The sequence below is a fragment of the Eschrichtius robustus genome, chromosome 15 (genome assembly GCF_028021215.1).
Source record: "Eschrichtius robustus isolate mEscRob2 chromosome 15, mEscRob2.pri, whole genome shotgun sequence".
Classification (NCBI taxonomy): Eukaryota; Metazoa; Chordata; class Mammalia; order Artiodactyla; family Eschrichtiidae; genus Eschrichtius; species Eschrichtius robustus.
The window spans coordinates 87,988,256-88,267,681 of NC_090838.1; the positions used below are offsets into that span (position 1 = coordinate 87,988,256).

The 279,426-nt window shown below is 39.2% G+C and overlaps 5 protein-coding genes and 1 pseudogene across 21 annotated transcripts; 3 read left to right on the forward strand and 3 right to left on the reverse strand.

Moving 5' to 3' along the window:
• Positions 1–49,878: 49,878 nt before the first annotated feature.
• Positions 49,879–151,508, reverse strand: TSGA10 (testis specific 10). Of its 14 annotated transcripts, none has more exons than XM_068564201.1 (21): positions 151,399–151,508; positions 139,172–139,300; positions 130,090–130,226; positions 129,413–129,628; positions 122,078–122,143; positions 120,901–120,998; positions 120,168–120,323; positions 114,377–114,547; positions 114,210–114,287; positions 113,113–113,264; positions 93,476–93,591; positions 90,635–90,789; positions 86,631–86,686; positions 85,337–85,505; positions 81,826–81,936; positions 78,044–78,229; positions 69,761–69,970; positions 57,645–57,847; positions 55,774–55,878; positions 55,447–55,596; positions 49,879–50,443 (listed from the first exon to the last, which is right to left on the reverse strand). In XM_068564201.1, exons 6-21 carry the CDS (start codon positions 120,949–120,951, stop codon positions 50,419–50,421), a joined length of 2,094 nt encoding a protein of 697 aa, XP_068420302.1. In that variant the 5' UTR covers positions 120,952–120,998; positions 122,078–122,143; positions 129,413–129,628; positions 130,090–130,226; positions 139,172–139,300; positions 151,399–151,508; the 3' UTR covers positions 49,879–50,418. The 14 variants fall into 14 exon arrangements, with proteins under 14 accessions (XP_068420302.1, XP_068420298.1, XP_068420292.1 ...); XM_068564197.1 differs by having other exon boundaries at positions 120,901–121,068; XM_068564191.1 differs by lacking the exons at positions 130,090–130,226; positions 151,399–151,508 and adding an exon at positions 151,056–151,162 and having other exon boundaries at positions 49,879–50,255; positions 50,386–50,443; positions 120,901–121,068.
• Positions 144,465–145,076, forward strand: LOC137777812 (large ribosomal subunit protein uL13 pseudogene; annotated as a pseudogene).
• On the forward strand, positions 151,310–167,846 carry C15H2orf15 (chromosome 15 C2orf15 homolog). Of its 2 annotated transcripts, none has more exons than XM_068564206.1 (3): positions 151,310–151,464; positions 152,487–152,605; positions 167,356–167,846. In XM_068564206.1, the coding sequence occupies exon 3, from the start codon at positions 167,426–167,428 to the stop codon at positions 167,699–167,701; it is 276 nt and encodes a 91-aa protein (XP_068420307.1). In that variant the 5' UTR covers positions 151,310–151,464; positions 152,487–152,605; positions 167,356–167,425; the 3' UTR covers positions 167,702–167,846. The 2 variants fall into 2 exon arrangements, with proteins under 2 accessions (XP_068420307.1, XP_068420308.1); XM_068564207.1 differs by lacking the exon at positions 151,310–151,464 and adding an exon at positions 151,984–152,053.
• Positions 167,847–177,468: 9,622 nt separating this feature from the next.
• On the reverse strand, positions 177,469–195,851 carry MITD1 (microtubule interacting and trafficking domain containing 1). Of its 2 annotated transcripts, none has more exons than XM_068564205.1 (7): positions 195,668–195,851; positions 189,169–189,270; positions 187,402–187,538; positions 187,232–187,318; positions 186,279–186,394; positions 185,467–185,527; positions 177,469–177,894 (listed from the first exon to the last, which is right to left on the reverse strand). In XM_068564205.1, the coding sequence occupies exons 1-7, from the start codon at positions 195,816–195,818 to the stop codon at positions 177,802–177,804; spliced, it is 747 nt and encodes a 248-aa protein (XP_068420306.1). In that variant the 5' UTR covers positions 195,819–195,851; the 3' UTR covers positions 177,469–177,801. The 2 variants fall into 2 exon arrangements, with proteins under 2 accessions (XP_068420306.1, XP_068420305.1); XM_068564204.1 differs by lacking the exon at positions 177,469–177,894 and adding an exon at positions 185,194–185,367.
• A 117-nt stretch (positions 195,852–195,968) lies between these two features.
• Positions 195,969–228,741, forward strand: MRPL30 (mitochondrial ribosomal protein L30). Of its 2 annotated transcripts, XR_011076712.1 has the most exons (8): positions 195,969–196,075; positions 200,735–200,812; positions 202,252–202,332; positions 212,021–212,167; positions 212,400–212,473; positions 212,552–212,735; positions 224,938–225,081; positions 228,180–228,741. XR_011076712.1 is itself a non-coding variant. In XM_068565046.1 (6 exons), exons 2-6 carry the CDS (start codon positions 200,762–200,764, stop codon positions 212,682–212,684), a joined length of 486 nt encoding a protein of 161 aa, XP_068421147.1. In that variant the 5' UTR covers positions 195,969–196,075; positions 200,735–200,761; the 3' UTR covers positions 212,685–212,793. The 2 variants fall into 2 exon arrangements, 1 of the variants encoding a protein (XP_068421147.1); XM_068565046.1 differs by lacking the exons at positions 224,938–225,081; positions 228,180–228,741 and having other exon boundaries at positions 212,552–212,793.
• Positions 228,742–235,413: 6,672 nt separating this feature from the next.
• Positions 235,414–243,059, reverse strand: LYG1 (lysozyme g1). The gene is given in 6 exon segments (XM_068565113.1): positions 235,414–235,514; positions 235,671–235,814; positions 235,817–235,838; positions 237,332–237,522; positions 238,444–238,557; positions 243,017–243,059. Coding segments are annotated over 6 exon segments (615 nt in total).
• Between the last annotated feature and the right edge of the window lie 36,367 nt (positions 243,060–279,426).

Sequence of the window (279,426 nt, forward strand, 5' to 3'; positions counted from 1 at the left end):
GCGGCAGAGTGACGGGGCGGGGCCTGCACTGGGCAGGTGAAGAGGGGAACCGCTCTGCTCAGAGGGGGCTGCCAGGCAGGGAAAGAGCTGTCCGCTGGGCACGGGCACTGGGCACGGGCACTGGGCACGGTGGCCCGTCACAGATGGGCAGCAGCACAGCCGGGTTTGTGTGACAAGTGATAGTTACACATTCCACGCCTACCTGGGACGAGAGGTCAAGCTCTTTTTTTTTTTTTAAGATTTTTTTTTTTTTTGATGTGGACCATTTTTAAAGTCTTTATTGAATTTGTTACAATACTGCTTCTGTTTTACATGTTGGTTTTTTTGGCTGCAAGGCATGTGGGATCTTAGCTCCCCAACCAGGATCAAACCCACACACCCTGCATTGGAAGGCGAAGTCTTAACCATTGGACCGCCAGGGAAGTCCCAGAGGTCAAGCTCTTTCAACACAGTTTTCTCCAACTCTATGACCGAGAGGAAGCACACGGGCAAATCTTCCAAACGTCTACTAACCAGCTCTCGGTCTCCTTGGAACCAAAATCAAAACTCTGACCGAATACAGTGCAAGTGTTCAAAGGCGCGGCCGAGCCTTTTGTTTGGTGAATGACAGCAGGTGTCCCTTCTGGGCTCACCCAGGGCACTGGCCTGGAAAACTGCCCCAAACTTCCAGAGAGGGCCGGACGGCAGGAGCCCAAACTCCCACGACATCATCCAATGTTAGGATGCACCTAGAAAAATGGGGATTCTAATTATAACAGTAATTCATTGGATTGTAAGAGCACTGTGCTGTATCCATACGATGGGATACTACTCAGCAATAAAAAAGAATAAACCACTGATGCAACTACATGGATGAATCACAAAATAATTACAGGCTGAAAGAGGCCAGACAAAAGAGGATCTACTGCATGATTCCTTTTATATAGAATTCTTGGGAATGTAAATTGAGGAACAGTGACAGAGAGTGGACCAGTGAGAAGGGAGGGGGATGGAGGGAAGAGATTAGAAAGGGCATGAGGCATTTCTGGGCGTGATGGATATGTTCACTGTCTTGATTGTGGTATTGATTTCACGGACACATAAATATGTCCAAACTTATCAAATTGTGCACTTTAAATGTGTTCAGATTATACGTCAATTACATCTCAATAAAGCTGTTAAAAAAAGTCATCCATGCTGATTATAAGAAAAAATACAGAAAAATATTAAATCTCCCATAATTTTATCAGAGCTGACCCAAAACAATGTTTCCTTTCAATCTTCTCCCTATACACACACACAAATAACATATAACCTTGTTTTTACATAGACTACAATCCTCTTTTAAAAGTTTTTATATTCTGATTTTTAAAAAACTGTATATACTGAGTTTTTGTTTAGTTTTGGACTCCACCCTTCAGGCACACTGAGAACAGGGGTGGGGGACAAGCAGCTTGGGGGTGGGGGGAGGGTATGCAACCAGAAGGGGGTTCAGTCCCAGAAGCAAAGCCTCTGGAGGGGCCAGGTGGACCCCAGACCCCAGGGCAGAAAGCTGGTCCACTACTCTGAGAGCCTGCCCAGTGTCAGCACCCCTTCCTTTGGTTCAAACTTTCCTGTTCTCCAAATCGCGCCTAAATGACAGTGCCTTGCACCCAGTATCTGCTCTGAAAAAAGTGAAGACCGGCCTATTCTCCCAACACATCTCCCATCTTCACTTTGGCCCCCCGGCTCTTTCCCACGGGTCCCCGGCTCCCCCTCCAGCCCCGGCCCACCATCCCTCCCGCCTTCTTCATTTAGCCCTAGATCACGAAGTGCCCTTGTGACTAAGCATCCTTCGGAAATGTTCCTAAGGGTTCAACCACACTTGGCGTATGAATGACTCACTCCCTATTACTGGGTGTTTAAATTGCTTCCAAATTCTCATCTCTGTAAGTTACATTGTGATGAACATCCTTGCACAGAAATCTTTTGACTGCAGATTTAATTGTGTCCTTGGGAAAAATTCCTAGAAGTGGAATCCCCAGGATGAAGGGGTAAATTCTTTTAAGGGTTTTGGGACATACTGCCAAACTGCTTGACAGAAAGCTTGTATCTTCCACATGGCTCCACTTGCACCAAGTACTATCATTCACAAAAACAAACACAAACGATACACACCCCAAATTTTGCTAATTTGATAGCAAAAAATAGTATCTAATTTTAATATGCACCTATTTTATTACTTTACGACCGACTTTCTCAGATTTACTGCCATTTATTTCTCCTTATGTGAATGAATTCACATCGTTCAGCCACTTTCCTATTGGCAAGTTCATTCACAAAAAGAGTTCTTCATATCAATTATCAGAGTTGTTTTTGTAAGAGTATTTTTCTATACGTGTTGCAGGAGTTTTTTTTCTCAGTTTATCAAGTGACATTTTATTTTGTTTTGGGGTTTTTTCCTTTTAGCACACTAAAGTTTTGATTCCCCCTGGTGAAACAAAACAATTTTGGCCTTGTGGCTTCTGCCTCTGGTATCACATGTAGAAAGATGTTTCTCATCCCATAATTTCTTAAGTTCTCAACTGAAGTAAATTTAATGACTTCATTTTTACATTTAAAATTGTAATCCACATGGAATACATTTTGGGGTTTGACGCGAGTGAGAAACCTGATGGTTTTCCTAGTGGTTAAATATTAACTAAATCTATTAACTCTTTATTTTCCAGACTTTCTAGTCTGTTCCATGGATATGCTTTCAGTTACCAGCTCAAAATCAAAATGTTTCAAGTATTATAAATTTATAATATGTTTTAATATCTGATAGGTTATCCACCAAGATTCTAGCTGGGAGTTGCATTAAATCCAGAAATTAATTTGGGAACAACGTAAATACAGAAAATAGTGATCCCTCCCTTGCGGGAACGTGCTAAACACCTTCATTTACAGAACTGCTCTCTTGAGTTTCCAGGTCAACTTTCTTATGCTCTTCATGCAGGTTCTACACATTTCCCATTAGCACCCTTGCCAGGAATTCCACCTTTGATTCTGTCATTGGTGGAACAGCTTCCCCATCACATTTCCTGACTATCTTAGGGGCAGACAGGCGAATTGTGCACACTTCCGCATGTAGGCACTGTCTCTGCAATGTCCCCCAGCCAAGCACAGCTGGTTCCAAAGCCATCACTGACTGGTCACCCCTGCAGGCCCCCAGGGCTGTGACCACTAAGGGGCGCCCGCGCTTTCCTCCTCGGTTTCGCCGCAGCCTCCTCTTTTAAACCCCTCCGCCCGCCCTCGACAGCCCTCTACACAGCCCATGCCCTGTCCCATCAGACACAGCCTGTCCCACACACACCAGACCCTTCTCCCAACTGGAGGTGTCGCTCCCTGTAGAAACGACCTTCACTCCTCTAGATCCATCCACTGCTATCTCCATAGTCTGACTTCATCAACCGCCCCCCCAAAAGAACACTGTAGTGCATATTTGAAAGGTGCTAAGAGAGTAGATCTTAAAAGTTCTCATTACAAAAAATTGTGTAAATATGTATGGTAGCGGATGTTAACCAGAGTTATTGTGATCATTTTGTAATATATACAAATATAGAATCATTATGTTGTACACTTGAAACTAACGTCAATTATAGCTCAATAAAAAATAAAATAAAATAGCAAAAATAAATAAAATAAAATGTTAGGAATTTAAAAAAATCCCCACTGGGTTTGCACCTTGTGGAGGAGCCCTTACTCCAGTCTACTTTCTGATAAGCTATTCACACGTCTGTGCCCTGTCAGGTGATGCTGGGAAGGCCCGGCCCACAGTCAGCTGTCCTGCCCCAATCCCAGTGCTGTGCACTCGGCTGCAGCAAGTGTGTGCTGATAAACTGGGTGAAGGAAGCTGGAAATGTGCACCCTGGGTATGGAGAAGCCAAAAGGAAGAATGATTCCAGGAAGACCGGGAGGCCCGAGGGGCTGAGGACAAAGGAGCGTTTGTGCCTCTTCAGAGCAGATGGGGTGCAGGCCAGCCCAGCCCTGCACACCTGGAATCTTTCCCAACAACTGTTTGGGCTCCTCCCTCCTGCAGGAAGGTGGGAGCCCGGGTCTTGGAAATCAGATATGCCCAGCCGTGGCCCAGACATGCTCAGGTGAAGGCCAAGGCTCTCAACCCTGGCCACACAGCAGATTCACCTGCAAAGCTTGTTAAACACAAAGTATTCTCCCACCCAGACCTCCTGAGTCAGCAGGGTAGGTGAGGCCACGGCAGCCTCAAGCAGGCTGATATCAGGCCAAGGTACAGCCCAGGCAATCACCCTCCACCTCCTTGGCCTCCCTTGAATGGCAAGGTGGACCAAAAAAGGAGAAGAAAATAATGCTTGACAATGCCTGGAGGCCAGGCGCTGGGCTAGGAAGGCACTTGACATGTACTATCTAATTGCGTTACTGCCCCAACTTACAGAGGAGAAACCACATTCAAAGGTGTAGTCTCATCCCCAAGCGACCAGCCTGGGACCAGGACCAAACAAACCAAACACCCCATAATTGAGAAATCCAACCTTTTCTGGTTTAGCTAAGACTCTGAAGGGCCCAGGAGTGCCAAGCATCTATCTCCCAGTGATGCCTCGGGCACCCAAGCACTTGGTCCTAAGCCTGAGAAACAAGGGCTGTTTGCCTTCACCGACTGGCCTCTGGCCAAGTTTGGGGGGCCTGGTTCTTTTCAGGGTTCCTGCTTCTCCTCCAGCCCCATTCTGCACCCGGGCATGGGTAAGCCAAGCCACCGAGCGGTCCCTTCCTGCCTGGGCCATCCCCGCCTCTGTGACTCTGCTCAGGCACCTCCCCGGGTGGGCAGGGCCCTCTGTCACACTCCCAACCAGGCTGTGTTGTGACATTCTGGGGCTCTAAGCACTTCTGCCTTCATGGGCCCCTTCCTCTATTTATAAAAGATTTTTTAAGTATTATATATCTTATAGTTGCATTGGTATAAAGATGAATATATTATTGTATACTAAAACATTCTCTTTAACCTGAAGTTCATGTTTTCCTTCTGATTTTAAAAGAAATTAAGACATTTCTTTGGGCCCCTAAAGCTCTTACGGACGCTCAGCACTGTGCGTCCCGTGTCCACTGGGCCGGTGGGCCCTGCCCCACCGTGAGCCCCACAGGGTTCCCTGGACGCTCCCCACGGAAACTGGCGCAAGCTCAGCCAGTGCCTCTAGGACCCAGGCCCCAGGCACCCCACCCCGGAGGATCTGCTGCCCTCACCCGTCACATTCATTGCACTTATGCTGATATTTCAATGCTGTTTAGACTGTGGGCTCCATGGACCTTGATAATGTGTACTGAAGGAACACTGAATAGAATGAATAGCAGTGAACTTTTACCAGTGGGACTACTGGATGAAATGATAGGTTTGTTTGAGGACTTTTGCCTGATTTTCTTGGCTCAGTATTTCATATTCAAATTAGCTTGACATGCAGTTCTTTCTTGCAGGTGAATAAGAGACCACGGTGGCCTGTGAGACCAGGCTGCTGAGGGAACAACATGCCTGCTAGAGTCCTGGATCCTTCTGTTAGGGTCCAGGTATAAAAGTAGGGTCCAGGTGCCTCATGATCCCTAAGTGGTTAAGACATCCTGTGTATTTCTAATGCTAAAGCTCTACTGGGCTGTGACACTTCAGACCGTTTGGAAGTTAGTGCAGTGGCTGATGCTTGGGGATTGCTTTTTAAAAATAAATCCTGGGAATTCCTGGCAGTCCGGTGGTTAGGACTTGGCGCTTTCACTGCCAGGGTCCGGGTTCGATCCCTTGTCAGGGAACTAAGATGCCATAAGCCAGCGGTCTCCAACCTTTTTGGCACCAGGGACTGGTTTCGTGGAAAACAATTTTTCCACGGATGGGGGGTGGGGGAGGATGGTTCAGGTGGTAATGCAAGAGATGGGGAGCGATGGGGAGCGGCAGACGAAGTTTTGCTCGCTCGCCCACCACTCACCTCCTGCTGTGCGGTCCGGTTCCCAACAGGCCTCGGACCAGTACCGGGGGTTGGGGACCCCTCCCATAAGCCACATGGCATGACCAAGAAATAAATAAATTAGTTAATTAATTAATTCTGAAATCCTGAAATAGAGAAAACTAAGCAGTAATTAATACTTGGAATTTTGGTATTATTCAGCCTATTACATCTCTTAAATTTGTCTTCATGTTTGGTTACCTCTTTTAGACCATTTTTTCTTAATTCATATGTTTTCTTTTAATTAAGGTATGTTTGTCCTAAAAAGAAAACATTTGGGAGTAGAAAACTACACTTTGTCTCATAACTGGAGTGAAGCTTCAGCCACTGCAGAAGCACCCCCTGGTGGAACCTACTGAAATTGCAAGCAAAGTACCCAGGAGGAAAAAGCAAACTGCAAAAGGGCATATCCACTTTTTTGAAAGGCTACAAATATGAAATCTCCAAACACAGATCCTTGGTTCTTTACCTGTGAATCCCTGATAAACAAGCATTATATAGAAATGGTATCAATATTATGTCACATACATATACAGGTTATTATTTTTATTTTATTTTACTTTTTTTTAAACATCTTTATTAGAGTATAATTGCTTTACAATGGTGTGTTAGTTTCTGCTTTATAACAAAGTGAATCAGCTGTACATACACATATATCCCCACATCTCCTCCCTCTTGCGTCTCCCTCCCACCCTCCCTATCCCACCCCTCGAGGTGGTCACAAAGCACTGAGCTGATCTCCCTGTGTAGGTTATTATTTTTAAATAAGTGTAGATGTGATTAATAAAATATGTCATCTAGATGAGCCTCAAAATTCATACTGTTTTTTTGTTTATATACTGATATATTAAAAATACAATTGTTGTCATGTGGAAGGTTTCCCTAACTGTCCAATGTGACAAAGGGACACTCCTACTCAGAAAGACCAGGAACTCTGGCTTTAGGGAGAACTGACAGCCTTTAAGAAACCAAACACCGTGGCAGACCATCCTGGACGTTGTGTCTTGAATTCAGATGGGAATTCCACTTTGATTGACAGTGAGGAGCTTAAACTGCAACTTTGCACAAAAGACTACACATCCATGAGAAGAGCAAAGAACTGATGTAATGTCATGTTGATATTACAGCAGAAGTGTTTATTTGGGAATTGGGGAGAAACAAGAACAGAGGATGTTTGGGAAGTATCTGCTCCCTCGGCTAATCCTGCCAGCACATGGTGAACAGTTCACTTGGGATTGCCCCGTGGAGCCCGAGAGACTCAGGATGCAGCCACCCTGGTGCGCCAGCCAACCACTGACCCGGTGACAAGGCAGGATCCCAGCACCGGTCGCTCTGGACCCCTTCCCCCACCCCCAGGGGCTTCAGGTGACCGCCTCCCTCTCTGCCCACCTAGGTGTCCCTGGACGGGGACAGGCACACATGCCACTTTCACCTCCTGAGCTTTCGTTTCCTCACCTCCAAACAGGGACAATCGTTCGTACTCTTTAAGGTGGCTGCCAGAACCAGTGGGATCATGTATTCCTTAAGTACCCAACAGTGCCTGGAACACAGCCCATGTTCAGCCCACTGGGGCTCCAACCTGTCCCCCTCACTCGACACTACACTTTTTATTCTCTCAGATGGCACGTTACAGGCAACAGTACCCCAGTTGGTCCACACAACGACCCTCAGAGGTAGGGGCTCGTCCCGTCCCATTTTCCACATGGGGAACAGAGGCGCTGAGAGGCCACGTGGCTGGAGAATGTGAGAGTCAGGCTCTGCACCCAGAGCTCCCAGTCACGAGGCCTTGTTCAATTTTAACTAGGAATGTTCTAACATTAAAAAAGAGAGAGAGGTAAGTAAGGCTTAATTATAATAACACGTCCTTTTTAACTCACTCTTGTCCACTGGCTACAGCATACCTGCCGCTTCCACACAAACGACTGCCTTTGCTTCTCCCAACAACCCTGGAGGAAAGTGAGCCCGAGGCCCACTGGGTCAGCCCGGCCCCCAGCCCGTGCCCTCGGCTGTCTCCCCACCTGCCACCTCCCCTCCTCTGCTTTCCTGCAGAAACTGCTGCAGGCGGCGGATGCAGGAGGGAAGGAGGAGGGTCCCCAGAGACTCCCGCCCGGGGTGCGTGTCAGGGAAGCAGCTCTGGGGGAAAGTGGCCTGGAACAAGGAGCCCCTCCTGTACCCCAGGCCTCGTGCACACCCTAGGGAGTAACTTGCCAAGTTCACTCCCACTAAGAGAAACCCTGGGCCAGTTAAAAGGACACTTCCAGGCCATTTCCACATTAACAGTTCAAGACAGGTTAAAAACAGGCGACAAGGAAAGGACACTGCGTTCAATTCCCTACTCCACCGCGGACTGGGTGTCTAGGTAAGTCTCATAACCGCTCTGTGCCTCAGTTTGCTCCTCCGGAAAATGGGAATAAAAATTGGTGTGGGGGTAAAGCAATCCTGGCAGCACCTGGCATGTTACCTAAGGAACAAACAGTCTATTTTCAAGGGGAAATCATCTCCTGAGAGAAGAGGGGGTGGAGGTGGGTCCACAGCTCTGTTGCTCACTAGCTGAGGGGCCCTGGCCAAGTTACTTGGCTTCTCTGGGCCTCAGTCTCCTTATCTGTAAAATGCACAGGGTGATCGTAAGGACTAAATGAGATGCTGAAGATGAAAGACCCAAAATGATGCGTGGCCTCGACATCACCTGCTCTCTGCGCTGGAAAGAGACTCATCTAATCTGGAAAGAGACTCATCTAATCGCACACATACTCACAGCTTAGTAACTATTTGAAAGCACAAGATTCGGGGAGGGGGAGGTTATGCAATAGGCAGCCTGGATTATCCAATGTATCTATGCCACATGCACAAAATTCAGAATCTCATTGTACGTGCTTAGAAAAATGGAAAGAAACACCTGTTGCTGGTAAAATAATTATTTCAGTTTACTTCATCATATACAATCAATGTACAACCCCCTAAAATTAAAGAAAGGCAAATGTCTGTTACATATAAACCAAAGACAGAAGGTGCTGTGGAAACCTAAGGCACATCATTTGGGATATAGCAAATCACGATTACTTTCTCTTTTTTAAAAGACATGGGTTCCTTTGATGGGCCTCGCTGAAAGCATGACCTGCTGGACCCTCCAAGGACTAGTCCCAAGGGCTGTGTCGGCCCACCTGGAGTTGGAGAGGGCCGAGCTCCCTTCTCACCCCTACCACCCACCTCAGAGCTTCGAGCTGGGGAGCACCGGCTTGTTTTAAACAGTCCATCTCTAAAGGGGGAGCACACACCACGAGGGCCAGAGGACCTGTTGAGGGCCAGGAGAGCGTGCACCCCCAGGCTGGGGCTGCCCCCCTGCTGTCACCCAAACACCCCACCACCACCACGGCTCTGGGTTGCTAAGGACACAGTCTTTTCTGGAATCCTTCCTCGGCAATGCTTTCCTGGAACAACTGAAAATACAGAAACCACGCAGAGGGGGAGCTTGGAGCTATATAAACACCTGAATTCACACTAATCACACACAAAGGCCGTTGGAAGAGGCAGGGAGAAATACGGTTCATAAACTGCCTGCTGATCAATTATGGGTCGTGAAAAAAAATTGGCTATTAACTTTGCAGTAAGCTAACTCCTGCTTCCTACCCACGCCTGACAGCTCAGGGCTGCTCAGTGTGAAGGGGCAACAGAACCCAGGGTCCCCAGGAGAGAAAAGAGCCAGACACTCCCCTCCCAGCCCACAGCTGCCCACAGGCAGGCCTCAGGGGGCCTGATTTTCAAATACGTGGTCTGCATAGAAGGCAAGTCTGCAAGCGCTATTCGTATGTGGCTTCACCTTGAGATAGATACTGATATATAGAGACAGATATATAGTGTTTCCTTTTTTACCTATTTGAAGCTCAGGCTGGAGAGGCTGCCAATCTGGTTTCTAAGAGTGAGCAGGAAGGGGGCTGGGGTCATGTCAAAAGGGGTCTGAAGAGAAGGGGACTGAAATGAAAACCTTATCAGGGAAACGACCTTGACCTCCTCTGGAGAGGACAAATGATTGATTCTGCAAGGCAGGGACCAGGCCCACAGAACCCATGGATAAATTCTGTGAATTTCACCCCTGTCTGCATCAAATAGAACACAAAAAGTACAAAATATTTTTTTAAGAAAAAAGAGAGAAGGGCTGAGATACAGTTCACCCCACCTGGCTTGCTCACTGCCTGCTGGAAGCTAGAAAACCAAGACCACACTTCCCGGCCTCCATCCAGGCCATGCTCCCCACGAGGTGGAGTTTCCTGTGCCTCTTTGCTAACAGGCACCACCACGGAGGCATCAGATTTTCCCATGGGTGGTGATGAGGGTCCCAGGTGGTCCACTGGCCACAGCTCCGCGATGAACGCCGAGCGGCAGGTGGGACCCTCCACGCGGTGGGTCTGGGGTGGGAGGCAGCTCCTGGAGGGACAGCTCTCCTCTGGGGGTCACCCCTGTGGGTCTGGCCCAGGGCTGAGCTTTCAATGATTCTGTTATCCCTGAATTTCCTGCATTAAATCCTCTTCTCCTTAAACTAACCAGAGCAAATCCTGAATAGCACAGATGCTGAAGATGCCGTAGACCAAGATCCATGAAATCTCATGGGGAAAAAAAACTTCAGTGTGAAAAAAAAAAAAAAAAAGACTCTGGGCAGGACACCTCAAAGGAGGAGGCTTGTATATAGACAGGAAATCTACTTATGAGATAGGACTTCAAAGGAAGCAACCAGACAAATGTACAAAAGAGCACTGACAACGATCTTCATTGTCGTGCTGCTAAACGGAAACGTCCATCCAACAGAGGGCTTGGTGAGTAACCCGGGGCCACCCTGACCATGGAATCCCTCGCAGCCATAACAGCTGGTGTTAAGGAAGAGCATCCGACAATGTGGAAAAGAGGTTCAACACATGCTACTCATTTTGAAAAGGCAGCCCAGAAAACAATGTAGACATTACCTCTTTGTATTAATAGATACTTTTGTGCATACATGTATGTATGCGTATTCGGAACAGCAAGGACAAAGTTTGGAAGGATACGCCCCCAACACTGAGATGCCTGCTCGTGTTCTGCCCCCTGGCTTGCTGGATGGGAGAGTCTGTCTGTTATGCAGCACCTGGCCTCGGGCCACCCGAGGGGGGCAGCCAAAGGGCAGCCTGCCAGGACGGAGCCAAATCACAAGTGTGGTCGGGGCCCCAGACGGTTAGACGGCCCGTCCCACGCTGGGTTCACCACCTTCCAGGCCCTCCCCGCTTGCTGGTCTGGCCGAGTCCTTTCTACAATGGTCCCTCTGCCACCTAGAGACCCCGGGATGCCCATGAAACGCTCCCAGCGACTTCAGCTCTAGAACGTGGTACCAGATAAGCCTTGCTTACCAGAACCCCTCGACGCACAGACCCGTCTTTGCTCGCGAAGGCCACACAGCAGCAAGATGATACCAGCTAAGCCTCGGAAAGCAGGTGACGCACATCTGCAAAATGTTTTGTGTTCGTACGCTAAGAGCCCATTCACACCCTGAAAGTACACTGGAAATGCTAATACATCATGATTTAAAGATCTGATTTCCAATGGACCATGCAGCTGACACCAAGCAACTGGCCAAATACACAGGGCCGAGTCTATCCCCATGGAAATGACCCCAGGGCACGGAGGATGAATCAGCAGGTGGAGTGGCGTGGCCGCCGGGTTCAGACGTCGACCCCCCAGCAAACGCCACCCTCCTTCTCCTCCTCACTTCCGTTAGCAGAGTTAGCACTGCAGCTGCTAAGTCATGAATCTTCCACGCAGACGGGCCCATAAGAAAGTTCCTGCTATCACTCCTTGCGGAGGAGGTCAGGGAGAAAGGATGAATAATTAACAGGCAAGCTGATGGAGCCTCGGGATTAGGAGTTAGGTATCAAACCCAAGTTAGAATAGCAGGTGCCAGTGGAGACGCTGCCTCAGAGCAGCTCCCTGCCTTTCCCACGTGGGCTGCAGAGCCGTGAGGAGAACTCAAGGGACCCAGGTCAGAGCCTTCATGCCCACTGCACCTGCCCCTGCACCCATGCGGTGCTGAGGCTGTGCCTGCCCCAGAGCTGCAAGCAGACCAAAAGAGCAAAGAGCTGAGAGCAGCTTGCACAGGCTCAGAGCAGCGTCTACAGAAAGGACAGCAAAGGGGATGGGTGACTCTTGTAAGATATGTTAAGTGGAGATGAAAACTCAGGAAGGAGAGCATGTGTGCATCCAACATAGAGAGGTGGGGAAGGATGGACAGACACCTGATAGTCATGAGGTGCTAAATATACCCAGGCAGCTGGGCAGTAAATATTCATGACACACTAATGTTGAAAAGGTACTAAATATTCATAATATATTCATATGCAGGAGACTAAATATACAACAGGAACCTGATATTGGCCATAATTCGGTTACCCACTGGCGACACCCACTGTGCTCCTCTGATCCACGGCTGTTCATCAGGCTCACCAGCAGGCCACAGATGTGGCAGGGCAGAACTGTCCCTACGGCTCCCAGCAGAACAAGTGTGTGCGTGTGTGTGTGTGTGTGTGTGTGTGTGTGTGTGTCACTGGCCCAGGGCACCTCCCATCTGTGGCCCTGCTGCTAGTACTTGTAAGCACACGTTAGCGGGGAAAGCTGACGCTGCAGAGGGAGATGGACCATGTGAACCCTGCATGCCCCAGGACTCAGGGTCTGAGGGTCTCCCACCTGCCAGTACCCTCTCCTACCTGTGTTACCTTCCCCATCTTTCTGCCCTGGCTCTTTGCTTTAAATTGCATCAAGGTCCTTTCCCACAGGACATCTGCCACTAGCCCTGCTCAGGAGTGCTCTGTAGAGCAGACTTGCTCATTTTCCTGGAACGCCATCAGATCTCAGCTGAGGAAGGACCCTTTATTGCTTTAGGAGACTTTATTAGGGGGTCCTAATTGGGAACTATAATAAATGCCCTTTTGCCTTCTAAGAAAGACAATGGAAGAGTAACAGCTACAAATAATTTATTAAGCATTTTCTCCGCTGATACAGGACCTCAAGTGATGCGTGTGTGTGTGTGTGTCCCTACCCCCATGCTATGGGGTCTCAGGGACTCTAAGTGGCAGAGCGGAAACCAAAGCCCTGACTGCCCGCCTCGGCTGGACAACCTGCTTTAAGAAAGCAAAACACCTCTGACATTTTCATGTCCCACACTCGGGACAGCCATTCTGAGACTAGTTTCTTGGGAAAATTGCACACCTTGGCTGACGCTTCTGTTGTCTCCCACAGATGTGAGAATCTGGGGACAGAAACAATGGACAGATTGGTGTTTGGACCCCCGAGGTGAAGGTGGGTACTCCGGAAGTTCTCAAACTTCATACATTCAAAAGCCCGTCCCACACATCAGGGCTAGGAAGACACTTGAGCAAATAAATAACTTCCTACTCCTCACCTTTCAAAAGGCTCTTTTGTAATTTCTTTTCACGGATAGCTTAACCATAAGAAAAATAACTGGGAGCCCTTCCTACCCGGAATCTGCACAGGAACAGGTGCAAGCGTCTGCACGGAGCTAGTGGCCAACACCGGTGAGGGGGCATCCCTAGTGGTGTGGCCACACCTGTCTGATCATTTCTTGTCAATCTGCTGCTAAATTTGCTGAGCATCCGCCCCGCCCCCCCCATGGCATCTACTGGTTTTTGACCCACTGAGCTCAGGGTTATGGGTCATAGCACGTTAAAGCAATACAAAGGATGCCGCGGTAATTCCTTAGAATCACCGATGTGTCTTAAAGGTCCATTTACCTGAGCTGAAAGTTTGAAATGAGTTTCCAGGTGCAGATAACTAAGAATAACAGGATTAGATGAGAATTCCTCTGATTTCCATTCAGCTGGGGGAAAAGACCAGGCATTTAGAAAGCTGACCGTGCCTGTTGTACTATGTACAGATGACACTACCTGTACCAGGGTTTACAGGTACCCTGACAACAAAAGGGATAAGCACAACACCAGGAAGGGTCAAGTCACAGGTGGGACCCGAAAGGCCACTCCTGGGGCAGCCTTCTGTCTCTAGGAATTCAAGAGCTCCTTCCCATGGGAAGTTCTCTTTCATCTCACGTCTGTGTGGCCAAGTCTTAATGTTACTTAAAGTCCCACCTCCCCTGAGAAGCCTTCACTGACCACTTCACCCTCCACGAATGGAGTGTGAACTAAACCTAGGGCTTGGGTGTATAGCTTTAGGCTTCATAAGAGCTAATCATATTCTCCAGACAATTCCCAAGGACCCTGAAGCATCAATTATGACTTGGACTTTTCTGTATTTTTCCTGCTGCTTTTAGTAAATGCTAAGCATACAGTGGGTCATTCTGATGACGAAGCAGCAGCGGCATAAATAGGGTGACCGTTTGGAAAACACTAATGCATGTGAAATTGGTCTACCGGGCTGGGCTCAGTAGTGTGTAGGCAGACAGCTCTTCTCTCCCCCCACCACCAAAGCTTCAAAGCTGCTCTTTCCCCATTTCCTCCCAGCCCCAGACTGCCAACTCCAACAGGCCCTACAGCCTTGCCAGTCTTCTTCAGGTAATAAGAAGCCCAGTGCACATAACCGAGGTCAGCCGACCCAGAAGATGGGCCGGGGTGGGCGGGGGGAGAGGGAGTTTCCGGTCTATTTCCCCAGCTTGCTCCCCACCCCGCTTCCTTCCCACCTTGCCAGAGTACATCTGGTCTCTCCAGGGATGGGGGAGTTAAGAGAAAAAGATGTTGAAATTCCCTTTACACATCAAGAGCTTTACTCTAAGCCACAACGTCCAGAAGATAGGAGACACAACCTAAGAAAGATTCCTGCCCTGCAGGTAGAAAAAAGTTCTTCTGGTACCGGGAGAGAGGAACCTGGGAGCCCCCCACCCCTTTGCACCGCGCCTGGAGGAGAAGAGGCAGTTAGGGAAGAAAAACCCCCGGGGAGGTTGAGGGGGACGTAGAAGGCAGGGGGGAGTTTGTCCTGCCTCCTGCTGGGAACACAGGGACTGCTCAATACAGCAGGTATGGGGGCCTGGGCTGTTCCACACAGACCTGGTGGAGACCCAGGGGGTGGGGACCTCAGGACCAGAAGCAGGAGCCGGGTCCCCAGCTGTGGCTCACCCCAGTGACACACGGCTGAACAATATGCAGTGGAAACAGAAAAAGGAGGCTCAGTCGTGGGAAACCCATCAGAGGACAGCAAGAGGCCACCCTCCCCCATGCCCCGATGTGACTGCAACCTTCTCCTGGAGCCCAGAGACCACCTGCGGTGAGAAGGGGCCCCAGAGGGTGACCTGGGGAGACAGAGACTGACTCTGGGGGACTAAGCTGCTTTAAGCTAGACAGCGGCTGAGAGAAAATCACTTGAATTAGGCTCAGGAAAATCACGATCATGACCTAGGACTAGATATATCAAAAGGGAACCAAAGTCCTTTGTTCGGGGCAGCGAAATTAAGCTCACCTATAAAAAACTTCGCACATCACAACTGGTGGCTGGTGACCTTCACCCCTCCACGATAAAGCCGGGCGAGAAACATCTCCACTCGGATTCAAATGCTTCCGCAGGGTCTCCATGCAACACAAACAGCGTTTATAAAAGCGTGTCTGAGGGCTTCCCTGGTGGTGCAGCGGTTGGGAGTCCGCCTGCCAATGCAGGGGACATGGGTTCGATCCCTGGCCCGGGAGGATCCCACATGCCGCAGAGCAACTGGGCCCGTGTGCCACAGCTACTGAGCCTGTCTGTGCTCTGGAGCCCGCGGGCCACAACTATTGAAGCCCGCGTGCCAGAGTAGCCCCCTCTTGCTGCAACTAGAGAAAGCCTGCGCATAGCAGCAAAGACCCAACACAGCCAAAAAAAAAAAAGTGTGTCTGTGCACAAGGCACATGGCTAACCTCCAGAGGAAGAGCGGGTGACTGCAAGCTTGCCAAGGCAAATCCAGGCCCCCTGAGCCATCGCGGAAAACTTACCCCCCAGAGGCCCAGGCACCTTCACCCACAGTCTCTCATTTAACCCTGTGAGCTGGCGATCAGCATTCCCATTCTGCTGAGTCAAACTGAGACTCAGCAAGATTCGGTGACCAGCTCAAGATGACCAAGCTGAGTGACAGTACGAATAGGACAGCCACCCTTTCGTGTGCCCCACGTGCCTGGTCCCACGCAGCGGCCAGATGCTGTGCGTGAGCTGCACAACACCCAGGGAGGGGCCACTTTTTAAAATTTTATCAACGAGGAAACGTGCTCAGAGAGGCTAAGAAACTTGACTCACAGGCAAGTCTAGACCGAGGGTGAGGCAAGCGAGGCCCTCGCTCCAGGCACAAAATTTAAGGCGGTACCAAAAACTCCAGAAGATAAATGTTATAATGAACTGTTTTAAAACATCAAAATTAACACAAAATCCACATTGTACAAAACATCACAATTTTAAATAAAGACAGGATCCGTATTACTGATTTTTCTTTCTGCCTTAGGCTCCAATATGGCTCAGCACAGCACTGGGGCAGAGCCAAGAAACCAGACCAGCTCAACCCTTCTCCACCGGCCCCCAAAGGCAAAGACCCCTGATGCTCCTGCACTGCCTCTAGATATGTTTCTCCTCACAATTTTATGACCTCAAAGGGCTGTAAGGAGTGACCAGGATACTCCATCATCGCAGGTGTGAGCTCCAGGGAGACCAGGGGTCTAAACAGATTCTGTTCCATGGTCACATGCACGTGTTATGTAAATGAAGGAAGCCTGCAGTCTTGAACAACGGGGTGGGATATTTTAAGATATCAGTTGGGGAAGGTGTGGGGTGGGCTCGATCACACAGCTGCTTGTCTCCCACTGGATGGATTTCTGGCTCAAAATTAAGTTTTCAGCAGTGACACGATGCCAGCTGCCGCCTGTACCTACGCAAGTCCAATCCAAAAGGAGGCATTCCTTTTCACTTTGCATTTCAAAAGCCAAAGCTTAGTTGGTAACTACTACATTGGCGTAGCTACTTATGCTTTGATCACTTGTTCACCTCATATTAAAGCCCCGCCTGAGATGAAGCCTCTGTTCAACAAATATGTGTTGATTAAAAATTCGAACATTTCTTACATCACACCCAGAACCTCGTACTAGCGGCTTGTAATCAACGCCTAAAACCTGTAAAACAAATCAACCATTACCTGGAGCAGAAGGAAAATAGTTTATGACTCTGTCCACTATTTTCTCCTGCCGTGGCCATTAGCGACGGGAGGCACAAATACTTCCGTCTACTAACAGCTTCAACCCTGCAGACCATCTCCCCTCTTTTCTATTTCTGAACACGATCAACTGCGAGGCTTCGCCTCACGACGCAAAGTTGTCCGGCAAAGTGAGCAAAGGGAAACTTCGGGCACTTGCGGGAGCGCGTCCGGCTGGACTCGGCCCTGGGCCAGCGCTGCCCCGAGAGGCGGCCTCGGGCAGGGCGCCCTGTCCGCGGTCCGAGGGGCACCTGGAGGCCCGCGCCCCGACCCCTGGCTGGCCGGCCAAGCCCGGCTCCCGGCCCGCGGCGTCCCCGCCCGGGTCCCCGCGCCGCGGTCCCCGGCCCACGCGCGCCCGCGGCCGCTCCGCTCCGGTCCCCCCGCCCCGTTACCTGCACGGGAGCGCGGGCAGCTCCGCGAAGCGCCGGAGGCTCGGTCGGCGAAGTGGGGGCGGCGGGACTGCAGCCGCCCCGGGAGCGCGGCCGCCCGGCCCGCACGCGGCGCTGCAGGTGGCCGCCCGGCCTCGCCGCCGCCGGGTTGGGGCCCGGAGACTCGGACGCGGGCAGGGGCACGACCCTCCGGCGCCGGCGCTCGCCCGGCCTCGGCGCGCGCTCCCCGCCCCGGGCGCGCCGGCTCGGCTCGGCTGCTCTCGGCGCGGCGGGGGCGGACGCCGCTCAGCTCGCTCGCCCGCCCGTGGCGCGCACCTCCCCCGCGGCGCGCCACTCCCGCCGCCGGGCCGAGTCGGGCAGCGAGCTCGCGGGGAGGGGCGGGGGAGGTGGGCTCCGCGGGCCGGGAGGGCGCCGGGTGCGGGCCTGGCTGCCCGCGGGGACCCCTCCGCAGCCTGCGGCGACCCCTCCTGGGCCGGCCCGTGCGGCGGCGCTGTCGGGGCTCCAGGCCTGGCCGCCCCCACTGAGCGGGGCCGGGGTCCGCCGGAGACCCAGACGACCCAGAGGACGAGGCGCCCCGGCCCCGCGCCCCTGCGCGCCCTCTCCGAGGGGGATGCGGCCCCGACTCCAGCCTCGACCTCGGGGGTCACCTGGGGGTCAGCGTTCCGACGGCCGGGGCCAGAGGGAGGGCGCCGTGGATGGGAATTGTACGTTTGAATAAAAGTAAAAGCTGGTTTTTTTTATAACCGTGTGGGTCCGGAGCGTCTCCGGGCTAATTAGGGAAGCTGCCGCCCTGTCTTGGGTTGAATCATAGTTGTGACACTGCAAGAGGGGGAAGAAAGGCTGCTGACGGCTTCGCAGCCTCGCTGGCTGCCGTTTGTTTCTTTTGGAGACGGGCTGGTCCAGGTAAGGAGAGCGTCTTAGGAAACGTAGCCTCGGGTGGTGGCTCAGCGAATCAACTAGAGAGCCGGCCCTGAAGCCTGGGCCTGCGGATCACACAGCCCGGGACACCTCCACTCCAACCATGTGCCCCCAGAGCAGGGAGCTTTCCCGGCAGGGAGGGAAGACGCACGTGAACTGTGACCCGCAGGAAACCGAGGCCACGACAGCTGACCCTTGAGAAACTTCCATGCCAGCTGGAAGAGCTCATGCTAGCATCACGGAGTAACACTCGAGTGATACCCGACGTCTGAATCATCAGCTAAATCGGCGCCGTTATATGGGGACACGCCCGGAATATGCGCCACATCTTGGGGTGGTGGGTTTGGGGATTTTCCCTGCGTACGCTGAAGACTGGAGAAGCCTGCGTTTGTACCACTATCCGCAGCAGAGCCAGGGTGGAAGCCTGGAAGGGGCTGTCTCCACCCCTGGCTTTAAAGGGGATCAAAATCCCAAACAGAAGAATCAAAGGCAGGGAAAAGAGGCTAAAGACAGATCTCATTTACTTGAGCACATAAAGAGAGGTTTACTCACAAAAAAATTTTTTTTTCGTATAATCCCTTTGGTACAAGCCATTCTCTTAAAATCCCCCTTTGCCCTTAAGTGCTTGAAATTCCCTGTGTGAAAGGAACAAAAATATATTGTAGATCAGTCTACAGCCCCCCAAGTTAATAACCTGCCCTCACAATGGACAGGTGACTCGTGACAGCCAGAGACAATGTTAGGGGTGTGTGTTTGCTTTTTTCAGAACCCTCAGACTAAACTGAACAACTACAAACAAAGCTACACTCCCTTCTCTCCTCTCCCACCTTGAGCCTCTGTTCCTTGCTCTTCAAAATCACATTTATTTTTTGTTGTAACTAAATATTTATTGACTTCATAAATTCCCTTTCTAACTAAGGATTTCATTGGTTTTCAGAGTATCTTAAACCTCTGGCTTTATTTGTGTGTGCCGTGGGGGGCTTTTGAAGTTCCTGGAGGTTCTGAGGGGACAGAAACCAAAGTTCCTGGTGATTAGTTAAGGCTGAGAAAGAACATGGTGTCAACACCCAAAATAGAAAGTGGTGAGGAACTTTGTGAATAGGTTAGGAAAATGGGAAGTTACCCGCTTCTGGTAGAGCAAACACCTTCATGCTTTAAAAGTGTTGAAAGGAAGAACGTCCCTTCCCCACACCCAGTCCCCAGGGCTCCTCCACATGGCCTTCGAGGGAGCTCTTTCCCTCCATAATGCCTCTTGGACCAAACCTTGAAGCCAGGTTAAGAAATGGCTAAAGTGTCAGTAAAGTTTTGCCAAAGTTTCCAAGGAAATAGTCCCCATGTGGAGTTTCTGTAAGCCTGCACAGACAACCATAAAGCTATGAGCATAGGATTGGTTTTTGTTTTTGTTTGTTTTTTCTGGAACTCCAGAAAATCTCTCATCTATCCCTGATCACCTCCTCCCAGGGAAGGAGAACCTCACCGACAAGGCAAAAGGAAAAGTCTGTGCTACCTCTAAATACATTGCACCTCATCAGGGAACACATTTTTATCAAACTGCAGGTGCTGTTCTAAGCCATTTACAATTCATTGCTCATTTAAACCATTCAGTCCCCAGGAGAGCCCTGAGCTAAGACCTGCTATTATCCTATTTTACAAATAAGGCACTGCCATTGTCTCCCTGTTGTGGAGGAATGAGGCGCCCAAGGTCAGGCAGGAAGGAAGTGGCAGAGCCAGGGATTGAACCCACAGTCTGCACTCTCGGCACTGAACAGGCTGCCTTTCTACAAGTGGCATCTAACGCTGCAAACTGAAAACACCTTTTAGCTTAAAAAGGGAAGGAGACCCTTGCCCACACTCAGGAAGAGGCAGCCTCTGGGATCTCAGAAAACAAGAGAATTTAAGTCTAGTCTCCTCTCTCCTGAATCATCATTTAGTCAGACCAGAGGGCTGTCATTGATGGGTTGAAGAGGGGTTCGCCAAAGGTACCAGGCTCACTAGCCCAGGTTGGTACCCAGGAGACCCTTCTGCAGGACAGGCCTTCATCCCAGGCTTCTGCTCTTGGGTCTTCATAAGACACTCAGCCTGCCTGTCCTCCCTTGGGTTCCCAAAATACAGACCCCCATCAGGCACAGGTATCCCTACCTGGGCAGAGGACTTCAGCCAAGGACCAGCCAGGAACCAACGAGGAAAAAAAGATGTCAACCTTCTCATGACAGCAGGCCCGTTGCCCAGGTGAGCCTTGGTGACAGAGGTGGAATTGAGCCGCCTCACTGTCAGAGGTCCTCCTTCCTTGCCTGTTGTTTACATGGCATCATCTGCCACCACACACCCAGGCAGGTCCATTTTTGTCCACACAATCAAGCGGCTGTGTGCATGTGTGCACTTTTGCTCTAACTAGTGATTAACTATTTTCAAGACCATCACAAGAGTCACGAAGCTCTGCATGGAGATCACACCTTTATTTCAGTGGTTCTGAATGTTTTCTCGTAAATCTTTACAATCTTAATTTTTTTGTAAAAATAGATGTCTGATTGAAAGACTGGACTTATGTTCAGAACAAGTTCAGGGCATTCTGTTTTCCTTGACGGAATGTTTTTTCCTAAGTTAGATACTATTTATCCTTTTGGGCCAGTTTATTGATCTGTAGGAAGGTATTTCAGGTTTAGTGAGGTAGGGATATTCAGTAATTCTGGCTTAGTGTTGGCTTTGGCTGGGAGGTCACAGTTCTGCTAGAAAGTTATCATGGTTAATAAGTTTCATAAAATCTTAGGGTTTCAGGGTGGGCTAAATCTTGGTAGTGTTTTTTGTTGTTGTTGATTGCAGGATTTGGTTTGGTTTTTGTTTTCTGAGGTATAACTGACCTAAAGGACACACATCTCTGTGTTCAGCTTGAATTTTCGGTTACATATCATTTCTCTCATGCAACCATCATCCACATCAAGATCTAGAACATTCTTAGCATCCCAGGAAGCTTTCTTGTGCCTTTTTGTAGTCAGTGCACACACCCAAGCTAACCACTATTCCACACTATTACCATAGATTAGTGATCTATGTTGTTAAGGTTCATGAATAGGCATATGTAGACTGACACAGTATGTCTTCTTTTGTATCTGACTTCTGTTATTCAACACAGTGTCTGTGAGATTTATCCATGTTCTGTGTATCAGGTCATTCCTTTTGTATTGCTGTGTAGTATTCCACTGCATGGATATACCGCAACTTACCCCTTCTACTCCTTAGGCATTTGGATTCTTTCCAAGTTTGGGATATTATAATACATCTGCTATGAACATTTTCATATATGTTTTTTGGTGGGCATAAGCACTCAATTTTGCTGGTTATTATCCAAGAGTGGAATCCTGGGTCATAGGACATATATATGTAAGTTTAACTTTAGTACTTACTACCAAATACCATCTCTCTACTGCATTGTTTTCCTTTGAAAGTATGATACAAAATTCTTTGACAAATATCTGTGTCCATAGTTTGTCTGCATTCATAATTATATCTTTAGGAGAGATCCAGAGAGGAGTTCCTGAGTCAATGGCTGTGAATGAGTCAGAGGCTCTATTGAGTCACAGGGTATGAAGGCTTCTTAGGTTGTAAGGCCCTAATGACACAATTGGATAATACTTTCATTCATCTCTGGGCAGCTTCTTCTCCCATTCCTCACAGCAACTAGCCCTTACTGCTCTCATGCACCACGTGTTCTCAGTCCCCATCACACTCTTCCAAACAGATGGTCTGCTTCCTTTTTTCATAGAAAATTAAAGTTACTGGGCATGGAAATAAGTCGGCTAAGCAGCTGACCTTAAAATAGGGAGATTTTCCTGGATTATCTAGGTGGGTCCAGTGTAATCACAAGGGTGCTTAAAAGGGAAGAGGGAAGCAGCTGAAGACCAGAGACGGCATGAGATGGCATGAGATGGACTCAGCTCAATAGTGCTGACTATGAAGGTGGAGGGAGGGGCCACAAGCCACGGAAGGTGGGCAGATTCTAGAAGCTCGAAAAGGCAAGGAAATGGATTCTCCCCTCAAGGATCCAGAAGGGACATAATCCTTCCAACACCTTGATTTTTAGCTTAATGAGACATATAGCAGACTTCTGCCCTCCAGACCTGTGAGATCATTAAACTGTGTTGTTTAAACCACTAAGTTTGTGGTAATCTGTTACTGCAACAATAGGAAACGAATACGGAATTTATTTTAGAATTCCCTTGACTTATAGCTGGAAAGTCTATTTCTCCATGCCCACTCACTGGCACAGTCTATAGCAGAGACCCCATTAGACATGCCTTGGCTCAATCCTAGCTGAATAAGCTTAATATTTTAAATGGAGGTTATCATTCAAAGTAGGATTCAGACTATTAACTAAGGCTCTCCCAGGCACTTTTTTTTTTTTTTTTTTTTTTTTTTGGGCAAATGCCAGACACTGACAGTCTGAAATTTTGGAGCCTTGGGCAGCCATTTAAATACCCTTCAGCAATTTATAGACATTTCAGGAACATCCACAACAGTATCTTCTGATAACTCAAAAATGCTTTCAGTTTTATTTTAACCTGCCCCAATTTTATAAGATTTATTTTTAATTATTCCCTCTTTTTAAAAAAAGTGCATTCTCTTGTTACACCATCTAAAAATCATAGTTTTGTTCGTTTTCTTATCAGTAGTAATGTTATTTTCCATAAAATCCTGTGCTTTCATACTTAACCCTTTCTCTAACCTAACAAGAATTTCTTATCCAAAAATATCAGCTTCCTGACTGGGGATGAATCTGGAAGATTATTTTGGAGCAATACCCGTAACAATGCTGATTTTGTGTTTATATGGAATAATATTTTCAGTAAGAGAAATGAGAATTTTAATTACACTTATAAAGTCTAAACCTCTACTTTTCTTTTCTTTTGGTTTTATACCAGTGAGATAAAACAAGCATGGATCTGATTTATGGGCTGGCCCACATAGCTCCTTTTGCAAATGTGGCTTTAAACCAGCTAATCTTTTGAAAGTCTTTACACTGACTAATTTAGAAGCAAGGAGAACAAATGTGGGAGTATAAATGCAAGGCACTGAATAAGAGTGATCAGCTCTGCCAATGAACACACTGCTGTGTTTCTGAGTACCCAATGCAGTTCACGACTTTCATTTAGATGAAGCTTCCTGGGGCTTGTCTTGCCTCCCCAGCACAATGTGCTACGTGACTGGAATTCCAGTTTGGAAGGTGAGATCTGTCCAGGATCTTAAAGATCAGAGTCTTCAACCTCATGTTATGGGGGACTAGAGAGTGACTAGCCCAAGGTTACATGCTGTTGGCTGAGCTTTGCTAAAGGCAGGTGTGTTACAGCACCTGCTCACCTCTCACTGATTCTGTAGTCTCTCCAGTCTCTGAAAATCACCAGAAGATTCTGATGGAAAACTTATCTTCTTAGTAGAACAAACGAGCAACACTCCTATTCACTTGATAGGAGTGCAGCATCTTATTCATTTGATAGATTGTAAATAACAAATACACTATAAATAAACAAACAGTAAAAAAGGAAATGTAGGATTTTTTTAATCACAGAAAGGTTTTCTTATTGACACTGTTTGGGCAGCTCCTTATTTATTGCCTGAGTTATGAACAAAAACATGTTCGTAAGGCAGTTTGGTACCCGAAGCATACACCCTCTTCTGCTAACTGCTGGAGCAGCCCTTCCATGGCTCTGTCAGTGAAATGACATGACATTCAGGTGAAAGAATGAAGAGAATGTTTCAGTAGCAAATGGTAACACTAAAAATAGTGTTTGGAGTGAAAGTAGGATGAGGAATAATTTCTTCATTGTTTCCATGGAAAAGTAGGAAAGTGGGAATGATGTATGGCCTTTTGAGGCCTTAGGTAGATCTGGAGATGTACCCTTCAAAGAAATGGGAAGGCCTCTGCTGCCATGATAACTCTCTGAACAGCTGTTGCGCATTTCACTTTCATCTCTACGATCTCTTCCCATTCTAAATGTCTGTGAGTCTGATTTATTTCATGTATATATGAAAATTTTTATTGACTGTATTTTTATATCTAGTTGCCTATTGTTTGATCCGTGTTGCTTCTACAGAAAATGGCATAAGGGGTGCTGCAGTGCTGACCCATGCGAAGCTGTGATGTAGGTGAAGCTTGTTTTTTGTGCACTTCGAGTCCTCTTCCAGCTCAGAGACCTATCCTGCAGATGCCCCAGGCCTGCCTTCTGCAGACAACGCCCAGTTTTACCCCACCCCCTTCAAAGGTGCCCCTTCTATAAACTTCAGCTGATAAACCAACATGCTCATAAACTAATCCCTTCAAAGATGTCAGTGGCAAGTATTGCTTACTGTTTTCCTGCCTCTATCACCATTTCACAGGGGTATGTGTAATTCTACAAAAATTCTCAATGAAATGCTAGCAAAATTAATCCAGCAACATATCAAAAGGATTACATACCATGACTAAGTGGGATTTACCCAGAAATGCAAGGTTGGTTGAACTTACAAAAATCGATCAATGTGATAAACCATATTAATGGAATAAAGGACAAATACCACATGAGCATCTCAGTAGAAAAAAAAGCATTTCACAAAATTCAGGACTTTTTCATGATAAAAACACTTAACTAGGAATGGAAGGGAACTTTCTCAACCGGATAAAGGGCATCTGTAACAAACCTAAAGCTAACATCATACGACACGATTAAAGACTAAATGCTTTCCCCTTAAAATCAGGAACAAAAGTATCTATTCTCACCACTTCTATTCAACATTGTACTAGAAGTACTAGCCAGGGCAATTGGCAAATAAAAGAAATAAAAGACATCCAGATTTGAAAGGAAGAATAAAACAATCTCTGTTTGCAGATGACATGATCCTGTAGATAGAAAATCCTAAGGGATTCACTAAAAATTATTGTAACTAAAAAAAAATTCAGGAAATGTTGAACTATACAAGATCAATATACAAAAATCAATTGTATTTCTATACACTAGCAACAAAGAATCTGAAATGACATTAAGAAAACAATTCATTTACAATAGCATCAAAAGTAATAAAATACATTGAAATAAATTTAACAAAAGAAGCATAGACTTGTACACTGAAAACTGAAAAACATCACTGGAAGAAATTAAGACCTAAGTAAATGGAGAGATAGCCCATGATCATGGATCAGAAGACTTAGTATCTTTAACATGGCAATACTCTCCAAATTGAGTTACAAATTTAATGCAGTGCCTATCAGAAACCCAGCTTGCTTTTTTTTTGCAGCAGCAGGACTAGCTGATCCTAAAATTCATATGGAAATACAAGCAACCCAGGGTAGCCAAAACAATCTTGAAAAAGATGGAGGACTCACACTTCCCAGTTTCAAAAGTTACTGCAAAGCTACAGAAATCAAGGCAGTGTGGTATTGGCAATGGACAGACATATATATTAAGGGAACAGAACTGATAGTACAGAAATAAATGCTCATACTTATGGTTAATTTATTTTTGACAACAACGCTGAGATGATTCAGTGGGAAAGAATCGTCTTTTCAAAAAATGTTGCTAAACAACTGGATATTCACATGCCAAAGAATGGATTTAGATCCTTTCCTTATGTCATACACAATAATTAACTCACATGAATGATAGACATAATGTAAGACTAAAACTATAAAACTCTTAGCAGAAAACACAGGGGTAAATCTTTGTGACCTTGATTTCGGAATTGATTTCTTATATTTGATACCTGAAGACACAAGTGATAAAAGAGAAGTTGGAATTCATCAAAATTATAAACTTGAATGTTTCAAAGTACACCATCAAGAAAGTAAAAAGTGATAAATGTTACCCTTTTAAGTAACTTTTACTTAAAAGTAAAATATGTAAAAAATCTTTAAAAATATATTTTATTCTTTGTACCATATTGTACAGAAACCACTGTAGCAGATATGTTTTAATAGAACTGTATGAATGCATATAAAGTATGCTCCTTTAGTTCCTGGATACAAAAGGTTACATAAATATTGCGTAAAAGGATTTTCTGGAAGTGTTGGCAGCTAAACAGCTAGACCACTGAATTTTGCTTCCAAAACTACCTCTTCATATCAGAATTTCACAGCATGTCATAGATGTCACTAGACCTCTGTTCAGTAAACTGACATTAGAATCCCAATAAATTAAAGAAAAGGAAAATAGAAAGGCCACCAAAATATTTGCAAATTATATCTTTGGGAAATGCAAATCAAAGCCACTAGACACGCACAAGAATGTGTATAATTAAAAAATCCCCCCCCCAAAAAAATCCCTAAATATTTGGTAATTAAGAAATATAATTAAAATAATCTGTGGGTCAAAGTGGAATCACAATGGAAATTAGAAAATATTTTTAACCAGTCATGAATGAAAATATGACATATCAAAACTTGTGAGATACACCTAAATACTTTGCCTTAGTGGAAAAGTATTACTTGTTCAAAACACATATGTTAGAAAAGAAGAAAGACTGAAAACCCAATTTGAGCATCCATCCTCAAGAATCTAGGCAAAATAGCAGCAAATTATACCCAAAATGGAAAATAGAAAAAAAGAGAAGAAATTAGTGAAATAGAAAACAAAAAGCACAGTAGAAAGGATCTACAAAGCCAGAAATTGAAAAGATTAATAAAATTGATATATTCCCAGTGAGACTGACTTTGAAAACGAGAGAAAGAAGGCAAAAATAGTCAACATCAGGAACGAAAAAGGGGGTATGTAGATCCTGTTACATGAAAGAGATAATTGCAGGATTTTATGAACAATATTATGTCTAAAAATTTGTTTAAATGGACAAATTCCTAAAAAAAGAATTCAAATAACTAAAACTGACTTAAGAAGAATGATATCTGAATAGTCCTATTACTATTAAAGAAGATGAATTTGTAATTGAAAACCTTCCCACAATGGAAACTACAGGCCCAGGGGCTTCACCAGTGTAATTCTACTAAACATTTAAGGAAGAAATCATTTCACTCTTATACTGCTCTTCCAGAAAATACAAAGTTCCTAATTTATTCTTTGAGGCTGACTTAATCTTAATACCAAAACCTGATAAGGCCATTATGAGGATAAAATTTTACACAACTCAATTTCATTCAGCTTTACTTTATCAAATAAAATATTAGCAAATCAAATCTAGCTGTATATAAAAAGGTTCCATGTGAAACCCAAGTTGACTTTATTCCAGGAGTACAAGGTTAAATTAATATTTGAAAATCAGTCAACATAATAAAGGAGAAAGTAATATGATAATCAAAATAGATGCAGAAAAACATTTGATAGTGTTCAACGTCCATTCAAGGATTAAACCTCTCAAATTAGGAACTGCAGTTAACTTTGTTAATCTGATAAATAGTATCTTCGAAAAAAAAAAAAAAGACACTAACCCATAGCAAGTATCATACTTAATGGTGAAATGCTGAAAACTTTCCCTTTGTGATTATAAAGAAGACAAAACTATCCATTAACACCACTTCTGTTCAGCTTCATATAGGTGGTCTTAGCCAGTGCACTAAATCAAGAAAAAATGAGAAGTATAGGTATTGTGACAATAAAAATGTGTTTTTTTCCACAGATGATATGATTGAATATGTAGGGTCCTAAAGAATTTACCGCTAAATTATTAGAAGGAATAAGTGACTTTTAGCAAGGTTGCTAAATACAGTACAAGGTCAAAATACAAAATTCAAATAAGTTTTATACGTCAGCAAGAATTTAAAAATGATACATATTCATGTATAAAAGCATCAAAAAATTCAAATACCTAGTGACAAATATTTTAAAATTAGTGTATCAACACCTTCACACAGAAAACTATGAAATATTACTGAGAAAAATTAAATAAATAGAAGAATATATGTTCATGGACAAGATGACTCAGTATTAGAAAGAGGTCAGTTCTCCCCAAATGTATCCATAGTTCGATGTAAATTGTATGTTAGAAATTATAACAAGTTTTATATGGAACTCCACTAAATGATTTTTAAATTATATGGAAATACAAAAGAAAAAGAGTCAAGATACTTTTGAAGAACAATAACATGATAGGATCTGCTAGAGTGGCTAGCAAGACTTTATTGTAAAGATACAGTAATTAAAACAATGAGGTATTTGTCAGATAGAAAAACAGACCCATGAAATAGTATAGAGCCCAAAAACAAAGACACACATATTTTGGCACTTAATAGGACAAAGTAGTCATGCAAACCCATGGGGAAAAGATAGTCTTTTCATGTGTTTGTTGGCAATCTGTATATCTTCTTTGGAGAAATGTCTATTTAGGTCTTCTGCCCATTTTTGGATTGGGTTTTTTGGTTTTTTTTGATATTGAGCTGAATGAGCTGCTTGTAAATTTTGAAGAGTAATCCTTTGTCTGTTGCTTCATTGGCAAATATTTTCTCCCATTCTGAGGAATGCTCAACATCACTAATCATTAGAGAAATGTACATCAAAACTACAATGAGGTATGACCTCACACCAGTCAGAATGGCCATCATCAGAAAAATCTACAAACAATAAATGCTGGAGAGGGTGTGGAGAAAAGGGAACCATCTTGCACTGTTGGTGGGAATGTAAATTGATACAGCCACTATGGAGAACAGTATGGAGGTTCCTTAAAAAACTAAAAATAGAACTACCGTATGACCCAGCAATCCCACTACTGGGCACATACCCTGAGAAAACCATAATTCAAAAAGAGTCATGTACCACAATGTTCATTGCAGCTCTATTTACAATAGCCAGGACATGGAAGCAACCTAAGTGTCCATTGACAGACGAATGGATAAAGAAGATGTGGCACATATATACAATGGAATATTACTCAGCCATAAAAAGAAATGAAATTGAGTTATTTGTAGAGAGGTGGATGGACCTAGAGTCTGTCATACAGAGTGAAGTAAGTCAGAAAGAGAAAAACAAATACCGTATGCTAACACATATATATAGAATCTAAAAAAAAAAAAAAAAAAAGTGTTTTGAAGAACCTAGGGGCAGGACAGGAATAAAGACGCAGACATAGAGAATGGACTTGAGGACACAGGGAGGGGGAAGGGTAAGCTGGGACGAAGTGAGAGAGTGGCATGGACATATATACACTACCAAATGTAAAACAGATAGCTAGTGGGAAGCAGCTGCATAGCACAGGGAGATCAGCTCAGTGCTTTGTCACCACCTAGAGGGGTGAGATAGGGAGGGTGGGAGGGAGACACAACTGGGAGGAGATATGGGGATATACGTATATGTATAGCTGATTCACTTTGTTATACAGCAGAAACTAACACACCATTGTAAAGCAATTATACTCCAATAAAGGTGTTAAAAAAAAGTCTTTTCAACACATAGTGCTGAGTTAATTGGAAATCTATATGAAATTTTAAAAATCTCAACACTTTCCTCAATTCTACACAAAAATCAATTCCAGATGGACTGTTGTAAAATTAACAAGAAAATAATGTTTATAGATGAAAATGTGAGACACCATTGCAAACTTCAGGTAGGAAAAATTTTCTTAAATAGGACAGAAAAAAATGCACATCCATAGAGGAAATTATTGATAAATTGGACATTATTTTATTTTTTTATATTTATATTTTTCTTTTTTTTTGGCTGCGTCAGGTCTTAGTTGTGGCGTGGGGTCTTCGTTGTGGCATGTGGGCTTCTCTCTAGTTGTGGCACGTGGGCTTCAGAGCGTGTGGGCTCTGTAGTTTGCAGCATGTGGGCTCTCTCCTTGAGGCGTGCGAGCTCAGTAGTTGTGGCGCACAGGCTTATTTGCCCCGCGGCATGTGGGATCTTAGTTCCCCCACCAGGGATCAAACCTGCGTCCCCTGCATTGGAAGACGGATTCTTTACCACTGGACCACCAGGGAAGTCCCAAATTGGACATTATTAAAATTAAGAAATTGTTTATTAAAAGACACCATTAAGTGAGTGAAAAATCAAGCCTTAGTGGAAGGTTATTTGCAACACATATATGGGCTTGTATCAGAATATATAAAAAACTATAAATTAATAAGATAGAAAACCCAACAGAAAAGTAAGTAAAAGACTTGAATAGGAATGTCACAAATACGTATACCATTGGGAAATAAGCATCTGAAAAGGTGTTCAACCATATTAGTCACTAGGGAAATGTAAATCACAGCCACAGTGAGACACCATTTTACACCCACCACCTGGTGGGTGTGTAAATTAGTGCAATTACCTTGGAAAACAGTTTGGCATTATTTACTAAGATGAACATATTCATACTCTTTAACCCAGTAATTCCACTTCTAGATGTATCACATGTGCACCAGGAGACATGCACATAACTCTTCACAGCAGCATCATTCTTCTTTTTTTAAGTTTTTTTTTTCTAAATAAATTTATGTATTTATTTATTTTTGGCTGTGTTGGGTCTTCGTTGCTGTGTGCAGGCTTTCTCTAGTTGCAGCGAGCAGGGGATACTGTTCGTTGTGGTGCACGGGCTTATTGCGGTGGCTTCTCTTGTTGCGGAGCAGGGACTCTAGGAGCGCAGGCTTCAGGAGTTGTGGCATGTGGGCTCAGTAGTTGTGGCTCGCGGGCTCTAGAGCGCAGGCTCAGTAGTTGTGGTGCACGGGCTTAGTTGCTCCCCAGCCTGTGGGATCTTCCTGGACCAGGGCTCGAACCCGTGTCCCCTGCATTGGCAGGTGGATTCTTAACCACTGCGCCACCAGGGAAGCCCAGCAGCATCATTCCTTTTATTTATTTTTTAAATTTATTTATTTTATTTATTTATTTTTGGCTGCATTGGGTCTTCGTTGCTGCGCGTGGGCTTTCTCTAGTTGTGGTGAGTGGGGGCTACTCTTTGTTGCGGTGCGCGGGTTTCTCATTGTGGTGGCTTCTCTTGTTGCGGAGCATGGGCTCTAGGCACATGGGCTTCAGTAGTTGTGGCGCACGGGCTTCAGTAGTTGTGGTTCGCGGGCTCTAGAGCACAGGCTCAGTAGTTGTGGCGCACGGGCTTAGTTGCTCCGCGGCATGTGGGATCTTCCCGGACCTGTGGCTCGAACCTGTGTCCCCTGCATTGGCAGGCAGATTCTTAACTGTTACGCCACCAGGGAAGTCCCAGCAGCATCATTCTTAACAGCCCAAATAATAAATAAATCGTGTCATATTTGTAAAATGGAATAATACACAACAATGAAAATGAAAAAACCCTGAAATTATTATTACATTTAGCAACATGGGTAAATTTCAGAAACAAAATATTGAGTGAAAAAAAAGGAAATAACAATACAAACCCTAGGATTCCACTTATAAAAAGTCTCCAAATAGGCAAAACTGAACTATTTGTCTTAGAAATCAGGACTCTGGTTATTTGGCAAGACAGGAAGAGTGACTGGGACGGGGTACCAGGGAAACTGCTGAGATGCTGGCGATGCCCTGGATCTTGACCCCGCCAGACAGTGGTTTTATGGGTATTTGTGATAATTCATTGTACTTTTCTAGGTGGTTACACTTTACCACCAAAAATGCACTCTATGAAGTACTGCTAAGATTTTATTTTTTTTATTATTAGATTTTTCTAATAATGAAATACAGAAAATTGGGATCAAATACTTCTTCCCTTATCCCTATAGGTGACACTTTCTAGCCTTTCTCAGTGTATCTGGCATATCAGAATATCAGGTTTATGATCCTATAAGATCATGGTCACAAAGACATTGTTTGCCAGAAAAGAAAAAGTCCTACTTCTCATTGTAGAATCCAGAGGTGTCTGCTCTATTTTACCCCAGAGAGCTCTGAAACAATGAACAACAGAGCACAAAGAGAGTAGCACAGAGAAACACACAGAGGGACAACAGTCTACCCTGTCTGGTTCTGATGATCTGTGGAAACTCCTCAAATGGACGATTCCTATTATTCTTTCTCATCAGAATTAACCTGTGTAAATCTGCCATTCCCTGCTATAAAGGGAGATACTGTTCTATTGCTTCAGGTATGAATTAACCACTTGCCCCAGTGAAGGTGTTTATTTCAAAACCTTTAAAGGCTAACCTACTGCCAGATGGGAGCTTAGTGAAACCTGAAGTCATTTATCTTTGATCTACTTGCAGAAAATCCTTGTCTCTGAACAATTCAAACTTCACAAGTGAGTGAGGTTTGTAGGTAAGCAGAGGGCTTTGATAGATGCTACAATGGGGGCTGCAATAATCAAATGTAGATCGGTTATGGTCAAAGGGACTTGTTTCATCATGGATTAACTTGATTATTGAATTTTACAACTCTGGGCTGCTAAGGAAGAGATCTTGAATTGTTTCCTACCTGTGACCATCTTCTTCAGATCTGCCTTTAACTCGCTTCTGCAAAGACCCACTGTCTGCTTTTTTCTGAGGAAATTATTATTATAAATAACTACATAAAGGTATTAAAGCTATGTTTTGTTTAGCTAGAAATTTTTAGAAGGTGGAGAGAAGTGGGCCATGTTTCAAAAATGTAAATGCAGTTGAAGAGAATCCCTCAGCCGAGCAGAGTCTTCACCAGCCATTTGGCTGCAGTGAGGGAAACATATTAAGGCTGCCTGCACTGGAGCGCAGTTCCAGCGAGTTCTTGGAGCTACAGGGAAGTACTGAGGCAAACCTTTCATCCTGTTGAATATAAAAAGTAGGTTTCACTCATTTGTTCATTCAGCAAATACTTATTGAACATCTACTATATCAAAGTCACTGGTACTTGAGTGTGAATTGCCGAAAAATGCTGCAACAGTACAATGAAAGAAAAATAGGAAGAACTATATGAAAGTAAATATCAAATTAAGGTTACACTTAAATACAGATAAAAACACTTTCCTCTGAAAACAAGATGACTATGAGGCATATTCCTGATTCTCTCCATCACTCTCATTAGTAGTAAGCCAAACCATAGGTCTATTTGTCTAGAGGCTGTTATCCTGAAGTACAGACATGCACAGATGGAGTTAATTAGCTGCCCTTGAGCTAGGCTTACTTCCAATTGCCTTGACTTTGATGGAAACATCATTAAAGAAACTGATCCTTTAATAGCAATCCCTGAGATTCCATAGCCTGTTAAGAAAACTGAGGAAGCAGAAGAGATTTCTGTCATATCAAGGAGTCTGAAGTCTTCTCTTTCAGAATATTGCAAAATGGCCTCTCTATTATATCAGATGCTATAGCCTAAGAAATGATGCAAATGCATTAATAATTACTATAATGTCTGTTTCCTACTGAGATAAAACTGGTTTAAGTCCAGCTCAACAAAACACATATAAAGAGGCAGCAAGCAGAAGATAGATTTTTTCCCCTTAAACTTAAAACAGGACACTGTACTTGTCTTAATAGATAACAGCTCATGTTACCATACATGTAATTAACATTACCTCCAAAAGCAAAATAAACATAAGATAATAATTCTTCATTTCCTGAGGGACAAAATGGGATATTTTCTATATTTTATCTTCTCTTGTTTGTTGAGCCTTTATGAAATTTGGTCTTCATTTTACTAAATGTGTAACTGTAAGATGCAAAATTTCCTGGAAGTACAGCAAGAAGAAATTTAGAACACAGAAAGCTTTTGCACGGCCAAGGAAACCATTAACAAAATGAAAAGGCAACCTACCAAATGGGAGAAAATATTTGCAAATCATATCTCTGATACGGGGTTAGTATGCAAAATACATAAAGAACTCATACAACTCAATAGCAAAAACAAAAAATTGGATTAAAAAATGGGCAGAAGATTTGAATAGATATTTTTCCAAAGAAGACATACAGATGATGAACAAGTACATGAAAAGATACTTAACATCACTAATCATTAGGGAAATGCAAATCAAAACCACAATGAGACCACCTCATACCTGTTAGAATGGCTATTATCAAAAAGACAAGCGATAACAAGTGTTGGAGAGGGTGTGGACAAAAGGGAAGGAATGTGCGCTGCTGGTGGGAATGTAAATTGGTGCAGCTACTATGGAAAACAATATGGAGGTTCCTCAAAAAATTAAGAATAGAAGTACCATATGATCCAGCAATTCTACTTCTGGGTATTTATCCAAAGAAAATGAAATGAAAATGAACCCCCATGTTCATTTCAGCAATATTTACAGTAGCCAAGATATGGAAACAACCTAAGTGTCCACTGATGGATGAATGGATAAAGATGTTGTGGCATGTATATACAATGGGATATTATTTAGCAATAAAAAAGAAGGAAATCTTGCCATTTGCAACAGTATGGATAGGTCTTGAGTGTATTATGCTAAGTGAAATAAGTCAGAAAGAGAAAGACTGATACTGTATGATCTCACTAAAACAAAACAAAAACAAAAGAATGAGCTCATAGATACAGAGAACAGATTGGTGGTTGCCAGAGGCAGTGGGCTGGGGAGGAAGTAGGCAAAATAAATGAAGGGGGTCAAAGAGTACAAACTTCTAGTTGTAAAATAAATAAGTCATGGGGATGTAATGTACAGCATGGTGACTATAGTTAATAACACTGTATTGCATATTTGAAAATTGCTAAGAGTAAATCTTTAAAGTTCTCATCATAAGAAATTAGGTATGGTGATGGATGTTAACTAGACTTACTGTGTTAATCATTTCACAATGTAGACAAATATTGAATCAGTATATTGTATACCTGAAACTAATATAACATTATACGTCAATTATACCTAAATTTTTTAAAAAAGGGAAGTGGGTTTCCCCCAACATTAAATCATAGACTTGTAGAAAGAGAAGGGGCTCAGAAAGGACACCAGGAGCATGTTTCCCAGCTGAAAAGCTGACCCTTCTCATAAGGAGAGCTTCCCTGTGCATCGGGGCCTCTAAAATTTCTCTCCTTGGCTTCATTGGCTCCTTGTTTGACTCTCTCTCTGCCACATCTCTGCCCACCTTAACTGAAAGTAATAAAGGTGAGCTCTCCAACCACAGTCCAGAGAAAGGAACTCTTATTATCCATGAATCTGGGTGCCCATCAAGTGCATGTTCTTTTCGAAGACCTAATCCTTTTCACTCCTCATCAATAGACTAAACTCACCATCATTTCATTCCTCTATTTTTATTAGTAGATACAGCAAAATATCCTTTTTTTTAAAAAGAGGAAATAAAAGAAAAATCTCCTTTGAAATACTCTGAAAGTTTATCGTTAAAAATAGAACTCCCATAAGATCCAGTGATTCTACTTCTGGGAATATATCCAAATGAAAACATTAACTCAAAAAGATCTGCACCATGTTCACAGCAGCATTATTTACAAAAGTCAAGACATGGAAACAACCTACGTGTCCATTACCGGATGAATGGATAAAGAAGTGTGGTATGTATGTACAATGGAATAACATTCAAACATAAAAAAAAATGAGCAAATTCTACCATTTTCGACAACATGGGTGGACCTTGAAGGTATTGTGCTAAGTGAAATGAGTCAGACAGAGAAAGACAAATACTGAATGATCTCACTTATATGTGGAATATAAAAAACACCAAAACAGGGGCTTCCCTGGTGGCGCAGTGGTTGAGAACCTGCCTGCCAATGCAGGGGACACGGGTTCGAGCCCTGGTCTGGGAAGATCCCACATGCCGCAGAGCAACTGCGCCCGTGAACCACAATTACTGAGCCTGCGCGTCTGGAGCTTGTGCTCCGCAACAAGAGAGGCCGCGATAGTGAGAGGCCCGTGCACCGCGATGAAGAGTGGCCCCCACTTGCCACAACTAGAGAAAGCCCTAGCACAGAAACGAAGACCCAACACAGCCATAAAGAATAAATAAATAAATAAATGAATCACAAGGGAAAAAAGAAAAAAAAAAAGAAAAAAACAAAACAAAACAAAAAAAACCCCACCAAAACAAAAAACCCCAACCCCCCCAACAAATTTACAGAAAAATTGATCAGATTTGTGGTTACCAGCGGTAAGGGTTGGGGGAGGGGGAATTGAAGAAAGGTAATCAAAAGGTATAAACTTCTAGTTATAAGATAAATAAACACTAAGGATGTAATGTACAACATGATGACTGTAGTTAACACTTCCACATGATATATAGGAAAATTGCTAAGATAGTACATCTTAAGAGTTCTCCTCACAGGGAGATATTTTTTTTCTTTTTATTGTACCTATCTGAGATGAGGGATGTTAACTAAACCTATCTTGGTAATCATTTCACAATATACGTAAATCAAACCATCATGCTGTACAACTTAAACTTATACAGTGATACATGTCAATTACTTCTCAATAAAACTGGAAAACAAACTGGAATAAATTTATCAAAAGAGGTGCAGTGAAAACCGCAAAACATTGTCAAAAGAAATTAAAGAATCCATATCACATATTCATGGATCAGAAGATTTAATATTGTTAAGATGGCCATACTCCCCAAAGTGACCTATAGATTCAATGCACTTCCTATCAAAACCAGGTACTCTCTTTTGCAGAGGTTGAGAAGCTGATCCTAAAATTCATATGGAAATAAAAGCAACTTAAAGTAACTAAAGCTATCTTGAAAAAGAAGAACTAAGTTGTAGGACTCACACTTCCTGGTTTCAGAATTGACTACAAAGTTACATTAATTGTGACAGGGTGGTACCAGCATAAAGAGAGACATATAGGTCAATAGAACAGAATTGAGAGTCCAAAAATAAACCTTCACATTTATGGTTAATTTATTTTCATCAGGATGCAAAGGGAATTTGATGGGGGAAAGAATGGTCTTTATAACAAATGTTGCCCAGACAACTGGATATCCACAAGCAAAAGAATGAACCCAAACCCCTTCCTCACACTGTACATAAAAGTAACTCAAACTGAATCATAGAATTAAACTTAAGAGCTAAAGCTATAAAACTCTTAGAAAAAAACATAGGAATCAATATTCATGACCTTGAGTTAGGCAACGTTTTCTTAGATACAACACCAAAAAGTACACCTAACAAAAGGAAACAATACATAAATTGGACTTGATCAATTAAAAACTACTACTACAAGTGATACCATCAAGAGAGTGAAAAGACAGCCTACAGAATGGAAGAAATATTTACAAACCATACATCTGATAAGGGTCTAATATCTAGAATAAAGAAAACTTACAACAATAATAAAAAGATAACACAATTAATAAATGGGAAGTGGATATGAATAGACACTTCTCCAAAGGAGACAGACAAATGGCAAATAAACACATGAAAAGATATTCAGTATCAGTAGCCCTTAGGGAAATGTAAGTCAAAACAATACCATTTCACAACCACTAGGATGGCTATTTTTAAAAAAAGGCTGATAATAACAAGTGTTGGTGAGGATGTGGAGAAATTGAAACACTCATACATTGCTGATGGGAATGTAAAATTGTGCAGCTGCTTGGAAAACAGATTGGTAATTCCTTAATTACTATATGACCTAGAAAGTTCTCTCCTAGGTACCTACCCGTGAGGTTAGAAAACACATATCCACACAAAGACTTGTATATGAATGTTCATTGTATTATCATTATAGCCAAAAGGTGGAAACAATCAAAGTGTTCATTAATTCATGAATGGATAAATAAGATACAGTATATTCATGCAGTGGAACATAATTCGGCAATAAAAATTAAAGAAGCACCAATACCTGCTATAACATAGAAAGCCCTTGAAAATATGCTATGTGAAAGAAGCCAGTCACAAAAGACCACATGTTTGTATGGTTCCTTTTATGTGAAATGTCTGGAACAGGCAAATCATAGAAGTGGAAAAATGATTAGTGGTTGCCTAGGGCAGGGGGTTGAGTGTGTGGAGGAGAATGGGGGATGAGTGATTGCTAATGGGAATGCTGTTTCTTTTTGGGTGACAAAAATGTTCTAAAATTAGATTGTGATGATGGTGACACAACTCTGTGAATATACTGAAAACCATCGAATTATATACTTTAAATAGGTGAATTGTATGGCATGTAAATGATATCTCAATAAAGCTATTAAAAGGAAGGATAAAGGGAGGGAGGGAGCAAGGGAAGAAGTGAGGGTGGATGGAGGAACTAGAGCTTTGACTCAAAGGAAATGTTTTGAGGGACTGGAACAAAATGTGTATATTCTCAGCACCAGAAAACACCACAAACAAATAGACCCTCATGTGTACAAATAAAGGAAAGGACATTAAGTAAATGAAGATAATTAAATAGATTGTATAGAGGGTGTGCATTTTAGTTTATGTCTCTAGCACATTAGAACAATGTAGGTTGTTTTGGAAAATTAGTTTTGGCATACTGATCAATCTTACCTTGTTCAAAATCTAGAGATCTGATACTGCACCTGTGAATCATCCTAGCATTTATTAAGCACCCACTTACATTTTCAGCATGGTTAGACATGGAAAAACCTAAAAACTGGATCCTAGTATTGTATTTGATGAAACAAAGCAAAAACACATGAAGTGGGAACCTAGCTAAATACACTTTAACCCATTCAACATATATTTAAAGACCACCTGTGATGTACAAAGGACTGTTTTTGAGTAGGAGAAGGCTGGGGATAAAGATAAAAGTGGGTGAAACTATGTTCTCTTCCCTCAAAATATTCAAAGTCTATTATAAAACATCTTCTCAAATAGGTGTAATACAAGGCATTATGTGATACAGGCCTAAAAAAGGTAAACATTTTAAGGGGAGGTCAGAGAAGGGCAAACTAATTTAGGGCTGATGGGATTAGAGAAGACTTCAAAAGCCTTCTAGCTGTTGATCTGTTTCTCACCTTCTCTCTTAAAACAAAACAAAAACTTAATATTTATGCATTCTGTTTTAATTTTAATCAAAATTATAAAAGATTCAGATAGTTCCACAAGGTTATTAAGACAAAAGTCTCCAGCCAGCCTTATTTCCACCTGTGCATTTTCCCCTCCCAGAGGCCACCAGTTTTACCTCTTTTAGCTGATTGTTTTGGTATCCCTTTCTCTAAATAACAAACTTGTATCACTATTTCTTGACTTTTCAGTTTTAGGCATTAGCTATTGACTTACCACTACAAAAGAAGAGAATTTAGCTTTATTTCTTTCCAAGGCCTTCATGACACATTGCTTCTTTCCCATTCTTTCATTCTCTCATTAATTCATTTTGTTTAGATTTATATTCAGTGTTTACATTATTATGTCTGCGAAGTACTATTTGCAATTGAGCCATCTGGTAAACCATGATTTATCTTTCCCTTCCTAAACTGCTTTTCATTTTCCCTATCTTGTTTTTCATTCGTTTGATTTCCTATCTCTTACCTGCTAAGGACTAATAAATCTCTTTCCCCAGGCAAGTTTTCTCTCTTGATACTGAAACCTATAGATTTCTTTATTAATTCAACAAATCATCAACTGACCACCTACCGTACATCTGGCATTGTACTGAAACTAAGCACTTTAGATATATTATCTCAGTTAAACCACATGATTCTATTTTGAGTTAGGTACTATTATAAATATACCTTTTACAGAGAAGGAAAATAAAAAGTTAGCACTTTAGAAAGTGCTAACTTGCCCAAGTACATAGCTATGTAGAAACATGATGTAAAGTCAAGCAGTGGGACTTAAGAACCTATGATCATAACCACCTATACTTTACATTCTTTCAGTAAATATATTTCAACTGGAAGCCACCATGAGTCTGGCATGGTCTGTACCATGATAAATAAATCAGACTATTCTTGCCTTCATGGAGCTCACAGTCTAGCAGGTATGACACACAAACAAGATGATACAATAAGAATGCAATGGATACGCCAATAAAGATGTTAAAAAAAAAAAAAAGAATGCAGTGGAGGACATGGGATAAGTGAAATTAATAGTGAATAGAAGAATACATAGAAATTAGCAAGAAATAAAAAGACTTTCATTTTTAGAAATAAATATTGAGCACACATCAGTGCCAGGCACCGTGCTAGGTGCTGCTGACACAATGTTAAAACAAACAAGAATTTTCCAGGCTGGGAGAGGAATAGGAGAGAGGAAAAGGAGTGATCCAGGCAGAGGAAACAGCATGTGCAAGGGCCAAGAGATAAAAGAGCATAAACTGTTCAAGGTACCGAAAGCAATTCGGAATAACTATAGTATATAATTGTAAGGTGGGGGGTGAGGTATGAAGTTGAAGAGATTTAAAAAAAAACCAATCAGAGAGGTCTGTAAAGGCAATGTTGAAGAGCTTGGACTTTAATGACAAATTTGGTACTCACAGCGTGCATGTGCAGAGAGAGAGAAGTAAGCATATTTGTGGTTTAAAACTCTTTCTTGATTACAGTGTGGAGAATGGATTAGATGGAAGTATGAAAGCATACCTGTTTTTTGTTGTTGAGTTGTAAAAATTCTATATATATTCTGGATATGACATCCTTATCAGATATATGATTTGCAAATATTTTCTCAAATTACTTGGATTGCTTTTCACTTTCTTGATACTGTCCTTTGATGTACAAGGTTTCTTAATTCTGATGAAGTCCAATTTATCTATTTTTGTTGTTTGTCATTTAGCAATATTTAAGAAACCTTGTGAAATACAAGGTCATGAAGGTTTGCGTCTATGTTTCCTTCAAAGAGTTCTGTAGCTTTAGCACTTAAACCTAAGTATATGATCCGTATTGAGTTGATTTTTGCATGTGGTGTGTGGCAGGATCCAACTTCATCCTTTTGCATGTGGTCATCCAGTTGTCCCAGCACCACTTTTTTTCTTTTTTTTATAAATTTATTTATTTTCTTTACATTTTATTTTTGGCTGCGTTGGGTCTTCATTGCTGTGCGTGGGCGCTCTAGTTGCGGCGAGCGGGGGCTACTCTTTGTTGTGGTGTGTGGGCTTCTCATTGCGGTGGCTTCTCTTGTTGCCGAGCACAGGCTCTAGGTGCACGGGCTTCAGTAGTTGTGGCACGTGGGCTCTAGAGCGCAGGCTCAGTAGTTGTGGCGCACGGGCTTAGTTGCTCCACGGCCTGTGGGATCTTCCTGGACCAGGGCTCTAACCCATGTCCCCTGCATTGGCAGGTGGATTCTTAACCACTGTGCCACCAGGGAAGCCCCCAGCACCACTTGTTGAAGAGACTGTTCTTTCCCCATTGAATGGTCTTGGAACCCCTGTCAAAAATCAATTGACCATAGATGTATGGGTTTATTTCTGCACTAACAGAATAAACCAATTCTATTCTATTGATCCTTATGTCTGTCTGTATGCCAGTACTACACTATTTTGATTACTGCAGCTTTGCAGTAAGATTTGAAATTGGGAAACGTGAATCCTCTAACTTTGTTCTTCTGATTCAAGACTGCTTGGGCTATTCTGGGTCCCTGCAATTCCATAAGAATTTTAGGACTGGCTTTTCCATTTCTGCAATAAATAAATAAATAAATAATAATAATAATAAGTAATAATAATAAACTCCATTGGGGATTTGATAAGGACTGTATTTAATCACAAGACGGTTTGGGAGAATATTTCTTCTTAAGAATATTAAGCCTTCCAATCCATGAATGCAGGATGTCTTTCCACTTATTTAGGTCTTTAATTTTTTCAGCAATATTGCATAGTAGGAAGTGACAGTTAAGTTGACAGAATGTGTGGAGTGAGAAGGGAAGGGAGTGACCTGGTGTGGCATCTGGGCTCGGGGTTCAGGTGTCTGACATAGTGGCTGGTGTGGGACTCCATGGTGGGAAACCAGGGCAGAGACTACAAGGAGGAAACATTGTTGAATTGAGTTTAGACATATCCAGACTCAGTGCCTATGAGATATTTAACTCAGAGGGTTAATAATCCTCTTTTAAAACACGCTTACTTCAGCAAGAGTGGATGTTTTATACTAAACATGACTTTTTAAAACTGAGAGTTCTCTTTCAGGAGATTTCTTTGTCATCAAAGAAAGAATATGTTTGGTATAGTTTTTGCATTGTGTATTTTATTGCATTTTTTGTATTGTGTCTTTACTATATCAATAGGCTATTACACATTTACCTCAAGCAATTAGAATCTCATTTAAAACAATAAATGCGATGGGCCCCCGGCCTGAGGAGCAGGGGTGGGAGCTTTGAGACTAGGGTGGTGCAAAAGCCATGTGGATAACAGGCTCTTGGTGCTCCAGCCAGGCATCAGGGCTGTGCCTCTGAGGTGGGAGAGCCAACTTCAGGACATTGGTCCACAAGAGACCTCCCAGCTCCACGTAATATCAAACGGTGAAAATCTCCCAGAGATCTCCATCTCAATGCCAAGACCCAGCTCCACTCAACGACCAGCAAGCTCCAGTGTTGGACACCCTATGCCAAAGAACTAGCAAGACAGGAACACAACCCCACCCATTAGCAGAGAGCCTGCCTCAAATCATAATAAGGCCACAGACACCCCAAAACACACCACAAGATGGGGACCTGCCCACCAGAAAGACAAGATCCAGCCTCATCCACCAGAACACAAGCACTAGTCCCCTCCACCAGGAAGCCTACACAACCCACTGAACCAACCTTAGCCACTGGGGCAGACACCAAAAACAATGGGAACTACAAACCTGCAGCCTGTGGAAAGGAGACCCCAAACACAGTAAGTTAAGCAAAACGAGAAGACAGAGAAACACACAGCAGATGAAGGAGCAAGGTAAACCCACCAGACCTAACAAATGAAGAAGAAATAGGCAGTCTACCTGAAAAATAATTCAGAATAATGATAGTAAAGATGGTCCAAAATCTTGGAAATAGAATGGAGAAAATACAAGAAACATTTAACAAGGACCTAGGAGAACTAAAGAGCAAACAAACAATGATGAACAACACAATAAATGAAATTAAAAATTCTCTAGAAGGAATCAATAGCAGAATAACTGAGGCAGAAGAACGGATAAGTGACCTGGAAGATAAAATAGTGGAAATAACTACTGCAGAGCAGAATAAAGAAAAAAAAAATGAAAAGAATTGAGGACAGTCTCAGAGACCTCTGGAACAACATTAAATGCACCAACATTCGAATTATAGGGGTCCCAGAAGAAGAAGAGAAAAGAAAGGGTCTGAGAAAATATTTGAAGAGACTATAGTTGAAAACTTCCTTAATATGGAAAAGGCAATAGTTAATCAAGTCCAGAAGCACAGAGTCCGATAGAGGATAAATCCAAGGAGAAACACGCCAAGACACATATTAATCAAACTATCAAAAGCTAAATACAAAGAAAAAATATTAAAAGCGGCAAGGGAGAAACAACAAATAACATACAAGGGAATCCCCATAAGGTTAACAGCTGATCTTTCAGCAGAAACTCTGCAAGCCAGAAGGGAGTGGCAGGACATATTTAAAGTGATGAAGGGGAAAAACCTACAACCAAGATTATTCTACCCAGCAAGGATCTCATTCAGATTCGACGGACAAATTAAAACCTTTACAGACAAGCAAAAGCTAAGAGAATTCAGCACCACCAAACCAGCATTACAACAAATGCTAGAGGAACTTCTCTAGGCAGGAAACACAAGAGAAGGAAAAGACCTACAATAACAAACCCAAAACAATTAAGAAAATGGGAATAGGAACATACATATCGATAACTACCTTAAATGTAAATGGATTAAATGCTCCAACCAAAAGACACAGACTGGCTGAATGGATACAAAAACAAGACCCGTATATATGCTGTCTACAAGAGACCCACTGCAGACCTAGGGACACATACAGACTGAAAGTGAGGGGATGGAAAAAGATATTCCATGCAAATGGAAATCAAAAGAAAGCTGGAGTAGCAATTCTCATATCAGACAAAATAGACTTTAAAACAAAGACAATTACAAGAGACAAAGAAGGACACTACATAATGATGAAAGGATCAATCCAAGAAGAATATATAACAATTGTAAATATTTATGCACCCAACATAGGAGCACCTCAATACATAAGGCAAATACTAACAGCCATAAAAGGGGAAATCGACAGTAACACAATCATAGTAGGGGACTTTAACACCCCACTTTCACCAATGGACAGATCATCCAAAATGAAAATAAATAAGGAAACACAAGCTTTAAATGATACATTAAACAAGATGGACTTAATTGATATTTATAGGACATTCCATCCAAAAACAACAGAATACAATTTCTTATCAAGTGCTCATGGAACATTCTCCAGGATAGATCACATCTTGAGTCACAAATAAAGCCTTGGTAAATTTAAGAAAATTGAAATCGTTTCAAGTACCTTTTCTGACCACAATGCTATGAGACTAGATATCAATTACAGGAAAAAATCTGTAAAAAATACAAACACATGGAGGCTAAACAATACACTACTTAATAACCAAGAGATCACTGAAGAAATCAACATATACCTAGAAACAAATGACAATGAAAACATGATGACCCAAAACCTATGGGATGCAGCAAAAGCAGTTCTAAGAGGGAAGTTGATAGCAAAACAATCCTACCTTAAGAAACAAGAAACATCTCAAAAAAACAACCTAACCTTAAACCTAAAGCAATTAGAGAAAGAAGAACAAAAAAAACCCAAAGTTAGCAGAAGGAAAGAAATCATAAACATCAGATCAGAAATGAAAAGAAATGAAGGAAACAATAGCAAAGATCAATAAAACTAAAAGCTGGTTCATTGAGAAGATAAATAAAATTGATAAACCATTAGCCAGATTCATCAAGAAAAAAAGGGAGAAGACTCAAATAAATAGAATTAGAAATGAAAAAGGAGAAGTAACAACTGATGCTGCAGAAATACAAAGGATTGTGAGAGATTACTACAAGCAACTATATGCCAATAAAATGGACAACCTGGAAGAAATGGACAAATTCTTAGAAATGCACAACCTTCTGAGACTGAACCAGGAAGAAATAGAAAATATGAACAGACCAATCACAAGCACTGAAATTGAAACTGTGATTAAAAATCTTCCAACAAACAAAAGCCCAGGACCAGATGGCTTCACAGGCTCATTCTATCGAACATTTAGAGAAGAGCTAACACCTATCCTTCTCAAACTCTTCCAAAATATAGCAGAGGGAGGAACACTCCCAAACTCATTCTACGACGCCACCATCACCCTGATACCAAAACCAGACAAAGATGTCACAAAGAAAGAAAACTACAGGCCAATATCACTGATGAACATAGATGCAAAAATCCTCAACAAAATACTGGCAAACAGAATCCAACAGCACATTAAAAGGATCATACACCATGATCAAGTGGGGTTTATCCCAGGAATGAAAGGATTCTTCAATATATGCAAATCAATCAATGTGATACACCATATTAACAAATTGAAGGATAAAAACCATATGATCACCTCAATAGATGCAGAGAAAGCTTTTGACAAAATTCAACACCCATTTATGATAAAAACCCTCCAGAAAGTAGGCATAGAGGGAACTTACCTCAACATAATAAAGGCCATATATGACACACCCACAGCCAACATCGTCCTCAATGGTGAAAAACTGAAACCATTTCCACTAAGAACAGGAACAAGACAAGGTTGCCCACTCTCACCACTATTATTCAACATAGATTTGGAAGTTTTAGCCACAGCAATCAGAGAAGAAAAAGAAATAAAAGGAATCCAAATTGGAAAAGAAGAAGTAAAACTATCACTGTTTGCAGATGACATGATAGTATACATAGAGAATCCTAAAGATGCTACCAGAAAACTACTAGAGCTAATCAATGAATTTGGTAAAGTAGCAGGATACAAAATTAATGCACAGAAATCTCTTGCATTCCTATACACTAATGATGAAAAATCTGCAAGTGAAATTAAGAAAATACTCACATTTACCACTGCAACAAAAAGAATAAAGTATCTAGGAATAAACCTACCTAAGGAGACAAAAGACCTGTATGCAGAAAACTATAAGACACTGATGAAAGAAATTAAAGATGATACAAATAGATGGAGAGATATACCATGTTCTTGGGTTGGAAGAATCAGCATTGTGAAAATGCCTATACTACCCAAAGCAATCTACAGATTCAATGCAATCCCTATCAAACTACCACTGGCATTTTTCACAGAACAACAACAAAAAAATCTCACAATTTGTATGGAAACACAAAAGACCCCGAATAGCCAAAGCAATCTTGAGAAAGAAAAACGGAGCTGGAGGAATCAGGTTCCCTGACTTCAGACTATACTACAAAGCTACAGTAATCAAGACAGTATGGTACTGGCACAAAAACAGAAATATAGATCAATGGAACAGGATAGAAAGCCCAGAGATAAACCCACGCACATATGGTCATCTTATGTTTGATAAAGGAGGTAAGAATATACAGTGGAGAAAAGACAGCCTCTTCAATAAGTGGTGCTGGGAAAACTGGACAGGTACATGTAAAAGAATGTAATTAGAACACTTCCTAACACCATACACAAAAATAAACTCAAAATGGATTAAAGACCTAAATGTAATGCCAGACACTATTAAACTCTTAGATGAAAACATAGGCAGAACACTCCATGACATAAATCACAGCAAGATCCTTTTTGACCCACCTCCTAGACAAATGGAAATAAAAACAAAAATAAACAAAAAGGACCTAATGAAATTTAAAAGCTTTTGCACAGCAAAGGAAACCATAAACAAGATGTGAAGACAACCCTCAGAATGGGAGAAAATATTTGCAAATGAAGCAACTGACAAAGGATTAATCTCCAAAATATACAAGCAGCTCATGCAGCTCAGTATCAAAAAAACAAACAACCCAATCAAAAATGGGCAGAAGACCTAAATAGACATTTCTCCAAAGAATATATACAGACTGACAACAAACACATTAAAGAATGTTCAACATCATTAATCATTAGAGAAATGCAAATCAAAACCACAATGAGATATCATCTCACACTGCTCAGAATGGCCATCATCAAAAAATCTACAAACAATAAATGCTGGAGAGGGTGTGAAGAAAAGGGAACCATCTTGCACTGTTGGTGGGAATGTAAATTGATACAGCCACTGTGGAGAACAGTATGGAGGTTCCTTAAAAAACTAAAAATAGAGCTACCATATGACCCAGCAATCCCACTACTGGGCGTATACCCTGAGAAAACCATAATTCAAAAAGAGTCATGTACCACAATGTTCATTGCAGCTCTATTTACAATAGCCAGGACATGGAAGCAACCTAAGTGCCCATCGACAGATGAATGGATAAAGAAGATGTGGCACATATATACAATGGAATATTAATTACTCAGCCATAAAAAGAAATGAAAATGAGTTATTTGTAGTGAGGTGGATGGACCTAGAGTCTGTCATACAGAGTGAAGTAAGTCAGAAAGAGAAAAACAAATACCGTATGCTAACACATATATATGGAATCTAAGAAAAAAATAAATGGTCATGAAGAACCTAGTGGGAAGACGGGAATAAAGACGCAGAACTACTAAAGAATGGACTTGAGGATATGGGGAGGGGGTGGGGTGAGATGTGACAGGGTAAGAGAGTGTCATGGACATATATACACTACCAAATGTAAAATAGATAACTAGTGGGAAGCAGCCGCATAGCACAGGGAGATCAGCTCGGTGCTTTGTGACCACCTAGAGGGGTAGGATAGGGAGGGTGGGAGGGAGGGAGATGCAAGAGGGAAGAGATATGGGGATATATGTATATGTATAACTGATTCACTTTCTTATAAAGCAGAAACTAACAAAAAAATAAAATAAAATAAAATAAAACAATAAATGCTCTTAAATATTACCATAAGGACTTCCCTGGTGGCACAGTGGTTAAGAATCCGCTTTCCAATGCAGGGGACACAGGTTCGAGCCCTGGTCCAGGAAGATCCCACATGCCGTGGAGCAACTAAATCCGTGCACCACAACTACTGAGCCTGCGCTCTAGAGCTCTCAAGCCACAACTACTGAGCCTGTGTGCCACAACTACTGAAGCCCACATGCCTAGAGCCTGTGCTCCACAACAAGAGAAGCCACCGTAATGAGAAGCCCACGCACCACAACAAAGAGTAGCCCCCACTTGCCGCAGCTAGAGAAAGCCCACGCACAGCAACGAAGACCCAATGCAGCCAAATTAACTAAATTAATTTAAGTAAAAAATATATTACCATAAGAAATAATCTTTTCTTTGAATTTTAGCATAGAATACACTTAAGGGTTCTCTACCTTTGGATAATGTTGGCCCCTTTATACTTACCATATAATTTTCCTTTTAAGTATTCTGCGATTAATGGCACAAGTCAAGTACAGTATACTTTTAATCAAGTATGGAAATATTTTCTGACATACTTCATTCCTATTTCTGTCACACCCCTCTCCCTCATACTGCCCTCTCCACTTACAATATCAGAGAGAGTCATACAGAGTGAAATAAGTCAGAAAGAGAAAAACAAATATTGTATATTAATGTATATATGTGGAATCTAGAGAATTGGTATAGATGACCTTATTTGCAAAGCAGAAATAGAGACACAGAGGTAGAGAACAAATGTATGGATACCAAGGGGGAAAGGGATGGGGTGGGAGGAACTGGGAGATTGGGATTGACACATACGCACTATTAATACTATGTATAAAATAGACAATTGAGGGGAACATACTGTATAGCACAGGGAACACTACTTAATGCACTGTGGTGTCCTAAATGGGAAGGAAATCCAAAAGGGAGGGGATATATGTATAATGTATGGCTGATTCATTTTGCTGTGCAGTAGAAGCTAACCCCAATATATGTTAAGTGCACACAACAGGTGACACTCAGCTCCTTATCAGCTCTTCTAGGAGGTGGAGAGACTAAAATAAATGTTGTGATGCTTTGCTACCTAGCAGAGGTTAATTTTGCATATCTACTGGTATATTATTTAATACCAGGAAGAAAAACTTTTTGTATATTATTCTGTAACATGTTTATTAAAAGATAACATCTTATTTTTAATTATTCAATTTTTAAAACCAATCTGTAATGACTGTCCTGAACTAGCTGTGTAAACCTCAAGGTTTTTAAAAATCAAAGTAAAGTGAATATAGAGCATAAATTTATGGTGAAAAACATTAGAGTGCTAATGCATAAACAAGACCTAAATCAGGGCACTATCCTACATTACTGTAGTTATAATGAATAGTGACTCTATAAAATGAGACACTGTCTGCATCATATGAATATTATCAATGACAGGGCTTTTTAAAAATTATTAAAATGGCAAGAGTACAAATAGCTTTTACCAGTAGTGTTCAGACTGTAATATCAACATTAAATCAAAGTCTATGGACAGAAAAGTTAAGAGATTTAGGAGAATTTAGGGGAAATGAGGAAACATCACTGAACTTGGTACTCTACATTATAGACAGCTGCCACAGGCAAAAAATAAATAAATAAAATGGCAATTAAGTTGATTGCAGTATTTTAATATTTTAAAGAAAAACATATTAAAAATACAGATTTTTTTTAATTTTTACATTCTTGACAGATATAGCATTACCTACCTTTCTAAAAATAGTAGGGGTAAACAACTGCAGAAAATGTATGTTAATTAGTGGTACAACACTATGTATTTAAAAACCCTGACACGCTCGTACTATCTACTGCTTTGAAGTCAGATTATGGCCTAGAGTTAATGTCACGTTGGTTCCAAAATGGAATATGGGGTCCCAGGCCAGTATTGGTAAACTGTGCCTATTGTGGCACAACTTGTCCAGCCATGAAAGCATAAATCACAAAGAAAAAATCAGTTTTGTAAAAACACTTTTCCCTCTTTTTATAATCTTCTTTATTTACTCTGGATAGTTAACATAACAGTGTTCAATAGTGAAGTAAGCAGATTTTATACTCACTATTACTGTATGGATAGAAAGAGCCATATGCATTTTTGTTTTTTATAAGTCATCTCAGATCACTGTGATATGGCACATGAAAAGAGAGATTCAGAGGCGCAACATTAATAAATTCATTTAACATTGGCAAGCATTCAAAAGATAAATGCAATCATATAGCAAAAAAAAAAAAAATCAGTTTGAAACTCTGACCTCTCCCAAGGATATGAAGAATCTTTTCACGTGTCAGAAATCTCTATAGCAAAGATTCCTATAAGAGAGAAAAAAAATATGTAGATTAATATTTTCAACTCAGTGATTTCATGATGAATAAAAAAATGTGTTCTAATATTACTTTGGTAAGACTTAGGATTTTTCCCTCAGCTTCTGTGAAAGAAAACAGATACAATGTATTTTTTCACTCAGTTTCACAAGCTGTGATACATCCATGTCATGGAATACTGTGGATTCAACAATAAAAAAGAATGAACTATTGACACACACAACTTGGATGGATCTCATGGGCACTGTGCTAAGAGAGAGAAACCAGTCTCAAAAACTGACATCCCATGTGTGATTCCATGTATACAACATTCTCAAAAGGACAGAATTATAGAGCTGGAGAAGAAATTAGTGTTTGCTCAGGGATAGGGAGGAGAACGAGAGGGCTGTGATTATAAAAGGGTATCATGAAGGAATGAGCTCCTCGGGGCTGATGGAACAATTCAGAACATTGACTATGGTGGCGTCATATGTTCTCTGTGTAAAAAAACTGTGCACACACACAAGTGTGTGTAAAAACTAGTGAAAACTGAATAAGGCCCATCGACTGGTTAATTATGCCAGTGTCAGTTTCCTGGTTTGTAAGATATTGCCATTGGGGAAGCTGGGGGAAGGATATGGTGGGACTATCTGTACTATTTTTGCAACTACCTGTGAGACTGCTGTAATCATTTCAAAATAAAAAAAAGTAAAACAAAGCAAAACAAAACTGTGTTACAGTCACACAATGGAATATTACTCAGCAGTTAAAAGGAATATCCAATAATATCTGATACATGCAACAAGCCGGATAAATCTCAAATATGTAGTGCTGAGTGAAAGTCAGCCACTACAGACTGCATACCACATGATTCCATTTATATGACAACCTGAAAAGGCAACACTATAGGAACAGGAAACAGATCAGTGGTTGGGGGAAAGTAAATTAAGTACACTGACTGTTGTCTGGATAATAGGTGGCAGCCAAAGGATACCATTTAAGACTAACAGCAAAAACTTAAAATTTAAAAAATAGGGTACTTTAAGGGTACTATTAAAAGTATTAATAGAAAGGTAACCATTATAATAAAACACAAAACTTCTTCAATATCAAAAGAAATGTTCACAAGCAAAGAAGAATAACCAAATAGAGTAAATATCACACAGTAAACACGGTTATCATAACATAAGATGATATGACCGAGTTGAGGCCAAATTTAACAGTTATATCAATAATATGAAGGAGCTTAACTCACCTGTTTTAAAAAAATTTCAAAATGATTCATAAAGCAAAACTCAAATCCATACTATATAAAAGCAAGATACTTAAAATGCAGTGATTCAAAAAAGTTAAAAATAAAGTAATGGACAAAGATCTACCAGGCAAATGGAGACAATAAGGAAACAGGAGTTGTAACTCTAATACCAGACAAAGTAGGCATCAAGTCCTTCCTCCTTCCAAAAAAATTAAACGCATCAGAAAATAACACTTCATAAAAGCCACATTCACAATAAAGATATGACAGTTCAGAATATCTATGCCACAAATAAAACAGCAAACCACCTATATAAAACAAAATTTATAGGAGACATAAGAAAAAATAAAAACATACTAATAATAGATTTTAAAGCACCATTCTTAGTAAAACAAGTGAACAAAAATTAAACGACATTATAAAAGAACTAAATAAAATTTAAAAGGCAAATCTTTTAGATATATTACACTATACTCTGATAAGAAAGAATATATCTTCTCAAGTGCACATGAACTGTTCACAAAAATTGATCATGCAGTAAAGTACAAAGAAAACATCAGTAGTGTCCATAAAATAGAAATATTATAGACAATAGTCTCTGATCACAATGCAATAACATTAGAAATTAAAAATGAAACCAAAACAAACAAAAAAGCTCTTCTCATTGAAAATTAAAAGATTTTCTATCAAATAACTCTTGGGTAAAAGTGAGAATACAAACAGAAATTACAGAATTTCTGAAAAATAATGATCACAAAAACACTATAGATCAGAATCTATGGGATAGATTTAAAGCAGTGATCACAGCAAAATTCATACCTCTGAATATCTACATCAATAAAAGTGAAAGAATGGTAATAAATGAATTAAATTTCTAACTCAAAACTCTAGGGAAAAAAACCCAACAAAGTAAATGAAAAAGCACAAGGAAGGAAATAATATAAATAAAAACAGAAATTAATAAGAAAGAAAAACAGATTAAATCAATAAATCAAAATGCTGGTTCTTTGAAGCAATGAACAAAGTAAACAAACCATAGGCTAAGGTAATCAACAACAAAAGGGAGAAACATACATATACAAATGAGAAATGACAATAGGATATAACTATTGATACAGAAGAAATTTTTAAATTTATAAGATATTGCATTGGTTACTTCTGTGCAAATAAGTTTGAAAACCTAGATAACTGAAAACCTAGATAACTTTTAGACAAATAGACATAGAAAGCTTAAAAAGACCAATTTCCAAAGAAGCAACAGAGGAGTTCCCTGGTGGCGCAGTGGTTAAGAATCCACCTGTCAATGCAGGGGACACGGGTTCGAGCCCTGCTCCGGGAAGATCCCACATGCCGCAGAGCAACTAAGCCTGTGCACCACAACTACTGAGCCTGCGCTCTAGAGCCCGCAAGCCACAACTACTGAGCCCGTGTGCCACAACTAGTGAAGCTCACACACCTAGTGCACATGCTCTGCAACGAGAGAAGCCACAGCAATGAGAAGCCTGCGCACTGCAACGAAGTAGCCCCTTCTCACCGCAACTAGAGAAAGCCCGCGTGCAGCAATGAAGACCCAACGCAGCCAAAAATAAATAAATTAATTAATAAATTTTAAAAAAAAAGAAGTCGTGTCAAGGCTTTAAAAAAAAAGCAATAGAAAAAGTTATTAAGGAAGTACACCCCACAAAAAAAAAGAACCAAGGCTATGTGGTTTGACAGGTAAACTCACCCAAATCTTTAGAGATCAAATAATCCCCAACTATATAAATTGTTTCAAAGCAAGGTAAACAAAAAATTCTCAAATTCTTTTTTTGAAACAAATATAACATTGATATCTAAACTTGATAGACATAGCACAGAGAGAAAATTACAGACCAATATCACTTACGAATATTGATACACCACAGATCTAAAGTAAATGAAATAGTAGTGAACACCAAGAAAATAATACACTATGACCAAGTAGGGGCTATGCCAGAAATTCAAAGATGGTTCAATACTTGAAAATCTATTAATATAATTCACATATTAATAGTTCTAAAGAGAAAAACCATATCTTCATAGATGATAAAAAGGCCCTTGACAAAAGCATCCTTTCCTAATAAAAAGTCTTGAAAAAATAGTAATGAGTAGTATTTCCTTAATATCATAAAACATATAAACCTCAATCCTAAAGCCAGTATCTTACTTAATGGGCAAACCCCATTGGCATTCTCACCACAGGTCAGAATTAAAACAAGAATGTCCACTTTTGCCACAGCTATTTATCATTATTCTGATGATACTGGCAAATGCAATCAACTAGAGAATACAATTCAAGAGATACATACAGGAAAAGAAGAAATAAAATTATCTCTTTTTGCAGATGACATGATAGTATATCTGGAAACCCCTAAAGAATCAATGACAAAACTTAATGAAACAGTAAAAGAATTTAGCAAGGTAATGTGATAGAAAATTAACATGCAAAAATAGCATCTTTTGAAGATACAATGAATGGAGGAAACCCCGTTTACAATAGCAACAAAAAATAATAAAATCTTTAGGAATGAACTTAACAAGAAATGTTCAAAACCTATATAAAGAAAAAAAATACAAGCCATTCCTGAAAGACACAAAGCAAATTTAAACAAATGGAAAGACATCTCTTCTTCTTAGGATATCTCAACATAATCAACAAAAATGAAAAATGAAAGCAAATTGAAACAAATGAATCTAATGTATTTCAAATGTATACCATAAACACAGTGAAAAGGGAAAAAAAAAGAATTACTTCAAGTAAGTTATGAACACAGTATTTGACTATATGCCTTCAAGACTTGGGAAAGGTAATGTATGGGGATAGAAAGGAAGAATTGCAAACAGATTCTGAACTTTTTTTACTGTAGTAACAGTAAACAGCCTGTTTACTGTAGTAACATAGATGAAGACATTTTGAAAGTATTTTAGATGCATTCTGGGGTTGAGCAAATGAATACCTGTGTTGCTGTGTTGCTGTTGTTGAGCAAATGTGCTGATGTTAAACCAGGGCTCTCACTGGAGAAGAAAGGATGTACAAATACAGAACGGAAGGAGGCAAGGGAGAAACCTGTGAGGATGGTTCAAACTGGAGGTATTAGTTATTGTAAAAAAAAAAAAAAAATGTCTGTTGGGGGCGGTGGGGAGAGGGCGAGAGAGAGAGAGGGAGGAACAAGTGCAAGAGTGTGAGTGCATGAGACAGCACGTGTTGTGTCATAAACACAGAAAAAGCAAATGTGGTAAAATTTTAATAATAGTGAGTATGGGTAAAAGGTTGCACAGATGTTCTTTGTATTATTTTAGTTAACTTCTTGTAAGTTGGAAATTATTTCTAAATAAAAATGTTTTTACGAAATTTGTGGCATACAGGAATATATCTAAAATATTTTCCTCTGAAAAATTAGCCTATTATTTTCCTGAAGTATATGTATTTTATGGTGCTGTAATAATTAGCCAATATTTTGTTAATGAAAGTATATGAAAAAACTGTATGTTGTAGAAATAAAAAGAAAATCAGATTTTAAAAATATAATTTATGTAGACATTAGATAAAATAGACCTTTCTTTAACATATTTATATAAAACTAATTATCAAAATATTTTTATGTCTACATATCTAATTATGTAATGATGTTTAAATAGCACTATTAATGGTAGACTGTTAGGGAGTTTTCTTACCCCCTCAGATATTCAGTTTTTATTGCTATATGGTTCCCGAAGAATGGATCCTTAAACCACTTACTCTTCTAATGATCGATCCAGGCCTCGGTCAGGAGATCGACGGTGAGCACGTTCTGGTGAGTGACATTTTGCATTTGGCTTTATCGTGGAACTCAAATGATAAGCATTACTTGAGTAATTCTGGCGGCGAAGTTCTTGCACAGCTCTTTCCCTAAAGCAAAACATTGAGACTTTTACTAAACTTTATATCCAGCGACATTATTAACACTGTCGTAGAACTATAGTTCAAATCATGCTTTAAAATCTAAGCATCATGAAATAACCAAAATCTATGGTTATCCAAGGAACAGTGCTTTCCAGGCTGAACGTGGCATAGAGACACACTTACCTTTCAAAGCGCTCTGTCCCTAGTTGTCTCTTGGTAATGTCTAAATCAGCTTCCAACTGCGTTACGATGTTCCTGAACTGGGCCACGTCTCTACTCTGGATGGCCCTGTGTAAAAGAATGTGAGTGACAGTTAATTACAGGTAAAATACGGCTAGGACTCCTAGAGTACAAGAAACCATGTTGGCAATGGTTTCTCAGCTGGATCCAAGCAAAATTGTCATTTTCATAGATGTATTAGTGCATCTATAATATGCCAGCTTTAGATGCAGTAAATGTGCAAAGTAGCCTACTAAAAGCCTAAGCTGTCCCAGCCCCATTCAATTAGTTAAACCTTTTCTGTCTCAGTTTCCCTATGTTTAGAGGGGTAATATTATCTATTATCTACCTATATTACTTATTTACTGCAGATCATTTTTACAAGTGTACTTTAAGGTATTAGGTGCGTATTCCAGTGCATATAATACTGGAATTCACTAGCACCACAATGAATGTGTGTGTATATATGTACATTTAATCGACCAAATGCCTTATATATACTTGTAATGAAATTTGATATATCTACTGTTAAAAACAAAATCTCTTCAATTTAACAGGATCTTCCTTAGGGCTAAACACTGCCTCAAAAACCCTGTGATAAGGCACACTACCATGAGGCAGATGACACAGGTGAATGCTGCTTGCACAGAACATTCTATCCTCTCTGCTAGCTTTCAGGACTGCATTACAGACTGCTGGAGTCTAAACTTTAGAGACTAAGAACACTCAACTTTATCAAGCTTACTTGATACTACTCACCAGCCAGTCTAAAACAGAATGTACCCCTTAAGGTGGGAGTGTCGGCACACTTCACTGAGGCAATTTCCACCTACGGCTTGAGGAAATGATCCTGCAGAACTGGTTGAAGGTACCCCAAAAGCCCAGCTGCAGTGATTGAAAAGAATGACTCAATCACAGCTGCCACAACCTAAAATCAGTTTCTGAAGGAAACGGGCCCTGGCTTTGCAGCCTTTGCTCAGTCGGGGGCTCCTACAAGTGGCCGATTTCTGAGACCGTGATTCCTGTCCTTCCCCACGTCCCCTGCTTGGATGGGAGGACAGAGTTGAGGCTGGATGAAAAAGTGTTATAGGTGGGACAGATAAGAACAGAAGCTAAGGGTCCCCATGAAGTTTTGTGAGAGGTGAGTTTAATAGTAAAATATTAAGTTTAATAATAAAATATTAAGTTTAATAATAAAATATTTTAATAATAAAATATTACTTTAATATTTTAATAATAAAATATTCACTATGTTTAATAATAAAATATTCACTACGCAGGCAGGCATTTCCACCTAATCCTCCAGTCTTGTAAATAAGGTGCTAATGGTATTAGGGATTCTTGAAATTAAAAAAAGTCAAAATCAATGCTCTGGGGGAAGTCTTCAGCATTCTGTAAATGCAGTAGTTCTTCCAGATTACCAGTATACACTTACAGGTACATAGGTACATAGGGAAATATCATGTGGCAAATGGAAAGACTCGGTAGCACTAGCAGGTGGGTCCATAAATAGAAAAATTCTGCTGGTTTCAGAAGTGCTTAATTTCTTCTAATCTGGTTATTTCCTAAAGGCAATATGTTAAATCAATAGGTGTTCATTTATACCCAAACAATCAACAAAGATGGTTAAACTTAAATTTAGATAAATTTAGATAAACATATAATAGAAATAAGTACTAAATCTTAGACAAATCACAATACTTTGGGTCCTCAGTTTAATTAATAGCAAATTATGGCACTAAATTATCTAAATGCCAGCTTTAAAATTCTATTAATCTATAAAGTACCAAAAATTTAGAAATATGACTTTGTTATCATATTGCTAACCAACTCACATTTTGTTTTCTGCCAAACAAAGGTGTTCTTTAAGAAGCTGAATTTCAGATTCTTTTTCTTGAAGTGCTATCTGAGACTGATATTCTTTGTCTCGATTGGCCACCAGCAAAGCTTCTAGATTCTGCATGGAGATTCTCTCATTTGTCATCTGACTCCTGAGGAGTTCTATTTCAGAACGAGCAGAATCCAACTCATTCTCCATCTGTACAATAACAGGAAGATACCTATACTTATTCCTATTCGTTCACTTAACTGATGTATTATCAGAGACTCATAAAATGTCTGTATTATGTTATAAACTGACAACCACTTTTAATTTCTTGATTAGAAATTGTGTCCTCCTTCTTACCGGATATGCACACACACTGAGTATCACTTTCCCCAACTCTCTGATAATATCAGAAAGTTCATTAATTTAAGTAAAGAGTTATTAATCTCAAACTTCAAACAATTTCCATTTGCAGCTTTGATATTTCTTAATTTATTTCTGCAAGACTGACATAGTAGTATCTGTAACTACTGCTTTGTCCTGAGTTGGGTGAATTATAAACACCTAACTTCCTGACGGAATGTCATCACGCTCCATAGTTAAGAAAGATAAGGAGTAATTGCACATTCCCTCTCTTGCATGATCCTGTGGAAAACTTCACTTTTTGAAGGTTATCTTGAGCCTAAAATACGTTCTGTAAGCCAAATGTTTCTTCAAAAGGAGGAAAACCAGACATCACTATTTAGAAAAAAATTATTCCTTATCTCATAATACACATTATAATAATTTATATATGCATTTAAAAAGTTAAATGTACAAAGATAAAACCTTAAGAAAAAAAAGTTAAATAAAAATGAAATTATTAGGAAAGGGGCGGGCAGGTAGGGGAAGAACTTTTTAGACTAGATACAATTAAAAAATGAAAAAACAAACCTATTTATACTCATTATAAACAAACAAAATTTACGAGGAAAAAAACCAGATGAGAATAAACTCAGTAAATAGTTAATATCTTATTAATATAAGGAAGATGAACAAACTGATGAGAACTATGAACTAATGATGTGAACAGAAAATGTACAAAATACAGCTAATTAGTAAACATATAGAATGACTTACCCTTACTAATAATCAAAGAAATAGAAATTAAATCAAGACGGTATTTCTAGTCCAGGATTTCTTAACTTTGACACTACTGATCTTTTGGGTTGGACACTTATTTGGCGTAGGGAGCTGCCCTATGCATTACAGGATGTCTAGCAGCATCCCTGGCCTCTACTTACCAGAGATCCATGGCATCCCCCCACCCTGGTTGTGACAGTCAGAAATGTCTATAGACATTGCTAAGTGTTTCCTGGGGAGCAAAATCTCTTTCAGGTGAACCAATGTTGTAGTTCATCAAACTGGCAAATTTCTTAGTTTTTGTGTTGATTAACATCAAAATGGGCAATGGCAATCTCATATCCTTGCTGGCAGGAATATAAAATGGAGCATCCCTTCTTTGGTAACAGCTTAATTGGAATATAATTCACATACCATACAACTTGCCCATTTAAACTGTACAGGTCAATGGTTTTTAGTATATTAACAGAGTTGTATGATCATACCACAATCTCACAATCTATTGTGAGAACTTTTTCATCATCCCAAAATGAAACCCAGCACACATCAGCAGTCATTCCCCCACCCCTACCCCAGCACTAGCCCTAGACAATCCCTAATCTATTTTCTGTCTCTATGATCTGCTTTATTTTGAACATTTCATATAAATGGAATCATACAATGTGTGTGTGGTCTTATGGGATTGCCTTCCTTCACTTAGTGTAATGTTTTCAAGAGTCATCCATGTTTTAGCAGGTATCAATACTTCATTACTTCTATTGCCAAATAATATTCCCTTGCATAGATGTAGGAACATTTGAGTTATTTACACTTTTTGGCTATTATAAATAATGCTGCTAAGAACATTTGTATGTAAGTTTTTACATGGACCTATGTTTTCATTCTCCTTTGATAAATAGCAGTGGGATTTCTGGACTTTATGGTAATCCTATTTTTTCACATTTTGAGGAACTGCCAAGATGTTTTCCAAAGAGGCCTATTTTACATTCCCACCAGCAATGTATGAAGGTTCCAAGTTTTCCACATCTTTGCCAACATTTGCTACTGTCTTTTTTAAATTATAGCCATCCTAGTGGTTATGAAATGGTATAGTTTTGTTTTGCATTTCTCTGATTGTTAATGATGTTGAGCATCTTTTCATGTGCTTTTTGCCCACTTATGTAGTGTCTATAGAGAAATGTCTATTGAGATCCTTTCCCCATTTTTTGAGTTGGGTTATTGCTAAGTTGCAAGAGTCCTTTATATACTCTGGATACAAATCTCTTATTAGATATATGATTTGCAAATGTTTTCCCCATTGTGTGCATTGTCTTTTTACTTTGTTGATATCATTTGCAGCACAAAAGTTTTTTATTTTGATGAAGTCCTTCTAATCTATTGTTTCTTCTGCTGTATTTGTGGTGTGACTCTAAAAAAGCATTACCTAACCCAAGGTCACAAAGATTTATTTGTATGTTCTCTTCTTAAGAGTTTTATAATTTTAACTCTTACATATAGGCCTATAAAACATTTGAAGTTAATTTTTGTATATGGTATGTGATAGGAATCCAACTTCATTCTTTTCCATGTAGATGTTCAGTTGTCCCAGTAGCATTTGTTGAAAAGACTATTCTTCCCCCATTAAATTGTATTGCTACCAATTTTTCAGACATCATTTCACTACAAATGTAAGAGTTTATTTCTGGACTCTCAATTCTGTTCCACTGATCTATATATCTTTCCTTATGCTAGTACTACACTGTCTTGATTACTATAGACAGTTTTGAAATTGGGAAGTGCTCTGATTTTGTTCTTTTTCAAGATTGTTTTGGCTATTCTGGGTCACTTGCACTTCCATATTAATTTTATGTCATCTTGTCAGTTTCAATGAGGAAGCCAGCTGGGATTCTAATAGGCATTGTATTGAATCTGTAGACCAATTTGGGGTAGTACTGCCATTTTAACAGTGTTAAGTCTTCTGATCCATGGATGTGGGATGTCTTTCCTTTTATTTGGGTCTTTCATTTCTCTCTCTCTCTCTCTCTTTCTCTCCCTCTAGCTATCTCTCTCCAAACTGGAAATAACAGATGTCCTTCAAAGGATGAATGATTAAACAAACTGTGTTACAGGAATGAACCACTAATATATGCAACAACCTGGATGAATCTTCAGAGAATTATGCTGAGTGAAAAAATCCAATCCCAAAAGGTTACATATCGTATGATTCTATCTATATAACATTCTTGAAGTGACAAAATTTACAAGTGGAGAAGAGATTAGCTGTTTGTTTCCAGGGGTTAAGGAGAGGTTGTGGATAGGAGGGGAGTAGATATAGCGCTAAAAAAGGGCAACATGATGGGTCCTGTGATAGAAATGTTCCATATCTTGCCTGAAACAATGTCAGAAGCCTGGTTGAGATATTATACTATGGTTTTGCAAGATGTTACCATTGGGGGAGGCCAGGTAAAGGAGACACAACATTTCTTTGTATAGTTTCTTATAATTGCATGTGAATCTACAATTATCTCAAAATCAAAAGTTTAGCTTAGAAAAATTATTTGTCTGTCCCTTATATGCATAGTACAGCTGAAGAAATACAAAGATAAATAAGACAGTTCTTACACTTGAAATACAGCTTATTATGGGGATAAACATATATACATAAATAACTAAATTCTAAGGCAAAAAAATTTACGTCAGGAGTATTTAAAAATACTATGAGAATTAGCCTGATGACTTCACACCCATCAGGATAGTTATTAGCAAAAGAGAGAGAGAGGTGGGGGAGGGAGGGAAGGAGGGAGAGTGGTAGAGAGAGAGAGAAAAAAAGAAAGAAAGAAAGAAAGAAAGAAAGAAAGAAAGAAAGAAAGAAAGAAAGAAAGAAAGAAAGAAAGAAAGAAAGAAAAAGAAAGAGAGAGAAAGAGAGAAAGAAAGAGAAAGAGAGAAAGAAAGGCTGAAAAACAAGTGTTGGCAAGGATGTAGAGAAACTGGAACACTTGTGCACTGTTAGTGGGAATGTAAAATGGTACAGCTGCTTTGGAAAACAGTACGGAGGTTCCTGAAAAAATTAAAAATAGAATTACCATATGATTACCATATGATCCAGAAATCCAACTTCTGGGTAGAGACCCAAAGAAAATGAAAGCAGCATCTTGAAGAGAGATTTATACACCCATGTTTATAGCAGCATTATTCACAATAGCTAAAACATGGAAGCAACCCAAGTGTCCACAAACTGACAAATAAATAAGCAAACTGTGGTATATTCACACAATGGAATATTGTTCAGCCTTAAAAAGGAAAGAGAGGGTGGAGTCAAGATGGAGGTGTGGGAAGACGTGGAGTTAGCTTCTCCCCACAACTAGGGCGCCTGCTGGCCGCTGGTGGGGGACTCTGACACCCAAGGAGATGGGAGGAAACCCAAAGTGAACCAGTAGGATGTAGGGGGACTGAGCGGGGAGGAGAAGTGGAGGCCAGACAGGGTCTGCGCCCCCTAAGGCCGGGGAGATCAGGAGAGGCAGGTGGGAGGGACTCTCCCAGAAGAGAGGGAGAGGAGTGGACGGCCATCGCCTGGCCCACTAGGGCCAGGGAGCCTGCTGAGCTCCCAAGCCAGTTCCCCCTATCCAAAGCCCGATCCAGGCCACATGCATCCTTGAGGGCATAGCAGGGAGGCCGGAGAGATCAGGAGATGCAGGTGGGATGGGCCATCCGGGAGGAGCGGGAGAGGAGTGGAGGACGATTGCTCTGCCCACTCGGGCCCGGGGAGCCTGCTGAGCTCCCAGGCTGGTCCCCTGCCCTCCAAGGCCACCCACCCCTCATTGGTCCTGGGGGCATAGGAGGGAGGCCGGGGAGATCAGGAGAGGCAGGTGGGAGGGGCCCTCCCAGACCGGAGGAGCAGGAGAGGAGAGGAGGGCATTTGCCCTACCCACTCAAGCCCAGGAAGCCTGTTGGGCTCCCAGGTGAGGTTCCCTGCCTTCTAAGACCAGGGGTGCGGGGCACGCCTGGGCCCCTTCTGTTCCTAGAGCCTAAGCCCCACCCCCCCACATCCCCCAGGGTCTTTTCCAGCCGTGTGGGTCCTAAGCATAGGCCCCGCCCACTGCCCAAACCTCACACTTGCTTGGGCCCTGCCCTCCACAGCCAAGGTCTTCCCCCTCCTTTTTTTTCTTTTCCCTCCTCTTTTTTACTTTTGGGGTACTGATGTACCTTCTGGTTGCTGATTCATCTATATTTTTATTTTTATATTCTTTCTAACATATCTGTTAGTTTCCTAGTCTAATTTTATTTTTTACTTTGTTATTGTTCTCTCTCTCTTTTTTTTTTTTTTTTGCCACCCCATGTGGCTTGAGGGATCTTGTTCACGAGCCCAGGGTAAGGCTGAAGCTCCTGTGGTGGGAGCTCCAAGTCTGAACCAATGGACTAACAGAGAACCTCAGACCCCAGGGAATATTCATCAGAGTGAGGTCTCACAGAGTTCCTCATCTCATCACCAAGACCCAGCCTACAAACCCCAGTGTTGGAAGCCTCAGGCCAAATAACCAGTAAGACAGGAACACAATCCCACTCATAAAAAAAAAAAAATGAGACAGCAAAAAAATATGTCACAGATGAAGCAGCAAGGTAAAAACCTACAAGACCAAATAAATGAAGAGGAAATAGGCAATCTACCTGAAAAAGAATTCACAGTAATGATAGTAAAGATGATCCAGAATCTCAGAAGTAGAATGGAGGCACGGATTGAGAAAATACAAGAAGTGTTTAACAAAGATCTAGAAGAACTAAAGAACAAACAAACAGAGATGAACAACACAATAACTGAAATGAAAAATACACTAGAAGGAATCAATAACAGAATAACTGAGGCAGAAGAACGAATAAGTGAGCTGGATGACAAAATGGTGGAAATCACTGCAGAGGAGCAGAATAAAGAAAAAAGAATGAAAAGAATTGAGGACAGTCTCAGAGACATCTGTGACAACACTAAACACACCAACATTTGAATTATAGGGGTCCCAGAAGAAGAAGACAAAAAGAAAGGGTCTGAGAAAATATTTGAAGAGATCATAGTCAAAAACTTCCCTAACATGGGAAAGGAAATAGTCACCAAAGTCCAGGAAGCACAGAGAGTCCCCTACAGGATAAACCCTAGGAAAAACACACCAAGACACATATTAATCAAACTAACAAAAATTAAATTCAAAGAAAAAATACTAAAAGCAGCAAGGGAAAAACAAAAAATAACGTGCAAAGGAATCCCCATAAGGTTATCAGCTGATTTTTCAGTGGAAATTCTGCAGGCCAGAAGGGAGTGGCAGGATATAGTTAAAGTGATGATAGAGAAAAACCTACAACCAAGATTACTCTACCCAGCAAGGATCTCATTCAGATTTGATGGAGAAGTCAAAAGCTTTTCAGACAAGCAAAAGCTAAGAGAACTCAGCACCACCAAACCAGCTTTAAAACGAATGCTAAAGAAACTTCTCTAGGCGGGAAACACAAGAGAAGAAAAAACCCCACAAAAACAAACCCAAAACAATTAAGAAAATGGTAACAGGAACATACATATCGATGATAACCTTGAATGTAAATGGATTAAATGCCCCAACTAAAAGACACAGACTGGCTGAATGGATACAAAAACAAGACCCGTATATATGCTGTCTACAAGAGACCTACTGCAGACCTAGGGACACATACAGACTGAAAGTGAACAGATGGAAAAAGATATTCCATGCAAATGGAACTCAAAAGAAAGCTGGAGTAGCAATACTCATATCAGATAAAGTAGACTTTAAAATAAGGACTGTTACAAGAGATAAGGAGGGGCACTACATAATGATCAAAGGATCAATCCAAGAAGAAGATATAACAATTATAAATGTTTATGCACCCAGCAGAGGAGCACCTCAATACATAAGGCAAATGCAAACAACCATGAAAGGAGAAATCGACAGTAACACAGTAATAGTAGGGGACGTTAACACCCCACTTACACCCATGGACAGATCACCCAAAATGAAAATAAATAAGGAAACACAAGCTTTAAATAACACAATAGCCCAGATAGATCTAACTGATATTTATAGAACATTCCACCCCAAAGTGGCAGAATACACTTTCTTCTCAAGTGCACATGGAACATTCTCCAGGATAGATCACATCTTGGGTCACAAATCAAGCCTCTGAAAATTAAAGAAAATTGAAATTGTATCAAGCATCTTTTTCTGACCACAATGCTATGAGATTGGAAATCAATTACAGGAAAAAATCTGTAAAAAAACACAAATACATGAGGCTAAACAGTGCACTACTAAATAACCAAGAGATCACTGAAGAAATCGAAGAAGAAATAAAAAAATACCTAGAAACAAATGAGAATGAAAACATGACGACCCAAAACCTATGGGACGCAGCAAAAGCAGTTCTAAAAGGGAAGTTTATAGCAATTCAATCTCACCTCAAGAAACAAGAAAAATCTCAAATAAACAATCTAACCTTACACTTGAAACAACTAGAGAAAAAAGAACAAAGAAAACCCAAAGTCAGTGGAAGGAAAGAAATCATAAAGATCAGAGCAGAAATAAATGAAATAGAAATGCAGAAAACAATAGCAAAGATCAATAAAACTAAAAGCTGGTTCTTTGAGAAGATAAACAAAATTGATAAACCCTTAGCCAGACTCATCAAGAAAAAAAGGGTGAGGATGCAAATAGATAAAATTAGAAATGAAAGAGGAGAAATCACAACTGACACTGCAGAAGTACAAAGGATTATAAGAGACTACTACAAACAACTATATGCCAATAAAATGGACAACCATGAAGAAATGGACAAACTCTTGGAAAGGTACAATTTTCCAAGACTGAACCAGGAAGAATTAGAAAACAAAAACAGACCTATCACAAGTAATGAAATTGAAACCATAATTAAAAATCTTCCAACAAAAGTCCAGGACCAGATGGCTTCACAGGCAAATTCTATCAAACATTTAGAGAAGAGCTAACTAACACCCATCCTTCTCAAACTCTTCCAAAAAATTGCAGAGGGAGAAACACTCCCAAATTCATTCTATGAAGCCACCATCACCCTGATACCAAAACCAGAAAAAGATATCACAAAAAAAGAAAATTATAGACCAATATCACTGATGAACATAGATGCAAAAATCTTGAACAAAATACTAGCAAACAAAATCCAACAGCACATTAAAAGGATCGTATACCATGATCAAGTGGGATTTATCCCAGGGATGCAAGGATTCTTCAATATATGCAAATCAATCAATGTGATATACCACAATAACAAATTAAGGAATAAAAACCATATGATCATCTCAATAGATGCAGAAAAAGCTTTTGACAAAATTCAACACCCATTTATGATAAAAACTCTCCAGAAAATGGGCATAGAGGGAACATACCTCAACATAATAAAGGCCATATATGACAAACACACAGCAAGAATCATATTCAATGGTGAAAAACTGAAAGCATTTCCACTAAGATCAGGAAAAAGACAAGGATGTCCACTCTCACCACTCTTATTCAACATAGTTTTGGAAGTCCTAGCTACAGCAATCAGAGAAGAAAAAGAAATAAAAGGAATACAAATTGGAAAAGAAGAAGTAAAACTGTCACTGTTTGCCGATAACATGATACTATACGTAGAAAATCCTAAAGATGCCACCAGAAAACTACTAGAAGTAATCAATGTATTTGGTAAGGTTGCAGGATACAAAATTAAGGCACAGAAATCTCTGGCATTCCTATAAACCAACAATGAAAAATCAGAAAGAGAAATGAAGGAAACACTCCCATTTACCATTGCAACAAAAAGAATAAAATACCTAGGAATAAACCTGCCTAAGGAGGCGAGAGACTTGTACTCAGAAAACTGCAAAACACTGATGAAGGAAATCAAAGATAACATAAACAGATGGAGAAATCTACCATGTTCTTGGATTGGAAGAATCAATATTGTGAAAATGACTACACTACCCAAAGCAATCTACAGATTCAATGCAATCCCTATCAAACTACCAATGGCATTCTTCACAGAATTAGAACAAAAAATTTTACAATTCATATGGAAACACAAAAGACCCTGAATAGCCAAAGCAATCTTGAGAAAGAAAAACGGAGTTGGAAGAATCAGGCTCCCCAACTTCAAACTATACCACAAAGCTACAGTAATCAAGACAGTATGGTACTGGCACAAAAACAGAAATATAGATCAATGGAACAGGATAGAATGCCCAGAGATAAACCCATGCACATATGGTCACCTAATTTACGACAAAGGAGGCAAGAACATACAATGGAGAAAAGACAGCCTCTTCAATAAGTGGTGCTGGGAAAACTGGAGAGTTACATGTAAAAGAATGAAATTAGAACACTCCCTAACACCATACACAAAACTAAACTCCAAATGGATTAAAGATTTAAATGTAAGACCAGACACTATAAAACTCTTAGAGGAAAACATAGGAAAAACACTCTTTGACATAAACCACAGCAAGATCTTTTTTACCCCACCTCCTAGAGTGACAGAAATAAACATAAAAATAAACAAATGGGACTTAATTAAACTTAAAAGCTTTTGCACAGCAAAGGAAACCGTAAACAAGACAAAAAGACAACCCTCAGAATAGGAGAAAATATTTGCAAATGAAACAACTGACAAAGGATTAATCTCCAAAATATACAAATAGCTCATGGAGCTCAATATCAAAAAAACAAATAATCCAGTTAAAAAATGGGTGGAAGACCTAAATAGACGTTTCACCAAGAGGCACATGAAAAGATGCTCAACATCACTAATTATTAGGGAAATGCAAATCAAAACTACAATGAGGTATCTTCTCACACGGGTCAGAATGACCATTATCAAAATATCTAGAAACAATAAATGCTGGAAAGGTTGTGGTGAAAAGGGAACCCTCCTGCACTGTTGGTGGAAATGCAAACTGATACAACCACTATGGAGAACAATATGGAGGTTCCTTAAGAAACTAAAAATAGAACTACCATACGACCCAGCAATCCCACTACTGGGCACATACCCTGAGAAAACCATAATTCAAAAAGAGACATGCACCACAATGTTCATTGCAGCACTATTTACAATAGCCAGGACATGGAAGCAACCTAAATGTCCATCGACAGATGAATGGATAAAGAAGATGTGACACATATATACAATGGAATATTACTCAGCCATAAAAAGAAATGAAAATGAGTTATTTGTAGTGAGGTGGATGGACCTAGAGTTTGTCATACAGAGTGAAGTAAGTCAGAAAGAGAAAAACAAATACCGTACGTTAACGCATCTATATGGAATCTAAAAAATAATGATAAAATGGTACTGATGAACCGAGTTGCAGCACAGGAAAAAAGAGGCAGACATAGAGAATGGACTTCAGGACATGGGGTGGGAGGGCAAAGCTGGGGCGAAGTGAGAGTAGCATCGACATATATACACTACTGAATGTAAAGCAGTTGGCTGGTGGGAAGCAGCAGCATAGCATAGGGAGATCGGCTCGGTGCTTTGCGATGACCTAGAGGGTTGGGATAGGGAGGATGGGAAGGAGGCTCAAGAGGGAGGGTATATGGGGACATGTGTATGCATATGGGTGATTTGCTTTGCTGTACAACAGAAACTAACACAGTATTGTGAAGCAATTGTACTCCAATAAAGATCTATTAAAAAAAAAAGGAAAGAAATTCTGCAATATGCTAGAACATAGATGAACCTTAAGGACATTATGCTAAGTGAAATAAGTCAGCCTCCCAAAGACAAATACGTATGATTCCACTTATGTGAGGTACTTAGGGTAGTCAAAATCATCAAGACAGAAAATATAATGGTGGTTGCCAGGGGCTGCAGGGAGGAGAGAATGGGGAGTTATCGTTTAATAGGTATAGAGTTTCAGATTTATAAGATGAAAGGAGTATGGACATGGACGGTGGTGATGGCTGCAAAACAATGTGAAAACCACTGAACTTTAAAATGGTTAAGATGGTAAAGGTTATATGTATTTTAACACAATAAGAGAAAAAATACTTAAAGACTAGTAAGTAAGCAACAAAACCTGTAGTAAACATCCTTAAAAGATTAAAAAATAAATATAAATCATTATCAATTTTATATTTAGTTCTGCTAAGGGTAGTAATTTTAAAGCTTAAAGAAGGTTACTAATCCTTTTGGTTATGGTGTGTTGGTGTATGTGTATCAACATATAACCAAAATGTGTTGATATTTCAATTATACTATGCAACTGGGATACATATCCCTTCAGGATTCAGGCTCCATCTATTTTTCCAGATGCATCTCAGCCACCTGGCCATTGCAAATGACTTACTACTCACTCAAGAGTTTACTTATAACTTCAGACCATTGCCTAAGCGGTTGTTCCCTCTGAATGGGATGCCTCATCACTTCTGAGTTCAGTAGTGTGCCCTTGTGAACTCCTCTCTGACACCCATAAGTCAAAAAGGAACTCCCTCTCTGAAAACTTGAGTATTTCTTACTAGTCTAATATTCACCCCAAATAATTTGTATGTCAATACCAGGAAGCCCTTGAGAGCAGGGGACTGTATCTTTTGAACATTATATTCACAGTGGCAAGCACAATGTCAGGCACATGGTAGATACAATCAAGTGAATTACAGTTTAAAAGAACTCAGCCAAATAGTAAATTTTGCTTAAAAGAATATCATTAAAGTTATTATTTTGCTAGATAAACCTCAGACTCATGGTTCTTTGCTGATTGATATGTCAATGTGTTTTATAATTCTTTTGGCTAAAAGTAAATGCAAATTACACACTCAAAGGAAGAGCTTCTGTTATGGTCTTGAATTGTTTGAAACACAGCATAAATTAATTTCTTGGACTTTAAAAATAAAATCTAAAGTTGAAAGACATGGCTTGATGTAATATTTTATTAAAAAATAGTTCATTTTTTGAAAATGGTGGTAATTTTATAGTAATAGTAATATTAAAAGAACCATTTAAAAACGTAATACATACCATTTCTATTTCTTGATCTTTAGCAACCAGCTGTCGATTAAGAAGTTCTTTGCTTGAGTCAAGTTTAATGCAAAGTTCCCTTGTGGAAGACAAATCTGCAAGGGCAGACACTTTTTCAAACTGAACCTTCTGAAGCTCCTCTTCCATCTTTACAACAGACTTATGTAAAGTAGTAATCTGGGACTTGTAAGACCGTTCTGCATTTAAGTGCTGCAAGGACAAAATTATTATATATATGTATATTCTAACTTGAAAAAAACCTACAGCATGGAAAACAAAGTGGGGCAAATATTTTAATGATAGTACTTTTAGATTATAAGGAACTTTAGATGATACAGGTGGCAATAGTATGCACAAAACATTCCGGGAAAGATAAATTTGGGCTTCAAATTTCTATATATAAAATCCAGGAGTAAAGTGGTCAACTGGTCGTTCTTTTTTTTTTTTTTAAATAAATTTATTTATTTATTTATTTATTTTTGGCTGCATTGGGCCTTTGTTGCTGTGCGTGGGCTTTCTCTAGTTGCGGCGAGAGGGGGCTATTCTTCATTGCAGTGCGCGGGTTTCTCACTGCAGTGGCTTCTCTTGTTGCGGAGCATGGGCTCTAGGCACATGGGCTTCAGTAGTTTCAGCACGCCGGCTCCGTAGTTGTGGCGCACGGGCTTAGTTGCTCCGCGGCATGTAGGATCTTCCAGGACCAGGGATTGAACCTGTGTCCCCTGCATTGGCAGTCAGATTCTTAACCACTATGCCACCAGGGACGTCCCTGGTCATTCTTTTTAATGTATTTAGAAAACAATTTAAAAGTCTCATCCCCAAAGTTAGTTGAGATATACACGTTTGGCCTGTAGTTCTGTCTATATTTGCCACAGTTTCAATTATTCTACGGTATAAATATTATTATTGTTAAAGACAAAACATTATCTACTATTTCATTCACAATACCCATTTTCTAATTCTTGAATGGCATGCTGATATGGATCATAATATCATAAAATGAGAGCTGATAACTCTCTAGCACTTACTAATACCTCTGAGGGAAAAAGACTCTGGGCAAGTATAAATCAAGAACACATCCACATTATGGAAAATAAGAGCATGTCTTTAAAACTGTAATATGAGAGTCAAGTTATAGAAATGCTTTCAAATATTCAAGATAATTCCACACACCCCCCTTTACTTTCAAAAAATGTCTTATGTAAGTGTACTGCCACCTACAGAGAAGTATTTGCTATTATGTGAGACTAACAGAACTGAAAGACAAATAAAGAAATGTTTTTGCTTTTACAAGCGTTTTTACAAGTACAATGCACAAAAAATTGTTCCTGGAATAAGTTATTTGGCCACAATTCACTCCTACCTTTCTGCCTCCCTTCCTTCCTCACTCACTTAATTTCTCACTCATTCTTCAAACAACCTTCTATCCATCCATCCACCCACCCGCCCATCCATTCCATACTTATTGAGTATATTCTATGTTCCAGTCAATGTGCCTAGATGCATATCCAATGGTAAGCAAAATGGTCTCTGCTCTCATGAAGTTTACAGACTATGGGGGAATCATGCATTAATAAAATAATCATACAGATGAATATGTAAATATATATTAAGCAAATATTTCTAGAGAAAAAAGTGTAGAACACAGGAAAGTGACCTAGACTGATGGGATCGGGGAAATCAGGAAAGGCTTCTCTAAGTAAATGACACTTGAACTGAGATCTGAAAAGTGAGTAGATATACAGTGTGTTGGGGGAGGGTGGCTTTTCAAATCAGAGGTTGCTAAGTGCAAAGCAAGAGCAGAAAGAAGGCTAGTATGGCTACAGCTCAGAGACTACAGGGAAGAGTGATAGGAGGTGCAGTTGAAAAGGTATACAATTTACAAAATAGAGCCTAGTAAGCCATGTAAAATTTAGGTCTTTATTACAATTGACAGATCTTACAGAGTAGGTTATGTGATCGGTTTTGTGTTTTGAGAAGAATGTTTTGGACGCTTCAGGTTCTAGTAAAATAGCTGATTAAGCTAAGAGGAAAATCTTCTGGATAAAACAGAATAAAAAATTATTTTTGCAGTTCATAGTTGAACTTGCAGGTAAGAAAGAGAAATTCTCACATGCCAAAACACAGAGAAAACAAAACCAGAGCACGGAGCAAATGAGCAGGTCTGAAGCTAAGAGTTGGGGATTGGAAGACCTAGTAATGGCGAATGGCTTAACACACTCAAGTAAGACTAGGAGACAAGAATTTAGGACTAATGGAGAGTTGGAATTGAGATCTCCACATAATCTGGGACCCTTGAAAGGAGGCTCCAGGAAAAAAAAATCCACCCAACCTCACAGAGAGACAACCAAAAGTTTATCTTGACCTAGTCTCTGGATAGAGAAAAACAAAAATGTCTTCTGTAAGAAACTGAAAACTTTGGTCTGGCTTCACCCAATTTTGGAGTCTGACTTTACCCTACCCAATTCTAAACTTTAACATAATGTTTGTTCCATGCCCATGATAACTCAGAGTCCTTTTGTAGAAGCAGATGCACCTCCCTGACCATTCATAGTGAAACACAACATTTTCTGGCTGGGTTGTGGAGGTCTTGAGAGCTACTCTCTATCACAAAACGATCCTCTAGTCTCCATTCCTGGCAGATTTAGGACGTAATAGTTCCCATGAAATCCTTTCTCCCACATGTTCCACTTGCGTTTTTACAATAACTCCTGCTTTCTTGAACTAGCTGGAGTAGATCTCTTTTCCTTACATTTGAACAAGTTTTCATATATAAATGCATTTACTCAGACATGTGAACACATATTAAAAGTCTTCAAAAATGTTTTCCTTTTAGAAAAAGAGAAAAATGTATCCTTAGGAAATCCCAAATTTCAGTAACATATATTCTGCTAAGTATATTTTGCCAAAGTTCTGCAGAGAACTGGATTTTTAGAATTGGGTTGAGCATGTTTTATACCAAACTCTTGGCCCTGATCACTATTGCCCTTAATATCACCTAAAGTCAACCCTCCTGGATTTGATCACAAGGTTTTAGGATCACGGATAGCAATATTGTCATATTACAATGACAAAAACAAACAACACTGATATTGAAACAAGCATACCAATTATTTATAAGGGTCTTTGAGCAAGAGTTATTTACAGTGATTAAAGCAGATGATTTTTTATGTATTCATGACAAAAAAAGAAGCAACAATGAATGAAGAATTCTGTAAACATATGGGTAGATACAAATAAGGATTGCCTGAAAGAATAAGAACAATATTAATTATTTATTTTTAAGAATATAAAAACAAGGTGGAACTAAAATAGTACACAACAGTATCATAAAAGATTGGTGTGTGGGTGTGTGTGTGTGTGTGTGTGAAAGAGAAAATAAGAGAGAGGGCACAAGATCTAGTAAGCAGTAGTTTTGTGCTCAGTATTCAAATTTTCTCAATACCATATATTATTGTTTAGGAGGAAGGTTGGAGATACTAACAACAGACTTTGTTAAGTATGCATATTACAATTTTAACTACTAAAAGAATAGATTGAGAACATATAACTTCCAAACCAATCAGCAGTGGGGTAGGAAGTGTGTAAAGAAAACAAACACATAAAAGACGTGTAAAAAAAGGAGGTTCTTCAGAAATGAGGGTGAAATAAATACTTTTGTGTTTTTTTTTAATTTATTTACTTATGGCTGTGTTGGGTCTTCGTTTCTGTGCGAGGGCTTTCTCTAGTTGTGGCAAGTGGGGGCCACTCTTCATCGCGGTGCGCGGGCCTCTCACTATAGTGGCCTCTCTTGTTGCAGAGCACAGGCTCCAGACGCGCAGGCTCAGTAATTATGGCTCACGGGCCCAGTTGCTCCGCGGCATGTGGGATCTTCCCAGACCAGGGCTCGAACCCGTGTCCCCTGCATTGGCAGGCAGATTCTCAACCACTGCGCCACCAGGGAAGCCCATAAATACTTTTTAAAACAAACAATACGTGAGAGAATTCAATGCCAACGTACTAGAAGAAACTTTTTTTTTCCCCTCAGTTGAAAATAACTTAGCTCTTACCACTTTATTTTATTTTACTTACTTTTTGTTAAATTTTTTTCTATTTGTTACTTTATTTAGAAGAAATGTTTAAAGGAAATTCTTCTAGCAAAAAGAATATTATAGTAGATGAAAACTTGGATCTCCCCAAAGGAATGAAGAGCATGAGAAAGTCTTTCATTCACCTTATATTTGAATTTCTTTAAAGATAACTATTTAAAGTTAAAATAATAATGTACTATGGGGTTTACAATATATGTAGAAGAAAAATGGAGGAACAGCAGGATAAAGAATGGAAGGGGGAAATAAAGGGGTACTAAGAAGTAATCTATTATTTGAAGGTAGACTGTGACAATTAAAAGATACATGGCCTATACTCCAGAATTATCAGCAGAAAAAAATAATGATGTACAGCTTATAAGGCCATAATAGAGATAGAATGGAATACTAAAAAAAAAAAAATACTCAAAAGAAGGCAGAAAAAGAGTAAAAAGGAAACAAAAAAATAAATGGGACAAATAGAAAACAATAACATGGTAGATTTACACACAACTATATTAATAATTCCATTAAATATAAATGGTCCAAAGACAACTAAAAGACAGATGTAAGACAGGATAAAAAAGCAAGATCCAACCATATGCTGTCTAAAGGAATACTATTTTAAACATAAAGACATAGAAAGATTAAAAACAAAAGCATGGAAAAAGATATACCATACAAACAATAATTAAAAGAAGTCTGAAGTGGCTATATTAATACCTTACAAAGTATACTACAGAATGAGAAGCATTACAATGGATAAAGAGATGAATTCATTAAGAAGTAATATAACACAGATTCAAATACATGAAGTAACATGACAGAACTGAAAGAAAAAATATACAAATGCACAAATATATTTGGAGATTTCAACACTCTTCTCTCAATAATTGGTAGAATAAACAGAAACTCAGTAATGATAGGAATTGAAAAACACTATTGATGAACTTGACCCAATAGACATTTATAGAACATTTTACCCAACAACAAAATAACACACGTTATTTTCAAGTGTACGTGGAAAACCCAGAAAGATGACCATATGCTAGCCATACAGTCTCAATAAATGTAAAAGACTGAAAAATCAGTAACTAGAAAGGTATTTTTTTTAAAATCTCCAAATACTGAAAATTAAACAATACCGCAAAATAACATAAGGGTAATCAGAAAATTATTTTGACATAAAATAAAATGAAAACATATCAACTGTGTAGAATAAGGTTCCATTTCTGGCACGGCAATGTGAGCAGCTCCATAGAACCAGTGAAAGTAGTGAAAACTACAAAAAAGCAACCTTAAATGGTCTTTAAATAGTCCCTGGAAATGGTCTTAAGAACATACATTAAATGAAGAAACACTTTTAAGAAAACCAATTAAAACTGGGAGGGAACAGGAAAAGTCCGTGGCATCTGAAGTATGACCCTCTCTCCCCCTACCCAGCTCAGCATGATGGAAATTCCACTCCAGGTGGGTGCAGCTAAAACCAATGCTCCCTCTCCCCTCAGTACTCAGTCAAGAACTATAGTGTATTCCCAGGAGAGGCAGGCTATCAGCAGCTCTCATGCCACTCCAAAAGCTACTTATTTCAGAGGCCAAGTTTCTGGCAACAATGTCTGGGAGATGGGGGCTCCCTTCTTCTGCCCAGCCTCTCCACATGGGATGGAGGTTCTATCTTGTTTGTGGCATATTGAGAACACTGTGGCTCTGACTCTCCTTGACACAGGTTATTCATAAGGAAGAGGTTCCATACCTGGAGAGGCATGCTGAGAAGGCCAGAGGCTACAGCCATATACCCACCATCCCCTCCAAGTGCCCAGATCCTAAAGCGGACACGTCACTCATAGAGAACTGCACCACTGTCCCCACACCAGCTTTAGAGCCAGGGCTCAGAGATTTTGCCCAGGGAGAGAGAGAGGCCTTAAAGCAGGAAGCTCCTAAATTCTTCCAAAGGAACTTTACTTCATTTACAACTGACTATAGGAAAATTCAAGTCTAAGGCACTCTCAAGAACAACGGAAGGTATGGCGAAAATACTTCAAGGCTATGTTGAAAAGAAATTTAAAAAGAATGGTAAACTCTTAAGAGATACAAGCTCGACCATAGGTCAGCTAGTTTACCAGCGAAAATTAGGGGAAGAGACTGCTAAGAAGAATGTTCTCAGGTTCAGAAAAAACTCAAACATTGACCTCAAAAGCTATCCCTGTAAAACAACCCAAATTTAACTGAATCAGTCTATGAAGCAATTTGTGCTTGAGGGCACTGTTGAAAACAATAAAGCAAATAGCCAGAAATTAGTTGGGCTTAACAGCTGAGTGGAGTAAAGGAAGAGAGTCAAAAAAGGCCCTGCCAAAACCACTGTCATTGCAGGGTAACTGTGGACGCATCAAGGCTGCACCTCTGAGGAGAAACATCAGAGGCTTCACACTTCAATGGGAAAGGGGAGAAAGAGATTTCACTAAATAATCCAGCCAGTCTCTAATCATATAAACAAGCAGCCTTCCAGTTTCTGTTCCAACATGCAAAGAGCTTAGAGATCATCACTCCCATGCTCACAGTACGAAAAAAGCAGAAAATATGACAATAAACAACTCTTCTTTGATCTATCAGAGAATTGAAGACATAAAACGAATCACTGCACCCAAAATATAGAGAAAGGTAAATACAGAGAATTGCAGCTTACCAGGAGGAGAAACTGCCGTTGGAGCTAGCAACCGGTAGCAACACTTAAAGGGTAATTGACCACCTGCTAGAGACTGAGCATGAACTAGCTTGAGAGATACATCCTCCTGGGCTCCCAGCCTGAGGAGAACCCCACATTTTTATTAGTTCCGAGCAACTTCAGGCAAGTTATTAGAACCCCTGGAGCCCACTGGGTTTTCAGGATTAACATCCGAGAAAAATCCCCTCATGCTTCTAGCAGGGTGAGGGGAAAAGTAACCATTTTGAATAATCCCACAGAATTCTGTCCTTCTTGACAAAGGTCTGCCCCCAAAGGAGATAATTTTGTGACAGCACAACCAACATGGTTGTAACAGAGCCTAACCAATGTGGAGGGATGGTAGTACCTAACGCAGATTCTCTCAAGCCTTTCTACCTCATCTAAGGGAGAAAAAAACTGAGAAACACTTGTGAAGGTCACATCCCAGGGGCACAGGCCCACTAAAAGACTAAGACCTAATCGTAGGATAACAGAACATGTCTCCTCCACCTACACTTCACTACCACATCAACAGGGCTCCTGTATAAAAATAGGAGGTCACAGTTGAAAGAACTACAAGGTTCAGACTCTATTTAAGGAGTTTCCAAGTGAACCCAAAGACAATAGAGGAGACAAAGAAGGACACCAGAAGGAATTTTAGCCTCTCTGACATGCACGGCTACAGTAAACAGTAATCATAGCCTAACTCATAGACAGATAAACACAAAACTTCACAGTAAAGGCCTATTTACCTCAGTAACTTTTACAAAATGCTGTTTGTTGCAGCATTTTATTATAGAAAAAGTGAAGACAGCTAAATGTCCTTTAGTATGGGAATGAATTTTAAAAATAAAGTATTTTATTCAATGACTATAGAAGCAACTGTTTAGATGTACACTATATGTATTAAAATAGATACATTTCAAAATTATAATATTGAGCAAAAAAGGCAAATTGCAAATAGATACCTACAGTATATTATCACTTAAAAAAACTTAAAGCACACAAAACATTATACATCATTTGTGGGTGATAGATATGTAGAAAAAGTACAAACATATGAAAAAGAGTTATACAACTGACATGAAAGTTCTACATACCAACCATTAGGGAGGGAGGAGAAGAAAGGATGAGGAGTTGTATCTGCAATGTTTTGTTTCTTTAAATAAAGAGAGACTTTATTTAAATAATAAATATATTCTTTATAAATATGGCAAAATGTTAGCATCCTTCAACTCTGGAGATGGGCATATGTAGGTCTTTTATATTACTTTTGGGGAGGGCACCGTTTTCTTATGCTTGAAATAGTTTCTAATTTTTAAAAATGCTAAAGATTATTCTAGTTGTAGAGTAGGTAAGAGATCAGAGAACCAGAGCGAAGAACAGTTAACAGACTACAATTCACAGTATATTTAAATAACTTAAGTGTTTGTTTATACACTTAATTTACGGAAAGCCAAACAAAACTCTTTTAAATATGATACAGGATGTACTACAAGCATATTTTACCAAACTTACCTGCTCGACCTCTCTATTGAGGGCATCTACTTTTTCTTTTAATCTGTTACCCTCTGCCTCAGCAGTGATAAGTTCTAATTTGAGGGTATTGTTATCTGCCTCTGCTTGACGGGCCTTATTTTCCCAGTTTTCAGCATCTTCATTGGCTTTTCGGAGTTGGTCCATCATTTGCCGGTTCTCAGATTCCTAAAAAGCAAATCTTAGGTATTACTTTAGGAGAGTAAAATGTTAACCATGTGATGCAAATTAAACATTATTTGCCAGGTCACTGGGAATTTACTTGCAACGATGACCAACTGTACCATAATCTCAAGGACTCCTATCTCTACTCTCAGTTTAGAAAATTTGTCATCCTGTAATTAACAAAAGGGAATGGGACCAGGATCTGCCCTGGCTCCTGAGTCACACTCACTCATCTAGTAAAGTTTCCACTCTTATCTTCAAGACCTCAATGAATATGTTCTTATATTTGCTTTTGTTCAAACAAAATCCTCATTGCCTCCATATACCTTCTTACTGACTACTTGCTGGTCTGGTTTCTGAGCTTCTGCCTTGACCTGACCTTTTGTATCTGTGTATTCCCTTGTTCCTGACTGCTCTTCTGGGTTGTACTACGGCTACAGAGCTTCTGCCTGCTTGCATATCTTAAGCGTCAGCTTCTGATAATTCTCCTGGTTTGGCGTGTTTCCTATCCGGTTCCTGCCTCTCATTCATAACCCCAGCCTTAATTTCCTCGATCATGGACTGTTCTGTGATTCACTTTTGCTCACTGTTCTAATAACTTGCCTGAAGTTGCTCAGAAGTAAAATATGAAACCTATGCCAATAAACACTACTCATAAATATACATTCATGTATATACTGGGCATACAATATAGAACCACTGTTAGAACCTATCATGATAAAGTTCTATCATGATGGACTGACTAAAGTAGGATCTTATTTCTAAAGGAAAACAATCAGCTCCTCAAATAATATATTATACTGAGTAATAATTATGAAGCTACTTTTAAAAAATTATTTTAGTAGTATGGTTTGGCCAACTCATTCTAAAAAATCATTTATAATTTTGGTAATTAATTAAAAAGGCACTAGATCTCTTTCTCTCCTACCTGTTAATAAACAGTTCAGAAACACTGGAATAAGCAACATCTAATTGTATAAGGCAAATTATAATAAACAACATCTCATTGTATAAAGCTTTCAAATCAGATTTTTCTCATAAATATGATTAATCATGAGACTGGTTGAAATTCAGTTAATATTGCCACCTTGTGGTCTGGTTGTACCTTGACCAATATGAAGGATCTTTGCCAAGTCTGTTGATTAACAAGTTAACATACTAAACTACTGTATTGGCTTTTAAGATTCAGATATTCCAAATGTGCCAGTAGGAATCTGATGTGTGTTTTCTATTATTGTACTAAAAGTAACAGTTGTGTACAGAGTATGTACTTGGGAGTTACATGATATAATATACATAAACTGAATTTTACCCACGTTAATTTTTACCCTCTTTAACTTTCTGTAGCACTTATTGTGTGTGTCATTCTCTTAAAACTGCCTTATAGCTTTATGTAGTTAGCTGTGGATGTACCATCTCCCCAATAACCCCTCAGATTCCTCGAAGATATGAACCATTTTTATGTTGAATTCAGTTTTCTTAGGAATCATTTTTATATTAAATTTGGCTTTGTGACTAGGTAATATATGGTTCCAAGTTTGAGCAGCGAAAAAGACTCCATTAAAACGTCTCTCTGCCCTCTAACCACTTAGTGCCCTCCCTCCCAGCAGCCAGCAACCACAGTTTACCCTTTTTTGTACCTGCCCAAAGCAGCCAGAGCAGTGTGGGGTGCAAGATGGGCAACATTATAAAGAAAGTGAAACTGATCTTTGGTATTCTCCAGTTCTCTCTTTGCAGATCTCTTTCCCTCTTTCTGGTGCTTCCCCACCAGTTCCCTCTGGTTGACCACTGGGCTCTTTACACCCCTCCACCAGGGCAAAGGCAAAGCTGCTGCCTCAGCTGGAATCCTTTGCACTTCCTGTCTGAATCATGGATACAGCCTCTCCTAACTGCTCTTCCCTCTCCTTTGTTACCCTTCTGATTTATTCTTTTCCCAACATTTCCCGAACAATCTTTCTAAAAGGCAATTCTTCAAATAACTTCTGTGTGTATGTTGTGATGAAAGCTTCCTAAAAATACAGTTCAGCCAAATCCTTCTTACCTCTTTATTACCACCCACCTTCACGTTCCACTCTAGCTACAGGACCTACTTTTCCCCCCCTACTTGTTGTCCCCACTGCCGGGGGTGCCATTCTGTTTCCTCGCAGTTTTTCAACTCTGTCACCTCAGCGCCCAGCATACTGCACACTGAATGGATGGGTGATGAATAAAGTACTCGACAATCCTTAATGGACCTCCCTACCAAAATGGACCCGTGATCCTTTCTCTCAGGGGAGTGCCTGGATCCATCCGGCTATGTTGTGAAACCGAGTCTCAAAAAAGAACTCACATGAGGATGCTAAAAGCTGAGAGGAGTTTGATGTGTGATGTTTGAAAATACAATTCCAGAATCTAAAAGCCCCATTCCCTAATGGTGGAATTTCAGGTAATGCGACAGGCTAGGGAGAAAAAGGGAAGTGTCTAACATTGACTGAAAGCTTACTACGTTAAAGGTTGTTCAGATAGTCTTTTATTTATATTCTGCCCTATTCCAGAATAGACTTAGATGGCTCACTGTGCTAGGCTATCTTACTCACTTGGGTGTTCTTCCCAATTACCGATGGGACACTGAGACTGAGGGAGGTTGAGTGGCCTATAGAAGTCCACGGCATTAGTGAGAGGAAGAGTCAGACCTATCTGACTCCAAAGCTTCTGTCCATTTATGACATTACATTGCTAGCACCTTCAACTCAAGAAGGGTAGGAAATCACCTGCTTTGGCAACATGAGGCTGCTGCCTTACTGCCTGAAAACAAGGGTTGCAATTCACGAGTCCTTAGAATCTCTCATCTCTCAAAGTCCTGAATGGTCTTATGTACACCATAAATAAATGCTCAAGATATGTTTATGGACTGAAATTACATGATATGTTAAATACAATGAGGAAAACTGTTTGGGGGGAGGAATTCGTATTAATGGTTTGATTGTTATGTAAGTAGGTAACACCACACTTATTACAGTAGTCAATCCAACACTATTTTATATAATAGCTTATCAAATGGACATACCCAACATCCTTGGTCTAGCTGTCTGTTTATTCCAGGGTTGTCACACATGTGCCCAAATTATCGGGAATCATCTGATATCAGACATGCCAGTCGACGTGCGCCTAGTCGACTGGTTACTAACAGAGAAATGGAGAAGAGAGCCATCTGCCCTCTGGTTCTGAGAAACAGGTGGCTCCACAACAGAGTGATCAATTCTGATCTGCTACACAATCAGGTGGAGCCTCTTTTGTCAAAGGTTTGTAACTGTAAACTACCATTTCCAAATATAAGTGAGCCCAACTTGATTCTGGCCCCTTGTTCTTCATCCAATTAGGAGGATTCTGCTTATCTAAAATGGCTAAGTGGCAAATAAAAGGGGTGTATCCTTGAGTTACCTTTCTGGACATTGGTGACATTCTAAATATATAGTTAACACGTAATTGTCAACATTAAAATAGGCTATGCCTTAAAGAAATGCACTTGATTCAGCTGTCCCTATGAGTACAATCAATCAACAGCTTTAGTGAAAACTCAAGTATCTCGAGCCAAGGTGAAAATATATATATATACATACTTCGGACTTTAATACATTCTTCAGTTTATTAACCTCCAAATTAGTGTCTTGAACCTTCTGTTTAATGTCACTAAGCTCATTATGAGTATCATTCAGTTTTTTAGACAGTGCCTATGAGAAAAAGACAGTTAGATCTGACTACAAAAAATTAAAAATTGCTCTATGTCAAAACCACAATAAAAATTTTTTAAAATATTTACAGTAAATATGATAAATAAAAATTAATATACCTAATATATAAAGCTCATATAAAGACAGTGAGAAAACACAAGAGTCCAAACAGTAAATGGGCAAAGAACCCAAACACAATTCACAAAAAGGAAGCATAAGTGGATAATACTTGAAAAAAGTTAAAATTTACTAGTAATCAACAATATGGTAAGGAATGGGCGTTTCCATGTATTATTAGAGTAAATGTAAATTTGAGAAAAGCAAATCTGTGGTCTGCTACCTGCTGATGACATAAGAGACATTTTTAAAAGCTCATAAAAACAAGAAAGACAAATATGTTACTTTTTGTTAAAGGTGGGAGATGGATGCTTGGGTATTCACGATACCCATGTCCACTTAGAAGGTTTTTTAATTTAAAAAAGAAACCTCATAAGCGTTTGATTCAATTTGAAACTAAATCTATAAAATTTAATGAAAAAGAATGTTTATTAAGGCATTATTTGCTATGTGACAATATTTATTCACATTAGGTGAATGATGCAGTAAATAATAGTATCTACATAGTGGTAAAACCACACAGAATACTATGCATTCATGAGAAATGTTTGGAATAATTTTTAATAACAGAGAAAAATGTTAATGTATATTTGAAAAAAATCAGGATAAAACACTAAAAACAACTCAATTTGTTTAAAATCGTGGTATTGAGGAAGAAATTTTTTTTAAGGTTTCTGCTTTCCAAATCTTTTATGATACGAGTTTTTTCTTTTTTTTAACATCTTTATTGGAGTACAATTGCTTTACAATGGTGTGTTAGTTTCTGCTGTATAACAAAGTGAATCAGCTATACGTATACATATATCGCCATATCCCCTCCCTTTTGCATCTCCCTCCCACCCTCCCAATCCCACCCTTCTAGGTGGTCACAAAGCACCGAGCTGATCTCCCTGTGCTATGCGGGTGCTTCCCACTAGCTATCTATTTTACATTTGGTAGTGCATATATGTCAATGCTACTCTCTCACTTCGTCCCAGCTTACCCTTCCCCCTCCCTGTGTCCTCAAGTCCATTCTCTACATCTGCGTCTTTATTCCTGTCCTGCCCCTAGGTTCATCAGAACCTTTTTTTTTTTAGATTCCATATATATGTGTTAGCATATGGTATTTGTTTTTCTCTTTCTGACTTACTTCACTCTGTATGACAGACTCTAGGTCCATCCACCTCACTACAAATAACTCAATTTTGTTTCTTTTTATGGCTGAGTAATATTCCATTGTATATATGTGCCACATCTTTTTTATCCATTCATCTGTCGATGGACACTGAGGTTGCTTCCATGTCCTGGCTATTGTAAATAGAGCTGCAATGAACATTGTGGTACAGGACTCTTTTTGAATTATGGTTTTCTCAGGGTATGTGCCCAGTAGTGGGATTGCTGGGTTGTATGGTAGTTCTAGTTTTAATTTTTTAAGGAACCTCCATGCTGTTCTCCATAGTGGCTGTATCAATTTGCATTCCCACCAACAGTGCAAGAGGGTTCCCTTTACTCCACACCCTCTCCAGCATTTATTGTTTGTAGATTTTTTGATGATGGCCATTCTGACCGATGTGAGGTGATGCCTCATTGTAGTTTTGATTTGCATTTCTCTAATGATTAGTGATGTTGAGCATCCTTTCATGTGTTTGTTGGCAATATGATATGAGTTTTTTAACAACCTGCAGTCCTCTGTAGGAGTTTTTTAACAACCTGCAGTCCTCTGTAGATCCCTACAGAGGGATCCATCTTCTACTCTTGGGCCCTCTGACCCAAACAAAGGAAAAAACTATGCTTGAACATTTGTATATTGTTATGATACTAATTTTCTTCTGATTATAAAAGATGTTTATGAAGGTGTAACAAACAACTATGATGTTATAGTAAGCTAATAACAGTTAAAAAATATTTATCTAGTGATTATGCTAGACACTCTACATTCTTGTTAGGCATATTCTCATCTACTCTCCATTTTTACAGTTGATAAACTGAGAGAAGTTAAATGATAGGATCACACAGCCAGGCAGGGGACTTGAACTCATGTGGGTCTTAAACACTCCACTCTATTGTCTTCTCATGTAGAACAAAGCATGATATAAAGTGCTATGTGGTTTTATCCCAGCTACATTAAAAAGTTCATGTAAAAGACAGTATAAAAATTTTTTAAGTACATTGAAAATCAGTAAAAAATACATTAACAGTGGGTAACTCTGGATGGTAAATATGAGAGTTTTTAATCTAATTTTCATAAATATAAGTTATATTTACCTTTAGCCTATTTGCTTTAGCTATAAATAGAGCACTATAGTAGATCCTATAAATTCACATCTCTTGTTTTTACTGCTATTAACTTTTAAAAGATAAACTTTCTTTTAAAATAGTTTTAGACTTATAGAAGAGTTATTAAAATAGTATAGAGAGTGCCCATATACCCTACACTTAGCTTCCTCTATTATCACCATCTTATATTAGTATGGTAAATTTGTCACAATTCATGAACCAATATTGATACATTATTAACTAAAGTCCATATTTTATTCAGATTTCTTCCATTTTTACATAATGTCCTTTTTCTGTTCCAGGATCCCATTATTCATTAATTTTTGAACAAAGTACTTTAACACCTCAGGCAACTTTTTAGTAACTAACCAAGTTTTGCAACTTTATATCTGATTATATAAATTATTTAACAGTTAAAAAAATACAGACTTTTATGATGCAAACTGAACACATTGAGAGTGATAGCAAAGCAAGGGAAATTATGTGGACCAAAAATTTTAAAGGGGAAAGAAAGTTTCCAAGTAGAATTTTTTAATGTTAAAATTAAAAGTGATATTGGTAATGAGAGCTCTGGATAAAGCTGAACTGTACTGGCTTAGAGAGGAAGTAATTAAAAGAGAAATTTTCCTAAAAAGAATCACAGTGCTAAAGAGGACAAAATAATGTATCACGGTCTGTATACTCATATTCAAACAGAATAACAGTCCATCAAATAAATCTACGCTTTTCTTAAAAATTTCGGAAGGTTATCTTCATTTGTTGGTTTATTCAAATATTTATCCTTCACTAAGGAAGTACTTCCTAAGGTTTAATATAAATCTATTATACTCCCGTTCCCTCTTTTCTCTGATATTTAATACTATATGTCTGAAAATTTCATTTAGAAATTAGGTGGCATATTCTGTGTAATAAAGGTAAAAAATGGCTAGTTCCAAAGCCTGAGCTTTTCTACAAAATGAAATGAGGGCTATGCCTCAGAATAAATACCTATTTTTCTTGGAGAAAAAGATTGTAGGAACAAGTATACCTGGTTTTCTTGTTTAGCTTTAGAAAACTGTTCTTGGAGATTGTCATTCTCATGAGCCAAGATATCCCTTTCCCTGGCAATTTGAGACAGTTCATCATTTGTTTCATCCAATTGCCGACGCATTCTGGAAATGTCTTGTTCACACATAATTAGGGCTTCAGTAGACTGTCTATTCCACAAATCAAATAGTACATAAGAAGAGACATTTTACCAGAACAGAATAACAAATTTGCATAAGACAGAAGATAGACAGTTAGCATGAAAACATTTGAAGAAGTTTTAAATACATTTAAATTTGTAGGAATAAACACTGCAGAGACAGTGCACTGAAGTTCCTCTGTGTTGCCAACAGTTCACTATAAAAAAGGATGCCAAATATACACGGTAGTCAATGATTTGTTAAGCAATTCAAAACTTCTGACGTTCAAGAGTAAGAAAGCCTCCATCCTACCTCTAGCTGCTATGGCTTAGTCTCCTCTGCAGGCTCCTCTTCCTCTGCCCTCTTAAAAATGAATGGTTCTCCGAGCTTAACCCTTAGCCTCCTGATTCTTCTCATGCTACCCCTTCTCTCAGACAATTCCTATTCATATCCGTGGCTCCCAACCCTGTCTACACCCAGACGACTCTGAAATGATCACCCCAGCCTCAGCCTCTCCCTTACACTCTAGACCCTTATATTTAACTGCTTACTACACATACTTATAAGGACATCTCAAAGGCTCTTCAAAGAAAAATCTTTTCTCACATAGGTTCATCATGTCCAGTATTCATCCCCAGCCAGAAACCTGGCATTTTTCTAGATTTTCTCCTTTACAAACACCACTCTCCTGTCCTCCAAACTCCCAACCCCAATTTATCATCACCTCTGCAGCCTAGCTGATCTTTCCAGCATAAAAATCTCAAAATTCTTTAATGATTTCTCATTGCCCACAGACTCATTTGTCTGTAACACAGGCCTCTGCCTGCCTACCTAGCCTCTCCTCCATTTCTCCCCTTACACTTTGGGTTCCAACACACTCACCTACTTGTCATTCAAGAGGCTCTTGAACATGATCTGTGGTTCTTTGTGGCTTTGTTATTCTTTCTACCTTGAATGCCTTCTCTTTCCTTTCCTTGGCAAACAGCATATCCTCCCTTTACTTCCCTAAACAGACTTAGGCCTCCTTTTAACATTAGAGAGTTATCATCTTACATATAACACTAAGCTCCTTGTTTCTTACTATCTTTGTATAATACCTAACATAGTACTTTGCCCCCAATAAGTGCTCACATTTTTGTTGAATAAGTGACTTACCTTGATGCCTGTTCCATCTCAGCAATGATATTCTTCATGCCTGAAATGGTCTTTTCCTTGAAAAGTAATATAAGTATTAAATAAAAAATTATCTTAAACTGTTATTTCTGTTAAAACTGAATAAACTAAAAGAATTTCCCCTCCCTTTTGGATTTCCATTTGGTTTTAAACATTTATGTTCTATTTTTCTTTGCTACACTTTAAAACTAAAGCCTAATATACCAGTGTGAGTATATGTACTGGATAAAAACAATAGATTATGCTCATTTAAGCAAAGACTATACTTAGGTATATGATATGAGATCATTATATCAAATACCGTTAAAAGATGTTTTGTGCAGTTATCCACCAACACAAGAACCCCTTAAGCACCCTGTTTTTGGAAGAAAACCAATGGTTTGGCATTGTAGTGTTCTATACTGGGAATAGGACTGATTTACTTCCTCAATTCTTCATGTTATAAAACCCAGGAAAGTGAATCATGTAAAACTGAATTTAGTTATTAAGAATAATAACTTCGACCAAGTATAATACATATATGTCATCAACATCATCTTCAAAAAGCTGTTCCAATGGAATTACTTATAAAAGTATATGATTAATTTTAGGTGTGAGTTAATAAGGAGGTAAGCATTAGGCCTAGAGCAAAGGTATAAAAAAATAAATTGCTATTCTTCCTTTTCAAGGGTATGGTGAGGAAGTAGAATTAATGGAGTCAATCAAGACTGAAATGAGGGGGAATATCTTAATGCCATCAATACCATTACCACACCTCCTCCTTTAAAAACTCGCTGATCCTGAACTAGTAGTTACAGATACCTTACATAGGTTCTTAGCACTAACATTAGTCCTAAAAAAGTAGGAAAATTATTCTTTCACTAAATACCTAGATTTCACTTTGCCCTTTAAATTTTCAAATCCTTAGTAACCAAGTAGCAAGATGAAAAACTAAATCTGTATTTCCCAACTAGTGCTGTTCCTTTCATCAGAGAGACAGGTGTGTGTGTGAGTGTGTGTGTGTGTGTGTGTGTGTGATCTTCCTTTATTCACGTGCTCCTCTCTAGGGTATTTTTAGCTCTGGTTTTCCATTCTGCTTTCTGGTAGAATGGTACAGATTCCACATCTGGCAGTAATGGGTATTGAAGTATGGTTAAAATATCCATTAGCAAAACTGTTAAACCCCTTTAAGAGGCACAAGCCAATGGGAGAAAAACTCAAAGAGAAAATACCACTTAAAATGGAATATTTACACATGCTTTTGAAATATAACTTAATACACTTCTAAATAAATTCTGAAAAGCTAATTGAACTTCTAGTGTTTCTGACAGAAGTTCCTTGGTTAAAATTTAAACATGGTTTATAAGCCTATTCCTTTATCAATAGAAATTCATCTTGAAAGACACTCTAAGAACACTGTAAAGTATCCAGGGCAACAAAATTACTGTATAGAATCCAAAAATAGATCCTCTTAGCCTATTTTTCTCTTAATATGACCCAAATAGTACTATTTCTTAAATTGTTGAAATTTATGCCATCATTATCAATTTGATATTCCTTGTACAACCTCAATACGTTTGTCCAACCAGTGACATAGATTCAAGTTAATTGTTAAAAATTCAACTTGGACAGGATGGTCATAAATCTACTCAGAAAAAAGAGACAAACTAAAATTCTACACAAATAATTCTGGCTTTTATGATTCAAAAATCTGTGAACTGGCTATTGAATTTTCTAACTTTAATTGGTAGCAAGTAGTAGAACATCTTTTAAAACTATGATTACCAGTAAAAATTCACCTTATTCACTATAATATAGACTTCTCCATAGTAATTTATTTCTGTAATCTCCAGATTAAACTATAAAACTACTGCTTTTCACTGAAAGGCATTATAAATTCAGCTCTGAAATATCACTCCAGAGAACATTTCCTCTTTTGAATGTCTAACACTGTTTTAAAAAGTTATTTTCCCTTCATAGGATGGATGCGTTTACATTCATAATCCTATACAAAACTCTTAATTTTGAAATGGACTTGCAACTCAATATTCTTTGTGAAGGAAAAGATAATATTGGTACAGTTAGTAGAATGGAAGAAATGTGAAATACAAGATATAACAGAGGGAACAGATATTCAGAAAGAATTGAGTAATTTGTTTCTAAATATTAATGTTTTTAAAGAAAATCATGTTTAACTATTCAAAAAGTGGTTTGAATATAATGAGAAACAAAATCCCACCCCCCAAAATACCATAAAATTTCAAAAATATTAAAAGGTGTTAACTATAAAGTAATGAGTCAGACTTTTCAACAAGTTAAAAGCCAAAATTTACTACCTCACGTATTTTGATAACTTCAATTGTGCTCATGATTCCCAAATCTATTAACTTCAATTTTGTCTCCAAACCTTAAAATCCAAGAGCCTATGAATATTTCACTACATGTCCCAAAGGCATGTCAATAATCTTCCTCTCTAAGCTTGTTCTGTGTCCTGTGTTTCCTACTTCACACATAGGAACTATTCATGTGGTTCCTAAGTCAGAAAGCGCATCTTGTCAGTCTTACTTCCTAGAGTTGTCTATTTCTCTCATGGATACTGCCACTCTCCTAATACAGTTCTTATCATTTTACTCCTAACTAGGGTCCTTGTCACTACTCTCATTTCCCTACAATCCACCTTTTATGTAGATTAACAAGGGCTAGGATAATGTTTTAAAGATCTAATTGTAACATTTCATTTTCATTATTTCAATGTTCCTCTATATCCATGATGATGGAACCTAAACTCAACATCATGTGTAGTTCTGATTTCTTGCTTATCTATCCCATCTCATCTTTTACCACCGCCCCCCCTTCATCCCCCCATACTCACCTCTTTGCACTCTATTCCCTGGACATATTAAACTATCAAGAAATCTCATGAAATTCTCTTATGAAAGCCACTGGGCTTTCTGCTCTACTTGTTTGGATCACCCTTTCTCTAAAAGGTGCTCTACCTGTCTGGATCACTCTTTCTCTCACTGTCCCCTTTCTCTAAATCTTTTCTTGGCTAATTCCTAGTCATCTTTCAGGGCAGTGCAGGCACCATCACTGCGTAGAAGGCTTCCTAGATCTTCTCCCTCCCCTAATCCAACCCCCAGGCTGAATCAGGTTATGTTTCTGAGAAACTTCACTCATACATTGTGCATACGTCATTATGGTACTTAGCACATTCTATCATAACAGCCTCTCTCTTTATCTGTCTCTGAATTATACCATAGGCCTTTGGAAGGTATGCCCACTCAACCTCAGTTTCTAACATAATTCCTGGTACATGTCAATAAATGTTTGTTGAATGGATGGATGGATGGATAAATGAATGAATTAGTTCCCTTAGAGAGGGGAAAGACCTTATGCCAGTGATGCTGCCTTTGCTTAAGATATTTGTGGAAAACAGTTTAGGAATTGCCTTCAGAATCAGTTTATGAGCTAGAAAAGGGGGTCAATATTTCCCTGCCTTTTTGAGAACACCTTTTTGTTGTTGTTGTTGTTGTTTGAACAACAGAAATGTGGGATAAATCTTATCATCTAACTTTATTCACCAGTTCCATGTGATTCACTCTCAAGGCTAAGGATGATGTAACAACATGCCCCCAGTGCTGAATACAATTACAAAGGTGGTTTTAATGAAATACACATATTGCCTCCCAAGGTGGCTACCTGAGAACATAAGTTCTGCTGTGCTTTTAAAAAGAAATCAGTCTCACTGCTTTTTTTTTATTATGCTTTACATTTTGATATTTGAATTAGTTATTATTAGTGAATGTTGATCATAAATTGATGACAGAAAAATCTATTTAAAAATATTAGCTAGTGAATTTGAACACATATTTCCTAAGACTATCTTGAAATATTTCAAAATCAGATTTTAAAGTTTTAGCTCTCTAGGAAAAAATTGAGAAAATCCTATTATTTTATTCAGATTCTAGTTCAAACATTTCTTTTAAACCACGGTTGTCAGAACATACTTTCATTGCCAAACTCTCTCCAAGGGATGCAATATTCTCAGATTTTTTATCCAAACATGCTTGCAGGCATTCCTTTTCTTTAGCCAGATCATTGAGGGTTGCACCGAGAATGCTGATTTCTTCTCGCTGGGCAATACTTTGTCTTGTAAAATTATCTAAATGTGTAATCATAAAGGCATTGTTTTAATCAAGATAAATTTTTTTCCAGTTCAAGCAGAGTGAAATACTTTTCAAAGTTAATTCTCCTATATTATATTCAATGACTAAATATAAAGTACTGTATCCCAAATAAATAATGGCTTTTGCTGTTAGTGATTAAAAATGAAGGTTAATCATGAAATTCTAAATGACATAAATGTAAAAGCACAATTAACACATTTGAGTTAGAACAGCAAAGGATATATGTGGAATCTAGAAAAATGGTACAGATGAACCGGTTTGCAAGGAAGAAATAGAGACACAGATGTAAAGAACAAACATATGGACACCCAGGGGGGAAAGAGGTGCGAGGGGAGGTGGTGGGACGAAGTGGGAGATTGGGATTGACATATACACACTAATATGTATAAAATAGATAACTAATAAGAATCTGCTGTATAAAAAAATAAATTAAATAAATTTTAAAAAAACATAACGGAAAAGAATATGATAAAGAATGTATATATATATGTATAACTGAATCACTTTGCTGTACAGCAGAAATTAACACAACATTGGAAATCAACTATACTTCAATAAAGTATATTTTTTAAAAAAAGAACAGCAAAGGAAAGTTCCTTATAACAAGTTCTCAAAGTAGAACGTGTGGTGGGGTAGGGGAGGGTGTGTGGATGAAGCACGTGGACTATCAATTTTCCCCCCTCTAATTTCACCTCCCTCTAGCTTAGAATCACTGTTGGATGTAAGCTGGTAACTAACAGATCTTAATAAAATATCCAATTAAGTCATCTTCAGAGTCAAATATCTTCTAGTATTTTGGTTTTTCTAAAGTAGTGTTATAAAAATTCCTAGAAAAAAAATCATCCCAGGAAGTCTGATTTGATTTGTAAGAACGCTGGCAAGCCAATGTCACTGTTGAAGGACTGAAAGATGGTGTAGAATAGTGGTTTCTAAATTGTGGTTTCTCAACCAGCACCATTGGCAGCACCTGGGAACTTGTAAGAAATACAAATTCTTAGGTCCCATCCTAGACCTACTGAATTAGAAATTCTGAGTGGGCAGACCAATTTATGTTTTAACAAGCACCCCTCCCAAGTGACTCTAATGCACAATAAAGTTTGAGAACCACTTTAGGAAACTGGTAAGGATACAAAAGCCCTGGGCGTATCCTACTTCGAGGAGCCTAGCTCAGTGAGCTTTAGCTCTCCAGGTAAAGACTGAAGTTTGAGAACCACTGGTCTAGAGCTCTACCAAGGAAGCTCTGTGTGACTAGACCTCTGCTAGACCCCCGCCAAGGGCCACCCAGTGCAGCACTAAGAGACGTAATCCCATATGCCAAGAGGGTGATTTATATAATACATCACATCCCTTTTCCAGGCAAACCACATGTTTTGGATGTTCTGTTATCTGAGTTCATTCCCATTGGCATAAAATAAACTCTAAAACAGCTAGTATCTCCTAGCTTAAAAAAATCCTCAACCCCACATCCCACTTAAGCTACCACCCCATTTTTCTACTACTCTTAATAGCCAAACTTCTTAAGACTTCTATTCTCTCCTGTCTCTACCTCCTCACTTCCCAATCATTCGTCAACCTACTCGACCTTCCACATCTAACACTATAATTCAAACTTTCTGGGGGGTCAGTGCTACCAAAACCTCCAATGTGCCAATCCAATCAATGTTTTTTCATTCTCATCTTATTTTGCTTCTTGAAAGTATCTGACAATTGACCATATCCTCCTTTTTAAAACATGTTGCTCTCTTGCTTCCCAAAATGACACTCACTTCTGGGTTTTCTTCCTGTGTCTTTGGCTTCTTCTTACTCAGTCCTGGATCCTCTTCTCCTCATTCTCTATATTTCCCCTAGGTGATTTCATGGTTTTAAAATATCATTTATATGCTGATGTGTCCCAAATGTATATCTTTAGCTTAGATTTCTCATCTGAGATATAAACTTATCTATTTACCTGCTTACCCTACATTTTTACTTGAACTTAAAATATCCAGAAATGAGTTCTTCAATCTTCCCCTTTATTTTCTTTTAATACTTCCTGTCTCAATAAAAAGCACCTCCACCCACCTAACTGCTTATGTCAGATATTTTTGAACTGCATAATAGCAAATCTTAAAAATATTTATTCAGTTTTAAAATGGGCTCTTTTCTAGTCCTGACCAAAATTTTACTTTAAAGTTATAAGAAGATTAAGTTATGACCATATTTTCATAAAGATCACTGGTAAGAAACAATAATAGGAGACTTTATAAAAATAATTTTCTCTATAAACTCAAGTGATACTATAGATATAGCCAAATATATGTACACTTTCCACCAAAAATAGTATATATGTAATATATTTCATTACAACAGCTATGGGCATGACACATAATACAAAAACTTATAAATTCAAAATTGATCATCATAAATTTACAAAGTATTGCTGCTTTGTTTAGCTATTTCTTCATTGAAAAATATGAAGCTATGTCTAAGTATTTATGGTCCTAAATTTAAGTAAAAATTTTTATTATCAAAGAAAAATATATTTCCCATGATTTCTGACTAAAAAACTTTAATTTAAGGGCATATTTCTAAGTTTATCTATGTTATAACTGAAGAGAAGAAAACTTTCTTTTAAACCAGACTTTAAAGAAAAGTAACATCAGGAAAAAAAAAAAAACTCACCAATTTTTTCATCCAAGCACATAATTTTCTCCTGAGTAAGCTGTAGCTCATATTTTTTCTTAGCAAGGTGTCGTTGAGTATCAGAAAGATCTTTTTCTGTGTTTTCATATAAAAGTCTGTAAACATTTTAATAATAAAACTAATTCTGAAATTTTGTTTTATCAACTTTTTAGTGTATTTAAATCTAAAAACTTTTAAGAATACTAAAGTACATTTTTTTCTTCTTAGTATTTTCATTATAAAAACACATTATAGGAGGTTTGAAATATAAAGGATAAAAAGGGATCCTCAATCCACCACTCCAACATAATCAACTATTAGCATTTTGGTGTTCATTAGTTTGTATTTTTTTGGCTACACATATTTTAAAGTTACCATATTCTAAATTCAAAACTGAATCCTGATTTTTTTTCCACCTACACTTAATCTTTAATATTTTTTAATCTTATTATTCAGCCCTCCAAATTATCATTTTCTGGCTGAAAAACCTTATATGAGCAGTAACCATTTACTTAAGTACTCCCCTAATATTAGACATTTAGGTTCATTTCAGGTTTTCACTATTATAAATAAATCTGTAATGAATAGCATTTCATTGAGTCCACAAACATTTATTAAGTGTCTAGTATGTACCAGGCACTAGGTGTTGAGGAAGCTATGGTGAACTAGGTGGGCAGTGGCCCTGGTCTCATGGAGTTCACAGTCAATAAACAAATATTAATAAGTAAACAGACTATAATTTCTGGAAATACGGAAGCTAGATAATCTGAAAGTCCTCTCACCACAAAACACTTACACATACTAAATATGATGTAAGAAGCATCCTTTTAAATGTACAGCAAAACTGAAAAGGATTTGTAAGGGAAGTTCCCTGGAGCCAAATCAGAGCAATAAGACAATGAACTGATGTTATGTTGGATACAGTTGGGGTTTGCCTGTCTCTGTGGCCTAGAGTCTTGCCTTTTAACTCAGAAACAGAAGATGAGGCCACAGAGATGGCTGCAACACAAGTATTAGAACTAAGGTCCAGGAATTCCCTGGTGGTCCAGTGGTTAGGACTCTGTGTTCTCACTGCTGAGGGCCCAGGTTTGATCCCTGGTTGGGGAATTAAGATCCCACAAGCCATGTGGCATGGCCAAAAAAGAAAAAAATAAAAAAGAATTAAGATCCTCTACCATAAGGCCACTAAGGGCTACACTATTTTTTTTTTTTCATATTATTTTACACGCTTGAAGACTTCTTTTTTTTTAAAGAGCTCCTGACTTATTTATTTATTTACTTTATTATTTTTTTTGGCTGTGTTGGGTCTTCGTTTCTATGCGAGGGCTTTCTCTAGTTGTGGCAAGCGGGGGCCACTCTTCATCGCGGTGTGCAGGCCTCTCACTGTTACGGCCTCTCTTGTTGTGGAGCATGGGCTCCAGACATGCAGGCTCAGTAGTTGTGGCTCACGGGCCTAGTTGCTCCGCAGCATGTGGGATCTTCCCAGACCAGGGCTCAAACCTGTGTCCCCTGCATTAGCAGGCAGATTCTCAACCACTGCGCCACCAGGGAAGCCCAAGGGCTACACTATTACTGGAGGGGACAGACTAGAAGAAATCAGCTTGCCAAACATTGCTAGGGCCAGGGTAATAAAAATAACTAAAAGTCTTCATTGGGAATTCTCAATCTCAAGATAAGAAATCAAAATAAAATCTGGTTCCAGGATGGTCATATAATCTAGAACACTCAGTGGAAATAAAAGTTCTCTGGAGGGACATGCCCTCAACTCAGGCACAAACTAAACCTCAGACACAGGTCTGTTGAAAATGAGCTCACAATTCAATCTTAAAAACACATTAAGAAACAACCCAAACTTAGTGGGAGTCAAAAGACACACAAACTAAATTAAATCCCAAAGAACTTCAGATTATAGCATTATTAAATAGCAATTAAAAATAGTTTTAAATACTAAGACATAACATAAGTAATAGAATACACAATGAAAAGAAAAAAGAACCAGCAGATTTTTAAAAGAACCAAAGAGAACTGCAGGAAATTAAACTAAAGTCACTGAAATAAAACTTTTAGAAGGACAACATCAAATGACAAGTTTAAGAACAAAATAGACACAGCTAAAGAGACAATTAGTAAGATAGAAAGAAAAATTTTAAAAAGCCAGATCAGAGGAAATTACTTATAATAGAACACAGAAAAAAAGATAGAAAAAATACAAAAGAAAGTTTAAGAGACATAAAGAACAGAATGAGAAGGTCCAATATTCACCTAATAAAAATTCCACGAGAAAATAAACATAATATTCAAAGAAACAATGTCTCATATAATACATGAAATCTTAAACTAAAGAAACATCAATGAAAAACATAAACAGCAACTTTGAGGGAATGTAAATCATGGGTAGAGCCAAAAAAAAAATCTGTATCTATTAAGACAATTATAAATGGAGGAGGGTAAAAGTATTTAAAGGGACACAAGATTTCTACATTTAAACTGATAAAATGTGACACCAGTAGGCTGTGTTGAGTTATGTGTGTATAATGTAATACCTAGAGCAACCAATGAAAACATCTACATAGAGATACTCAAAAGTATTAAAGATAGATCCAAATGGAATTCTTAAAAATGTTCAAGTAACCCACAGAAAGGTAGGAAAAAGAAAACAGAGATAAGAAAAACAAAGGGAAGAAACAAACAAAAAAACAAATAAAACAGGAGACTTGAGCCCTAACATATAATAATTACATTAAATACATAAGGTCTACCTTATTTATGTTAGCTAAGCACTAGAAACAATCAAAATGTCCCTCAGTAGATGAATGGCTAAATTGTGGTACATCCATACCATGGAATACAATGATAAAAGTACATAAAACTATACATACACATTGAACTAGTGACAATTTCTGCTTTTGATATTGTACTATAGTTATATAAAATGTAATAGCTGTGAGAAACTGGGTGAAGGAATCTCTCTGTATTTTTGCAACCTCCTTCCACCCTAAATTATTTTAAATTTAAGAAGTAAAACAAATTCTCAAATCCAAGCTGCACAGCTAAACTAAATAAATAAAAATATCAGGGTGGGAATTAGGAATCACTATTTTTTTTAAAGTTCCTTATTTGATTCCAATATGCAGCCAAGGTTGTTAAGGAGTGCCTCCTACTGCTGCTTCACCCAGGGGAGCAAAAGGTGAAAAACCGACAAAGCAGATGTTATGTAAGACAAAATGTTATTGCAATTTTATGGTGTCTCTCCCATCTTAGTACTCTTCCATCCCCCATAGTGTGAACTCAATGAGGCTGTTCCCCCCAAAGCACTGTATGACATAATAACTTATATCTCGATGGAAAAATGTGCTCACAGACCAAAATGATAAGACATTTGAAAAGACAAGTCATTTCAAAAGAAACAAAATATACTGATTACAGAATCCAGCAATACCAGATATATTAGAAGAAATAGATCAAAAATTTTTAATTAGACTAATAAACATATTAAAAGAAAGAGAAAGATATCAGCAATATGAAAAAAGAACAAAGGGGAGAAACAGATGTGACAAGTATGAGAAATGTAGTAGATGAAATTAAAAGGAAAAAAAAAAAAGATGGTGTAAATAGCAGAATGAATATAGCTGATCAATGAGTTAGCAAACTGAAAGACCAAATTGAGGATATTTCTCAGAATGAAGTATAAAAGGACAAATAAATTGAAAACATGAGATGAAAAGTTAGAAGACTTACCAAACCTGACTTTAAGACTTACTATAGTAACCATAATAGAGAGCCCAGAAATAGGCTCACATTTATTCAGTCAATTAATTTTCAACGAAAAGCAATACAATGGGGAAAAGAAACAATTGGTATTGGAACAAGTGAATTGCCATGTGGGGAAAAAAATGAATCTTGACCCCTACATCACATCACATACAAAAGACATAATATAAAAGCTAAAACTATCAATATAATGCTTTTGAGAGAAATCACAAACATATACATAAAAAGTTTTAACCAATTTTAGTAAATCAAATCCAAGAATATAGAAAAACTATAATACATCATGTCCAAGTGGAGTTAACTCAGGAATGCAAGGTTGGTTTACAATCTAAAATTATTTAATGTTATTCACCATATTAACACCCTAAAAAAAAAAGAGAAAAAAGCCATATGACCAGATTAATAGATGCAACATAGACATTTGACAAAATTCAATATCCACTCTTCATATGAACTCTCAGCAAATTAGGAATAGAACTTTTTCAATCTGATAATAGGCACCTACAAAGAGCCTACAGCAAACATCACAATGGTGAACGGTTGAATGCTTTCCTACTAAGATTAAGAATAAAACAAGGATGGCTGTTCTCATCCTTCTATTCAACATTATACTAGAGGTTCTAGCCAGAGAAAGAAGGCAAGAAAAAGAAACAGGCATTCAGACTGGAAAAGAAGAAGCAAAACTCTCTATTCACAGACAACATGATAATCTATGTAGAAAACCCTACTGAATCTACCAAAAAAAAACTATCTTAACAAGTGAGTTTTAGCAAGATTGCAAAATACAAGAGCAGTACACAAAAATCAATTTTGTTTCTTACACAGGTATACCTCATTTTATTGCATTTTGCTTTACTGCACTTTGCAGATATTGCTTTTTTTTTTTTTTTTTTTTTTTACAAATTGAAGGTTTGTGCCAACCCTGCATCATACAAATCTATTAACACCATTTTTCTAACAGTGTTTGCTCACTTCATGTCTCTGTGTCACATCTTGGTAATTTTCAAAATATTTCAAACCCTCCACCAGCAAAAAGATTGACTTGCTAAAGGCTCAAATGATAGTTAGCATTTTTTTAGCAATAAAGTCTTTTTATTTTATTTATTTATTTATTTTTGGCTGCGTTGGGTCTTCATTGCTGTGCACAGGCTTCCTCTAGTTGCGGCGAGTGGGGGCTACTCTTTGTTGCAATACATGGGCTTCTCATTGCAGTGGCTTCTCTTGTTGTGGAGCACGGGCTCTAGGCACACGGGCTTCAGTAGTTGCAGCATGCGGGCTCAGTAGTTGTGGCTCACGGGCTCTAGATCGCAGGCTCAGTAGTTGTGGCGCATGGGCTTAGGTGCTCCACGGCATGTGGGATCTTCCCAGACCAGGGCTTGAACCCATGTCTCCTTCATTGGCAGGCAGATTCTTAACCACTGTGCCACCAGGGAAGTCCAATACAGTCTTTTTAAATTGAGGTGTGTACACTGTTTTTTAGACATAATGCTATTGCACACTTAAGAGACTACAGTATAGTGTAAACATAACTTTTATATGTACTCAGAAGCCAAACAATTTGTGTGACTTGCTTTATTGTGATATTTGCTTTTGTGGTGGTCTGGAACAGAACATGCAATATTTCCAAGGTCTGCTTGTACTAGCAAAAAAACAATAGGAAACTGAAATTTAAAAAGCATTTATAGGGCTTCCCTGGTGGCGCAGTGGTTGAGAATCTGCCTGCTAATGCAGGGGACACGGGTTCGAGCCCTGGTCTGGGAAGATCCCACATGCCGCGGAGCAACTAAGCCCATGAGCCACAATTACTGAGCCTGCACGTCTGGAGCCTGTGCTCCGCAACAAGAGAGGCCGCGATAGTGAGAGGCCCGCGCACCGCAATGAAGAGTGGCCCCTGCTCGCCGCAACTATAGAAAGCCCTTGCACAGAAACGAAGACCCAACACAGCTAAAAATAAAATAAATAAATTTATTTAAAAAAAAAAGCATTTATAATAGCATAAAGAATGTGAAATACTTAGGTATAAATATGACAAAGGGTGTACAAGATTTGTACACTGAAAAAATATAAAACACTGTTGAGAGAAATTTTAAAAGATCTAAATAAATGGAGAGAGATTTTTCTGTTTATGGATCAAAGGCTCAATATTGTTCATAGTTAATTTTCCAAAATTGATCTATAGATTCCACATAATTCTAAGCAAAATCCCAATAATAATTTATGTATGTTGACAAGACGATCCTAAAATTTATATGAAAATGTGAAGGACCTAGGACAGCCAAAACAACTTTGAACATGAACTAAGTTGGAGGACTTAACAGTACTTGATTTCAAGACTAATTATGCAGCTTCAATTATCAAGGCAGTGATACTAGCATAAAGATGGAAAAATAGATCGATGGAATAGAGTCCAGAAACAGACTCACATATATGGTCAACCAATTTTTTCACTAAGATGCCAAGGCAATTCAGTGGGTGAATGGATAATCTTAACAAATAACCAATGGATACCCATATACAAAAAACAAACAAAAAAACTACCTTTACTTTTATCTCATACTTTACACAAAAATTAATTCAAAAAGGACTACAGACCTTACATTTATGTAAGAGCTAGAACTATAAAACTGCTAGAAACAAACACAGCAAAAATTTTTAGTGACCTTAGGTTTGGCAACGATTTCTTAAATAGAACACAAAAAGCATGATATAAATGAAAAATAATTTCAATTGTGCTTCATCAAAATTTAAAGTCTTTGCTCATCAAAAGACACTGATAACAAAATAAAAAGGCAAGCTCTATACTGGGGCAAGATATCTGCAAAACATGTATCTGACAAAAAATTTGTATCTAGACCCTATAAAGGACTTTTATAAGTTAATGATAAAGAGATAAACAAACCAATAAAAAATGGGCAAATACTTGAACAGATATTTCACTAAAGAAGATATATGAATGGCAAATAAGTAAATGAACAGATAATCAATATCACTGATCATTAGGGAAAAGCAAATTAAAACTACACTAAGATACTACACACCTACTAGTATAACTAAAGTAAAAAGACAGATGATATCAAGTGTTGATCAGGATACAAAGCAACTGGCACTCTCATGCACGCCTGGTGGGAATATAAAATGGTAAAACAATTTTGGAAAACAGTTTGGCTGCTCTGGAAGCTATCAGGGGAACCACCACTGTGTCCTTGGGTTATAGGATCAGGGCAGCAAGGATTTACAGTGGTACTTATCTGGCTTTTGGTGGAGAGCTGCCCTTGACGATGGAGACGACATTCTGTGCACTATACCTGACTGTTATAAGATCCTACCTGATAACTCTCATTCAGTATGCATCTGGGGAAAAAAGTACCAATGCCTGCAGAATGGCATAGTAAATCAACAGTAATAAAGTATTTTAAAATATAGTTAAATTCTACTGTAGTCCAAGAAGAATCCCTTTAAATGCCCTGACGGACTATTTTCTTAGCTTTCTTCTTGTAAAACACTTTTAAAATGCATGCTAATCATACTGCTCAATATCAAAAAAACAAACAACACAATCAAAAAATGGGAAGATCTAAATACACACTTCTCCAAAGACATACAGATGGACAACAGGAACATTAAAAGATGCTCAACATCGCTAACTATTAAAGAAATGCAAATCAAAACTACAATGAGGTATCACCTCACACCAGTCAGAATGGCCATCATCAAAAAGTCTACAAATAATTAATGCTGGAGAGGGTGTGGAGAAAGAGGAACCCTCCTACACTGTTGGTGGGAATGTAAATTGGTATAGCCACTATGGAAAACAGCATGGAGGTTCCTTAAAAAACTAAAAATAGAGCTACAGTATGATACTGAAATCCTACTCCTGGGCATATATCTGTAGAAAACCATACTTTGAAAAGATACATGTACCCCAATGATCACTGGTGCACTCTTTACAATAGCCAAGACATGGAAGCAACCTAATTGTCCATCGACAGATGAATGGAAAAAGAAGATGTGGTACATATATACAATGGAATACTACTCAGCCATAAAAAAGAATGAAATAATGCCATTTGCAGCAGCATAGATGGACCTAGAGATCAGCATATTAAGTGAAGTAAGCCAGACAGAGAAAGACAAATATCATATGATGTCGTTTGTATGTGGAATCTAAAAAAAAATGATACAAATGAACTTATTTACAAAACAGAAAGAGATTCACAGACATAGAAAACAAACTTATGGTTACCAAAGGGGAAAGAGGGGTGGGAGAAAGGATAAATCAGGAGGTTGGGATTAACATATACACACTACTATGTATAAAATAGATAACCAACAAGGATGTACTGTATAGCACAGGGTACTATACTCAATATTTTGTAATAACCTATAAGGGAAAAGAATCTGAAAAGGAATATATATATGTATATGTATATAACTGAATCACTGTGCTGTACACCTGAAACTAACACAATACTGTAAATCAACTCCATTAAAAAGTTCTTTAAAAAATGGACGCTAATATAAGGGCCATAAATGTATTACAATAATAAATATATCAATGCATATGATAATGAATGAGTCCAGAAAAGACAAGCGGAGGATGTGGCAAAACCTTCCGGTGTACACTGTGGCCGTCCTTATCCTGTTAAACTGCACTGCAGCCACATGTCTTCCCAAATAGCCATAAGACCCCTGCACAACACAAGAATATACCTAATAAGAAAAAGGAAAATGGAAAACTACATTCATAATCAGAAGTTCTCAAATCAGACCTTTAAATCACTGACCAATAAACCCACACCGAAAACAGACATTCAAGAAATAGAAACTTTAGAAGTAAAGCTGGTAGCTTCTTTTACAGACTCTTCTAACTCCAATATGAGAAAACAGGCACTCAGAAAACTCATTCAAGATATGTTTAGGAGTTGCTTTTACCAAAGCCCAAAGGGACTTTGGTTAAGCTATCTAACATGGTTTTTAATCAAATGCCTATTGTGGGGCTTAAAACCAACCCTCTGTGCAGCCTTAGTAGGAGGTGTTAAAAATCAGGGTTCTGCCATGGGGTGTGATTTCCCTGATTTCTCTGTATGGTCTTATTCTCAAAACAAATTACCATTTGGTTCTCAAGTTGCACTCTCCATTATAGCTCAGATGTATACACTTTTGTCCATTTCTAAGGGAGACACTCATTCAGAGACACTCAAAATAATGCTTTTACAGATAGTTGGTTATAATCAAGTAGATTCTCCAGAGAAACTCAAACCAGTGAAATAGAAAACTCTACAGATTGACAGCACTGATAAACCAAGCTGTAATGTATGGTGATATTTTTTATAGTTTCCACTCAGCATTTTAACAAATAATATTACAAGCAACAGTTTGATTAGCAGAGGCTGAAATTCATGCTTTGTTACCTCAGAATGACTCTAAGACTTAAAATTCAAGATGAGAAATCTGCACTTATAAACCTCACTGCACAGAACAGAATGCTTCCTTCACAAAATGAAATAATCAGAACCAAATCACAGATTTTTAAAGCAATTTTGGAAAACGTCTTGTCAGGTGATTTGTCTGGCCAGAAATCAGATAGTGAAGGTTCTCAGTATGACATTAATATGGGATCTGACATACAGTTGCCATCTCCAGCTCAGAGTCCTAGAATTGATTTCGGTTGTTTCCAAATTTGGGCAATTATGGCTAAAGCTGCTATAAACACTGCATGTAGGTTTTTGTGTGGACATACATTTTCAACTCCTTTGGATAAATACCAACAAGCATGATTGCTGGATTATATGATAAGAGTATGTTTAGTTTTGTATGAAACTGCCAAACAGCCTTACAAAGTGACTGTACCATTTTGAATTCCCACCAGCAATGAATAAGAATTCCTGTTGACCCACATCCTCACCAGCATTTGTTGTGTTTCCAATTTTGGCCATTCTAATAGATATGTATTTGTATCTCATTGTTGTTTTTAAACTTCTTTCTTTTTTCCCGCAGTTGCATTTTTAATTAATTAATTAATTAATTTTTGGCTGTGTTGGGTCTTCGTTTCTGTGCGAGGGCTTTCTCTAGTTGCGGTGAGCGGGGGCCACTCTTCATCGCGGTGCGTGGGCCTCTCACTGTCGCGGCCTCTCTTGTTGCGGAGCATAGGCTCCAGACGTGCAGGCTCAGTAGTTGTGGCTCACGGGCCCAGTTGCTCCGTGGCACGTGGGATCTTCCCAGACCAGGGCTCGAACCCGCATCCCCTGCATTGGCAGGCAGATTCTCAACCACTGCGCCACCAGGGAAGCCCTCATTGTTGTTTTTAATTTGCATTTCCAGATGACACATGATGTGGCGCATCTTTTTATATGCTTATTTGCCATCTGTATAACTTCTGTGGTGAGATGTCTGTAAAGGTCTTTGGCCCATTATATAAGTGGGTTATTTCTTATTGTTGAGTTTTTTAAAAGTTCTTTGTATATTTTGGAAAACCTATCTATCTATCTATCTATCTATCTATTCTTAAGGTACAGTTGATGTACAATATTATATAAGTTTCATGTGTATAACATAGTGATTCACAATTTTTAAAGGTTATATGCCATTTATAGTCTGATTTATTTCACTTAGCATAATACCCTCCACGTTCATCCATGTTGTTACAAAGGGCAAAATGGCAAAATTTCATATATTGTGTATTCATATTCATGAATATATATGTACATATTCCCATACATGTATATACACACACACACATATATATACCACATCTTCTTTATCTATTCACCTGTTGATGGACACTTAGGTTTTCTCCATATCTTGGCAACTGTAAATAATGATTCTATGAACACTGGGCTGCATGTATCTTTTCAAATTAGTGTTTTCATTTTCTTCAGATAAATACCCAGGAGTGGAATTGCTGGGTCATATGGTAGTTCTATTTTTATCAATAGTTTTTTGAGAAACCTCTATACTGTTTTCCATAGTGGCTGCATCAATTTCCATTTCCAGTACACGAGGGTTCCCTTTTCTCCACATCCTCCCCAACATTTGTTATTTGTGGTCTTTTGGATGATGACCATTCTGACAGGTATGAGCTGATATCTCATTGTGGTTTTAATTTGCATTTCTCTGATGATTAGTGATGTTGAGCATCTTTTCATGTGCCTGTTAGCCATCTATATGTCTTCTTTGGGAAAATGTCTATTCAGTTCTTCTGACCATTTTTAAATTGAGTTGTCTTTTTAAAATTGAGTTGTGGATAGCAGTTCTTCATCAGAGGTGTCTTTTGCAAATACTTTCTTCCAGTCTCTGGCTTATCTTCCCATCTACTTGACATCGTGTTGTGTGGAGTAGAAGTCTTTAATTTTAATGAAGTACAGTTTATCAATTATTTATTTCATGGATTGTGCTTAAGGGTTGTATCTAAAAAGTAATCACCATACCCAAGGTCATCTACGTTTTCTCCTATGTTATCTTCTAGAGGTTTCATAGCTTTGCATTTTACATTTAGGCCTATGATTCATTTTGTGTTAATATGAAAGGTGTAATGTCTCTGTCTAGATTCTTTGTTTTTGTGTGTGTGGGTGGGGTTTTGTTTGTTTCAGGGTTTTTTTTTTTATGGTTTTTTGGTTTTGCTTTTTTTTTTTTGCATGTGGATGTCCAGTTTTTCCAGTACCATTTGTTGAAAAGACTGTCTTTGCTCTATTGTATTGCCTTTGCCTTTATCAAAGATCACTTGACTATATTTATCTGGATCTATTTCTGGGCTCTCTATTCTGTTCCATTGGTCTGTCTATTCTTTTGCCAATACCACACTGTCTTGATTACTGTAGCCTTATAGAAAGTCTTAAGTCAGGTAGTGTCAGTACTCCAATTGTGTTTCTTCAGTATCTTTTAATTCTTTACCTCTCCATATAAACTGTAGAATCCATTTGTTAATATACACAAAATAATTTGCTGCAATTTTGATCAGAATTGCACTGAATCTGTAGACCAAGCTGGGAAGAGCTGACATCTTGACAATATTGAGTTTTCCTTTCCATGAACATGGAATATCTCTTCATTTATTTAGTTCTTCTTTGATTTCATTCACCAGTTTTGTAGTTTTCCTCATATAAATTTTACACAAAGTTTATTAGATTTAACTTAAGTATTTCTTTTGGAGGGGGTGCTCACATAAATGTGTTTTTAATTTCAAATTCCACTTCTTCATTGCTAGTAAATAGGGAAGCAACTGACTTTGTATATTAACCTTGTATCCTGCAACCTTGTTATAAATGTTTATTAGTTCCAGATTTTTTTGTTGATTCTTTTGGATTTTCTAGGATATCATGTCATCTAGATTAGATTTTAATATTGAAATCTTTTTAGCTTCAAATATCCAAATTCAAACCAAACCAGTTTTGGAATCACTGGACATGGAGACCCAAACTAACTTTTTAGTAACAAATAGCTCTATCAGTCATTCAACTCCATGGGATATTCTAACTTCTTGGGCCTAGAGATGTTTGATGCACAAATGCAGACACACAGAGACCTTTTTTTTTTAATGATATGCTTCTAGGAAATATTCTGAAACACTCCAGCTTTTTAGAAGTGCTGATTTATCTGACATAGAAATCCAAACAGAAGAACTTCTACTACTAAAATACACCTGTTTAGAAAGAAAAGTTCATGTAAGCAGTATAGAAACACAGAAAATGAGTATTGGTTTTGAAACCTGGGGATTTTTTTTTTTTCACCAGCAATGAAACATAAACAGCAATAGATACATTTCTTTCTGGCTGGTTCAGCCTGAACACTATGGAACCTCAGTTTAGAGTTATAGAAACCTAAGCATGTGCTGAACTGTGCTCAGGACTTAACTTCTAATGAGTGGAGTTCACATGTAGGATAAACTTAAAATTTTTCTCATGAACTGACAAAATGGATAACAGAGACAATGGTATTTTAACTATGCATAGGTTCATTATAATTCTTTGCCTTTTATACACGTATATATGAAATCTATGATAAATGTGAGTGCGTTATAAAGACATTAACCTATTAAAATACACGGACAGCTGACTTCTCAGCAGAAATAATTTAAGTCAGAAGACAGTAGGATATCATCAAAGTGTTAAAATAAAAATAATTCCCAAACTGTAGAATTCTCTACCTAGCAAAAATATCCTTCAGTACAGTAAGGTTGCAACAGAGGTAGCGAGAAACACTCAGCTTTTGGATACATTTTGAAGACAAAATCAACTGGATTGGATATGGGTATATGAAAGAGAAATCATGGATCACTTCAAGGTTTCAGTATGAATGGAGTTTCCATTGACTGAGATGAGAAGACTGAAAGAGCGGGTTTGTGTGTGTCAGAGGGCGAAGGGTGGAGAAACTCAGGTTTGGAAATGTTAATTTTGAGAGGCCTATTAGACATCCTAGTGAAGATGACAACAAGGTGGTTGGACATTCAAGTTTACAGTTCAAGAGAGAAGTCCAGGCTACAGATATACATTTGAGAGTCAAGAGTAAATACATGAAAGTGAATGAGATCACCTAGGGATGAGTATAGATATAAAAAAGAAGTAGTCTAAGGACTGAACTCAGGGACACTTCCAACATTTGGAGGTAAGGAGATGAGGAAGAACTATCAGGAAAGACTGAATAGGACAGCCAAAGAGATAAAAAGAAAATCAAATGAGCATGGTATCTCAGAAGCCAAATGAACAAAGTGTTTAAAGGAGCAGAGAAAGAGAACGTAAGTAATCAACTTTGTCAAATGTTGCCGATAGGTCAAATAAAATGAAGACTGATAACTGACCACTGGATTGAGCAACATGAAAGTAAATATTACCTTGAAAAGAAGTTTTGATAGGATGGTGAGGGAGAAAGGCAGATTATAGTAGGTTCAAGAGAAAACAAGAAGTGAGACATTGGAGCCAGAAGTTCAGGCAACTCTTTCAGTGAAATTCCTGTAAATGAGACACAAGATTTAGTACAAATATAGGACATCTGAATAACATGATTACAAATCTGATTACAAAGGGACAAATACAAAAACAATGCACCAACTATTTCAGAATTTATAATTTCTCAAGTATACACAGATCATTACCAAAAACTGACCATAAAAGTAAAGAACAACAAATTTCAGAAATTTTAAATCTAACAGTATGTTAACAAAACAACGTAATTAAGCAAGAAATCAATCACAAAGGGAAAATTCATTATGTTTTTTGGATATTTAAAATCACACTTATAAATAACCAATGGATCAAATAAAAAGTCATAATGGAAATTAGAAAATATTTTATAAAGAAAGAAGTACATAACAAAACTTGTAGCTTACATTAAAAGACGTATTTTGAGGAGAATTTATGGCCTTAAATGTTTATATGAGAAAAAAGACTTAAAAGTAATAAATGTAAGCATCCATCTTAAGAAATTAAAAAATAGAAAATAAATTTAAAGAAAATAGAAGAAAGGAAATAATAAAGAACAGAAGTTAATGAACTAATAAGACAAACAATAGGGAAATTGGTCCTTTGAAAAGACTAATAACAGACTAGAAAAAGAGCAAATCACTACTGATTCTGTGGACAGTAAAATGTTGATAGAATATTGTATACAACATTATTCTAAAAATGTTTTAAAATTTAGGGAAAATGGACCAATGCCACAAAAATATATATATTGAAAAGCATAAGAAGAAATTTCTGATTGTCCTTTTCCATTAAACAAATAAAAGCTTCCCTCAAAGAAAAATTGAGACCTAATTGGCTTCACTGGGAAGTAATAAATTATTCCAGATAATGAAAGAAGACAAAATGAATTGGAAAGATTTTTATAAAGTTTATATTACCTTGATACCAAAATCTGATTTAAAAAACCCCCAAGATTGGCAAATAATTAGCCAATCTCATTTATAAAAATAGAGTTAAAAAATATTTTAAACAAAGTATTAGTTAACTGAGACCAGAAATTTATAAAAAGTATAACATACCCTGACCAATTTGACAAAGCACATCCATTCCTGAAAAAACACTCTCAGTAATCCACAAAAAAGCATGCAGCTTGAACAAGTAAAAAGGTCTTTATTTGCAGATGATCTAATTATCTATGTAGAAAATTGAATGGAATCTATAAAAAGGCTACTAGAACTAAAAGGTATATTTAGCACGGTTGTAGAATACTGGATAAACAAATAAAAATAAATTGCAGGACTTTTGGCTTTAGCCCTGACATGTAAAGAGCTTAGGAGCCATCATTCCCACTGTTATGGGGGAAATAAAAAGAAAGACGAATAAGCTGAGAATCAAAGACTTTTCATGGACATATCAGAGTAGTGAGTTGCAAGACAAATCACCACCCCAAAAACTGAAAAGTATGGCAAATTAGGAGACTTACAACTGAGATCTGCTTATCTAAAGCAGAAGTCACTGGAATTATAATTGGTTAAGAACATTTAAACAATAAACACCTCATCAAAGACATACAGATGGCAAATAGCAATATGAAAAGATGTTCCACATTACTTGTCATTAGAGAATTGCAAATTAAAACAATGAGATATCACTACACACTTATAATGGCTAAAATACAAAAATCTGACAATACCAAATGCCAACAAGGATGTGGAGCAACAGAAAGTCTCCTTCACTGCTGATGGGAATGCAAAATTTTACAGTCAATTTGGAAGAGAATTTGGCAGTTTCTTACAAAGCTAAATAAGTTTTTCTATATATGATTCAGCAATTGTGCTCCTAGGTATTTCCTGAACTGATCTGAAAACTTCTGTCCACACAAAAACCTGCGCATGAAAGTTTATAGCAGCTTTATTCACAACTGCCAAAAACTGGAAGCAACCGAGATGACCTTCAATAGGTGTATAGGTAAACACAATGTGGTACATACATATGATAGAATATTATTCAATGGGAAGAAATGAGGTATCAAGGTATGAAAAGACATGGATGAACCTTAAATGCACATTACTAAGTGAAAGAAGCCAGTCTGAAAAGGCTATGTGCTGTATGATTTCAATTATATGACATTCTGGATAAGGCAAACATTACCTCAGCCAGGTGACCAAAGTCAAAATCAACAGTAATGAATCATATCAATAGGATGTACTCATGACATCCTGGGTATCTGTGTATACTAAAATGGCACTTTAATTCTGTGATCTTTCTCTCAAAAACATTACCCAACCTAATCATGAGAAAACCATCAGACAAACCCCAACTGAGAGATACTCTACAAAATACCTGATCAGTACTCCTCAAAACTGTCAAGGTCATCAAAAACAAGGAAAGTCTGAGACTGCCAAGAGAAGCCTAAGGAGACATGACAACTAAATGTAATGTGGTATCCTGGATGGGATCCTGGAACAGAAAAAGGACATTAGGGAAAAACTAAGGAAATCTGAATAAATTACAGACTTTAGTTAATTATAGTGTATCAATGTTGAGTCATTAATTTTAACAAATGTACCATACTAATGTAAGATGTTATTAACAGAGGAAATTGGGTGTGAGGTATGTAGGAACTTTTCACTATCTTCACAATTTTTCTGTAAATCTAAAACTGTTATATAATACAAAGTTTATTTTTTAAAAACAATCGTATTGCTATTTTTGTATACAAGCAATAAACAATCAGAAAGTAAAATTCTAAAATTCCACTTACAACAGCATCAAAAAATGGAAAATACTTAGGGATAAATCTTACAAAAGAAATGAGAGATCTATATGTATAAAACATTGTAGAGGGAAATTAAAGACCTAAATAAAGAAATGGAAAGTGTTCATGAGTGGGAGTTTTTCCCCAATCAAATCCCCAAGCAGGCTTTTGTGTTTACACTATGAAGCTAATTCTAAAATTAAAATAAAATGCAAAGGAACCAGAACAGCCAAAACAACTTTGAGAAAGAACAAAGTTGGAGGACTAACATTACCTAATTTGAGGATTTAAAAAAAAAAAAAGACATCAGGAATGTTGTATTGGCATCAAGATATATATAGATCCACCAAACAAAATAGATGATCAAGAAACAGACTTACACATATATGGACAACTGACTCACTACAAAGATACAAAACAATTCAGTGTAGACAAGTAAGGGAAGTTTTTCAACAAATGGTGCTGGAACCATTGGATATCCATATGCAAAAAAAACTGAATTTTGAGCTACACCTTGTACTATATACAAAAATTAACTTGCATAGATTTAAATTTAAGAACTGAAACTATAAAACTGCTAGAAGAAAACACAGGAGAAAAATCTCATCTTAGGCTTGACAACAATTTCTTTAAAAGAACACAAAAGCTGGATATAAATTTTAAAAAATCAGTAAGTTTTACTTAATCAAAAATCAAAAACATTTCCTCTTTAAAAGACACTTAAGAAAATAAAAAGGCAGGCCATAGACTGGGAAAAAAATATTTGCCAAACATATATGTACCTAACAAAGGACTTTTATCTAGAATATAGAGAGGATTTTTATGACTTAATACTATAAAAAACTCAATAAAAGTGTGCAAAAGTTTGGAACAGACACTGAAGAAGATATATGTATGGCACATAAGGACATGAACAGATGCTCAAAATTACTAGTTATTAGAGAAGGCAAATCAAAACCATAATACATACCTATTAGGATGGCTAAAACTATAAAGATACTGCATACCAAGTGTTGGTGAGGATATGTAACAACTGGCACTCACACACTGCTGGTGCAAATGTAAAATAAAATAATACAACCACTCTGGAAAACAGTTTAATGGTTTCTTCAAAAGTTAAACATATATCCATCATAAGACTCAGTCTTAGGTATTTACCCGAGAGAAATAAAAGCATATGTCCATACAAAGACCCATATAAGAATACTCATAGCAGTTTTATTTGTTATGGTCCTAAACCGGAAGCAACTGAAATATTTACGTGGTATATTCATACAATGGAATACTACTCAGCAATAAAAAGGAATAAACTATTGATTATATGTGACAACATGGATAAATCTCAGAATAATGATGCTGAGTGAAAGTAGCCCAACAAAAGAATATATACTGTATGATTTCACTTATATAACATTTTAGAAAATCCAAACAAATCTCTATGACAGAAGCCAAATCAGTGGTTGCCTGGGGAGGGCAGGGTAGGGGAGAGGTTAGAGGAGTACGAGAAGACTTTGTGGAGTGATGGATAGGGCCACTATCTTGAGGGTGGTGATGGTTTTACAGGTACATACACATGTCAAAACTTACCACACTGAACACTTTAAATATGTGTAGTTTACTGTACATATATCAATTAAACTTGAATAATACTGTTAAAAGAAAACAACTGTACACAAAAAACCTCTAAATTATTGTACATTTATCTGTTAGAATATTTTAATAAACCACGATAATGCCTTCAAAGAATTTCTAATGACGTGTAAATGCTTATGGTATACAATTAAGTGAAATTGGCCAAATATATAACTTAATATAGGATGATATCAATTACATAGAAAGCTTTTATACACACAGACAGATCTATTTCTGGTTAGAAAAATGATCTATATTAATAATAGTTTTCCCTGGGTTATGGAATCATGGGTGATTTAAATTTCCTGTATGCTTTTCTCTATTTTCCAAAGTTTTCTTTGTTGTCCTTCTTATTTTATTATTATTTTTATTTTACCTGAGTTTGCAATATCCTTTTAAGCAGGAAAGTAAAAAATAAATGAAGGGAAAAAATTTAAGTGACTCTCTGTCCTGACAAGTGATTCCAATATATGTACCACAGACCCGTGAAAGACCAAAGAGGGGATTCTGGGAATTCACATGTGAACCAAGTATTATCTGTAGATTTAATAATATACTTCATACTCATATGAACTATTATATTTCATATGTTCATAGATGCACTGAAATTCAACCTTACTGAATCTGTAGAATGTCTATTTCTCACATCAATAGATACTACAAGTAAAACACTAACATGGAGGTCTTCAAAAACTTATTCCCCTAAGTCATTGCCTGTAGGTTGCTTCAATTGGAATATCTTCTGCTACCTTTCTGCAATATGTAGAAAGTGCTAAGCACAGTACATGGCATTCAATTAACAGAAGTTCTATAACATGTTCCTATTTCTCTCCTATGGCTTTTATTACATGCTAAACTACCCCCTTCCTAAGCTACTATCAAACCAGTGCTTTGTGCTTTCTTATATCATTCAGATCCCAGAACATAACTAAAGTTATAAGGTAAATTAAACACTGAGGGCTTCCCTGGTGGTGCAGTAGTTAGGAATCCACCTGCCAATGCAGGGGACATGGGTTTGAGCCCTGGTCTGGGAAGATCCCACGTGCCGCAGAGCAACTAAGCCTGTGCCCCACGACTACTGAGCCCACGCGCCACAACTACTGAAGCCCGCACGCCCTAGAGCCCATGCTCCACGACAAGAGAAGCCACTGCAATGAGAAGCCCACGCACCACAACGAAGAGTAGCTCCCGCTCACTGCAACTAGAGAAAGCCTGCGTGCAGCAACGAAGACCCAATGCAGCCAAAAATAAATAAATAAAATAAAAAACAAAAATAAATTAAACAGTGAAATATCAAAGTCAAATATGCTCTTTACACAGAAGGGCTTTGTAAAAGCTACTTCAGCTAAACATTGAGGCTTTCTGCAAATATAAGATTAGTTAAGTGTGGCATTCCCAGTCTGTGACTGACCTTCAGGAAATCATTTAATGTCTGCTAAGGTGTCTACGACTGCTTCATAATAATCCTCTCAGAAAATAAAGTCAACAAATAACTTAATTATCACTATAAAATACACTACAAAAAGCAGAGCTATTATTTATAGTTAAACTATTAGTTGTTTAATGGTAATTGAGTTTACCTCAAAGAATTATTCTCTGCTTTTTGTCTGCCAAGTTCACTTTCGGTATCCATTGCCTTTCTTGCTAGCGATTTCATTTCTTTTTCCACAGTGGTTATGGTTTCCTTCATCAAAGTCATATTTGACATTTGCTCCATACGTTCATCATCGAGCTATACAAGCAGAATGACAAAGTTACTGCCATCACTAAAAACGTTTCAGTAATCTTCCCAAAGAGACATCCTCTCTTTGTACAAACCGGTATATAAGATTCACACAATGAGATGATCAGATTAGACTTGAACATTGCAGGAGACTGTATGGACAAGGCGACCGTGGAGCAGGAACTCAGACAAGCCACTGCACAGCTTCTCCATAAAGACTATCACAGTATACGCATCTATATTTTCAGTCTGGTTCAGCTGGACTATAGCACACACAGCTTATTTGCAAAAGGATTTCTTATTTGTTGCTCAGCATTAACAAATTACATATATAAAGTGGGATTATGACAAATAATGTTTTTCTCCTGTCTCCTGCTTTTTTAAAAACTCATTATAACAACATAAAACAGATGAATTCAGAAATATAATCAATTAAATTTGGTTAACAGAAAGTTGAATTCCCTTAATTCTGTTCATATAGTCAAAACATTTCAAATATATATTCATAGCATCTCAAATCCTTGATTAGTAAAAAGGTGATGCTTCACAGTTAAATTCAGTTTAAATACATTTCATTAATTGCCATTTCATTATAATTTTCTCTACCCTAGCTACTCTTTAGGTAGAATAAGCCAGTTTTTCTATCCCTGGCAATGTTATCGTTAATGGAACAGGGAGATGAAAAAGTTGCTAAAATCCCTTAGAATGCATCCCTAATGTTTTTTTTTTAAAAGAACACACTTTGCAACCTAACACAAAAAAAGACTTTACTCACATTTTTTAGAAGGAAATAAATAATGAAAAAGTGACTATTTACACCATACATACTACTATAAATATCTTAGGATTACAAACACTATTATAAAAAACCAACTTCTCTGAACACAGAAAAAGGGGAAAAGGGGAAACCACTGAGAGTTTATAGCCGAAAGTGGAAAAGTGCTTTTTCTTTACGTTATGAACTGTACACTCCAGCTCCTCTATCCTTTGTTCCAAGTGAGCCTTCTCATTAAACGCTGTCTCTTGGGCAATCTGTTTAAAAAACAAAAACAAAACAGAGCGCTTTCAATGTCACTGCATTGTGTCTCACAAATGCTCGTATAGATAAAATTCTTTCAAACCTTTAGCCTTTCCCTTAGACTATCTCGTTCTGTGGTCATTCTTCTTAAATCAGTGAAGGCCACATCTCTCTCAGTCTCCACCCGCCGGAGGATGGCATGTGCTGTTGTTGATTTAGGAGATTTACAGCTTTTCATCATTTCTCGTCGAAGTCGGGCAATTTCTTCCTGTGCCTATTAAATACACAGATAGACTTTTATTTAACAAGCTTTAGAACAGAAATAAATACAGCTATCTTATATCCAGCCAGTTAAAATGCAAACCTATATTAATATGCATATGGCAGGATAATGGTATAATTCTTCAATGAGTTTACACAAATAAATGCAAATGATGCCCCCATATGTAAATGAATGTCTACAAATAAAAGCTTGGTTTACAATATCTTTGCCAAAAATTAAAAAAAAAATTAATTTGGAAGCAGTCAATGAAAGAGACAGTGTTTCACTAAGAAATATATATGGTACTCCATCCATTTTTTTTTTTTAGACTTTTTTTTTTTTAACATCTTTATTGGAGTATAATTGCTTTACAATGTTGTGTCAGTTTCTGCTGTATAACAAAGTGAATCAGCTATATGTATACATGTATCCCCATATCCCCTCCCTCTTGCATCTCCCTCCCACCCTTCCTATCCCACCCTTCTAGGTGGTCACAAAGCACCAAGCTGATCTCCCTGTGCTATACGGCTGCTTCCCACTAGCTATCTATTTTACATTTGGTAGTGTATATATGTCCATGCCACTCTCTCACTTCGTCCCAGCTTACCCTTCTGCCTCCCCATGTCCTCAAGTCCATTCTCTATGTCTGCATCTTTATTCTTGTCCTGCCCCTAGGTTCTTCAGAACCATTTTTTTTTTTAGATTCCATATATATGTGTTAGCATACGGTATTTTTCTCTTTCTGACTTACTTCACTCTGTATGACAGACTCTAGGTCCATCCACCTCACTACAAATAACTCAATTTCATTTCTTTCTATGGCTGAGTAACATTCCATTGTATATATGTGCCACGTCTTCTTTATCCATTCACCTGTCAATGGACACTTAAGATTGCTTCCATGTCCTGGCTATCGTAAATAGTGCTGCAATGAACCATGTCTCTTTTTGAATTATGGTTTTCTCAGTAGTGGGATTGCTGGGTCATATGGTAGTTCTACTTTTAGTTTTTTAAGGAACCTCCATACTGTTCTCCATAGTGGCTGTATCAATTTACATTCCCACCAACAGTGCAAGAGGGTTCCCTTTTCTCCACACCCTCTCCAGCATTTATTGTTTGTAGATTTTTTGATGACAGCCATTCTGACTGGTGTGAGGCGATACATCATTGTAGTTTTGATTTGCGTTTCTCAAATGATTAGTGATGTTGAGCATCCTTTCATGTGTTTGTTGGCAATCTGTATATCTTCTTTGGAGAAATGTCTATTTAGGTCTTCTGCCCATTTTAGGATTGGGTTGTTTGTTTTTTTTGATATTGAGCTGCATGAGTTGCTTGTATATTTTGGAGATTAATCCTTTGTCAGCTGCTTCGTTTGCAAATATTCTCTCCCATTCTGAGAGTTGTCTTTTCGTCTTGTTTATGGTTTCCTTTGCTGTGCAAAACCTTCATTAGGTGCCATTTGTTTACTTTTATTTTATTTCCATTTCTCTAGTATGTGGGTCAAAAAGGATCTTGCTGTGATTTATGTCATAGAGTGTTCTGCCTATGTTTTCCTCTAAGAGTATTATAATGTCTGGAGTTACATTTAGGCCTTTAATCCATTTTGAGTTTATTTTTGTGTACGGTTTCAGGAATTGTTCTAATTTCATTCTTTTACATGTAGCTGTCCAGTTTTCCCAGCACCACTTATTGAAGAGGCTGTCTTTTCTCCACTGTATAGTCTTGTCTCCTTTATCAAAGATAAGGTGACCCTATGTGTGTGGGTTTATCTCTGGGCTTTCTATCCTGTTCCATTGATCTATATTTCTGTTTTGTGCCAGTACCATACTGTCTTGATTACTGTAGCTTTGTAGTATAGTCTGAAGTCTGGGAGCCTGACTCCTCCAGCTCCGTTTTTCTTTCTCAAGATTGCTTTAGCTATTGTCTTTTGTGTTTCCATACAAATTGTGAAATTTTTTGTTCTAGTTCTGTGAAAAATGCCATTGGTAGTTTGATAGGGATTGCACCGAATCTGTAGATTGCTTTGGGTAGTATAGTCATTTTCACAATGCTGATTCTTCCAATCCAAGAACATGGTATATCTCTCCATCTATTTGTATCATCTTTAATTTCTTTCATTAGTGTCTTACAGTTTTCTGCATACAGGTCTTTTGTCTCCTTAGGTAGGTTTATTCCTAGGTATTTTATCTTTTTGGTGCAATGGTAAATGGGAGTGTTTCCTTAATTTCTCTTTCAGATTTTTCATCATTAGTGTATAGGAATGCAAGAGATTTCTGTGTATTAATTGTGTATCCTGCTACTTTACCAAATTCATTGATTAGCTCTAGTAGTTTTCTGGTAGCATCTTTAGGATTCTCTACGTATAGTATCATGTCATCTGCAAACAGTGACAGTTTTACTTCTTCTTTTCCAATTTGGATTCCTTTTATTTCTTTTTCTTCTCTGACTGCCGTGGCTAAAACTTCCAAAACTATGTTGAAAAATAGTGGTGGGGGTGGGCAACCTTGTCTTGTTCCTGATCTGAGAGGAAATGGTTTCAGTTTTTCACCACTGAGAACGATGTTGGCTGTGGGTTTACTCCATCCATTTTGTGATAAATTTGAATTCAGCACAATTCAGGTAGAATACTGGTTTAAAAAATATCATAGTGTTCCAGTCTTTCTGTCCAAAATGCATATGCCATTTCCATGTCCTGGCTACTTTTACCCTGACAGAAAGGCCCATCAATCCTTACTGACAACCCAACAAACTCTTTACACACTTGTTCAACAACCATCCTCGGGTTCCAAATCTATTCCATATCTACAGATGATTTCATATCCTACTTTTTGAATCCTACTTTTGTTTCACATCCTACTTTTTTTTGAATACCACCCTCTCCACTGGCTCTTTCTCTGCTTCTTCAACCATGCACACGACTCCCATATCTTGAAAAACTGTCACTAAATCCTGCTGCCCCATTTACCATCAAATGTCTCTTTTTCCTTTGACAGGCTTTTTTTTTTTTTAAGTGCCATGGATTGTACATCTTGCCTGTTCCTTACCTCCCACTCTCTCTCCCCAATCTAACCTGGCTCCCACACCCACCACTCTGCAGAATTTAACATAATGACCTCACCAAATCTAATGGCCTCTTCTCAGTTCCTGTTCTTGATATTTCGGCAACACTTGCCATTGCCTTCAACACTCTCCTTGAGATTCCTTCCTTCCTTGGGCGTATAACACTGTTCTGCCTTAGATTCCTGTCTTCTTTATCTCTTTCAAAGGTTCCTCTACCAATTGAATAAAACTTCCCAAGATTCCATCTTGACTTCTCTGTTCCTCTATTTATAGCTTTCTCATTCAGAAACTTCATCCATTCTGAAGGCTCAAAACAAATGACTTCTCAATCTACATACTCAGCTCTTGCCTCTCTCCCCACTCCAGTCCCACATTTCTTACTGCCTGATGGCAGTTACTACCTGATGTACCACCATCATCTTACTCTATCTCTCTGAAACCAAACACATCTTTTCCCTCAAATCACCGATGACTTTCCTGTTTCTTTTTCTATTACCACAATTCTTCAGTCATTCAAAACAGAACTTCAGTGATCTCCATTTGTCCCTCCTTTGTGCTAAAATCAAATCTTGTTAAGTCTTCCTTTTCAGTGTCTTTTGCATCTGTCCCTATCTTTATTTCCACTGATAGCACCCTAGATTAGTCCCTTAATGCTTCATGCATGGACTACTGTTAACAGCCTTCTAAAGAGTCCATGGGGACTTCCCTGGTGGTGCAGTGGTTAAGAATCCGCCTGCCAATGCAGGCGACACAGGTTTGAGCCCTGGTCTGGGAAGATCCCACATGCCGCAGAGCAACTAAGCCCGTGGACCACAACTACTGAGCCTGCATGCCACAAGTACTGAAGCCCGCGTGCCTAGAGCCTGTGCTCAGCAACAAGAGAAGCCACAGCAATGAGAAGCCCGCACACTGCAATGAAGAGTAGCTCCTGCTCACCGCAACTAGAGAAAGCCCATGCTCAGCAACAAAGACCCAATGCAGCCAAAAATATAAACAAATAAATAAATTAATTTTAAAAAAAAAGAGTCTATGGTTTCCCCCTCCTCCAATTCTCCTGAAGGAGAAATTGTTATATAAGATGATAACATAGAAAGATTACATAGAGATAATAAAGAATTGTTACCAGATTAAAATTGTAAAAATGTAGCTTTCATCATATTTCTTCCACTTAAAAAAAAAAAACAAACAGAATGTCCATTGCTTATAAGAAAGCAAAGTATAAACCTCTTATAGGGCCCACTGAACAGCTTCTACCATGTAGTCTAGAAATTGGCAAACTATATATAGTTCACAGGCCAAATCCAGCCTGCCTCCTATTTTTGTAACTCTGTAAGCTGAAAATGTTTTTTATATTTTTAAATGGTTAAAAAAAATCAAAACAAGATGAATATTTCACAACAGGTAAAAAGAATATGAAACTCAAATTTCAGTGTTCATAAATAAATTATACTGGAACACAGCCAAACTCATTCATTTGTATATTATCTATAGCTGCTTTCACACTACAACAATAGAGTTGAATAGCGGTGTCAGAAGTCACATGGCCTGCAAAGCCCAAGCTACTTCTTATCTGGGCCTTTACAGAAAATGTTTTCAGACTCCTGCTCTAGTCTAGTCTACCTCTCAAGCCCTTACTCCACTGACATATACTTTTATTCTAGTCATAAACTGATCCATTTATGTACGGACTTTCCCACCTTTATCCTTTGCTTCATACCATTCCTTTAGTCTGGAATGTCCTTTCTTACCCCTTTCAAGATAAAAGAAACCCCATTCATCCTTCAGGACTCAAACTCCACATCGTCTAGCAAAGATCTTGATAACCATAACTAAAAGTACTCGCCTCTTTTATTTCTTACAATATCTTCTAGACTACTTATGCTAAAGTAACAAAAAGTAAATACAAGACAATATATTTTAACTCCCCAACTAGATTGCAAACATAGAAAACAGTGTCTGGCTTATTTTTTCTATCTTTTACAGTAGCAAGCCCAGAACCCTGCACTTAGTAGCTGTAATTCTTAATAAAATTTGATATTTTAAAACTAAATTATATTGGTGATATATGGGGTTTATTATTTGTTGAGTCAAGAAGCCATTTGATTAATAAGGGTTATATAATCTTAAGCTAAAAATAGAGATAAACTACAAACTGATTTTACTCTCTAAATTAAATTATACGGTAATTCCTAAAGTGATTGACAGTACATCAAAGTGATGTGTTTGTATTTTTTCACCCCCAAGTCCAAATTTTTTACCTTGAACTCACCACACCCTATCATTTAACACTTTCCCCATTTCTTATTCCAAAAATCAGACTATTTCTATGCATGTATATGAGCTTTTTCGGATATGGGGATAACGTGTGTGTGTGTGTGTGTGTGTGTGTGTGTGTGTACACATACACAAATTCATCACATTTCATTAAGAATATCATAAGAACAAAGGGAATTCCCAAATGTTAGATTAATTTGATTGACAGATTTAAGCATTCTCATAGAACTTAAAGAATTACCTATCTCTAGAATTGAATGTTAGTATTTACGTATTTTGTTCACTTATAAATATTTACCTGCTCATACAGAAGAAAGGTCTTGTCTCTCTCAGATGTGAGAACCTTGACATTACCCTGAATTTCTGCCAAATGACGCTCATATTTTTCCAGCATGCATTTGAGTTCTTCACGGTCTCTTGTTGTCTTCAAAAGCTCTACATCACAGTTTGTACCCTACAATTATTACATAAGAAGTCAGAATAAACAACAAGGTGCTTCTGTAGAGCACAGGGAACTATATTCAATATCCTGTGATAAACCAAAATGGAAAAGAATATGAAAAAGAATATACATATGTATAACTGAGTCACTTTGCTATACAGCAGAAATTAAACAGAACATTGTAAATCAACTATACTTCAATAAAATGTTTTTAAAAAGAAATCTGAAATTATTCTTTGACATGTGTTACTGATAGAAAGGTGCTACTGATGGGAGCACACGATCTCTAGTTAAGCAAATATGACAATATAATGAAATGATGAAAAAAGTTTAAAAATCGCCTCTCTTTTAAACAACTTCATCCCAAATTGCTCCACATTTGTATGATTACCCCCAACCACTACTAATGCTGGGGATAAAGGCCAATTTCAACAGTCCACTGTGCTATCAAAGAGAGCTCTGTCTCTCATCCTCCTTGGTATACCAATTCATGCCAAATTAAAAGGAATTATTTCCAGATTAGATAAATCAAAGAATAAAAGTCACTGAGCAACAAACTCCAAAATATTTACAAGTTTCCAAAACCTACCCGGGAAGATGGAGAAGGGCGTCTTGGGCTTTTAGATCTACTTCTGATCATCTTTCTCAAATTTTGAGCTTCTCTCTTGTAGTATTCTCTGTCTGCTTCTAAAGTTTTGACAAAGGAATCAAGTCTGGAAGGAGATTTATTTTGCGCTTTTTCAGTCTCTAAAATTATCTTGCCAAGGAGGAAAAAATTAGGCCATTATTTCAAGCTAAACTATAGCATCATTTTCTAAATGAAAGTTGAAAGCAAACAGGATCCTTAAAATAATAAATTTGGTATTTTGAAAATAATTCATCAATACTTTTTCAAAAGCAGTTAGATACCTTTCTTTTCCAGCATTTCTGAATGTAATGTATTTTTATTTCACTGAAAATGTCCCTACATTTACTCAATAACTTTGAAGAAAAAATAGTAAAGAAATTTCAGAGAGGCCAGAATTGTTTCTTGTATCAGATCTAGTAACAGATCCTAGAAATGGAATTAATTTGCTTAGAGAAACCTGTATGCTACTATGAAAGCATCTGTTCATAGCGTTCAAGTTTTGTTCAATAATCGTTCAATGAATGAATAAATTAAATGAATGCTGGATATTCTATACTTGTATATACTTTCAAGTGCATTTCCATTCACTTTAATATATTTAGAAACATTTGTTTTACAACACTTATTTTACCAATACTTTATTGGGGAAAAAGTACAGATATTTTAGAGAGGATGTTTCAAATATTTTAAACGATAACACTAAAATGTCTAATCAGAGCAATTTTCATTTCACATTGTTAAAGAGAACATATTACTCAGAACTAAGTAACATTTGACTTAAAAATATTTATTATTAAGAGGAATATATGTGTACACAAATACATCTTACATTTTGAGAATTAAATTACTCACAGCCATCATTTTAATCAAGTAACAGCTAAGAGCATTAATAAAACCAACCAAAAGTTCTCTCCAGCTCTAGGAAAGAAAGGAGTAATGATGAAATAGAGCAAGAATAGCATCGCTCTTACGGATGGGAGTACCCCTAAGCATCAGGCAGAGAGTACTGATTTTAGAAAACAAACATTTTTTATTGTTCACAAAATGCATGAGAGCCAAAACATATGTACAATTTTTGCTGTCCTACTAACAGAATAAAAATGATTCTTTAATATGTATTTATGAAAAATGTACTTACAGATCTGAGCCTTTTTATTGTATCTTCCAATACTATTATATTATTTTGCTGGCAAATGAGTTCAATCTGAAAAACAAGCCAGAAAAAATTGTTATTTAGGTGTAAAATATTTAAACTGATTTCACTGGAAAGAGAGCATCAAAAACAGAAGCCACTTAAAAATAAAAACATGCAGACAGTGAATACTTTATGAAAGAAAAGATAATCCACTCTTATGTTTACCTGCTTTTGATGGTAAAAGAACCTAGAATGAAATGAAGCAGTTCCTTTAAATTGTCTAATGTTTTGTATAAAATACTAATTGATTTTATTTTGTCAAATTACTCCCCATAAACTGGAACAAACTATTAATACTAATTATAATTCTGAAGATGATAACAGGGAAGAGTCAAAAGAATGACGAGAATAAGTTTTCCCAAGTCACCATAGTCAGAAATGATTGCTCTTTCCTCTGAATTCTTTTAATAGTTTAGTTCAATCCAACCCACAAAATACTTTTTGTATCAGTTTTATAACATTGTCTTAAAAGTCTTACAGTATAGCTACCTGCAATCATATATCTAGTCTGTGTATAGATTGTACGTTCCTGGAGGAGAGTGACTATGTTTTTATGTAAAGCTGTAAATCTCTTTGTTAAATGTTGGCATATTAGTTTAATGGATTTATTTCTCAATTCGTAAACCACCCCCTTGTTATTCTAATCAAAAATGTCTCCTGTTATATTTTAAATTTGAATTTTCTGCAATTATTGCTTCTCATTTGTTCTTTAGACCAAAGTTCTAAGATTTCTCTGGCAGTTATATTTTAGTTTATGAAATACTAAGGGGTGTTATGGTATGGAATATAACTTACATACAGTTTGGATAAGGTTATATATAGTTTTGGATAAGTTTGATAATTTTTCAATGCTTTAATGTGTACTACTATGTAGACACTAAAAAAAAAAAAAAAGGATCTATACTGAATTATGTGCAAAGATGTCCATATATATTAAGTATAAAAACTCACACTGCCGAAAATTTTATCTAGTACGACACATTCTTGTAAAAAATAAATTTATACACACATATCCTAGATACAGATGGAACATAACCAATAAGTAAATTGAGCAAGATAGATTATGTCTAGGTATAGCAAGGTGTGATTACAGTACATATTATTTTCTTCATTATACTCTTCTATTTAAAAAAATATGTATTACTTTTATAATGATAAAAAAATTAATGCTTATTCCACTCGGAAAAACAAACTTATAACTGGCCCAAATGAAAAGATGCCAGCCCAGTGTTTTCATTTATTTGACAATTGTTTAACGAGGGTCTACTATGTGTCTGACATTGTGTTATATGCTGGCTATAGCAGTGAATAAAACAGACAGAAACCTCTACCCTCATGGAGCTTACATTCTCGTTGAAAAGAGAAAAATAAAAGATAATAGGTAAAGTATATATCAGACAGTCATTGTGTCATTCAAAAATATATAATGAGCACTCACATCTGTTCTATACTTAAGATTTTTAAAAAGGGAATAAAATAGACAAAGATCCTTGCCTTTGGACACCTTACATTCCAGCTGGATAGACAACAAAAAATAAACCTAACGAATAAATTACATACTACATTAGAAAAAAAGAGCAATATCCTTAAGAATATTGGGAGTGTTTATGAAGGAATAGGCTGGAATTTTAAAGGGGGTGATCAGAGAAGTCCTCAGTTAGGGAGTCAACCATGTAAAAATTCGGGAGAAGAATATTCCAGGCAGAACATTCAGCTATAGCAAAAGGCAAAAGATTGTATGCTAAATTCCAAGGAATAGTAAGGAGGTCAGTGTGGCTCCAGCAGAGGGAAGGAGGAGGAAAGTAGTAGGAAAGTGCTAGAGAAAAATGAATCAGGGAGAGAGAGAGGGAATAAGCATGCGTGGTTGGGGGCATAGGTCAGAAACCGATACAGGTTTTACGCCTTGTCTTCCTCATGGTAGGTTCTGAAGCATTTTTGACCGAATCACATACAAAGTAACAGTAATGACAAGAGCTACCAGAGATCCAGTCCAATAATGGTCCCATGTTAATAAAAAATATAAACTGTATGAAGAAACTAGTAATGGTAAAATTGCAATTCTGTTTCTTCATATTTCACAAACTTGTGTTCAGTAATCTGGGAAACACTGCATTAAGTCATGAATGATCACAACTCAAGAAGATCAAAGAAGGCTTACGGTTGTGGGAGCTTTAAAATATGTCCCAAAATTCTGATACTCTTTCCTTCAAAAGATGGAGCTTAATTTCTCTCCCCCTTAAGTGTGGTCTATACTTAGTGACTCACTTCTAAAGAACAGGATGTGGTGGAAGTGACAGTATGTAACTCTTGAGACTGGATCATAACAGGCACTGGAAATTCTTCCTTGTTGTCTCTTTTGGATCATTGGCTCCGATGGGAAGCCAGCTGCCATAAAGAATATATCAAGGGACTTCCCTGGTGGCGCAGTGGTTAAGAATCCGCCTGCCAATGCAGGGGACACAGGTTTGAGCCCTGGTCTGGCTCAAACTAAGCAACTAAGCCCGTGTGCCACAACTACTGAGCCTGCGCTCTACAGCCTGCGAGCCACAACTACTGAGCCCACGTGCCACAACTACTGAAGCCCGTGCACTACAACTACTGAGCCTGCACTCTAGAGCCCACGAGCTACAACTACTGGGCCTACACTCTAGAGCCTGAGAACCACAACTACTGAGCCCACGTGCCACAACTACTGAAGCCCACGTGCCTAGAGCCTGTGCTCCACAAGAGAAACCACCTCAATGAGAAGCCCATGCACCACAATGAAGAGTAGCCCCTGCTCACCGCAACTAGAGAAAGCCCACGTGCAGCAATGAAGACCCAATGCAAACAAAAGTAAATAAATAAATAAATAAATAAACTTATATTTTTAAAAAAAAGAATATATCAAACAACCTAGGGAGAGGTTCACATGTCAAGGAACTAAGCTTCCTGTCAAAAGCCAAGAGTCATCTGAACAAGTCCTCTTAAAAGCAAATCCTCCAGTACCAATCAAGCCATGACTGCAGCCTGGCCATCACCTTGATTACAATTTCCTGAGAAACCATGAACTAGAACTACTTAGCTAAGCTGCACTTAAAACTGTGAGATATAAGTGTTTGTTGTCTGAAGTCATTAAGATTTAGGGGTAACTTGTTACATAGTGATAGATAATACCATAGTAAATACTCAAAACATTTTCATGGAATGAATGATGGAAGAAGTTACTCAGTGGACTTTAAAAACATGACTAAAAGTAAACTCTTCTGAGTAAATAAATTTCATACTATCTCAATTCTAGACAAACAGTAATTTTAGCCTCAGACTCTACCCCCATATATCTAAAGAATCATCTCAAATAGTACAGGGACCCAAACATTCTCAGCTCTCAAATTAGAAATTCTCTTGTTTCAAGTCTCATCTCACAAATCAGACAAGGAATCTCTCCCCAGTGACTGGATGCCCAAACCGTACATCCAATGACTTCATGATGATAACATCACGCTGATATTCACATTCAACAACTGGTATTCACATTCCCAGCACCTTTCATGCATCTTTCTAATCCCCATTCTACCTGGAACATTCCCTTATTGAGGTTGGTGTTCATTTCAGGGCATTTACCAACACAAAGGACCTATTTCCATTTTGCCCTCTCTTTATTAACTTTCCAATGTTTTCCCTGCATCAGCAATGTTATCTCTACCCTAAGACTACAGTCCACCTCTTCTACAAATAGCTTTCCAATTCTCGAATACCAAACATTCCACATCATACATATATGGATATCTATTTCCTAGAAACACTCTTTTCTGAGCTAGGCAGAATTTCCATCTATGAATTTAATATTTTCAGTTTTAGGTAAATCCTAGCTCTTTTATTTTAGATGTTCTGCATTCCTGAAATTCTTCCTTTTGATAGCAGAGGATTCACCCTCAAAGAGTACTCGCTCTCTCTCTAGAACACAGACCCTAACAACCCTGTAAAATTGATGACTTCTAAACCAGGCATTCTCTTTATGGGAATTTGGCCAACTAGGCTTCCCACAGTCTGGGAAGGAGTGCCATTAATTTTAAATTTGAAGAAGAAAACAAGAAAGACATAATAAAACATCAATCCAGTGTTTTTTGACAATTTTTATAATTAAGGCTGAACTCAATTTACCATTAAACTGTGAATGAACGATAACTATTATTAAAAAAGAAACAATACAAACAAAAAAGTTTGTTGAGAATGTTTAAAATAGTTAAGTTACTTTTAAATATCCTTCAAATACTTTGGTAGCAACTATTACAAGATAAATAATTTGCAAGTTAAAAACAAATCATTCTTATCTACTCTCTCAAATAGTTCTCCTAAGGACCTCCTCCAGGCAACATCGTTCAAGAAGATTGTGCCCTTCTATTAAAGTAATAAACTTCATGTATTTAAATATTCCATTATTCAGTATTTTCACTAATACAGACTTATCCTTTACACACTCTAAATAAGTGAGGCTACTGCATGTAAACAAATACCATCCTAGTGTTCATTAACTAGGCTCTTAGATTTCAAATTACTGTAACAAATAATGCCTTCAATAACACTTATGTTTACAGCCTGATCATTTATTTAAGTGCTTTATCATATGCTACCAAGAGTACCATATGCTTTGTTATATGCTACCAAGAGTATACTAAAAGGATGTGTATGAAATAACATGTAACAACAATTAGCTTTGGGAAACTACCGTCTTATAGACACAATTTATTAATTTGGTGATTAATAAAATCAAGATGAATAAGCACATGTTATCACTTAAAAATTCAACAGGTTGTTTTCTGGCTTTCAGATATACCATGTGTCTTGCCTGTAAGCCATTAGACAACAATGAGAAATCAAACTGTCTTCATTTTATAGTACTGTTTAAATTCCTAGTTTCTAAAGGTCATGGTAGGGTACTAAAATTTAATCAAGAAATAAAATGTTTATCAAAATATCATAAAGCTATAGTTATTAAAATAATATGGTAGTGGCATAGAAGATGGCAAATGAATCAGTGAAACCAAATCGTCCAGAAACATATCCATGCACATATAAGAATTCAGTAGCTGTTAAAATGGCACTTTATATCAGTGACTGAAGAAAGGACTATTCAACCATACCTCATACTAGAACAAAAAGAAATTCCAGAAGGATTAAAACTTTAAATATACATATTAAGAAGTCTTAAAAGAAAACTGTAGAAAATATTCTTGTAGTTCTTGACGTGAGAAGGCCTTCCTAAACAAGGTTCAAAACTAGGTGGAGATAGAGGGTTTTTAGGGCAGTGAAATTACTGTTTGATACTATAATGGTAGATACATGTCATTTTACATTTGTTCAAATCCATAGCAGGTACAACACCAAGAGTGAACCCTAATGTAAACTATGGACTCTTGGTGACCACGATATGTCAATTCTTTATTTTTTTTAATAAATTTATTTATCTATTTATTTATTTTTGGCTGTGTTAGGTCTTCGTTGCTATGCACGGGCTTTCTCTAGTTGCGGTGTGCGGGCTTCTCATTGCCGTGGCTTCTCTTGTTGTGGAGCACGGACTCTAGGCACACAGGCTTCAGTAGTTGTGGCACATGGGCTCAGCAGTTGTGGCTTTCAGGCTCCAGAGTGCAGGCCCAGTAGCTGTGGCGCACGGGCTTAGTTGCTCCATGACATGTGGGATCTCCCCAGACCAGGGCTTGAACCCATGTCCCCTGCATTGGCAGGCAGATTCTTAACCACTGTGCCACTGGAGAAGTCCCAATATGTCAATTCTTTTTTTATTTTTTTAAAGATTTTTTTTATTGATTGATCGATTGATTGATTGCTATGTTGGGTCTTCGTTTCTGTGCTAGGGCTTTCTCTAGTTGCGGCAAGTGGGGGCCACTCTTCATCGCGGTGCACAGGTCTCTCACTATCGTGGCCTCTCTTGTTGCGGAGCACAGGCTCCAGATGCACAGGCTCAGTAGTTGTGGCTCACAGGCCTAGTTGCTTCGCGGCATGTGGGATCTTCCCAGACCAGGGCTCAAACCCATGTCCCCTGCATTAGCAGGCAGATTCTCAACCACTGCGCCACCAGGGAAGCCCCAATGTCAATTCTTTATCATAAAATGTAACAAATGTACCACTTTGGTGGGGGACTGCAGATAATGGGGGAGACTAGGCATGTGTGGGGGCAGGGAGTATATGGGAAATCTGTTACCTTCTGCTTCACATTGTTATGAACCTAAAACTGCTCTAAAATAATAAAGTCTATTCAAATATTTTTTTTTAAATTTTTATTTATTTTATTTATTTTGGCTGCATTGGGTCTTTGTTGCTGCACACGGGCTTTCTCTAGTCGTGGTGAGCAGGGGCTACTCTTGGTTGCGGTGCGTGGGCTTCTCATTGCAGTGGCTTCTCTTGTTGCAGAGCACGGGCTCTAGGCCTGAGGGCTTCAGTAGTTGTGGCACACGGGCTCAGTAGTTGTGGCTCGCAGGCTCTAGAGCGCAGGCTCAGTAGTTGTGGTGCATGGGATTAATTGCTCCACGGCATGTGGGATCTTCCCGGACCAGGGATCGAACCTGTGTCCCCTGTACTGGCAGGCAGATTCTTAACCACTGCGCCACCAGGGAAGTCTCATTCAAATGTTTTAAAAGGGGGTGGAACCTCAAAAAAATAAAAGATCAAAACTCAGAATTCAGTAAAGATTGACAAATTTGACTACATAGAAATTTAAAACCTTTGGTTAAAAAAAAAACACCTTTTTTTAAAGTGTGAAATAAATTGTGTATGTGTGAAAACAGAAAAGAAGAATGGAAATATACATGTATATATATATATATACTTGTTGGTAGATACCTCTGCAGCAGAAAAAAGGATTAGGGAGAAAGAGAAATGTTCTATATACAGAACATTCCCATTGCTTTGAGTTTTCACTATGACTACATATTACTTAGGAAAATTTTTGAGTAAAAATTTTTAAAAGAAATAAAATGTGAGACACAAAACAATTTAATCCTTAGAATAGACATTTAATTACAATGTCAAATCTAAAAAACCTTCAAATGATGTAAATGAGAATGCCACTTTTTCCACTGCATTAATAACTACATGATGTTTAAAGTAGAATTAAAATCCTGATCAGTAGTTGGATGTTACCTAGACTTGTTGTGGTGATCATTTCACAATACATACAAATATTGAATCATTATGTTGTACACCTGAAACTAATATAATGTTATTTGTCAATTATACCTCAATTAAAAAAAAAAAAAACCTGATCAGTGATAAATCTAATACCTTTGCTTCTTCAAGTTCCTTGTCGGCAGTATCCACCACAAACTTTTTCTCTTTTTCTAGTTGCTCTGCTAGTTGGTCAATTTTAATCAATTCTTGACAAAGATGCTCATTGTGGCTGGTTAAATCCTCTACTCGACTGCTTACCACCTCCTTACCATCCAAGAGTTTCCTAACATATTCTTCCAAGCCATGATTTGTCTGTTTGAGATCTTCAATCTGTTATAAGTAGAAAGAAAATAATCACATTAAATTATTTCCTTAGCTTCCCTCTGAGGAGAAAAACTAGGTGACTGGATTCAGGAAGGGAGGCTTGCTTCCCTGGCAAGGAGACTTAACTATATATCTTTTTTTACTTTCTGAATTTTGTACCATGTGACTGTATTACCTATCTGAAAAAAAATATACTAAGTGAAAATTTAAAGGTTTATAGCTATAATTCTCAAAACAATTTACAGCTTAATAACAAAAAAACCCCACTTAGTGTTGATATTTAACAAAACTATTAGAAAAATTGCCAAATATTTATATCTGCAGAAAAGAAACCAGTCTTGAAATTATTTAATTTTAATAATTAATATCATCAATTAGGCATTCTTTAGAATTAAGTTTCTAACTACTGTCATCAAAATATGTTAACTATCTTTAGAGAAGTCCTTTTGAACATATCGGTAACTTACTTGACTAAGCTAAATACCAAATCAATCAAGTATTTGCTGACTAATGTGAAGGACCACAGCTTTCTTTCCCAGCCCACTAATCAAACCATCAATGGATGAAGAAAAGGTCCTTTTCTATCACGAAGGTATCCAAATGCCTTTAAAGGAAAAAAAATATGTTAGACCCATTGAATAATGATAATATGTCAAGAACTATGTTAAACTCAAAAGATACAAAGATAGGTTAGCTATCTGCCTCAGAGAATGTATTGTTTACTTGTGAAAATACATATACAGTATGTTAAGTGCCGTAAGAGAAATATCTGAGATAAAGGGGTGGCACAAAGTCCTTTTCCACAGGATCTGTCTCTCACTGTATATTTAACAAATATTTATCGAGCACCTACTATATTCAAGGCACTGTGTGTGCAAGACATGAAAAGACAGAAGGAAAAAACAGTCTTGGTCTTTAAAGAGCATCTAAAATTGCTAAATCCCTTATGTAACATTATTCTTAGTTCTAACATTATTTTTGCTGTAACCTTGTCCTTTTCAAGTAACTAGAGAGAGCTCTTTCCAAACCATCAAAATCAACAAAGTTTTCTTTAAAAATATAAACTTTATTATTTGTCACTGTATAAGGAAATATCCTAAAGGTCATGAATTATATATAACTAACTATACCACAATGACAAAAGGTCATGAATTATATATAACTAACTATACCACGATGACATTTATTATACTCAAGAAGCACAATAAAAGCCATTATTTTAATCCAACTCTCACTTTGGTATTTTGTAAGGCACACTAACTTGTGAGATTTACAGGAAAAGAGTTTAAATTGTCAAAACCAGGAGACAAAAAAAACCTGAAGAATTTTTTAAAAAGCAAAAAGGCAAACTGTAAATGCACTTATTTCTTTAGTTGAGCCTTTTATCACAACCAGGCTGAATTTCAGCAATACCTCTTACTCTCTTCTTTTTTGGCATTCTCCCAACTACAGCTAAAAATTCTTTGAAAATGCAAATTTGAAGTAATTCCTGTAGCCTTATGGTGCTTCATTACACTGAGAATAAGATGAACAAATACCATTTGTGGTCCCAGGCCTACTGCCCTGTCCAAGCCCTCTCCACCATCTCCAATATACAACTAAGCTCTAGACATGCTGTAAGAAACAATCTTGCTAAACTCATTTTAAAACCTCTGTTAGGGAATTTATTGAAAATGTTATATACTATATCACAGAACCCTCTCTATAAGAATCCTCAGGGAAAACTTCGCTCAGGTCTCAATTTCAGGAAAACATGTGCTTCTTTTGTATACCTGGTTTGTTTTTATTCTTTGGACTTTGAATTACTTAACTACAATTTCCTTGTTGCTTTTGCCTCTAGTAATTTTAAAGCAATCTGCAGCTCACCTCTAGCAACTAGTACAGAAACCGTGCAATGATTTCCTGTTTGCTCTTCTTACCCATGCTTCCACTAAGTTTCTTTACTTTCCCGCACTCTTATTACCTATTTTCATTACTAGCATTTTTTTTTTAACTATAGGGATAAACAAACTTCAATTTATCTATCTTTTTGTCTTTGTTTGTTCATGGCTTCAACAGTGCCACGTCTCTGAGCAACAAGAACATGCTAAAAATGTTTCCTAACCTTCCACTGCCCCAGGAGAGGTTACATGCTTTTCCTCTCTGGGCTCCCATACAGCTTCTTATATATTTTTATCTTAGTATTTTATAAGATGTGTTATAATCATTTGTTTCCCTGTCCCTTCCACTAAGTTCTAAGCGACTTTAACGGGATCATGTCTCTAATTTCTGTATCAACATACCTCTCATTTCTGTATCATTTATTATATATCTAGCACATGATGCTCAATTATTAAATGAATAAAACAAATACATTATAAATAAATAAATGAACACTTCCCTCACCTTGACATCAAGCCCCACTTTTACTTAATTCCAAGACACAAGTACTTTAGAAGAGGAGGTTACAAAGGATGTGGGCTTTGGACTGAGGCAGACAGGTTTAAATCCTGCTGCAGTTCCTCACCAGTCACTTAACCTCTGACAATTTACCATATTTTCTTGATCCTAAGAGATGCATCTGACTTCAGAAAAAAATAAATGGAAGCTTCTTGAGTTTCATCTGTTAAATGGAGAGAACACCTACAATTTTCAGGGTGTAGTTAGAGAGATATAAAAGTTCAAGTAAAATTTTTGGCAGATAATAGGTACTCAAAAAGTAGCTTTTATTAAAAAAAATCTTTTTATTTTGAAATAACTAAAGGTTCACAGGAAGTTGCAAACGTAGCACAGAGGTTCATGTGCCTTTAACCCAGTTTCCCCAAACAGTTACATCTTAAGTAATTACAGTAAAATATCAAACCCAGAGATTTGACATTGGTACAACGTGTGCCTATTGTTCTATACCATTTTGTCATGTGTAAATTGCTGTAACTACCACCTCAATAAGATACAGAACTATTCCATCACCACAAAGATCACCCTCTCGTTACTCCTGTATAGTCACAGCCTTCCCTCCCCACCCTTAAGTCTTAGCAACCACTGATCTCGATAATAATTTTGTCATTTTGAGAATGTTACATAAATAGAATCATGTGATAGAGATCACAGTACGTTATCTTTTGACAGTGGCTTTTTCACTCAGCACAGTGCCCCTGACATCTAAGTTGTTATGTGGATCAACAGTTCATTCCTTCTTATTGCTGAATAATATTTCATGGTATGGATTACCACGGTTTGTTTAATAATTCACCAATTAAGGGAAGTTTTAGATGTTTCCAGTTTGGGGCTATAACAAATAAAGCTGCTACGAACAACTGTATAACTGTATACAGGTTTTTGAGTGGACATAGTTTTCATTTCTCTGGAATAAATTCCCAAGAGTGCAAGTGCTGGGTTGTATGGTAAATGTATGTTTAGTTTTTTAAGAACTAAACTATTTTCCAGAGTAGCTGTTCCATTCCCCATTCCCACCAGGAATGTATGAGTGATCCAGTTTCTCCTCATCCTTGCCAGCATTTGGTATCATGACTATTTTTTATTTTAACTGTTCTTAACGGTGTGCATTGTTATCTCATCACGGTCTTAATTTGTATTTCCCTGATGTTTAGAAAAGATGATCATCTTTTTATTTGTCAACAATACATCCTTCTGTGAAATATGTCTTTATATCCTTTGTTCATTTTCTAATTGGATTGTTTGCTTTTTACTGTTGAGTTGTGAGAGTTCTCCACATGTTCTAGATACCATTCCTTTGACAGAAACAGGGGTTGTAGCTTATCTTTTCATCCTATTAACAGGGTCTTTCACAAAGCAAAAGACTTAAATCTTGATGAAATTCAAATTGTCAATTTTTTCTTTTATGAATCACACTTTTGCTGTCATGTCTAAGAACTCTTCAGCAAGCCCAAGGTCCTGAAGATTTGTTCCTATGTTACCTTTTAAAAGTTTCATAGTTTTATGTTTTACATTTAAATCTATGATCTATTCTGAGTTAATTTTTGCATAAGGTGTGAGGTTTAGGTCTAGGCTCATTTTTGTTCCTAAAAGATATCCAATTGCTCCAGCACATTTTGTTGAAAAGACTACCTTTCTTCATCAGATTACATTTGCACCTCTGTCAAAAATCATTTGGCTGTATTCGTGTAAGGCTATTTCTGGCTTCTCTATTCTGTATCACTGATCTATGTCTGTCCCTCTAGCAATACCATACAGTCATGATTACTGTAGCTATATATTAAGTTTTTAAATCAAGGAGAATGACTCTTTCCACTTTGGTCTTTTTCAAAATTGTTCTTTGCTGGGATTTTGATGGGAATTGTATTAAACTTGGATATAGATTTGGAGAGAATTGATGTCTTACTATGTTGAGGCTGCCAATCCCTGAATATCTGTTTAGATCTTCTTAGATTTCTTTTATTAGCATTTTGTAGTTTTCAGAATGTGAGTTCATACTTATTTTGTTAGATTTACATCTAAGGATTCCATTTTCTGAGTGATTGTAAATGGTATGTAATTTTTAATTTAGATTTCCACAGGTTAATTGATAATATACAAAAATACAGGGCTTCCCTGGTGGTGCAGTGGTTAAGAACCCGCCTGCCAATGCAGGGGACACAGGTTCGAGCCCTGATCCAGGAAGATCCCACATGCTGTGGAGCAACTAAGCCCGTGTGCCACAACTACTGAGCCTGCGCTCCAGAGCCCACGAGCCACAACTCCTGAAGCCCAGGCGCCTAGAGCCCGTGCTCTGCAACAAGAGAAGCCAATGCAATGAGAAGCCCGTGTACCGCAACGAAGAATAGCCCCCACTCACCGCAACTAGAGAAAGCCCGTGCACAGCAACAAAGACCCAACGCAGCCAAAAAATAAATAAATAAAATAAATACATTAAAAAAAAATACAGTATGTTTGTGTTGTATTCTGACCTTTTGAACTCATTTATTAGTTCTAGTTTTTACACTGTAGACGTTATGAGATTTTCCAGGAAGAAGATCATGTCATCTATAAACAGGGATAGTTTTATTTCTTCATTTGGGTGTGAATGCCTTTCAACATAGCTGTATCATTATATTTGAAGTGAATTTCTTATAGACAGCATAATGCTAGGTCATGTTTTTTTAATCCACTCTGCCAATTTCTATCTTCTAATTGGTGTATTTAGATTACATATATTTAATGTGCTTACTTTTATGTTAAGATTCAAGTGTGACTTTTCTGTTGTTGTTGTTTTTTTAATTTTTCTTTCTGTTTTGTTTTACCCACTTTCCTCTGGGTTACTTGAACATTTTTTAGAATTCCAGTTTGAGGTATCCATAGCAATTTTGAGTATATCTCTTTGTACAGATTTTTAGTGGTTGCTCTAGGTGTTTCATTATATGTTCATAAGTTATCACAGCCTACATTTTACCAGTTCAAGTGAAGTGCAGAGAACTTACCTCCCTTTACGTCCCTCTACCCTCCTTTATTAATAAAATAATTCTTAAATATTTCCTCTACATGCACTGAGAACTACATTCGACAAACATAATTTAGAAAAGTAGAAAAGGAAATTCGATCACGTTTACCCATATTTTTGCTCTATATGTTGTTCTTCCTTCCTTCCTGTTCTTCCAAGACTACTCCTTTTATCACTTCCTTCCTTGTTAGAGAAATTCCTTTAGATATTCTTTTAGGGTAGCTTTGCTGGCAACAAATTCTCAGATTTCTTCATCTGAGAATATCTTAATTTTCTCTTCATTTCTTAATTTTCCCTTCATACTTTTCTAAATACAGAATATGCACTGGGTTGACAGTTCTCTTCTTCCAACACTTGAAAAATGTTGTGCCACTTCCTTCTGACCTCCACGTTTTCAGACCTGCTGTCATTTGAATTGGTGCACCCCTATAAATATTGAATTGTTTCTCTCGTTTCTTTCAGGATTTTTTTTGTCTTTAGTTTTCAGTTCGAATATGAAGTGTCTCAGTGTAGATTTCTTTGGGAGACTCCTGGTAGGTTTTCACTCACCTTCTTTCATTTGTATATGTCTTTTGCCAAATTTGGGGACTATTTAGCCATTATTTCTTTGAATATTTTTTCAGCCCCACCTTCTCTTACCTCTCTTTCTGGGACTCCAACGATCCAAATGTAGATCTTTTGTTATACGCCCACCTGTCCCTGAGCCTCTGTTCACATGTTTTCAATCTATTTTCTCTCTATTGTTCAGATTAGGTAATTTCTTTATTTCTATCTTCATGTTCACTGATTCATTCTTTTCTCCTCCTCTCCATGTTTTTGTTTGAGAACACTGAGTTTTTAATTTCAGTTACTGTATTTTTTTAAACTTTTTTATTGTGGTAAAATAGAACATCATAAAATTTACCACTCTAACCATTTTTAAATGTAAAATTCAATGGCATTAAGTACATTCACAACATTGTGCAACCATCCCATATCCATTTCCAGAATTTTTTCATCATCACAAACTGAAACTCTGTACCCATTAAATAATTATCTATGAATTTGCCTACCTCATATAAGTGGAATCATACAATATTTGTCCTTCTGTGCCTGGCTTATTTCAATTAGCACACTGTTTTCAGGGCTCTTCCATCTTGTAGTCTCCTTTCAGAATTAAGGTTGAATAATGTTCCATTGTTTGTACATACCCCATTTTGTTTATCCATTCATCTGTCGATGGAATCTGAGTTGTTTCCACCTCTTGGCTATCATAAATAATGCTGTTATGAACACTGGTGTACAAGTATCTGTTTGAGTCCCTGCTTTTAATCTTTGGGGGATATTCCTAGGAGTGGAATAGCTGGATCACATGGTAATTCTATACTTAACTTTTTGAGGAATTGCCAAACTTTTTTTGTACTATGCTTAAACCATTTTACATTAGCAATGCACAAGAGCTCCAGATTCTCCACATCCTCACCGACACTTGTTATTTTCTGCTTTTTGATAATAGTGGTCCTAATTGGTGTGAAGTGATATCTCACTGTGGTTTTGATTTGCATTTCCTTAATGAATGGTGATGTTGAGCATCTTTTCATGTTTATTGGCCATCTGTATATCTTCTCTGGAGAAACATCTATTCAAGTCTTTTGCCCATTTTTGAATTGCGTTGTTTTGGGGTTTTTTGTTGTTGAGTTATAGGAGCTCTTTATATATTCTGGATATTAATCCCTTATCAGATACATAATTTGGAAGTATTTTCTCCCATGTATATTTTTTAATAGACTTACTTTTTTTTAGAGCAGTTTTAGGTTTACAGAAAAATTGACTAGTAAGTACAGAGAGTTCCCACTTACCCCTTCTCCCCCCTCCAACTCACCCCAGTTTCCCCTTATTTACATCTTGTTTTAGTGTGGTACATTGGTTACAATTGATGAACCAACATTATACATTATTATTAACTAAAATCCAGAGTTTAATTAGGGTTCACTCTTTGGGTTGTTGATTCTGTGGGTTTTTACAAATGTACAGTGACATGTATCCATCATTACTGTATACAGGATAGTTTCACTGCCCTAAAAATCCCCTGTGCTCCATTCACCCCTTCCTCCCTCCAAATCCCTGGCAACCAGTGATCTTCTAATGTCTCTATGTTTTGTCTTTCCCAGAAGGTCATATAGTTGGAATCACAGAGTATGTAACCTTTTCAGATTGGCTTTTTTCACCTCACAATATCCTTTCAAGGTTCCTTCATGTCTTTTTATGGCTTGATAGCTCATGTCTTTTTATCAGTGAATAATATTCTATTATGTACCACAGTTTGTTTATCTATTCACCTACTGAAGAACAGCTTGTTTGCTACCAAAATTCCACTTGCCTCTACTTTATCTTTTATTTCGAACAGCTTGTTTGCTACCAAAATTCCACTTGGCTGTACTTTACATCTTTTATTTCTTTGATAAGATTTTCTGTTTGTTTCAAGCATGCTCAAAATTACTTGTTGAAGCATTTATATGATGGCTAATTTAAAATCCTTGTCAGATAATCATCATATCTGATTGATCTCTGTGCTGGCATCTCTTGATTGTCTTTTCTCATAGAGGTTGAGCTCTTCCTGATTTTTGGGATGAGGAGTGTTTGTTTTTCTTTTTATTGAGACCTCATAGTCTGAGACACCGACTCTTACCTTTCAGTAGGCTTCCTGTGACACCGCTCCAGCAAGAAAAGGGGGACACTGCCTTGTTACTGTTGGATGGGAGTAAAAGTCCAATTTCTCCACTAGGCTTCCTTTGACACCTGGGAAGGGTGGGGCTCCTTGTTACTGCTAGGCAGGGATGGGAATTTAGGCTCCCCACCAGGCCTCTGCTGATACCACCAGAGCTGGAAAAATGAAGGCTCCTTATTACCGCTCCCACGTATCCTCCACTGCCACTGTGGGTGGGTGGACTTGTTACTGTTGGAGGGTGGTAAAGGTTCTGACTCTGCATTAGGTCTCTTCTGATATCATCCCAGCAAAGAGGAAATGGGGCATCTCTTACTACCAGGTGGCGGTGGACTTCTTGGCTCCCCATGTGGTCTCCACTGACAATATGGGGTTGGGGACTTCCTTACTTCCTGAATGACACAAAAGTCTTGGTTCCCCACTCAGCCTTCTTCTTTGATACCACCTTGGCGGGATGGGGGCCTTGTGGGGCAGGGTGGGGGGATGAGGCAAGGATGCGGTTCCTTGTTATAGCATGAGAAGGGTGGACGTCTGGGCTCTTAACCTTTGCTGGCAGGAATGGAGCTAGTTTTTTTCTTTGGTGTCTGCTTAAAGTGGGCAGTTCTTGTCTAAGAGTAATCTGCCTTACTAGATTGCCCATTTCCTAGTCCTTCAGCTAGAAAAGGATGGCTTTTCTGAGACCTTTATAAATCTGCACCCACTACTTCTGGTTGCCAGTTTTTCCAGTACTCTGCCTGGGATATACGGAACAAAAAGAAAAACCAGGAACTCCCTAACATGTCCTAACATTCATTGTGTGCTGAGATCTCTAGCCAGTCTTCCTTCTTCCCACCTTTCAGACAGAGTGTTCTTATGCTTGTTTTATACATAATAGTCAGGGTTTTTAGCTGTACTTAGTGGGAAGAGTAAGGAAAAGTAAGTCTACTCCATTTTCCCAGAAGAGGAAGTTTCTTTTAATAGCCTTATTAATAGCTATACCACAAGTCAGACACCAGGAGAACAGAAACAATAATGAACTTGGGAGTTCAGAAAACTGGATTCAAATTCTAGCTAACTTGGGAGTTCAGAGAAATCCTAGCTCTGTCACTCATTAGTCAAATATAATTCTTTAGCCTCTTGGAACTTTGGCTTCCACATCGGTAAAATGGAAATAACAACACAATTTCACAAAGTTGGGATGATTAAGTAAGATTATGTACTTGAAAGCATCTGATACAACACCTGGCATATAGTTTGCACTCACTAACTCTGAATCTATGTGTTTCAAAATGGTTAAGATAAAAATAGAATGATTTTAGACCCATACAATTTAAATGAGCACTGAATTGGTATTTATTCTCTATCTTATTTTAATATAGGCCCCATCCCAAATTAATTTAGGGAAATATGCAGAGAAATTAAATGTAACCTGTAACTTCAGTGAAGAAATGAATTTGTCTTGATTTCTCACTTCTTGTTCTAGCTGGAGAATATTCTGGTATTTTTCAGCTTCAGAAACTGGAGCCCCTAGACCAAAATCATGTTCTTTGGTGGTAACCTAGTGGAAGAAATGGGAATAATATAGAGACAGTCAGGTTTAAAACAGCCTTGTGATTTCCCACAACAATCATCATTTTGAAAATTAACAACATTCAATTAAAAAATTGTTTTTAACCTGTTCCACCAGCTAAAAGGACTTCATCAACATTTACTTTCTTAAAACTTTATATTATAAAACTTCTTCTGTGTGTTTTCCAAATATGAAACTATAGTATTGAACATGCTTTTCAAAAAAGACATACTCCACCCTATCTAAGGGAATATGGGTCAGCTGCAAATTAAGTGGTCTACTTCCAGGGCTATGATGTTCACTAGCTACCTGTTTATTGTTATTTTTGTATATTAACAAAAAGGTTTGCTACCCATATCACAAAGGGCTAATTTCCCTAATATGTAAATAATTCCTATAATTAAAAAAAGGAAAAGAAATACCCTAATATAAAAATTGGCCAAGAATATGGATATTTCACAGAAATGACTTTTAAATAGATTTAAAGATATTCAATCTCACCATTTAGAGGAATACAAATTAAAACAACACTGGGACACCATTTTTTAACCATCACATTGGCAAAATCATAAAGTTGGATATATAAATTAGCATTCTGTGGCAGTGTAAATTGACACAGTATTTATGGAGAACAACTGGGTAAAATCTAGCAACATTACAAATGCACATAGCTTCTGTACAAATAATTCCATTTCTCAGAATTTTTCTACATACATATTTGCACACGTGCAAAATAACAGTGTTAAAAGATTTCTCACTTTAGCATACTATACATACTACTCTGCACTGTGCTTTTTTTACTTGACTATGTATCTTAGAAACTGTATAATTTAAGGAAATAATTTGTTCTTTCTCTGAATCAAGGCTGCCATTATGTTAAGGGAGAATTTGCTACAAGCAAAGCAACACAGATGCCATGCTCCAAAATCTAGTGCTTGGGAAATTACAGGCTCAGGATTCCCCAGTCACTGACCTTGTGTTAATGCCCTGTAAAACCCAGCCCTTAGCAGTCTGACAGGTTTATTTCCCTTTTTCCCTTTCCCTAAACAAGACACAAATCTGCTTTTTCTGTTCTCCAGTCCAGCAGTTCCTGCCTCTCCTGGAACTTCAGCATTAGATCTCACAAAGCATTTCTAACTATGAATCATTTTAGGCCTTTATGGGTTAGGCTGAAATCCTAACTACCATTTCTTACATAGTTTCTGTTGAAAAATGTGTTCCTAGTTATAAACATGTGACTAAGTATAACTGAATCAAATGACTCCTCACTATAGCAGTACTTTTCAAATTTTAGTAAACACACGAATCATTTGGGAATCTTTTTAAAATGAGATAATTACTCACAGTAGGTCTGAAATACTGCATTTCTAAAAAGCTGCTCAGCGATCCCTATTTGGCTAGCACACAGACTACACCTTGAATAGCAAGGACCTAAAATCTAAACCTGCCTAGCATACAGAGTTCTTCATAATTTGGTCCCTTCCTACTTCTTCAAATTTATCTCCTACTTGACACCTCCAAGAACCCCTCTATTAAAGGCAAACTATTCTATACCTTCTTTATACATACATTCAGAAACATATTCTCTTTTGTTCATGAGCTTTGCCCTCACTCTTTTCTCCACTGAAGTAAAGACACTTCTAAGGCTCAGCTTGAATTCCATATTCTCTAGGAGGTTTTCTCTCTCTTCTCCATCGAATAGTGATCACCTCTTCATTGAGACATCCAAATATCTTGGTAATAGAACAATTTATGTAGCTATTTACTTTTTCTGGATATGTCTTCCTCACACAGTTACTAGAATCTTAACAAATAATATCCTAGAGCTCTCTGTATTCCCACCAATCTGCACAGAGTTCTTTGGATAACAGGAAGGTGTCAATACAAATTTGTAGAGGTTGATAATGAAGCAATGTACTAAAGCAGATAAAATGGAACCTTCCCTCTTCTTTTTGGTAAAATGAACAGTCAAGTTTACTATCAGTCTAGTCTAGAAATTAAAAGTATAAAGAGACCAAGAGTCTACCTGACAATTGTGAGCCATCATATTAGAGCTGCACTAGCTTTGGAGGCAGTAAAAAGGGAGAGAAATCAGTGTATCTGAAATGCCCATGCCTGGCATGCCAGGTTCTCCACCTCAGGCCCCTGAATATCTTCCACCTTCCAGTGATCTCTAGATGGAACTCTGAATGGAACTTGTGTTCCTGTACAGATCTCAGAGAACGCAAGTAAAGTACTTTGTAAGCAGCAAATTGTCATCATAAAGACCCAAGCTAGAATCACAATCATTCTCAATGGGGAAGCAACACAGCATAGTGGTTAAGAGCATGTTCTCTAGCCTCGACTGCTTCGGTTCATAATGCCTGTTCTGCCCCTTCTTAGCTGCATGACCACAGCCAAGTTACTTCTCTGGCCATGGCTTCCTCATCTCTAAAATAGGGATGATAACAGTACTTGCCTCATAGAGTTGTTGCGAGGATTAAATGAGTTATTATATGTAAAGCACTTAGAACAGTGCCTGGCAATAAATAATAACTGCTATATATATTATTATTATTTACAATTACTTTTATTACTAATTCCTCTCACTGACTCAACTTATTTAATTGGCCGTCATGTCCTACTGATCTTTTCACTAAAATCTCTCTCAAACACATTTCTTCCATCGCTACTATCACTGTTCCAAGTTCATACTATCAGATTGTAACATTTATTCACTTACCAAACAAATTTATAAACAGCTAGGATAAGGATGAACCAATATTAGATTTGGGGGCTAGAAAGATGGAAAACAAATAAAAACTTACAATTTCAAGGGGCTTCCCTGGTGGCGCAGTGGTTAAGAATCCGCCTGCCAATGCAGGAGACACGGGTTCGAGCCCTGGTCCAGGAAGATCCCACATGCTGCGGAGCAACTAAGCCCGTGCGCCACAACTACTGAGCCTGCGCTCTAGAGTCCGCGAGCCACAACTACTGAGCCCGTGTACAACAACTACTGAAGCCCGCGCACTTAGAGCCCGTGTTCCCAACCACCACAACAAGAAGCCTGCGCACCGCAATGAAGAGTAGCCCCCGCTCGCCGCAACCAGAGAAAAGCCTGCATGCAGCAACAAAGACCCAATGCAGCCAAAATAAAATAAATAAAATAAAATAAAAATAAAACAAAAACAGAAAACTTACAATTTCAAGCCTCAATGAATCTAGGGAAGTCCAAAACAAATCAGAAATTACAGTACAGTATGATTAGTGCCACATACATGTATGCTAAGGGAATACAGGACTACAAAAAAGTATTTCTGACTTCTACTTCCCCCCCAAAGACTTAGCATATATTTTCCATGTTCCCTCCAAACTATGACCATATCCCTACTGGAGCATTTAACACATTATATTGTTTATTGGATGTCCATAGCCATCACAACTTCAACATGTTAAAACAGACCTCAATTTCCCCACCTGCACTTCTGCTCTCAACCCTGCCTCCACCATGTTCCTTCCCAGTCTTTCCATGTCAAATGGCACTGTCATTTGTGCAGTGATCAAGGTCAAAAACCAAAGTGTTGTCTTTGTTTCCTCTTTCCCTGAACCTCATCAAATCCATCAAAAAGCCCTTTGGATCTACCTCCAAAATATATCCCCAATCCATCTACTTCTGTACACTTTTATTATCACCTACTTGGTTCAAGTCACCATCATCTCCCACATGGATTACTGCAATTGTCTCCTAACTGGCCTTTTTGATTCTACTGTTGCTCCCTGCAACCTGTTTTCCAAACTGAAATCAAAACAATCATCTTAAAATAATGAGATCCTGCTCAAAACACTCCAATGGCTTCCCACTGCAATCAGAATAAAAGTCAAACTTTTTTTTTTGCTTTAATCTCTAGCCTACAAAGGTAGCTCACATTTTTTTTTTCTTTTTTCCTTTAACATCTTTATTGGAGTATAATTGCTTTACAGTGTTGTGTTAGTTTCTGCTGTATAACAAAGTGAATCAGCCATATGCATACGTATATCCTCATATCCCCTCCCTCTTGCATCTCCCTCCCACCCTCCTTATCCCACCCCTCTAGGTGGTCGCAAAACACCGAGCTGATCTCCCTGTGCTATGCAGCTGCTTCCCATTAGCTACCTAATTTTACATTTGGTAGTGGATATACGTCAATGTTACTCTCTCACTTCATCCCAGCCTACCCTTCCCCCTCCCTATGTCCTCAAGTCCATTCTCTACGTCTGTGTCTTTATTCCTGTCCTGCCCCTAGGTTCATCAGAACCATTTTATTTTATTTTTTTTAGATTCCATACATATGTGTTAGCATATGGTATCTGTTTTTCTCTTTCTGACTTACTTCACTCTGTATGACAGTCTCTAGGTCCATCCACCTCACTACAAATAACTCAATTTCGTTTCTTTTTATGGCTGAGTAATATTCCACTGTATATATGTGCCACATCTTCTTTATCCATTCATCTGTCGATGGACACTTGGGTTGCTTCCATGTCCTGGCTATTGTAGGTAGTACTGTAATGAATGTTGTGGTACATGACTCTTTTTGAATTATGGCTTTCTCAGGGTATATACCCAGCAGTGGGATTGCTGGGTCATATGGTAGTTCTATTTTTAGTTTTTTAAGGAACCTCCATACTGTTCTCCACAGTGGCTGTATCAATTTACATTCCCACCAACAGTGCAAGACGGTGGTTCCCTTTTCTCCACACCCTCTCCAGCATTTATTGTTTGTAGATTTTTTGATGATGGCCATTCTGACTGGTGTGAGGTGATACATCATTGTAGTTTTGATTTGCATTTCTCTAATGATTAGTGATGTTGAGCATCTTTTCATGTGTTTGTTGGCAATCTGTATTTCTTCTTTGGAGAAATGTCTATTTAGGTCTTCTGCCCATTTTTGGATTGGGTTGTTTGTTTTTTTGATATTGCACTGCTTGTATATTTTGGAGATTAATCCTTTGTCAGCTGCTTCATTTGCAAATATTTTCTCCCATTCTGAGGGTTGTCTTCTCATCTTGTTTTTGTTTTCCTTTGCTGTGCAAAAGCTTTTAGGCTTCATTAGGTCCCATTTGTTTATTTTTGTTTTTATTTCCATTTCTTGAGGAGGTGGGTCAAAAAAGGTCTTGGAAGCAGCTGCCGAAGATGGCGGAGGGGCAGGTCCTGGTTCTCGATGGCTGAGGCCATCTCCTGAGCCACCTGGTGGCCATCATGGCCAAGCAGGTGCTTCTGGGTCAAAAGGTGGTGGTTGTGCGCTGTGAGGGCATCAACATTTCTGGCAATTTCTATAGAAACAAGTTGAAGTACCTGGCATTCCTCTGCAAGCGGATGAACACCAACCCCTCCTGCAGCCCCTACCACTTCTGAGCCCCCAGCCACATCTTCTGGCAGACAGTGCGAGGCATGCTGCCCCATAAGACCAAGCAAGGCCAGGCCGCTCTGGACAGCCTCAAGGTGTTTGATGGGATCCTGCCACCCTATGACAAGAAAAAGCGGATGGTGGTTCCTACCGCCCTCAAGGTTGTGCGTCTGAAGCCTATGCGGAAGTTTGCCTACCTAGGGTGCCTGGCTCATCAGGTTGGCTGGAAGTACCAGGCAGTAACAGCCACCCTGGAGGAGAAGAGAAAGGAGAAGGCCAAGATCCACTACTGGAAAAAGCAGCAGCTCACGAGGCTATGGAAGCAGGCTGAAAAGAACACAGAGAAGAAAACTGACAAATTCACAGAGGTCCTCAAAACCCATGGATTCTTAGTATGAGCCCAATAAAATTGACTGTTTATTCTTAATTAAAAAAGAAAAAGAAAAGAAAATGGATCTTGCTGTGATTTATGTCATAGAGTGTTCTTCTTATATTTTCCTCTAAGAGTTTTATACTGTCCACTCTTACATTTACGTCTCTAATCCATTTTGAGTTTATCTTTGCCTATGGTGTTAGGGAGTGTTCTAATTTCATTCTTGTACATGTAGCTGTCCAGTTTTCCCAGCACCACTTATTGAAGAGACTGTCTTTTCTCCATTGTATATCCTTGCATCCTTTGTCATAGATTAGTTGAACATAGGTGCAGGGGTTTATCTCTGGGCTTTCTATCCTGTTCCATTGATCTATATTTCTGTTTTTGTGCCAGTACCATATTGTCTTGATTACTGTAGCTTTGTAGTACAGTCTGAAGTCAGGGAGTTTGATTCCTCCAGCTCCGTTTTTTTCCCTCAAGACTGCTTGGGCTATTCGGGGTTTTTGTGTCTCCATACAAATTTAAAAATTTTTTGTTTTAGTTCCATAAAAAATGCCATTGGTAATTTGATAGGGATTGCATTGAATCTGTAGATTAGTTTGGGTAGTATAGTCATTTTCACAATGTTGATTCTTCCAATCCAAAAACATGATATATCTCTCCATCTGTTTGTACCATCTTTAATTTCTTTCATCAGTGTCTTATAGCTTTCTGCATACAGGTCTTTTGTCTCCTTAGGTAGGTTTATTCCTAGGTATTTTATCTTTTTGTTGCAATGGTAAATGGGAGTGTTTCCTTATTTTCTCTTTCAGATTTTGCATCATTAGTGTATAGGAATGCAAGAGATTTCTGTGCATTAATTTTGTATCCTGCTACTTTACCAAATTCATTGATTAGCTCTAGTAGTTTTCTGGTAGCATCTTTAGGATTCTCTATGTATAGTATCATGTCATTTGCAAACAGTGACAGCTTTACTTCTTCTTTTCCAACTTGGATTCCATTTATTTCTTTTTCTTCTCTGATTGCTGTGGCCAAAACTTCCAAAACTATGTTGAATAACAGTGGTGAGAGTGGGCAACCTTGTCTTGTTCCTGATCTTAGAGGAAATGCTTTCAGTTTTTCACCATTGAGAATGATGTTGACTGTGGGTTTGTCATATATGGCCTTATTATATGTTGAGATAGGTTCCCTCTATGCCTACTTTCTGCAGAGTTTTTATCATAAATGGGTGTTGAATTTTGTCAAAAGCTTTTTCTGCATCTACTGAGATTATCGTATGGTTTATTTTTTATTTATTTTATTTTTTTAATGATATTCTTGTCTGCTTACATTCTTTTTATTTATGTACGTATGTATGTATGTATGGCTGTGTTGGGTCTTCGTTTCTGTGCGAGGGCTTTCTCCAGCCGCGGCAAGCGGGGGCCACTCTTCATCGCGGTGCGCAGGCCTCTCACCATCACGGTCTCTCGGTGACAAGCACAGGCTCCAGACGCGCAGGCTCAGTAATCGTGGCTCACGGGCCGAGCTGCTCCGCGGCATGTGGGATCCTCCCAGACCAGGGCTCGAACCCGCGTCCCCTGCATTGGCAGGCAGACTCTCAACCACTGCGCCACCAGGGAAGCCCTATCATATGGTTTTTATCCTTCAATTTGTTAATATGGTGTATCACATTGAATGATTTGCATATACTGAAGAATCCTTGCATTCCTGGGATAAACCCCACTTGATCATGGTGTATGAACCTTTTAATGTGCTGTTGGATTCTGTTTGCTAGTATTTTGTTGTGAATTTTTCCATCTATGTTCATCAGAGATATTGGCCTGTAGTTTTCTTTTTTTGGGACATCTTTGCCTGGCTTTGGTATCAGGGTGATGGTAGTCTTGTAGAATGAGTTTGGGAGTGTTCCTCTCTCTGCTATATTTTGGAAGAGTTTGAGAAGGATAGGTGTTAGCTCTTCTCTAAATGTTTGATAGAATTCACCTGTGAAGCCCACCTCCTGGGCTTTTGTTTGTTGGAAGATTTTTAATCACAGTTTCAATTTCAGTGCTTGGGATTGGTCTGTTCATATTTTCTATTTCTTCCTGGTTCAGTCTTGAAAGGTTGTGCTTTTCTAAGAATTTGTCCATTTCTTCCAGGTTGTCTGTTTTATTGGCATATAGTTGCTTGTAGCAATCTCTCATGATCCTTTGTATTTCTGTAGTGTCAGTTGTTACTTCTTTTTCATTTGTAATTCTGTTGATTTGAGTCTTCTCCCTTTTTTCTTGATGAGTCTGGCTAATGGTTTATCAATTTTGTTTATCTTCTCAAAGAACCAGCTTTTATTGATCTTTGCTATTGTTTCCTTCATTTCTTTTTCATTTATTTCTGACCTGATCTTTATGATTTCTTTCCTTCTGTTAACTTTGGGGGTTTTTTTGTTCTTCTTTCTCTAATTGCTCAGGTGTAATGTTAAGTTGTTTATTTGAGATGCTTCTTGTTTCTTGAGGTAGGATTTTATTGCTATAAACTTCCCTGTTAGAACTGCTTTTGCTGCATCGCATAGGTTTTGGGTTGTTGTGTTTTCATTGTCATTTGTTTCTAGGTACTTTTTTGATTTCCTCTTTGGTTTCTGCAGTGATCTCTTGGTTATTTAGTAGTGTATTGTTTAGCCTCCATGCGTTTGTATTTTTTACAGTTTTTTTTCCTGTAATTGATATGTAGTCTCATAGCGCTGTGGTCGGAAGAGATACTTGATACGATTTCAATTTTCTTAAAAAAGTCAAACTTTCTAAGGTCCTACATGATTTGGGCCCTGCCTTCACTTCCCTAAATAGACCTACTACTCTATTCTTTTTTCACCCACCAGCTTTATTGGTTTTCTTTCTGTTCCTGTACTGTGCCAATCTCATTCCACTTTGAGGCCTCCTCCCTTGCTTTCCCTCTGTCAGGAACATTCTCACCCCTAAGTCCTTGACGTGAATGGCTCCTTCTTACCCTCGGCAATTTGGCTGAAATATCAGAGGGTCCTCCCCAACCTCTTACCTAAAGTAGCCTCTCTCCTACTCACTCGCCCATTAGGTTATCGCACTTAACCCTATTTGAAATCACATCACTTATTTCTTCATTTGTTTATTGTTTGTCACCCCCTACCAAAGGTAAGCTCCAAGTGATCTAGGCTCTTATCCAGTCACTGTTATATCCCTAATGCCTAGAAGAGTGCCCAGCACAAAGTTGGTACTCAATAAAACATTTCCCAAATAATGAATTTTGATGATTCAAACAAGGTAGTTTCAATGGTAGGAGGACTAACAAATGAATGAGTAGCAAAGAAAAAGAAAATGTAGATTTCTTTTACAGAGCATGATTGTGAGAAGAAAGGTAGAACAAAATTTGGGAAAAGACCAGGGTTGTTGAAGGGCCAACAGAAGAGGAGAAAAACTTGCTTCTTAATTTCCTCTATATCAAGGACCCCTTTCAGAATTAAGCAAAAGCCCTAGGTCGTTACCCCAGGAAAAAGCAAACACATACAAAACTTTACAAACAACTCCAGGGGGTTCAAGAACTCCCCAAAGTTCTTGTACTCCAGGTTAAGAATTCTTACAGTATAAACACAATGACAATTCCTAAGACATGCGTTAATGTTAACTAAAGGACAAAGGCCAATAAGCTAGTAAGAGGAAACCCAGGTAAAGGGTACGCACTGTCCTTTGAGACAAGACAGAAAAAAGCAAGGTCAGGTGACGATTTAGATGAGAAGGGGTAGAAATCTGAAGAAGTGCCTGCCTGGCAGAATTTTAATTTCTCAGTGAAACAGCAGTTAAGATCACATGCTAAAAAGTATCATCAGTGTTGAGCAAAATATAATATGTGCTCAACAAACGTCTATTGAATATTTTGATAGAATAATTGAAAATACTGGAGTATCTTATATAGGATTCTGAAATCTGGTTCCACAAAAGGTCAACTTGTTTTCTTTTTAGAAAATTGTCTCCAAAAGTTTAGACTGAAAGACACTTTGAAGTAGGAAGGAATAGCTTCACTAACAGAAGGATGTAGAAAACCACATAAAATTTTATGAATAATTTTGAGGTGGGTTCTGTATTTATAAAAAATAAGTGAATAAATGTTTTGGGAATTCACTTCAAACAAAACAGTAAGGTCACTTGTTTAACCTTTCTTAAAAAGAAATAATCTCTCCAGTCATTCCATCCAAACCCAAGCTCCTCACTTCTCTTCACTCCAGACTGTACTGTGAAGAAATAACTTGCCCTTTTTAAGGAGCATAAAACAATGGCCTTAGGAGAAGAATCATTTATCACTTCCTCTTGGAAACATAAGAAGGGGGTCAAAGAGTTGTTGTCAAGAGGCTTTTCAGAACCAAAGGAATTTAATATAGACTGACATAAATAGCATAACTAAGACAAATAGAACTACCTTACTAACCAGCACACTTCAAGAGATTATGTGGGGTGTGTGTACAAGAAAATTCACAGCAGTGTTCCTCATATTTACCAAAAACCATAGAAACCCTAGTGTCCACCAACAGTAGGTAAATTGTGGTATACTCTTACAATGGAACAACAAACAACAAACTAACTACAAGCAATAAAAAGGATCAATCTTAAAGACAATGTTGAGTAACGAAGCAAAATACAAAGGAAAACTTAGTACAATCCCATCTACATAAAGTTCAAAAACAAGCCAAACTAGAAAGTGCATGGTCACATACAAAGATGGTGAAACTACAAGGAAAAGCAAGGAAGTGTCTATCAGAGAAGTCATGAAAGGGGACAAGGAGGAGCGTGTGATGGGAAAAGGGAATGAATAACAACACCTGCTCTAACTGCCTCTGTATGTGGAGTACTTTTAAAAGCAAATGATCCTAAAACAAACTGAAAAAGAAGCACCTGAAAAAGAAGAGAGAGAGGCCAGAGAACGTCTACATCTGCTGGGCCATAAGCAGTGATTTTTTTCAGAAGGTAAACAAGATTTATTTTGGGAGCTGCCATTAAATAATGCTAAAGTGTATACTGTTTAAAATAAATATATCATTAATGTACCTCCCTAGTTATTACCCACTAATTAAGACTAAATGGCTTAGTTCAGTCATTAATTAACATACAAACAAAAATCAGTTTTATCCTGGAGGCAGATGTGAATAATGTAACACTTTCCTTTCATAGTTATAACTAACGTATTTTTTTCTAGTTGCAACCCGATTATTCTATTTATTTCCTTACAGTTTGGAAAAAAAAAAAGTGTGCTTGTAATTCTGAAAACCACTAGAGGAAATTTAAAACAACGAATATCGTGAGATACAATGGCCTGAAGTGGAAAAAGGAAAACAAACAGAGACCCTGTGTCATCTATGCAACGTTTCCTGAAATCGCTATCCTTGACTTTATTTAAAGAAAAAAAAAAAAAGTGTATTCCTATGCGTGTTTAGGTATCAGCTCCCTGATCGCCGCAGAGTTATTCAATTTAAACCTCAAGTACTTTTTCAAAGGAAAGCCAGCGTACCCTGCCTTTCTGGTGTATAATTTCTACTGTAATTATATGAGATTTTCACGCAATTGCCTACGTAATCTCGGCCCTTCACCTCGCAAAGTCTATAAAGTGGCTTAGAAGTGAGAGGCTGGGAGTCAGGAAGAGCCAGGTTGAACCCCCAAATCTCTGGCTTCCAAATTCCTCAGCTCCACTCCAGAGCGTTTCTAAACAGAACAGTCCCTGCAACGACCAAGCGGAGAGCCACAGTAGGAAGCAAAGCGGTCACCATAGGAACTGGGCTCAACCCTAAGCTCCCAAGAAACAACAACAGGGGCAAAGTTTGCTCCTGGCGGGCTTCCCTGGACCGCAACTCTGCCCGCTACCGCCCCTCAGAGCGGCTCCAGCAGCCAATACCCACCTCACGGGTCGCCCTCAGCCCCCAACACCCGCCACACCCGCCCCCTGCAGCTGCCCTCTCAGAGGCCTTCTGGCCCAGGAGATGTTTTTACCCGAACACGGCGCATCCCCGCGCTTCTACCTGGGGCTGCAGGTCCCTCCCCGGGCTTCTCGGCCCGCCGTCCTCTCCGGAGCTCATCCTGGCGACTGCCAGGACCCCGCCTCCGCCAGGGATCCAGGTCCCTCGAGGTCTCCATCCTCCGCCCCTTTCCTCTCCCTTCCCATCCCAAATCGACCTGGCCCCGCCCCGGGGCTCGGAGGGAGGCGGGACCCGGCGGGAAGGAGGCGGGGGCGGTTAGCGCCGGCCTGCGCCGCCGTCGGCCCCGCCCTCACGCTCTGTACCTGAGGGGGCTCGTCCTCCACCTCCCCGGCGCCTTCACTCCGCTTCCGTACAGCGCGCCCCAAGTCCCTGTGCGCACGCGTACCTGGCACGACCCTCCCTCTCGCGGGGACTACACGCCGCGCGCGCGCACCCACGCACGTAGCGACGCGTAAGTCATCCTGTCCGCCTTACAGGGCGCTTGAGGATAAGGCCTCTTCCTGGTCTATCCGCGCCGCGCAGGCGCACGCCCACGCAGCGTCTAGACCCCCCCCCCCCCGAGCGTCCCGTCTCCTAGTAACCAGCCGCTATCCCCTTTTCCAAGACTTTTTCCTTATTCCCTGGGGGCGACGACCGCAGCTGAGTGGAATGCGCATGCGCATGGCTCTATTCCCGCCGGCTGCCTTCAGTTAGCCCTGGGACACCTGCTGCTTTGCTGCCGCTTTTTTGTGCTATTTTCCCCAGGGATCGGGTACCATTCTGGACCCGCGTTCAGTGAATTCGTTACTCCGCAGAGTTGCTCTTGGGCGCTGGGAGGGTGGTGCGCTCTCGGTCCGCAGTCAGGGGCCTGTTTGCGGGGAGCCTCCCGGGTCGGGCTGCTGCTTGCAGCCTCGGGGGAGAGACCGGCCTGTTGGGGTGAGCGCCCGCAGCCTGCAGTCTGGGGAGCCTGCGGACCCCGAGCCCTGTCCGCCCGGCACCATCCAGTCTGGGTTGAATCTGGGAGTGACAGAACTAATGATGACAGCGCAGGTTCCTGACCGGTATGCCTTCTCCACAAGCCAGGCCTTCTCCAAGTCCCCTTTGAAGAAAAACTGATTATGGTTAACAAAAAAAAGAAATATCACTTGATATTTAATATTGTACGGATTCTGCTCCTGTTTAATACCGTTTAAACTTGTCCTCTCAATTAGGAGCCTTCAGTCTGGGAACACTCATTTAACTTAACCAGGTGTAATATTATTTTTGGCCATCCAACTATGTTAATATTGACCACATTACCTAAAAATGAAGAAATGAACTTTTTAGGGAAAAAGAATGAGAATTGCATTATTCTGCCAAATTTTTGGAGCTCAGCTGGAAAGGAAATATTGTCTTTTTAACATTTCTTAATGTTTAACATGTTCCACTTTTCTTAAGTAACCCAAGGGCTTCTGAACTCTAATGGTGGCTTTATCCCCCTGTCTTTTCCTACAGATGAAATAGATAAACTAGGTTTTCATAGCTGTTCTCTGATGATCTTGGTATAGTATTCACCTGTGTATTTCAAAAGTAATCTCACATTTGAAGAGACTAACAGTTCCTGTTTTTACCAGGTGAGTACTCATTTTTCTCCCACAATGTATTTTTCCAATCTCTGCTGATTTTTTTATGCCAGTACATTTTATTTGTTATTTGTGCCAGTACATATTCTCATATTTTGTAGCAATATTTTCAGATATCATATACTTTGTAAGTATAGCTAGATACTAAAAAATTAAATCGTGTCCCTGTTATTTTAGATAAAGAAGTCAGAGGTCCCAAGAGATACATTTCCTGTGAAATATAATTATACCTGATAAAATAAGTTACAAAGAATCATGAGCTCTCAAAGACCATCCTGAAAAGTTGTTTTAGGGAAAACAAAGTGTAATCTCATTTCCTCTTAAAATACTAAGATTATTTTGAATAAAATGTTCTCATGATCTAGCATTATTGAAAAGAAATGGGGAAAAATGTACAAAACTCTTAAGATGGAGTTGAAGGCTTGTGGGGAGAAGGGGATTGTTAATATAGGAGGTAGGAAAGTACTTCCTTTAGGGAAAAAATTAGAAGAGTTTAAGCATTTATGTACGCCACCTAGATGTTACTAAACAGTCTTTGGAAAGAATGTAGCGAAAAGATCATTTTAAAGCCAGACCAGGGCGTGAAGAGTTTCCTTTCTTTTCCTATCAAGGACTGTTGACTTCCTCCTTCAGCCCAAGAAAGTGAAAATTTTCTTCCCTCTGTGGAAACCCAAAGAGTGCTGAGTGCCCCATCCTGCCCCACCTAATCCTTTTATAGCACCTGAGCTCTCTCCCTTGTAATAGATACTCCTGTGCAAGTCTAAGATCGGGTTTCTCCATCATTTCACAAGCTTCGCTACGAAAACCTCTCGCCTTTTTTCTTCCTCGGTACCTCCCTGGTCCCCTTAAAAAAAAATTATACACATGTTAAGCTGCTTTTTGCTGTTCTGCAGCTAACTGATGCTCTGTTCATTTTTTTTTTTAATTGGATAGTTTGTATTGATATATCTTAAAGCTCACTGTTCTTTCCTTTGGCAGTGTTACTCCCATCCACGATATTTTTCATGTCTGATTTGTATTTTTCATCTCTGGATTCCAGTTTGATTTTTTTTTTAATGTCTTTCATTTCTCACTTCATCATGCCCATGCTTTGGGAAATATGGAATATATTTAAAATAGCTGTTGTATACTAATTCTATCATCTGTCTCATTCTTGGCATTGTTTCTATTAACCGATTTTTTTTCCTCCTGGTTATGCATCACATTCTTCTGCTTGTTTTCATGCCTGGTGAGTTTTTATTGGCTGCCAGACGTTGCAGATTTGACATTGTTGGGTGCTGGAGGTTTTGGTTTTGGTTTTTCTTTAAATATATTTAGGCTTTGTTCTGAGATGCAGTAAGTTTACTTGGAAACAGTTTGATCCTTTAGAGCTGCCCTGTTGAAAATAGTAACCACTAGCTACATGTGGCTATTTGACTTTGTATTAATAAAATTAAATAAAATTTAAAATTTAGTTCCTCATTTGTATTCTGTATATTTCAAATTCCAACATCCAGCTTGCATCGGTCATTCAGTAGTAGAATTCTCGCCTGCCAACATCCACACGTGGCTAGTGGCTACTATATTAGACAGTCCATATAGGATATTTCCATCATTGCAAAAAGTCCTGTTGGACAGACCTGCTTTAGAAGCTTGCTTTTAAGCTCTGTTAGGTCCAAAATAGTCTTTATTTAGGGCTAATTTGACCCCATTACGGAGGCAATACCTTTCTGAGGAGTCTATTCAATGTCCAGTATATTAAGAGTTCTTTCTACTCTGACTGGTGAGAACTCTATTCTTGGCCCTGTGTAGGCTCTAAGTACTATTCTGCCTTCTCCTTTTTGCTGTTTTTTTCCCCAGGGCTCAATAGTTTCTTTTACATACATACACTGATCAGTATTCAGCCAAAGAATTGTGGGGAATCTTCTGCAGATCTCTGGAGCTCGCTCTCTCACCGCACCTCTCTCCTCTCTCCACAAATTCTAGCCATCTTGGCCTCTGCAAACTCTGAAGTCTGTCTTCTCAGTTCACTGAAGTTACCAGACTCAATTTTAGGGTTCCTTGTGCTGAAGCCTAAAATTTCCAGGCACTGAGCATTCATAGGACTTAACCTTATCTCCTTTCTCTTAGGGATCACTCTCCTGTACTACCTATTGTCCAGTATCTAAAAACCATTGTTTCATGTGTTTTGTCTGTTTTTAAGATGTTTAAGGCATGAGGATAAATCTGGTCCATGTTACTCCATCCTGGACAGAAGCAGAAGTCAGTTAGCTCCACTAATCATCCCCATCAGAAGTGGTTTGCAATTCAGAAATTGCTTCAGGCTGAGGGAACTGTCAGTGCCTGGGCCCTGAAGCAGAAGAGGGCCCTGAGGCATGTGCTGGAGGAACAGCAATGAGGTCATGGGGCGGGGGCAGAGTGGAGAGAAGAGTTTGGGATGACAGAATGTTACTGGTGTATCTGTTTCCTCTTGCTGCTGTAACAGTTTGGCACAAATGTGGTAGCTTTAAGCAACACCAATTTATTATCTTACAGTCCTGGAGGTTAGAATCCAAAATGGATCTCACTGGGCTAATAGTGAGATGTCAGCAGGGCTGCATTCCTTCTGGAGGTTCTAGGGGAGCATCTGTTTTCTTGCCTTTCCAGCTGCTACAGGCTGCCCGCTTTGCTTATTAGCTTGTGGTCCCCTTCTATCTTCAAAGCCAGCGATGGCCAGTCATCACTCTAACAGTGACATTCCTGTCTGTCCCTCACTTTTTCTTCTTTTTTCTTTTTTTGCTGCACTGAGTGGCTTCTGAGATCTTAGTTCCCCAACCAGGGATCGAACCCAGGCCCTTGGCAGTGAGAGTGCCAAGTCCTAACCACTGGACCGCCAGGGAATTCCCCTCTCCCTCACTTATAAAGAACCTTGTGATTATATTCATAGCCACCAATTAGCCCAGGGTTATCTCCCCACCTCAAGGTAGGTTGATTGGCAACCTTAATTCCCCCTTGCCATGTAACAGAACATTCACAGGTTGTGGGGATTAGGATGTGGACTTCTTTGGGGACCATTCTTCTGCCTACCACAGCTGGAGACTTGTTAGGTAGAGAATTTGGCTTTACTCTGTGATGGGAAGTAACTAGAGCGTGTTGAGCAGAGGATGGATGTGATCTGGTTTATGTTTTAAAAGGCTCATTCCAGATACAGTTAGAAGAACAAACAGTGGGGAGGCATAGGTAAGGGTAGAAACAGAAACAGGATTCATTGAAGGATTGGATGTGGAATGTGAGGTAGGAATTAAAAATTACTCCATCAGCAATGCACAAGGTTTCCTGCATTCTACTAAATACTCGGTGCTACCCACCTTTTTGCCATTCTGATGGTAGCAAACTTGCATTTCTCTGATTTCTAATAAGTTTAAACATCGCTTTATGCACACATTATCTTTTGAGGATTCTCCAATCTGTGAATTATGTCTCTCTATCCTTTGCCCATTTTTCTAATGGGTTTCCTTTTTCCTTGTTAATTCATAGTTGTTCTTGTTATACTTTAGCTATAAATCCCTTGTCAAATTGGACAACACATCTTCCAGTCCTTTCTCCGTCTTCCGAACTTTGTTTACAGTTTCTTTTTTTTTTTGAATTTTATTTTATTTATTTTTTTATCCAGCAGGTTCTTATTAGTCATCAATTTTATACACATCAGTGTATACATGTCAATCCCAATCGCCCAATTCATCACACCACCACCACCACCCCCCTGCCACTTTCCCCCTTGATGACCATACGTTTGTTCTCTACATCTGTGTCTCAATTTCTGCCCTGCAAACCGGTTCACCTGTACCATTTTTCTAGGTTCCACATATATGAGTTAATATACGATATTTGTTTTTCTCTTTCTGACTTACTTCACTCTGTATGACAGTCTCTAGATCCATCCACATCTCAACAAATGACCCAATTTCGTTCCTTTTTATGGCTGAGTAATATTCCATTGTATATATGTACCACATCTTCTTTATCCATTCATCTGTTGGTGGGCATTTAGGTTGCTTCCATGACCTCGCTATTGTAAATAGTGCTGCAATGAACATTGGGGTGCATGTGTCTTTTTGAATTATGGTTTTCTCTGGGTATATGCCCAGTAGTGGGATTGCTGGATCATATGGTAATTCTATTTTTAGTTTTTTAAGGAACCTCCATACTGTTCTCCATAGTGGCTGTATCGATTTACGTTCCCACCAACAGTGCAAGAGGGTTCCCTTTTCTCCACACCCTCTCCAGCATATGTTGTTTGTAGATTTTCTGATGATGGCCATTCTGACTGGTGTGAGGTGATACCTCATTGTAGTTTTGATTTGCATTTCTCTAATAATTAGTGATGTTGAGCAGCTTTTCATGTGCTTCTTGGCCATCTGTATGTCCTCTTTGGTGAAATGTCTATTTACGTCTTCTGCCCATTTTTGGATTGCGTTGTTTGTTTTTTTAATATTGAGCTGCATGAGCTATTTATATATTTTGGAGATTAATCCTTTGTCTGTTGATTCGTTTGCAAATATTTTCTCCCATTCTGAGGGTTGTCTTTTCATCTTGTTTATGGTTTCCTTTGCTGTGCAAAAGCTTTGAAGTTTCATTAGGTCCCATTTGTTTATTTTTGTTTTTATTTCCATTACTCTAGGAGGTGGATCAAAAAAGATCTTGCTGTGATTTATGTCAAAGAGTGTTCTTCTTATATTTTCCTCTAAGAGTTTTATAGTGTCCAGTCTTACATTTACGTCTCTAATCCATTTTGAGTTTATCTTTGCGTATGGTGTTAGGGAGTGTTCTAATTTCATTCTTTTACATGCAGCTGTCTAGTTTTCCCAGCACCACTTATTGAAGAGACTGTCTTTTCTCCATTGTATATCCTTGCCTCCTTTGTCATAGATTAGTTGAACATAGGTGCAGCGGTTTATCTCTGGGCTGTCTATCCTGTTCCATTGATCTATATTTCTGTTTTTGTGCCAGTACCATATTGTCTTGATTACTGTAGCTTTCTGGTACAGTCTGAAGTCAGGGAGTTTGATTCCTCCAGCTCCGTTTTTTTCCCTCAAGACTGCTTGGGCTATTCGGGGTCTTTTGTGTCTCCATACAAATTTAAAAATTTTTTGTTTTAGTTCCATAAAAAATGCCATTGGTAATTTGATAGGGATTGCATTGAATCTGTAGATTACTTAGGGTAGTATAGTCATTTTCACAATATTGATTCTTACAATCCAAGAACATGGTATATCTCTCCATCTGTTGGTATCATCTTTAATTCCTTTCATCAGTGTCTTATAGTTTTCTGCATACAGGTCTTTTGTCTCCTTAGGTAGGTTTATACCTAGGTATTTTATTCTTTTTGTTGCAGTGGTAAATGGGAGTGTTTCCTTATTTTCTCTTTCAGATTTTTCATCATTAGTGTATAGGAATGCAAGAGATTTCTGTGCATTAATTTTGTATCCTGCAACTTTACCAAATTCATTGATTAGCTCTAGTAGCATCTGTAGGATTCTCTATGTATAGTATCATGTCATCTGCAAACAGTGACAGATTTACTTCTTCTTTTCCAATTTGTATTCCTCTTATTTCTTTTTCTTCTCTGATTGCCGTGGCTAGGACTTCCAAAACTATGTTGAATAACAGTGGTGAGAGTGGACATCCTTGTCTTGTTTCTGATCTTAGAGGAAATGCTTTCAGTTTTTCACCATTGAGAATGATGTTTGCTCTGGGTTTGTTGTATATGGCGTTTATTATGTTGAGGAGGTTCCCTCTATGCCCACTTCATGGAGAGTTTTTATCATAAATGGGTGTTGAATTTTGTCAAAAGCTTTTTCTGCGTCTATTGAGATGATCATATAGTTTTTATTCTTCAATTTGTTAATATGGTGTATCACATTGATTGATTTGCGTATATTGAAGAATCCTTGCATCCCTGGGATAAATCCCACTTGATCATGGTGTATGATCCTTTTAATGCGTTGTTGGATTCTGTTTGCTAGTATTTTGTTGAGGATTTTTGCATCTATATTCATCAGTGATATTGGTCTTTAATTTTCTTTTTTTGTAGTATCTTTGTCTGGTTTTGGTATCAGGGTGATGGTGGCCTCATAGAATGAATTTGGGAATGTTCCTTCCTCCGCAATTTTTGGAAGAGTTTGAGAAGGATAGGTGTTAGCTCTTCTCTAAATGTTTGGTAGAATTCACCTGTGAAGCCATCTGGTCCTGGACTTTTGTTTGTTGGAAGATTTTTAATCACAGTTTCAATTTCATTACTTGTGATTGGTCTGTTCATATTTTCTATTTTTTCCTGGTTCAGTCTTGGAAGGTTATACCTTGCTAAGAATTTGTCCATTTCTTCCAGGTTGTCCATTTTATTGGCATAGAGTTGCTTGTAGTAGTCTCTTAGGATGCTTTGTATTTCTGCAGTGTCTGTTGTAACTTCTCCTTTTTCGTTTCTAATTTTATTGATTTGAGTCCTCTCCCTGTTTTTCTTGATGAGTCTGGCTAATGTTTTATCAATTTTGTTTATCTTCTCAAAGAACCAGCTTTTAGTTTTATTGATCTTTGCTATTGTTTTCTTTGTTTCTATTTCATTTATTTCTGCTCTGATCTTTATGATTTCTTTCCTTCTGCTAACTTTGGGTTTTATTTGTTCTTCTTTCTCTAGTTGCTTTAGGTTAAGGTTAGATTGTTTATTTGAGATTTTTCTAGTTTCTTGAGGTAGGCTTGTATAGCTATAAACTTCCCTCTTAGAACTGCTTTTGCTGCATCCCATAGGTTTTGGATCATCGTGTTTTCATTGTCATTTGTCTCTAGGTATTTTTTGATTTCCTCTTTGATTTCTTCAGTGATCTCTTGATTATTTAGTAACGTATTGTTTAGCCTCCATGTGTTTGTGTTTTTTACGTTTTTTTTCATTGTAATACATTTCTAATCTCATAACGTTGTGGTCAGAAAAGATGCTTGATATGATTTCAGTTTTCTTAAATTTACTGAGGCTTGATTTGTGACGAAAGATGTGATCTATCCTAGAGAATGTTCCATGCGCACTTGAGAAGAAAGTGTAATCTGCTGTTTTTGGATGGAATGTCCTATAAATATCAACTAAATCTATCTGGTCTATTGTGTCATTTAAAGCTTCTGTTTCCTTATTTATTTTCATTTTAGATGATCTGTCCATTGGTGTATGTGAGGTGTTAAAGTCCCCCACTATTATTGTGTTACTGTCGATTTCCTCTTTTATAGCTGTTAGCAGTTGCCTTATGTGTTGAGGTGCTCCTGTGTTGGGTGCATATATATTTATAATTGTTACATCTTCTTCTTGGATTGATCCCTTGATCATTATGTAGTGTCCTTCCTTGTCTGTTGTAACATTCTTTATTTTAAAGTCTATTTTATCTGATATGAGTATAGCTACTCCAGCTTTCTTTTGATTTCCATTTGCATGGAATATCTGTTTCCATCCCCTCACTTTCAGTCTGTATGTGTCCCTAGGTCTGAAGTGGGTCTCTTGTAGGCAACATATATATGGGTCTTGTTTTTGTATCCATTCAGCGAGCCTGTGTCTTTTGGTTGGAGTATTTAATGCATTCACATTTAAGGTAATTATCGATATGTATGTTCCTATGACCATTTTCTTAATTGTTTTGGGTTTGTTTTTGTAGGTCCTTTTCTTCTCTTGTGTTTCCCACTTAGAGAAGTTCCTTTAGCATTTGTTGTAGAGCTGGTTTGGTGGTGCTGAATTCTCTTAGCTTTTGCTTGTCTGTAAAGCTTTGATTTCTCCATCGAATCTGAATGAGATCCTTGCCAGGTAGAGTAATCTTGGTTGTAGGTTCTTCCCTTACATCACTTTAAGTATATCATGCCACTCCCTTGTGGCTTGTAGAGTTTCTGCTGAGAAATCAGCTGTTAACCTTATGGGAGTTCCCTTGTATGTTATTTGTCGTTTTTCCCTCTCTGCTCTCTGGTTTCAATAATTTTTCTTCGTCTTTAATTTTTGCCAATTTGATTACTATGTGTCTCGGCATGTTTCTCCTTGGGATTTTCCTGTATGGGACTCTCTGCACTTCCTGGACTTAGGTGGCTATTTCCTTTCCCATGTTAGGGAAGTTTTCGACTATAATCTCTTCAAATATTTTCTCGGGTCCTTTCTCTCTCTCTTCTCCTTCTGGGACCCCTATAATGCGAATGTTGTTGTGTTTAGTGTTTTCCCAGGGGTCTCTTAGGCTGTCTTCATTTCTTCTCATTCTTTTTTCTTTATTCTGTTCCACAGCAGTGAATTCCACCATTCTGTCTTCCAGGTCACCTATCCATTTTTCTGCCTCAGTTATTCTGCTATTGATTCCTTCTAGTGTAGTTTTCATTTCAGTTATTGTATTGTTCATCTCTGTTTGTTTGTTCTTTAATTCTTCTAGGTCTTTGTTAAACATTTCTTGCATCTTCTCGATCTTTGCCTCCATTCTTTTTCCGAGGTCCTGGATCATCTTCACTATCATTATTCTGAATTCTTTTTCAGGAACGTTGCCTATCTCCACTTCATTTAGTTGTTTTTCTAGGGTTTTATCTTGTTCCTGCATCTGGTACATAGCCCTCTGCCTTTTCATCTTGTCTCTCTTTCTGTGAAGGTGGTTTTTGTTCCACAGCCTGCAGGATTGTAGTTCTTCTTGCTTCTGCTGTCTGCCCTCTGGTGGATGAGGCTGTCGAAGCGGCTTGTGTAAGTTTCCTGATGGGAGGGACTGGTGGTGGGTAGAGCTGACTGTTGCTCTGGTGGGCAGAGCTCAGTAAAAGTTTAATCCACTTGACTGCTGATGGGTGGGGCTGGGTTCCCTCCCTGTTGGTTGTTTGGCCTGAGGCTACCCAACACTGGAGCCTACCTGAGCTCCTTGGTGGGGCTAATGACAGACTCTGGAAGGGCTCACGCCAAGGAGTACTTCCCAGAACTTCTGCTGTCAGTGTCCTTGTCCTCCCGGTGAGACACAGCCACCTCCCGCCTCTTCAGGAGACCCTCCAACACTAGCAGGTAGGTCTGGTTCAGTCTCCCCTGGGGTCACTGCTCCTTCCCCTGGGTCCCAGTGTGCACACTACTTTGTGTGTGCCCTCCTAGAGTGGAGTCTTTGTTTCCCCCAGTCCTGTCAAAGTCCTGCAATGAAATCCCGCTAGCCTTCAAAGTCTGATTCTCTAGGAATTCCTCCTCCCATTGCCGGACCCCCATGTTGGGAAGCGTGATGTGGGGCTCAGAACCTTCACTCCAGTGGGTGGACTTCTGTGGGTGTTCTCCAGTTTGTGAGTCACCCACCCAGCAGTTATGGGATTTGATTTTATTTTGATTGTGCCCCTTCTACCGTCTCATTGTGGCTTCTCCTTTGTCTTTGGATGTGGGGTATCTTTTTTGGTGAGTTCCAGTGTCTTTCTGTTGATGATTGTTCAGCAGTTAGTTGTGATTCTGGTGTTCTCGCAAGAGGGAGTGAGAGCATGTCCTTCTACTCCGCCATCTTGGTTCAGGGCCTCCTGTTTACAGTTTCTTTATTGAACAGAAGTTCTTAATTGTGAGTGGTCATATCCATATGTTTTCTTACTTATTGTTTAAACTTTCTAGTTCTTATTCTAGAAATCCTTGTCCACCCTATGGTGACAAATACATTGTCTTACATTTTAAAAACTGCATTTATGGTTCTACCATTCACATTTAGGTCTTTACTTCATTAGGAGTCCACTTTGGTATATGAGGTAGGGATCTTGCTTTGTTTTTGTCCACATAGTGAGCGAGCTTTCACAGTACTATCATACTAAACTTAGTCTCTTCTATCCCCTTTGCTGTATGATGCCACCTTTATCATATGTGAATCTCCTGCACATACCTATATCCATGCTGGAGCTCTGTCATGTTTTATTAGTCATTTATTTGTTCCTGCACCTGTACTACACTGTTTTTGTTACTTTGATTTTGTAGCATATCTTAAAATCTGGTAAGGCAAGTCTCTGTGCTTTTTGTGTGTGTATGTCCAAATTTATTTAGCTCTTTATAGATCTTTATTCTTCTATATGCATACAAGATTTCTTTTGAATGGCAACCAAAATACTAGGTCAGAGATGCCCCCAATAGACTTCTTCTCCCTTCCTGTCCTCAAGATCCCAGAGAAGTTAAGGTGAGACTCATAGGGCCAAATCTAACCTATTGCATTTCATTCCTTCTCAGTCCCTCTGTTAGAGTGAAGTTTAATGTGCCAGTTGGTAATTATATACATTACCATTATTTTACCCTCTGTCAATTTCAAATGTGGTATGTTTTATAGTTTTGTTAGTATTTTCTTTTTAATTTTTTTTTTTTAATTTGGTTGCACCAGGTCTTAGTTGTGGCAGGCAGGCTCCTTAGTTGTGGCATGTGAACTGTTAGTTGCGGCATGCATATGGGATCTAGTTCCCTGACCAGGGATCGAACCCGGGCCCCCTGCATTGGGAGCATGGAGTCTTAACCATTGCACCACCAGGGAAGTCCCTTTAATTTTTTTTTAACTTTGTATTTTGAAAAAGTTTTAAACATATAGAAGTTTAGCAAAAATAATACACTGAACAATTTTTTATCCTTTCCCACCTAGAGTCATTAATGTTTTGCATATGTTACTTTCTCTCTGTATCTATCTCTCGCTAGATAATTTGAAAGCAAGTTGTAGATATGATCCTTTACCCCTATGTCAGCATGTTATCTCCTGAGACCAAGGACATTCACTAATATAACCACAATACAATTATCCCAATCAGGGGATTTAACAGTGATGCAACATTATTATCTAATAAACCATCCACATTCAAATTGTCCAGTTGTCCAAGAAGTGGCCTTTGTAGTACATTTCCTCCATGTTCCAGCCCACCCTACCTCCCAATTCAGGATCATTGACTACATTTGGAAATCATGTCTCTTTAGTATCCTTTAATCTGGAGCAGTTCCTCAACTTCTCTTTGTCTTTCATACATTGACATTTTTGAGTACAGGTTATTTATTTTATATAATGTCTCTCAGTTTGGGTTTATCTGGTTGTTTCCTCATGATTAGATTCAACTTATGCATTTTTGAGAGGAGTGTTTCCCTTTTAAGTAATCAAAGAGGAGGAACCAAAGAACAGAATAAACTCACTTTTACTCATTTGAAGGTAGTATTGGATATTCACTTGATGAGAAAAAAATTCATCTTCAATTTCCAAATCTAAGAAACAGGTATTTGTTATACTAACAATATTTGAGTAACTACTATGTTTAGGATACTACAGTAGACCCTGGACTCTGTTCTGTTACAGATTAAACACTGATATTCAATCACGAATATGGATAAACAAGGTTTCAAGATGATATCTTTAGAAATCTTCTGTCAGTAAATGATTAGGGCTTGATGGGGATGGAATTGTAAACTCATAAAAGATAACTCCAGTACCTAAATATTAAAGAAATACATTCTAAAAGATGGGTAAGTGCTTTCATTCACAGCTGTGGAGTGGGTTCCAGATCTCAAGTTGCTGCTAGAGCTTCTTCAGTAGATCACTGTTCTCTAACAAGCTCTGGTCCCTTCTGCCATTCTGGTCAACTCTGCTTACCAAATTCCTGACCATCTTTCAAAGCCCAACCCTGACATAGGCCCCCTCCTTTCACAACCTTTCCAAGCCCCTCCCTCCATGTTGCATGCTCATCTCTCTAAGCAGATTGGGCATTGGTAATAAAAAGTACTGTATCTTTATTGGACATCTTTTTTTTTCTCTAGTTTTTTGTATTGTGGTAAAATACATGTAACATAAAATGTAGCATCTTAGCCATTCTTAGGTGTATAGTTCAGTGTATTAAATATATTCACAATGTTGTGCTGTCATCACCACCGTTTATCTCCAGAACTCTTTTCATCTTGTAAAACTGAAAGTCTATACCCCTTAAACAACAGCTCCCCATGGCAACCACCATTCTACTTTCTGTCTCTATGATTTTGACTTCTAGGTACCTCATGTAAGTAGAGTCATACAGTATTTGTCTTTATGAGTTATTTCACTTAGCATAATGTGCTCAAGGTTCATCACATTTTAGCATATTGCAGAATTTCCTCCTTTTTAATGCTGAATATTTCATCATATTTATATACCACATTTTGCTTACCTATGATCCATCGAGGGACACTTGAGTTGCTTCCACATTTTAGCTATTGTGAATAATAGCTTATGTTATTTGTACATGAGTGTACAAATATGTCTTCAAGACCCAGAAGTTGGTTTGCTGGATCGTATGGTAATTCTATTTTTAATTATTTGAGGAACTGCCACACTGTTTTCCACAGCAGCTGTACCATTGAACATTCCCACCAATAGTGCATAACGGTTTGAATTTCGGGCTTCCCTGGTGGCGTAGTTGTTAAGAATCCGCCTGCCAATGCAGGGGACACGGGTTCGAGCCCTGGTCTGGGAAGATCCCACATGCCGCAGAGCAACTAAGCCCGTGCTCCACAACTACTGAGCCTGTGCTCTAGAGCCCACGAGCCACAACTACTGAAGCCCACGTGCCACAACTACTTAAGGCTGCGTGCCTAGAGCCCATGCTCTGCAACAAGAGAAGCCACCACAGTGAGAAGCCCACGCACCACAACAAAGAGTAGCCCCCACTTGCCGCAACTAGAGAAAGCCCGCGTGCAGCAACAAAGACCCAATGCAGCCAAAAATAATTAATTAATTATTTTTAAAAAATGGTTTGAATTTCTCCACATCTTCAACAACACTTGTTATTTTCTGTTTTTTTTTTTTTTTAATAGTAGCTATCCTAATGGTTGTGAGGCCGTATCTAATTGGTAGCTGTGATCTGAATTTCCCTAATTATTAGTGATGGTGAGCATTTTTTTCATGTAATTGTTGGCCATTCATATATCTTCTCTGGAGAAATGGCTGTTCAAGTCCTTTGCCAAATTTTGAATTGGATTATTTTGTTGTTGTTGAGTTTCAGTTCTCTGTATATTCTGGGTATTAGTCCCTTATCATATATATGGTTTGCAAATATTTTCTCCTTCTGTGGGTTGCCTTTATACTCTCAAGTGTCTATTAATGCACAAAATTTATATATTCTCATAAGTTCCAACTTGCCTATTTTTTCTTTTGTTGCCTCTGCCTTTGGTGGCATATTCAAATCATTGCAAATCCATCAGGAAGCTTTTGCCTTATGTTTTCTTTTAAAAGTTAGAGCTTTAGGTCTTACATTTAGGTCTTTGATCCATCTTGCATTAGTTTTTGTATATGGTATTAGGTAAGGGTCCAACTTCATTCTTCTGCATGTGGATATCCAGTTTTCCCAGCACATTTTGTTGAAAAGGCTGCCCTTTCCCCCACTGAATGGTCGGAGCAGTCATAGGTCTATTCAGATTTTCGTTTCTTATTGACTTAGTCTTGGTAGGTTTTGTGTTTCTAGGAGTTTGTCCATTCAGCTAGGATATCCAATTTGTTGGCATACAGTTGTTCATAGCGCTCTCTTGTAATATTTTTATTTCTGTAGAATCAGTAGTAATGTCCCCTTTCATTTCTGATTTAGTAATTTGAGTTTTCTTAGTCCATCGAGGTAAAGTTTGTCAATTTTGTTGCTCTTTTCAAAAACTACTTTTGGTTTAATTGATTATACGCTATTGTTTTTCTGTTCTCTACTCCATTTATCTCTGCTCTAGTCTTTATTGTTTCCTTCCTTCTGCTAGTAATGGGTTTAGTTTCTTCTTCTTTTTCTAGTTCATTAAGCTGTAAAGTTTGTTGATTTGAGATCTTTCTTGTTTTTTTAATGCAAGTATTTATAACTATAAATTCCCCCCTTAGTACTGATTTTGCTTCATCCCATAAGTTTGATATGTTGTGTTTTTGATTATCTTCATCTCTAAGTATTTTTTAAAATTTCCCTTGTGATTTCTTTGATCCATTGGTTGTTTAAGAGTATACTGTTTAATTTCCACAAATATGTGAATTTTCCTGTTTTACTTCTGTTGTTGATTTCTGACTTCATCCCATTGTGGTCAGAGAAGATACTTTGTATGATATCCATACTTTGTATGATATCCATCTTTTTAAATATACTGAGACTTAATTTGTGGCCTAACATATGGTCTATCCTGGAAAATGTCCCCTTGAGAAGAATATGTATCCTGTTGTTGTTGGGTGGAGTGTTCTGTATGTGTTTGTTAGCTCTAGTCAGTTTATTGTGTTGTTTAAATCCTTTTTTTCCTTACTTGTGTCCTGTCTGGTTGTTCTCTCCATTATTGAGAGTTGAGTTTTGAAATCTCCAACTATTATTGCAGAACTGTCTATTTCTCCCTTCATTTCTGTCAGTTTTTCCTTCATTATTTTGATAGTGTATTATTAGGTGTGAAAATGTTTACAGTTGTTTGGGCAGCTTTTTTTTTTTTTTCAGAACACCTAGCAGAGTGTTTGGCCTTCAGTAATTATTTCTTTAATCCATTAATAATAAATTAAAAGTTTTTGATAATAAGAATGATAGACAGGACTAAGTAGAGAAGTTCTATTATTTTCTGCCAGGTGATGAAACGTAACATCTAGTAAATTCGTTTTAAAAAAAAGACTTTCGGAGAATCTGTAGAACCTGCAAACCCTTCCACAAAGAAAATGTAAACACTGAGAGGTGGAAGGCGATTTTACTTTATATTTTTGGCATCATCACCATGAAATTTCATTAAAACAAACATTGCCGTGAAGTTAGTTGAAATTCCCACTGTATTCACTTGTAACAATTTTTTCCCCAAGCAATCAAGTTGAAGAAACGTCTCCACTACTTAAAGAGGGACCTGCAAACTATTTTTGTTTAGCTGTCCCAATGGGATTTTCTCTTAGTAAATCTGCTACTCAGGTATCTGCTCTGCGTATGGATTCAAAAGTGGATGATCACTTAATGCAAGGGACTGAGAAAAGCAAACTGGAACCAGTGACTCAGTTATTTCAAAACACCAAGAAAATAAGATTAGAAGACACAAACCAAGAAAACTTTACAAGGAGCAAAGATACTGGCACAGGATCTCTTTCGGAGAAAGCCTTGGGTTCAGTGGTGTATGTTAAAGAAAGTGATGGAATAGAAATGATAGACGTGGAATGAAGTTATTTGTGTATGTTACCAAAGAAACCAAAAATTGCTTTTGACTAAGAGGGCCTGTTGAATGAGAACTTAACCTTATTATGAAAACCTAACAAAATGAAGGAAGACGATTGCTTATTTTTCACTATTTATGAATCACTGTAGATTGCACTTTTTGATGGTACATATTCAGAAAAGTTGCTTTAGAGAGAAGAAGCTTTCCAAAATTCAAAGAAGATTTCTCTGGTATTACATTCTGTCCTTGTCAAAAAATCAGAGTTTTTGTGTAACAGTATTTAAATGGCACCAAAACATTTTAATTATAATGTATTTCTCTAACAAATGATCAAAAACCCAAACACTGCCCAAACAATTTGACATCAGTATTTCACATGATTTCTGGTGTACTGATTTCGTATGTTGAAATTCCAGTTAGCGATTTTGCTTTAGAATACTTTATCTTCTTGCATTTTTGCATGTCTGTTCAGTTAAAGATCACTGGCAGCTAAACTCAAAGACCAGTAAATTACGTACCTTGAGAAGCATTTCACATTTCAAATCATCTTTTTAAAACTTTTTTTTCACCCACGTGGAATTCATTTCAGAGTTCACAAACTAGTTTTTTCTAAGTGTAATAATTTATCTTGCAGATGTTACCATTTTATACCACCAATATTTAAGAAAACAATCTAGTTGTTAAAAAAAATTCTTGTTTTGTATATATCAGTTTGCAATTCTTATTAAAACATCTAGTAGTTTGAAACAGCAGTATTGTCCCAAGTAATGTAAGCTGAAGTTAAAAACCATTTGTGTCTGGACATATAGTGACTTATAAATATTTCTATTATGTATGTTTTGAACATTTTCCTGTACTTTAATATTTACTGGTGATCTCTAATGTTCAATTGAGTAATCTCCTTAATATTCATAAAAGAAAAAGGCATATTCAAAGAGGAAAAGGCATCTTCTTTTAGGAGAAGAAATATTTTGTAAATCAGAAAAAAACCAAACAGATGTCATGTATTTGTAGAGTTAAAAAAAGAAAAAACAACATTGAATGGGATGTAAGCCACTAACGTAATGCTCTTTATCATTTATAGAACATAATTCTTTGGGAGAGAAAAAATACACAAATCATTCATTTGTTCACCTAGCCTGGCACTGTGCTTGGTGCTCAGGATACAGTGGTGAATAAATTACCACTACCTTCATAGTGCTTACTGTCTGTCTACCAGGGAAGGTAGAACATCAGAGAGTAATTATATAAGATACAAATTGTGATGTGCCATGAAGAAAAAGTTAAATTTCAGAGAGACAGAAGAGGAGACATAACACATAAACTTGACTTTTAATTGTGGGAACTAGGAAGGCTTTTCTGAGGACGTGACATGTATAGCTTTTGCAGGGACATGGTTGTCCAAGTGAGGTGATGGTGATGGTCGAGGTATATCGAGAAGGGGACAGAGTCCAGGTGACGTTTGGCAGGACAGACTGATGGTCTTAAAGTGGGAAATGAGGAAAAAGAAAGGGTTTCTAGTAAAAAAAAAAACAAACAAAAAAGCTAGATGCATGGAGGTTCCCTGGGGGAAAGAGCTCAGGAGCATGGGTTTTGGGCATACCTGTTTCTAAGGCAGACAGTTCTATGTATGGAATGAAAAAATACAAATTTTGAAGTTGTATACAGAAATGGTATCTAAAGCTAGGGGAATGAAAGAGGTTGCTTATGGTGAATGTATAGTGTGAGATAAAGCAACTACAACATTTAGGAGCTGGTCAGCGCAGGGGGAGCTGGCTAAGGGGACTGAAGAGTTGGCAGAGTTGGTGGAAAACCAAGACAGGATAATGTCAAGATTGCCCACAAAAGTCTTTAAGGTGGAGGCAGTCAACTGAAAGGGTAGATGAGGACTTGAAAGGTCCACTGGATCTAGCAACATGAATGGCACCAGTGACCTTAGCAAAACCACTTTTTTCTTTAATAGGGACTTGGCTCAAATATTTACAGACTGGTTTTTCACCTCCATGAATGTCCAACAGGACATTTGATAGTGTGTTGGACGCTGAATTTGGGATGTCCTTCATTGTATGTGATGCCCCATGCATTGCAGGATGTCAAATGTCGTAGCACAATCCAGTCATTGAGATGATAACAAATGCAAACATTAGTTACTCTGATTGAGAACTATTGCTGCTAAGACATCAGAGAATTGGAATCCCCAAATCCAAGCCAAGCCATAGTTTTAGCAGCACACCTGGGAATGGAAATCCACAAAGACTTCCTGGAAGGGGTGGAATGGAAAAAGTTTAATCAGGACAACAGCCTCACTTAGGTGTTTGTTTTATGGAAGAATTCTACAAGCAGAATCCTAAAGTGAACATTCTTCAGAGTTCTACTATTGTTTCTGATGAGAAACTTCCCATATAAAAATAATATAGTTCAGGAGAAATAAGGATGTTAGGAGACCTTAGATTCAACATACCTATAAAATAAGACCTATAATACATGCATTGGTATTGCATCTAATGGTGTTGTCATTGATGCCAGTAATAATAGTTATCATTTACTGAGCTGGTGTGTAACTGGCTTAGTTGAGATTCCCTAGAAGCTGCTTGAGACAAGGACCCAGATGCACATGACTTTTGAGAGTGTGCTCTTTAAGGTAAGCCTGTAAGGGAGTCAGGGAAGCGAAGGAATCAACGAAGAATGAGCACTCAGATAAATTCATGGCCTGACTCACAGGGTGCTCTGGAGGGATCATACTGCAGAGTTGTCCCACTGTCCCACTTTGAGGCAGGGGTGGGACTATTGTAGCCCTAGGCCAGTCAGGCATTGGTTGCCACCTCCAAGCCAAAGTGGGGAGGCTGGTGGGCAGGGAGGCAGGGTGAATCACTCTAGTGTGCCTGTGCCTGCTAGCTCCTTCATTCACACCAGCTGGAGAATGGATGATGAATTAAGGGTAAAGGGGACCAGGGTGGGGTGCTCACAGTCTTTATTACAATGCCAGACACCTAACATATATTATTTTCCTTTTATTTTGAAACAACCTCAAATTTACAGCAAAGTTGCAAGCAAGGTACAAAGGCCTTTCCCTCTCCTCCCAACCATTTGAGAGTAAGTAGCTGACCTAATTCTCCATCAGCCCTGAATACTTTTTTAATGATTTAAAGAATTTTATTATTTTTCAGATAAATTTTTAAAATTGAGATATAATTGACATATGACATTACATTAGTTCCAGGTGTGCAACATAATGATTTCATATATATTGCAAAATGATCACTGTAAGAAGTTAACATCTATCAACACATATTTTTTTTCCTTGTGATGAGAACTTTTAAGATATATTCACTTAGCAACTTTCAAGTATACAGTACAGTATTTTTATAGTCACCATGCTGTACATTTACATCTCCAGAACTTATAACTGGAAGTTTGTACATTTTGATCATCTTCTTTGCTCACCCTGCCAAAAGTACTTTTGATGGAATAACAGGACAGAATCCATGTTGGAGTAGGTTGGAAAACGAATGGGAAGTGAGGAAGTGGATACTGGATGTGTAGTAACTCCACAAAGAAGCTCAACTCTGAAGGGGAGTAGACAGGATGAGAGATGGAAGATGAGATGGAGGTCGTGTTTGAGTGTCAGCAGAAGGATCCAGTGGAGAAGCTGAAGAAGTAGGAGAGGGGTTAAGGATAACCACAGGATGGAAGTCTAGGAGCTGGGAGGACAGATCCATTCTTGAAAAACACTTCGCTAGGAAATTAGGGGGGAAAAAAATTGTACCACCTCAGATTCCAAAGAAATGGAATTTAGAAAGATGTAATATAAGCAAAGGGCAACAGAATTGCGTGGCTCTTTTTAATGATAACTTGGAAAACTCCTACTGGGACTAACTCTGCACAGAATCCATTCCCATCTGCATAATCCAAGAAAGACTAATTACTCAGAGTGACTTCAATCAAGAGGGTAATAGTAAATAAATAAGGAGCCACTGTGTCTTTATTGTAGCTTTCTTTATATGGAGCCCGGGTCATGGTATCGGCATCACCAGATTGTGAACACTGGATGCTTCTTACTCCAAGATGCAAGTCCTGATGGTTTCTATTCTAAGCCAAAGGAGAGATTGATTTCTGTCGAAGACTGAAAAAGATGACCACAAATTCTTTGGGCTCCTCTCATCAAGGGGTGGGGTCCATTTCTCCACCCCTTGACTCTGGGCTGCCTTTGCTGGTGCTTTGGACAACAGAATGTGGCCAAAGTGCTCCTTCCAAGGCTAGCCCTGAACGGAGGTGCCCCAGCAGCCAGCCAGCACCAGCCGCCAAGGGCGTGAATAAGGCCGTCCTGGACCTCCCCGCTCAGCCAACCTGTGCTGAATGAAGGAAGCCACGTGAGCAAGCCTTGACCATATAAATGTTAGAATAAATCGTTGTGTTAAGCCACTGGCGTTTGAGGCCGTTTGTTACGCCGCTATAGTTACCTAGAACTTTGCCTGCCGGGGGAATTTCCCATCTGGCTAAGCCACAAGGATTTTCTTGCCAGCTGCACCGAGGGACACCCCAAGTGGTAACGTTCATTGCCCTCAGTGTGTTTGTTCTCCGACCCACTCCTTCCTACCTGTTACCATCTCTGTATTGGGAATACCAGCGTTTATTCCTTTAAGTGCCATTTATCTTTTAAAACCGATTTTAGTTTCGTCCCCTTCCAAGTGGAGTTGCCTGCCCTTTGGACTATCAGACGTGCAAAGCCCCGCGCAATGCCTGGATGTTCAGTAAAGAACATCCGACCCGACTGGTCTGGGTACCAGGCGGGCTCCCCTCCAGACTGACTCAACCCCGCTCCTACCAGTTCCCCGCTAACGCTCTGGGCTGTCACGCGGGGAACCTCCATCTGCCCTGGGGCTCTAGGCCTTTCGATACTATTGATACTATTATTCGAACGTGGGCAGCGTCCCTGCCTCTCCTCTGGTTCGGCACTGGCTCGGCCGGTCGTAAGGACCCTCCGGAACCCCCCGGCCCCGCCCCCACGCAGCGCTTCCGGTGCCCCGCCCTCCGCGGGCCGGGGCGGCGGGCGGGGCGGCAGCGTGCGCAGCCGGACGGGCTTATGGGTCGCACGCGTCCTTCCCCCACGGGACCGCGCGCGGCTTGGCCGCGACCGGAAGCCTCAGGTGCGTGAAACCGGAGGCGGGGCAAGGCGGGGCGGGGCAGGCGGCGTGGGCCCAGAGGACAGGCAGCTGGCGGGGACCTGAGACCCTGGGGCGGGGCGCATGGCTGGCGCTGCAGGCCCTGAAGTGTCCGGTCAGAGCTTGGGAAGACCTAGCTCCATGGTTAGGAACGGATTATCCGCAACACAGGAGGGTCAAAAAACTAGACATGTTGGGTGCCACCCGTGTGCGCGCCCACCGAGAACCAAAAAGGCGAAGTCAAACAGGCACACGGCCGTCCTGAGACTGGATAAGTTATGTACCAAGAGGTGGCAAGATAAAACTTGGGGAGGATTTTTTGAAGGAGCTGGGCCTGCCTAGGAGGGTAGGTGGGATCCTGTTATTTTTTGCTTTCTGTTCGATGATGGAGAAGCAGGTTTGGTAAATTCAAAGTGGTGGTAGCTAAGTGTCCCCCCCCCCAGAACATGGAAATATGATCGTCCTCTGATTAAAAAACGATAAAAATTAATAATTAAAAGGTAAGAGTAGAGATATGCTAAGTTAAAGAGACAAAATTTTATCAGGCCTTCAGGACTTGACAGTATCCTGACAACTAAAAAAAGACTGTACATCATGCAGCTGGAGGTCTGATCTGTTTTTGAAGCATGGAGTAAAAGAGAGGTGCGCCTGACCGGACGAATCCAGGCCTCCTCTGGGAGAGACAGAGTGTCCTGGCGTTAACAGTGGGATCTCTCCAGAGCCCAGGAGCTGAGAGGTGATTTCCTCAAGGCTCATTCCACCAGACATTGAAGTCGTATAACTCCATCCTTTTGTCCGGATTCTGTATTCACCAAGCAAACTTATGATAAGAGAGAGTAGTTGGACAGGCCGATCTGAATATCCGGTTGATAGCCTATAGTTCTCTTTGTAAATTAATAAATTGGCATTCAGGTTTTCTCAGACATCCCTGTGTTCCCACTTTTTCTCACTCTTTGTGTGATTCTTTCTTGTCCTACGAGGCTCAGTGGAAATGTTACATCCTCACAGGGTCCTATTTGTTTAATGTTCAGGTGCCTAGAATAGTTTCTGGCACATAGTAGGCACTCAGCCTAACTCCCTCGACTTTCAGTCTGCTTTTCTTTCTTTTTTAATTGGAGTATAGTTGCTTTACACTGTTGTGTTAGTCTGCGCTGTACAGAAAAGTGAATCAGCTATACGTATACATATATCCCCTCTTTTTTGAATTTCCTTCCCATTTAGGTCACCAAAGAGCACTGAGTAGAGTCCCCTGTGCTATACAGTCGGTTCTCATTAGTTATCTGTTTTATACATAGTAGTGTATATATGTCAGTCCCAATCTATCCCACCCCCCCTTTCCCCCTTGGTGTCCATACGTTTGTTCTCTACATCTCTGTTGCTATTTCTGCTTTGCAAATACGGCCATCTGTACCATTTTTGTAGATTCCACATATATATGTTAATATACGATATTTGTTTTTCTCTGACTTACTCAGTCTGCTTTTCTGGTCACTTTTTTGATGAAGCCTAGCCTGACAACCCTATATGAAATTGCAGCCTGGGGACTTCCCTGGTGGTTCAGTGGTTAAGGCTTGGTGCTTCCACTGCAGGGGGCATGGGTTCGATTCCTGGTAGGGGAACAAAGATCCCGCATGCCTCGTGGCCAAAATAAATGAATGAATGAATAAATAAATAATAAATTAAATTAAATTAAATAGCAGCCCGGTTCCTCTCACATACACGTTTCCTATGTTCCCTTTCCTTTTTCATATGGTCCTCATCACCTTCCTTGATTTGGTTCACTGATGAATCCCAAGTGCCAAGAACAACGCCTGTCGTGTAGTAGATGCAAAATCTCTTGAATTAATATCTTTGCTGTGTTTCGCTCACACCGTATCCACAATGCCTGGATGAATACAGATATTTTTAGCACTATTAATACATTAATTGGATCAATTCTGGATCCCTTAGTTAACATCTGTTCAGCTCTGTGCCATTGGCTGCTGGTAGCCAAAGACTCTTAAGTTCAATGCAGTCAAAATGGACCAGTTATCTTCACCCCATATCCCCTCGTCCTATGAAATCTGTCCTAGGAAATGTCACCTCTTTCCACCCATTTCCCAGGCCAGAAGTCAGGGTATGCATAAAATTAATAAAAGAGCTAACATCCTGTGTACTTTCTATGTGCCAGGCACTCTTATAAGCACTTTACATGTATTAGTTCATTTAATCCTGATATGAGACCCATCGTTACCCACATATTACAGATAAGGGATCTGCGGCACAGAAAAGTCAACTAATCTGCCTTAGCTGGGAAGAGACAGAGTTGGGATTTGAATGCTGCCTCGTAATCATTATACCATAAAGGACATGACCCTTGACTTCTTTCTCTCACCCTCACTGAACCAATTACCAAGTATCAGGATTTTCCCTGCTTAAATCTCTAGGCGATGTCTCTGAAGTATAAATCTGTAAAACTCTTCAGCACCTCCTCATCACCCTCAGGGTGAAGTTCAAGTATTTAACATGGATTTTTTTTTTTTTTTTTTTTTTGGCCCGAGGCTTGTGGGATCTTAGTTCCCGGACCAGGGATCAAACCTGTGCCCCCTGCAGTGAAAGCACAGAGTCCTAACCACTAGACCGCCAGGGAAGTCCCTAACGTGGATTTTAAGTCTCTTCGTAATCTGATCTCTACTTCTGCCTCCTTATCTCTTGCAGCTCCCCATTCCTGCACTCTTAAATACCAGCCAATTGAATTAAATTCTTCGAATTCTTTGAATGGGTCTTCTTTTCCTCCAAGCTATTGTACTTTGTTGGAATACTTTTCCTTACCCCTTCTATGTCTCAACTTCAGTGTCACTTCCAATGATAAGAGGGTTAAATGGCCTTCTAATGTACTTACCCTGTCATAGCACTTATGACACCCTATTTTAATTATCACCTTCCTTGCTTTTTAGTGTCTCCCACTAGATAGTGAGTTCCTTGAAGGCAAGGACCAGTCTGTGACCTTAATGTCCTCATGTCCATCCCTCCTCAGTGTCTGCTACCCTCGTTCAGTCCCTTGTTATCTCTAGCTGGGACAATTGCATGGGTCGGTGAAGCTGTCTCCCTGCCCCTAGTCTATCTGTTTTTAATCCATGCTCAACACTGCCAGCAGAAGCAGTTTTGTATAATGGCTGACTTAACACTTTCCTTCTTAAAACACCTCACTAGATCCAGCTGCTTTTAGAAAAAGGCCAAATGCTTTAGAATTACATGAATTTGTCTCCTCCCCTTCTTTATTCTACCTTGTGCCTAGTAGGCACTCCATAACCATTTGTTCAATGAAGGAGGGACTATATCAAATTTGGTCAAACAGAACCAAGAACAAAGAGTTTAACCAAAGAAACGGCATCTGGCTGCAGAGGCTTCCTAGGACAGCACAGCCAAAGATTTCAGTGGAGCTGGAAGACTGGTAGTGGAACTCCTTTGAGGAGAGAGTCCCCAAGACATGCCTTACTGTTGGAGGACTCTCTGTCTTTGCATTTGCCTGGAACATGCTACTCCCATCAACGTGGTAAAAACCATCAGACTTCGAGACTCGGTTCAAGTATCCCTTCCTCTGTTACACCTCTCCTGACCTTTCTAGATAGAAAGAGTGTAAATTGGTTCAGCTTTTCTGTAGCATAATTTATCAAGATATATCAAGAGTGATGAAAATATGAAGACTTGTTACCCTAGGAATTGTGCATCTAGGATGTAACTACAAAAGAATGTGGCCTAGTTCTGGGCTTTAATAACCCAGTCCTTGCCAGGTCTTTAACCTAAAGGAAAATTATGACCATTCTAAGAAACAAAATCGGAATAGAATGGTTTCTTTACAACCATAACTAGTCAAAATACTTCTTTATTATAGCTAGTATTTTCAGCCTTTTCATCAGCACTGCTAACACAAATAATGTGTAAAGTGTCAAAACATAATAAAATTGTTCCTAGCCTTTCTATTTAACCTTGCTACTCTGACCACCTCTCCCCTGACTTCAGGGGGTCCATCCTAATTTAATATTGATCTAAATAAAACAGTTAGGCTGCCAGTAAATATGTATCTGAAAGTTAAATAGGAATTATTTTTAAAGTACTACAAGGACATAATTAAAGCTTTCCAGACAGATGTTCATGAATACATTGTTGATAACATAGAAAAACTAGAGACAATCTAAACTCACAAACTAAGAGATTGGTTGAGTAACGGTGGTGTATCTGACAGTGGAAGGTAACACGACATTAAAACTGATGTAAAAATAGGTTTAACATTCAATGAAATAAGAGTATGGTTCCACTTTTGGTGGGGAAAAGTGTGTGTGTGTATTTTACACATGCACATAAAAAAATGGGTACACACTAAAGTGTTAATTGGGATTATCTCCAGGTGGTCATGTTATAGTTTCTTTTATTTTGTTCTTTTTGCTTGTCTATATTTTCTCATTTTTCTCAAATAATGTGTATTACCTGTGAATTCAAAATAATTTGTTTGTCTTTGAGATATATAATGTATTTTCAGCTTTATTATTTGAAAAATCTGTGCCCTTATTCCATTTCAACTAAAACAATTTGAGGTTTGTATCATTTATTTCCTTTGAGTACTCTGTTGTACAGTTTTTGCTGAAGACTAATGATAAGGCTAAAAGGCAAGAAAAGCAACCAGACTGGATACTTAAATAAGTTTGGATTAAATAACCAAGAACTGATAGCTACAAAATAGAATTTAATTTTCTTTTTCTCAATCATTAATTTGTTTGTCTTCCATTTTTAAAAGCATGCTGATCCCATTTTCAATGAAGAATTGCTTCCAGTTACTTTGTAACCTCAAGGTCCCAGCAGCTGGTTTTAAAGACACAGTTAAAAGTGGGCTCATTTTACAGTCAGTTTCCAATGATGTTTACCAAAACCTGGCTGTAGAAGACTGGATCCATGACCATATGAATCTAGAAGCCAAGCCGGTTCTTTTCTTTTGGAGGAATTCTCCCTCTGTTGTAATTGGTCGGCATCAGAACCCTTGGCAGGAATGTAACCTGAATCTGATGAGAGAAGAAGGTGTAAAACTAGCTCGGAGGAGAAGTGGAGGAGGAACAGTCTACCATGATATGGGTAACATCAATTTGACTTTTTTTACAACCAAAAAAAAGTACGATAGGATGGAAAATCTAAAATTAGTTGTTAAAGCTCTGAAGGCTGTCCAGCCGCAGCTGGATGTGCGGGCTACCAAAAGGTTTGACCTTTTACTTGATGGACAGTATAAAATCTCAGGAACAGCTTCCAAGATTGGCCAGGCTGCTGCTTATCACCACTGTACTTTGCTATGCAGTACCGATGGGACCTTCTTGTCATCTTTGCTGAAGAGCCCTTACCAAGGGATCAGGAGCACCGCCACCGCGAGCACACCTGCCTTAGTAAAAAATCTTATGGAAAAAGATCCCACTCTGACCTGTGAAGCAGTGATAAATGCTATTGCCACAGAGTATGCTACATCTCATCAAATCGATAATCACATTCACCTAATAAACCCAACGGACGAGACACTGTTTCCTGGAATAAACAGCATAGCCAAAGAACTACAGACCTGGGAATGGATATATGGCAAAACTCCAAAGTTCAGTGTAAACACTTCCTTCAGTGTGTTATATGAACATTCACACTTGGAAGTTAAAGTATTCATAGACATAAAGAATGGAAGAATTGAAATCTGTAATATTGAAGCACCTGACCATTGGTTGCCGCTGGAAATACGTGACAAGTTAAATTCAGGTTTTATTGGTAGTAAATTTTGCCCAATTGAAACGACTATGCTTACAAGTATATTACGTAGAACATGTCCAGAAGATGACGAACTACACAGTAAATGGAATATGCTCTGTGAAAAAATTAAGGGAATAATGTGATTCCAAGTAAATTTCTTAACATTGACAGTTTCAATGAGAAAATTAAAATGTTTACAGTACATTGTATGTCTCTTAAAATAAGAAAGACCTCGTCTCCTTCAGTAACTTCTCCCTATTTGAAATTGTCTATCACCTACCCTAGTCCATACTTCCCATTGACCTCTAAGATACTCTCTCTCTATCTTTATTGATTTTAATACCTGGCTGCATTTGTATTTCACCTCCTTCCTCTGTTACCGTCTTGGGGTTGTATACCATATTGGACACTCTGACCTCAGAGTTAGTTCTCTTTCTTACCGCTAGGGAATATAACCCCAGCTTCTTGCCACCTCTGAAACCTTAAACTCTAAAATTCTCCCATTTTCGTTGCTTCCTTATCCTTCCATCCTCTCCCATTAAACCCAGCTTATTGCACTTTTCTAAGCCAATAACTTTTCCTCAAGTCTCTTGCTTCAACTCCATTTCTTACCAGCATTCTCATTTGTTTCTCTTGACCTATCATAGCCACCCTTTTTTTTTTTTTCCAACAATTGATTTCCACTCCTATACCCAGATGGCAGGCAATGCTAGAAAAAAATTCACATAATCTATAGTTTTCAACTTGTATTTCTTTGTTCTGTTGGTGCCAGATTCGACTCACCTGTTGACTCCCCCTCATTCTTCAGAGGCCTTATTCGTAAATGCTCCCACTCTTCCTAAGCTCAGAATTCCATTACTCTTAATCTGGTCACAAACCTTGATTTATAATTTGAGAGTGGAGGCTTTCAGAAATGAGCTCCTTCAGTGCCCCCGTGTTCTCTACTTCAACTTTTCTCATTTCATTCAATCTCGAAGAATTGGCTTGAGAATTGGCTTGTGGCTTTTTCCTCTCCAGCCTGTTTGTCTGTGCTTTGTATTGTACTATCAGTTATTTATCTCCTTTATCTTGCCTAAGTCTCTCTCGACTTTAACTGGATCTTTAGGCTTAGTGAATAGACATGCTCATGTCTCCCCTTTCCCGAAGACTCCTGCTCAAGGCTTTACTCTGTTTATCTCCATCACTTCATTGCCAAACTTCTTCAAAGGGTACCACCACTGCCAACCATTTCCTGTCTCTACAGTTCACTCACATACTCCTCTTATTTCTACAGTAGTTCCTACATGTTTATTGAGTGCCTACTCTGTGCCAGGTACTTTGCTAGTTGTTGGATGTTCGTAGTGAGTGAAAGTGACATGGTCACTGAGCTTAAGAACTGACAGTTTAGTGGTTTCAAACTTTTTAAAAACTGGAGTAAAAAATGTATTTTATATTGTGCACCAGCACACACATATATTGCCTATACCTAACAAGTTTCACAATACGATGCTTATCCTTTACTACTTATCTGATATTTTATATTCAATTTTATTTCTTATAAAAATTGACTTTATGACCCATTAATAGGTCAAGACTTGAGTTTTTTAAAACTAGGGAAAGAAATCAGTAAATGCTTACAAGATGAGAAAAGTATGAAAGAAAAGTCCAGGCAGTTAGACAATACGGGCTCCCTAGCTAGAGCGATCAGGGACCTGACGTTGAAGCTGAGCCCTGAGGAATGAGAAGTGGAGCAGGGAGGAGAATAATCCGGATTTACCGGTTATCTATTGCTACATAACAAACTACTCTAAAACTTGGTGGCTTAAAACAACAACAGTCATTTATTCAGTCCAAGATCAAGGTGACAGCAGGTTTGGTTTCTTCTTTTTTAAAAAAAATTATTATTTTTTAATTTGGCCACACCTGGCAGCTTGTGGGATCCTAGCTCCCTGACCAGGAATTGAACCCGGGCCCCAACAGTGAAAGCGCCAAGTCCTAACCACTGGACCGACGGAATTCCCAGGTTTGATTTCTTCTGAGGGCTGTCTCCTTGGCTTACAGGTGGCACCTTCTTGCTGTACCCTCACATAGTCTTTCCTCTGTGTGCGTATCTGTGTCCAGATGTCCATTTCTTATAAGGACACCAGTCATATTGGATTAGGGCCACCCTAAAGACATCATTTTAACTTACTTCTTTGAAGACCTTATTTCCAAACATGGTTACATTCTATGGTACCAGGGGCTGGGATTTCAACGTGTGAATTTCTTAGGGGGGTTGAGGGGAGCTGCGGTTTGCATTATTCAACCCATAACAGGGGTTTCAGGACTCAGAGACCTTCAGACATCTTCACGTGAAACAACGTAACACAGTGTTTGGCTATCACATTAATTTCCGTCCTCTTAGGAGATCTTCTCCTTTCATGTATCTCAGTGGATCCAGATCCCATCCTTTTTTTTGAGGGGTTGTGGGGAGCAGGAGTGGACACACAGGGTTTTGCTGCAGCTGGTTATCTCAAAATGAGAGTAGAGTAAGGGAAGGGGATTTTTCAAGTTGCTCCTGGGACAAACACAGGTGCCAGGCTAGCTGTTCTTCATTTGAGGCAGGTTTAATGGGCAGGCCCCATGGTTCTTTGCAATATTAAATACCAAGTAAACACAATTTTGAAGGGGTTGTTCATGGGCCCGTTTTTAAGCATTACATTTGTCACAACAACTGAAAATTATTTTCTAAGAAAGGTATAAAAATCCTGATATGATGTGTTTGGTGCAATAAAGCAGCCATGATTTTCTGATACCCTTTGTTTCTCGAGAGAGAGGATGACATCAGGTGAAGGCTGTTAAGGGCTTCAGGTTCCAAAAGGGAAATCTGATGAGCATTCCTGGAACACATGGATTAAAGGCATGTTTTGCAGGTAGATTATGCAGAACTTTCTGTATGTCTGCATATGAGGATGAAGGGGAGGGAGGAATCAAGAATGACTCCTAGATTTCTTACTTAAGCAACGGGATGGATGGGGGTACACGGGAGCAGTGGGGGAGTGTGTATCCAAAGTTCAGTTGGGGCCTGTTATGTTTGAAATGCTTGTGTGTTTCTGAGATGCCAGGTGAAATGCCAAATAGGCAGCTGAATATGTGAGATTAGAATTCCAAGGAGAAGTCTTGGCTTAATAGGAGTTGACAGCATATAAATAGTATCGTATATCATGAAAATGGATAATTGTGGACTTTTGTAATTCATCTAAAGTTTAAAGTGTTTAGCATCCAAGTCCCCTATGTTTGGGGAATCCTCCAACTTACAAATCTTGGTGGGAGGTGGAGCCCACCTTTTGGAGGAGGCCATCAAGAGGATGTGACCGCCAGTTGTCCTTGAAACTGGACCCAGGCAATCAGAGGCTCCTAACCTCCTCCCCTGTCCTTGGAATGTATGTTCTGCCCACTGTTCCGGTACCAGGAGCCCACCGGGTCTGGCTTAACTCAAGCTTTCCCCTGTTGCCATGCAAAGCAGGCTGCCACCGTAAGGGCATTAGAGAAGCTGAGTACCATTTATGGATACCCTTGTCCAATAGACAGTGACTGGACAGTCACATTTTAAAGGTCATGATATGCAAGTGTAAAACAAAGAATGTTGCCCACCATCCAGCTCTACAGGGATCAAGTCATTAGCCACTGCAGTCGCTGACTGACGGTGCACCCTGAAAGGAATTCAGGACGAAAAACAGGATGAGAACATATATGCTTTGGAAAAATGGGCCCCTTAGATAGTTAGATATATCTCAGGAAGATTTTTAGAGAACCCAGATTCTTGCATCTTCTCATACATAGAAACAGCACTAACATCATTAACTAATATATCTGTTCCTCATGACCAGCACTAACCTTTTACTGAGATGTATACTTGACTGCACGGTTTCCCTGACCAAAATCACATATATACTGGCTTCTTCCCCTGTGTCTTGGGGAGCAGTCCCCTCTGGGCTACCAAGAGGCTGTTTCCCAGGCTACAGTCCTCACTAAGTTTTCCGAATAAAACTGAAACTAACAACTCTTATGTTGTACCTTTTTCTTTCAGTCAACATAAGATTGGGTGAAGGAACATGACACTGACGGAGGTTCTGTCTCTCCTACAAGCCTCAACCAGCAGAGTTGGTAGAAAGGAAGAATGAAACATTAAAGCAGCAGACTGAATTACTAACAGGTAAAACCACCTTGGCCAGATGGACTGAAGTACTATCCCAGGCTTTAAGACATTTGAGTGATCAACCAGTAGGGCCTGCTGCCCCACAGGCCAGATGGGAGACCCTTGCTTAGACACACGATACCCACAGTAAGGTATGGAAATTGCAGGAGACAGCCATTTCCCTCTCACTGTGGATCTACATGCTATGCTGCTGAGAACACCAAGCCCCATCACACCTGGGAAGGGAGTTTGCAATGGGATTTGTAAAGGGATGTCCCACCAAGATGGGTGAGTTACTTTGCATCCCTGTATGAGGAGGAATGACTCATTCTCCACTGGGATGCTGATGTCCTGCTGCAAACCAGACCCATCCAGGTACTATACCTGGAACAGAACACACACCTTTGAAAAAGGGGAGAAGGTGGGAGTCCTGGTCTGGCAGATCCTGCCCCGTCCATCTCCTCACACCTGATAGTGCTTCCTCCCCCAGCCAACACGGAAGGTACACACAACTAGGTCAAGTTCCTAAAGCTGCAGCCACATTAACATCTAATTATCAGGCCACAAGTGTAATTCTTTTTCATTTATTTATTAATTATTTTTTTCCACAAGTGTAATTCTTATTGGGGAAGACCTCCCCATACAAGTTCCTACTAAAAAAAAGTTTACTACCTAGTACCTAGTTTAGGAGAACTCCAATATTTAAAAGGTAGGGTGGAGGAGAGAAGCAAAGTGTGTTACATGGAAGTTGAGATTCAAGAAGGGAGTGGCCAGGGACTTCCCTGGTGGTGCAGTGGTTAAGAATCCGCCTGCCAATGCAGGGGGACATGGGTTCGAGCCCTGGTCCGGGAAGATCCCACATGCCGCGGAGCAACTAAGCCTGTGTGTGCACCACAACTACTGAGCCTGCACTCTAGAGCCCGCGAGCCACAACTACTGAAGCCCATGTGCCTAGAGCCCATGCTCCGCAACAAGAGAAGCCACCGCAATGAGAAGCCCGCTCGCCGCAACGAAGAGTAGCCCCCGCTCGCCATAACTAGAGAAAGCCCGTGTGCAGCAATGAAGACCCAATGCAGCCAAAAATAAATAAAATACAATATAAATAAATTTTAAAATGCTGTGAATGCAGAACACAATGATAAAAAAATTTACAAAAAAAAAAAAAAAAAGGGAGTGGCCAGTTGGGTCTAATACTCCTGAAACAAGTAACATGAGGGTTAAAAAGTGTCCATTGGATATGGTGGTATGGAGGTCACTGCTGACCTTGATAAGAGCAATTTCAGTGGAGTGACTGGGTAGCCAGATAGAAGTGAATTGAAGTGTGAATAGGTGGTGAGGAAAGGGGAAAAAACTGTACAGAGAACTCAAAGAAATTTGTTCATGAAGAACAAAGAAACAGGGTGTATCTGGATGGGAATGTATGTACCGCAGGAACAACCCAGTAGAGAGAGATTGCTCAAAGGACCAAATCCTTGGTCAGGTTAAACCTACTGAAAATGTGGCAATCTTCCTTGTATGTTAGGACTATTAACCCTTTTCCTATATGTTGTAAATTTGATCTCATATGTTTTTAACTTTTTTATGGTTCCCTTTATTCAAGTTTTAAATATTTACATGATCATTTGCTCTTTACTTTCCTTGATAATTCCTGGGTTTTGTGTTATGCTTAGTACATTCAGTGGAGTTAAAAAAAAAAAGTGTTTGGATATTTCATTTCATTAGCTCTTTAACCCATTTAGAATAATTTCTCTATGTGGCATAAGGTAGAGATCTAATGTTACCTCTTGCAAACTTTTATTGGCTAGTCTACTTGTTTCCCACTAATTTGAAAGACCTTTATTATCTATTATGTGCCCATACACACATCCACTTTCTCTCAGGTGTGTTTCTGGATTCCTTATTCTGTCCCAGTGACTTATTTGTCCATTCTTATGCCCAAACATTAAAATATATATATATATATATATATATATATATATATATATATATATATATATATATAAAAAAATATATAGGTAAATGTAAATAGGTAAATGTCTGCTAAAGACACTTAATTGTAACAAAATTATCAGTGGTTATTTTTTTCTGGTTGTTAGACCCACAAGCCCATCTGTCTCTTAAGAGTACTCTAATTCATGATTTTTCTTCCTGGACTCTACATTCCCAGGGGCAAGATTAAAGCATCCAATTCATCTTCTTAATAGGTGCTCATTACGTGTTGATTCACTCTCCAACAGGCAAATAAGAGAAAATCTGGTAAAATGTTTAAATTAACCATATGACTTGAAACATTATAACTCTACTGAGTAATGTATTTATAAAAATACTTAGGATTGGTCACACAACTGAACAATGAATCTATAAATTAGTAGAAATGTAAAAGTTTATTGTTAAATTCATACGTTATAGGAATGATCTGTCCAGAGTAAAAAAAAAAAAAAAAAAAAAAAATCCAATATTCATTTAAAATAGAAATATATAATATAAATTAGGCTACTACCCATCATATTTTTTTTGTGTGCTTATTATGAAAAATGTCCACTGTTGTTTCATGACATGGTCTTAAATCAAAATCACAATATCCAAGGGAAAAACGACTCTAAGAAGAGAAGAAAAGAATTTTTTTTAACAAAAAGGACCAAAGCCATTTTATTAAAATAAAGAGTGCTACACAGTCACTCATAAGACGATATCCTACCTGTGGTTTCTTAAAATAATCAAGTCCCCTTCCGATCTTGATCATCCATCCATTGTTGAACCTATTGAAATTAGTATATAGTATTACATTCCAGACACTTAAGTCAGACAATGACCAAAGCTATAATGTATTAAGTGTCAGCTAAATTTCCCCCTAACAAATAAAATCACTTCTTCCAGTGGCAAGAGTTGAACTAAACCTGGGTTTACCTATGGGCTGTGTCTACAGTGAAACAAAACATCCATTAGCTGATAAAGAGTTTAACAATTCAATTAAACTTTCCTCCTGAATTTCACCTTGCTGATAAAGCTTCCCTGTTCTGCTAACAAGTGGCTTCCAAGTGTACTCAGGCAGACTGTGGTGATGTTTCAGGGGTTCCCCTGCCTAGAGGTGGGGGACATAAGCAGGCGGAGCCCTGGCAGGCATGACACAACGTCCTGTCATGCCTACTAGAATATTTAAAAGACCATGAGAAGTAAAACCACATTAAATAAATATTAGTATCACTAGAAAAGGAAATTATCCCAATGCCATAACACTGTGTATAGCTGAATGACAGAAAAGTACTTCCTCTTCTCACATGACACAGAACATGTAAATTTTATTCCATTAGGAAATAGGAAACTCACATACAGGACAAAATAAGCCAGATTTTTTTTTTCTTCAGAAGTGAAAAGATATGAAAATTGAGCTTTATTTAAATCTTTAGTATTTAAATTGAATATTGTATGTAATTATATATAACTTATTATGAGAAATAAAAATAAGTATTTTTCAACTGCATAAAAATTAAAATATTACTATACACTAACCTAATTTCCCGGTCGTGTATCAAAGAAGAGTATTCTAATTCCAACTGCACTCCATGATTCCTGAGTGACTCTCTTATTTCTTCCAGGCCACTACTTTGCTGTTCTTTCCCACTGCCCTGTTAATAGGAAAAATACAATTTTTTGCCTCAGTTATTAATATTTTAAATTATTCCTAAGCTATGCAATGTGTATCATAGGTGAATTAAAATGGAAAGATTCTATACTAGTTTCACTGTCCATTATTGCAAACAAGCAACCGAAGAAGATGAAGTAGTTTAAGAGCAACTGTTTTTATCAAAATAATTGTTTTTTTCTCTAACGTGAACATAACACAACTCTGTCCTATCTCCTAAAATGTATTTTATTACATTAGCATTCTGTGGCTTGGCAAATCTGTAAATATTTTTTATAATTTCTAGAGATGCATGTTTTTTCATAGTAAATTTCTCAGCATGGCACAGGACTCGTTTACTAATAAATCCAGATATCTTTAGTTTTTCTGTAAAAGGAAGTGAAAGTGAATAAACCTATATTCACTTAAAGAATAAATACAATGTATTTTAATGGTGCTGTTTTGTTATTCAGATGGGGCTTCCTTCTTCTCAAATTAATCCTAGAAATATGAATTCTTTAGAAGCATTCCTATTTAAATCAAAATCAAGAGGACAGAAATTGTCAATAATGCAGACAGTGTGATTGCCTCATAGAATATCCAAGAAACTGAGAAACTACTTGAACAAGAGAGTTTAGCAAAGTGGCCAAATACAAGATATGACATACTGAAATCAACAGCATTTTTCCCAAGGTGTTTTATGCCTGTTGTTAGAGAATAAGTTCATTCCCAGTGAAACAGCTCTAGCTGAAGCATGAGGTCCAGGTTTGCCTCGAACTATACCCTGCAACTGAGTAAAGTTCATTACGTTAAGAGAGAGTAAATGCCTTCAGATACCTACTTCATCCAGAGAGGTGAGGAGATGAATAGTTTTTACTTTACATTGTCCCTTAACCAGCATCTCACAAAATCGAAGGAAGTTATACAGCTGAAAGACATTAGGAGGGGTTATTACTAACTCGTACATTTAAAACAATAATGTTTCATCGTATGGGAGTACATTTCACCTACCTGATGAGTGTGTCTAATGTAAGGATCTTCTATCCAAACTTCCGTAACTGTTTCATTCAGGTATTCTTGAAAAAGTGACTCATAACTGAAACCTGTTGCGTTCTCTTCTATTTTAATTTGCTTGTGATATTTTCCAGCTATAAAACACAAGCTTCAATAATAAAACCAGGGACTACTTCCTTTCTTTTTATACATATTATATTTACATGCAGTAATAAATCAGCATCAGATACAAGTTAATTTTTTTTTAACTCGTGCACTCAGCAAACATTTTCAAATGCCTACTCCATGCCAGGCACATTGCAAGATGCTACACATACAAAGGTAAATAAGGCAAAGCATTCCATGTGGGACTTTTTTGCCTTCATGGAAGCCGGGCAAGTGGGAAAGTCCAGAGATTTCTTGGAACCGGTTCTTGAACTAAATCCTATAGACCAGGCAGTTTATTCAAGAGGGAACCATATGTATAAAGATATCTAATATTCCTGTCACCATGAGAAGAACCACAAGCTATGATTCAGTGGCCATCTGGCCCTTCTCTTCAGATTTAAGTCTTTTTATGTCTTGCAACTGAATAGCTGAAGTACTAAATATATAAATGCAATATAATATGGCGTCTAGGAGTCTTTCTTAGAACTTGTAGAGACTGTGTTAAGCAGAAATTTATAGTACGTCTTAATAACCCAAGCCAAAGCCTAGAATGCCACAGCGTCCGCAGGGTAGTTCCATTGTTTTTCTTTATTCAAAATGGCTCATTATTGAATAAGTTATCGAAGACCTTTACGGTTTTTTAAAAATATGACCCTTAATGGTAGTTCCTAATTTATATGGTGGTTGCACTTTTAAACCTTGTTGGAAAACCAGTAGTTTGGATTCTGTTCCTAATATTTCCAGAGATAGAATGTTACCAACTGTGCATCGGTTTTCAAGCCAAGCTAGCCACACAGGTTAATTTAACCCACAGTATTCAAACCACAATGCTGATGGTACTATATTTCATCCAAGTTTTAGAGGGAAATTGCATTGTAGATTTCAACTGGGGGTGAAGGAAACAATTTTATTCCCACTCAACAGAGGACCTCAGTGGGGGTAGTCAGGGTGTGCGCTAGTACAGAACACCAGGAAGAGGTGGGGAGAGGGCTGGAGTAAAGAGCGGCTGAGGGCCGGGGGCACTGGGTTTTCTGAGGGCAGCAGTTCCACTGACTGTAGAAAGCAGCAGCCATGCACTTCAGGTGGCAATGGCCATTGCCATTGTATGTTTGTAAACTGGAACCTCATGAGTAGAGAACCAATTATAAATAGGGAACCATACCTCCTGCATCTCTAATCATTAGGAATACCTAACTCCTGAAATGTTTTGACTCACAACGAAAATCTCAAAGAAGTCCCAGGAGTTTCTTGAGCTACTTTAATATTTCGGTCATTTTATAAAAGGAAATACAAATAAAATACAGGATTTATATTCAGTATTCCTCTGCAGTATTATTTAAACTGGAGTCTACACATAAGCTTCACGGGGATCTATGAACTCCTTAAAATGGCATGCAAAGTTCTGCAGTACATCGAGCTGTCCTCAGATTCTCAGGAGGGTATCTGACCCCCACCTTCCCCCAACCAGGGAAGAAAAAGGTTAAGAACAGCTCGTGTACAGATGACTGGAAATGCAGAGTAGACCTGCAAGCTCCAAAGGGCACAGCCAGAAACACTGGGTGAAATGGGCTTTATCACAATAGCACGTACACACACTCTCCAAAACAGCCTCTTTACCTTCTTTTTCTTGATCCAAGTATTTCTTTATGTTTTCGGCTCTATCCATGTAGTCAGAAATTCTTTTTCTGAGATTAGACTTCCTTGTTACATCTTTGGTGCCTACAAATTTAAAAAATACACTTTCAACTTTCAAAACAGGCTTCCTATTTGGTACAAGCAGTATTTCCCATTTCCCAAGTTTTCCACGGATTTCCTGTCCTTTGGCATGGTCTGTCTTGGTCCTAAAATGCACAAATAATAGGCCCAAATTTAGCTTGATCATGCAGGGCCTGCACTTTTTTCACTAAGCATTTGAAGCAGCTTTATTTAGGAGTGGGGACTCAGACACCGTGTCTCACTGCTGAGACTTCATATCTGGTGAGGAAACAAAGGTGGCTTATTACATGTCACTGAGTCTGAGCACTATTTTGTCCTAATTACCCATAAGTTTGAAATCTAAGCATAATCAAAAGATAGCAGGGCTTCCCTGGTGGCGCAGTGGTTGAGAATCTGCCTGCTAATGCAGGGGACGTGGGTTCGAGCCCTGGTCTGGGAAGATCCCACATGCCGTGGAGCAACCAGGCCCGTGAGGCACAACTACTCAGCCTGCGCGTCTGGAGCTTGTGCTCCGCAACAAGAGAGGCCACGACAGTGAGAGGCCCGCGCACCGCGATGAAGAGTGGCCCCCGCTTGCCGCAACTAGAGAAAGCCCTCGCACAGAAACGAAGACCCAACACAGCCAAAATTAAATAAATAAAAAAATTAAAATAAAGGAATTCCTTTAAAAAAAAAAAAAAAGATAGCAAACAATATCTATCTTTCTTCCACAAAACCAGCTTCTATTCCAGACTTCCCCTTTATGGTTTATGCTGAATCATTTTCCCAGCCACCCCAAAAATGGAAGGTATTTTTTGAATATATGTTATCAATAAAGTCTTACTCCAAGCCCCACCCCCAATCAGTCACCAAATCAATTCCTGGCTCCTTTCTTCCTCCCTTTTAATATTGCTTTTATTTTCCATTATAATTTCATTTTTAAACTCTGAGTTTTAAAACATTTTGTTTTGAATTAACTATATATTTATGGAAAAGCTACAAAAATGGCACAGAATCCCTTCACCCAGATGCCCCTAGTATTAACATATCACACAACCATGGTACAATTATCAGAGTAAGTAACTTAACATTGACATGACACTATTAGCTCATATACAAACCTAAAGAAAGTTAGTGGAAAAGTTCGTTTTCTGGTCCAGGATCCCACATACCATGTAGTTGTAATGTCTCTTTAGCCTCCTACGATCTGTAACAGTTCCTTTAGTGTGTCTCTGCCTTTTATGACCTTGACATTTAGGAAGAGTACGTGGTCAGTTATTTTGTAGAATGTCTCTCATTTGGGGCTGTTGTGTTTTCTCATGGTTAGACAGACTGAGGTTATGCATTTTTTTAGCAAGAAAATCACAGAAGTGTTGCGCCCTTCTCAGTGGGTACACGATGTTGATGTGTCTTATTCCTGGTGACGCTGACTTTGATCACTTGGTTAAGGTGGAGTTCACAGATTTCTCCACTGGAAAAATCACTATTTTCTCTTTTGTATGGAATCGCTACCTTGTGGGAAGATATCCTGTCTCTCTCCACTCTTCATCCGCTAATTTTAGCATCCGTTGATGGTCTTTGCCTGCAACAATTATTACTGCAGTGTTTGCCAAATGGTGATTTTCTATTTCCATCATTCCTCTTTAATTTATTAATTGGAATTCCACTGTAAGGAAGAGCTGTCTCTTCTCTCCCATCTACTTACTTATTCAACTATGGATTTATATCAATATGGACTCATGGATATATCTTTTATTCTATGGGTTGTAATCCAATACTATCAATATTTTCTTGCTCAAATTTTATCAGTGTTGGCTTTAAGAGTTCCATCATGTTGGCTCCTTTGTCCTTTTGACATAACCCATCATTTTTTGAGCACTTCCTTACTTTTTGGTGCAAAATGTTTCATTTTCCCTGCCCCAGCCCTGGAATCAACCATTTCTCCAAGGAGCCCTGGTTCCTTTTATTGGAGAATGGTATCAAGAAATCATATTCTGGGAGCTAACTGTGCTCACTGCTACTCAGGGAGTCTTATCACTACCTCTAGACCCTTTCCGTCAATGCAGGTAGAAAGTACGTGGAGGTTTACTAACACACACATACAACTCTATTTCTATGTCTGCCCATCTGTATCTATATTAAAAACCATGAATTCATGCTGATAACTTTGATCCCACAGGGTTCATTCTAGCCTTCCTCCTTTCCTTACCTGTACCTTCTTTTATTATCCACAATATATTTACTGGCTTGTTCAAGCCTAGTATAGAGATAAAATAGTTTCAGAATTCCTAACCCATACCGTTGTGAGAAAATAATTTACCAATTAAAATAATACAATGTTTGTACACTGTTCACTTTGTCTTTAACTTTACAGAATACAGCCAAAATACTATTTTCCAAAGATGCTTAGGTTACCTATTTCTTTCGTTCTCCCTTATGTATAACAACTGAATAACTTAGAGAAGTTATTCACTCCCTCCTCATCCTGCTACCCCACTCCCATTTCCCCCTTCTTTCCACCTCTTTCCCACCCACCGCATATGAAGTAATTAATTTCATTAGTTTCTGGTTTTATCCTTCCTGTGTTTCTTTTGAACAAATGAGTAGACACATGAAAATCTTCTTATATCTTTGTTTTTACATGCAGGTTACCATACTATAGCTACTCTTTGTCCTTTGCAGTTTTCACTAAACAATATATCCTGGGAATCACTCCGTATCACTTCACAAAGATCTTGCTCAACCCTCTTTACAGCAGTATAGTACTCCATTGTTTGGCTGTACCATGGTTTATGCAACCACTCTCCTACCCAGGGCATTTAAGTTGTTTCCAACACTTTGTTGATATCCATATAATTACTGAAATCTTTCCCTTTCAAGTTTTTCTACTGCCAAAATTAATATCATTTAGACCCCTACTTTCTCATGCCTATACTACAGTAGCATAAGAAAATCCTGATATACCCATATGTCATCCATAAATCTCTTGTGGGGAATCCTGTTTTTTTGTCCTAAGGTGATATGAGAACTCATACTCTTCCACTACGTTGATATATGTTCCTCTAAACTCAAAAACTTTGAACTTTTTGTCAGGATTCAGCATTTTACAGACTCTTTACAAAGAGGCAGTATGAAAAGTGGTTAACAGTAAAGCATCTGGAGTCAGGCTGTTCTAGTTCAAAACTTGCTTTGTCACTTTTGGCTATGTGACCTTGGCCAGTTATTCAACCTCTCTGCATGTTCATCTGTAGCACAGAGAGAGTAACAGTACCTTAGAGAGTTGTGGAGATGATTAATTATGAAAGAGACTTGCATGTAGGAAGTACTCAATAAATGTTGTCAATATGATTATCATCTACATAATTTTTTCCATACACCTCCCCCTCAGCTTCCTTTAGAATATTTTATCTAACATCTCTTTTCTTAAGCTCTACTGTTACTTTGCTCCTGCCTATAAATATACTCTATTTTCCCTGTCCTCTACAAATATAGTACTCCTTTCTTAATCATCATCCTTGATCAGAGTTTGACACTATAGACCCATTCTTCAAACATGCCTTGGTTTTCCAGGCTTGAAATCTTACAGCCATCTTCAATTCCCATTCCAACAGCTAATCACGTGCCAGTGCCAGTAATTCAATGTCCAAACTGTCCCCTCCCTTTCCTAATACTGGTGTCGCCCTCCTGGTTCATTCAGGCCCTTATCACCTCTCATCTTGACTTCTGCAGGAGCTCCTTGATTGGTCTGCTTGACTTCAGTCTCTTCAGGTTAATGTCTCTCCTACGCTCTTGCCATATTCACTCGTTTATTCAAGAAATATTCACTGAGAACTTACCACATGCCAGGCATTGTTCTAAGCACTGGAGACATAGCAGTTAATAAAACAAACACAGTCCTCCCCTATCATTCAAATGAGAGGAAAGACAACAATAAAAATAAATTGGTAGGACTTCCCTGGTGGCGCAGTGGTTAAGAATCTGCCTGCCATGCAGGGGACATGGGTTCAATACCTGGCCCGGGAAGATCCCACATGCCACGGGGCAACTAAGCCCATGCGGCACAACTACTGAGCCTGCGCTCTAGAGCCCGCGAGTCACAACTACTGAGCCCACGCGCCTAGAGCCCGTGCTCCACAACAAGAGAAGCCACCACAATGAGAAGCCCGCGCGCTGTAACAAAGAGTAGCCCATTCGTCGCAACTAGAGAAAGCCCACGCGCAGTAACGAAGACCCAACGCAGCCAAATAAATAAATAAATAAATAAGCAATGGGAAATTCACAATAGTCAAAAGGTAGAAGCAATCTAAGTGTTCACTGACAGATGAATGGATTTTAAATAAATAAATAAATAAATTGGTAAAACACGTATGTTAGATTGTGGTAAGTGCTGTTAAATAAAATAAAGCAAGGAAGAAGGATAAGGGAGTCCCGCAACGGCGGTTCTAATTTTACGCTGGGGGTCAGAGAATGGCCTCACAAATAAGGTGATATTTGTGTAAAGACCTGGAAGAGGAGCAGGAGTAGGTCATGCAAATATTTGGGAGAAAAGCATATTCCTAAGAGAGCCGAGCCCTGAAATGCAACTTTAATTACGTCACTCCTTTGTAAAAACTTTAAATGGTTTCTCCTTGTCAATGGAATGAGTTAAAATCTCCCGGCAGTCAAGGCCATCCGCAGTGTGCTCCAAGCCCCAGTCTACCCTTAATCTTTACTTCTCACTCTTTCTCTACAGACCTATGCCAAAGCGAACTGAACCACTTATTTGGTAAAACAGCACAGACAGAACTGGAACACTTTCAGCTGAATTTCTGAAATTCTACTCATCCCTCCAAAACCCCTATCAAAAGCCACCCACCTTTCCATCCCCCAATGACTGTTAACTGTTTAAATCCGCATTGCACTTGTCCATAGGGCTCCTGGCACTTCTTCCCTGTATTAGAGTTATTTGCATTTACATCTTAACCGGCAAGATCATGTCACTGTCTCTGTAAGCCCCACAGGATCAGGGGAGCACACAGGAGCAGAACTCCTGTGATACTGCTGCTTCAGAGTCGGACAATGTACACCATCTCTCTTTCTGAGAGTCAGTATAGTACAGTCTTTAAAGCCTTGGGTTTCAACTGTGACTCTACCAATTGTGGCAGAACTGGAAAGCGAACTTTATTTTTTATGCTGTAAAATGAGGATAACATCACCTCCTACTTCATAAGGCAATTGTAAGAATGAATTGAGATCATGCTTTTAACGTGCTCTGCACACTGCCTGGCACTCAGCACTGACAAATGATGTTACTCTCATTATCATCACCATCATCACCGTCATCATCATCATCATCATATGGTCCCTGCCCAAGGTAGAGTTTTACCATTCTGAGAAAAGTGCTGAACATTGAAAAGCAGCCTCTAGTACCTCAAAGCTTCTGAAACAAATCGGAAACACTCAGGCTAAAAAGCACAGAGGGGAGATCTGAGGCCAGACTAAGAGCCCCAGGGGCTGGGGAGCAGGGGCCGGTCTTAAGTCAATTTAATACATAATTACTAGGTGTTTACTACCTGCCAGGGATTGTACTGGGTGTTAAGGGTTATCTGTGTACCTCTCAACATTGAATAACCATGTAACAGAAAGTCTTAACTGTCTCCTCTCACAGTCCTATACATTTCTCACACCGAATTTCAGTATACCCGTTTCTCATTAAAAAAAAATCTTTTTTTAAAAACTTTTAATGAAGGGCCTTCCCTGGCGGTCCAGTGGTTAAGACTCCGCGCTTCCAATACAGGGAGCGCGGGTTCAATCCCTGGTCCGGGAACTAAGATCCCACATGCTGCGGGTCACGGCCAAAACAGAAAAAAAAAATTTTTTTTAATGAAAATGTTTAATGAGAAAAGTAAGGAAAAGGGTGTAATGAACACCCTTATTACCCACCACCTAGAGTTAAAAATTGTTAGCATTCTGCCATATTTGCTTCAACGTTCTTTTAAAGTAAAATCAGATTCAGACATCATGACAATTCTTCCCCAAACACTTCTTCAGGCTGTATCTCTAAAATTAAGAACAGATTTCGAAAAATACCATACTGCCTAACAAAGTTAATTTTAATGCTACCCAATCCATATTCAACCTTTCCAACTTGATCCCAAAATGTCTTTTACAGTTCATTCAAACCCAAGTCCTTTCAAGGCTTATCTATTACATTTGGTTATGTCTCTTAAAATTCTAGGATAGTAACCCCTCTTTTATTGACGACATCAATCTACTAAAGATATAAAAGAAATCAGTCCACCTGTCCTGTCGACTACCCTACGTTCTGTATTTTAAGGCTTTCTCGCTGTGCACAGTAAGCGTTTTAACTTTCACTCCCGCCCAGACACAGCAGATTGCAGCTCCTTTTCCTCTAATCCTCCCTCCGCGGCTCACTGCTCACCTTTCAGAACCTGCAGGAGCAGATCAATCCCCTCCTGGTAACACACCAGAGCCTGCGGGTACCGGGACTCGGACTCTAGTTCCAACGCCCGCTTTATCACAGTGACTGCAGCTGTGCTTCCAGAGTCCTGGCCCAGGAGTGACCCCGCCATAGTGCCGGAAACTCACTTCCGCCCCAACCTCCCCTTAGGCTGGCGGGTATGCAGCGCTCCCGGGAGCGGTCACGTGGCTCCAATGCGCCTGCGCTCTCTTTTTATGGTGCCTGAGTGGGAGGGGCTCGGCCGGAACTAAAGTGCCAGGGTGTGTGCACTGTGACGGCCGGGTTTGAGTGTGGCACTCTGGGTCCTTTCTCTGCTCCGGTTCCCCCGAGTGGTGAGCTTCAGGCTGAAAGACATTTAGGAAATTGCCGGTGAGTGGGGAATGAGTGGCCGAAAGTAGTGCATTTTTGCCAGGAGTACATATCTGGGAACCCTATGCAGATGCGGATTGATTTTCTCCATTCGATTCTGTGTTTACGGGTCACAGTAACCTGAATGGGCCTGCGTCCAGGTACTGTCCCTTGAGCTCCCGAAAAGCCACTGGCCGGCTGGATCCCATTTCCCAGTTTGTGGAATCCCGGGACGCGGCATGTGGAGCCCCGCCTCCTGGGGCTCGAGGGCAGAGCCGCCTCGGCTTGGCAGTCTGACGGGAAAGGGAATTCAAGTATGTTTTAGCATTTTCTGTGCTTCTGCTTTATGCATAACTTCGGCTTTCCACTGGGGTCAGCCTAACTTGAATTGTTGATGGAGATACAAAATTGCCTAATTTAAAAATTGCCGCATTTTAGAACGTAAATCCTCTGAAGTTGGCAGTTAAAATATTTACCGTTTTACTAAAAGCCGTGATTTTGCAACCGCGTTTTGATCGCCACCTACCCAGAGCTGCTTGTTCCGCGGTTTTTTTATTTAGTTTTGTTTATTCCAAGAGGCACTTCGGACGCCTGCCTAGAAGGCATTAGGAGTTCAAAGAGACATTTCTTGCCTTCAGAGATGTCGATTTATTGAAAGGGAAATCCTATGTTCTGCGTTTTCAGTAGCGCCCCCCCCCCATTTACCATTATGTCTCTTTAGAAAAGGAATTCGTTTTTTTTAAAGAACAGTTACACGCATGGTCATTGTAAAAGAGCAACAACAAACCTATCAGACATTACGGGGGTGTGGGACGTCGGGGAGGGGCGGAAATAGCCCTGGTAGCCAACCCTCCTCTCCCTGGGTATGCTAACGTTTCTCTGATAGCCTTCCAGAGTTTTCCTCTGTTTACACACACATTCACAGACACCTTTTTTTTTTTTTTAATTAATGGAAATGGGATCATACTTCTCATATGGTGCATTTATTTTCCTGCTTTTGTGTCTTTGCCAGAGAAACTTAATTGTACCGTGAAAGACAGTATAATTGCTTCAAGGTCCAAGAGTTATGTGCCTAATTATTAAGAATAACCTTTATTGAAACTTACAACTTGTGACTGTCACACATTCTGAAGTATGTAAATGACACTTCATTGATTCAGCAAAAATTAAATGAGTGGCTGCTACATGGCAGTGCTGCTTTAGGTAGATGCTTGGGATACATCTGTGAATAGACAGAGCAAGCCTAAAACAAAAGAAAATTTTAAAATCTTTGTGCTTGTGGAACTAACATGCTGTTGGGTGGGAACAGACAATAAACCACAAACCTAACAAAAAATTAAATTATGTTAGAAGATGTTAAATGCTATGGAAAGAAAATCAAGGAGAGTAAGAGAGATTGGGAGTGCTGACAATTGTAGTGTGGGTCAAAATGTTAAATAATGGAATCAGGGTAGAACTCATTGAGAAGATGAGATTTAGGCCAGAAATTGAAGGACGTAAGGGAGTTAACTATGTGGATATCAGGGGCATTCCAGGAGAGGGAACAGCCAGTCAAGGGAGTATGCCTGCCTGGCAAGTTCCAGGACCTGCAACAGGGCCAGTGTGTGTAGCAATTGAGCAAGAGTATGGAGGTGAAGTCCTCAAGGCGGGGCTTTAAGACTGGCTGTCGCTCTGATTGAAATGGAGAGGCATTGGAGCTTTTTAGTCTTGTAATAAATAAACTTTTAATTTTGGAGTAACTAGATTTATGGAAACGTTATGAAAATAGTATGGAGTTCCTACATACCCCCACACCAGTTTCCCCTTTTACTAACATCTTACATTAGTATGGTACATTCGTTGTAATTGATGAGCCAGTATTGATACATTATCAACTAAAGGTCATACTTCATTCAGATTTTCTTAGTTTTTACCTGATGTCCTTTTACTGTTCCAGAATCCCATCCAAGATACCACATTATGTTTAGTTGTCAAATGCTCCTCTTGACTGTGACACTTTGACTATGACTTGCCTTGGTTTTGATGACGTTGACAGTTTCGAGGCAGTCAGGTATTTGAGGAGGTACTGGTCAAGTATTTTGTACAATGTCCTTCAATTGGAGTTTGTCTGATGTTTTTCTGTTAGAGAAGTGTTAGGGGTTTTTGGAAGGAAGACATAGAGGTGAAGTGCCATTCTCATTCCATCATATCAATGATACGTGCTATCAACTTTACTTTTATCACAATTGATGTTAATCTTGATCACCTCGATGACATAGTGCTTGTTAAGTTCCTCTAATGTAACTGTATTTTCCCACCTTTCTATACTATACTCTGGTAGCAAGTGTTTAAGCGTAGCCCATGCCTCAGGGTTGATAGCTTTACTCCACCTCTTTGAGAGGGGAGTATCTACATAAATTATTTGAAATTCTTCTGTAAGGGAGATTTGTTTCTTCTCTCTCATTGATTAATTTATTCATCTGTTTATATCAGTATGGACTCATGGTTAGTTTATGTTTTGGATTATAAGCCACTACTTTGTTACTTATTTTGTTGCTCATATTATTTCATCTGTAGCCACTGGGAGCTCTTTCAGTTGGCTTCTGGTCCCTTTGACATACCCCCATCATTTTGATTTTTTGAGTAGTTCCTTTCTAGCACTAGGTGCTCCAGACTCATCATTATATATTCCCTGCTACAGCCCTATAATCAGCCATTTCTCCAAGGAGTCCTAGTTCTTTTTTTTAGAGAATGCTATTAGAAACTAAGATCTGGGCACTGGGCATGCTCATCGCTACTGGGATGCCATTGCCTTTAGGTCCTCTCAGCTAACAGAGCTAACCGATGTGTGTATATGTATCTATAATTATTTCTATATCCATCATATCTATATTAAGCTAAACATGAGTTCCAACACTAATCCTCTGTCATTGGATCACATGGATCACTGTAGCCTTCCTCTCTGGCTTGTGTGTAACCTCCTACTCTGATAATGAGAAACCTGGCTCATTGGAAGGTTTTGAGCAGAGGAGTTGACATTATCTGATTTCGGACTTAATGAGATGATTGCTGCTGTGGAGAAAAGACCTTGGGGAAGTTAGAATAGAAGCAGGAAGGCCAGTTAGGAGGCTCCTGTTGAAATCTAAATGATAAGAGAAAGATTTCACAAAGAGTGAAGCTAAATAAGTTGGGTTAGTACCTAATGCTTAACTTGAGAGGAATGAGTATGGCAGAGAAAATAATTTAGCATTGTCTATTTGATTGGAGGGACGGAGGATTAAGCATCTCTTCTAAAGAAGCCTTGATACAAAGGATCTAAACAACCAGCCAAGCAAACTGGATGATTTGAACTAGAAATTGCTCTGCTGTATTGTAATGTTTGAGGTCTGCAGTCCGAATGGCAGTATGAAATTCTGATGTACTTCTGAATTCTGAGTTGAGCGGACCATGGATCTAACCCATTAACTGATTCAGACATTCATCAACAAACACTGGGTGCCTACTGTCCATCAGATGGTGTGCCAGATGCTGAGAGTAGAAGATGAACAAGACAAAATTATTGCTTTCAGGGCACTAAGGATATAGTAGTTAACTCTTCGAAAACTGATACGTAATTAGTTTTGAGAGACTGGTTCGGTTGCTGAGACTTTTTCTGAAGTCAGGCCCTTCTAATGGGACATCTTGCATTGATTCCAGTAGCTTCATTGCTTTGTCCACACCACAGGAAAGACCTGCAGAGCTTGAGTGAGCCAGAATCTGGTGGACACTGAAATACAACACTTGCCCTATTTTGGCATGTTAGGGTATTCTTATTATAGCTTTGTAATAATTTAATGATAGTATAATAGTAAAAACTACCATTTATTGAGGGCTTCTATGTGCCAAGTACTGTTTTAGGTGTTTTCAGAGTAATTCATTTGCAAGATAGGTATTGTTTTCTTTCTGTTCTTTGGGGGAAAAATTGAAACATACAAATTTAGTAACCTATCCAAAATATACATGTAGTTCATGAACTTAATCTTTCTGCATTCAGTTTAAGTCAGCATAGTAGGCTATAATTGTTTTGTGTCTAAAGAAATATGACTTTTAGTTTATAAGTGCCATGCATGTTCATTAAGAATAGTTTAAAAATATAAATAAGCAAAAAAGAACATTCTGCTTTATTTAACAGAAGGGTGTTATGATTTAGTGAAAATGTGCTGGACTAGGTATTAGGAGGTTTGGGTTCCAGACCATATACTCTCTTGAAAGCTGGATGCCCTTCGGTAAATGATTGAACTCTCTGGGATTCATTTTCCTCATAAATAAAGTAAGAGAGTTGTCAGTTCTAATTAGGAGTTTGGATTTCTTCAGTCCCTTCCAGCTCTTTAATTTTTTTTTTTGATTCTATAACAAAGCATTCTTTATATCTGCCCTCGCTGATGAAGATTTTTTAAATGATAGTAACCTCCATTGCCTAGTTTTGTTGAATCAGCCTAGGGTGTAATTTAACTCTTTGGTGAAAATGGGATATGGTTAATGTATAATTACTTCCTATGGTTTTCTTGAACTCTCAATGAAACATCTATTATAACTTCATTCTTGTCCTTAGTGTATTAAAACAATCAAGATTTTGCTGTTAAACTTCATCCAGTTTTTCAGTTTGAGCTATCCATTTCTAAGACATACCTGACCCACAGATCTGTTTTCTACTTCTCACAGCCCCTAAGGAGAACAGTCACCACACTCATGGCAGGGATTTTGCGCTCAATAGTTCAGAGGCCCCCAGGCAGACTACAAGTAAGTATTTCTTTTCAAGAATTATCTTTTTTTTTCCCTATTCCTTAAGAACTTTTTCTCTCTTTTCTAATTAACAAAACATACAGGCAAGTTAAAATTTTAAGTTTCTTTATATATATATATATATATATATATATATTTTTTTTTTTTTTAATGTTGAGGGTTAATTTTTTTTGTGGTTTATCTGCTGTTTTATCCCTAAAGATCTGAAATCACAAAAGACCTTTTCCTGGAGAAAATGCTGGTAAAAAATGGCTAGTGTTGATTCCCCATGGCCCACCTTAATCTTTTGAAAGTTTTAGATTTTTTTTTTTCCTTCACTTATGAAGAGTCCATTTTCAGTAATAGAAAATTAGAAAAATGTAGAAAAGCAGAAAGAAGAGAAACAATTTCCCAGAGACCATTAATGTTTGTACTTTCATATATTTCCTTCCAGTCTTTCTTCTAGAAATTTCGTTGTTGCAACCTAATCTATTCATGAGGTCCAGAGTCTAGATAGGACCTGCTGCTGCCTTTAGATAATAATAATGCCAGGTGCTTTACACACTTACCTTAACCTCAGATTAATCCTGGGTGGTAAGTATTATTTCCTTTTTATAGCCGAGGAAACCGACCCTCTGAGAGGATAAGTATCTCATATGTCACAGCTGGTAAGTACAGAGCAGGATTAGAGGCCCAATGTTCCTGGTATGTCAAAGCCCACGTCTTTCACCAGTCTTCCCCTAACCCCCAATTCCCTCCTGCTTATTCTCCCATTGTTTATACCATCTCTGCAGTACAGGGAGGGCATGAAGGGAATGATTATTGCCCACCCAGAGGAGTTTCCTGGTATGAAGGATTAGCAGTGAATCCTTTTTCTTTGGCAGCCTGAGAGAAACACGACTGGAAGATTGTAGAAAGGGAACAAGAGACAGGAAACAGGAGTTGATGGCATTCTTGGGACTAGAAAGAAAACTGGAAACTCATTTTGGCTTTCTTTTACACTGTATTGCTGAAGCTGAATTATCGTATGTTGTCTAGAGCACACTGACAAACTACAACCTACAAGCCAAATTCAGCCCACCACCTATTTTTGTAAAAGTTTTATTGGAATGTAGCCACACCGATTTGTTTACATATTGTCAACAACTGCTTTTGCCCTGCTGTGGCAGAGCTGAGACTTGGCTGCAGAAACTGTGTAGCCCCAGAGCTGGAAATATTTACTGTCTGGTTCTTTACAGAAAAATATTGCCAACTGCTGGTCTAGAAGTTTATATTTAATGTGCTTTTTCTTTATGTTAGTGGTAAGATGAGATGTATTCATTCAGCTAGGGGGCCAAGATAAATGTTTAATAATTACAGGTTAGGTGAGAACAGATTTTGTCACCTAAAAATTGGTAGGTTATGATTTCTGCACTAGATAGAGTTCTAAAAAACAAATGTTTTATGGCATATTTTAGATGGTGACAAAAGGTGTGGAGCCCCTTGTTTGTACAGATTGGATTCGTCACAAATTTACGAAGTCAAGAATTCCAGATAAAGTAAGTTTTTACGTTACTGTTTTTGAAAAACATTTTACTGTTACTGAGTCCAAGCTCATTCTGCTTGCCACAGGACAGGCCAATAAATCGGGAGATGAGGTGTTGAGGCAAGGAATAGCGACTCTTATTTGGAAAGCCGGCAGACTGAGAAGATGGTGGACTAGTGTACCCAAAAACCATCTTATTGGAGTCTGGATGCCAGTTTCTTTTATAGAACAGACGGGGAGGGGGTGAGGAAGTAAAGTAAAAAGGCCATTTGTCTTGCAAAATCTCCTCCCTCGACTTGCATGGGGAAGGGATGTGTTAATTTCTTCTTTTCTGCAGCCATTCACAGGTGGGCAGGGTCAGAATGTCTGTCTGTGAGCTGAACAAAGGCCTTTTACTTTAACAGGCAGAGGGGCAGGGTTCCTTGTGGCAGGCCATTATCTATGCTTACAGCTATAACAAAAGCAACAAAAAGCAAAGGTTAAAGTAAAAGAAACAGAACCAACATGGAGTCAGAATTCTCTCTTCCCTGTTACATTATGTTTTGAAAGGTACCAATTTTTGTAATATTGAAAACTTTCATGTTAAATTATTTGTGGGTATAGGTAGAAGTGTAGAGTTTAAAACGTAGGATTTATGTGGGAGGGATAAATTGGAAGATTGGGGTTGACATATACACACTACTGTATATAAAATAGATAACTAATAAGAACCTACTGTATAACGCAGGGAACTCTACTTAATACTCTACAATGGCCTATATGGGAAAAGAATCTAAAAAAAGGGGTGGCTATACGTATATGTATAACTGATTCACTTTGCTGTGCACCTGATATTAACACAACATTGTAAATCAACTGTATTCCAATAAAAATTTTAAAAATAAAAAAAGTTTAAAAAAATTAAACATAGTAGGATTTATGTAAATGATTATTAAAAATAAAGATGTGCCACTGACCTTTTAAGTACTGGGTTTTTGTCTCAGAATCTGTTTATTCCTGCTTATGGCTTTTTCCCTTGATATCTTGTGTTTTCATATCACCCTCGTCCTGAGAAAACAGCATTTCTTCCTCCTGCTCAGACTGTCTGTGTGGCTCTTGGTTTTCACTTTCTCTATCAGCCATTGCTAATTTGGATCTTCTTCTCTGCTAGATTTGTGTCTACCTGTCATTCTTTTAGAAAACACTGACTAAGCCCTCAATAGATTTCTGTTTTGTTTTGATTTCTCCAATTTTTTTGTGCTGTGGTAAAATACATGCAACATAAAATTTAACCATTTTTAAGTGTACAGTTCAGTGGTATTAAGTACATTCATATTGTCGTGTGACCATCACAGCCACCATCTCCAGAATGCTTCATCTTGCAAAACTGGAACTCTGTACTCATTAAACAGTAACTCCTCATGCCTTCTCCCCCCAGTCCCTGGTAACCACCATTCTCCACTGATTTTTTTTTAAAAGCTAAAATAGTATTACCATTGACTATTTAGATACCTTTAATGTGCTTGATGTTCTTTTATCAGAAATCTCTTTTCTTTCAAGTCATGGTCCACAACTGCATTGTCTTATATGTTTTCATGTTCCTTAGACTGTAAACTTCTGGAAGAAATGATAGATACTGATGTTAGCACTTGTTTAAAATGTGGGGGGGAGTGATTTTGATCACTGGTTGTAGTGAGCATGAAAACTTTTAAACTTCATAGAAATGACTCTGTGATGTGCATCTCCAGCCCTTTGCCTATCTTCTGAACTTACTCCTGTATTCTCCTGTAGTTTCTAGACCTTGCTGCTTAGATAACCCGTAGGTATTTCAAGTTATCCAAAATTAGACTCATTGTCTTACAAAGGAGGTTGTCCTCCAAACAACCAAACTAAAAGAGGGTGCTTGTCCTGTATTAGTGATGTCAGTTAATGCTACCATCCTTTACCTGATTTCCCAGACTAGAAACCTCTGAGTCAATATCAACCCTATCTTCTCCCTCACCCACCACAAATCCATCTATTTTACTATCTAAAGTCCCCACATCAGTCCCTTTCTGTTACAGCTGCTGTAATTCAGACTCTTAAACCATGGCTCTAAGTGCATCCTGAGTTTCCTTGTATCAGTCTCCACCTCCAGTTCATTTGAAAGAGTTTTCTTTCTGAATCTATTTTTGAAATGTCATTTTGCTTCAAACCTCCAGTAGCCTTATATCCATTCTGGAAATTTCTAAAGACTCAGCATAGTTAAGCTTAGTTTAACTTTCCCCCTGCATTGCTTTTCCTGTTTTTTTCTACCTTAGTCACACAGAACCACTTACTTTTCCTGAATATTTCATGGTTCTCACACCATTTCTTTAATTCTTCTCTCCTTTTCTTTGGCGCACCTACCCCATCAAAATCTCTAGAAAAATACCCTTCATCCTACCCACCTGGAGGCAAATACTGCTAACTTTTCTGTTAAATATTTTTAAAGATGTGCATACTTTTCTGTTAAATATTTACTTTTTGTTAAAAGTAAATACTTTTACTTTTTTGTTAAATATTTTTGAAGATGTGCATCATCTTGGCTATAATGCTTCTCCAGCTGCTTTCATCATTTAGCAATGTAATGTGAACCCTCTGTGGATAAGTTAATGATTGAATAATATCCTTTTTGATTAAAGTACCGTCTTTTTTTTTGGCCTTCCTCAGTCTGATTCCCCAGAGGTATGACTCTTGACCTAATGTTTTTGACACCTTTATACATATAAGGATAAATAAATAAATAAATATATATATATATATATATATATATATATACACATATATATATAATTGTTAGAGTCATATCTAGAATTTAAGGGAGAGACCTTCAAGATGGCAGAGGAGTAAGATGTGGAGATCACCTTCCTCCCCACAAATACATCAGAAATACATCTACGTGTGGAACAACTCCTACAGAACACCTACTGAACGCTGGCAGAAGACCTCAGACTTCCCAAAAGGCAAGAAACTCCCCACGTAACTGGCTATGTGGCTGACAGGGTCTTCATCCTCCGGCCACATGTCAGGCCTGTACCTCTGAGTTGGGAGAGCCAAGTTCAGGACATTGGTCCACCAGAAACCTCCCGGCTCCACGTAATATCAAATGGCGAAAGCTTTCCCAGAGATCTCCATCTCAAACCTAACACCCAGCTCCACTCAACGACCAGCAAGCTCCAGTCCTGGACACCCTACGCCAAACAACTAGCAAGACAGGAACACAACCCCACACATTAGCGGAGAGGCTACCTAAAATCATAATAAGGTCACAGACACCCCAAAACACACCACCAGACATAGTCCTGCCCACCAGAAAGACAAGATCCAGCCTCATCCACCAGAACACAGGCAATGGTCCCCTCCACCAGGAAGCCTACACAACCCACTGAACCAACCTTAGCCACTGGAGGCAGACACCAAAAACAACGGGAACTACGAACCTGCAGCCTGGGAAAAGGAGACCCCAAACACAGTAAGTTAAGCAAAACGAGAAGACAGAGAAACACACAGCAGATGAAGAAGCAAGGTGAAAACCCACCAGACCAAACAAATGAAGAGGAAATAGGCAGTCTGCCTGAAAAAGAATTCAGAGTAATGATAGTAAAGATGATCCAAAATCTTGGAAGTAGAATAGAGAAAATACAAGAAACGTTTAACAAGGACCTAGAAGAACTAAAGAGCAAACAAACAATGATGAACAACACAATAAATGAAATTAAAAATTCTCTAGAAGGAATCAATAGCAGAATAACTGAGGCAGAAGAACGGATAAGTGACCTGGAAGATAAAATAGTGGAAATAACTACCGCAGAGCAGAATAAAGAAAAAAGAATGAAAAGAAATGAGGACAGTCTCAGAGACCTCTGGGACAACATTAAACTCACCAACATTCAAATTATAGGGGTCCCAGAAGAACAAGAGAAAGAGAAAGGGACTGAGAAAATATTTGAAGAGATTATAGTTGAAAACTTCCCTAATATGGGAAAGGAAATAGTCAATCAAGGCCAGGAAGCGCAAAGAGTCCCATACAGGATAAATCCAAGGAGAAACACGCCAAGACACATATTAATCAAGCTATCAAAAATTAAATACAAAGAAAAAATATTAAAGGCAGCAAGGGAAAAACAACAAGTAACATACAAGGGAATCCCCATAAGGTTAACAGCTGATCTTTCAGCAGAAACTCTGCAAGCCAGAAGGGAGTGGCAGGACATATTTAAAGTGATGAAGGGGAAAAACCTACAACCAAGATTATTCTACCCAGCAAGGATCTCATTCAGATTCGACGGACAAATTAAAACCTTTACAGACAAGCAAAAGCTAAGAGAATTCAGCACCACCAAACCAACTTCACAACAAATGCTAAAGGAACTTCTCTAGGCAGGAAACACAAGAAAAAGACCTACAATAACAAACCCAAAACAATTAAGAAAATGGTCATAGGAACATACATATCGATAACTACCTTAAATGTAAATGGATAAAATGCTCCAACCAAAAGACACAGACTGGCTGAATGGATACAAAAACAAGACCCGTATATATGCTGTCTACAGGAGACCCACTTCAGACCTAGGGACACATACAGACTGAAAGTGAGGGGGTGGAAAAAGATATTCCATGCAAATGGAAATCAAAAGAAAGCTGGAGTAGCAATTCTCATATCAGACAAAATAGACTTTAAAATAAAGACTAGGGGCTTCCCAGGTGGCGCAGTGGTTGAGAATCTGCCTGCCGATGCAGGGGACACGGGTTCGAGCCCTGGTCTGGGAAGATCCCATATGCCACGGAGCGACTAGGCCTGTGAGCCACAATTGCTGAGCCTGCGCGTCTGGAGCCTGTGCTCCGCAACAAGAGAGGCCGCGACAGTGAGAGGCCCGCGCACCGCGATGAAGAGTGGCCCCCACTTGCCGCAAATGGAGAAAGCCCTTGCACAGAAACGAAGACCCAACACAGCCATAAATATAAAAATAAATAAATTAAAATAAAGACTATTATAAGAGACAAAGAAGGACACTACCTAATGATCAACAGATCAATCCAAGAAGAAGATATAACAATTGTAAATATTTATGCACCCAACATAGCACCTCAATACATAAGGCAAATACTAACAGCAATAAAAGGGGAAGTCGACAGTTAAACAGTCATAGTAGGGGACTTTAACACCCCACTTTCACCAATGGACAGATGATCCAAAATGAAAATAAATAAGGAAACACAAGCTTTAAATGATACATTAAACAAGATGGACTTAATTGATATTTATAGGACATTCCATCCAAAAACAACAGAATACACTTTCTTCTCAAGTGCTCATGGAACATTCTCCAGGATAGATCATATCTTGGGTCACAAATCAAGCCTTGGTAAATTTAAGAAAATTGAAATTGTATCAGTATCTTTTCCGACCACAAAACTATGAGACTAGGTATCAATTACAAGAAAAAATCTAAAAAACACAAACACATGGAGGCTATACCATACATTACTTAATAACCAAGAGATCACTGAAGAAATTAAAGAGGAAATCAAAAAATACCTAGAAACAAATGATAATGAAAACACGACCCAAAACCTATGGGATGCAGCAAAAGCAGTTCTAAGAGGGAACTTTATAGCAATACAATCCTACCTCAAGAAACAGGAAACATCTCAAATAAACAACCTAACCTTACACCTAAAGCAATTAGAGAAAGAAAAACAAAAAAACCCCAAAGTTAGCAGAAGGAAAGAAATCATAAAGATCAGATAAGAAATAAATAAAAAAGAAATGAAGGAAACAATAGCAAAGATCAATAAAACTAAAAGCTGGTTCTTTGAGAAGATAAACAAAATTTATAAACCATTAGCCAGACTCATCAAGAAAAAAAGGGAAAAGACTCAAATCAATAGAATTAGAAATGAAAAAGGAGAAGTAACAACTGACACTGCAGAAATACAAAGGATCATGAGAGATTACTACAAGCAACTATATGCCAATAAAATGGACAACCTGGAAGAAATGGACAAATTCTTAGAAAAGTACAACCTTCCGAGACTGAACCAGGAAGAAATAGAAAATATAAACGGACCAATCACAAGCACTGAATTGAGACTGTGATTAAAAATCTTCCAACAAACAAAAGCCCAGGACCGGATGGCTTCACAGGTGAATTCTATCAAACATTTAGAGAAGAGCTAACACCTATCCTTCTCAAACTCTTCCAAAATATAGCAGAGGGAGGAACATTCCTAAATTCTACGAGGCCACCATCACCCTGATACCAAAACCAGACTAAGATGTCCCCAAAAAAGAAAACTACAGGCCAGTATCTCTGATGAACATAGACGCAAAACTCCTCAACAAAATACTAGCAAACAGAATCCAACAGCACATTAAAAGGATCATACACCATGATCAAGTGGGGTTTATCCCAGGGATGTAAGGGTTCTTCAGTATACGCAAATCAACCAGTGTGATACACCATATTAACAAATTGAAGGATAAAAACCATATGATCATCTCAATAGATGCAGAAAAAGCTTTTGACAAAATTCAACACCCGTTTATGATAAAAACCCTCCAGAAAGTAGGCATAGAGGGAACTTACCTCAACATAATAAAGGCCATATATGACAAGCCCACAGCCAACATCGTTCTCAGTGGTGAAAAACTGAAACCATTTCCTCTAAGATCAGGAACAAGACAAGGTTGTCCACTCTCACCACTATTATTCAACATAGTTTTGGAAGTTTTAGCCACAACAATCAGAGAAGAAAAAACAATAAAAGGAATCCAAATTGGAAAAGAAGAAGTAAAGCTGTCACTGTTTGCAGATGACATGATACTATATACAGAGAATCCTAAAGATGCTCCCAGACAACTACTAGAGCTAATCAATGAATTTAGTAGAGTAGCAGGATACAAAATTAATGCACAGAAATTTCTGGCATTCCTGTACACTAATGATGAAAAATCTGAAAGAGATATTAAGGAAACACTCCCATTTACCATTGCAACAAAAAGAATAAAATACCTAAGAATAAACCTACCTAAGGAGACAAAAGACTTGTACACAGAAAACCATAAGACACTGTTGAAAGAAAGATGATACAAACAGATGGAGAGATATACCATGTTCTTGGATTGGAAGAATCAACATTGTGAAATGACTGTTCTACTCAATGCAATCTACAGATTCAATGCAATCCCTATCAAATTACCAATGGCATTTTTCACAGAACCAGAACAAAAAATTTCACAATTTGTATGGAAACACCAAAGACCCCGAATAGCCAAAGCAATCTTGAGAAAGAAAAACAGAGCCGGAGGAATCAGGCTCCTGGGCCTCAGAGTACACTACAAAGCTACAGTAATCAAGACAATATGGTACTGGCAGAAAAACAGAAATACAGATCAATGGAACAGGATAGAAAGCCCAGAGATAAAATCACGCACATATGGTCACCTTATTTTTGAAAAAGGAGGCAAGAGTATACAATGGAGATAAGACAGCCTCTTCAGTAAGTGGTGCTGGGAAAACTAGACAGCTACATGTACAAGAATGAAATTAGAACACTCCCTAACACCATACAGAAAAATAAACTCAAAATGGATTAAAGGCCTAAATGTAAGGCCAGACACTATAAAACTCTTAGAGGAAAACATAGGCAGAACACTCTATGACATAAATCACAGCAAGATCCTTTTTGACCCAGCTCCTAGAGAAATGGACATTAAAAACAAAAATAAATGGGACCTAATGAAATTTAAAAGCTTTTGCACAGCAAAGGAAAACATAAACAAGATGAAAAGGCAACCCTCAGAATGGGAGAAAATATTTGCGAACGAAGCAGCTGACAAAGGAATAATCTCCAAAATATACAAGCAGCTCATGCAGCACAATATCAAGAAAACAAACAACCCAATCCAAAAATGGGCAGAAGACCTAAGTAGACATTTCTCCAAAGAAGATATACAGATTGGCAGCAAACACATGGAAGGTTGCTCAACATCGCTAATCATTAGAGAAATGCAAATCAAAACTACAATGAGGTATCACCTCACACCAGTCAGAATGGCCATCATCTAAAAATCTACAAACAATAAATGCTGAAGAGGGTGTGGAGAAAAGGGAACCGTCTTGCGCTGTTGGTGGGAATGTAAATTGATACAGCCACTATGGAGAACAGTATGGAGGTTCCTTAAAAAACTAAAAATAGAACTACCATATGACCCAGCAATCCCACTACTGGGCATATACCCTGAGAAAACCATAATTCAAAAAGAGACATGTACCACAATGTTCTTTGCAGCACTATTTACAATAGCCAGGACATGGATGCAACCTAAGTGTCCATCGATACGTGAATGGATAAAGAAGATGTGGCACATATATACAATGGAATATTACTCAGCCATAAAAAGAAATGAAATTGAGTTATTTGTAGCGAGGTGGATGGACCTAGAGACTGTCATACAGAGTGAAGTAAGTCAGAAAGAGAAAAACAAATGCCGTATGCTAACACATATATATGGAATCTGAAAAAAAAGGTTTTGAAGAACCTAGGGGCAGGACAGGAATAACTACGCAGACGTAGAGAATGGACTTGAGGACTTGGGGAGGGGGAAGGGTAAGCTGAGATGAAGTGAGTGGCATGGACATATATACACTACCAAATGTAAAACAGATAGCTACTGGGAAGCAGCTGCATAGCACAGGGAGATCAGCTCGGTGGTTTGTGACCACCTAGAGGGGTGGGTTAGGGAGGATGGGAGGGAAATGCAAGAGGGAGGAGATATGGGGATATATGTATATGTGTAGCTGATTCACTTTCTTATAAAGCAGAAACTAACACACCATTGTAAAGCAATTATACTCCAATAAAGATGTTAAAAACAATAAAAAATAGAAGTTAGGATCATATTCTTAGGATCAGTAGTTACAGAATACATCATATATACACACTCATCATGGTGTAGATGAAACAAATACAAGATCCTGTTACACAATGGTGTGGAAATTTGTTTTTTTTTTGCTCAAGAATATATTATGACCATCCTTCAATGTTAGTACTTAAAAGGTAGTAAACCTTATTTGTTTTAATGGTAGCATTATAGCCAGTAGGATTCATCATAATTTATTTGCATCATATCTTATTTAGTTATATTATTTTTAGTTTTATTTAGAATGTATGCATCATAATTTATTTAGCTATTCTCTTGAGGAATATAGATGTGGTCTTTAAAATTTTCAGTATTACAAATAGTGTTATACATATATCCTTATTCAGGGTTGCAACCAATACATACTTTTTTAATACTCATGTGTTATTGTCATTGTAAGTTTTTGTTTGTCCCCCTCCTTGAATGGGAGAGGGGATGCAGCCCAAGGCTCAGCTCATATAATGCAATATATTTTCTTGACATTTGAACTCTTTAGTGTCATCTGGTTGCTCCTGCTTTTCTCTTAATAAAAGCAAAACAAAACAAAACCTTGCCTGTGTGGTATTTTTCTTAGTGTATGAAATTCTTAGACTCCATCTATCTGAGTAATCAGACTGGTAGAAATGTTCAATTTGAGGGTGAGGATTATAGAACTATTAGGGATGAAATCATTATGTAGTTGTTTGAAGTTTTTTTAAGGAAAAAAAAATAAAGGAGGTACATAGAAGCTGTGTAAATTGAAATTTTACCATTTATAATTCTTCCTTTCTAGGTTTTCCAGCCTTCACCTGAAGATCATGAAAAATATGGTGGGGATCCACAGCAACCTCATAAACTGCATATTGTTACCAGAATAAAAAGTACAAAAAGACGTCCATATTGGGAGAAAGATATAATAAAGATGCTTGGGTTACAAAAAGTATGTAACTATTTTAGTCATCTTTAGTGTTGTTTAAATTTGCTTTAAATTTTCCACTTTTAAAACTTTAAGGTGTATGTTTAATATTTCTTTTGTTTAAATGTATTATTTCATGTAATATGTTTGGAAGTTTGATTTAGACAGAATGAGCCTACACCTTAACCTTTCCCTGTAACATGCGACCATCTGTGCTTTTGAAATTGATCCATGACATTGTTTCCTTTGTTTGTAGGCACATACTCCTCAAGTTCACAAGAATATCCCTTCGGTGAATGCAAAACTGAAAGTGGTTAAACATTTGATAAGGTTTGTTGTTTGTTATTCCAGCAGTTTGTTAAAACGTGTTACCTAGTATAACTCTAAAAGCATTCTCTTATGTCACAGAATCAAGCCCCTGAAGCTGCCACAAGGTCTCCCAGCAGAGGAGGACATGTCCAACACATGCCTCAAGAGCACTGGAGAGCTGGTGGTGGGGTGGCTTCAGAACCCCACGGACCAGGAAGTGAATAAGTCCTGATGGCCTCGCAGCTTCAGAGTAAAAAGTGCAAGTCATTTCTATTTAAAGATGGTGAGAAAGTGTTCTCATTAAAATATGTTTTAAATTCTAGTCATTTTCACTGGCTAAACATGGTGTGATTCTTCCTTAGTGTAGGCTTGGAGGTTTTAGTGCTATTAATTGGTTTAATTCTGTCCCCTTTCCCTCCAGTAGTTTCACTGGAAAATGGGTAAGAATGGCAGTGTTTGAACATGTGGGTTCAGATGTCACCTTAGCAGTCGTCGTTAACTTTTTTTAAAAATTGTTCTCTCGTTTAATTGAATTCAACACATTCTATGAGTGGCTCTTTGAGTGGAGGGTGTGCATGTGTTGGAGAATCCAGAGCTGACCAGAATGTGGTCCCTGCCCTAAAGGAGCTTAGTCTGTTCCCCTGGAGAACAGAGATTCAGCCAGAAGCACCAGACACTGGGTGCAGCTGGACCGGCTGCTCTGTGCTGTGGTGTCTATAAATACGTTATGTGGACTTGGCTTCATTTTATCCTTAAATTTAATACCCAAAATAGTATCTGTTTTCTAATTATAAATCTCATTTGGCCTAAACTTTATTGATGTTCCTTGAACTCCTAGAAACCTCTGCCAACAGTTGAGGTTGCTATTTAAAAGAAAAAAGAGAAGGGAAAAATCATTTAGGGAAAGTTGTTTTATTTCCTTTTATTCTATTTCAGATACCTGGAGGGGTGGGGAGAAGTAAGAATGTTAAGAGAGGTTCAGTGCTGGGAAATTCCGTGGCAGCTAACTAAAGATGATGCCGAGGACTCAGAATTCTAGTTGCCCTTTATTTTCCTTGTCTCGTAAAATTTGGCTCAGGCAGCAGTGACATTGGCATACTCACTGCTTGTGGTCCCAGCATCTGTCCTGTCACAGAGTTTTGGCATCAAGTAGAAGTGCTGTGTGAAGTGAAGCCAGATATCATTAATTAATAAGCTTCAAGGCAATCACACTTTCAATTCCATTCCAATTATTGAATATCCAGTATATGTACGGCCTGGAGAGGATATAAAGCAGAAGGGCTGGGTCTAACTGGAGAGAGGCCTGTATGCCTCAACGGAAGCTGTCCTTGCTGGAGTTGGATTGAGGTCAGCTGTATAAATATTGATAAAAGCAGCCCCTGCTAATGTTTTGCTGCCTCTTTTACTAGGCTAATATTAATGTTTAAAACGGGGAAAAGACCATTGGTTAATTTTTACCCAAAGAGTCTAATAAAGTTTTGGTAAGTAATTTTAACCTCTGCTGCTCATGACTAGAGGAAAATATCTGAATGATGAGTTGGATATTTAGAAATGAAATTGCCCAGAAGTGGGGAGATGAGCATAGGCTAGAGCGTTTGTTTTCTGTTGTCGCATAACATATTACCACAGTCTCAGCCGCATAGAACCACACGTGCTCATCACCCTGCCGTTGCTCCGGGTCAGGGCTCTGGGCACAGCTTAGCTCGCTAATCTGCTTAGGGTGTCACAAGGCTTCACAAAAGGCATCAGCCGAAGCTGGGTTCTCCTCAGATCCTTGACAGGGCAGGTATCTGCTTCCAAGCTCTCCCAGGTTGTTGGCAGAAGTCATTTCCTAGTGGTTATAAAATTCATGGCAAGTTGCTTCTTCAAAACCAACACTGGAGTGAGAGACTTTAGCAAGATGGGTGCTACCCTCTTAGGTAATCATATAAATGCAGTGGCCTAGATTCCGTCTCCTTGGTTGCATTCCATTGGTTGGAAGCAAGTCACAGGTCCAGCCCACACTCAAGGAAGAGAGGAATTCCACAAAGGTGTGACCACCAGGGGCCAGGATCAGGGAGGCCTCCGCAAAGCTGACCTGCCAAGCCCGGTCAGTCCATCCTTAAGTTGGACCCAGGGGATTCCCCAGAATGGTACTCCTTTGCCTCCCATCATTTCAAACCTTACAAGGACTTCTTCTGTCCTGTCTTTGTGTCTCAGAGAATTGCTTTATTTCGGAAGGTTTTTCTGGCCACTCCTTGGTGACCATTGGCCTTTGGTCAGGCTCAGGGGAGAAAAAGTTACCCAAGCACTATTTTTAAGGGCCATTCCAGTTCTCAAGTTCTTCTCAATGTAAATGGTGCCTGTTTCAGGCCAAACACGTGTTTTCTTCATCTTGTTAACAATACTAACTAGTATGCTTATCATTCTAACTGTCACAGTTTCACCAAGGACAATTTGGAATTGCACTGGCCATTTTAGGGAGCTTTTGATATGAGCAAGAGTGTGTGTTTGGGAGGTACTTCAGAACAAAAAAGAACAAAAAGTGAAGAAACCTCCATGAAGACATTATTTGTCTTGTTTTTCTTTAAAAAAAAAAAGACCATTTTATTTAATATAGAGGATATTTAATATCCTCTCCTTCCTTTCTATACTTTGAAGAGTATTAAGTACTGGCTTTTTGATCACACAGCTTGATAAAAATATCAAGGGTCCAAGTTACTGTCTAAACCATCCGTCGCTCTCTTTTTATGTATATGTGTCAAAATCTGTTTTATACATTTAAACTTTTCTCAGCTTTAAGACCTTGTTAAACAATTAATTAATTAAAACTGGAAGTCTGGACAGTTTCTAAATAAGAAACTGATACAAAACATTAGTCACTAAATAAAATTTTTACCCTTATTTCTCAGAATGGCAATCCATTAACAAACGATGAAAATGCCTTTGAATAATATTATTTATGTTTCTTTTTCCCTCAAAATTATTAAAATGATATGAAATGAGTGCTCATGGAGAAAAAAATAGCCAAACAATTCATTTTCTGTTCTCTAATTTTCTTTATTTTCTGGAGAAAAGAAAAATAGTTGATCACTTTAGTTAAAGAGAATATAAACAGTTAATTATACCAGGCACAGTAATTACAGAGAAATACAAATATGTATTTGACATAATGGTTATGATTTTCTGCTTATTAACATGGTAAATTTAGTGATATGTACATTTTTAATTTAATATACTGATAAATTATGTTTTAAATCTATAGGTATTCAATATAAGCTTTAAATGTCTTAAATATATTTACACATGCCTAAATACTTGCATAGAAAGGTATATTAGTAATTACTACAATCTGTGCATGAATAATGTAAAATAAAAGTAAAAATAGAATTTGGGTAAACTAAAGTATTTTTCATCAAATTATTTCCTATTTTGGGGTACTTATCACATATCTTGTCTTCTATAAAAACTATTCTTCATTTTGCCTTTCCCAAAATCATACCTAGATTCAAAATAATAAAATTGTTAGGATGAATTTTATGCCTACACTATCTGTAGATTTTCTAAAGTGGCCATTAGTTGGCATAAATAAAGATTTGCTGTTAACCACATAAAAGTAAGGGAAATAGGAATGATTAAGTTTGTCCAAAGGTTCTCCAAATTTCAATTCTATTGTGAGAACTTTTGTCTACCAAGCTTATTTTCTTTTAATTAATTAATTAATTTATACTTTGGCTGCATTGGGTCTTCGTTGCTGCACGCGGGCTTTCTCCAGGTGCGGCGAGCAGGGGCTTCTCTTCGTTGTGGTGCGTGGGCTTCTCATTGCGGTGGCTTCTCTTGTTGCGGAGCACGGGCTCTAGGCGCACGGGCTTCAGTAGTTGTGGCACACAGGCGCAGTCGTTGTGGGTCGCGGGCTCTAGAGCGCAGGCTCAGTAGTTGTGGCGCACGGGCTTAGTTGCTCCGCGGCATGTGGGATCTTCCCGGACTAGCGCTCGAACTGTCCCCTGCATTGACAGGCGGATTCTTTTTTTTTTTTTTTAAACATGTTTTATTTTGTTTGCTTCTTTGACCATGAAGCTTTAAATTTATTTATTTATTTATTTTTGGCTGTGTTGGGGTCTTCGTTTCTGTGCGAGGGCTTTCTCCAGTTGCGGCGAGTGGGGGCCGCTCTTCATCGCGGTGCGCGGACCTCTCACTGTCGCGGCCTCTCTTGTTGCGGAGCACAGGCTCCAGATGCGCAGGCTCAGTAGTTGTGGCTCACGGGCCCAGCCACTCCGCGGCATGTGGGATCCTCCCAGACCAGGGCTCAAACCAGTATCCCCTGCATTGGCAGGCAGATTCTCAACCACTGTGCCACCAGGGAAGTCTCTGCAATTTAAGTAATGGTTTTCAAAGTGATGTGGATTATGAAGCTTTGCCCAAGTTGTGAGACTACAAATGAACATTTATTTGACACCTATCGTCCATTAGGTTGCTGTGGACATTGTATCACTTGATCTTCCCAACAACCTTGTGAGGGAGGTATTATCCTTTATTTTAGAGATGAGGACACTGAGACTCAGAGAAGTTAAGCAACTTGTCAAAGATGGCACAGGTAGGACGTGGCAAAGCTGGGATTTGACCCGGGACTGTGAGATTCCAAAATCCATGCTCTTCCACAACATCAGAGGTACTAGCACCATGGACCCATGACCCAGCGGAGTGATTACTGTAACAGGTTCAAATCAATTAATTTGCATACAAAGCATTGTCTGTGGCCTGAATAAATAATTCCAGTCATAGGTATTTACCAGTCATTCAGGTAGATGCTGTTGTAATTTTTAAATACAGATGAATATGAATCAACTGAATCCACAGTGGCTTTTTGTCACTTTATATCTTCTCCATCGATATCAGTGGTAGCTAACATGCATTGAGCTTGCACAGTAGGCCTGGTAGAATAGTAGTAAGGAGTACAGCCTGGGTCTGAACCCAGGTTGGTTGCACTCTAAAGCCTAGCTCTTTTTTAAAAATTTTATTTTACTGAAGTATAGTTGATTTACAATGTGTTAATTTCTGCTGTACAGCAAAGTGACTCAGTTATACATGTATATATATATATTCTTTTCCATTATGGTTTATCACAGGATATTGAATATCGTTCCCTGTGCTCTACAGTAGGACCTTGTTGTTTATCCATCATATAGATAAAAGCTGACATCTGCTAACCCCAACCATCCCTCCCCCAGCACCTTCCCTCCTTGGCAACCACCAGTCTGTTCTCTATGTCTGTCTGTTTCTGTTTCATAGATAAGTTCATTTGTGTCATATTTTATTTATTTATTTACTTACTTACTTATTTTGGCTGCTTGCAGCATCTTAGTTCCCCAAACAGGGATTGGACCCCCACATTCGGCAGTGAAAGCACAGAGTCCTAACCCCTGGACCATCAGGGAATTCCCTGTGTCACATTTTAGACTCCACATATAAGTGAATCTTTAACTTTCTGACTTACTTCATTTAGTATGATAATCGCTAGGTCCATCCATGTTGCTGCAAATGGCTTTATTTCATTCTTTTTTATGGCTGAGTAGTATTCCATTGTATATATGTACCACAGCTTTTTTATCCATTCGTCTGTCAGTGGACATTTAGGTTGTTTCCATGTTTTGGCTATTGCAAATAGTGCTGCAAGTGAACATTGGGGTGCATGTATCTTTTTGAATTTTAGTTTTCTCTGGCTATATGCCCAGGAGTGGGATTGCTGGATCATATGGCAATTTATTTTTAGTTTTTTGAGGAACTGCCATACTGTTTTCCATAGTGGCTGCACCAATTTACATTCCCTAAAACCTAATTCTTAATGACTACAATCTACTGACCCAATGGATGGTTAAGTACAAGTACTATCATATGAGGATCTTAGTAATTTTTGACATTTGAAAGTAATTTAGTTAGTGATTCTCCATCTCTTCCTAGGGATGCCAAAAATGACTATGCATGTGAGTTGTATTGATATTGCCAGGAGGGGCTTGAAGGGACCTTGTCACCTGCTATAATCTCCATCAGTCTCCAGGCTTCCCAAAATAAAGATACAATCTATATGCAAGCAATGTCCTTGCTGTACAAATGGAACTCTATGACCAGACCCCTGACCTCCTGCCCCTTCCAATCAGTTATCTGCCTCTCAGAATTTACAATATAGCAATTGTCTGGTAGCCTCTGGTGAGTCATGATACATTTGGGGTTCCTGGCACTAGAGGTGAGGACTCTAGTCACTCCTCACATCTAAATGGACTCAGCAACAGACCTTAAGCCAAGATGTATGCCGGTTCCAGGCAGACAACTTGCTTCGGTCAGTCTTACCAAAAGCGGGGTATGGCAGGAAGATAGATCCCTGGCCTGGAAGTCTAGAGACCTGGCTCGCAGTCTCAGATCTGCCACTAACCAGCTGAGGGTAACCACCAGTGCAGACATCATTTTCCCACTTATAGAGTCAAAAAGTTGGATGAGAGCAGATGATCGCTGAGGTCTCCTCTGGCTCCAACCATCTACTGGAGTTGGTGAGTCAAGTGCATCCTGATCCAGAAGAGGGCATAAATATGGGAGGTTGAGTGAAGAGGTGTGGAAACTTGCACTGCGTTTCTGTTCTCATCAAAACCACAAGGGAGGGACTTCCCTGGTGGCGCAGTTGTTAAGAATCTGCCTGCCAATGCAAGGGACACTGGTTCGATCCCTGGTCTAGGAAGATCCCACATGCCGCGGAGCAACTAGGCCCGCGCACCACAACTACTGAGCCTGCGCTCTAGAGCCCGCGAGCCACAGCTACTGAGCCCGTGTGCCGCAACTACTGAAGCCCACGCGTCTAGAGCCCGTGCTCCGCAATGAGAAGCCCACGTGCCGTAACAAAGAGTAGCCCCCGCTCGCCACAACTAGAGAAAGCCCTCGCGCGGCAATGAAGACCCCAAAATAAATGAAATTAATAAAATTAAAAAAAAAAAAACCCACAAGTGCCATGCAAGTCATCCTGTGTTCAGGGTGGCTTTCAAAGTGAATTTTCTCTGGTTTTCCTCTCTATCTTGCAATTGGTGAAGAGTAGAAGACCTTTATCATATGTAAACCCAGGTCTTAAATTTAAGACCCCCATTCATCAACCATTTTCATATTGACAAGGACAATAAAGAAAGAGGTGTCATTTGCTTGCTTGCTTGTTAGTCTCAGCCATAATTACAGATTTCCCTGTCAGGCTGGGTGACTCATGGCAGATATGAGTGCTGCCAATGAAATTTTTAAACTTTGCATGTGTCAAGAGTGGCCTCAAAATTTCCCCAAATAATGTAAATGGCTGGCAAATATAGTAAACTGAAAAATCAAGCTTCTTTTTTTTTTAAATCGTAATTGTCAGGAGACTCTCCGATCCAGGTTCCGGTCGCTGTCACTCATAGTTTGGGGCCTGGTGGGGGCCACAGTCGGGGGACGCATTATTGTGGCACAGTGCCTGTCACTGTGATGTCCAGGTCTGAGACAAGAGTCAAAGGCCTCTGGCAAGTCCACTACATTTTCCAGTTTTCTTTCTGCTGCCTCTCTATTTCCTAACCCCAGTGTCCTCCCCACCCTTAGGCTGATCTGATAACAGAGTTGTAGTCATTGATGACAGAGACTTAAAGTCATATCCTTTTCAGGTACAATTTAATTAATTATTTATTTTATTTATTTATTTTTGGCTGTGTTGGGTCTTCGTTGCTGCGCACAGGCTTTCTCTAGTTGCTGTGAGCGGGGGCTACTCTTTGTTGTGGTGCACGGGCTTCTCATTGCGGTGGCTTCTCACCTCCCTCCCAGAACTAGTCTGTGGTTATAGACACAGCGTTGCCTCCACCATGTTGCCATGTGTGAAGGCTGGCCACAGCTCTCCATTCTCAAGAACAGCCAAGGATGATTTTCATGGGTCACTCCTTTAACTTCTCTGAGCCTTAGTTGGGCTCATCTGTAAAATGAGGCCATGATAATGATGCCCTATGACTTTGTTTTGAAGATAAAAATAAATGATATATGTGAAAGCATGTTATAAACTGCTGTGCTTCCTACAGATACCAGTTATTATGATGGGGTTGCCCTCAGATCCTGATGGGTTAGCTGGTTGTTGCTTTGTTCATTTATTTATCCTTGGGGCTTCAGGAAAAATAATGAAGAGTTGACTTACAGGATAGGAAGTAACAAGTAAAACCTCATTTCCTCCAGGAAGGAAATATGGCAGGACAAGCAAGGGCTATTGCTGCGACTCTGTAGCCTGCCTGTTGGGACAGGAGAAGAACAATATCAGAAATAGCCACACACAGCCCAGGCATCTACTGCACGGCCTATAGAATGAAGGGGCTGCCCGAGATTGCATGGCAAGGCACTTTGGTAACAATGGCTGGTGGAAGGGAGCCCTTCCACAACATTTCACTAAAAAGTTCAATTTAACCTCAAGATATTTTAATGCCTGGCTTGAACTGCTGTATGCTTTTATTGTTTGGGGTTTAATCTACTATACAGTAGGTAAGATGCCATATCCTGCTGAAGACACCACTTACAGGGTTGTCCAGGGTCAAATATGTGACCAGCATTTCAGAAAAGAAGATATACAAATGGTCAAAAAGCTCATGAGGGGCTTCCCTGGTGGCGCAGTGGTTGAGAATCTGCCTGCTAATGCAGGGGACACGGGTTCGGGCCCTGGTCTGGGAAGATCCCACATGCCGCGGAGCAACTAGGCCCGTGAGCCACAATTACTGAGCCTGCGCATCTGGAGCCTGTGCTCCGCAACAAGAGAGGCCGTGAGAGTGAAGAGGCCCGCGCACCGCGATGAAGAGTGGCCCTCGCACAGAAACGAAGACCCAACACAGCCAAGAATAAAATATTTTAAAAATAAATAAACAAATAAAATAAAATTAAAAAGCTCATGAAAAGGTGCTCAACATCATTAGACATCAAGGAAATACAAATTAAAACCACAATGAGATAGCATTTCATACTCTCTTAAAAGACTAAAATCAAAGACTGGCTATGGCAAATGTTGGTGAGAATATAAAGCAGATAGAACTCTTGTACATTTCTGGTTGGACTGTAAAATGGTATAACTGCTTTGGAGAATTATTTAGCAGTTTCTTATGAAATTAAACATACATCTACCCTATGACCCAACCATTCCATTTTGGGGCATTTATCCAAGAGAGGTGAAAACAAATGTCTCCCAAAGACTTGTACAAGAATGTTCATAGTAGTTTGATTCATAATAGGCCAATACTGGAAACACTCCAAAAATTCATCAGCAGGGGAATGGATTAACAATTGTGGTATAGCCATATTATGGAGTAATACTCAGATTAACAAACAAATCAGAGAAGAACTCCCATCCCTAGGTTGGGTCAGGTGCCCACATTCAACTACATCTAGAAATAGATTTGTTTGAAGTTTCCTTGTGGTTTGAAAAGGAGAAAAGAGAAGTCTGAATTTTTAAGAAACGTGCCATAGTTGCTCACTCTGCCTGTGATGGAGAGAAAAGCTGGGGTGGCATCTGGAGAAAGACTTGGGTCAGGCCATTTTGTTAGGGTTTATGCTGGGAGTGACTCGGAATATTAAATCCTGTAGAAGGTATTGAGGATATTGGGAATGGAAGTGTTATGTGATCAGGCATGTGTTCAAAATCATAGAGACTGGCCTGAGGCAGGAATGGGAACACCTCTTCCATTGTAGCAGGAAGAAGAGAGGAAAAAATTGGATAGCAATGCAGTTCAATTTATAGAGTCGATGAGAGAAAATTGAGGTTTCTCTAATGATTCCTAATCCCTCTGAAGCAGGAGACCAGATCGTGTGCTGAGAGTAAAAATTATGTGGAATTAGAGGCTTAAGGAAATGGAGAAAATGTGGAAAAGTCACTCTGGAGGATTAGAACTGACAAGAGAGCCAAAAAGATTACTGGGGTCCAGATACAGAGTAGCTGAGGTTGGAGCCCATAGACGTTCAGAGGCACTGAAATGCTAGGCTTTGGCTCAGCAACCTCGGCATCGACAGGGAGAAAGCAGGGGGGCTTTCCTCTGTTCCACCTGGTCTTCTCTCCTGACCCCGGACTCCAGCCAGCAACGTGCAAGCCTCAACCTGCTTTGCCCTGGCCCTTCCCTGTTCCTGCTCACTCCCTGTTCCCTGCCTTCTGCAGTTTTCATTTCTAGGAGAACTGGAACTGCTTCTCAGTAACAGTGAAATCAAGGGCAGGATTATTTGGGGGTGGGGAGTGGTTGGTGAGAGGAATATATCAGGCACACAGCCTCTTCACTGGCAGTGGGGGGCCTTCGGGTGTGTGCGACCCTGGGACGGCGTGTGCAAAGGGTTCCGGTTACTTTTTTTTTTTTTTTTTAATTTAATTTATTAATTTATTTATTTATGGCTGTGTTGGGTCTTCGTTTCTGGGCGAGGGCTTTCTCTAGTTGCGGCAAGCGGGGGCCACTCTTCATCGCAGTGCGCGGGTCTCTCACTATCGCGACCTCTCTCGTTGGGGAGCACAGGCTCCAGACGCGCAGGCTCAGCAATTGTGGCTCACGGGCCCAGTCGCTCCGCGGCACGTGGGATCTTCCCAGACCAGGGCTCGGACCCGTGTCCCCTGCATTGGCAGGCAGATTCTCAACCACTGCGCCACCAGGGAAGGCCCAAGGGTTAGGGTTCCGGTTTACTTTTAATCAGGCCAGAGGCCCCTCGAGGTGCAGAGAGAGGAAGCACATGTTAGGCCTCAGCTGGAGGCTTTTCAATAATAAGTTTTCTTGTTTAACAACAAGAAATGTTCATGACATATTGTTGTGCTCTTTATGTAAGCAGGTTATTAAAGGGCACTAATGAATATTACCAATTTTGTTTTAAGCGTACGTATGTATGGTCATGGAACATAAGCCGAATTGCATCTTCAGCTGCACCAGATCTTATGAAGTTGCTCTTCAAAGCAGCTACACCACATTTACCCTCTAGAGCAGGGGATGATGAGTGGAGCATCTCCACCAGAATTTCCTATTATCAGACTTCTAAACTGGGTGAGAAAAGTCTCATTTCCCCAATTGAGGTTGGTTGTTTTTTTCTCATTTTTAAAAATAGGAATCGTTATTACACTGTAGACTGGGTCCAAGTCTTTTGTTAATCCTATGAAAACTAAAGAAAGGAATTGCTTCTCTGTAGAGATATAAGCACAAAGGCACTGATACGTTCAATGCCAAATTATCTAGAAAGTAACTGTCCACTTTGAAAATTATCAACAACTATTGGTTGAGCTGGACTGAGCCAGGATTGTGATGTAGGCAATGTCTTTTTAATATCTTCTATTTGTACAGTGCTTCAGAATTTTAAGTGGGCTTTTGAATAAGTTAAAATACCTGAACTAACCCTCCGAGAAAGGTCAAGCAGATTTTATCTCCCCCATTATACATACAAGAAAAGAGATTAAATGATTTGTCCAAGACCTCCTAGCTATGTAAATGGTGGAGCTGAGACTAGAACCCAAACATTCAGATGCTGAGTCCAGGGATTTCCTTCCCATCATTTACGGGACCAGATGAACCTGAAAGCATTGTTTAATCATGAAATTTCAGGATTCAGTGATTTACATGTTTTGTCATCTCCAACAGCCAGGCTTTAATGCCCTCACTTACCACCTGGCTGAACAAACCACCCCTTCAGGGTCACCTAGGCCCACTTTAATTTTGACACTGCTCACTACCTGTTCACCATCTCCAATACACTCACTCCCAGTCCCGTTGGAAATTGTACCTGTTTGGAGTTCTGTGTTCAGAGGCTTTCTAGAACAATGCTGTCCAACAGAAATATAACATGAGCCACAACTTTGATTTAAAATGTTCTATTAGCCACATTGAAAAGGTAAAAAGAAAAAGGTGAGATTAATTTTTGTAGTATATTTTATTTAGCCCAGTACATCTAAAATATTATTTCAATATGTAACCAGTAAAAAAATTGAGATATTTTACCACCTTCTTTTAATACTAAGTCTATGTATTTTAGAATCACAACACAGCTCACGTCAAACTAGCCACACTGCTCAACAGCCACATGGGGCCAGTGGCTACCATGTTGGACAACACAGTTCTAAATGATGACTATTAACATAGCCTTTGATGCCCTAAGGCAAAGGAGTAGCCTAACACGGGATTTTTTTGTATCTGTGGAGAAGACATTTTTGGGTATTTCCAGCTGTGCTATATGCCGAGTCAGGTCAGCTCTAGGCTCCCTTGAGCTCTGCTCTTGTACTGACCTCAAAGTGGAGCTATCCACCCGCTCCCCTTCCACCCTGCTTCTGACCCGATATACATGACCTTTCTCTGGATCATCTTCACAAAATGGGCTCTCATTTTCAATTGACATCAGAATCACTTAAGGAGATTTTCAAAAATGCAAATTCTAGTTTGAACATGACTCCATGAAGTCACCAGTTCCCTTTTCCTCTTGGAAATCATCCAAAATCACTAAGAACAGAAAAATAAGCTTTTCTTCTACAGCCTTATGAATCACAAACGATATGGAAGGGCTATTGAAAGCAGTAGAAATAGAGAAGATACATGAAGATACGAAGAAGGTAAAAGAAGGTCTGGAGAGGACAAGTTGATGATTTTTAAAACAGGCAAAAAGCATACATCTCTAAGGTAAGGAGTACACCCTGAGGCGTACAGGGTAATTGTTGGGAGGAAAGCAGAGGATGGAATAGGAGAAGAACACACAGGTAGCTGTCAGTTATTGGTGATATTTGAGTTTGGTGTGGGTCCACAAGTGTTCATTGTATTTTAAAAATAAATAATAGAGGAAGGCCACAAATGGACTAATGATGTGTTTCACAGACTAAGGTTTATGATTTATCTATTTTATGCATCTGATGTTAATGAAAAAATATATGTTAATTGCATTTGTAAACTGCAGCAACAACGAAATGTAATTTTAAAAAGCTATCAGGGCTTTTCGTTCTTACTCAAATGGCATAAGCCCACTACAGCCTATCTCACCCTCAGATTACAAGGAAAAACTGGACAAAATGCTGCCAGACAGCATTTCCTTAATAACCGTTTCGATGGTTGTATTGTGGCTATGTAGGAGAATGTCCTTGTCTGTAAAAACCTCACACTAAAATATTCAAAAATAATGAAACATCACGTTGGCAACTTTCAAATGGTTTAGGGAAGAATGAGTTATTTGCAGCATTCTGTACATTTGAGATTGCAACTTTTCTGTAAATTTGAGATTGCTTCAAAATCAAAAGTTTAGGGAGTTCCCTGGTGGTCTAGTGGTTAGTCTTCGGCACTTTCGCTACCGTGGCCTGGGTTCAATCCCTGTTTGGGGAACTGAGATTTTGTAAGCCGCGTGGCGCAGCCAGAAAAAAAAAAAAAAATCAAAAGTTTACATCAAAAAGAGTGAAAAAAATGTTAGAAACAAAAAAAGATAATCGCATGACACAGAAATGATTAAGGATTAGTACCCAAAATAATTTCTATCAATCAAAAAGAAAAAGAGATGCACTGAAATAAAAAATGAAAAAGAGCCATGAAGAAAAGAGAAGAAAAACCATAAATGAACATGACAAAATGTTCCACATCTTTAGTGATCAGGGGAATGCATACGCAAACCACAGTGTAATAACGTTTCACACCCACCAGATTGGCAAAACATTTAAATCCTGACAATGATGGAGTATGTGGCAAGAGAAGCATTCATACATCACCGGTGAAAGTGTAATGGTTAGAATTACTTTACAAAACACTTTGGCATCACCCAGTATTAAATCCAGCGATTTTACAACAAGATAAATACCCTAGTGATCAGCACTGTCTTGTAGAAATAGAATGCAAGCCATATATGTAATTTTTAAATTGTCTAATAGCTCATTTAAAAAAGTAAAAAGAATCAGCTGAAATTAATTTTAATAACATTTTAATTCAGCCCAATATATCCAAATTTTTTAAATCATTTCAACATGTAATAGATATAAAAACATTATTAATGAAGTATTTAGAATTTTTTTCATACCAAGTCTTCAGTGAGTAGTCTTAGACTTGCAGCACTTGGACTTGCTGTATTTTAGGTGCCTAGCAGCCACATATGGCTAGTGGCTACTGTACTGGACAGCATAGCTCCAGAAACTTGACACGTGGAACAGGAGGCCTGTACAACAGTGGCCGTAGCAGCATTGCTCATAGTAGCAAAGTCTGGACAATCCAAATGTCCATCATCAGTGGAATTAATAAGTAAACTATGTCACATACATACAAAATGGAATCCCACACAGCAGTGAAAATAAATACATTACAGCTATAGGCATCAAGCTGTTTGTTTCTCAAAAGCAGTATTGAGTAAAAGGAACAACTTACTGAGTGACGGATACAAAATGACTTCGTTGATATAAAGTTCAAAGGCAGGCCCAACTCAATGATGTATCATCTAGGGATACACACATGGTTGGTAAAAGTAAAAAGCAAAGCAGAAGAGTGGTTAATACAAAAATTCAGTCCACGATCCTCCTGGCGGTAATGGAGGAGAAGCTCCTTGGGGATTCCCCTAGTAGCAGTGAGGTGCTAGTTCTTTACCTGAGAGATAAGTGGATGGGTGTGCATTTTATTATTCTTTAAACTGTACATAAGCATTTTATGTAAATTATATTTAAATAGAAATAATTTACATTAAGGTGTGTATAGTGTGCCTCTGGCTGTGGGGGAATTGTTAAAGCATGAGAACATTGTATGAATATTTATTCATATGTATAACATATCGCTGACAAAATAGACAAGAAGTGGTAAAATTAGTTGCCTCTGGATAGAGGAGTTGAGTGGCTAGAGGACAGGAATGGGAAGAAAATTTTCATAATATACCCTCTTGTATCTTGAATTGTGAAGTTCATGAATATTACCTAATCCATCAATCGATACATTTCTCTAATGCAATTGCTTGGCTCCCATCCCTGGAAATTCTGATTTAATAGGCCAGGACTGAGGACCCAGAAATTGCATTTAAATAAGGGAGGGGATTGTGATGCTGTCGGTCAAAGGACTACACTTTGAGAACCACCTCTACAGGCTTATTCATTCACAAACCCTCATTGCATGCTTATTGTGCGCTGGTCACTCTTCATTCATCATAAAAGGGAAAATAAACACAGGTATACTTGCAGGTAAGAGCTCTTGGAAATTCTCTCTGATTGTTTCTCATATTCTCATAGAAAAGAGAAGCAGACATCCACTTAGATTGTTCTGAGAACTAAGAAATAATGTATAAGACGGATGAGCCTTGAAAACACTACTGTTAAGTGAAAAGCCAGTCACAAAAGACCACATGTTGTATGATCCCATTGATATGGAATGTAAAATAGGCAAATAGAGATAGAAAGTAGATGGGTGTTTGCCAGGGGCCAGGGGAGTCAGTTAGGTAGTGGACGCTGACTGCTAATGTTTGCCAAGTTTCTTTTTGGGGTGTTAGAAATGTTCTGAAATTAGATGGTGGTATTGGTGACACAACTCTATGAGTATACTAAAAAAAAAACAAAAACAAAAAAACCCTGAATCATATACATTAAATGGGTGAATTTTATCATATTGGAAATATATCTGAGTAAAGGTGTTTTTAAAAGTAAGAAAAGAAATAACATAAAATACAACATACAAGTTGGAGCCTAAGACCCACAGTTATTATTTTTGGTGGTAACAGCATTGGAATCGCTATGATATCACTATTATTAAGTCATGTGGTAATTACTTTTCAGATCCACCTCCTGGAGCCAACTGTATTTTCCCAGGATGGCCACACCATTGTATATCCCAACCCAAGTGCTCTTATCTTGTGACATTGACAATCTTGCATCAAGAGGTCAGGTCCATGTTTTCTCTCCTCAAACCTCAGTGGACCCCTGTAACTTCCTCAACCAATAGAATGATGCAGAAATAACACTGTGTGTCTTCCAAGGCTAGGCTACGAATGGCAATATAGCTTCCTCCTGGCTCATCTCTTGGGATGCTTTTCCTTGGAACCCAGTCACCATGTTGTGAGGAAGCCCAGGCCACATGGAGAGGCCGCCTGTGGGCATTTCAGTGGACACCGGCAGGCCCTCAACCTAGAGCCAACAGCCAGCCTCAGGCACCAGACATCAGATGATTTCCACGTCCAGCCTTCAGAACATCCAACGGAGGCCCCAGACACTATGAAACAGAGACAGGACATCTCTACTGCACCCCGTCAGAATTTCCGACCTACAGAAATTGAGATATAATAATATGGTGACTTTGTCACACAGCTGTAGATAACTAACACATCCCCCTTACTAAACTTTGAGTTAATGGCAAGGATTATGACTTAGTTATCTTTGAATTTCCAGCATCAGCCTTAGTGACTGGCTCAATAACTAATAAAACAAAATTTGAAGAAAAGTAACACTTTCCCAGTCTGTGGAATTCAGGCGAGGCTCTTACTTCAGAGATGTGAAATCAGTTCTCACCACAACATAATTTTCAAAACATCCTGGAAACTTCCAGCCATTTTATCTTGATATTAATATACCAAGATCTCAATATTAATATATCAAATCTCAACGTATCAATGAGATTTGAAGTCAAATAGACCATCGTTCGAATCCCAGCTCTGCCACTTACTGGCTCTGTGACTTTGAACAAATTATTATCTTCGCTGAGCATAAATAATTTCTTTGTTTACATCCTTTTCAAACACCTAGGAATGTAGAGCAAATTTTAAAGTGCATTCGAATCATCTGGGAATTGTGTTAACCTGCGGCTCCGATTCAGTTAGCCTGGGGTGGGACCCAAGATTCGGTATTTCCAACAAGCTCCCCAGTGATGCTGGGGATGCCGCTGGTCTGCAGGGGGCTGTTTTGAATAGTGTATTAATCATGTTTTCTATTTTCTGTATTTTATGACGTTTTGACGTCTTAAAAAGCTTGCTGGCCAGAGAAAGACTGCTCCTCCCAGGGCTAGCAGTTCTTTGAGAAAGCAAACGGCTCAGCGGGGAGCATGCCTTTCACACACACAGCAACCAATCCAAGCCCTTATTCCTCAATCACCACCTTTACCTAATTCACGCACGTGGAGCCAATCTTTCCCCGGCCCTAAATTATCCCAAGGCCAGATTCCAGGCAACTAGAGACCACCTCTAAAAACCAAAGCCCACAGAAATTATGCAAACTAGCCAGTCCTACACTGTTTCCTCTGCCCTTCCTTGCCGCCTTTCCCGCAGAAACCCCCTTGGAGGCTCTGACTCAGGCCCTCCCTTCGCTCTTGTCTTCGGCCTCCTGACCAAAACCTGCCGTTTCTCCCGTGGCCCTGAGTGGCGTGGCCTGCCTCTTGTTTCTAGGGGAACGGTAAGTACCATTCAACTTTTCTTACGATGGCACTGACCTCTCTCTGTCATCACTCAGTCACCTTTAGAAATTGAGACCCGGACACAGAATAAATAACAGGTCTGACATTGTTCTCGCTTTGTAAGATACCCTCCTTTTAAACGTCTGTCTCATTCTACCTCTGTTTACATGTTAACGAAAATTTACATTGAGATCCGCATCAAATAAAAAGCACCTGGTCACCACCAGTGAGGCTGTACATAGAGACGCTGAGAAAGCACCGGTCCCAGCATGGGCAGCGCCAGCAGGAAGGAGGATGCAGTGTCGGGGACACGCGTGCACTGGGCGAGGAGCAGGGACATGGGAGGCGCCCAGTCCTCTTGGCAGCTCCCTAGCAGGTCTGGCCTGATCTGCGCCTCAGCAGCTGGCCAACTGTGACCAGTGACTTTGCTCTGGTGAACTGGCTCTTGGCTCCCCTGGGAACATGAGGAGAGAATAAAACGCCACCTGCTTTCAAGATCGCAGAAAGTCACAACCCAGTCCCATCTAGTTTTTGTTTGTTGGGCCATGCTGCACGGCTGGCGGGATCTCAGCTTCCTGACCAGGAATTGAACCCAGGCCGTGGCAGTGAAAGCGCAGAATCCTAACCACTGGACCACCAGGGAAGTCCCCCATCTAGTTTTATTCTCTAAAGTTTCATTTGTGTTTCCAACATAAAGTCATTCCTTTATGTGCCTATACATATGTACTGTTTTTTTTTTTTTTTCCCCCAGAAGTAAGAACAAATCCTTCTTTTGAGTTATTCAGAGCTTCTAGGCTTTAGGGAGAAACAACACAAAAGAGTGCGTGATTATGCTCTCAAATGCCTGAGGTGAAGCCATTAACCAAGTTCCTCTTATCAATTCCAGCAGTCTCCACTGTTTTCTGGGAGGATGGGAACTCATGGAGGAGCAGCCTGGCTCTTTGCAGCGCCCACGGGTTGAGCTGGTTTGTTAGTGCCCCGTGTGTTCAGGCCAGGGTTCATTCTGCTCTACAGGACCTGATAACATGGGGATGCTGGGAGTTTTGCGTGTTTACTATCTCACACTCTGGAGCAAAAAATTCGAGGGATCTGGTTCTTATTGTCTTCTCAAAGAGCTTTTACTCAGGGTCTTAAGTATTCCCCTTTTTAATTTCCCCATCACAAGAAATATAAATAAGTTATTGGAAGTATAAAATGTCTATTTGGTCTGTGCTAGAAAAACAGATTCAGGTCACATAGGGAAGTCAAACATAAGAGAAATGGAGTTGCTTTGACTGGGCACTGCTTCAATATCTTAAAAAAAAAAAAAAAATCTCCATGAGGTTGCTCTAAGGCAGCGTGGGGAGGCGGGTAGAGAAGGCTGCAGGGGAGGCTGACAGAGGGGGAAGCAGGATGGATTCACCCTGGCTGGATTGGCTGACTCAGCGAGTCAAAGGGGACTCAGCTCCATCTGCCCAGCTAAGCCGGAAGTGGTGCACACCTCAATGAGGAATCTGGGTTTTGTTTTTTTTTGATCTTTGTTTTGACTGCGCCATGCACGGCATGCAGGATCGAACCTGTGCCCCCTGCATTGGGAGCACGGGGTCTTAACCCCTGGACCGCCAGGGAAGTCCCAGGAGTCTGGGTTTTAAATAGTCCTGAAAAGCGAGAGGGGACTTTAGAGTCTTCAGAGGGCTACACAAAACCACTTTGTCAGCATCCTATTTTGTTCAGGTAATTCTGGAGAATCTGTGAGGCAATAATTCTCAGCCTTGGCTACATATTAGAATCACCTGGGAGTGGGGCTGGTTTTTATGATAGTTGTTCTAGAATGACACTCTGTAAAGTGTTGATAGAATGGGACGTTAATTACTTTTATAGCATACAACCCCTAGAATTAAATAATTTGTCAGTATAGTGGTCAATGTCCTTGAGGGCAGCTCCAACTGAGGAATCACTCTCCGGTGGCCTGACTCTATTAGTCTTAATTAAGTGCCCCAAAGAAGGGGAGAGCTTAGCTGAGTTGGGGGAAATTGGGTGTAGGAGAGTGTGGTTCAGGGAAGGAAAGGAAGAGGTAAACTTAGATGTCAGAGAGACCTAGGGTTAAGATAATGCTGCAAAGTTTAAAAGTGACTCTCCTGAAACTGAAACCACACAACTCAGATTGGGACTCAAACCCACTGTCTTTTTTTTTTTTTTTTTTTTTTTTAAGGTGTATAGATGGTGCTTTTATTGTTATTTTTTATTTTTTTAATAGATCTTTATTGGAGTATAATTGCTTCACAATACTGTGTTAGTTTCTGTTGTACCACAAAGTGAATCAGCCATATGCATACATATATCCCCACATCCCCTCCCTCTTGAGCCTCACTCCCACCCTCCCTATCCCACCCCTCTAGGTCATCACAAAGCACTGAGCTGATCTCCCTTTGCTATGCTGCTGCTTCCCACTAGCTAATTATTTTACATTCGGTAGTGTATATATGTCCATGCTACTCTCATTTCGCCCCAGCTTCCCCCCCGCCCATGTCCTCAAGTCCATTCTCTATGTCTACATCTTTATTCCTGCCCTGCCACTATGTTCATCAGAACCTTTTTTTTTTTTTTTTTTTAGATTCCATATATATCTGTTAGCATACGGTATTTGTTTTTCTCTTTCTGACTTACTTCACTCTGTATGACAGTCTCTAAGTCCACCCACATCGCTACAAATAACTCAATTTCATTTCTTTTTATGGCTGAGTAATATTCCATTGTATATATGTGCCACATCTTCTTTATCCATTCATCTGTCGATGAACATTTAGGTTGGTTCCATGTCCTCGCTATTGTAAATAGTGCTGCAAAGAACATTGTGGTACATGTCTCTTTTTGAATTATGGTTTTCTCAGGGTATATGCCCAGTAGTGGGATTGCTGGGTCATATGGTAGTTCTATTTTTAGTTTTTTAAGGAACCTCCATACTGTTCTCCATAGTGGCTGTATCAATTTACATTCCCACCAACAGTGCAGGAGGGTTCCCTTTTCACCACACCCTTTCCAGCATTTATTGTTTCTAGATTTTTTGATAATGGCCATTCTGACCAGTGTGAGGTGATACCTCATTGTAGTCTTGATTTGCATTTCTCTTATAATTAGTGATGTTGAGCATCTTTTCATGTGCCTCTTGGCCATCTGTATATCTTCTTTGCTAAAATGTCTATTTAGGTTTTCCACCCATTTTTTAATTGAATTGTTTGTTTTTTTGATACTGAGCTGCATGAGCTGTTTCTATATTTTGGAGATTAATCCTTTGTCTGTTGTTTCATTTGCAAATATTTTCTCCCATTCTGAGGGTTGTCTTTTCATCTTGTTTATGGTTTCTTTTGCTGTGCAAAAGCTCTGAAGTTTAATTAGGTCCCACTTGTTTATTTTTGTTTTCATTTCCATTATTCTAGGAGGTGGGTCAAAAAAGATCTTGCTGTGGTTTATGTCAAAGAGTGTTTTTCCTATGTTTTCCTCTAAGAATTTTATAGTGTCTGGTCTTACATTTAGGTCTTTAATCCATTTGGAGTTTATTTTTGTGTATGGTGTTAGGGAGTGTTCTAATTTCAGTCTTTTACATGTAGCTGTCCAGTTTTCCCAGCACCACTTATTGAAGAGGCTGTCTTTTCTCCATTGTATGTTCTTGCCTCCTTTGTCATAAATTAGGTGCGTGGGTTTATCTCTGGGCTTTCTATCCTGTACCATTGATCTATATTTCTGTTTTTGTGCCAGTACCATACTTTCTTGATTACTGTAGCTTTATAGTATAGTTTGAAGTCAGGGAGCCCGATTCCTCCAGCTCCGTTTTTCTTTCTCAAGATTGCTTTGGCTATTTGGGGTCTTTTGTGTTTCCATACGAATTGTAAAAATTTTTTTTACAATTCTGTGAAGAATGCCATAGGTAGTTTGATAGGGATTGCATTGAATCTGTAGATTGCTTTGAGTAGTATAGTCATTTTCATGGTATTAATTTTTCCAATCCAAGGACATGGTATATTTCTCCATCTGTTTATGTCATCTTTGATTTCTTTCATCAGTGTCTTATAGTTTTCTGAGTACAAGTCTTTCACCTCCTTAGGTAGGTTTATTCCCAGGTATTTTATTCTTTTTGTTGTGATGGTAAATGGGATTGTTTCCTTAATTTCTCTTTCAGATTTTTCATTGTTAGTGTATAGGAATGCCAGAGATTTCTGTGCCTTCATTTTGTATCCTGCAACCTTATCAAATTCATTGATTAGTTCTAGTAGTTTTCTGGTGGCATCTTTAGGATTTTCTATGTATAGTATCATGTCATCTGCAAACAGTGACAGTTTTATTTCTTATTTTCCAATTTGTATTCCTTTTATTTCTTTTTCTTCTCTGATTGCTGTGGCTAGGACTTCCAAAACTATGTTGAATAAGAGTGGTGAGAGTGGACATCCTTGTCTTGTTCCTGATCTTAGTGGAAATGCTTTCAGTTTTTCACCATCCCACTGTCTTTTAGAGATCACACACCTGGTCTCAGGACTTAATGAAGCTCAGGTTCTTTATGTCTCATCACAGAAAGAATTCAGGGAGAGGCAAAGTGATAGGTTATAAGTAGATTCATTTAGAGAGATACACATTCCATAGACAGAATGTGATCCATCTCAAAAGGTAGAGTGGCCACAGGGCATGGGGTTATCTCAGAGAGTGAGAGCAGCCCTGGGAGAAACACACTCCACGGAGTGTGGGCCATCTCAGAAGACGAGAGATCCCAAAATATGAGGTGGTTAGTTTTTATGGGCTGGGTAATTTCATAGGCTAATGAGTGAGAAGATTATTCCAATTATTTTGGAGACGAGGCAGAGATTTCCAGGAATTGGGCCACTGCCCACTTTTTGGCCTTTTATGGTTGGCCTCAGAACAGTCATGGCACCCCTGGGTGTGTCATTTAGCTAATGTATTACAATGAACGTATAATGAGGCTCAGAGTCTGCTGGAAGTTGAACCTTCTGCCATCTTGGATCTAGTTGGTTCTAACCAGTTTTTGTCGTGTCCTCAGTGGTTATGTCATTTTTATAAAGGTTGTGCCCTTCCCTCCTTTTGCAAATCTATTCCCCCCACCAGATGGGACTGGCTACCCTCTTACCCTTTTTCTCATCAAAAGTTTTCAATTAAAATTTGAAACTATGATTTTTATCAAAGAAATCAGTGATAGTTGCCAGATAAAATAACCATATGCCCAGTTATATTTGAATTTCAAATAGACAACACATAATATTTTAGTATAAATGTGTTCTAAATATTGCATGGGACTTACACTAAAAAAAAAAATCATTTTTTATCTGGAATTCAAATTTAACTGGCATTCCAGTATTTTTATTTGCTAAATCTGACAATGCAAGCCAATGAGACACAGGATTCATTTCACAGAAGTCCACATTACAGCTCACATCCGTGGAAATACCTTTAAAGAGACACAGCCTTTTATTTACACACACCAGACCACAAAATGCAGATAATAATTCTTTAATGTGATTCATGTTATTTTGATGACATTTGGGTCAAACTCAGATTCAGAATTATTGGTCTCATTGGCTACTTTTATCTGTGTAACAGCTGAAGCTGCCCGCATGATAATGATCTTGGGTCTGAGCTGAAGCTTTAGAAGCCCTGTCTTTTGAAGTATTTGGCTCGTGCAAGGACATCATTGCAGAAGTCACAGCTCAGGTCCTGGCTGCTTCGGGTGTAGGCACAGAGTCCACCTGGAATTTGTGAGATGGGTTAATGCCAAGCCCACAGCCCCTCGCTGTAGCAGGGTGCTCAGCAGTTAACTCAGATTCTCTTTCCTAGTTGCTTTTTAGGAGGCAACTGAGGTTTGGGGGGATCTGGTGCAATGAATTATGTTTGTACCTATTAACTCCATGCTGGGAAACCAACCCATGGGTTACACAAAGCTCTCAGGTGCTGGTCAGGGGTCCAGGTTGGAAACCTCCTCTGGATTTCTTTGATTCTAACAGTCAGGACCTCAGTCATCTGGGAAACCTGGGCCTTGCTGATCCAGGAGGTGGGGCATGAAGACCAGGGTCCTGCGGGGAGAGAGGCAGAGGGTGATGCAGCTTCCTAGGATCAGGGCTACTTTTTCATTTCCCTTTTTCTCTCCTCCCCTTTGGCAGAACCATTGCCACCTTCAACCTCCCTGAGGATAAATAGTAAATCTACAAGTTTAGGCAAAGGAAGGGACGAGCAGACATTTCACGGCTGTTTTCGGGGTAATGGTGAGAGGCAGAGTTGGAAACCAGAGGTGACAGATGTAGCGTAGGGACCAGTCTGATGCCCTCTTTCAGTGCTGTAAGCATAAACCTTCTAAACAGGTCAGAAAGGGGTTTTTCTATCTGGACTTGTAACTCTCCCTTCAGATAATCCGAATGTCTAAAGGTAACTTTTCTACACTTTCTTCTACACCATGTGGGTTTCACCATATGTAGGAGAAATGTCTGACTCTGGGGAGTTCTTTCTTCATCTTCAAAGGAGATGGACTCATCCTTTACAAAGGAAGCAGAATAGAGCAGGAGAAACGATGCCTGCCGTGACATCACCAATGATGTCCTTGGTCCCAGTACTGCATTTTCCAGCTGCTGGGTGACTTTGCGGCAATGACTTTGTCCTCGCAAATTCTCACTTGTAAAGGACAGATGACTTGCCTCCCCCACCCTCCTCATCTCATCAGTTTATTGGATGGGTCCCCACATCAAAATAAGATAAAGTATTTGAAAGTACTTTTAAATTGGCAAGCATCATGTACTTTGGGAAGCCAATTTAAAGATCACTGAGGAGTACATTTTCCTAAAAGCTTAAAGTATGAGTGCAATACTTATAGGTTTCTCAACAGCGACAACGACAATGTGAAATGCATAGGAAAAAACATGTCCTCGTTACGTCCCTTGCATCACCAATTCAGCCAGCACAGAGTTAATTCGGCAGTGGGGTTAATGAACGACCCGTTCCCTGGAAGTTTCTATCAGGCAGCAAGTGATACCAGGCAGAATTAGTGCAAAACTGAAAATGATCCTCATAACTAAGAATTGTGTAGAAAGAAGACAAGGGAAAGGGAATTCAGTATTTGTTGAGAATCTACCAGATACCAAGTGCTTCTTCACAGTATTTCATTGAATCTTCATAACAATTCTCTGAGATGGCATTTTATAGATGAGGAAACTGAGACCTAGGGAGAGTAAATGATTTATCCAAGGTCACATGGTTACAAAATAACAGAGCAAGGATTCAATCTGTGATCTCTCTCCTGCACCATCACCTTATTGGAAATCCAGAATAGGGTTTGGTTGCTGACAGCCTGGAAACACAGCATAATTTACTTTGAAAAGAAACTGTGGCTCTAAACAAAGCAGGAATGTTGCTGGTCACATCTCCCAGGCGGAGCTGTGGTTCTCACAACTCCAGGGAGCATCTTTTACTCCGTATTCTATGGAGCGGTGCTCCAGGGGTGCCATCAGCAATAACGAATGTGAAGGAGTCCCTTGGGGTTGTGACAAGCCACACGTCATGATTGATGGCAGGTTACCTGCACCACCCTGGCTCCATCGCCCACTCTGTCCACATTGACCAGGACGTTGCCACCACGAGACTCCCTGGACAAGACACCAGCGATCACGGCAGGGTCCATGCAGTACTTTAGGCCAGCTGTATGCATGATGGGTCGATATCACAGGAGGTATGGCATGTCTGTTTCAGCCAGCCTTTCAGAAGCACGAACTCTTAAAGCAAACACAGAAGGAAGGAGGCAGCTTGGTGTGACTCGTGCTGAGACAGGAGCTCAAGAAGAGAGAGAAAATACACTCCAGGGACCTGGGCAGTGGTCTAGGACTGAGAAGCCCAAGTTTTGGTCTGAAATCCCTTGTGGCCATCCCTAGACCTGAGATTATGATTCTCCTCCTTTGAGCTTGAGTCCGCATCCCCTGAGGAGTGTCCTTTGTGCTCCTCAGCTGGGCTCTCAGGGGCTGCTCTGGCCCACCCGGGAAAGGTCCATGGGCACAGACACCATCAGCCCCATCCTAAGCATCCCAGAGTGACCCAGTAAAATGTACCTGTCCATCAGCTACCATGTGACAGAATATGAGAGAAAAGTTCTCCCAACCCTTCAAGGAGTCCTTGGAGAGTTTCCCTGGGAGGTTTCCTCATGCCTGCCCACCTTTCTGCCCTAAAGTGACACCCAGAATCATGTGAGCTTAAACTTTTATGAAATAATGAGAAATGGCAAAATGAAGACCAGTACTAATTTACCTGGCTAGCCCACTTTCCTGGTTTCGCAAGCACTCTCATCCACCTTACATCAAACAAAACTGTCAACACTGTAAAGTAAGTGCTATTCTCACCCTTCCAGTGGATGCTCAGGAGACCTGAGTGACTTGTTGAAGCCCCAGAGCCAACACTCAGACAAGCTCTGTGGACCCCACATCCAGTGCTCTCTCCATCTCTCCACTGCGTGGGGCTGTGGGAAGTAGTGGGAACCTAAAGGATATGCTGAGAGGATCAAAACAGTGGGGAAGGACAGGGAGCCTTGGGGTGGCATCTCAAGGGAAGGGACAAGATCCTGTGGAAGCCACCCTTGCCGAAAGGAGTCACCTTCTGAGAGAAAGAGGAAGAAGAGGAGGAGGGCAAGGTGGACAGTGGGACGATCAATACCACAGTATTTCAGGCCTCGCTGCCTTCCAATCCCGCAAGATGCCCCAGGGGTGTAGAGGGTCTGGAGGTCTCCATAGCATCCCCAACTGCTGCTTTCAGATGAGCCTACAAACAGAGAAAATGTCAGCCTAAGACATTGAACTAGTAGTTCTGATCCTGCTTCTATCCATTAATAAAAATAACTGTACTAAAATCAGTGACAACAGGAACTCACTTTGCCATGGAAACACTTTTGAAATTTACAGTATGGCAACTAAGTGATCACAGATACTAACTTCTTACCTCCTCTTCCATGGACTCGAGAACAGTTGGAGCAGTTATACTACTTGCAAAGCTCTGGGGATGAACAGTGCTGTTGGGTGGGTGTCTTAGAATCAAAGCAGAGATTCTGTGTTCCCTGTAAACTAGTCCTCATCTTGTGTCTTAGGTGAACTCAGCACTTCTCCCTCAAATACTCCTAACTCATTGGTCTGGTGAGATACTTGTGTTTGCTCTGGAGAAACACGTAGTATGAAGCCTGGTCCTCCTTGGGATCTCAACCCAGACCCAAAGTAAAGGCACAGCTGGTAAACTGGGACTTGGAGTTGGCTTCCCCTGCTCTTGGGTGCACTTCTAGGTGGGAGCCTAAGACAACAAATGGGGAAGGATACATTGTGAGGTCCAGGACCAGGTCTCTATGCTGGGGCTCTCTCTTTCCCCTTCTTCCCTTTCTCTCTTTGCCCTTCCATCTCTCTCCCTAACTTTCACTGTCATTCTAGTCACTGAAGGGGAGGGCATTCCCTAGAATTTATCATTCACACCACAAGGAGGGCACATGAGCCAGCAACAAGTTACCTACAGGGGGCAGGAAGCTGCCCCTTGAGAGAATCATCTCAGTATTATCAGCCTGTAAGGACTTCTCATTAGATTACTCTTTTTGATTAATTTAATCTTTGACTAAATTAGATTATATCATCAGATCTTAATGATATGCAGATCTTTGGAAATATATCTGTTGCACATCATCATCTGTGTAAATGCATTTTAAAGTTCTGTTTTCTTACTAAGAGTTTCATGGGATTGACATCTGAAAATACTGGTATTTTGGAGTAAATACTTCCATTTTAAAATCTTGTGATGAGTAATCTAAGAGAAATGAGGAAATGAAATGACTTGGTCTTTTATGAGTGTACTAAAAATTAAATGAGCCAACAGTTCCTTGTTTATTTTTTAATCAGTACACTTTTATCTTTATAATTGGTGACAAATACCCTTAATAGTCATTGGTTGTGTCACTCATTACTCCTTGCCCTGTAGTCTCTCCCTAATCACATTATATGCTCCCCAAAGTTTCTTTTTCTTTTCTCTTGTAACAGTCTTTATTTTAAAGTCCGTTTTGTCTGATATGAGTATTGCTACTCCAGATTTCTTTTGATTTCCATTTGCACGGAATACCTTTTTCCATCCCCTCACTTTCAGTCTGTATGTGTCCCTAGATCTGAAGTGGGTCTCTTGTAGATAGCAAATATATGGGTCTTGTTTTTGTATCCATTCACCCAGTCTATGTCTTTTGGTTGGAGCATTTAATCCATTTATGTTTAAGGTAATTATTGATAATGTATGTTCTTATTGCCATTTTGTTAATTGTTTTGGATTTGTTTTTGTAGGTCCTTTTTCTTCCCTTCCTCTTTTGTTCTCTTGTGATTTGTTGACTAACTTTAGTGTTGTGTTTGGATTCCTTTTTCTTTTTTTGTGTGTATCTATTATAGATTTTCAGTTTGCAGTTACCATGAGGATTTGATATAGCAGTCTGTATATAAGCAAGATTGTGTTAAGTTGCTGGTCTTTTAATTTCAGATGCATTTCCAATATCCTGCATTTGTGCTCTCCTCACAATTGCTGATTTTGATATCAAAGTTGTGTGCAGATGATTTCCTACCTTTACTGTATCTTTACCTTTACCGGTGAGCTTTTCCATTTGTAATTTTTTGGTTTCTAGTTGTGGCCTTTTCTTTTCCACCTAGAGAAGATCCTTTAGCCTTTGTTGCAAAGCTGGTCTGATGGTGCTGAATTCTCTTAGCTTTTGCTTGTCTGTAAAGCTTTTGATTTCTCTGTCGATTCTAAATGAGAGCCTTGCTGGATAGAGTATTCTTGGTTGTAGGTTCTTCCCTTTGATCACTCTAAATATATCATGCCACTCCCTTCTGGCCTGCAGAGTTTCTGCTGAGAAATCAGCTGAAAACCTTATGGGAGTTCCCTTGTACATTATTTGTTGCTTTTCCTTTGTTGCTTTTAATATTTTTTCTTTGTCTTTAATTTTTGTCAATTTGATTACTATGTGTCTTGGCATGTTCCTCCTTGGGCGTATCTTGCCTGGGACTCTCTGCACTTCCTGGACTCAGGTGACTATTTCCTTTTCCATGTTAGGGAAGTTTTCAGCTATTATCTCTTTGAATATTTTCTCAGGTCCTTTCTCTCTCTCTTCTCCTTCTGGGACCCCTATAATGTGAATGTTGGTGCATTAAATGTTGTCCCAGCGATCTCTTAGACTGTCCTCATTTCTTTTCATTCTTTTTTCTTTATTCTATTCCACCGCAGTGATTTCCACCATTCTGTCTTCCAGCTCACTTACCTGTTCTTCTGCCTCAGTTATTCTGCTACTGATTCCTTCTAGTGTATTTTTCATTTCAGTTATTGTATTGTTCATCTCTGTTGGTTGTTCTTTAGTTCTTCTAGGTCCTTGTTAAACATTTCTTGTATCTTCTTGATCTGTGTCTCCATTCTTTTTCCAAGATTGTGGATCATCTTTATTACCACTACTGTGAATTCTTTTTCAGGTAGATTGCCTATCTCCACTTCTCTTAGTTGTTCTTCTGGAGTTTTATCTTGTTCCTTCATCTGGAACATATTCCTCTACCATCTCATTTTGTCTAACTTTCTGTGATTGTGGTTTCTTCCACAGGCTGCGGGGTTGCAGCTTTTCTTGCTTCTGCTGTTTGCCTCCTGGTGGATGAGGCTGTCTAAGAGGCTTGTGCAGGCTTCCTGGTGGAAGAGACTGGTACTTACCCACTGGTGGGTGGAGCTTGCTCTTGTCCCTCTGGCAGGCAGGGATGTGTCAGGGGATGTGGTTTATTGGACAGATGTGTGTTCAGGAAGACTTTAAGCAGCCTGTCTGCTGTTGGGTGGGGCTGTGTTCCCACCCTGTTGGTTGTTTGGCCTGAGGCGTCCCAGCACTGGAGCCTACAGGCTGTAGAGTGGAGCCAGGTGTTGGTGAGAAAATGGCGGCCTCCAAGAGGGCTCACACCAGTGAGTACTCCCCAGAACTGCTACTGCAAGTGTCCTTGTCCCTGCAGTGAGCCAGAGCCTCCCCTCCACCTCCACAGGAGACCCTCCAATACTAGTAAGTAAGTCTGGTCCAGTCTCTTATGAGGTCACTGCTTTTTATCCTGGGTCCTGGTATGCACAAGACCATGTGTGCACCCTCCAAGAGTGGAGTTTCTGTTTCCCCCAGTCTTGTGGAATTCCTGCGATCAAACCTTGCTGGCCTTCAAAGCCAGATTCACTGGGGGCTCCTCCTCCCATTGCCAGACCCCAAGCTGGGGAGCCTCATGTGGGGCTCAGAACTTTCACTCCTGTGGGAGAACTTCTGTGGTATAATTATTTTCCAGTTTGTGGGTCGCCCACCTGGAGTGTATGGGACTTGATTTTATCATGATTGCACCCCTACTACTGTCTCATTGTGGCTTCTTCTTTGTCTTTGGATGTAGGGTATCTTTAGCACTTTTTTGTTGATGGTTGTTCAGCAGTTAGTTGTGATTTTGGTGTTTCCATAAGACGAGGTGAGCTCATGTCTTTCTACTCTGCCATCTTGTCTCCTTCACCCAAAGTTCCTTATAGTCCCAAAGTTCCTTGTAAAATTTTAAAAAATATTTGTTGAATGGATGGTTCAAGAAAGAAAGGAATGAATGTAAGGCTGGCCTTATCTGAGAAGTTTTTAAAATTCAGAGCCAGGAAAAGATTTGCTTCTCTTGAGGAACTATGCTTCCTACTTTTCTTTGTCCAAAAAAAAAAAAAATTACCTTTTCCTCTTTGCCCAGGTTGCAAGGAACCTTAGGACCGAATCTGAAATTCAAACATGGCAACAATGTCAGCCTCAGTGGTTAGCCGAGTCCCATCTCCTTGATCCCAGTGTTGCTAGTTTTGTATTGAATTACATTAGTTTTACAATGGTAAATCACGTCAATGCTTCCGTAGAATTATATGGTCTATTAATAAATTCAGTAAATACTTCTGGTGAAAGAATTTTTATAGAGGAACAGTGAGCATTTTTCAATGGTATGGATTTAAAGTCTGGCCCAAGCAATGCTGCTATAAGTCCACCCCACATTCTGGAGAACCCCCTCCTTTTGTGAGGCACCTGGCAAGAGGCTTGTCAGTGGCTGTTAGCAACTCCAGGATTTGTTGAACAGCTTGGGGGGAAAAAGAACATTTTCCACTGCAGTTTTAAGTATCAGAAGTACCACTATGTTCCCATGCTTATCTTTCCCATCTCCAAGGTCATTTGGGAAAAATGCAACACACTCACCAGTAAAGGCAAGAAGGCCCAGAAGTAGCCACAGCACAGACATATTGATGACTTGGCACTGCAGATCCTAAAATGATTTTAAAATAGAAATCAGCTCAAAGGTGTGAAGATATCAATTGTTGTCATAACATTATGTAGTGTTTCTATGGAAAGGAGTGAAAAGAATCAATGTGTGTCCCCCTGTCTGAACTAAGAAAATTAATTATTTGAATCATAATGAAATAAGCCAGAGTGGGACATGTGCTCCATCCATCCTTTTAATTAGCTTAAAAATGATGAGACTCCTGCTTAGCCCACAGGGACTCAACATACTGTCGAGTTATCAAATACAGGTTCTTTCAAGAAACCAAGATACTTTGATTCTCAACACTGAGAAAGATGGTGATCAGACTGCAGATCTTGAAAAGCCAATTTCTGATGCATGTGCCTTATCCCAATAGCCTCTTCATTATCAAAAGATAATACCAAAAGTAGAATTTCTTCTCAGTGCTTCTCTTACTTTGGGTTCTTTTTCCTTCAGTTAAGAGGAAAGGTTATGCTCTCCTTGGGTGCCTTGCCATAGTCTTTGCTTTGGTTAGAAGAAGGAGCTGGAAGACATTCCCCACTGCTCTAAGCCCCCAGCCTGGGAATCTCAGACCCCTTTGGTCACCTTGAGCCATGTATCCCATTCTCCCTCTGTAGGACTCCTAGGCAGGAACAAACCTGGGCCAGAGCCTGGGGAGACCAATAAACAGGCTATTTCCACCAGCAAAGTCAAATCCTCATGAAGTCAGGTCATGATCAGGGGTCCAGGATTGAACTCATAAGGGGGTCAGCAGACAAGAGATCGGACAACTGGTCACCATCAAGCACTTGCTCTCAAATACTTTCTCATCCCAGCCATTCCTCTAATCACCTTCCTCGTGTACAAACAGCCCTGGTTCCCCCACTAGCTACCAAATGAATACACAAATGCCACCCAGAATAGCTTGCCGCTGACCCCAGGGGATGCCTGAGGAGCCAGCCACCTGCCCCCAAAGCCTCCACCTTCCACAAGCCCCTCCCACTCCAGGCTGCTCCCATGATCTCCCTTGGTCAGCTGAGCTTGGCTACGATCCTTTTGAGTTATTACTATCATTACAAGTAGGGTGTGTATATAAGTATGTACTCGGCACTTTCATAATGCTTTTCTCATCTCTTTTGTTTGAAGGTTAGTATTGTGGGTGGTTCCTTCCAAACACCCAGGAAGAGAATATGTCAAGATGAAGAAGAGGTATTAAGGAAGTCATTTGAATTAACAAAAAGCCATGCTTTTTGTTTTCCTTCCCTACAACATTGAGATGGTCTATCTGATTTCCCTTAGTTGAGTAGAAAATGTCATGCCCAGTCCAGAACAACAGAAAGATACAGGAACTTGGAATTTTAGCTGTGTTTACAGGAACTCTCAGATTCAATCACCTAACAGGAATCACCCACTGAGCCCCCAGCACTGAATGAGAGAGGACACTCTGTCCCAGGAAAAAGAGCAGAGAAAGAGCCATGTAGGTACAGGAAAAGCTCATAGTTTCATGAAAGTATATATTTACAGAGGCTTCCCACCGGCTTTATGGAAAGGACCCATCAGAAAAAAGGACTGCTTGCATCCAGATGCAAAACCCAGAGCATTTTACTCTTTGTACTGCTTCTCCAGGGAACAAAAATACTTCTTGGAAACACAAGTGGAAAAACTTAGCTTTTACTGCAACATGAAAGCTTGTTTCATTTTCCAAGCATGGAACTAAATGTCTGTGTTGCGTAAGCACTTGAATGAAAAGAGTCTGTGTAAATACATGTGCCAAGGACTTAGGAACACAGAGTTACTTTGTTTTTTTTTTTTCAATTACATCAGGAAAGAGCAAGAAGTGACAATAAGACATCAACATAGCATATCGAAGGAACACAAACTCTGTGACCCAACTTTCCAGGTGCCAAAAAGGAGTTCAGAAGGGAGTGTTGAGGCGTCACTGGTGTGTGTGTGGGGAGAGTCCATCAGTCACCCAGGACCGATCCGGTCAAACCCCTGTGGCTCCAGACACTTGGAACCATTATCGAAACGTCAGGTCAGTCCAGCACCGTGTTCATGATGCCAAGCACAGCATCCGCTGCAGCATCCCTCTTCTCCCTTTCTGGAGAGCAAAACTGTGACAGACAGCATGGGGGTGTCAAGGTGGAGGGCACGCTGGAAACTGACAGCCTGAACACCATGTGGGGCCAGTTCAGGTTCCTGGTGGCCTCCACTCACCCTTCCTCCACTGAGCACTTTGTAATTCTCAAAGCAGTGTTTAGATTTGTAAGGCGTCGTGGACCATTTCCTCCTCAGTTAAACAATGTTTCTGGAAAAGGTGGAAATAAAGGTCTTTGGTCTTTGTAGTTCTCTCACAAGAGAACCCCCATTCCTTTTCCATGAATGTTCTCCCAGATTTTCCCCACAAACCTTGAACCATAGGCATCCCAGGTCCTTAGGGTCCTCCAACCAGCCTGGAAAAGGTGCCGTGTTAACATCCTAAGGTGCTGGGAGATGGAGGTGGCCCTTCCCCATCGTGCCCCACCCCACTTGGTCCTGGAAGCATTGAGAACTGCTCTCTACACACGCACCAGGCAGGTCTCCTCTGCTCCACGTTGTACTGCCACCCTGACCCTGGTTTTATTGCTAACTCAGCTTTCTTGCTTGCTCCCTGTGGACTGAAAGGCCTTTCCAGTAGCATCACATCTTAGCCATATCCCCTCTTGCTCTCCCTCCTCACACACACCCTAGCATTGCCCCGCAGACTGCTGTGCACCAACAGGCCTTAAATGAAAATAACAGCAATGACAGTCACATACATAAAATGTTTCTGCCACTAGGACCACATTTTCTTGAGAAAAATCTAACTTTCTAGAGTCAAATATAAGGCTCCTTTTAAACTCACTTTTTGCAGAGTTGCATTTTCACATGGTCCATGAAAATATATATTTACTGAATTTGGATTGTGAGCAAGGATTGCCAGCCTGGAAGTTTCGATCTCTTCACTCTCTGCAGGTAAATCCTTTCCTGGTTGAGAGAAACCTGGGACGGAGTTCCTTCTCTCCCTTCGGCCTCTGTGCCTGCTTTCCTCACTTTGCCCATCTGGGATTCCCGGAGTTGGGAACTCCAGGAAGGCTCCTCTCGCAGTGCGAAGGACTGTCCCAGGAATATCCCGTTCTGAACAAAGATCAAATCTAAGAGACCATGGTCTCTCTTCCATCCAAGACTCTTGAAGCCTGTCTAGCCTTTGACTCTGCCAAGTTTAAGCTGTTAGACTTGTTGGCCTTAGATCTTCCACAGCCTCCAGAGAAGATAGGAGCTTGTTATAGAAGCGTCATTTAAGGTGGGTGGGGTTAATGAAATAGGAGGGAGCCTGAGGGCGGGGGAGAGGTTACATCTGGAAAAACATAAACACCTCTGTCCTTTGGCTTTGAATTCACAAAGAACACATCTCATTTGGCCTGTAACAGTTCCCATTAAATGTACACATGTTTCTGTTCTCCCATTCTTTCTTTCGCCCATGCTCACAAATCCAAAAGTAACTATATACTTGAATTAAAAGAAATCTAAACATGTATAAGTATTGTAAAAAAAAAAAATCATTCTATCATCTACATAATCTTTTATAACTTGCATTTTCCTTGCAAGGTTCTTGAGTTTTCTCTGACTCCAACTTTTCTTATTTACTTAGCAGCAGAGACACAGTCATTATCAGTTGATCACCGCATCCTGGACTTTTCATGCTAAATAGGCCTGGGCAGAGTTCCACTGCTCACCTGTTTTCAGTGAGCTCTTGTGCTCAGAGACCATAAGCCCATCACCCCTTATATAGAGTCCCTGGCCTGCTGCCTCTTTCAAAAAGTGTTGACTTCACCCTCTTACTAAGAGATTTATGGCTAAGTCTTACAAATTATAAAGACTTTGAACTTATATAGGGCCTTTTATTCAAGAACGTCCTGACATTTTGCAAACATTAAGCAATATTATTTCCTGCCACACCTCAGAGGGCACATCATAGTTATATTCATTTTGACATTTCCTGGTCCTACACTTGTTTTTATTTGCACCAGTTTCTGGGAATGGGGCCAGGTAGGAAGGGAGGAAGGGAGGGAGGGCGGAAGGAACTGAATCTGGAGTGTTAGAAACTCTTATTCTTGGTGTGTATTTCAGGCAAGCAGAGCCACATCTTAGGCTGAATGATGCTCTTTTATACATCTAATACCTACAGTTTGTTCCTAAATGTCTACCCCAATAAATACTTCAAGAAGGTTTATATGAGATTTCCAGGAAGGACTCCTTGCCCCAGATTGCCCAAGGGATGAGTTCCATAACTAAAAGAAGGAGCCTCCTCCACCACCATGCCTGATGCCGCAGCTCTACTGAATGGCTTGATTTCCCCCAAGCAGCCCCATCATTTGCTCCATGCCTATGGACAGGCTCATCCCTCTGGCAGAAATGCCCTTGGGGACAGGACTGTGTCTCATTTGTCTTTACAACCCTAGCACCTAACACCCTGCCCAACACATATGAGATACTCAATAAAACCCATGGAGTAAATGGGTTGCGCATTGGCTGACTTGTTGCTAATCTGTCTCCTCTGCATCCCCTGCCTTCTCCTGGGTCCCCTGCCCTGCCACACCTGGAATGTGTGAGAGCAGTGAACTTGGCGGCTTCATTCATGACTGAGTCCTCAGAGACCAGATCAGAGCCTGGCACGTTGTGTGTGTTCGGTAAATATTTGTTGAATCAGTCAATGCATAAAGAATCTTCAATCTCACCCAGCAAGGTTCAGATCGGTTCTCCAACCCCACGTCCCAGGTTGGTTTCCATGCTGCCTGGTAGGTATTTCAGCCGAAAACAACTTGAGAGCAAGGACTGGGTCTTTTCTCCTATATCTCCTAAATGGCACATAAGAGGTATTCGGTAGATGTTGATAGAATGAATAAATGAACCAAAGGATATTTATGACTTGGGGAAGTCACTGACTCCGTATTTGCAGCTCAGACTTTGGGGACTGGAATTTCCTAGTTCACTCCCCATGGCGGAGGTGGTGAGGTTACGAGAAGACAGGGCACTCTGAGCAAGGATCCAAACCCAGAGACCAGGAGTTCCTGAACTTTACATCTGGGGACAGGGTGTGAGAATGCTGGTCTCCTCTCTGTTGTTGGCAGAGTTGGGATAAAAAAGCAGATAAATAATGTACCCCACTAGAAGCCATATCCCTACCAAACAATGGAATCCTTTCTCTTTATTTTGTCTACCAAGGTCTAGTACACACCAACGACAACTCATTTATTAGAGTGTGTGAAAATTCGGGAAGGCCCTGGCCCCATCTGCAAAAACACCACGTCACCAGGGCCAATCAAACCCAGTGCCGAGGAAGCACATCAGCATCCTGGAAGTTTCTCCCGTGGTTGGCAACCAGCATGTTGCCTGGCAACAGCTCCACGGAAGTGAGGCACACCAATTCCCTCAGGCTCATTCAGTCCTCAGCTACTCCGTATGAACAACCTCCCTTTCAAAGACCTGGCAGACACCCAGTGGGGAAGCTGGGGCGGAGTGGGGGTGAGGGCGGGTATTGAAAAGAAAGCTTGTTGCGCCTGTTCTTAAGTGAGACTAAATATTAGAAACAGCTGAAGATATTCCCTGCCATGCCCCATACAATTCTGACACCAATTCTGAGGTGTGTGTGTTTTTCCGTCCCAAACAGTTCTGTGACACCAGCTGAGTCCTATAATTTAACTCAATTCTGACACTATCTACCTGGAAATCGTATCAGATCCCAAAGATTAAGGTCTCAGTCCTATAAGACTGCCCTCCACCCCCACCTCCAACTTCAGAAGCCAATTGTAAGTCCAGGTTGCACCTGGGCTTCTGACCTACCAGCTGTAGATCAGAAGTTCCAACGACCTCTCCTTGGGTTCCGTTAATTTGCTAGCATGGGTCACAGAACTCAAGAGAACCTTATACTTACTAGATTACCTATTTATTTCAAAGGATATAACTCAAGAACAGCCAGATGGGAGAGAGGCTGTGGGGCAAGGGATGGGGAAGGGGTGCAGAGCTCCCATGACCTCTCTGGGACCACTCTCCCCACATCCCCACATGTTCACCAACTCAGAAGCTCTCTGAACCCTCTCCTCTTGGGTTTTATGGAGGCTTCATTGCAGAGGCAGGATTGATTAAATCATTGGTTATTGGTGACTGAACTCAAGCTTCCGCCCCTCTCCCCTCCCAAGTAGAGGGGTGGGATTGAAAGTTCCAACCCTAAAATCACCAGATTGGCTGCACTGGCGACCAGCCCCCATCCTTAGGGGCTTTCATTAAAATAGCAAAAGACGACTTTATGGTTCTCACCGCTTAGGAAATTCTGAGGGTTTTAGAAGCTCCGTGCAAGGAAGGGGACAAATGGAGAGACCAAGCTAGGAACCCAGGCTTAGGCTAAGAGCCAAACCTGTTTCCCCCTAGGTGCTGCTCCAGGTGGCATTTGGTCCTGAAGTTCTGGACAGTCTCTTATAGGCAGGGGCTTCCTGGACTCTTCTGTCCAGTCTCTGCCCTCCTCAGTGTTTGACCTTTCCACCACTGTCAGTCCTGAGTGGAGCTCCTGTCTTTGGTTGCTATTCACGTCTCTGGGAAATGGCTTCTCACGGACCCCGCTGATTCTTCGATGACTTCTAACTCCTCCCACCCTAAGAATCCCCGTGACCTAAGAGGGCATTTTCCAAAAATCCTCCTGGACACCGCAGAAAAAAATGACAGGTATGTACTATTGTACACGTCAGAGTCCAGGAATGCTCCTTGTGGCATTTTATAAGAGGTGGCTGGCTGGATAGGGCAGATGCTGTGTTGTGCTCTGCTAATATTTCCCAGGGGAAAACTTGGCAGCTCTTCTTGCCCTCCCCTGAGGGAGGGCACACAGGCTGGTCCCAGACACAGGCTTGAGGTGCAGTCTAACAGAATGTGCCCCATAGATACCGGGTGTGGCCTACACTCACTTGGTGGGCAAGCTGAAGAGGGGTTTCCTGTTTCCGCATCCTGGAAAGCTCTTGTTAGTGTTTTTCTAAGAACAAAGGAAGGAACTGATCTGATCTGATGTGCACCTATAGAACCTTTATACTCATTTGAAGAGACCCTACAGTCATATGAACCTTATCACTGCTCTTTATCATAGATTATTCAAAACACCAGGGACAATAAAATCTATGCGATTTTTTTTCATACACTGAACACAGAACTTGTGGATGATTTTTTCTATTTCTTTTCACAGTCTATGATGCCATCCTCAGAAACAGAAGTCTAGATGTAGTCAAGCATTCTCATTGCAAAAGACCATATCTTCTAGTTTTCATTAAGGTCAACGTGACAGTGGAAAGATACGATTGAATTTTCAGCATGGTAAAAGTTTGACTACCTAAAACTGTCAGATGGAAAAAGGTGCCATGTCTAATTATACTGCTGGTTGCTGAAAGGAAAACTCAAAACCTTGCTGCTTTTCTTGTCAGTGATCGCCAGAAGAAGAAGAGTATTTTGATCAATCTTGCTCACAAGACGCCTCCTGCCAGCTCTGGGGTTCAGAAAGAATTGACTTATTCTTACTAGTTAAACCCCAGTTCATTGAGAGGTTCTACCATGTTTGCTTTTTGGGGGGGGGAAAAATCTTCTATTTTGCATTCCTTCTTTTTAATCTTTGGCCTGGCACATCCCTAAGTTGTGAAATCTCCTTGTGTGTTAAGAGCAGTGTTTTAATACCAATTTATAAACGTGCGAGTACTTATATAAATTTAGACATGTAAATGCATGTCTTTTATTGGCTTTCCTCTCATACCTAATAAAATCTCCAAGAGAAATACTTCTCAATTGTCAAAAACTTCTATTACATGGACCTGAAACTACTTTTGTCTGAAAGTATTAGGGAGATGATCTATGAATGAAGGCTGGATCTTTAATTTGTTTCAGATTACTTCTAGTTTACATGAAGAAAAAGAATAATTGGGGATTTGAATTATGAACCAGACATAGGTACTTTTGTACATTTTCTATTTATATTCATATGATGCCTTTTCTCCAGTAAGTGTGAAATAAAATATTGACCCCGTGTAACAAATACAATACAAAAACAAGGCAAATAATAAATGCCTAGGCTGGCTAGGGAGAAAAGCAATTCCAGGAAGCAAGTAACAACCATATTCCTTTTAAAATATTTCTGTCCATCCATTACATAAGTATTTACTTAGTACCCACAATGTGCCAACCACTGGGTTTATGCCAGGAATAAAAAGTTGAATAAGACACAACCTCTGCCCTCAAGAAGCTCACTGCCAGGTATTTACTGATATTTTTCTGACTTCTGTTGGGCCAAGGGGCTAAATTCCTGGTTCCCCCTGGAGCAAACATCCAACCTCTCATGTACAGACCATAAAACTCCATAGGATCCATTAGCCACCCTGAAACAAACTGATGAAGTAACTCTAAGTTCTTTATTGTCCACAGGCATAGAATTGTGAGACCAATAAAACTGTCTTATTCAGGAACCAATAAAATTCTTAGATGCTGTGACTCATGCAGTTTGTCTCAAATATCCCAAATGTGGAAACCTGCCCAAGGGATCACTGGGTCAGACCTCACAGTGGTGAATCACTTCCCAGGGTATCAGATACTTTCACACAGGCTATAATAGCACCCTTATGATGTATAAAGCAGGCATAATCATTACCCATATTTTACAGTTGAGGAAACTGTGATCCTCAACAATGAAATGACTTAGATGACCAAATCAGCAAGGAGCCAAAGATCAGGTTAGGTAGACTTGTTTGCCTACAATTTCATGTCCTGTAACTCCCCAGAGAGGATAGAGTTCCTCTCTTTAATGGGATCTCTGGGGAGTACCGTGATTTGGGAATCAGCATCAGTCAAGGCCACGGAAGTTTGCCTATAATGTGGGGAACAATGGCCCACCATGGTCGTATAGAGGTGATTGTCCTCCGGCGGTGGCTGGGATCCCAGGGGTATGATGCTTCCCTAGCAAGGCTGAGGAGATTGCCATTGGTCAGGGAATGCCATTGGTCAGGTGAGGGAATGGAGCACAGTGTCCTGTGCCTTGGGGATTTGCATTCAGGAATGGAGGATGTTGGATGCTCTGTACAGTCTCTATGGAAGAGCATGGAGCTCCCAGGGGTTATTACCCAAAATCTGATCGTGGGGGAAGCCCAGGTCATGGAGTCACCAATATCAGGTCCTGGGTGACCCTGGAAAATCTGAGATGGAGGCTTATCTAAGTAGTAGGATTTGTTGCCTTGAGAAGTGAAGACCTGAGTCTTGGGGCCTCCTCATTAGCAGCCGATAATTCCAAGCCATCCAGGGCTTCTGTAATAGTGGCCACATGAGTAACCAAAGGGAATAAGAAGGTCCTATGGTCTGTAGCTAATCCCTTGAGAATAACTGCCTTGTGTCTGCATCAAAAGGAGCGTGCTCAGAGCTGGCTAGGGCTTCCCATCCACTGGTTCTGAATTAACTTTAACTTAGGCTGAGATGCACGAATTGGCTGTTCTATCTTGTGATTCCCCCAAATAATATATTATGGGATCCACTAGACTTGTGGAAATGAGTGTGTAATTGTGTTGTTCAATTCTAAAATTTCTATGTGATTCTTGGTATCTTTTAAATTTGTTTCTTTTGCTGAGACTTTCTATTTATCTGCTGAGACTCTAATTTTTTGTTTGTTTCAAATGTGTTTGTAATTGTTTGTTGAAGGGTTTAGAAATCTTTGTCAGATAAATCTAACATCTGTCTTCTGGGTATGGGCATCTACTGATTGTCTTCTTTCATTCAGTTGGAGATCTTACTGGTTTTTGGTATGAGTGATTTTTAGTTGAAACCTGGACATTTGAGGTATTATGTTATGAGACTCTGGATCTTATTTAAACCTTCTATTTTAGATAGCTCCCTCTGACACTGGTCCAACAGGGGAAGAGAGAGGTGCCATGTCTTTTTTTTTTTTTTTTTTTTCTTTTCCTTTTGGCCATGCCGTGGCATTCGGGATCTTAGTTCCCCTGACCAGGGATCGAACCCGTGCCCCCTGCAGTGGAAGCTCGGAGTCTTAACCACTGGACTGCCAGGGAAGTCCCAGAGAGGTGCCATGTCTTTCCTGCTAGGTGGGAATGAAAGTTTAGGCTCTCCACTCAGTTCCATTGACACCCGGTGTGTGTCATTACTGCGGTGCAGGGGTGGGGGGGTTGGTTCCCAACCAGGCCTCCGTTGACATCTCCCCAGCTGGGCAGAGTAAGAGTGCCCTGCTGCTCCCCTGACACTGGGTGCGGGTGGCCTCATTACCTCTGGGTGGTAAAGTCCTGATTCTCCATTAGACCTGCTCAGAATCACCTCTGTTGGAGAGAGGTGCTCATTACTGCCAGGTGGTAGTGGAAGTCCAGGTTCCTCGCTTGGTCCCCAGTGACACTGTGGTGAGAGCAGGACATTCATTAGCCGCATTGGGATGAAAGTCCCAGCTCCCTTCCTGACACCACAGCATAGGGAGGAATTGGGGCCCCCTGTTACAGCCCGGCGAGGGGGGAAGTCTAAGCTCCCCGTTCAGCCTCTGCTGCTGGGGGTGGGGCCACAGTTTTGTCTCTGGTGTTTGGAAAGACTAGAGCGGTGATTGTCTAAAGGTTGTCCGTCTTGCTAGGCTTCTCCTTTCCTGGTCCTTTGGTTGGACACAGCAGGCTTCTGTTGAGGTCTCTTGGGGCAGGGGAGGGAGTTTTTCCGGGCCCTTAGGTGTTTCCAGGTTAGTGGCTTCTTCAACTTCAAGTCTGTCATATATGAAGCAAAAAACAAACAAACAAAAGGAAAAAAAAAACAAAGCAAGAGAAAACAAACAAAACCCAGGGAACTCACTGCCATGTCATTCTTCGGGTCCTGAGCCAGCCTGCCTTCTTCTCTCAACCTTACAGTTTTCTTATGGGTTTTTTTTGTTTGTTTTTTGTTTTTTTTTAATTGAAGTATAGTTGATTTACAATATTGTGTTAGTTTCAGGTGTACAGCAAAGTGATTCACACACACACATGCATATATATGTGTATGTATATGTATATATATATATATATATAGCTGAATATATATAAAGATCCTTTTCCCTTAAAGGTTGTTAAGATATTGACTATAGTTCCCTGTGCTATACAGTAGGTTATTGTTGGTTATCTATTTTATATATAGTGGTGTATATATGTTAATCCCAACCTCCTAATTTATCCCTCTCCCCCAACTTTCTCCTTTGATAACCATAAGATTGTTTTCTATGTCTGTGAGTCTATCTCTGTTGTATAGATAATTTCATTTGTATCACTCTTTTTGGTTCCACATGTAAGTGATATCATATGATGGGTGTCTTTGTCTGGCTCGCTTCACTTGGTATGATAATCTCTAGTTCCATCCATGTTGCTGCAAAATGTTTTTTAAAATATATAAGGTCCAGGGTTTTTAGTTGTACTTAGAGGGAAAAGTAGGGAGCAGAGTGTCTATTCTACCTTCCCTGAAGCAAAGTCCTTCATTCACTTGCTTTTGAAAGAAAGGAAATTTTTTTCACATTAATATATTTTCCAAAAGGTGCTTTATTTATTTATTTATTATTTGGCCATGCCACGGGGCTTGCAGGATCTTAGTTCCTGACCAGGGATCAAACTCAGGCCCCGGCAGTGAAAGTACCGAGTTCTAACCACTGGACTGCCAGGGAATACCCAAAAGGTACTTTTTTAAAGCTTATTTTCACACTTAATATTATATTGCTAGGACCCATCCACATTGTGTATAGCTGCATTCCAGGCTTGGATGACTTCCAGTGCAGACTCGTGCTCAGTGCCCTGCACTGCCAGTGTAAGGCTGCCAGGTTCAGTTGACTGGCCACCTTGCCCATTCCTCGAAGCCATGGGCCCTGCAGAGATGATCCGTGACCACACAGCACAAACCCCATCGGTGGTGCTTTCATGGTCACTCCTTCCTCTTTTCCTTCAAAGATGGAGATCTGGGGAAACTTGGGCGCCCACAGAGGCAATAAGCCATGAATGTGGTCACTGGGGCGTTTGGAAATGACTTAGAAGGGTCGGGCCTTCCCAGGAAGGCCTGGAGAATCTTCTAAATTCTCTAGAAGAAAACTGCCAAAAGCTGATCAGTGTTGCTTTACTGGGAAATTAAGCTACAGTTTGGCTGATTTTATGATGTGGATCCCTAACAAAAATCAGGAGGCTCTGTTTTTAAAGGAGTAAAGAGGTGTGTGTGTGTGTGTGTGTGTGTGTGTGTGTGTGTGTGTGTGTGTGTGTGTGTGTGTATATATATATAATGTTTTCTGTTTGATTTTAAATGCACAAAAAAGTACTTAAGCTCAGTATTGGCTTATACATCATGAAATGTAACCTGGCCCATCCACACTAAAGACCATTTAAAAGTACCTGGTTATGAACCTATTTCTACCTCTCTAAACACAGACCCACTGTATCAAGACTCCTCAGGTCATATCTATAGCTTCTAGCGTTCATCACAGTTTATAGCCCTCCTGGAATTTAGATGTTAAATATCTGATTAACACCTTTTTGCTTGTGAGTCTAAATTCTAAATGCTCTTTTACCTCTATTATCCAGAAGCAAAATGATGCAGATGTTACAACAAGTCAGACAGAACTGGGATTCACTCCTTGTTCTACTGCTTTCTACCGCATGATCTTGGGCAAATTTCTGAGTCTGTTTCCTTGTCTGTAAAATGGGAATAAAAACAGTACCTGTTTCCTAGGGTTGTTGTGGGGATTGCTTGAGAGAAAATATCTGTAAAACGTCAGCACAGTATTAGCACAATTAATTTATCACAATGCCTGACATATAGATGTTAGTTGTCATAAAGGAAATATCCAACCATCATAAATTTTGAGAGATCTAATTGGCTTTATTCAGCAATTCATGAAGCAATTCACGAATCGGGCAGTCTCCAGTCTAGCACACAGAAAGGAGCTCCAAAGAACCATACAAGGTGAGAGATTTTTATAGACCAAAGTAAACAGGAACAAACAAGTTATCCTGGGCATTTGCTGATAGGTAAAAGCAGGGCTATTCCCTTATATGGAGCAAAGGAAGTCTTGGAGCACGTCGTTAGCTAACTTGTGCTGAGCAGGCAAGCACTGATTGGGTGACCTGACCTTTCCTTTTATGGGAGAGCTGAACATAGAAAAGCAGCATGAACCACTCCATCTTGGGCCTAATGAGGTCACTTTAACAGTTGTTAAGTAAAAATAGGTTGTTGGGAAGGTTAAATGGTATATAAATAATAAAAACATCTAGGACAATGCTAGATGCATATGTATATTCTATTTCTTTAGAGCAGTGGCTTTCAATAGCAGGTCGTTAGAGCCTCTTGGAGAGCTTTAAAAACATCAAGATGCCCGTGCCACATTCCAGGCCAATTACCTCAGAATCTCTGGGGGTTGGGCCCAGGCATCACTACTTTTTGAAGCGCCCCAGGTGTGGTGGGCAGAACAATGGCCTCCCAAAGAAGGCCAGGTCTTAATCCTCGGAACCTGTGACCTGTTTTCTGGATGTATGTTACCCGGCAGAAGGGAATCAAGGCAGCAGATGGAATTAAGGTTGCTCATCAACTGACCTTAAAATAGGCAGAATATTCTGGCTTATCCAGGTGGATCCAGTGTTCACAGGGGTCTTTAAATGTGACAGCGGGAGGCAGACGAGTCAGTGTCAGAGACTCTATCAGGCCTTGACGCTCAGGAAGACAGAGAGAAAAGGGCCCCGAGCCAAGGAATGAGGCAGCATCTAGAGGCTGGGAAAGACAAGAAAATGGATTCTCTATAGAGCGTCCAGAAAGACCACAGCCTCGCTGACACTTCAATTTGAGCGCAGTGAGAGCCCCGGGCTTCTGACCTCCAGAACTGTAAGGTAATAAATTTCTGTTGTTTTAGGCCACCAAGTGTGTGGTAATTTTTACAACAGCAACAAGAAACTGATACATGCAACCAAAGTTAAGAACCACTGCAAAAAGCAAACAAACAAAAAGCCCCGCTGCTGCAGAGTTTCTGTGGGCTCTCAGCCGTCATTGGCCAAAAATCTTTTCTCGAAATCTTTCTAGGAGTGTGGCTCTGCCTGAGAGGAAGGGGCTTGTCTCAACTGTTTCGCTGTTTCCGGTTCTTCTTTTTTATTTCTAAATTTTAAAACTTGAGATATGATTTACGTATAATATGGGAATTCCCTGGTGGTCCAGTGGTTAGGACTTTGCGCTCTCCCTGCTGAGGGTGTGGGTTAGGGAACTAAGATCCCGCATGCTACATGGCCAAAACAAAACAAACACAAAAAATTGTGTGTAATATCGTGTAAGTTTAAGGTGTATGTGTCGATTTGATACAATTATATAAGGCAATTTGATTACCACCATAGTTTTAGCTAACATCTGTATCATGTCACATACTTAGCATCTCTTTTTTTGTGCTAAGAACAATTCAGATCTAGTCTCTTAGCAACTTTCATGTAATACGGAAGTGTTGACTATAATCCCTGTACTGTGTGTTAGATCACCAGAGCTTATTCATCTTCTACTTCCAGGATTATACCCTTTAACATACATCTCCCAGATTCCCCTACCCACTAGCCCTTGGTAACCACCATTCTACTCTTCATTTTATAATTTTGGCTTTTTTAGAGTGCACATGTAAGTGATATCATATATTATAATATTTGTCTTTGTCTGGCTTATCTCACTCAGCATAATGCCCTCAAGATCCATCCATGTTGTTGAAATGGCAGGATTTCCTTCTTTCTCTTGGCTGAATAATATTCCATTGTGTGTTTGTATACATACATATATAAGGTATATGTGTATGTCTCACCTTCTTTATCTATTGACGGACACTTAGGTTGCTTTCATATCCTGGCTATTGTGAATAATGCTGCAAAAAGCATGAGATTACAGATATGTTTTTTTTTTTAAAGGAATTCCTTTTATTTTTATTTATTTATTTATTTTTGGCCGTGTTGGGTCTTCGTTTCTGTGCGAGGGCTTTCTCTAGTTGCGGCGAGTGGGGGCCACTCTTCATCGCAGTGCGCGGGCCTCTCACTATCACGGCCTCTCTTGTTGCGGAGCGCAGGTTCCAGACGCGCAGGCTCAGCAGTTGTGGCTCACGGGCCTAGTTGCTCCGCGGCATGTGGGATCTTCCCAGACCAGGGCTCGAACCCATGTCCCCTGCATTAGCAGGCAGATTCTCAACCACTGTGTCACCAGGGAAGCCCCCAGATATGTTTTTGATACCCTGTTTTCATTTCCTTTATATCTATACCTAGAAGTGGGATTGCTGGATCATATGGTAGTTCTATGTTTATTTTTTTGAGAAAACTCCATACTGTTTTCCATAGCGGCTGCACCAGTTTACATTCCTACCAAGAGTGTAAGAGCGTTCCCTTATCTCTACATCTTTGCCAACATTTGTTATCTCTTGTCTCCTTGGTGATAGCCATTTTAACAGGTAAAAGGTGATACCTCATTGTGATTTTGATTTGCATTTCCCTGATGATTAGTGATGAGCACCTTTTCATGTGCCTGTTGGCCACTCAGATGTCTTCTTTGGACATTTGGAAAAATGTCTATTCAGTTCCTCTGCCCATTTTTTAAATTGGATTGTTTTCTTGTTATTGAGTTGTATGATTTTTTCAATATATTTTGGATATTAACCCCTTATCTGATATACGGTTTGTAAATATTTTCTCCTATTCCATAGGTTGTTTTTTCATTTTGTTGAGGTTTCTTTTGCTGTGCAGAAGCTTTTTATTTTATTTTATTTTTAAATTTTTAAATTTTTATTTATTTTTGGCTGCGTTGGGTCTTCGCTGCTGCGCACAGGCTTTTCTCTGGTTGCAGCGAGCGGGGGATACTCTTCGTTGTGGTGCACAGGCTTCTCGTTGCAGCAGCTTCTCTTGTTGTGGAGCACAGGCTCTGGGCACGCAGGCTTCAGTAGTTGTGACACACAGGCTCAGTAGTTGTGACTCGTGGGCTCCAGAGCGCAGGCTCAGTAGTTGTGGTGCACGGGCTTAGCTGCTCCGCAGCATGTGGGATCTTCACGGACCAGGGTTCGAACCCGTGTCCCCTGCATTGGCAGGCGGATTCTTAACCACTGCGCCACCAGGGAAGCCCCTATGCAGAAGCTTTTTAGTTTGATGTAGTCCCACTTCTTGATTTTTGCCTTTGTTTTTTGTGCTTTTGGTGTCCTATCCAAAAAAATCGTTGCCAAGACTGATGTCAAGGAGCTTCTGCCCTATGTTTTCTTCTAGGAGTTTTACAGTATCAGGTCTTATGTTTAAGTCTTTTATCCTACATACAAACAAGTTCCATTCCAAGATCACGTTCGTAAAGTCCAATTTGTTTGTAAGTCCAACAAAGTTAGCCAAAGGTACCCAACTAACACAATCAGCTATATAGTACTGTACTGTAATAGGTTTCTAATACTTTTCACACAAATAATACATAAAAAACAAACACAAAAAATAAAACATTTAAAATCTCACAATGCAGTACCTTGAAAAGTACAGTAGTACAGTACAAGGGCTGGCATCCAGGGGCTGGCATCGAGGGAACAGACAAGAAGAGTTACTGACTGAAGGAGGGAGAGGAGGTGGGAGATGGTAGAGCTGAAGGATTGTCAGCAATAGGAGACGGAGGGCAAGCTGCAATTTCACTCACACCAGACGTGGATGGCACATGTTCTGGTTCCTTGCTGGATTCAAGTCCATCTACCCTCTTGAAAAAACAATCCAGTGATGTCTGAGTAGTAGCTTTTTTTTTCTCGTCATAGACGACATGGTAGCACTGGATTACATTCTGAACGGCTGCTGCAACCTTCGTATACCGTTCTACATTGGGGTCCTGTGCCTCAAAAACTAACAGGGCCTCCTCAAATAAAGAAAATCCCCTTGCCATTTTCTGCATCATGAATCTCTTCAGTTCTTCAGTTACTTCTTCCTCTTGTCTCTCTTCGTCCTTTCTCTGGGCACATTCCCATCTTTGAAAGTTCACAACTTGAAGGTTCGTCTGTAGGGGACTTAACGGTATTTCAAGTTTATTTTGGTGAGTTGTGTAAGGTAAGGATCCAATTTCATTTTTTTGCATGTTTTCGAAACACCATTTGTTGAAGGGACTATCCTTTCCCCACTCAGTGTTCTGACCCCCTGTCAAGTAGTTGACCGTACATGCAGGGGTTTATTTCTGAGCTCTCTATTCAGTTCCATTGGTCTATGTGTCTGTTTTTTATGCTAGCACCATACTGATATAATTCTTATAGCTTTGTAGTATAGTTTGAAATAAGGAAGCGTGATACCTCCAGTTTTCTTCTTTCTCAGGCTTGCTTTGGCTGTTCAGAGTCTTATGGGGTTCCATAAAAATTTTAAGATTGTTGTTTCTATTTTTGTGAAATATGCCATTGGAATTTTGATAGAATTGCATTAAATCTATAGATGGCTTTGGGTGGTATGGGCACTTTAACAATATTATTTCTTCTCATCCATGAACACAGTATCTCTTTCCGTTTTTCACATTGTCTTCACTTTCTTTTATCAAAGTCTTGTGGTTTTCGCTGTCCAGCTCTTTCATTTCCTTGATTAAATTTATTCCTAGGTATTGTTTTTGATACTGTTGTAACTGGGATAATTTTCTTTATTTCTTATTCACATATTTCATTGTTAGTATATAGAAACATAACTGATTTTTTAATCTTATTTATTGAAGTATAGTTGATTTACAATATTGTGTTAGTTTCAGGTGTACAGCAAAGTGATTTTGTTTTATTTATATATAGAGAGATAGAAACATATATGTGTGTGTATATTTTTTTCGATTCATTTCCATTCTAGGTTATTACAAGATATTGAATACAGTTCCCTGTGCTATACAGTAAATACTTGTTTATCTATTTATTTATGGTAGTGTGTATCTTTTAATCCCATCCTCCTAATTTTTCCCTCCCCCCCTTCCCCTTTGGTAACCATAAGTTTGTTTTCTATGTCTGTGAGTCTGTTTCTGCTTCATAAATAAGTTCATTTGTACTGTTTTTTTTTTTTAGATTCCACATATAAGCGATCTCATATAATATTTGTCTTTCTCTGTCTGACTTCACTTAGTATAATAATCTCTAGGTCCATCCATGTTGCTGCAAATGGCATTATTTCATTTTTTTATGTCTGAGTAATATTCCATTGTATATATATACACCACATCTTCTTTATTCATTCAACTGTTGATGGACATTTAGGTTGCTTCCTTGTCTTGGCTATTATAAATAGTGCTGCTATGAACACTGGGGTGCATGTACCTTTTCAAAGTATAGTTTTCTCTGGATTTATGCACAGAAGTGGGATTCCTGGATCGTATGTTAACTCTATTTTTAGTTTTTTAAGGAACCTCCATACTGTTTTCCACAGTGGCTGCACCAATTTACATTCCCACCAACAATGTAGGAGGGTTCCCTTTTCTCTAGCATTTATTATTTGTAGACTTTTTGATGATGGCCATTCTGACTGGTATGAGGTGATACCTCACTGTAGTTTTGATGTGCATTTCTCTAATAATTAGAGATATTAAACATCTTTTTATGTGCTTGTTGGCTATCTGTGTGTCTTCTTTGGAGAAATGTCTATTGAGGTCTTCTGCCCATTTTTTGATTGGGTTCTTTGGTTTTTTGATATTGAGTTTTGTGAGCTATTTGTGTATTTTGGAAATTAAGTCCTTGTCAGTTGCATTGTTGCAAATATTTTCTCCCAGTTTATAGATTGTCTTTTTGTTTGTTTCCTTTGCTGTGCAAAAGCTTCTAAGTTTGATTAGGTCCCATTTGTTTATTTTTTCTTTTACTTCTTCTGCCTTGGGAGATTGATCTAAGAATATATTGCTATGATTTATGTCAAAGAATGTTTTGCATATGTTCTCGTCTAGGAGTTTTATGGTGTCATGTCTTAGATTTAAGCCATTTTGAGTTTATTTTTGTGTGTGGTGTGAGGGAGTATTCTAACTTCGTTGATTTACATGTGACTGTCCAGCTTTCCCAACACCACTTGCTGAAGAGACTGTCTTTTCTCCATTGTATATTCTTGCCTCCTTTGTCGAAGATAAATTGACCATAGGTGTCTGGGTTTATTTCTGGGCACTCTATTCTGTTCCATTGATCTGTATGTCTGTTCTTGTGCCAATACCATGCTGTCTTGATTACTCTGAAGTCTGGAAGGGTTATGCCTCCAGACTTTATTCTTTTTTCTTCAGGATTGCTTTGACAATCCTGGGTCTTTTGTGGTTTCATATAAATGCTAGGATTATTTGATCTAGTTCTGTGAAAAATGTCATGGGTAACTTGATAGGGATCACATTAACTCTGTAGATTACTTTGGGTAGTATGCCATTTTAACTATATTAATTCTTCCAATCCAAGAGCATGGGATATCTTTCCATTCCTTTGAATAATCTTTGATTTCCTTTATCAATGGAAACATAACTGATCTCTGTATGTTGGGTTTTTTTGTTTTTGTTTCTTTGTTTGTTTGTTTGTTTTGTATCCTGCAACGTTACTGATTTCATATAGTTCCAACAGTTTTTTGGTTGACTCTTTAGGATTTTTTTTTTTTTGGCCACGCTGCAGCATACGGGATCTTGGTTCCCCAACCAGGGATCGAACCAGTGCCCCCAGCAGTGGAAGCATGAAGTCTTAACCACTGGACTGCCAGGGAAGTCCCAGGATTTTCTTTATAAGAGATCACACATATCATCTATAAATAATGACAATTTTACTTCTTCCTTTTTCTTTTTCTTTTTTTTTTGGAATTTTTGAATTTTATTTTATTTATTTTTTAAAAAAGCATGTTCTTATTAGTTATCCATTTTATACATGTTAGTGTATATATGTCAATCCCAATATCCCAATTCATACCACCATCACCACACCCCTGCCTCTGCTTTCCCTCCTTGGTGTCCATATGTTTGTTCTCTACATCTGTGTCTCAATTTCTGCCCTGCAAACCAGTTCATCTGTACCATTTTTCTAGGTTTCACCTATATACATTAATATACGATATTTGTTTTTCTCTTTCTGACTTACTTCACTCTGTATGACAGTCTCTAGATTCATCCACATCTCTACAAATGACCCAATTTCATTCCTTTTTATGGCTGAGTAATATTCCATTGTATATACGTACCACATCTTCTATATCCATTCGTCTGTTGATGGGCATTTACGTTGCTTCCATGACCTGGCTATTGGAAATAGTGCTGCAATGAACATTGGGGTGCATGTGTCTTTTTGAATTATGGTTTTCTCTGGGTATATGCCCAGTAGTGGGATTGCTGGATCATACGGTAATTCTATTTTTAGTTTTTTTTTGTTTTTTTTTTTTAAAGCAGGAGCCCTTCTTTCTTTATCTCCTTTTTAATTTTTATTTATTTATTTATGGCTGAGTTGGGTCTTCGTTTCTGTGTGAGGGCTTTCTCTAGTTGCGGCAAGTGGGGGCCACTCTTCGTCGCGGTGCGCGGGCCTCTCACTATCGCAGCCTCTCTTGTTGCGGAGCACAGGCTGCAGATGCACAGGTTCAGTAGTTGTGGCTCACGGGCCCAGCTGCTCTGCGGCATGTGGGATCTTCCCAAACCAGGGCTCAAACCCGTGTCCCCTGCATTGGCAGGCGGATTCTCAACCACTGCGCCACCAGGGAAGCCCTATTTTTAAGGAACCTTCATACTGTTCTCCATAGTGGCTGTATCAATTTACATTCCCACCAACAGTGCAAGAGGGTTCCCTTTTCTCCACACCCTCTCCAGCATTTGTTGTTTGTAGATTTTCTGATGATGCCCATTCTAACTGGTGTGAGGTGATACCTCATTGTAGTTTTGATTTGCATTTCTCTAATAATTAGTGATGTTGAGCAGCTTTTCATGTGCTTCATGGCCATCTGTATGTCTTCTTTGGAGAAATGTCTATTTAGGTCTTCTGCCCATTTTTGGATTGGGTTGTTTGTTTTTTTAATATTGAGCTGCATGAGCTGTTTATATATTTTGGAGATTAATCCTTTGTCAGTTGATTTGTTTGCAAATATCTTTTCCCATTCTGAGGGTTGTCTTTTCGTCTTGTTTGTAGTTTCCTTTGCTTTGCAAAAGGTTTTAAGTTTCATTAGGTCCCATTTGTTTATTTTTGTTTTTATTTCCATTACTCTGGGAGGTGGTTCAAAAAAGATCTTGCTGTGATTTAAGTCAAAGAGTGTTCTTCCTATGTTTTCCTCTAAGAGTATTATAGTGTCCGGTCTTACATTTAGGTCTCTAATCCATTTTGAGTTTATTTTTGTGTATGGTGTTAGGGAGTGTTCTAATTTCATTCTTTTACATGTAGCTGTCCAGTTTTCCCAGCACCACTTATTGAAGAGACTGTCTTCTCTCCATTGTTTATCCTTGCCTCCTTTGTCATACCTTAGTTGACCATAGGCGCATGGGTTTATCTCTGGGCTTTCTATCCTGTTCCATTGATCTATATTTCTGTTTTTGTGCCAGTACCATATTGTCTTGACTACTGTAGCTTTGTAGTATAGTCTGAAGTCAAGGAGTCTGATTCCTCCAGCTCCATTTTTCTTTCTCAAAACTGCTTTGGCTATTCATGGTCTTTTGTGTCTCCATACAAATTTAAAAATTTTTCGTTCTAGTTCTGTGAAAAATGCCGTTGGTAATTTGATAGGGACTGCATTGAATCTGTAGATTACTTTGGGTAGTATAGTCATTTTCACAATATTGATTCTTCCAATCCAAGAACATGGTATATCTCTCCATCTGTTTCTAACATCTTTGATTTCTTTCATCAGTGTCTTTTCATTTTCTGCATACAGGTCTTTTGTTTCACTAGGTAGGTTTATTCCTAGGTATTTTATTCTTTTTGTGGCAGTGGTAAATGGGGGTGTTTCCTTAATTTCTCTTCCAGATTTTTCATCATTGGTGTATAGAAATGCAAGAGATTTCTGGGCATTAATTTTGTATCCTGCAACTTTACCAAATTCATTGATTAGCTCTAGTAGCATCTTTAGGATTCTCTATGTATAGTATCATGTCATCTGCGAACAGTGACAGATTTACTTCTTCTTTTCCAATATGTATTCCTTTTATTTCTTTTTCTTCTCTGATTGCCGTGGCTAGGACTTCCAAAACTATGTTGAATAACAGCGGTGAGAGTGGACATCCTCATCTTGTTCCTGATCTTAGAGAAAATGCTTTCAGTTTTTCACCATTGAGAACAATGTTGGCTGTGGGTTTGTTGTATATGGCCTTTATTATGTTGAGGTAGGTTCCCTCTATGCCCACTTTCTGGAGAGTTTTTATCATAAGTCGGTGTCGAATTTTGTCAAAAGCTTTTTCTGCATCTATTGAGATGATCATATGGTTTTTATTCTTCAATTTGTTAATATGGTGTATCACATTGATTGATTTGTGTATATTGAAGAATCCTTGCATCCCTAGAATAAATCCCACCTGATCATGGTGTATGATCCTTTTAAAGTGTTGTTGGATTCTGTTTGCTAGTATTTTGTTGAGGATATTTGCATCTATATTCATCAGTGATATTGGTCTGTAATTTTCTTTTTTTGTAGTATCTTTGTCTGGTTTTGGTATCAGGGTGACGGTGGCCTCATAGAACGAGTTTGGGAGTGTTCCTTCCTCTGCAATTTTTTGGAAGAGTTTGAGAAGGATGGGTGTTAGCTCTTCTCTAAATGTTTGATAGAATTCACCTGTGAAGCCATCTGGTCCTGGACTTTTGTTTGTTGGAAGATTTTTAATCACAGTTTCAATTTCATTACTTGTGATTGGTCTGTTTATATTTTCTATTTCTTCCTGGTTCAGTCTTAAAAGGCTATACCTTTCTAAGAATTTGTCCATTTCTTCCAGGTTGTCCATTTTATTGGCATAGAGTTGCTTGTAGTAGTCTCTTAGGATGCTTTGTATTTCTGCGGTGTCTGTTGTAACTTCTCCTTTTTCGTTTCTAATTTTATTGATTTGAGTCCTCTCCCTGTTTTTCTTGATGAGTCTGGCTAATGTTTTATCAATTTTGTTTATCTTCTCAAAGAACCAGCTTTTAGTTTTATTGATCTTTGCTATTGTTTTCTTTGTTTCTATTTCATTTATTTCTGCTCTGATCTTTATGATTCTTTCCTTCTGCTAACTTTGCGTTTTCTTTGTTCTTCTTTCTCTAGTTGCTTTAGGTGTAAGGTTAGATTGTTTATTTGAGATGTTTCCTGTTTCTTGATGTAGGCTTGTATTGCTATAAACTTCCCTCTTAGAACTGCTTTTGCTGCATCCCATAGGTTTTCGATCATTGTATTTTCATTGTCATTTGTCTCTAGGTATTTTTTGATTTCCTCTTTGATTTCTTCAGTGATCTCTTGGTTATTTAGTAATGTATTGTTTAGCCTCCATGTGTTTGTGTTTTTTACGTTTTTTTCCCTGTAATTGATTTCTAATCTCATAATGTTGTGGTCAGAAAAGATGCTTGATATGATTTCAATTTTCTTAAATTTACTGAGGCTTGATTTTTGACCCAAGATGTAATCTATCCTGGAGAATGTTCCATGTGCACTTGAGAAGAAAGTGTAATCTGCTGTTTTTGGATGGAATGTCCTATAAATGTCAATTAAATCTATCTGGTCTATTGTGACATTTAAACCTTGTGTTTCCTTATTAATTTTATGTTTGGAGGATCTGTCCATTGGTGTGAGGTGTTAAAGTCCCCCACTATTACTGTGTTACTGTCGATTTCCTCTTTTATAGCTGTTAGCAGTTGCCTTATGTATTGAGGTGCTCCTATGTTGGGTGCATATATATTTATAATTGTTATATCTTCTTCTTGGATTGATCCCTTGATCATTATGTAATGTCCTTCCTTGTCTCTTGTAGCATCCTTTTTTTTAGTCTCTTTTATCTGATATGAGTATTACTACTCTAGCTTTCTTTTGATTTCCACTTGCATGGAGTATCTTTTTCCATCCCCTCATTTTCAGTCTGTATGTGTGCCTAGGTCTGAAGTGGATCTCTTGTAGGCAGCATATATATGGATCTTGATTTTGTATCCATTCAGCGAGCCTGTGTATTTTGGTTGGAGCATTTAATGCATTCACTTTTAAGGTAATTATCGATATGTATGTTCCTATTACCATTTTCTTAATTGTTTTGGGTTTGTTTTTGTAGGTCCTTTTCTTCTCTTGTGTTTCCCACTTAGAGAAGTTCCTTTAGCATTTGTTGTAAAGCTGGTTTGGTGGTGCTGAGTTCTCTTAGCTTTTCTTATCTGTAAAGCTTTTGATTTCTCCATCGAATCTGAATGAGATCCTTGCCAGGTAGAGTAATCTTGGTTGTAGGTTCTTCCCTTTCATCTCTTTAAATATGTCATACCACTCCCTTCTGGCTTGTAGAGTTTCTGCTGAGAAATCACCTGTTAACCTTATGGGATTTCCCTTGTATGTTATTTGTTGTTTTTCCCTGCTGCTTTCAATAATTTTTCTTTGTCTTTAATTTTTACCAATTTGATTACTATGTGTCTCAGCGTATCTCTCTTTGGGTTTATCCTGTATGGGACTCGCTGCACTTCCTGAACTTGGGTGGCTATTTCCTTTCCCATGTTAGGGAAGTTTTCGACTATAATCTCTTCAAATATTTTCTCGGGTCCTTTCTCTCTCTCTTCTCCTTCTGGGACCCCTATAATGCGACTGTTGTTGCGTTTAATGTTGTCCCAGAGGTCTCTTAGGCTGTCTTCATTTCTTTTCATTCTTTTTTCTTTATTCTGTTCCACAGCAGTGAATTCCACCATTCTGTCTTCCAGGTCACCTATCCATTCTTCTGTCTCAGTTATTCTGCTATTGATTCCTTCTAGTGTAGTTTTCATTTCAGTTACTGTATTGTTCATCTCTGTTTGTCTGTTCTTTAATTCTTCTAGGTCTTTGTTAAACATTTCTTGCTTCTTCTTGCTCTTTGCCTCCATTCTTTTTCCAAGGTCCTGAATCATCTTCACTATCATTATTCTGAATTCTTTTTCTGGAAGGTTGCCTATCTCCACTTCATTTAGTTGTTTTTCTGGGGTTTTATCTTTTTCCTTCATCTGGTACATAGCCCTCTGCCTTTTCATTTTGTCTGTCTTTCTGTGAATGTGGTTTTTGTTCCACAGCCTGCAGGATTGTAGTTCTTCTTGCTTCTGCTGTCTGCCCTCTGGTGGATGAGGCTATCTAAGAGGCTTGTGCAAGTTTCCTGATGGGAGGGACTGGTGGTGGGTAGAGCTGGCTGTTGCTCTGGTAGGCAGAGCTCAGTAAAACTTTAATCCACTTGTCTGTTGATGGGTGGGGCTGAGTTCCTTCCCTGTTGGTTATTTGGCCTGAGGTGACCCAACACTGGAGCCTACCCAGGCTGTTTGGTGGGGCTAATGGCAGACACTGAGAGGGCTCATGCCAAGGAGTACTTCCCAGAACTTCTGCTGCCAGTGTCCTTGTCCTCACTGTGAGACAAAGCCGCTCCCCGCCTCTGCAGGAGACCCTCCAACACTAGCAGGCAGGTCTGGCTCAGTCTCCTATGGCGTCACTGCTCCTTCCCCTGGGTCCCAATGTGCACACTACTTTGTGTGTGCCCCCCAAGAGTGGAGTCTCTGTTTCCCCCAGTCCTGTCAACGTCCTGCAATGAAATCCCGCTAGCCTTCAAAGTCTGATTCTCTAGGAATTCCTCCTCCCATTGCCGGACCCCCAGGTTGGGAAGCCTGATGTGGGGCTCAGAACCTTCACTCCTGTGGGCGGACTTCTGTGGTATAAGTGTTCTCCAGTTTGTGAGTCACCCACCCAGCAGTTATGGGATTTGATTTACTTGTGATTGTGCCCCTCCTACCGTCTCATTGTGGCTTCTCTTTTGTCTTTGGATGTGGGGTATCTTTTTTGGTGAGTTCCAGTGTCTTTCTGTTGATGATTGTTCAGCAGTTAGTTGTGATTCCGGTGCTCTTGCAAGAGGGAATGAGAGCACGTCCTTCTACTCCGCCATCTTGAACCAATCTCGGCACTTCCTTTTTCAATGAATGCCTTTTTATTTCTTGCATAATTGCTCTAGCTGGGACTTCTAGTACTATGTTGAATAAGAGTGGTGAGTGTGGGCATCCTTGTCTTGTTCCTGATCTTACAGGAAAAACTTTCAATCTTCCACCACTGATTATGATGTTGGCTGTGGGCTTGTCATATATGGCCTTTATTATGTTGAGGTACATTCCTTCTATAAATAACTTGTTGAGATTTTATCTTGAAAAAATGTATTTTGTTGAATGCTTTTTCTGCATCAATTGAGATGATCATATGATTTTTATCTTTCATTCTTTTAATGTGGTGTATCATATTTATTGATTTACATATGTTGAACCATCCTTGCATCCCAGGGATAAATCCCACTTGGTCATGGTGTATGACCCTTTTAATGTGTTGTTGAATTAGATTTCTTAATACTTTGTTGAGAATTTCTGTATGTATATTTATAAGGGATATTGGTTTGTAGTTTTTTCTTGTAGTGTCCTTATCTGGCTTTGTTATCAGGGTAACGGTAGCTTCATAAAATGAATTTGGAAGTGATTCTTCTTTGATTTTATTTTTTGAAAAGTTTGAGAAGGATTGGCATTAATTCTCCTTTATATGTTTGGTAGAATTCACCAGTAGAGCTATTTGGTCCTAGATTTGTCTGTGTTGGACAGCTCTTGATTACTGATTCAATTGCCTTACTTGCATTATTGGTCTGTTAAGATTTTCTATTTCCTGATTGTCTTGGTCGGTTGTATGTTTCTAGAAATTTATCTGTTTCTTCTAGGTACCCAATTTGTTGGCATATAAGTATTCATAATAGTCTCTTAGCCTAGTTAAAAGTTTGTCAGTTTCATTTTTGTTATCAAAAACTGAGTTCTTAGTTTTGTTAATCTTTTCTCTACTTCATTATTTTCCACTCTGATCTTTATTTCCTTCCTGTGGGAGGCATGCAGTCTTAGCCAGAGGTAACTCCTGGAGGAGACAGTATGTCTCTCACAAAAAGCAAAGCCCTTACCTTGGAATGCACTCTTTTTCCCAGACCTGAGGAATGTAAAAGAGATTAGCAAAGCTATCTCAAGCCAGGAGACTTCAGGGAACTGGGAGTCCTGGTTGTTCCTTATGGCTGGGGGCTGTGTGTGAGCCTGGTTAAGGGAAGATAATGTTCAAGGATATTTGTTGTAAACTTGTTGACCTCCGTGGTAGTGACTGAACTGAGACAATAAGCAATTCCATGGGATTATTGTCTAATAATGAGTTCCTCTTCTGTCTATATAAGATTCAGTAAATTCTAAATAAAGTACCTTGCAACCATCAGTTGTCTTGGTCCTCCTGACCACATACTCACGGTGCTATTCAGTCCCTTACCCCTCTCCATCGAGACCTGGAAGACCCCCTGCGGTGGCTGGACCATCGCACCTTCCTTCTGCTAACTTTGGGCTTCCTTTGTTCTTTTTCTAGTTCCTTGAAGTGTGAAGTTAGGTTGTTTATTTGATAGCTTTCTATCTTCTTAATATATGCATTTATTACTATAAAATTCTCTTTCAGAACTGCTTTTGTAGCATCCCATAGATTTTGATGTGTTGTGTTGTCATTTTCATTTGTTTTGAGTTTTTTTTTCTTTATGACCCATTTGTTGTTCAGGAATGTGTTGTTTCCACATGCTTATAAATATTCCAGTTGTCCTCTTCTTTTTTATTTCTAGTTTCATACCATTGTGGTTTGAAAAGATAGTTGGTAAATTTTAATCTTCGTACGTGTGCTAGTGTTTGTTTTGTAACCTATCATATGATCTATCCTGGAGAATATTTCTTGTGCCCTTTAGTAGAATGTGTATTCTGCTACTGTTGGATGGAATGTTTCTATAAATGTTTTGTAGGTCCATTTCATCTAATATATGAGTCCAGTCCAATGTTTCTTTCTGTTTTCTGTCTGGATTATCTTTCCATTGCGAGAGTGGGGTATTGAAGTCCACTGCTATTATTGTATTGTCTATTTCTCCTTTCTGATCTGTCAGTATTTGATTAATATATTTAGATGCTCCAATGTTGGGTACATATATATTTATGATCTTCCTGATGAATTGACCCCTTTATCATGTATGATCACCTTCTTTTTCTCTTATTACCTCTTTTGGCTTAAAGTCTATTTTGTGTGATAGACGGGTAGATAGCTACCCCTGCTTTATTTTGGTTTCCACTTGCGTGGAATACTTTTTACTGTCTCTTCATTTTGATCCTATGTATGTCCTTAAACCTGAAGTGAGTCTCTTATAGGCAGCTTATAGTTGGGTCATATATTTTTTTTAAATCCATCCAGCCACTCTGTACCTTTCTGATGGGTGAATTCAATCCATTTACACTTAGAGTAATTATTGATATGTAAGGACTTACTAATGCCATCTTAATAACTTCTCGCAGTTTTGTAGTTCCAATGTATTTTTTTTTTCTTGTTTCTGCCTACTTTTGTCAACTGGTCATTCCATGGTGATATGCTCTGTTTCCCCTTTCTTTATCTTTTGTGAATCTCCTATAGGTTTTTGCTTTGTGGTTACCATGAGGCTTACGTAAAACATAAATAAAGCAGTTCATTTTAAGCTGATAGCAACTTAACTTCAATCACACACAGAAGTTCCAAAATTTTACTCCCTCCCTTTACTTTTTTGACATCACAATTTACCTCTTTCTATATTTTATGTTCATTAACAAATTATAGTAGATACAGCTACAAAAATATATAACTATATATTATAAAATAATCTTTTCCTATAATCTTTGTACTAAAAGTAACTGGTTAACATACCACCCTATTACAGAATTAGAGTTTTCTAAATATGACTGTATATCTACCAGTGTGCTGTATACTTTCATATGTTTTCATGTCACTAATTAGCATCTTTTCATTTCAGCTTGAATAATTCCTTTCAGCATTTCTTGCAAGGCAGGTCTAGTGGTGATGAACTCCCTCAGTTTTTGTTTATCTAGAAAAGCCTTTATTTTTTCCTTCACGTCGGAAGGGTAACTTTGGATAAACTATCTTGGTTGGAAATTTTTTCTTCCAACATTTTGAATATGCCGTTTCACTCTCTCCTGGTCTGTAGGGTTTCTTTTGAGAAATACACTGATAGCCTAATGGGGGGTTCCTTGTAGGTTATAATCTTTTTTCCCTCTGGCTGCTTTTAAAATTCTCTTTGATATTTGACATTTTCATTATAGTGTATCTTACAGAAGTTCTTTTTTTTTTTATTGAAAAAATAGGGTGACCTATCAGCTTCATGAATTGGATGCCCAAGTCTTTCCAAAGTTTGAGAATTTTTCAGCTATTAATTTAAATAAACTTTTTACCATTTTCTCCCTCTCTTCTCCTTCTGAAATACTAATTATTTTAATATTTGTACATTTGATGGATTCCCATGGATCATGTAGGCTTTCTTCATTCTTCTTCATTCCTTTTTCTTTGTTCTCCCCTAACTGCATTATTTCAAAATTCCTATCCTCTAGCTCACTTATTCTACCTTCCATTTGGTCTACTTTTCTGTAGATATTTTATATTGCATTTTTCATTTTATTCATTGAATTCTTCAGCTCCAGAATTTGTTTGGTCCTTTTTTATGATTTCTATCTCTTTGTTAAATTTCTCATTTTTTCATGTATTTTCCTCATTTCATTGAGTTGTCTTTCTGTGTTTTCTTGTAGTTCACTTGAGTTTCCTCAAAACTGCTATTTCAAACTCTTTATCAGCTAGATCTCAAAATTCCATGTCATTGAGTTCAGTTATTGGAGGATTGTTTTCTTTTGGTGATGATATTTCTCATGTTCCTTGGAGTTTTGCACTGTGGCTTTTGCACTGAAGTAGTGGAACCCCTCAAATCTGTACCAGTTGCCTTCAGGTGGGTTCATTGGTCCTGTTATATCTAGATTTTCTCTGACCTTGTATGGATACATCTGCTCCACACTCCTTACTCCCTCTTGTGGTGGAAATTTTAAGCTTTCATGCCTTCTCTGGTTCTTATAACTCATCAGGTTGACCTTTGGAAACCTCTTTGCCAGAAAGTGGCACTACCACTCAAGTTTGTGGTTTCTCTTTTGCCAACAGACCCTGGTCTGAATTTTCTGAGAACACTCTGGCCATTGCACTCAGAAACACACACAAAGAGTCACCTGCAAACTTGGGGGTGGGGGGAAGTGTGGGTTTAGCACTCAGGGCATTGGGGGGTGCCTGCGGGCCCAGTGGAAAGATCTTCAGGTGAGCCTCCCAGAGGCTCATGGGCAGACTTCCTGCTGAAGTCCTGAGTGCAGTCAGTGGGAATTTTCATTCCCAGCCTCTGACTTCTCAGTGGGAATGGTATATTCAGTAATGTTATTTTTCAGACAATTAAAAAGTTAAGATAGCTCTCAAGGCTATTTCATAATGTGTAATCTGTGCTTTATATTTTATGAGCTCACAAAACCTGGTACTTTGCCCAATATTGTTTGTTTTTACTTGGAGATCTCATTTAGAGATTTGGTTTCCTCTTCTTTTATGAAAGAGAAAAAAAAGAACATTGCTGAGGTTGCTGGCCCAGAGCAGTCCACATTTTATTTCTTGTGGAACTGATGACACAGGGCAACTCTTTCATAAAATAAGGATTTGGGGGTGTGTTAAAAAGAAAGGGGAGTCCACGGGACTTCCCTGGTGGCACAGTGGTTAAGACTCTGTGCTCCCAATGCAGCGGGCCCAGGTTCAATCCCTGGTCAGGGAACTAGATCCCACATGCATGCTGCAACTAAGAGTTCACATGCCACAACTAAGGAGCCCACAAGCCACAACTGAGGAGCCCATCTGCTGCAACTAAGACCTGGTGCAACCAAATATATAAATAAATATTTTAAAAAAAGAAAAAAGAGAGGGGAGTCCAGAGGGTTTTCTCTTTCACATGTGCCTGATTAGGAAACATTTTCATATGAAACATCTGTACAATAGAATACTTTGCATTCATTAAAGAGAGAGGTAGCTCTGTACGTACTGATATGGGAAAATGTTCAAGCTATGTAGCTAAGTGGTGGGGAAAGCAGAGTCCATGTTAGAGACTGTCCTGACTTCTGCAGGGTACCTCAGATTCTCATCAACTAAAATAGTCCAGCCTGCTACTGACAACCTGAAGAGTGGCTTTCATGTCCCTTCTAAGTTTTTCTAAAATTATTCATATCCCTTACTTTTCCCCTTCTGTCTCATTTCATTCCTAAAATCCCCTAATATTCAGCTTCTGTCCCAATCACAATGGGTTTTCCAGTACAGTTCCTTTTTATTATATATATTTTTTGTTCAGTAATGATTCAATTTTTAAAAAGTAAAAAAAAAATTGTCAAAAAGGATTCAACACAGAGTTTCAAAAGATACAAGAAAAAAAAAAGGAAAAACAAATGGTAGATAAGGGTCTCTCTTTCCACCACCTCACAACTACCAATCTGCTCTATGGATTTACCTATTCTGGATACTTTGTATAAATGGAATCATAAAATATGTAGCTTTGTGTTTGTCTTCTTTCACTTAGAATAATGCTTTTCAGGTTCATCCATGTTGTATCATGTGTTAGTACTTCATTCTTTTTTTGTGGCTGAGTAATATTTCATTGTATGCATGTATCACAACTTGTTTATTCATTCGTCCAGTGATGGACATTTGGGTGTTTCCACCTTTTGGCTGTTATGAATAATATTGCTATGAACATGTATTTACATTTGTTTGCATAGCTGTTTTAAATTATTTGGGGAATATACTTAAGAGTTCAATTGCTGGGCCATACGGTATTTCTATGTTTAATGCTTTGAGGAACCAACAAACTGTGTTCCATGGCAGCTACACCATTTTACATTTCACCAGTGATTTACAAGGGTTTCAATCCACACCCATCCTAGCACTTGTTCTCTTCTAATTTTAATTATAGTCATTCTAGTGGGTATGAAGTGGTATCTCATTGTGATTTTGATTTGCATTTCCCTAATGACTAATGATGGTGAACATATTTAATGTGCTTGTTGGCTATATGTGTATCTTCTTTGAGGAAATATCTATTCAAGTCCTTTGCCCATTTATAAATTGGTTGTTTGCCTTTTGTTGTTAAGTTGTAATTTCATGTGAATTTGAATTGGTTTTTCCATTTTTGCAAAAAAGGCCATTGGAATTTTTATAGGGATTATATTGAATCTCTAGATTGCTTTTGATAGTATTGCCATCTTAACAATATTGTATATTATAATTCATGAACTCGAGATATATTTCAATTTTTTTAAATATATATCAATTTACTTCAGTGACGTTGTATAGTTTTCAGTGTACAAGTATTTCATTTCCTTGGATAAATTTATTCCTGGTATTTTATTCTTTGGATGCTATTGTAAATGGCATTATTTTCTTAATTGCTTTACTGATTGTTCCTTGCTAGTATATTGTCAACACACAACTGAGTTTGTGTGTTGGTTTTGTACACTGCAACTTGGCTGGATTCATTTATTCTAGTAGTAGGTTTTTTCTGTCTATTTGTGTATTCTTTGAGATATTCCATTTATAGGAGCATATCACCTGTAAAGAGAGGTAGATTGATTCCACATTTCCAGTTTGGATGCCTTTCCTTTTTCTTGCCAAATTGCTCTGGCAAGAACTTCCAGTACAATGTTGAATAGCAGTGATGAGAAAGTGGACTTCCTTGTCTTGTTCCTGCTATTAGGAGAGAAAATTTTACCATTGAATATGAAGTTAGATTTGAGGTTTTACATGAATCATAATTAGGAAGTTCCCTTCTATTCCTAGTTTTCTGAGTGTTATTATCCTGCAAGGATGTTAGATATTTTCAAAAGCTTTTTCAGCATCAAGATGATCATGTGAGTTTTTTCCTTTGTTCTATTACTGTGGTGTATTATATTGATTTTCTTATGTTGAACCATCCTTGCATCCTGGAATAAATCCTACTTGGTCATGGTGTATAATCCTTTTGATATGTGGTTCAATTCCATGTGCTAGTATTTTATTGAGGATCTTGCAACTATATTTATAAGTGATACTGGTCTGCAGTTTTTTTTGTACTTTAGGTACCTTTGTCTGGCTTTGGTATTAGGGTAATATGACCTCTAATAGAATACATTAGAAATTGTTTCCTCCTCTTCTTTTTTTGGAAGAGTTTGTGAAGGACTAGTGTTACTTCTTTAAACGTTTGGTAGAATTCACCAGCAAAGCCATATGGTCTTGGATTTTCTTTCCTGGAAGGCTTTTTATTACTAATTCAACCTCTTTACTCAATAAAGTTATGTTCAGATTTTCTATATCTTATTGAGGTGGTTTGGTAAGTTGTGCATTTTCTAGGAATTTGTCTATTTCTTCCAGGTTATCTAATTTGTTGGTGTATAATTGTTCATAATATTATCTTACAATCCTTTCTAATTCTGTAAGGTCAGTAGTAATATCCCCACTTTCATTTCTGATATTAGTTATTTTCATCTTTTCTCTCTTTCTCAATCTAGCTAACAGTTTGCCAAATTGGTTAATAGTCTCAAAGAACCATTTCTGGTATCTTCAATTCTCTCTATTTTAAAAAAAATTCTATTTTATTTGTCTCTGCTTTAATCTTTATTAGTTTCTTCTGCTAGATTTGGGTTTAGCTTGCCTCTCTTTCTGACTTCCTTAAGATGTAAAGTTAGCTTATTAATTTGAGACTTTCCCTTTTTAAAAAAATATACGTTTTTAAGAGCAGTTTTAGGTTCACAGGAAAATTGAGTGTAAAGTGCAGAGATTTCTCATATATTCCGTGCTCCTACTCATGCATAGCCTCTCCCATTATCAGCATTCCCAACCAGAGTGGCATATTCGTTACAATTGATCACCTACCTGCCTTGACACATCATCATCACCCAAAGTCCATTTACATTAGAGTTCATTGTTACTGTTGCTCTTTCTATGGATGTGGACAAATGTATAATTTGTATAATGTATAATGTATACAGGTATAATGACATGTATCCACTATTATAGTATCATACAGAACACTGACGTCCCTGGCCTATGATGGTTCAACTTAATGATTTTTTGACTTTATAATGGTGCGAAAGCAAACAAGCATTCAGTAGGAACCGAACTTTGAATTTTGATCTTTTCCTGAGCTAGTGGTATGTTGGCCAGTACTCTCTGGTGTTGCTGGGCAGCAGGAGTGAGCCACAGCTCCAGTCAGCACATGATTACTAGGGAAAACAACTGATACACTTATAACCATCTGTACCCATACAATCATTCACTTTTTTTCACCTCCAGTACAGTATTCAATAAATTACATGAAAGATTCAACACTTTATTATACAATAGGCTTTGTGTTGGATGATTTTGCCCAACTGCAGACTAATGTGCGTCCTGAGCACATTTAAGTTCGGCTAGGCTAAACTATGGTGTTAGATAGGTTAGGTTCATTAAATGCATTTTCGACTTAAACCCACCATGAACTGAAAATATCTTATCAGGATGTAACCCTGTTGTTAACTCTAGGAAGATTATAGTTTCACTGCCCTAAAAATCCTCTGTGGTTCACCTTTTCGTACCTCCCTCCCCTTTAATCCCCGGCAACCACTCATCTTTTTATTGCCTCCATATTGCCTTTTCCAGAATGTCATAAAGTTGAAGCCATACAGTATATAACCTTTACAGATTGGTTTCTTTCACTTTGTCTAACATGCATTTAAGTTTCCTCCATGTCTTTTCATGGCTTAATAGCTCATTTAATTTTAGCACTAAATACTATTCCATTGTCTGAATGTACCACAGTTTATTTATCCATTCACCTACTGAAGACATCTTGGTTGCTTCCAAGTTTAGCAATTATGAATAAAGGTGCTATAGACATTCATGTGTAGGTTTTTGTGTGGAAATAAGTTTTCAACTCATTTGGGTAGATACCAGGAGTGCAATTTCTGGATCATATGGTAAGAGTATGTTTAGTTTAGTAAGAAACTGCCAAACTGTCTTCCAAACTGGCTGTACCCTTTTGCATTATTACCAGCAATGAAAGAGAGTTCCTCTTGCTCTACATCCTTGCCAGCATTTGGTGCTGTGTTTTGGATTTTGGCCATTCTAATAGGTGTGTAATGGTATCTCATTGCTTTAGTTTGCATTTCCCTCATGCCATGTGATGTGGAACATATTTTTGTGTGCTTATTTACCATCTGTATATCTTCTTGGGTAAGGTGTCTGTCCAGGTGTTTGACCCATCTTTTAATTGGGTTTTTTGTTTTCTTTTTTTTTTAAAATAAATTTATTTATTTTTGGCTGCATTGGGTCTTCGTTGCTGCATGCGGGCTTTCTCTAGTTGCTGCGAGCAGGGGCTACTCTTTGTTGTGGTGCGTGGGCTTCTCATTGTGGTGGCTCCTCTTGTTGTGGAGCACAGGCTCTAGGCACACGGGCTTCAGTAGCTGTGGCACGGGGGCTCAGTAGTTGCAGCTTGTGGGCTCTAGAGCACAGGCTCAGTAGTTGTGGCACACGGGCTTAGTTGCTCTGCAGCATGTGGGATCTTCCTGGACCAGGGATTGAACCCATGTCCCCTGCATTGGCAGGCGGATTCTTAACCACTGCGCCCCAGGAAGTCTCAAGTTTTTGGTTTTCTTATTATTGAGTTTTAAGAGTCATTTTTATATTTCAGATAAGTCTTTTATCAGTGTGTCTTTTGCAAATATTTTCTCTCATTCTATGACTTGTCTTCTCATTTTCTTGATATTTGTTTTCACAGAGCAAACATTTTTAATTTTAATGAAGGCCAGCTTATCAATTCTTTCACTTATGGATTGTGCTTTTGGTGTTGCATCTAAAATGTCATCACCATACCCAAGGTCATCTAGGTTTTCTCCTATATTCTAGGAGTTTGAGTTTTGTGTTTTACATTTAGTTCTCAAATCCATTTGGAGGTAATTTTTTTTTCCTTTTTAAAAAAGTTTTATTGAGATTTTTATATATCATAGAAGGTAATTTTTGTGAAAGGTATAAGGTCTGTGTCTGGATTTGCTTTTTTTGGGGGGGTGGCATGTAAATGTCTAGTTGTTCTAGCACCATTTGTTGAAAAGATTATCTTTGCTCCATTATATTGCCTCTGCTTTTTTTGTCAAAGATCAGTTAACTATATAAATATATACACACACACACACATACACACACACATACACATACATACATACATATACATATACATATATGGGTTTATATCTGGGCTCTCTATTCTATTCCATTGATTTGTCTATTCGTCCACCAACACCACACTGTTTTGATTACTGTAGTTTTATCATAAGTCTTGAAGTTGCGTATTATCAGTCTTCCAA

What these genes read in the sequence shown, in the direction of transcription:
- TSGA10 (XM_068564191.1), bottom strand. Translation starts at nt 151,112, where the DNA reads ATGAGCTCCGGAGAGGACGGCGGGCCGAGAAGCCCGGGGAGGGACCTG. An exon ending in AGGAACTTGAAGAAGCAAAG is followed by an intron (nt 122,144 to 129,412) that starts GTATTAGATTTA and finishes CTTGTTTTTCAG; the next exon opens with ATTGAACTCATTTGCCAGCA. An exon ending in TGTTTGGCAGAAAACAAAAT is followed by an intron (nt 55,879 to 57,644) that starts GTGAGTTGGTTA and finishes TCTTTTACACAG; the next exon opens with GGCCATCCAGAGTAGAGACG.
- C15H2orf15 (XM_068564206.1), top strand. Translation starts at nt 167,426, where the DNA reads ATGGGATTTTCTCTTAGTAAATCTGCTACTCAGGTATCTGCTCTGCGT.
- MITD1 (XM_068564204.1), bottom strand. Translation starts at nt 195,818, where the DNA reads ATGGCGGGGTCACTCCTGGGCCAGGACTCTGGAAGCACAGCTGCAGTC. An exon ending in ATACACGACCGGGAAATTAG is followed by an intron (nt 185,528 to 186,278) that starts GTTAGTGTATAG and finishes TAATTTCAATAG; the next exon opens with GTTCAACAATGGATGGATGA. An exon ending in ATTATTTTAAGAAACCACAG is followed by an intron (nt 185,368 to 185,466) that starts GTAGGATATCGT and finishes TTCTCTTCTTAG; the next exon opens with AGTCGTTTTTCCCTTGGATA.
- MRPL30 (XM_068565046.1), top strand. Translation starts at nt 200,762, where the DNA reads ATGGCAGGGATTTTGCGCTCAATAGTTCAGAGGCCCCCAGGCAGACTA. An exon ending in GGCCCCCAGGCAGACTACAA is followed by an intron (nt 200,813 to 202,251) that starts GTAAGTATTTCT and finishes GGCATATTTTAG; the next exon opens with ATGGTGACAAAAGGTGTGGA. An exon ending in AGTCAAGAATTCCAGATAAA is followed by an intron (nt 202,333 to 212,020) that starts GTAAGTTTTTAC and finishes CTTCCTTTCTAG; the next exon opens with GTTTTCCAGCCTTCACCTGA.